Source organism: Chiloscyllium punctatum, chromosome 18 (genome assembly GCF_047496795.1).
Source record: "Chiloscyllium punctatum isolate Juve2018m chromosome 18, sChiPun1.3, whole genome shotgun sequence".
Taxonomy (NCBI): domain Eukaryota; kingdom Metazoa; phylum Chordata; class Chondrichthyes; order Orectolobiformes; family Hemiscylliidae; genus Chiloscyllium; species Chiloscyllium punctatum.
In genome coordinates, this window is record NC_092756.1 from 99045414 (window position 1) to 99329565 (window position 284152).

Here is a 284152-nt window from a genome sequence, read left to right on the forward strand (position 1 = left end):
TTTATTTTTCTACTTGTTACTGAGGAGGACTGTAATGTTTAACTTCCAACTTTATTTCTTTATTTTTCTACTTTGCACGTAAGATTTCATAGCTCAGTAGCTTTGTACCTTAGATGACACCAGAAATGGTAACATGGAACATGGAACAGTTCAGCACAGCAACAGGCCCTTCAGCCCACCATGTTGTGCCAAATACGATGCCAAAATAAACTCACCCCTTCTGTCTGCCCTTGGTCTATATCCTTCCATTTCTTGCATATTCATGTGCTTATCTAAAAGTCCCTGAAATACCCCGATCGAAACCTGCCTCCACCACCCATCCCTGGCAGTCTGTGCCAGACTTCTACCTCTCTCTGTGTAAAAAAACTTGTCCTTCACATCTCCTTTGAACTTTCTCCCTCTCACCTTAAATGCATGTCCCCTACTTTTAGACATTTCAACTTCTGGCCACCAGCTCGATCTATGCATCTCATTATTTTATAAACAAGTCTGTCCTTAGCTTCCACCACTCCAGAGAGAACAACCCGAGTTTTTCTAGCTTCTCCTTATAGCTCATACCCTCTAATCCAGGCAGCATCCTGGGAAACCTGATTCTGGATTAGTGGTGCTGGAAGAGCACAGCAGTTCAGGCAGCATCCAAGTAGCTTTGAAATTGACGTTTCGGGCAAAAGCCCTTCATCAGGAATAAAGGCAGTGAGCCTGAAGGGTGGAGAGATAAGCGAGAGGAGGATGGGGGTGGGGAGAAAGTAGCATAGAGTACAATGGGTGAGTGGGGGAGGGGATGAAGGTGATAGGTCAGGGAGGAGAGGGTGGAGTGGATAGGTGGAAAAGGAGATAGGCAGGTAGGACAAGTCCGGACAAGTCATGGGGACAGTGCTGAGCTGGACGTTTGGAACTAGGGTGAGGTGGGGGAAGGGGAAATGAGGAAACTGTTCTTCTGCACCCTCTCCAAAACCTCCACATCCTTCCTATAATGTGGCGACCAGAATTGAACGCAATACTCTAAAGTGCAGCCTAACCAAACTCTTATAATTTCACTGTACTCATATACTTCTGTACTTGAGTACATACGATAATAAAATCTAATTCTAATTCCAATTGAGTATTGTTTAAACCCATCTGGTTCACTAAGGCCCTTTAGGGAAGGAAATCTGTCATCCTTACCTGGTCTGACCTACATGTGTCTCCAGACCCACAGCGATGTGTTAGCTTTTTAACTGTCGTCTGAAATGTCTAGTTACTGCTCAAGGAGATTAATCAAAACCTCTATCATACAGGGGCACGTTGTGAATGAAGCTGTAAGGAATCTACAAGGGGATATAGATCAGCTGAGAGAGTGAGTGGCAGGTGGGGTTTAAGGTCGGAAAGTGTGAGGTTATGTAATTTGATGAGAAGAATCAAAAGGCAGACCGTTAAATGGAGAGAGACTTCAAATAAACAGTGCGACACAGAAGGTCTGGGGGACGGATGGAGGGGTTCCACATGAAACACAAAACATTGTCATGCAGGTGTGGCAAATACTTTAAAATGCAGATAGAGTTTTGGCCTTCATTGCCAGGAGGTTGAAGATTATACACAGAGAAGTCTGGTTACAACTGCACAGGGTATTGGAAGGCTATGCCTACATTAGTGCAGACAGTTTTGATCTCAGTATTTCGGGACATATTGACATTGGAGACAGTTCAAAAGAGATCCACCGGGCTGGGATGGAGGAGTTCACTTATCAAGAATGGTTAAACAAGTTCAGCCTTTATTCATTGGGGTTTAGAAGGGGGAGGGGTGATCTTATTGAAACAAGATTCTGAGGGGGCTTGGTAGGGTTGATGTTGAGAAGGGGGGGGGGGGAATCTCAAAGTCAGGGACAGAGTTGCAGAATAAGGGCACACTCATTTTAAACCGTGAAAGAGTGGAATTCCTTCTTTCAGACGGGGGTGAGTGTGTGGAATTGTCGACCCTGCAAGATTCTGGAAGCTAGATCACCATAAGTATTTAAAGAGGGAGATAGATGTTTGAAGGGAATTGAGGACTATAATGAGCAGGTATGAGAGGAGTTGAGGCCTGGAGCAGGACAGTCTGACCTTGTTAGATAGTAGCACAGGCCTGCAGGGCTGAATGGCCTACTCCTGCTCCTATTTCTAACGTTCTTCTTATTCACAATTTCCTTAAGGATAGTTCTGGGTGGGCAATAAATGCTGGCTGAGTCTCTCTGGGAGTTAAGCAGTGGTGAGTGTACCAGCTGTGAATTACAGTTGCCCAGACTGTGTAAGGGAGTCTTTGTTTTTGACTGAAACTAGTGTCAGTGTCAAAAACACCAGTGACCCACACAAAGTGGCCATGGTGATGTCCAACAACAGTTAAACAGAAACCCAGAGAGTACTCACCTGGTTCAATAGTGCTCCGTTCAGGCTGTTTGGTAGGAACGGAGATGTTCAGTGACTCCGTAGGTGTCATGGGTTCTCCCGATGGTCCTGCGCCTATCCACCCTCAGAATCGGGTGCTGCTGTTTGTGGGATCACACTCTGTACAAATCGGTTACGTTGCGATCCCCCACCCCAACATAATTCGAAAAACCTTTGACAACATTCTTTATTTCTGAAAAAGACACACCATTACAGTCCTAACTATCAAAGCAACATCCTTGGCTGTCTTGAATCAGACTGTTTTAACTTTCAAATACTATCCTTTAACCTGAGGCTCCCTCCTGATACACAGGCAACTATTTGACAACAGGGTCTGTACAGAACCACTGCTCCTCCTGAAGGGTCATTACAGACGTAACGTCCTCACTCACCCACAAAACACTTGCTGAGATGCCAGCGGACAGCCCTCTGGCCCAGTCCGGGTCCCATTACCTCATTGACACCCCCAGGGTTGCACTGACAGCAGGTGGGACATCAAACCAATGCCTGGTTTGTCAGGAGGGCGTGAAGGAAGCAGTGGGACAAGGGAAACTATTGGGGGTGCCCTGGCAAATATTTCTCATTTCTGCTTGTGGGAGCTTGCTATGTATTCCTTAAAATTGACTACACTTTTCAAAAGGTATTTAACTGTTAGGAATAGGAGAGGTGAGGTCACCCTGTTAGGAGTCTTTTACAGGCCTCCTAATAGTCCTAGAATCGTTGAAGAAAGGATTGCGAAGATGATTCAGGAGAAGAGTGACAGTAATAGGGTGGTTGTTATGGGGGACTTTAACTTTCCTGATATTGATTGGGAAAGCTATAGCTCAAGTTCGTTAGATGGGTCAGTGTTTGTCCAATGTGTGCAGGAGAGTTTCCTGACACAATATGTAGATAAGCCAACAAGAGGTGAGGCCATACTGGATTTGGTTCTGGGTAACGAACCAGGCCAGGTATTAGAACTAGAGGTAGGTGAGCACTTTGGGGACAGTGACCACAATTCGGTGATTTTTACTCTAGTGATGGAGAGGGATAAGTGTGTACTACAGGGCAAGAGTTATAGCTGGGGGCAGGGAAATTATGATGCAGTGAGGCATGACTTAGGATGTGTGGATTGGAAAAGTAGATTCCAAGGCAAGAGCGTAATTGATATGTGGAACTTGTTCAAGGAGCAACTATTGAGTGTCCTTGATAAGTACGTACCTATCAGGCAGGGAGGAAAGGGTCGTGTGAGGGAGCCGTGGTTTAATAAGGAATTGGAATCCCTTGTTAAATGGAAGAGGGCGGCCTTTGTAAAGATGAGGCGTGAAGGTTCAATAGGGGCGATTGAGAGTTATAAGGTAGCCAGGAAGGACCTGAAGAGAGAGCTAAGAGCAGCAAGGAGGGGACATGAAAAGTCCTTAGTTGGTAGGATTAGGGAAAACCCTAAGGTTTTCTATAGGTATGTTAGGAATAAAAGAATGACTAGGATAGGAGTAGGTCCAATCAAGGATAGTAATGGGAAGTTGCGTGTGGAGGCTGAAGAGATTGGGGAGGCACTGAATGAATACTTTTTGTCAGTATTCACTCAGGAACAGGACATTGTTGTCGATATGAATACTGAGGCACGAATAAGTAGAATGGATGGCTTTGAGATATGTAGAGAAGAGGTGTTGGAAATTCTGGCAAGGGTGAAAATAGATAAGTCCCCTGGGCCTGATGGCATTTATCCTAGGATTCTCTGGGAAGCAAGGGAGGAGATTGCAGAGCCATTGGCCTTGATTTTTGTGTCCTCTTTGTCTACAGGAGTAGTACCAGAAGACTGGAGGCTAGCAAACGTGGTTCCCTTGTTCAAGAAGGGGAGTAGGGATAATCCTAGTAACTATAGGCCGGTGAGTCTCACTTCTGTTGTGGGCAAAGTCTTAGAGAGAATTGTAAGGGATAGGATTTATGCACATCTGGATAAGAATAATGTGATCAAGGATAGTCAGCATGGTTTTGTGAAGGGCAGGTCGTGCCTCACAAACCTTATTGAATTCTTTGAGAAGGTGACTAAGGAGGTAGATGAGGGGAAAGCGGTAGATGTGGTGTATATGGATTTTAGTAAGGCGTTTGATAAGGTCCCCCATGGTAGGCTACTGCAGAAAATACAGAGATATGGCATTGAGGGTGAGTTGGAGGTTTGGATTAGGAATTGGCTGGCTGGAAGACAGAGGGTAGTAGTTGATGGCAAAGGTTCATCTTGGAGTGCCGTCACTAGCGGTGTTCCGCAAGGATCTGTTTTGGGACCATTGCTGTTTGTCATTTTTATAAATGACCTGGAGGAAGGGTTAGACGGTTGGGTGAGCAAGTTTGCGGATGATACGAAAGTCGGAGGAGTTGTAAACTGTGAGGAAGGATGTGGCAGGTTACAGCGGGATATAGAGAAGCTGCAGAGCTGGGCAGAAAAGTGGCAAATGGAGTTCAATGTGGGTAAGTGTGAGGTGATTCACTTTGGTAAGAGTAACAAAAAGATGGATTACTGGGCTAATGGTAGACTACTTGGTAGTGTGGAAGAGCAGAGGGATCTTGGTGTCCATGTTTCCTCCGGGTGCTCCAGTTCCCTCCCACAATCCAAAGATGTGCAAGTCAGGGTGGATTGGCCATGGGAAATTACTCATAGTGCTCAGGGGATGTGTAACAGAGGTGCATTAGTCAGGGGTAAATGAGGTGATTTGGGTGGGATACCCTTCAGAGGATTTGTTGGGCCAATGGCCAGTTCCCACACTGTAGGGATTTTATGATTTCAGAAATGTTATGTAGGTACACTACCCCTGCACAAGAGCTGAATTGTTCAACATGGAAAGAGTTTTATCATAGGATGAGAACCAGAATCTAATTTCATCAGAAACATGTTAGACAAAATGAACTTGCTGCTCATTGTAACATTAACTTTTTTTTTGCAGTCATCCACCTGTACCAAATTAAAAGAACAAATTGCTCCTATTGATCTAAATGGTGGCCAGGAACAATCTGGCAATTTCATGTTAGCTCCTTACTCCAAGCCAAAGAACAATTGCTCTTTAGGGGAGATTGCTAGGCCAGTATTTATTGCCCATCCCTAGTTGCCCCTTGAGACGATGATCGTGAGTTGCCTTCTTGAACCACTGCAGTCCACCTGCTGTAGGTAGACCCACAATGCCCTTAGGGAGGGAATTCCAGGATTCTGACCCAGTGACACTGAAGGAACGGTGATATATTTCCAAGTCAGGATGTTGACTGGCTTGGACGGGAACTTGGGGGGGTGGGGTGGTGGTGCTCCCATGTATCTGCTGCCCTTGTGGGTTTGGAAGGTGCTTTTTTTTAAAAATAAAAAATCCCTTTATGGGCTGAGGGTGTCACTAGCTAGGCCAGCATTTATTACCCATCCCTAATTGCTTAGAGAGCAGTTAAGAATCAACCACATTGCTGTGGGTCTGGAGTCACATGTAGACCAGACCAAGTGAGGATGGACACTAGTGAAGCAGATGGGGTCTTTTCCCCTGACAACCAGCAATGGATTCATGGTCATGAGATTCTTAATTCATTTTTCTAAATTCCACCAGCTGCCGCGGCAGGATTCAATCCAGAGTCCCCAGAACATTAGCTGGAAATCATACCCCTGGTCCATCACCTTACGGCTGTCTAATCATTTGGTGAATAGCTGCAGTTCACCTTGTAGATGGTACACAGTGCTCCCACTGAGCGTTGCTGAGGCAGGGAGTAGATGCTGAAGGTGGTGGGATGGGGTGTCAAGTCTCTGGAGTGTTTTTGGGACTGCACCCGGCCAGGTAAGTGGGGAGTATTCCATCACACTCCTGCCTTATACCTTGTAGATTCTTGCTCTGACTCTCAGGAGTCCCAGATATTATTGACGTCATTGAGCTGACCACAGGCCAGGGAGCATTAGCCAGCTATTCAGTTGTAGAAAGTATTGGATCAGATCCCACCCCCCTTCCATATCTGCTTTGTTGAGTAGAAAGAGGCTCAGAGATACAAACAAAGGGAGTGTCCTTTATATTAGACTGCCCACTGGAATTAAATGGTTGGAAAACAAAATCCTCAAAACACAATATTTTGTCATTTTTATTGTACACAGACTCAATCCCTCCCTCAACAGCTTTAAAACCTGTCAGAATGAACTCCTTCCAGAACACATTCCAAAAGAGGCTGCCATCAGATTTACAAAGTTTCCGCACACTGTAATCGGAGCAAGTGGGAGATCAGAAATCCATGAGATTGAACACTGTTACCTCATCTCATTCCCTTTTGGGAGTTGGGTTGGTGCAGGGGTTACTTGGACAAGAATGAGGATAAATTAACAGAGGAATGTCTAACAGCAGGAGAGTAAGAGAATTTAAAAATCTCCTCATAGAGTTGAGTTGCGAGCCCACACCCATCTCTAACTTCCAACATATCCGTCGATGCATCTACAACTCCCTATCCAACAGATCTGATTATTCGTCCCTAGATTTGTTTCCAACTTACTTTATAGGATTTTAAACTTCCCTACTCCAGTTCAGAACATTCTGTATTTTCCTATTTATTGGTTTATGAAAATTCATCTGGAGTCGAGGGTCAAATTTAAAGCCCATGATACACAAGCTCAGTCACAGAGGCATCAGTGTATCCCACTGGTTCCCCAGCACAGGCCTGAAGAAGCAGCTGTGGGAGATTCAATCATAGAGAAAACACTACTTCAAGGGGCACAGGATTCCAAGGCCTGGGAGTAGGCATCCTCAGTAAGTGTCCCAATAACTGACTGGACTGGATTAATTGGAGTTAGATGCGCACAGCAACAAGGAGGATTGGGGTTGGAGGGGGAAGCAAAAGACAGAGTGAAGGAAGGAGTGTGAGTGAATGAGAGACAGAGGGCCGGGGTCAGGAGAGAGAAGAGAGCGAGCGCGAGAGAGCGAGAGCGAGAGAGAGAGAGAGCGAGAGGGAGAGGGAGCATGTACAAAGAGAGTGCGTACCCGTTCTCAGACTGATCCACAAGGCTCAGATAGAGACCACTGGGATGATGTATCAGAGAAGCACTACCCCCTACACCAACAGGAGTTAGGATTTTGGTTAAAAACACCAAAGGAAGTGTTTGTTTTGAGTGGGTGTACAATGAACCACTTGTATTCATCCTTTGCATTGCTGCATGATGGGTAAAATTGGAATCTAGTGTTGGCAGGGCATGGTCTACACAACGTGGTGACTATCAAAACTTTGCATCACTGTGTCCCATCTTCCTCTTCATCATCCTCATCCTCTTCCTCATCATCCTCTTCGGAGCTGAAGGTCCCATCGGGGAGGCTATAGACACGAATCACTTGCTGCAGAGAAGGACAGAGACAGAAAGGCAGGTTCAGCAACAAACAGGCACCAGGTGAAGCAAAGGAAATGTCACCCAGTGATAACAGCAGCACCCAGTGGGGCGGGGGACCAATGTGAACAGCCCCTCTCCCCTGCACATGTCACCAACACACAGGAAGAGCTGCCCCAATTATTTTACAGCCTATTGGCAATAATAATTCATCCCTTTTCCTGCCCTCTGCCACCCCGTCAGAATCTCTGCACGTTGGCTGTTATCCTTCAAAAGGATTAATCACCTACCTATGCGCCCTTCCCAAACAAACAATGGTTAGGAACATGGGTCTGGGATATCATAGCAATCACAGAAACATGGCTCAGGGATGGACAGGACTGGCAGCTTAATGTTCCAGGATACAAATGCTACAGGAAGGATAGAAAGGGAGGCAAGAGAGGAGGGGGAGTGGCATTTTTGATAAGGGATAGCATTACAGCTGTGCTGAGGGAGGATATTCCTGGAAATACATCCAGGGAAGTTATTTGGGTGGAACTGAGAAATAAGAAAGGGATGATCACCTTATTGGGATTGTATTATAGACCCCGGAATAGTCAGAGGGAAATTGAGAAACAAATTTGTATGGAGATCTCAGCTACCTGTAAGAATAATAAGGTGGTTATGGTAGGGGATTTTAACTTACCAAACATCGACTGGGACTGCCATAGTGTTAAGGGTTTAGATGGAGAGGAATTTCTTAAGTGTGTACAAGACAATTTTCTGATTCAGTATGTGGATGTACCTACTAGAGAAGGTGCAAAACTTGACCTACGTTTGGGAAATAAGGCAGGGCAAGTGACTGAGAGGTCAGTGGGGGATCACTTTGGGGCCAGCGACCATAATTCTATTCGTTTTAAAATAGTGATGGAAAAGGATAGACCCGATCTAAAAGTTGAAGTTCTAAATTGGAGAAAGGCCAACTTTGACTGTATTAGGTAAGAACTTTCGAAAGCTGATTGGAGGCAGATGTTTGCAGGTAAAGGAACGGCTGGAAAATGGGAAGCCTTCAGAAATGAGATAACAAGAATCCAGAGAAAGTATATTCCTGTCAGGGTGAAAGGGAAGGCTGGTAGGTATAGGGAATGCTGGATGACTAAAGAAATTGAGGGCTTGGTTAAGAAAAAGAAGGAAGCATATGTCAGGTATGGACAGGATAGATCGAGTGAATCCTTAGAAGAGTATAAAGGAAGTAGGAGTGTATTTAAGAGGGAAATCAGGAGGACAAGACGGGGACATGAGATACTTTGGCAAATAGAATTAAGGAGAGTCCATTACATTAAGGACAAAAGGGTAACTAGGGAGAGAATAAGGCCCCTCAAAGATCAGCAAGGCGGCCTTTGTGTGGAGCCACAGAAAATGGGGGAGAAACTAAATTAGTATTTTGCATCAGTATTTACTGTGGAAAAGGAAATGGAAGATATAGACTGCAGAGAAATAGATGGTGACATCTTGAAAAATGTCCAGATTACAGAGGAGGAAGTGCTGGATGTCTTGAAATGGTTAAAAGTGGATAAATCCCCAGGACCTGATCAGGTGTACCCGAGAACTCTGTGAGAAGCTAGAGAAGTGATTGCTGGGCCTCTTGCTGAGATATTTGTATTATCAATAGCCACAGGTGAGGTGTCGGAAGACTGGAGGTTGGCAAACGTGGTGCCACTGTTTAAGAAGGGCGGTAAAGACAAGTAAGGGAACTATAGACCGGTGAGCCTGACCTCGGTGGTGGGCAAGTTGCTGGAGGGAATCCTGAGGGACAGGATGTACATGTATTTGGAAAGGCAAGGACTGATTAGGGATAGTCAACATGGCTTTGTGCTTGGGAAATCATGTCTCACAAACTTGATTGAGTTTTTTGATGAAGTAACAAAGAGGATTGATAAGGGCAGAGCAGTAGATGTGATCTATATGGACTTCAGTAAGGCATTCGACAAGGTTCCCGATGGGAGACTGATTAGCAAGGTTAGATCTCATGGAATACAGGGAGAACTAGCCATGTGGATATAGAACTTAGGGTGGTGGTGGAGGGCTGTTTTTCAGATTGGAGGCCTGTGACCAGTGGAGTGCCACAAGATCTCGGTGCTGGGTCCTCTACTTTTTGTCATTTACATAAATTTGGATGCGATCATAAGAGGCACAGTTAGTAAGTTTGCAGATGACACCAAAATTGGAGGTGTAGTGGACAGCGAAGAGGGTTACCTCAGATTACAACAGGATCTTGATCAGATGGGCCCATGGGCTGAGAAGTGGCAGATGAAGTTTAATTCAGATAAATGCGAGGTGTTGCATTTTGGGAAAACAAATCTTAGCAGGACGTATACACTTAATGGTAAGGTCCTAGGGAGTATTGCTGAACAAAGAGACCTTGGAGTGCAGGTTCATAGTTCCTTGAAAGTGGAGTCACAGGTAGATAGGATAGTGAAGAAGGCGTTTGGTATGCTTTCCTTTATTGGTCAGAGTATTGAGTACAGGAGTTGGGAGGTCATGTTGTGGCTGTACAGTACATTGGTTAGGCCACTGTTGTATTACTGCGTGCAATTCTGGTCTCCTTCCTATCGGAAAGATGTTGTGAAACTTGAAAAGATTTACAAAGATGTTGCCAGAGTTGGAGGATCTGAGCTACAAGGAGAAGCTGAACAGGCGGGGGCTATTTTCCCTTTAGCATCGAAGGCTGAGGGGTGACCTTATAGAGGTTTACAAAATTATGAGGGGCATGGATAGGATAAATAGACAAAAAAACCTTTTCCCTGGGGTCGGGGAGTCTAGAACTAGAGGGCATAGGTTTAGGGTGAGAGGGGAAAGACTTAAAAGAGACCTAAGGGGCAACTTTGTCACGCAGAGGGTGGTACGTGTATGGAATGAGTTGCCAGAGGACGTGGTGGAGGCTGCTACAATTACAACATTTAAGAGGCATTTGGATGGGTATATGAATAGGAAGGGTTTAGAGGGATATGGGCCAGGTGCTGGCAGGTGCGACTAGATTGGGTTCGGCTATCTGGTCAGCATGGACGGGTTGGGCCGAAGGGTCTGTTTCAATGCTGTACATCTCTGTGACCCTGGACTGCTGCTGAATTCCCAGCTCAGTCTGCACAGTGACGTCAGGTTGTCGGAGGAGCTGCATTGAATGATAACCAACAGCACACCACTCCACCCACACCCCCCCAACCCCCAATCCAATCACCTCCTGTACTGAGTTTCCGACTGAAATGTAGAAGCGCTTTCTCTGCCCCATGTTAATGAGAACATTCCAAAGCTGCAGACCCTCCCACTGGAAAATGTGTTTTCCCAAAATGCATGAGAATATTGTTCAGCCAAACGAATGCATGCACAGGGCAGCTCTCAGCCTTCCCTCACCTCCCCTCGTCATCGCCTTCATTCTCTTCACCCACTGGTTCTCCTCAAACAAGCCTCTGCATCATGCGGACCGTGGCTCTGAGGGGGAGTCACTCTCCTACCCAACCCCTAACACCAGCAGCAGCTCTTCCCCCACCTCAGACACACACTGGCACTGTACCCAGAGCTCACCTTGTTAGGATCTTTCAGGATGAGGTATTTCCCTTCATCCAGTTTCATGCAGATGTCAATGACACAGCGGAGGATACCCCAAGCGTTCTCCATGCTCAGGTTAATCTGACTGGCAAACTCGTTGGGTTTGAACTGCTGGGTGCCCAGGATCACGTGGCGAGACGAGTCCTTGATGTGGAATCGGGACACATACCTGTAGACAGAGAGAGAGAGAGAGAGAGAGAGAGAGAGAGAGAGACAGAGATTGGTCTCAATGGCTAACGATCCTCCCTTCCACCGTCAGACATCTTTCTATGTTCAGTTCCAAAGCCCTGACCCCTTACCCGAGTTTGAGATATTCCGACCCAGCCAACAACGCACAGCAGGTCCAGCGAGCCAGCTTGTAGCTGTTATTCTTTAACTCTGTGGCGAGAACAGCTCCCCTCTGAGAGTCCAGCTTCTGACGCCAGTCCACACCATTACAGTACTGCAGAGGAAGAGGAATTCAGTCTCTTACAGAAAGCCAAGAGCACGACCTCATTGTTAACAGGAACATCAACAGATCCTTAAAGAACAGGGTCAGACAACAGAATCACTCAGACACTGAACAAAGGAGCCAAAGGCTGCGGGCAGCTCAGTCACCTGTGAAACCCCACCCTCCACCCTCTCCCAGACCCCCCAAGTCAACACCACCACACCCCTCCACCCTCTCCCAGACCAAGTCAACACCACCACACCCCTCCACCCTCTCCCAGACCCCCAAGTCAACACCACCACACCCCCCACAACAAACTGTCAATACCAGAAAGCTCCTGGGTTCCCAAACTATCAAAGGGACAATGACAGGGACCCTCCACCAACGCTGACACACTCCTCCTCCTCCTCCTCCTCCTCCTCCTCCTCCTCCTCCTCCCCCCCCCCCCCCCGTATAAACGCTGACAGTCCAGGGCCAGCTGCTGTTATGATCGATACTGTGCAGCAGATAAGGAGCCCCCCCCGATAGCTGGCTCTAACGAGTGACGTAGTCGCTCAGCCCATACCCGTGAGTCCCACTCATTCAGCGTCTTGATGTTGATGAAAGAGACCTCGCCGTTAGCACCCGTCATGACACCATCGTGTTCACATCGCACAATCAGATCAATGTCTTCGCCCAGCCTCCACCTCCGATACCTGCAGGAGACAAATCAGAGGGAAATGTCTGAGGGAGGGAGGTAGTGACACTACCACATCAGCATTAGAGTATTAAAGCAGCTCAGGGTACAGTGATGTCACTGGAGAAATGATCCAGGAAGCAAGTGGTCAAATCTCACCAATGTAACTTAAGTTTATGATTTAAACTGTGCTTTTAAAAGGTGGGAACACAGTGCTGGGATCAGTGGAAGTACCTCTGAGCTGTCAGAGTGTCTTTTGTGAAGCTCTTGGTAAAGAAACCAGCCCTCCTTACATGGTCCAAGCTCATTTTGATGGGGGTTACACACCAACCCAGTTGACTCCTAACTGCCCTCAGAAACAGCCAGAGATATGTCACTAAACTCTTGTTCGCGCAGCAGGAGAGCGGACAGTAAATGCCAGTGGTGTCTGCATCCCAAAACACCATGTGAAAATGTCGTGAATTTACAGGGGAGTACAAGCAGAGGGTGGTGGAAACCAGCCAGTGAACAGCTTGGCAGCTACTCATTCCAAGTCTCGACCAGGCCATGGTGCTGTTTACACCCAGGACATCACTGCTCTGGGCCGTGCACCAGTTTCTCATCAACTACTGGGACACAGGTTCTGTCATCTCACATTGTGTTAAGTCACTTGCCTGAGCCATCCTGCATATGACTACTCACCGCAAGATTTAGATCCAGTGGATCACACCTCACAAGACTGCGAGTGAACTCTCGCCCTCACCTGTATCCCACTGAAGCCACCTCGTTTTTGTCTACGTCGTCTTCCACAAAAGGGTTTGGATTCGGGAACTTGTACTTCTCTACGCCCTAAGGCAGAGAGGGAGAGACCAAGACTGTGAACAGCAGCTGACATTACTGGAGAAAAACACTCATATCCAAGGGACAGTACGCTGACCAGCTACAGCAAGCAGTCCTCTTATCATTGGACATTACCAAAAGGATCCCTATTCCACGTAGTAACCTGTTCCCCACCTTCCCAAAGTCAGATAAGGTCAAGAATTAAACAGGAGATTCTATGTAATCCCCACAGAACTGTTGAGAAACAATGGAATAAACACCAGTGTTCATTACATTGTCAGACTTGTGTCTGTCAGAACACCCCAAAGCACTTTCCGTCTAACTGTTGTGATCTTCACATGTTATAGCGCAGGCAAAACAGACAATCTTCAAACTGATACCCAATCAGCAATACTGAGCTTCTAGAGAATTAAATGGGATTGGAGTGCACAATCACTTATTCCTGCCACATACAAAAAAATATTGATTGGTAACATCTTTCAAAGAAACAAAAGTAAATATTCAGCTTCTCTGCCCCACACTGTCTAACCGTTTCTGTCCCTCAGTGACAGTGTAACACATTGTGGTCAATCAGTCTGCTCTCCCCATTCACTGGCATCTTGGCTGACCTCTGCCCTCATCGAAATACCCACTTTTGACCCATATCCCTCCTAAATGTTTCAGTAAAAATACGATCAAGCTTAGATTTAAAATTAACAACTGACCCAGCGTCGATTGTCAGATGTGGAAGAGAATACTGATCTCTCACCACCTTTTGAGTAAAGAAAGACTTCCTCATTCCACTCAGAGTCAGGCTAGTTTTTATACTGCATTTCTATTTGTTCACAGTAAGTGGGGGTCGCTGGCTGGGTCAGCATTTATTGCCCCAAGGGCACTTAACAAATCTCTGGGTCTGGAGTCACATGTGGGCCAGACCAGGTAAGGGCAGCAGATTTCCTTCCCTAGTGAACCAGATGGGTTTTTATGTCAATCCACAGCTGGACATGGTCAGGATTAGACCAAGTCTTTACTCCAGACTTTATTCAAACTTCTCCATCTGCCAAGGAGTGATGTGAAACCTTGTTCCCAGAACACTGGCCTGGTGTTCTGTACTATCAGTCCAGGAACATTACCCCGACAGCATCTCTCCGCAAGACCTAAACTCAGCAACCAGCAGAGACAGAGACAGTTTCTCTGCATCTCTCATTTCCGTTCCTCTTCATATCTTGGATTCAATACACCCCCCGTTCCCTCAAATGTGTGATTCACTCACCATTCTCCACGCTGCCAGATCTCAGTACATTTCTTAGGCTCAAAAGCAAAAACAGTCTGCTGTCAGTAGCTACAAAGCTGCTATTGAAGTGAATACAGTATTCTGACCGAGGCCTAGCCAGTGAATCGGAATCTCCAGCACCTGTTAAGCTGCAGCTTACGATATCAAACTGAGCAGTCACTTACATCATTTGATGTCCCCTTCCTCACCATCTTCAGGCATTGCTGAGAGAAGTTGTGGTTGATGTAAGTGGCTTCCATGGCCAGATTACGGGGAGAATTGAAAGAATTCCCTTCATCTTGAGGCGGCTCGTTGGCAGTTTCGCTGACTGTCAGGAGGTCTGTATGTTATAAAAGACAGCAAAAAGTAACCAGTAGCGACCAGGACTGGCAATCAGAGCTGACCAGCAGTCGGACACTCAAAATAAAGATGTGAATGAGACAGGATGGAGAGGAGGTGAAGCAATGGTAACGTCACTAGGTTAGTAATCCAGAGCCCAAGGCCAATGTTCTGAGGCCAGGGGTTCAAATCCCACCGTGGTATACTGAAATTCAAATTCAAAAAATCTGGATTAAAGAAGTGATCTAACAGTGACCGTGTGATCACAGTCAATTGTTGTGAAAACACAGCTGGTCCTTTAGGGAAGGAAATCTGCCATCCTTACCTGACCTGGCCTACACGCGACTCCAGGTCCACAGCAATGTGGTTGTCCCAATTGCCCTCTGGGTAAATACAGGCAGGCAATAAATGGCCATGATGCCATGTCAGGAACAAATAAAACAAGAAGGATTTGTAAATGTTGGGAGGGGAGTGGGGGAACACTGTCCACTGTGATGCTGTGCCTGGCTGCTCCCTCCTTACCGAAGTCGGAGTGGTCACGTTTATCGAAGAAGAGTTTGGATCCAACCCGCTGCACGATGATGTCCCATGAGTAGACTGACCTGGTACAGCACATCAAAGTGGCCAAGATGGCATCGGTTGCAAATACATTGCCCTGAGACTTGGCCAGCTGTAAACAAGCAAAAAACCAAATCAGTGGCTCATTGCAAATACCCAACAGACCAGTGAAATACTCGGTGTTCAACAAAACTGGAATAAATAACCACCTTACACTCCGCTTCAAGACACTGGGTTATGTTGGGATGGAACAGCATTAAAGGATTGGACTGGCAAATCAGTAACAGCTGTGTGACAAGAACACTCAAACATAAGGACCTGAAGGAGGTGCTGAGTGAGAGGCTGAATAGGCTGCAGCTGTTGTCCCTGGAGGCATCTGGATAGGTTTATGAATAGGTTTAGAGGGGTATGGGCCAAGCCGGCAAATGGCAAGAGATTAGGCTGGGATATCTGGGGCATGGACATGTTGGACCAAACTGCCCGTTTCCGTGCTGTCCATCTCGATGATCGAAGTTCCTTCAGTGTTACACCCTACCTCACCTGGTCAGCTAACACTGTCACTTGGCCAGGATCCAGGACTGTGGGAATGAGTATCACCATCACGGAGAGGTGTAAACAGATGCTCTGTTGTCACCTACTGGGAGCACACTGTGATGTGTAATAAATGCCAATATTAAATCAGAGTCTCACATCCGTGGACAAAAAATAAAAGGCTGATCAGCACAGTGAGTCAGTGAACTGGACAGGAAGGTGCACCCATGGCAAATGCCAGGCAAGGTGACATTCAGAAGCACACAGAACAATGGAGTGTCATACCAGAACTGAAATATTAACTCTGTTTCCCACTGTCTGCAGATGCTGCCATATCTGCTAAGTTTCTGTAGCATTCTCTGGAGAGAAAGAAATGGAGTTAATGTTTCCATACCATATGACACTTCAGTGCCCTGTGTTTCAGATTTCCTAGACTCTCCCAAAAAGAAAACAACCTCTGCATCGAATCTGCCAACTGACACTCAAACATATATTGGCCACTCGATTCGGAGTGAGAAGGGTGATGGGTCGTTCTGCTGTTCAATGAGAAGTCAGCTGATCAGAGTCTCCCCTCCACCCATACACGCAAGCTTCAAAATGTGTTATGCCCATGTTGAGCAAACGTTCATTGATGAGGGGGTCAAAATTATAAATTGATTTTGCACATTCAACAGATAGACTTCCAACTCTTCAAAGATCTCTGACAATGTGATACCAATGTCAGCTACAAGTCAAACAAATTCAGGACAGGAAACGGAGAGGGCACAGCCACTAAAATGGATGCAGTGTCACAAAATCCTGCTTCCTCCCATCTCAAACTTTGAGAAAGCTGCAGCAACAGTGAACCATGAAAGGAAGCAGGCTAAGGGGTTCCTGGTTCTCTCCCCGACCCGAGACAGGTCTGCAGTTGGTGAACCAACTCAGTGCCTGCTGCAGGAGAGGAATTTCAGGTGAAGCTCCTGCCCCAGCCACTCTGGCGTGGAGCATCTACAAACCAAGCACATTCACCATCTCAGCTGACAAACCCAGGCACTGAGGAGAGATAGAGGGGTTACACTAGGAGAGAGGGAAAATAGGTTCCTTCAGTCAGTCACTTTCTAGCAATTTTTAAATTGAGGACGAACACCGAGTGAAAAGTTTTAGTTGTTGAGAAGGTGGAAGGACAGGATTTGCAGTTTTAATTCATTAATAAATGACAGCAGGGAGTCACCTGGCTCCAGTATAAAATGCTGTCAATAAAACGTGGCTTACCAGCACCTTCCAATCCCATGTCCTTTACCATCCAGAAGGATGAGGGCAGCAGATACATGGGAACACCACCCCATGTAAGTTCCCCATCAAGCCCCTCACCATCCTGACTTGGAGATATATCAGTGTTCCTTCCATGTCACTGGGTCAGAATCCTGGAATTCCCTCCCTAAGGGCATTGCGGGTCTACCCACAGCACATGGACTGCAGTCCGTGCATTAAAAAGGAAGCTCACCACCACCGTCTCAAGGGATATCAAGGATGGGCAATAAATACTGGCCTAGTCAGTAATGTCCACACCCCACAAAGGTGAAAAAATATAAATGCTGTGCTTAGACTCAAAAGGTGACTGATGGGAAACTGGCCATCATCTCCAATCCAGCTGGGATACAAACTCACTCACTACAGCTTGTCTTGAGCCCTGGCTAACAGCTCCACAAATCTTTTTGCCCCTCCTCCACTCTCTCAGCCCTCTCTGACCACATCCAAACGGGAGCTCACCTTCCGGATGACGGGATCGTCGGTGGTGGTGACAGTGTGGAAAATCCTCTTGATGCTTCGCAGTGGTTTCTCGTTGCGGGTGGTGATTCGGTCGAAGGCCTTGTCATAGTACTCCAGTGTACCGCAGCACTCTCTGCAGGGAGCAGGAGCACAGCACTGAGACAGCAACCAGATAATCTGCTTCCGCGGCGCAGACTGACCGGTAAACATCCATCAAACATTGGGGAGAACCACATTACTCTTCGAAATGGGGCAGGGGGCGGGGGTCTTGCTTTAATATCTTGGCTGAAAAGACAAAGCTGCACTCTTGCAGTACTGTGCAGAAGAGTAAGAGATTGACAACGCAACCTGCGGCAGGGACAAAATGGGGAGTCTTGGGAACTGAGTGGCTGAGCCAGAGAAGTGTGTTCCAGAGAAAATACAGTCGGTTCTGCTATAACGCATGTTTCTTCAACACAAATTGGCTTTAACGAGATTGAAGACCGCTATTTGTAGAACATAAACTCTCCTCACCTGTATTGGTTATAATGTGATTCCGACTTCATTAGTTTCAATGGCACTGCTATTGCGCGATTTTATAACGCAAGATCACACAGGAACTGAACTATCGCGTTATATCAGAACTGACTGGACTGCACGAGGAGTCAGGGCATGAGCTGCAATGGTAAAGTAACCAGCCTGTCTCCATTAGCCAGGGAAGGATGGGAGAGGATGGAGTGACACTGAGAAGGGCAGGGAAAGACAAGCTATCAGTTTAGACATACTCACATGTCACTGGGTTCCGCCACTTCCATGTACCTCATCTTCATCAGCCGAGGGAAATCCATCTCTTCCTTCACCTCCCAGTCACTGCGCACTTCAACAGAGGAATCTCTTGGCTTCAGCTGGAAACAGTGAGTAGGGAATGTGTCAGCAATCGCAGACAGTTACCAATGTGTTACTCACCCATGGCTACCAACTTTAAAACAGGGCTGACTGGAAAATCTCACATTTCACTTCCACCAACAAAAGAAAACATCTTAAAAAATAGTTCATCAGGAATTTATCCCCTGTACTGACAAAATGTCCCAGAATGAATAGTAATTATATTGCCCCGTTAAGATAGCCTAAGATGCTTCACAGGAAGGTTATCAGACAATTAAATATTCAAATCAACACAATGTCAAACCATGAGAGCTGCCTGAGTGTGGAGGACAGACGGAATGTCTCCCAAAAAGCAAAACACTGAAGCCTGCAGGAACCTATTTCAGACCTTTGGAAAAACTATCCAATTATTCCCACTGCCCTATTCTTCCACACAGTCCTGTCATACTCTCTGCTCTCTATTAACACTATCTCCCCCTAATCCCAATCCCCAGACCTCTGTCTCCAATATCTCTCCCTTTCAAAACTATTCTTGACCCCAGTCCATTACCCTGAGCCAATTATAGACTTTTACAGCACAGGTGGTCATCGGGTAATACTAATGCATCTGTGCCAGAATGGACCTGGCATCAGTTTCCACTTGCCCCAGTTTGTCAGTGTGACCGAGCACTGGGCAGAGGACATGTGAACATGTGTGTGCACCCCCACCCCACCCCCCCAACATCCCCCACCCCACCCAACAACGAAGCGAGTTACAGACCTTGTGCTAACCACCCTCTGACAATCGCTGTACTATGCTGACACACACCGGGACAGTGTAAGTGAAGTTTAAACATTCTGACCTGGTTTTTCTGGTCCCATTTCTGTCGTACGCCAAACTGCTTCTGAAATTTCTTCTGTAGCCGCAGGCGGTCCCTGGAACAAAACCAGGAAATGCAACTTGTCAAGATGATTGGGAGGACACCCCACGTCACGTGGTCTTGGCCAGTGGAGCTGGCCCAACCGGACCTGACCCGAGCCGACCGGTGGATTTTGGGCTCGGGTGGAGGCAGCACTGACAGGTTTACAGATTTTTGTCAAATTCCCCAAGGGGATGTGGGGGGTTACGGCTAAAGCTGGCACCCAACACCTATTTTTGATTGCTCTTGAACGGAGAGGTTTATTCAGTCATCTCAGGGCAGTTCATCACCATTGGTCTGGGGTCACCTATCTAGAGATAAAAGAACTGCAGATGCTGGAATCCAAAATAGACACACGGGAGGCTGGAAGAAGACAGCAAGCCAGGCAGCATCAGGACAAGTAGTCGTCAAGGTTTCGGGTGGAGACCCTTCCCCCCTCCTCCTGATGCTGTCTGAGCTTGCCGTGTTCTTCCAGCCTCTTCTTTATCTACTTTGGAGTCATACATCGGCCAGACTATGCAAGGATAGGAGGTTTCTTTCGTTATAAGGACATTAGTGAACTGGGTGGGTTATGACCACAGTCAGTGATACTTGTTAATAATCTCTCAGATTTTAGTTGCTGCATTTGAATACCACCAGGTTTACTTTCAACCAATGCTTCCTGGTTTCACCCACAGGCCAGTAGATTATTAGTTCGATGATGAAACTGAAAAACCACCAACTTCACATGCACAAACCAACAGCCAAGTTTATAACAAAGCAAAAGCATCCAGAAGCGTCCGGGGGGGGGGCGGCGGGGAGCGAGAGGGGCGGGGAGCGAGACAGACAGACAGACAGACAGAGACAGAGACAGACAGAGAGAGACAGAATCCTGTGAAAGGGAGAGCAGGACAGAGAGTTTTGGGCAGCACGATGGCACAGTGGTTAGCACTGTTGCCTCACAGCGCCAGAGACCTGGGTTCAATTCCCGCCTCAGGCGACTGACTGTGTGGAGTTTGCACATTCTCCCCGTGTCTGTGTGGGTTTCCTCCGGGTGCTCCGGTTTCCTCCCACAGTCCAAAGATGTGCAGGTCAGGTGAATTGGCCATCCTAAATTGCCCATAGTGTTAGGTAAGGGGTAAATGTAGGGGTATGGGTGGGTTGCGCTTCGGCGGGGCGGTGTGGACTTGTTGGGCCGAAGGGCCTGTTTCCACACTGTACTGTAATCTAATCTACATGAGAGTTGAAGAAACAGTGAGTGGAATGGTTCCCTCACCTCTCCTTTTGCTTGGCGCTTTTCGGAAGTGTCTGCATGTTAAACTGCAGCAGCTGGCGCCGATCCTTCTCACGTCGCATGTTTCTCTGCTGCAAAATGGAAAGAAATGTTAAACTTCACTGAGTGAACAGCAGCATCTGCATTCTTTCAAAACAAAAACAAAAAGAGCCACTTTTACTTCATAAAAACCTGTTCGGAGAAAGGGCCACTCAACCCAAAACATTAACTCTGGTTTCTCTCCACAGATATTGCCAGAGCTGCTGAGGCTTTCCAGCAAGCTTTGTTTTAGCCATTTTACTGACACCCTTTCGAACACTCCTGCAAACTGCAGACAATCTGTGGAACTTCCCTGGAGCCCTCATAAAACAGGTAGGCAAGAGTTTAAAAAAGCAATTCTGCTGCTGAATGGGTCTCCCTGCTCAGTGATCCCACAGAAAGTGTCCCCACCCCCATGACTTTGTTATAAACCTGGAGGATACACAGTAATCTGGACAGTCTGACCAAAGACTGTATGAACACTAACCACAACCAGGTATGTCAGCGATAACACAAAACATCACCGGCATGGCCAACTCCATCTCAAACACCTCCAGCTCGAGTGAAAGATCAAGGTGCTGAAATGTTTACTGTCTATGGTCACTGCTAGACTTTCTCAACACTTTCTGTATTTTTGTCTGCAATGCTTGGATCTGCTCAGAAAAGACACTGGACCATGTAGCTGGTCTCCCCATGGCTTCATCCTAGTCTGTACATAAAACATCAAGAACAATCCCCTCACCCTGCTAACTACACGCAGACCCCTGGCAGATACCTGAGCAAAGCGCATACGGTTCCTCTGGTATGCAGTCTTCTGTGTGCGGGCCGTGTCGACCAACTGGAAGCTGCTCTCATCCTCCTCGTGGAAGTAGGCGTACTGACTGCCCCCACCAAACTGGGAGGAGTACTTATCTGTGGGAGGGAAGCACAGACACATCACATCACCAGATCCAGAGAAGCTGCAAGATGGTCATGGACATGAGAATGAATATGAATTCTTGTAGCACCTTTCACAACCCCAGGTGGTCTCCAAGCACTTCACTCTCATCTAAATACAGTTCACAGTGTAGTGTTATGGACTAGGCCAGACCACTCAAAACATTCTTAAGCAGGCAGCCCAGACTGTAACTTTCGCTATTTGTTTCAGCAAGTGTACAGTGAAAATTACCTGAAGTTTTAAAACTGACAAAAATTTATTCATAAAATTGTGGAATGAAACACAAATAATTCAATACAGAATACCCACAGAACTCAGTCTATCCAAACTGGACTTAATTATGCTGTTCCAAAAATACACAACAGCACCAATAAACAAACCCCTCAAACACAGTAAAACTGAAACAGAGGCTTACAGGTCGAAGATAGAAGGGCAGAAGGAGAGAGCGAAGTTCCAGTCTCAACTGACTGACTTCAGCAGCCTTTCCTCACACACCCTGCTGCTGAACTGAACAGTTAGTGACTATCCAGGTTACTTCAAAAACAAAAAAGCTTTGGCCTGAAGACTCATTTGCTTACATATAAACAAAAAGCCTTTCAGTAAACCCTTTCGTCTCTGTACCACTTAAGCCGATTCGGAGCCTGGGCTGTTTTACAACCACTCTGCAAAAAAAAAATCAAGGACTTGGTAACTTTGAAAGAAGGAACAACTATTAGAGAAGAAAAGGACCAGTTTTGGGACAGTTGTGACTGTCACAATGTAGGAAACACAGCGGCCAATTTGAGCACAGCAAGCTCCCACAAAACAGCAATCTGAAGATAGGATAGTGAAGATGGTATTTGGTATGCTTTCCTTTATTGGTCAGAGTATTGAGTATAGGAGTTGGGAGGTCATGTTGTGGCTGTACAGGACATTGGTTAGGTCATTGTTGGAATATTGCGTGCAATTCTGGTCTCCTTCCTATCGGAAAGATGTTGTCAAACTTGAAAGCGTTCAGAAAAGATTTACAAGGATGTTGCCAGGGTTGGAGGATCTGAGCTACAGGGAGAGCCTGAACAGGCTGGGGCTGTTTTCCCTGGAGCATCGGAGGCTGAGGGGTGACCTTATAGAGGTTTACAAAATTATAAGGGGCATAGATAGGATAAACAGACAAAGTCTTTTCCCTGGGGTCGGGGAATCCAGAACTAGAGGGCATAGGTTTAGAGTGAGGGGGGAAAGATATAAAAGAGACCTAAGGGGCAACTTTTTCACACAGAGGGTGGTATGTGTATGGAATGAGCTGCCAGAGGATGTGGTGGAGGCTGGTACAATTGCAATATTTAAGAGACATTTGGATGGGTATATGAATAGGAAGGGTTTGGAGGGATATGGGCCGGGCGCTGGCAGGTGGGACTAGATTGGGTTGGGATATCTGGTTGGCATGGATGGGTTGGACCGAAGGGTCTGCTTCCATGCTGTACATCTCTATGACTCTATGATGATAACTGACCATTAATTTTAGTGACGCTGATCAAGGGATCAAGATTGATCAGGAATCACAGTGTGTGATGGCTCACGTACACAGACAAAGTCTGGCACCTGAATACAGTATGCACACATTGCAACATTTATCCATTCCTTTCTGGTGAAAAATATGACAGGAAAACTGGCTCAACCACAGATAACAATGAAACAAAAAACAGTATTCAAACAAACAGGAAGGCCTATAAAGTTTATGAAAAAACTTACAAGCCCGAGCCCAGGTAGCAGTTTCGAATTCAACAAAAAAGGCCCAAGAGATTGGTTAAAAGAGGAAAGAATAAGTATGAACACAATCATTAAGACTCTCTATGATAATGTAAAACAACAAATAGCTAGTGAAAAGATTCCTTACAGTCTGAAATGGGAATTAATAATGGAAAACACAGAAGTGGGAGAGCAATTAAACAACAACTGCAGCTTTGTATTCAGAAAAGGAGAAACTAATAACTCCCCAGAAATGAAACAAAGGACCCTGTGGTGGCTGGAAATCTGCAACAGGAACAAACTGCTGGAAAAACTCAGCAAGTCTGACAATGTCTGTGGAGAGAGAAAAACAGATGCTAGGGAAGCCGGGTTCTATTGGGAAGAAGGAATTGAAAGAAATTGTTGGTACTTAATTTTGAAAAGGTAAGAGAGTTATAATGAATGGGAACTGAGAGCTGATCCATCCCTGAGGCCTGAGAATCTAATGAACTGAAGTAGCCTTGGAGATAGTAGATACGACAAATGGATACGTGTGAAGTTAGACTCTCAGAGTCATACAGCAAGGAAACAGACCCTTCAGTCCAACTAGCTCAAGCTGACCATAACCCCAAACAAAACCAGTCCCACAGGTTATCCATCTCAGTGAGAAAAACAAAACGGCAGAGTTATTTAAACAGAGAGACTGGGAAATGTTAAGGTACAAAGGGACTGGAGTGTCATATCACAACAATCACTGAAAGCAAGCATGCAGGTGCAGCAAGACATCAACATTAATAATATTTGGCCTTCAGTGCAGAAGGTTTGAGTATAGGAGCATGGATGCTCCTATAACTGTAATAGGTATTTATTAGACCACACCTGACATATTATATGCAGTTTTAGTCTCTTACCCAAGGAAAGATATACTGGCCCATAGGGAAAATTCAGCAAAGGTTCACCAAACTGATTCCTGGGATGGCAGGTTGGTCGTACAGGTAGAGATTGGGTTGACTGCGCCCATAGTCACTGAGGTTTAAAAGAATGAGAGGGGATCTCATTGAAATGTATAAAGTTTTGACAGGGCTGGGCAGACTGAATGCTGTGACGATGTGGCACCTGGCTTTGGATGCGGTGGTCTCGAGCAAGTTGTTCAGGCTCTCAGGATACAGAGCAGATCAGTTACACAGTGATGAGGAGATGGGGTGAACCTGTGAAATGTGATCCCACAGACAACTCTAGAGACCAAGTCTCCAAATATATTCAAAACACAATCGACAGATTTCTGACATTAAACATGTCACAGTGTACTGGGAGAGAGTAGCAGCAGGGTTTGGAGATAGGCGATCTGGCTTAATGGGCCAAATGGCCTATTTTCTATTTTTCTCTCCAGACAGCCTCTCCCTCGGGCTGACCAAAACACACAAGCAGGGAACTCCCCAGTGCAAGCACACCCACCGACAGAAACTGACAGAACAAACGCACACTGGGCAGTGACACTACAGTGAGCAGGTCAATCAGGCAAATGGGGGTGGGAGGACTGAAAACACAGCCAGGATTCCTGCTCCAGGAACAAACTCCTACACAAAAAGGATGCAGGGTAAAGTCAGAAAGTCAGAACACCAGTCAGGTTCTGCCGTGATGCTCTCCATAGCCTCAAATAGCATTGCCCATCAAGCACATTGCTACTTACTGGTATACCGCTTATCCTGGTATGTTGCTCCCGTCCAATCAGCAACCTGAAAATATAAATTGTTGCACATGCTTAGAGGAAGTAGAGTAAGTTCCAAGTGTAAACGACAACCAGACACACACGTTTTACACATTCACGGAGAAGTGAGACTGGCTGAAGCGTATTTAAACATTTGAACACCTTGATCAGGGAAACACACAAAGCCCTGGTGTTAATCCACGAGTGGGTCATCCAGCTGCTGTACACTCTTTACAAAACACACCCCATCACAGTCCACCTCACACTCAGCAGCTATGTCCACGCCCCCCATGGCAATTCCACCATCCCTTCCATGCCCCAGGCTGCCCATAGGCAAGGACACACAGAACGTGCTAGTTGGTGCTGCCTTTGTCAACACTGGCAGCGTTTGTCTGTTTAAGGCTGTGAAGCTGAGAGCTGGGCAGGGAGTAAGTCACTGATCTCCACCTTCGCTCTCTGTTCACTCGGCTCGGACCTCAGGGAGGAGTCTCACCTTTCCCAGCCGGTCACCCTTACTGAATGGCTGATATGGCATGTCCTTGAACTGTTCTGGGACTGCGCACGGTCCCCATCCGAAGGGATTATCCTGGATCACAGGGGTCAGGAATCGAGCCATCTTCTACCAAAAGCTGCAAAGAGAACCCCAAACAATAAATAAAAACATTTGAGGAGGTAGAGAGCTGTGGGGGCTGCAGCAGCTCACCACCACATTATAGTTACACAGCATTTGGCCTGTGAGCTTGTATGTTGTGGCATTTCAAGTTCTTATCTAAACAAGATTTAACCGTTGCGATGGTTCCCATCTCTGGCACTCTTTCAGGCAGTGAGCTCCAGATACCCATCATCCTCTTGGTGAAAACATTTTTCCTAAAACCGCCTCTCAACATCCTGCTCCTTCCTTGATAACTATGCCCCTCATTATTGACCCCATCAATGCCCTTCATAGTTTTGTACATCTCAGTCAGAATCCCCCTCAGCCTTCTGTGCTTTAAGGAAGTCAGCCCCAGTCCCTTTAGTCTCTCTCCATCACTGAGCCACTCCAGCCCAGGCAGAATCCTGGTGAATCTCCTCTACACACCTGCTCACACAGCCATATCCTTCCTCTCCTGGTGACCAGAATTGCACACAGTGCTCCAGCTGTGGCCTAGCTCATATCTTACACAGATTCATCATAACCTCCAATGGCTTGACTAACAAAAGCAAATATCCCAATATGCCCTGTTAACCACTTTATTCACATGTTGCTTTCAAGGATCTGTGGATACATACACCGAGGTACCTCTGATCCTCTGCACTTCTTAGGGTCTCACATTTTTCATTTACTCTGTTGGCTTGTTAGTCTTCCCAAATGACATTACCTCACACTTCTCAGGATTAAATCTCATTTGTCATTGTTCAGCCTGTATGACCAGCCCATCTTCACCTATCTGTCTCTACAAAGATCACTACTTTGGTCCCTAAAGGGCCCCACTGTTTTCCTGGTTATCTGAATATTAACACATTTGGACAGTCCTTTATTTAATCATCTGGCGTCTTTTTCACACTCCCTCTTCGCTTCCCTAATTTCTTTTTAAATAATCCTCTGCACTTTCTATTCTGCTCTAGGGCTTCTGATGTTTTGAGCCCTTTGTATCTATCATTATTCCTTTTTGCCCTAATCTACTCCTGCATACTCCTTGATATCCAGGATTCTCTGGTTTTCACATTTTCAGGAATGTGTTGGTTCTGCACTCCTTTTGGAAAGATTTCCATTGTTCCAGTGTAGATTTTCCTACAAGTTGATGCTCCCATTCCACTTTGGCCAGATACTGTCTTTTCATGTTAAAATCAGCCTCCCTCCAAATCAGTACCTTTATCCTTTTCACCTTGTTTTTGTTTTACTGAGTTGAGCTCACTATCACTGAAATTGTCTCCCAGTGACACTTGCCTGGCTTCATTCCCTACTCCATCCCTGCACTGTCACCTCTCATTAGACAATGCACATACTGACTTCAAAAAATGCTTTCCTGGATAGATATATTAAATATTGCATCCTCTTCAAGACATTCATACTTCATCTATCTGAGTTAAAACTGAGAAAGTTGACCATCCCTATTGCAATTACTTGATTATTTTTATGTTTCTCTGAAATCTCCGTACGTATTAGCTTTTCTCTGTCCCCCTGACGTTGCAGGTTGAGGACCTTCTACAGGGTAGCTAGGAATGGGCAATGAACTCAGAGTGACTCAGTGACACCCATGTCCTGTGAGTGATTAAAAGGTGGCGGTCACTCTCTCAAACGCAGTGTGCCTGTTCTGACCAGTGTCACTCCAACGTACGGCATCGAGTTGGGGCTCACTGGGCAAGACTCTCACCTGAAGGACGTGGGGTTCAGGCCCTGGTCCAGACCCAGTGGGCGTTTGGGGTTGGGGGAAGGGGGGGTGAGGGTGGCTGGGCTGTGGGGGATGCTGACCCCGCTCACCGCCCCGGGGTCTCTCAGGTGGAGGGTCAGTGAGCCCCACGGTCACTCCCTGCGAGCAGAGACGGGGAGTCGAGCTGTGCCCGGATCAGCAGCCCCTGGGTAAAGGGGGTGAGGGGATAAGGTGGGGAGGGGTGAGGGGATAAGGTGGGGGGGGTGAGGGAGTAAGGTGGGGGGGGTGAGGGAGTAAGGTGGGGGGGTGAGGTGGGGGGTGAGGAGGTGAGGCGGGGGGGGTGAGGTGGGGGGGGTGAGGGGGTGAGGCGGGGGGGGTGAGGGGGTGAGGCGGGGGGGTGAGGTGGGGGGGGTGAGGTGGGGGGGGTGAGGGGGGGGGGTGAGGTGGTGGGGGGTGAGGGGGTGAGGCGGGGGGGGTGAGGTGGGGGGGGGTGAGGTGGGGGGGTGAGGGGGTGAGGCGGGGGGGTGAGGTGGGGGGGGTGAGGTGGGGGGGGGTGAGGGGGGGGGTGAGGGGGTGAGGTGGGGGGGGTGAGGTGGGGGGGGGGGTGAGGTGGGGGGGTGAGGGGGTGAGGTGGGGGGGTGAGGGGGTGAGGTGGGGGGGTGAGGTGGGGGGGGTGAGGTGGGGGGGGGTGAGGGGGGGGGTGAGGGGGTGAGGTGGGGGGGGTGAGGTGGGGGGGGGTGAGGTGGGGGGGTGAGGGGGTGAGGTGGGGGGGTGAGGGGGTGAGGTGGGGGGGTGAGGTGTCTTCATGACCCTCACACTTGACACCAGGACAATCTGTAAACCGCGATCTGAGCTGTTCCAGCACTGAGACCGCTCAGGGCGCTAGACAAACGCAGGGTGAGGTCCAGGCCCGAGGCCTCAGGCCCAGGCCGGTATTTTCCTGCCCGCCCCCCCCCCGGTCCATTCCCGGTTTGTCCGACTCTCGGGTCCCCTCCCCGGGGCTGAGCCGCCGCCATTACCCGAATCTCCGGCTCCGCCGCCGCCGATGGAACCGGATTCGAGAAACTTCGAGAAACCCCACCAAGAGCGGCCGCCACACTGCCGCAAAACGTCGTAAACCGGGACAGCCCACTGCCGTAAACCGGCCGTCGCAAACTGGGCCGTCACACCGCCGTAAGCTGTAACGACGGTATCGTCGTAAACCGCCGTAAAACGGAGCCATCACGCAGCCGTAAAGTCAGTGGAAGTGGGTGCCACGTAAATGTCACCTTTCTCACTCAGACTCAGAAATATAACATTTCAACAGCTGCTGGGGGTCCCAATAATCAGTGAAAAGGGAGAAATAAACTCAGTGGGGACCCGCTGGCACACCACCGTAAAGGAGTTTCGGGGTCATGCCACGACAATGTCGTGAATGTTGCCGTCAGATTAAATCATTCTTTGAAACAAACCTGCAGATGGGCCGAGGGCCTAGGGCCTAGGGCCTAGGGCCGTGTTCCCCTCCGCGGGCTTTTGGTTCGGGTTAAGCCAAACGGGACACCGGTTTGATGTAAATCGGGAATTGGGCGCCGCGGGTTGAATCCGCTTTACGGCAGCGACCGCCGGAGCCGACGGGTGGCAGCAAGATGGTCCGCACTGCCACCGAGCGTCGGCCTCCCGGGATGGAGCCACCACGAGGAGATGATGGGAACAGCAGCGCAGTCCCCACCCCAGGGTCAGAGCTGGGGCCAGTGGTGAGAATGTGGGCCACTGTCAGAGGGGAGAGGGACAGAGGCACAGAGAGGGGTGACCTTGTAGAGGTTTATAAAATCATGAGGGGGCATGGATAGGGTAAATATACAAGACATCCCCCTCCCCCGGGTAAGGGGAGTCCTGAACTAGTGGCATATTTTTAGGAGAGAGGATAAAGATATAAAAAGGACATGAGGGAGGGGCAACTTTTCTCACCAGAGACTGGTTCTCGTGTGGAGTGCACTGCCAGGGGTAGTGGTAGATGTGGGTACAGTTACAACATTTAAAAGACATTTAGGTAAATGCACAAATGGGAAATGTTTGGAGAGGTATGGGCCAAACGCAGGAAGGTGGGACAAGTTTAGTTTGTGAACACGGTCAGCATTGACTGGTTGGACATTATAGAAATGACAAAAAGCAGTGCACCCAGCACTGATCCTTGTTGTCCTCTCGTGCCAGTGTCCAGCACAGAAACAGGCCATTCAGCCCTAACGCTCTCTGCTGGGGTTCATGATCTACAAAAGATTAGATTAGATACCCTACAGTATGGAAACAGGCCCTTCGGCCCAACAAGGCCACACCGACCCTCTGAAGAGCAACCCATTCACACCCATTCCCCTACCCTATATTTATTCCTGACTAATGCACCTAACACTGTGGGCAATTTAGCATGGCCAATTCACTTGGCTTGCACATCTTTGAACTGTGGGAGGAGCACCCGGAGGAAACCCACACAGACACTGGGAAAATGTGCAAACTCCACACAGACAGTCGCCCGCAGCTGGAATCGAACCCGGGTCCCTGGCCACTCTCTCAACCCTCTTGCTCCTATCTCAAGCAGGCATCTGGTGGGGAAAGCCCAGAGTGGTGTAGGTCAAGCCCAGCATGGCCAGGAGCTGATGGACTGTGGTGTTGAACTGTTAACTGGAAATCTTTGTTCTTTCACTATTTAGTAAGGACTGTAATGTTCAACATTTTAACTTTTACTTCTTTATTTTTCTGCTTTGTACCAAAATTGTGGACCTTGGTACCTTAGTACCTAAGATGGAATCTGCAGTTAATTGTAACTAAGTCAGTCAAGTGGACCTCATAGAACTCCTTGATGTCACAAGGAATTAAGGGCTACGGGGAGAATGCGGGTAAGAGGAGTTGAAATGCCCATCAGCCATGATTGAATGGCAGAGTGGACTTGATGGGCCGAATGGCCTTACTTCCGCTCCTATGTCTTATGGAGTTCCCTGATTGGACCAGATTAACAGCCCCAATCAGGGAGCCCTGGCTGACAGATCTAAACCAGAGAGTGTAACTGTTTGTTGTAAACTGTTTTTGTAATTTGTCTAATAAAATTTTTTGAAAACCGGAGAGTGGCGGGAAGGAGAGAAAAGAAAAAAATAAAAACAGGAGTGTCAGAGGTTTGGGTCACTCTGAGAGCTGGCTCTTGAGGGAGCTGGATCAGTGTGTGTGCGCGTGCAAGGACTCTCCTCCTTGAAGGTGTCTGAGAGGAAGGGGACTGTCTTTGAACCAGCTGCCCTACATCGAGAGCGCTCTAGGAAGGGAGGAAGAAGAAGGAAGAGGAGGAGGCAGAATCAGAAGGTGAGAGCTTTAGTCCTGGGCCTACTTTTGGAGCTGCAGCCTGGGCCTCACCCAGGTCAAGGGAGTGTTGCTGCTGACCTGGGGCCCACTCCCACTGCTGGTCTCTGGGACCCCGCCCGGACCTGCCTCAGCTGTTGCTACTTGGGGCCTGCCTCACTGCTGCTGCCTAGGACTTGCCTTGGGGCCCCTCCCAGGACGTCCACCACTGCTGCAACCAAGGAACTGCCCAGGACATGTCTGAGGCTTGCCTCCACCACCGCTGCATGGGACTCGCCTTGGGCCCCTCCCCACAACCTCCACCACTACTGCTGCTGCTGCCTGGGACTTGCCTTGGGGACCTTCCCCAACACGTCAGCCCCCACCGCTGCGGCCTAGGACTTGCCAGAGGCCTGCCTCCACTGCTACTGTTGCCTGAGGCCTGCATCCACCACTGCTGCCTGGGACTCGCCTTGTCCCCCTCCCCAGGACCTCCACCACTACCACTGCTGGAAGCCCACCTCCTCTACAGCTGCCGGGAACTTGCCTTGGGGACCCTCCCCAACAGGTCTGCCCCCACCGCTGCGACCGAGGGCCTACCTGGGACTCGCCCGAGGCCTGTTTCAATCGCTGCTGTTGCCTGAGGCCAGTCTCCACCATCACTGCCTGGCACTCGCCTTGGGTGACTGGCCTTGGGGGCACATCCCCAGGACTTCCACCACTGCTGCTGACAGAGGCCCACCTCCACCGTTGCTGCCTGAGGCCTAACATCTAGCAGCAGAATATGGCGAGCCCGATGGTTGCGGGGCCCAGCCGCACCTACACTGGGGTAGCCGCTGCCTTAGGCTCGGCTGTCCCAACCCCGGCCGCAACGTCAACACCCTTCAGGCACCTGACTAAATGCCTGGGGGTAAAGGCCTATCCCCACCCTAACATGACCATCGAGGCCTGCAGCAAGGCCATGGCTAGTGTGGTCGGCCCACTGGCCATCGTCGCTGCAGCTCGAATGTACGGGAAGGCCGTATTTTTCCTTAGGACCGAGCAGGCGGTCCACCTGGCCGTGGAGAGGGGGCTCACTGTGGGCGGGACACATTTGCCCATCGACCCTCTGGAGGTTACGGCCCAGAGGGTCGTGATCTTCAACGTCCCGCCCTTCATTGCCAACGAGCTCCTTCTCCCCCACCTCACCACCTTGGGGGAGATCCGGTCAGGGATCCAACCGCTCCTGCTCGGTCTCAAGGACCCCACCCTCCGACACATATACTCCTTCCGATGCCAGGTGTTTATTTGCCTGACCCGGGAGGAGGTCACCAAGGGCTCATTCACCCTCCTCCACGAGGGTGCGGCCTACCGCGCCTTCTGGACGGCGTGCGGTGCCACCTGTGCCGCGAGGTGGGGCACATTAGGAAAAACTGCCCCACCCAGAAGGCTGCCCAGCCCTTGCCAACGGCTGACGGTGGTGCCGCCGCACTCACTCCCCCTCCCCCAAAGTCAACACCACAATCCCCGGCACTGGAGGCATCCAATGCTCCAGCCTCTGGCAGGGAGGGGGGTGAGTGTCCAGCCGGCCAGAAGGCACTGAAGAAGACGCGACACATCAGGCCCACCCACGGGGAGACCACCCTATCCCCTTCCCCGACACCCAGCCCACGTCCTGCCCCGCCCCAGTACAACAATACCCCTGCGGACGTGCCAGCGTCGCCCCGCCGCGGGAACCCTGACCCCCAAACCCATAACTGACCCTGGCCCCACTGACCCCACAGAACCCACATCTACCCCTGACCCCGATAGAGAAACCCCTGGGGCTTTGACGCCCGCCCCTGGCGATGCAATACCTGGCCCAAGGGCCCCCGAGCCCTGCCCCACCCAGCCACACCCTGGCACTAACCTGGGGGTTAACCACCGCTGCCCAACCTCCTGCAGCGACCGTGTCTCTGGGCCCCTGCCCTGCCCGCCATCACCTGATAAACCAGGGGCGGGGCAGGAAGTGACACTGCTGACCCTCCCCACCCTGGCCACGCCCCCTGCCTTCCCCCAGCCAATCGTATTCCGGGAAAGGCTGGGGGAGGGGCCTCAGGCCCCATGACCACCAAGGCGGGCGTGGAGGGAAAGACCCATAAATCCCCCCCTGTCTCTCTGGGGAAGAGGTGCCAGCCCTTGGAGAGGAGAGACAGTCCTGCAGCGCGCCGGTGGCGCTGCCCCTCTCCAGGGGATGAGCCAACGGTGCCCCCCAACGATCCTGCACCGCACCGCGGCCCGACCTGCCAGAACCCCCAGGGCTACAGCAGGGCGTCCTGCTGCCTCGACTCCACTGGCCCCTGGGGGGGACTTTAACAACCACGAGGGCCGCGGTGCGGGTGACGACAAAGGACCCTTTACTGGGTCGCCGAGCGGCGGAGGGGAGGTAGGTGTTATCGCCGCTCCTCCCTCCCAGACTGTTTTTCTGGGGGCCTTGGCGCTGGGGGACGATCTTTTCCCCGAGGAGCCAGGCGTCCCGGTGTCGGGAGAGGAGCGGGGCCCCGAGCCTCCGCCGCCCGACGACCCGAACTCGGGGTGTTCCGGGACGGGGTGCGCCGAGGAAGGTACCGCCGGTGACCCTGGGGGTTCGAGGCCGGTTGGCGGCGCCGGGCCAGCCCCCATCCTCTCGGCGACCGAGGGCGACCTCCCGGAGGAGGGTTCGGGATCGGTGGCGGATACCGGGGACGACGCGGACTCTGTCTGCGGCGACGTTTTTGAGTCCCAGGTGCCCCCCCGCCGATCTCCCCCTCATCCCCCTCGAGGAAACTCCGGGAATTTGTCGAGGAAACTCGAGGTCACCGGGATAGAGCCCAACTGCCGCTCGACCACTGGAGCTCTTTTGAAAAAGTTTATTGGTCGGTCCACGCTGCTCGCCAGGCGCCTGGGCTCAATTCCAATGAGCGAAAGCGAGTCAGGAACTTCCTGGGGGCACTCCTGGTGAGGGTGAGGGACTCCTGTGCCCCTCCCAGTAATTGTATTTGTTTTTAAACTGTACTGGTGGTGGTAGCACAACGCTTCCGACATGGAGACAACGATAGCCAGCCTCCACATCAACGGCAGCAGGGAGTCACAGCGCAGATTCCAGACCCTCTCGGTCCTCCGGGACGGGAGGTAGGTGGTGTGCTTCCTGCAAGAAACCCACACTACCCCGGGAGACGAAGCCACCTGGCTCCTGGAGTGGCGAGGGGGGGTCTACATGAGTCACCTCACCCGCAGATCTGGCGGGGTGGCTATCCTGTTGGCCCCGCATTTTCAGCCGGAGATCTTGGGGGTCAGGGAGCCGGTGCCAGGCCGTTTGCTTCACCTGATGGTTCGGCTGGGGGGCGCGGTGCTTCACTTGGTGAACGTATACGCTCTCCTGGCCGGGCCGAGGCAAGCGAGCTTCTTCCAAGAACTGTCCGCTCATCTCGCTTCCATCGACGAGAACCAGTGCGTCGTCCTCGGGGGAGATTTTAACTGCGTCCTCGAGGGCAGGGACCACGGCGGTGCCTGCACTGGCTGTGCGTCGGGGAAGAGGTTGGGGGACTTGGTCAAGTCCTTCGACCTGGTGGACGTCTGGCGGAATCTCCATCCTGACTCCATCGCCTTCACCTTCGTGAGGCCTGGGGTCGGAGCGTCCAGAATCGACCGCCTGTACGTTTCGCGGGCGTACGCCTCCTGTTTTCCGAAGGCCTCCACGCGGCAGGTGTCGTGCACGGACCATCACCTGGTGTGGGCGGAACTCCTTCCGTTCGGCGCCAGGCTCGGCTCCGCGTACTGGCACTTTAACAACCTGCTGCTGGAGGACGAGCGGTTCCGGGACTCGTTTCGTCGTTTCTGGGCTGGCTGGAGAAGGAAGCAAGGAAGCTTCCCCTCCCTGAGGCTATGGTGGGACGTGGGCAAGGCTCACGTCCGCGTCTTCTGTCAGGAGTACGCGAGGGGGTCGACCAAGAGGCGGAAATCCAGGATCCGGGAGTTGGAGAGGGAGATGCTCGACCTGGAGTCACGCCTCGGTCAGCCCGACGCAGACCCGGCCCTGCGCGGGGTGTACGAAGAGAAGAAGGCTGCGCTCCGGGACCTGCAGCTCGTCGGGGCTCGGGGTGCGTACGTGAGGTCGCGGATCCTGCTCCTCCAGGACCTGGACCGCGGCTCCCCCTTCTTCTACTCGCTGGAAAAAAGGCGTGGCACCCGTCAGCAGCTCCTTGTGCTGCTGGCCGACGACGGGTCCCTCGTCTCGGATCCGGAGGGGATCAGGGCCCACGTTTGAAACTATTACACGGCTCTGTTCTCTCCGGATCCATCCAGCGAGGACGCTCGCAGAGTTCTGTGGGAGGACCTGCCGCAGCTCAGCCCGGAGGATGCCGGAAGGCTCGACGCTCCCGTCACTTTAGAGGAGCTGACCGGCGCCCTCGACCGGCTCTCGAGGGGCAAAACCCCGGGGCTGGACGGGCTGACTGTGGAGTTCTTCAGGGCGTTCTGGGACGTCCTGGGGAACGACTACGCACAGGTCCTGGGGGAGTGTCTAAATGCCGGACAGCTGCCCCTTTCTTGGCGCAGGGCGGTCATCGTCCTGCTGCCAAAGAAGGGGGACCTTCGTTCTTTGAAGAACTGGCGTCCGGTCTCCCTCCTCAGCACGGACTACAAAATCTTCACCAGGGTGTTGTCTTCTCGCCTGGCTTCCGTGCTGGCCCACATGATTCACCCGGACCAGTCCTACACGGTCCCGGGCCGGAGGATACACGACAACGTCCACCTGGTCCGGGATCTGATCCATTTCTGTCGACGGGCTGGTCTGCCGAGCGCCTTCCTGTCTCTCGACCAGGAGAAGGCGTTTGACAGGGTCGATCACGAGTACCTGCTCGGGACTCTGCGGGCATTCGGGTTCGGGACACAGTTCGTCACCCGGATCTGACTTTTGTACGCCGCTGCAGAGTGTCTGGTTAAAGTTAACGGGTCCCTGACGGCGCCCCTTCGCTTCGGGAGAGGAGTGCGTCAAGGCTGCCCCCTGTCCGGCCAGCTGTATTCCCTGTGCGTGGAGCCTTTCCTGCGCCTCTTGCGGAGGAGGTTGTCGGGGCTGGTTCTCCGCGGCGCGGGCACGGGGGTGGTCCTCTCGGCCTACGCCGACGACGTGCTCCTCACTTTCACCGACCCGGCTGACCTGGGGAGGATGCGCGAGTGCCAGGCCGTGTACTCGGCGGCGTCTTCCGCCAGGATCAACTGGGCCAAATGTTCCGGACTACTGGTCGGTCCGTGGCGGGTGGACTCTCTGCCGGAGGAGTTACGGGGGTTCAGCTGGAGTACCACCCATCTCCTCTACCTGGGGGTCTACCTCAGCCCGGCTGAGGAATCCTGGCCGGCCAACTGGCAGGAGCTGGAGGCCAAAGTCTCGGCTCGCCTAGGCCGCTGGACAGGACTGCTCCGAGTGCTATCTTACAGGAGTCGAGTGCTGGTCATAAACCAGCTGGTGGCCGCCATGCTGTGGTACCGGCTGGTCACTTTGGTCCCTCCTCCTGGCTTTGTCGCTGACATCCAGAGAACGTTGGTCGACTTCTTCTGGGACAAAAAGATGCACTGGGTCGCCGCGCAGGTTCTGAGTCTCCCTATCGAGGAGGGCGGTCAGTCGCTGGTGTGTGTCCGCACCCAGGTCGCGACGTTCCGCCTTCAGACCTTGCGGCGATACCTTTACGTCGAGCCTCCTCCTAGGTGGTGTGCCCTGGTGACGTATTTTTTCCGCCAGGTGCGTAACCTCAACTACGACACGCAGCTCCTGTTCGTCGACCGTGATGGTTTGGAGGTCGCCCTCAAGGTGCTGCCTGTCTTTTACCAGGACCTGATCACTGTCTGGAACATGGTCGAATCGCGTCGCGCCTACCCTCCGGCTGGAGTAGCGGCTGTCGTCAGGGAGCCGTTGCTCAGGAATCCGCACCTCCGTACTCGCGGGTTCGAGTGGCTGTCGGAGGGGAGGGCCGTGGCGGCGAGGGCGACCAGGGTCGGGGACGTGCTGGGTGCCGGGGGCCTGGGCTGGACGCTGCCGCAGGACATAGCGAGCAGGGCAGCGGTAGACGTCCGGTACGTGGCCACCGCCATCCGACGCCTTAAAACGGCGGTGCTCGGACCCGACGTAGTGCACCGGTTGGAGGACGCTCAGGTGTGCGGTGGGATCCCGTCCGCGCTCACCCCGGCCCGGACGGAATTTCACATTGGCCCCAAGGTCCCGTACTTCCCGCGGGAGCCTGTGCCCCACAACCTGAGCCGCCTCCAGAATTTTAATTTTGTCCCCTTAAGGGATATACAAAGGAAGGCCCTGTATCGACTGCTGCTGCACACCGTCCACCACTTCTCCCTCATCCACCGTCCGGACACGCCTTGGCGTGCCCATTTGCCACCGGGCGGTGGAGATCCCCAGTGGAGGGCTCTCTACGTGGGAGTCCTCCCCCTTTCTCTCGGGGATCTGAGGTGGAGGGTGCTGCACGCAGCGGTCCCCTGTAACCGCAGATTGCGGTGGTTCACGGACTCCCAGCCCAACTGCTTGTTCTGTGGCGCTGTGGAGTCCGTGGACCATGTCTATATTGGGTGGGGGCGTTTGCACTCCCTTTTTGATTTTCTCAAAAACCTTCTCCTCTGTTTCTGGCTGCACTTCAGTCCCACGCTCCTGATCTTCGGGCACCCGGTACGGAGGAGGGAGGGCAGGTCTGAAGACCTCCTCGTGGGTCTGCTCCTGGGCCTGGCCAAACTGGCCATCAACAGGTCCAGGCAGCGGGCCGTGGAGGGGGTCGTTAGGGCCGACTGCCTGCCCCTCTTCCGGGGTTACGTTAGAGCCCGGGTGTCCTTGGAGAAGGAGCACGCGGTGTCCACCAACACCCTGGAGTCGTTCAGGGAGAGGTGGGCGCCGCAGGGAGTGGAGTGTATTATTTCCCCGTCCAACTCTATTTTGATTTAATCCCTACCCTCCCCTTCACTGTTTTGATCACACAGCATTGCCCTTTGATGTGAAGGGCAGTGCTTGTCACTGGCCACTCGGGTGTTTCCTATCTTCCTGGTGGTGGAAATGGAATAAAGATTCGTGCACTTTGTGTCTCTCACTGTGTCTCACACCTACACACACACACACCATGGGTGCTGGGGAAAAAATAAGCACTACCGCAGTTAGGCGGTAGTGTGGGGGTAAGAAAAGAAAAACAAACAGGAGTATCAGAGGCTCAGGTCACTCTGAGAGCTGGGTCTGTGTTAAGGACTCTCCACACTTAAGTAAAGGGTGACTTGGTGATGGGATCGCAGCCTCTGTGGAGTGATTTCAGCAACATTAAGTGATGATTTGTAAACTTTTCACATGTGAGTCTGTGATAATAAACCTGATTCAAATTATCCTTCGATTCCTTTCCCCTTATGTATTTATCCAGCTTCCTATTAAATATATCAACACGACGCTGCCCGCTGCTCCCAGTTGGAGCAAGTTCCACTTTCTCGCAGTTCTCGGGATAAGGAGGTTTTCTGCTGAATTCTCTGATAGATTTGTTCGCAACTTTCTTATATTAATGGCCCTTCTCCCTCACCCTATCAAGTACATATAATGTATTTCAGTACAGCACAGGAATAGGTACTTCGACCCACAATGTGTTGAACATGACGCCAAATTAAACTCCTCCCTTCTTCCTACCCTTGATCCATATCCCTCCATTCTTGTATATCCATGTGCTTATCTTAAACACTGCTATCATACCTGCCTCCACCACCCATCCCTCACAGTGTCTTTCAGATTCCTACCACATTCTGTATTTAAAAAGTGCCCCTTATATCTTTGAATTTACCCCCATCTAACCTCGAACGTATGGCCCTTAGTATTAGATATCTCTATGTTTGTCCCATTTTCATAACCATAAAGACCTTGACTGGGTCATTCCTTGTCTTTTTCTGAGTGAAAGGGTCATCCCCACTTTTCTTCAGTTTCCTGCAGCTGACAAGAATTCCTCAACACCACCTTCATCCTTCTGCATCTTTTTCTGTTTCTCTTCTCGGGTCAAAAACCCGAAGCTGAGAGATTGCTGTACTTATTTCTGATTAATTCCGTGGCTGGGTTCAATGAGTGTCACAGGTAACTGGGAAAAACTTTAGGTCAAATCTTTCTAAAAAGTGATGCTGTAAAATGGAGATCTGAAAATGTACAAAATATTTTTATTTAAATAATTTCTCTTTCAATAATTTTTGTGTAAAATAAAGAAGCATAATCTTCACAGTTTATTGTAAAACATAATAAAATATGACTTAGTAACAGTACAGGTTCAGGTCAGCACATCCATCCCTGTCATCTGTAAGTTAATTTGAGTCACTCACGTTTCTCTGTGACTGGCTCCAACTGCTGAAGATAACAGATTATGATCAAAATGTAGGAAGGATTCAGCTTTATTAAACAATGATTCCCTGAACTGGGATCATTTCTGATTTTTAAAAGCTGGAATTGAGCTCCGTTTTAAAATAATGACTGGGACCCCGGTCAGTGGGTGCTCGCTCTGAGACCCCGGTCAGTGGGTGCTCTGTCTGAGACCCTGGTCAGTGGGTGCTCGTTCTGTCTGAGACCCCGGTCAGTGGGTGCTCTGTCTGAGACCCTGGTCAGTGGGTGCTCGTTCTGTCTGAGACCCCGGTCAGTGGGTGCTCGCTCTGAGACCCCGGTCAGTGGGCGCTCGCTCTGTCTGAGACCCCAGTCAGTGGGTGATCGCTCTGTCTGAGACCCCGGTCAGTGGGTGCTCGCTCTGTCTGAGACCCCGGTCAGTGGGTTCTCGCTCTGTCTGAGACCCCGGTCAGTGGGTGCTCGCTCTGTCTGAGACCCCGGTCAGTGGGTGCTCGCTCTGTCTGAGACCCCGGTCAGTGGGTGCTAGCTCTGTCTGAGACCCCGGTCAGTGGGTGCTCGCTCTGTCTGAGACCCCGGTCAGTGGGTGCTCGCTCTGTCTGAGACCCCGGTCAGTGGGTGCTAGCTCTGTCTGAGACCCCGGTCAGTGGGTGTTCGCTCTGTCTGAGACCCCGGTCAGTGGGTGTTCGCTCTGTCTGAGACCCCGGTCAGTGGGTGCTCGCTCTGTCTGAGACCCCGGTCAGTGGGTGCTCGCTCTGTCTGAGACCCCGGTCAGTGGGTGCTAGCTCTGTCTGAGACCCCGGTCAGTGGGTGTTCGCTCTGTCTGAGACCCCGGTCAGTGGGTGCTCGCTCTGTCTGAGACCCCGGTCAGTGGGTGCTCGCTCTGTCTGAGACCCCGGTCAGTGGGTGCTGAAGTTTCTGTAAACATTCCATGTGTTTGGAGTTTGTGTGTGACTCCAGACAGTGAGCACTAGAGTTAGGTAACAACAATGACTGCAGATGCTAGAAACCAGATTCTAGATTAGAGTGGTGCTGGAAAAGCACAGCAGTTCAGGCAGCATCCGAGGAGCAGGAAAATCAACGTTTTGGGCAAAAGCCCTTCATCAGTATTTCTGATGATGGGCTTTTGCCCAAAACGTTGATTTTCCTGCCCCTCAGATGCTGCCTGAACTGCTGTGCTTTTCCAGCACCACTCTAATCCAGCACTAGAGTTAGCAATGATACTGGCCACGCTGGGTCATTTCCCCTGAACGATTTAATACTCGGGTTTATGCTTCCAGAGGGCTGGCTTCTCAATATCGCCTCCACCTGGAGTCTCTGGGTAGTGATTTAGGAGGCAACTTAGACCCCTCCGCCATCATTCCCTGCCCCCGAAACCAGGAGCCAGTCCTGGGATCTCTCCAAACTGTGGGGCTCAGGGGTCCTCAGTAAGAAGCACCTGGGGCAGTGATGAGGGAGGGAGGGAGGGTTGGGGGGGCCCAGCAGGCGAGGGCAAGATTCCGAACCCCCAGCCTTCCCCACAAGCCCCCAGCCCCTCACCACGCTGCGCGCGCTCTCCTGATCCTCACAGCCACCAGAGACAAAGCACAACTCGAAGGTCGCTCCCCAGCTGTCCCCAAAAACCCCTTGTGCCTCCCCCGCCCCTTCCCATGCTCCCAGCCCCCTCGGGCCCACTCCTCATGACAGCAGACACTGCTCCTTGCTCTTTGGGGTGTCCTTGTTGCGACCTCTCTCTGACATAGAGGGACTGGCCTTTCCTGCGAAAACACAAAGGCAGAGGGTGAGTAAGGGCTGCCGGGAGAGAGGGGTCGACCTGGTCATGAAGGGCTAGAAAGAGTGGGGGGAGGGGGGAGTTGGTGTGGGTCCTGCAGTCTCCGGGACATTGCCCACTCTCTTCCACCTTTTGCTCATCAGGAATGTCACTTCCCCATCTGGAGATGAGGCTAATGGTGGAGTCAGGGCTCTGGGGAAAACTTCTGCTGTTGCAACAGGTCTCAAAAGGATGGAAGTTTGAATCCCACCTGGAGAGAAAATTCCAGAACTTTGAGCCCCAGGTCACCAGCAGTGGAACAATGGGATTGGGGAAAAGCCAGGGATCTGGGATGGGGTTGGTGGAGGTGATCGGGTTTTGCTCTCAGGCTCACCTTTCTATCCTGGATCTCCTCACTTTCCCCTTTGGCACTTTCTAACCTTCAGGACTCTTAGTTTGGGATTATAGGCAGACAGCATGGCCTGGGTGGGCTGAAGGGTTTGCTTCTGTGCTGTATGACTCAAGATTGAGTTCAACATCTATAGGATCTGAACAACCCCTTCCCATCTCATGTCTCATTTGCATGGGTTTGTTCCCAGGAGAAATGATTTATTTTCTGCCATTGACAAATAGCATTAACATCTATTCTGCATCTCGATTGCTCCTCTAATCCCATTAGCACTCCCTTTGTCTTTTGCTCTGAGTCTCCTCACCAATTGTTCCACTCGCTCCTCCTCCTCCTCCACCAATAGCGTTATTTTCAAGACCCCTTCCATTCTAATGAAGAGTTATACTCGATACAAAGCATTAACCTTTTTGTCTTCCCTCAGACGCTGCCCCCTGCTGACTGCCTTCAGTGCTGTCCCTGTCCCAATCTCCAACACCCACGGGGTCTGGGTTTGACTCATGGCCTATAGAAGAGGATGAGCCACAAGGAGGGAGTTCAAAATCAAGGCGTTAAACTTCAAATGAAAATGGTCCAATCAGGAGAGGGGAAACCTGATTGCCGACTCCCATTGGTTAGGAGAGGGTAAAAGGGGGTTAAGAGAATTGTGGGGAGGTGGTGGTCAAATAGTAAGGTCGCTGCTGTCAGAATCTAGAACCCAGGCTCATGTTCTGAGGATGTGAGTTTGAATCCTACTGGAGCTTAATACAGTAAGATTGTTGTAAGTACTCATCTGGTTCACTCATGTTCCTGAGGGAAGGAAATGGCTGTCCTAACCTGGACTGGATTACAAGTGACTCCAAACCCACAAGGCGTTCGGACAGGTACATAGATAGGAAAGGTTTAGAGGGATATGGGCCAAACGTAGGTGAATGGGACTAGTTCAGTTGAGGAATCCTGGTCAGCATAGAGGAGTTGGCTAAAGGCTCAGTTTCCGTGCTGTTTGACTCTGAGGTCGACTCTTAACTGCCCTCTGGTCAACTAGGGACGGGAAGTGAATGGATGAATGAAGGATTGATTTTAAAAAGCCCACAGAGTGGGTGATAGGTACCTGCGCCCAGGTCGGTTGGGTTTTCAGTCTCCGTGAGCACTTTTCCACTTTTGCCTGAGTCTTTCTTAAACTTCAGTCTGAGATTTCTCTTGGAGGCTCTGGGCTCGGAGACTGGTTGGGAGTCACTCTCCGCTCCCTTTAACCTCCTGGAGCTATTTCGGACCCAGTTTGAGAAGCCAAAGCGGGTAGAGGCTTGGTGGCTGGCGTTGGGCATCTTGCTGGGTGGCACCAGGTCTTCGAGAGGCTCTGGTTCCTCCAGTCCCCGGACATCATTCTTCAGCAGCCAATCCTCGACTGCCTGAACTGATTTGCTGTGATCCTCTCTCTTACTGTCCCTCATGGTTCCTCTCCTCTCTCGGAATCTCACGCTCCTCTCCCTCACCGTCACCTCATCCGCGGGAGGCTGTTGGTTTTCCGAGGGGACCCAGTGCACTCCCTCCGTCACCAGGAGGTATTTGGGGTTATGGAACTTCCTCTTGAGGTCGTCGGAGCGCAGAGGGACTGGGCTGGCGCTGAAGCTGGGAGTCACACTTGTGAAAGCAGCCTTGATATCCAGCAACTCGTGGAGATCCACCAAATCCGAGTTGGCATAGAGCTGCCGGAATTCCATGTCGAAGCTTTCCAGGATCTGGCCGGTGTAGATGGCGACAGTGCTGCGGTTTAACCGGGAACTGCTCCATGTGAAGCTGGTGACAAATCACAAACCCAGCCTTATATCCTCACACCAGGAGGGTTTGAAGACAGTGTGTTTACCCAGCGTCTGGAGGGCGGAGGGGGGTAGAGGAGCTGTGACTCTACCCAGAGGGTTCCCCCCAACTCCCGGCTCTCGATCTATGTTCACACACCATCAACCTTGTTCCTCAGTCAGGGCTGGTCACAAGCCAATTCGGGCATTGCTGTCCCAGTGCACCCTCACAGACACACACTGACAGACAGACGAGCAGGCAGAGAAACAGACAGACTGACAGAGAGATAGACAGGCAGACACATGCACACACACTGACCGACTGACAGAGAGAAACAGACAGGGAGACAGAGAAAGAAACAGACACACAGACAGGCACTCACAGAGACAGACAGACTGACACATACACAGAGACACACAGACAGACCCTCATAGACGCAAACACAGAGGCAGGCAGAGAGACAGACAGGTAAACACAGACTCACACTGATATACTGACAGGCAAACAGACAGACAAAAACACATGTTCAGAGAGACAAGCATGCACATATAAACAAGAAGACAGACTTACACACAGATACATACAAACACCAGGAGAGATAGGTAGACATACACACACATACGGACATACACACACAAGTAAAATGTACATACTTTCACTTAGAAAAACACACAGACTCTGTCTGTTTGTCTGTCTGTCTCTGTCTCCAACATACTCACTAAGCACTAAGGGGAGTAGAGTGGAACTGATGGGACTGTGGGACTGGCCAGACTCGTTCAGTTGGACACAGGGGTCTGGACAATTGCCTCTTGTTCATAAAAGCGCAGGTGATACAGACTGGTCACTTTCACCGCAGTGATGGGGAGATCTCAGAAAGATGATTCTGAGAAAAATCATAATCATAAAAGCAGGTTCATTAAGGAAGGCCGGCAGACAGGTGCTGAGGGAAAGTAATGTTTAACTTGGTGGTATTTTTATAAAATGGTAACAGAGAGTGTTGATGAGGTGATGTGGTGCACATGGATTTGCAAAGCACTTGAAAAACTCGGCAGACGTGACAAATTTCTAGCTCTGAGAATAAAAATGGGACATTAGTCATTAGTCAGGAACGGGGCTGCATGACAGGAGACAATGGGGAAAGGGTGTTTCTGGGGCTGGAGGACGTTTCGGAATGTTGTCAGCCTTATACTGAAAACAAAACCTGCTGGAGATCACAGTGGGTCAGGCAGCATCCATGGAGAGAGAGCCAGCTCACGTTTCAAGTCTCAATGATTCTTCATCAAACCTTGCTCTCTCTGTGTGGAATGTTGTCAGACTCACAGAGATCTCCAGCACTCTGTGTTCAATACAGATTCCAGCACCTGCAGTAACTTGCAGTCACTTGTCCTGATATATGGTTAATGGCCTCGATTTGGGGTGCGGTGGGGGGAACAGTTTCAAAGTTTTGTCGATGATATTACACTTGGGAGAATTGTAAGTTGTGAGGAGGTGTGGGACAGTGTGGAACTCCGAAAGGACATTGACATGTTGTGGAATGTCCAGAGAAGATTCAACACAGAGAGGTGTGAGGTGATATTACTGAGACAAAGAACATAGAGAGACAGGATGAAATAAAAAGAGACTTCCTGTTTTTGATTCTGATTTCCAGTATCCACTATTCTTTCGATGTTTATGAAATAATAAGGGACTGCTTTGAGAAGCAAAGGTGGATCAGTCATCAAGGCAGCAGAACAGGCTGGGAGAGCAGTTAATAAAGGAGCCAGTATCCTCGGCTTTATAACCAGGGACAATGAATACAAGAGCAAGGAGGTGATGTTGAACTTGTACAAGACCCTGGTTAGACCTCAGCTGGAGGATTGTGGGTGCCACATTCTCAGGAAGGCGGAGAGAGAGGGAAGGAGTGCAGAAAAGGGGCACTCTAGCGAGGAGATGGTTCATTTCTGAAGAAAGGTGGGAAGAGGCTTGGACCGTTCTCCCTGGAAAGCAGGAGGATGAAGGAGATTGGAGAGAGGTTTTCCACATCACGAGCGGTCTGCTTTGGTTCATAAAAGGACAGAGAACCAGAGCAACAGATTTTCAAAGAAGCGAATGGGATGTGAGAAACAGGAATATCAGACAGTGAGTAGAGACGGGTGCGGAGTGTACAGTTTGAGAGTGGAGGGGGTGGTGCGAGGCAACTCCACCCGAGGCTTTGGGAAGTGATCTGAGAGGGAATAGTGTGTGGGCTATGAGGGTGTGAGGGCAGGAGATAACATTGAGCCAAATTCTGAGTGGGAGGAGCTCTCACAGACTGCTATAACCGTACAGAGGGAGTTCCAGGGGTTTACAGGGGGAGGAACAGGGGGGGTTACAGGGGGAGTAACAGAGGCAATTACAGGGGGGTTACGGGGGGAGTTACAGGGGGAGTAACAGAGGGGATTACAGGGGGAGTTACAAAGGGAATTACAGGGCGGGGTTACGGGGGGGGCGTACAGACGGGGTTACAGGGGAGTTACGGGGGGAGTTACAGGGGGGGTAGGCATTGGGAACAGAAAGCCACCTCCCATTAATAGAACCTGCTAACAGCAGTACCTTGCTCCACTAAAGCCGCAGTGTTAGGGAGAGCTGGCTGCAGTTACCTGTATGATCCTGAGAGCACTTTGTCTCCATCCACAATCATAAACCTCTGGCTTAAGGAACCCGGGACATGTCCCGATGCGAGATAGAGGCCTGTACCAGCAATGGAGCGGACCCGCAGGTACTGCAGAGACACAAGAGGCTTAGAGACAGAAATATAGACCTCCCTCTCACTGTCTCCCTCTCTCTCTGTTTCTCTCACTCTCTCTCTTTATCATTGTCTTTCTCTCTCCCTGTCTCTCCCTCACTCTCTCTCTCTCTCTCTCTATCTCACTCTGTCACTATCTCCCTCTCTCTCTATCTCTCTCTATCACTGTCTTGCTATCACATTCTCTCCCTCAGATGAAAACGTTCCTGTGAATTGCACAGTATCCCCCAATTCCCCCGGACTCTGGGCTACCTTTATACCCAGTGACCCACCATTCCGAATCTTCACAAGTTTAGCCTCCCCCCCTCACCGCCCGCCTCTCGCCACAGTCTGATCCCCCTTAACCCTGCACCCCGATCTCCACCCCCCCACACCCCGACACCCCGACCCCCACACACCCGACCCCCACACCCCGATCCCCTCACCCCCGAACCCCACACCCCCAACCCCACAGCCTGACCCCCACACCCCCGAACCCCACACCCCGACCCCCACACCCCGACCCCCACACCTCGACCCCACACCCTGACCCCCACACCCCTGACCCCCACACCCCCGATCCCCTCACCCCGACCCCCTCACCCCGACATCCTCACCCCGACCCCCTCACCCCGATCCCCTCACCCTGACCCACACACTCTGATCCTGACCCCCACACCCTGACCCCCACACTCTGACCCTGACCCCCACACCCCAACCCTCACACCCTGATCCCATCCTCTTTAAGAGCACCTCCTGCTCCAGATCAGGACTGAGCCCATCAATTTACCCTGAATGCTTCTTGTGGTGCAGTGGCAGTGACCCTGTCTCTGAGTCAGGAGGCTATTTCAAATCCCCCCTGAGAGGTGTGTAAGAACATCCTGAACAAGGTGATGGGAAACTATCTCAATTTATCCCAAGATCCTTGACCATCAGCATCATCATCTGGTACCTGCCTGGTGTGGTCAGGGGAGGAAGAGGGAGGGGAGGGGGAGAGGGATGGAGGGGAGGGGGAGAGGGAGGGAGGGGTGGTGGGGTGGGAAGGACGGAGAGGGATGGGGGGAGGGGGAGAGAGGGGTGGAGGGGGAAGGAAGGAGAGGGAGAGGGATGGGGTAGCAGAGAGAGAGGATAGAGGGAGGGGGGAGGAGAGGCAAGGGGGAAGAGGGAGAGGGATAGGAAAATGAGGGAAGGGAGAGTGGGAGGGAGGGGGGAAGTGGGGGAGTAGGTGGAGTTGGGGTGTGGGGTGAGGGCAGGGGGTGACAGCTGCCTCAGCAGGAGGGGTAGGGGATAGTCCAAACCCTCACATAGAGTCAGTCCCCTCACCCCTCAGTGGGGCACTCACACGAATCATCAAGTTGTTCAATTCTATTTTCTTGCACATTTCCAGGAAATACTTCACATTGTCCTGGTCCAGGATGATGTAAACAGGGACTCGCCGGCGGCTGGAAGCTTCTATCAGATCCTTAAATATATTCCGGTCCGTGAACTCATCCATGGCTACAGCAATCACCTGAATAAATCCAACTTCAATGAGATGCTTCCAAAACATTCACCATCCTTTTCCCAGCTTTGTTTTTAATTCAGTCACGGGATGAGGGTGTCACTGCCGAGACCAGCATTTATTACCCATCCCTAATGGCCCAGAGGGCAGCTAGGAATCAACATGGGGTCACGTGTAGGCCCAGACCAGGTAAGAGCCCAAAATGTTGGCTTCTCTACCTCCTGCTGCTGCCTGGCTTGCTGAGTTCTCCCAGCGTGCTGCCTCCTGCTAGTCTACCAGGTAAGAATGGCAGATTTCTGTTCCTAAAGGATTTTAGTGATGCAAATGTTTCCTTTCCCAGACAATTAAGCTTTTAATTCTAGATTTTTTAAATTGGATTAAAATTCCACCATCTGCAGTGGCAGGATTCAAACCCAAGTCCCTGGAACATCTACAATAGTAGCTCAGCGATAAAGCCACCAGGCCACTACCTCCTCTGCTGTGTATTCTTACAACCAAGTGACTGATGACTGGAAATTGGTTTCTGAGGGACAGAGACACTCAGAGACTGTAGGGCTGGGTGGGAGAATGAGGCTGACTCAGTTTATCTAGGAGCTGGACTTGATGGGCTGAATGCCCTCCTTCTGTCCAGTACTGAACCTGTATCTCTTCAGTTCGAATGGGAATTAAGTCCTCAACCCGATGTAACCAGTCCATTTGTTTTCGCTGCATTAAAGGTTTTAACTGACACAATATTCCTGCGAGAGAGGAATGAAGGTGCAGGCAGAGGGAGAGGTGGAAGGAGAGAGATCAATGGAGAGAGATGGAGGGAGACAGAGCTGAGGTGAGGGAGAGGCTGAGGCAATGGAAAGGAGAGGATGAGGGGGAGAGAGGGCAGAGATGTGGAAGGAGGGAGTGATGGAGATGGAGAGATGGAGGGAGAGACTGAGACAGAAGGAAGGGTGAGGTGGAGGGAGGGAGTGAGCCTCTTGCCTGGAATTAAAATGTCTTTAGGAATGAAAAGGATTGAAGGGAAGAAGCCCAATCAGAAACAGTGATAGTCATGATCCCAATTTAATTCCGGGACTGAAATCCCTCAGGGATATCCTGGTCCATTAACAGGAAGTTAAAAATCACACAACACCAGGTTATAGTCCGACAGGTTTATTTGGAAGCACTAGCTTTCGGAGCGACGCTCCTTCATCAGGTGGTTGGAGCAGGATCATAAAACACAGAATTTATAGCATGAGATCAGAGTGAGCAGAGTACAGGTTTTGTCATTCCCAATGAGCAGCTGTTGGAAGTATTTTCCAATTGAGGTGTCGATTGACACTATTCTGGGATTTTGTGCCCTTTGTATTTCCTGTGGCATGAGGTAGGAACGGGCTGATCCAGTTTAAGTAATCACTTGTAATCCTTTCATTTGAATTACAGGGAAATAATCGCTTTGCAAATTTCAGCCTCCACACCACACCAGCCCCAGGAGGGTTATTTGTACAAACTCTATCACCTTTCTCAAGATCACAGCTGAAAGATAATAGTCACCTCAGGCTCTCGCTCCCCCACCTCACTCCTCTAGCTAACCCTCTCCTTCCATTTCACCCCCCCTCCACTTCAGTCTTAACCTACCTCTGCCTCAACACTCTATTCCTCCATCTCACCCCCCTCCATCCCACTCCCCCATCCCACTCCCTCCATCTCACCCCGCCTCCATCCCACTCCCTCCATCCCCCTCTCACTCCCTCCATCTCACCCCCCCTCCATCCCACTCCCACCACCTCACCCTCTGCAGTGCCACAACAGGAGGATAAATACACTCTTAATCCAGGAAAAGGTCTGGAGCCCTGCTCTGGTAAATAGTGGAATCTGAATTAGGTTAGATTCCCTACAGTGTGGAAACAGGCCCTTCAGCCCAACAAGTCCACACCAACCCTCCGAAGAGTAACCCACCCAGACCCATTTCCCTCTGACTAATGCACCTTATGCTACAGGCAATTTTAGCATGGCCAGTTCACCTGACCTGCACATCTTTGGACTGTGGGAGGAAACCGGAGCACCCAGAGGAAATCCACCCAGACACGGGGAGAATGTGTAAACTCCACACAGACAGTCGCCTGAGGTGGGAATTGAACCTGGGACCCTGATGCTGTGAGGCTGCATTGCTAACCACTGAGCCAGGAAATCTGCCATCCTTACCTGGTCTGGCCTACATGTGACTCCAGACCCACAGCAATGGGGTTGACTCTTAACTGTTCTCTGGGCAATTAGGGATGGGTGATAAATGCTGGCCGAGCCTATGACACCCACATCCCATGAGTGAGTAAACAAGGAGTCTACAGGAGCTTTATAAAACACTGTAGTGTCTTTCCCCTCAGGTGGGGCACTTTAAGTCTAGGAGGCATGACTTTAGGTGAGAGGAGAGAGATTTTAAAAAGACATGAGGGGCAAATTCTTTTACACAGAGAATGGTTTGTGTGTGGAATGAACTTCCTGAGGAAGTGGTGGATGTGGGTACAGTTACAACATTTAAAAGACACAAGTTCACGAATAGGAAAGGTTTGAAGGGTTATGGGCTGGGGCAGGTAGGTGGGACTAGATAAGTTTGGAATTATGTTTGGCATGGACTGGTTGGGCTGAAGGGTCTGTCTCTACACTGTGTAACTCTCTGACTGTTGTGACAGTGAGCTCCATAAGGAGACACGAGAGCAATGTTGATGACATGAAGATAAAGCTGTTTGGAAGTATTAAAGGATTGAATTCCTGAGATTAGATACAGCTTGGGCAATGAAATACTGGATCAAATGGATTTGTGAAGTTGTGGGGGGATGGAGAAGGTGGTGGTAACAGAGAAAGTTATCAAGCAGCGGGGAACAAGGTGGTTTTCAGGAAGGTGGCTGAGCTCCTGCAGCTTACAGAGGGTTAATGTGTGGCTGTGTGTCGATCAGATCAGAGGGCTGCAAGTTGTTGGAGATTGAAATGATAACAACATCCTTCCTCTTCCCTTACCTGGGCTGGAGGCCAGGCTGCTGCTACTTGTTGAACATGATTCTGATCCAGAACGAGATAAACAAAAACCAAAGTTAGCATCACTCTGGTTTGACTCCCTTCCTGTGCCTGTACAGAGAGCTGTCTCTCACGACCGAACCCTCACCATCGGCACCAACCCAGCCTTTACTCAGAAAGAAATATTCTTCTTTTTAACAGCAGTGGGCTTGGGCAGCTTTCTGTCTTTAGCGATACTGTGCAGGAACAGCAGCAGGCCGTTCAGCCCCTCGGGCCTGTGCTGCCATTCAATCACATCATGCTAACTTTCGGTTTTCACTTCACCTCACTGTGACCCTTCTCTCTCTGAAAGGACAAAAATATGAACATTGCAGCCTGCAGTCACCCCACAGCCCTCTGGGATAGAGAATTTGAACAATTCACACCCTTTACCTGAGCAAATTGATATCTCCTCATCTCAATCCTGAGCTCCTATCTCAGGGAGTGTGTCCCATGATCAAGATTGTCCAGCTCCAGGGCTAACGTTCTGATTGAGTGACAGTATTCCCCTTCACTATCTGCTCGCGCACTTAGTGGGGCCTCTGGTGGGTTCAACCACTCAACTAAGAGAAGATGGTACTAGTCAGTGATGCTTACTGTGGTTGAATAGCCGCCTGAGCTGATGCACCAAAGGGCAGCTCATGGCAGTGGAACTGAAGCTCAGCAGCACTAGAGTTGGGTGTTGGGAGAGCAGGGAGGGCTTCAAAAATATTCTCACTGTGAATATCCAGCTCAACATCCCGGGGGTTACCATTGACCAGAAACTGAACCAGACTCACCACATCAACTACAACAGCGGGTCAGAGGCTGGGAATCCTGCAGCGAGTAACTCCCCTCCTGACTCCCCAAAGCCTGTCCACCATCTACAAGGTACAAGTCAGGAGTGTGAGGGAATATTCCCCACTTTCCCTGGATAGACTCATACAGCACGGAAACAGACCCTTCAGCCCAACCCATCCATGACAATCAGCTTTCCTAAATGGAACCAGTCCCACTTACCTGCCTTTGGCCCATATCCCTCCAAACCCTTCCTATCCATGTACCGGTCCAAACATTTTAAATGTTACAATTGTATTCATTTCCACCACTTCCTCTGGCAGCTCATTCCACACACACACCACCCTCTGTGTGAAAAAGTTACCCCTTAGGTCCCTTTTAAAACTTTTCCCTCTCACCCTAAACCTATGCCCTCTAGGTTTGGACCCACCTGTCCTGGGGAAATAAACCTTGCCTATTCACCCTATTTATGTCCCTCATGATTTTATAAGGTCACACCTCATCCTCCTAAGTTCCTGGCAAAGAAATGTTCCAGCTTATCCAACCTCTCCTTCTAACTCAAACTCTCCAGTCTCGGTAACATCCTTGTCAATCTTTTTTGCACCTTTTCCAGTTTAATACCATCCTTCCTATAGTACGGTGACCAGAATTGCACCCAGTACTCCAGATGCGGCCTTACCAATGTCCTGTCCAGCCATAACACGATGGCCCCAACTGCTCAGTGTTCAGTTTGCCAATTGCCTTCTTTTCCATCCTGTCTACCTGTGACACCACTTTCAAGGGACTAAGTACCCGCACCCTTAGACCTCTCCGTTCAACAACACTCCCCAGGGCCTAACTGTGTAAGGAGAAAGTGAGGACTGCAGATGCTGGAGATCAGAGATAAAACGTGTGGCACTGGAAAAGCACAGTATCTCAGGCAGCATCCGAGCAGCAGGAGAATCGATGTTTCGAGGATAAGCCCTTCATCAGGAATGTGATAATTAAATGTGTAAGTCCTGCCCCGGTTTGTCTTATCAAAATGCAGCACCTCTCATTTATCTGAATTAGTCTCCATCTGTGACTCCTCAGCCCACTGGCCCTGTTGATCAAGATTCTACTGTACTCTTAGATAGCCTTCTTCTCTGTCCACTGTGCCACCAGTTTTGGTGTCAAACTTACTAACGATGTCTCCTATATTCGGATCCAAATCGTTTATATAAATGAGGAACAACAGTGGACCTAGCACCGATCTATGTAGCTCACCACTGGTCACAAGCCTCCATTCTGAACAACAACCCTCTACCTCTGGGCGGCACGGTAGCTCAGTGGTTAGCACTGCTGCCTCACAGCACCAGGTTCCCAGGTTCAATTCCCCCGTTGGGTAACTGTCTGTATGGAGTTTGCACACTCTCACCGTGTCTGTGTGGGTTTCCTCTGGGTGCTCCGGTTTCCTCCCACAGTCCAAAGATGTGCAGGTCAGGTGAATTGGCCATGCTAAATTGTCCATAGTGTTAGGTGCATTAGTCAGAGGGAAATGTAGGGGAAGGGGTCTGGGTGGGTTACTCTTCGGAGGGTCAGTGTGGACTTGTTGGACCAAAGGGCCTGTTTCCCTTCTGTAGGGAATCTAATCTAACCACTACCCTCTGTCTCCTACTGTCAAGTCAATTCTGTATCCAATTGGCTGGCTCCCCCTGGATCCCATGTGATCTAATCTTACTAACCAGTCTGCCATGCAGAACCTCGTCAAAGGTTTAGCGAAACTTCATGTAGACAATGTCCACTGACCTGTCCTCATCAATCCTCTTGGTCACCTCTTCAAAAACCTCCATCAAGTTAGTGAGACATGATTTCCCACACACAAAGCCATGTTGACTCACCCTAATCAGTCCTTGCCTTTCCAAATACATGGAGATCCTGTCTCTCAGAATTCCCTCCAACAACTTACTCACCACAGCCGTCAGGCTCACCGGTCTGTAGTCCCCTGGCTTCTCCTTACTGCCTTCCTTAAATAATGGCACAACATTAACCACCCTTCGGTCCTCTGGCACCTCACCTGTTGCTGTCGATGGTAGAAATATCTCTGCTAGGAGCCCTGCAATTTCTTCCCCAACTTCCCACAATATCCTGGGATACAGCTGATCAGGTCCTGGGGATTTTTCTACCTTTATGCATTTTAAGACCACCAATACCTTCTCTTCTGTAATGTGAGCCCTTTTCAAGACATCACTATTTATTTCCCCAAGTTCCCTAGCTTCCATCTCTTTCTCTGCTGTAAACATTGATGTGAAATATTTGTTCAGGATCACTCCCATCTCTTGTGGGTGCACACACAGATGACCTCATTGATCCTTAAGGGGTCCTATTCTCTCCCCAGTTACTCTTTTGCCTGTAATTTACTTGGAGAATCTCTTTAGATTCTCCTCTGCCTTATCTGCCAAAGTTATTGCATGTCCCCTATTTGCCCTCCTGATTTCCCTCCTCAGTGTACTCCTACAGCTCATATATTCCTCAAGGGATTCACTTGATCCCAGCTGTCTCTTCCTGACATATGCCTCTTTTTTCTTCACCAGAGCCTCAGTATCTATTGTCAGCCAGTGTACCCTACTCCTGCCAACCTTACCCTTCACAGTAACAGGAACCCTGACCCACTCCAATTTGCCTATTGGACCAACAGATCCATGTCAGATGCCATATCACTTGCCCTTCACTCCTCCCTAGAACATCCTGACACCAAGTACAGCTATGTAAGAATCCTACTCATTGACTACAGTTCAGCCTTCAACACTATTATCCCCTTGAGACTGATGACTAAACTTAGTGATCTCAGACTAAGCCCCACTCTCTGCAACTGGATCCTTAGTTTCCTGATCCACAGGCCACAATCAATGAAGATGGGGACAATATTTCATCCTCAACACTGGAGCCCCCCAGGAGTGCGTACTCAGCCCCCCTACTGTACTCACTGTATACCCATGACTGTGTCGCCAAATACCAGACCACTGCCATTTACAAGCTCGCTGATGACATCACTATATTTGGTCGAATCTCACATGGCAACGAAACAGACTACAGACAGGAGGTGGAAGACCTAGAAAAATGGTGCACTGAGAACAACCTAGCTCCCAATGCCAGCAAAAACAAGGAACTCATTATTGACTTTCAGCAGAATGTTACTCATGCCCCCCCTACACATTAACAGCACAGAGATGGAACGAGTGGAGACTGTCAAGCTCCTGGGAGTGGTCATCCACAACAAGCTTTCTTGGACTGTTCATGTGGACGCACTGGTTACAAAGGCCCAACAACGTCTCCTCTTCCTCAGGCAGCTGAGGAAATTTGGCATGACAGCAAATAACCTTGCCAAGTTTTATAGGTGCGCCACTGAGAGCATTCTGTCTGGATGTATCACTACCTGGTATGGTAACTGTACCATTCAAGATTGGACATGGTTACAGAAAATGGTGTTAGGGCTGAGTTCAATCACAAAGACCAACCTCCCATCTACAGAATCCATCTACCAGGCCCGCTGTCAAGGACAGGGCACCAGCATTCTCAAAGATCCATCCCACCCTAGCAATGCTTTTCTACAACCTCTACCATCGAGAAGGTACAGAAGCCTGAACACACGCACCAGCCGGTTTCGAAACAGTTACTACCCTACTGTTGTTAGAATACTGAATGGACTCACAAACCCTTAGCATTTGCCTGTATCTGTGTTTTTGTTTTTGCCACTTGTTTACCTATTATTTACTTATCTATGCTACCTAACTCTGATCTGCCTGTATAACTCGCAAGACAAAGCTTTTCACCGTGCCTCGGTACACGGGACAATAAATTCAATTCGCTGTTCCTTCGAGAGGTGGGTAATAAGTGGTGACCCAACCAATGATACACACATCTCTGAACAACCTACAGCACACAGACTGCAATGATTCAAGAAGGCAACTCCCCCAACCTCCATCCCCACCCCCCTCCCACATCTCAAGGGGTTACTAGTGACGGGCAATAGATACTGGGCCCAGCCAGTGATGCTCATGTCCTGTGAGTGAATTCTTTTAGAAATACAAGCTGGGAAGGAATGGGAATAGTTTGCTGAGTGGCTTGAAATCAGAACAAACAGGATTTAGAGAAAAGACTGTAATTGTTTGTTTACCAGGTACTATGTAGTGAGGGCCAGTTTCTGCCATCTCACAGTTAACGCCATGACTAATGAAGGTGGCTCTGATGACTGGTGTATGACACCAGATGGGAATCAAAGTTAAGTGATGGCAGGAAGTAGGGAGTAATGTTGGGAAAGAGCAAATATGAAAGGCCCACCAGACCTAGCCAGAGTCCTTCTCTTCCTCCAGAACCTCCTGGCCAACCCCCCCCATCCCCCGACTCACCAGAAATAAACTGTGGGGGAGGAGGGGGTGAGAAATCGCATCTAAATTTAGATGGAACTGTAAGAAAAAAATTCCCTCCTTAAGATTTCCAGGGAAACTCCGGGAGATTCTGGTTCCCTCTGACACCTCACAGAATCATTCCACCCACACGCCCACCAACGCAATTATCTCCCCCACCGGACATACCCAATGGCCGGGTTACTACGGCAACTTTTAGTGAACAGTTTCACATCCTTCTGTAAACGCTTTGTCTAAAGTGTGAACAATCCACATTTTTACCACTTCAGAAAACTGCCCAGACCTCTTCATATCAGGAAATGCTTTTCGAGAGAAAAACATGGTTTCTTTTTACCCCAATCACACTGAGTCAGAGTGGGGTCTCAATAGCCCCCATCCCTAATTGCCCCTTGTGGTGGCCCAGCTGGAATACACTGAGTCCCTTACCTTGGGAAAGACAGATGTTGGAGACAGTCCAGAGAAGGTTTGCGCTCTTAACCCTCTTACACCACTGCATAACCCTCTGAAACCACTGTGTAACCCTCTGAAACCACTGTGTAACCCTCTGAAACCACTGTGTAACCTGTTAAACCACTGCGTAACCCTCTTAAACCACTGTGTAACCCTGTTAAACCACTGTGTAACCCTCTTAAACCACTGTGTAACCCTCTGAAACCACTGTGTAACCCTCTTAAACCACTGCGTAACCCTCTTAAACCACTGTGTAACCCTGTTAAACCACTGCGTAACCCTCTTAAACCACTGTGTAACCCTCTTAAACCACTGTGTAACCGTCTCAAACCACTGCGTAACCCTCTTAAACCACTGTGTAACCCTCTGAAACCACTGCGTAACCCTCTTAAACCACTGTGTAACCCTGTTAAACCACTGTGTAACCCTCTTAAACCACTGTGTAACCCTCTGAAACCACTGTGTAACCCTCTTAAACCACTGCGTAACCCTCTTAAACCACTGTGTAACCCTCTTAAACCACTGTGTAACCCTCTTAAACCACTGTGTAACCGTCTCAAACCACTGCGTAACCCTCTTAAACCACTGTGTAACCCTCTGAAACCACTGCGTAACCCTCTGAAACCACTGCGTAACCCTCTTAAACCACTGCGTAACCCTCTGAAACCATTGTGTAACCCTCTTAAACCACTGTGTAACCGTCTTAAACCACTGCGTAACCCTCTTAAACCACTGTGTAACCCTCTGAAACCACTGCGTAACCCTCTTAAACCACTGTGTAACCCTCTTAAACCACTGCGTAACCCTCTGAAACCACTGTGTAACCCTCTTAAATCACTGTGTAACCCTCTGAAACCACTGCGTAACCCTCTTAAACCACTGCGTAACCCTCTTAAACCACTGTGTAACCCTCTTAAACCACTGTATAACCCTGTTAAACCACTGTGTAACCCTCTTAAACCACTGCGTAACCCTCTGAAACCACTGCGTAACCCACTTAAACTACTGCGTAACCCTCTTAAATCACTGTGTAACCCTCTTAAGCCACTGTGTAACCCTCTGAAACCACTGTGTAATCCTCTTAAACCACTGTGTAACCCTGTTAAACCACTGTGTAACCCTCTGAAACCACTGCTAACCCTGTTAAACCACTGTGTAACCCTCTGAAACCACTGCATAACCCTCTGAAACCACTGTGTAACTCACAGTGTAAATCTTGTCAGGTCTCATCAGAGTGCAGTTGGGAGTTAGTCACATTGCCCAGAATGATAGTTACTAATGAACCTTAACAGGATCCGATAAACCTCAATCAGGAGCTCCAGCACAAACAGTACCTTCAGTCCCCAGTATCACTGGCTTCTTCCTCTGAAGAGGAGGCCATGGTCTTGTGGTATTATCACTGGGCTGATAATCCAGACACCTGAGCAATGTTCAGGGGATTAGGGTTTGAATCCAGCCACAACAGATGGAATTTGAATTCAATAAAAATCTGGAACTATGAATCTAATGATGATCAGGAATCCATTGTTGATTGTTGGAAAACCCCATCTGAGTCACTAATGTCCTTAAGGGAAGCAAACTGCCATCCACATCTGGTCTTGTCTACATATGACTCCAGACCCATAGCAATGGAGTTGACTCTTAACTTCCTTCTGGGCAATTAGGGATGGGCAATAAATACTCGCCTGGCCAGCGATGCCCTTATTCCATGAATGAATTTAAAATTAGTGACATGTAGACCAAAACTGGCCAATTTTCCTTCTGAGGACACGCCAATGGTGTTGTGGTCACACCAACTGATCACAGGTTTTAAAACCTGATCCACATTTCACCTTGTGTCTCCATAAGATTTGATCTCATAACCTCGGCTCTTGGATTGATGTCAGTCCAACACCACAGTCAGTGGAAGGGCAGGGTGAGTAGACTGGATTAAGCACCCGACTGAAAGGATGGGATTTAATGGGTTTCTTTCAAGGTAGAGAGGGGGCGTAGCAAAGTGACGTTTAGAGAAAGGGAGATCTGGAGATGGGTGAAGGGGGCTGTGCAGAGTCTGTTACAAAACTGAAAGAAACCAGGACTCAAGGTGCCACAGACAACCTGACACCTGGGTAGATCATACAAAACACCGCGAATCGAGAAACCAAACTGAAATAAAGGGGCTGCAACTTCAAACCGAAACAAAACATTAGGCAGGGGGAGGGGTTGGTGTGGGGTAGAACACAGGCTCACCTCAGATTCGAGGAGCAAGAATTCAGAATTACACTCTCTCCCTGCAGATTACAGTACACTTACACTATTGGAGGGTCAGTGCTGTGAGAGTGCCGCACTGTCAAAGGGTCAGTGCTGAGTGAGTGTCGTACTGTCGGAGGGTCAGTGCTGGGGGAGTGCCACACTGTCGGAGGGTCAGTACTGGGGGAGTGCCGCACTGTCGGAGGGTCAGTGCTGGGGGAGTGCCGCACTGTCGGAGGGTCAGTGCTGGGGGAGTGCCGCACTGTCGAAGGGTCAGTGCTGAGTGAGTGTCGCACTGTCGGAGGGCCAGTGCTGGGGGAGTGCCGCACTGTCGAAGGGTCAGTGCTGAGGGAGTGCCGCACTGTCGGAGAACCCTCACTAGTGTCCTGTCTGAGAAACATCCCTGCACAACATTATCAAGGCAGATTCTCCAGTCAGTATCACAATATTACTTGTGGGATCTTGCTGTGTCCAGTTGCCATGTGTCCTCTGTTCCAACAGTGACTAAACTTGGAAACACTGTGATGGTGGGGAGTTCTATAGAAAGAGTTTGTGACCATCACTCACCTTCCTGGCCTCTTGGATCATCTTACGCACAATCTCCTTGATGTTGGGATCATGGTTTCTCGGGGGGTGCATGTGGATATTGACCCTGGTGACACCTCGGTAAGTGACAGGTTCTGACCAGCCCAGGTCCAGGTCAGGTATCGGTGTGTCACTTTGCTCGGGCCAATATGTCGACTTGCTGTCACTCACTGCTTTCCTGTCTTTGGTGCTGTCCTTCCCCTCAGCCTCATACCTGTGGTGGCTCCTGAGAATGTGCTCAGTCTCCTTTGAGGAAATAAACTCTTTGACTCCTTCTTTCTCCTGGAGCTTGTGAAAATTAACTTCACCAGATTTCAGCAGCACGTCCAGGGCCAGTCGCTGGTTTTCACAGTAATAAAACTCTGGATTTTTGTCAGTAATTCGAACATTAACGTGACTATCTTCCAGACACTCCAGCTGTGAGCTGCCCATGTTCAGTGACTGATCCTTTCTCTCTCTCTCTCTCTCTCTCTCTCTCCCTCTCTCTCTCCCTCTCCCTCCTCTCTCTCTCTTTCTGATTTACCGGACAGATATCAAGCAAAGTCCAACAGGTAAGGCAACTTTCTCTCTCAGGTGTATCCTCCCCTAAAGACAATAATTGACAAGCAACCTGAACTAAGCAAAGTAGAGTTGCTCAGTGCAGCCTATTCTGCTTTGCGGGAGGCGGGGTTTGTTTATAAAGGAGGGTTGTCTTTCGATCAGGTGAGTACAAGAGTGAGTCACATTCCCAGAAGCTATGGGCTGTTTTGAAGGGCTGGATAAACTTGTTTCATGTTGTGAAGGCCGACAGATTTAACACAGAGATGAGGAGGAATTAGGAGCAAATTACTGTAGGTGTTGGAATTGGAATTGTAAATAGTAAAAGCTGGAGATCACAGCGGGTCAGACAGCATCCCATGGAGAGAAAGTGAGTCTAGATAACGTTCACATCAGCTCTGATGAAGAGCCACCGAGACTTGAAACATTCGCTTGTTCTCTCTCCCCCATGGATGCTCTATGAGCTGCTGTGATCTCCAGCCTTTGTTGTTCTCAATGAGGAGGAATCACTTCATGAATCTCTGTAGAATTGGATGCGAGCATAAGAGGTACAGTTAGTAAGTTTGCAGATGACACCAAAATTGGAGGTGTAGTGGACAAGCAAAGAGGGTTACCTCAGGTTACAACAGGATCTGACCAGATGGGCCAATGGGCTGAGAAGTGGGAGATGGAGTTTAATTCAGATAAATTAGAGGTGCTGCATTTTGGGAAAGCAAATCTTAGCAGGACTTATACACTTCATGGTAAGGTCCTAGAGAGTGTTGTTGAACAAAGAGACCTTGGAGTGCAGGTTTATAGCTCTTTGAAAGTGGAGTCGCAGGTAGATAGGATAGTGAAGAAGGCGTTTGGTATGCTTTCCTTTATTGGTCAGAGTATTGAGTACAGGAGTTGGGAGGTCATGTTGCGGCTGTACAGGACATTGGTTAGGCCATTGTTGGAATATTGCGTGGAATTCTGGTCTCCTTCCTATCGGAAAGATGTTGTGAAACTTGAAAGGGTTCAGAAAAGATTTACAAGGATGTTGCCAGGATTGGAGAATATGAGCTACAGGGAGAGGTTGAACAGGCTGGGGCTGTTTTCCCTGGAGCATCGGAGGCTGAGGGGTGACCTTATAGAGGTTTACAAAATTATGAGGGGCATGGATAGGATAAATAGACAAAGTCTTTTCCCTAGGGTCAGGGAGTCCAGAACTGGAGGGCATAGGTTTAGGGTGAGAGGGGAAAGATATAAAAGAGACCTAAGGGGCAACTTTGTCACGCAGAGGGTAGTACGTGTATGGAATGAGCTGCCAGAGGAAGTGGTGGAGGCTGGTACAATTGCAACATTTAAGAGGCATTTGGATGGGTATATGAATAGGAAGGGTTTGGAGGAATATGGGCCGGGTGCTGGCAGGTTGGACTAGATTGGGTTGGGATATCTCGTCGGCATGCATGGGTTGGACCGAAGGGTCTGTTTCCATGCTGTACATCTCTATGACTCTATGACTCTATAATTCACTCCCCCCCAGAGTGCGGTGGTTGCTGGGACTTTGAGTAAAACCAGGAAAGAGGAGGTGGAGAGAGTTTTGATTAGTAAAGGGTTGAAGAGTGATGGGAGAGTGGGCAGTAAAGGGTTGAAGGGTGATGGGAGAGCGGGTAGCAATGGGTGGAAGAGTGATGGGAGAGTGGGCAGGAATGGGTTGAAGGGTGATAGGAGAGTGGGCAGGAATGGGTTAACGGGTGATGGGAGAGTGGGTAGTAAAGGGTTGAAGGGTGATGGGAGAGTGGGTAGTAAAGGGTTGAAGGGTGATGGGAGAGTGGGCAGGAATGGGTTGAAGGGTGATAGGAGAGTGGGCAGGAATGGGTTAACGGGTGATGGGAGAGTGGGCAGTAAAGGGTTGAAGGGTGATAGGAGAGTGGGTAGTAAAGGGTTGAAGGGTGATGGGAGAGTGGGCAGGAATGGGTTGAAAAGTGATGGGAGAGTGGGTAGTAAAGGGTTAAAGGGTGATGGGAGAGCGGGTAGCAATGGGTTGAAGGGTGATGGGAGAGTGGGCAGGAATGGGTTGAAGGGTGATAGGAGAGTGGGCAGTAAAGGGTTAAAGGGTGATGGGAGAGTGGGTAGCAATGGGTTGAAGGGTGATAGGAGAGTGGGCAGTAAAGGGTTGAAGGGTGATAGGAGAGTGGGTAGTAAAGGGTTAAAGGGTGATGGGAGAGTGGGCAGGAATGGGTTGAAGGGTGATGGGAGAGCGGGCAGTAAAGGGTTAAAGGGTGATGGGAGAGCGGGCAGGACAGTGGAGCAGAGGTTGAGCTGGGATTGGCCATGATCGTACTGAATGGAAGGTCAGAATGGCCTCCTCTTGTTCCTAGTTCTTATATTCTGATCAGCTTCTGCCACTTACTGTACTTTCACAGAAGGTGCTAAAACATTTCTTGAATTGAGCGCAGAGATTTGACAAAATGGCGATGATTATAAATTCCAGACAGATTTGTAGCTGGAGATTTGCAATAGGTAAGGCAGGCTGAGATTACAAGAGGTGTTTGATAAATGTAAGTTCTTGCTCCAGTCCAGGGGACCAGTTGTGAGCATCAGTTCTGGGAGAGGTTTCATTTTTGTCTTCTCTCAGTGACGATGCTGAGAATGAACCACCAACAGTTTTACCAGGGGGCTGGGAAATTGTCTATTGTTTGCCCAATTTACCAAACGATGGGGCAAAGGAAGATCCTATTGTTTCTCCATCAAAACCTGGAGCTACTGAGCTACAGATTCAGTTCGGTCGCAGGGAACTTCGGGAAAAAGCCTTTACAGAGAAATCAGTGACTATTTCACACTCGTTTATGGTGTTTCTGTGTTTCAACAAAAACAACTTGCGATTGTGTAGCGTTTAAAGGAGAATGAGAACAGCCCAAGCTGCAAATTCTTGTGAGTGTGATCAAACAGAAGGTATATCTCACCAGTGTTCAGAGTCAGAGAGTCATTGAGTCATACAGCATGGAAACAGACCCTTCGGTCCAACTCACCCGTGCTGACCAGATACCCTGAAGTAATCTAGTCCCATTTGCAAGAGGACTGGAGCAGGATTCGAACTGACTGTCTCTGAGCAAACACATGTCCACCTAGCTACTGGCTTAACCCAGGGGAAAGGCCCAACTCAATCACAGAGATACATACAAGGCTCCTCAATCGCACAGCCAGATTGTTCTCTCAATATGACTCCGAAACTCTTACACTGTTTCCTGATTCACAGATAACCAATTGTGAGCTTGGTCAGATTTCAAACCAAACACCTCTCTCCCTTAGGACGGAAGGGATTTCAGCAAGATCACACAAAACTGGTTGGCTTATGGTCAGCAGGAAGAATGGGCCAAGAGCACTCTAAAGGGTGACCCTCCGACAGTGCGGCACTCCCTCAGCACTGACCCTCCAACAGTGCGGCACTCCCTCTGCACTGACCCTCTGACAGTGCGGCACTCCCTCAGCACTGACCCTCCAACAGTGAGGCACTCCCTCTGCACTGACCCTCTGACAGTGCGGCACTCCCTCAGCACTGACCCTCCAACAGTGAGGCATTCCCTCAGCACTGACCCTCCGACAGTGCGGTGCTCCCTCAGCACTGACCCTCCGACAGTGCGGCACTCCCTCTGCACTGACCCTCTGACAGTGTGGCACTCCCTCAGCACTGACCTTCCGACAACGTGGCACTCCCTCAGTACTAACCCTCCGACAGTGGGGCACTCCCTCAGCACTGACCTTCAGGCAGTGCGGCACTCCCTGAGTACTGACCCTCTGACAGTGTGGCACCCCCTCAGGACTGACCTTGTGACAGTGCGGCACTCCCTGAGTACTGATCCTCTGACAGTGTGGCACTCCCTCTGTACTGACCCTCCGACAGTGCAGCACTCCCTCAGCACTGACCTTCAGACAGTGCGGCACTCCCTCAGCACTGACCCTCCGACAGTGTGGCACTCCCTCAGTACTGACTTCTGACAGTGCGGCATTCCCTCAGCACTGACCTTCAGACAGTGCTGCACTCCCTCAGCACTGACCCTCCGACAGTGCGGCACTCCCTCAGCACTGACCCTCCGACAGTGCGGCACTCCCTCAGTACTGACCCTTTGACCATGTGGCACTCCCTCAGCACTGCACTGTTGAGTGCCAGACAAGATTATCAGCTTAAGACTTTGCGGAGGAATCTAAACCCATGATTTTTTGACTGAGAGGCAAGTGTTTATCCTACTGAACCCTAACTGATAGCTGACAATGGATTTTTAGGGAGATTTTGTTTTCTGGAGACAGGAGTGAGGACTCTGACTGACATTGCTCACTGTGGGATACTCTCGTTGCAATCCTTGCTGACTTCTCCTTCGAGACTGCTATTTGTTATCATCTGACCTGGAGACTCCAACACGAAGGCACTTTGCATGTGTTTTGAATGCTGGGCACAGTAAACCCAGGAAGTTTGGGTGGATCGGCTCTTGTTCGGAATTTCCTGCCCACGCCGGCAGTGAAGTGGAGGGAAATGCCATTGAGGTCGGCCATTTTCAACTGTCGAGAAGGTTCAATGGGCCAAATGGCTTATTTCTGTACCTGAATCAAAACGTGGTTGGATACTGAGACTGGGGGACTGTGTACAAATGACAATGTCAGTGTTAAATCAAGAACATATTTTATTGACCACGACGGTGAGGAGCGGGAAAGACAAACAACAACTTTCCAGAGGCTGAGTGGAGGAGGGATGTCACCGGTTAATTGGCGCCACGTAGTTACTTGGGAATAAACCAATCCTTCCCCATAGACAGCCCTTCCACCATGAGGGGTCTGTGTTGTCCAAGACCTCGATAATGTCTCCAGTCTTAAACTCCAGCTCATCGTCCGCCTCTGCTGTGAAATCAAACATTGCCTGGACCCTCCTGAGTTTCTGCAAACAAACAGGAAACTTCAAATGAGACACTGTTTCGGTGACAGGATGATGGTTCATCGCGCGGTATATCCTTCACTGCCCACTGCCAATGGCTCCCTTCTCCAGCCACTCTGCAATTTTGAAGATTTCCTCCCACGCTTTACTCCTCTTGCTTTTAAACCCCTCTGAGGACCCACCCCTCCCCAACCTTCCTCCTCTCCCACACATTCCCTGTGACCATCAAATTAGTCATAAAGTCATAGAGATATACAGCACAGAAATAGATCCTTCAGTCCAATTCATCCATGTTGACCAATATCCTCAACTAGCTCCTTAAAAGTGGAGTCGTAGGTAGATAGGATAGTGAAGATGGCATTTGGTATGCTTTCCTTTATTGGTCAGAGTATTGAGTACAGGAGTTGGGAGGTCATGTTGCAGCTGTACAGGACATTGGTTAGGCCACTGTTGGAATATTGCGTGCAATTCTGGTCTTCTTCCTATTGGAAAGATGTTGTGAAACTTGAAAGGATTCAGAAACGATTTACAAGGACGTTGCCAGGGTTGGAGGATTTGAGCTATAGGGAGAGGCTGAACAGGCTGGGGCTGTTTTCCCTGGAGCATCGGAGGCTGTGGGGTGACCTTATAGAGGTTTACAAAATTATGAGGGGCATGGATAGGATAAATAGACAAAGTCTTTTCCCTGGGGTGGGGGAGTCCAGAACTAGAGGGCATAGGTTTAGGGTGAGAGGGGAAAGATATAAAAGGGACCCAAGGGGCAACATTTTCACACAGAGGGTGGTGCATGTATGGAATGAGCTGCCAGAGGAAATAGTGGAGGCTGGTACAATCTAAATAGGTATATGAATAGGAAGGGTTCAGAGGGATATGGGCCAAGTGCTGGCAAATGGGACTAGATTAGGTTGGGATATCAGTTCGTCATGGACAAGATAGACCGAAGGGTCTGTTTCCGTGCTGTACATCTCTATGATTCTATAATCTAGTCCCATTTGCCAACTTGGTCCATATCCCTCTATACCCTTCCTGTTCATATACCCACCCAAATGCCTTTTAAATGTTGCAATTGTACCAGCCTCCACCACATCCTCTGGCAGCTCATTCCATACACGTACCACCCTCTGAGTGAAAAAGTTGCCCCTTAGGTCTCTTTTATATCTTTCCCCTCTCACCCTAAACCTGTGCCCTCTAGCTTTGGGCTCCTTCACCCCGGGGAAAAGACCTTTGTCTATTTACCCTACCCCTGCCCCTCATGATTTCTGGCACATTGCCAGTTTTGATCATTCCAGCACTGGGGAGAAAGCCTTCATCTGCTCCGAACCGAAGCTCAGGAACTCCCTCGTGAAACCTCCTTCTCTGTCCTCCTCTTGGTTTCCTCCTTCATCTCAGTACCTGCCTCTTTGACTCAGCTTTTGGTCATTTCTCTGAATACCTCCCATTGGGAGTCACTATTACATGTCCTTTGAACTGCATAACACTCCTGTGACTGGTTGACTGTGTATTTCTTACCACCCAAGTGTCAGAACTTGCAGTGAGCCTGTGTGGACCCATTGCATGGATTGACAAGTCTCTGCTGTATCTATTAGACTGACACAACAGCCAGAGGGTAATGAGAAAACATTCTTTAATACAGGTGGGATTCGGATACACTGCCTGAAAAGAGTCATCCAGCACAGAAACAAGCCCTTCGGCCCAACCAGTCCGTGCCGATCATAATCCCAAACTAAACTAGTCCCACCTGCCTGCTCCTGGCCCAGATCCCTCCAAACCCTTTCCTATTCATGTACTTTTACAAATGTCTTTTAAACATTGTGATTGTACCCACAATCCACCACTTCCAGGAAGTTCATTCCACACACAAACCAACCTCTGTGTAATAAAGGGAAATCCAACTGGAACTTTCACAAAGAGGAATGGGATAGAGAGCTGAAAAGGGAAAGTTTGAGGGCTGTAGGGAAAGGACAGGGGGAATGTGGCAAGTGAGATCAATCCAGTAAAGAGCCAATGGGCTAAATGGCCTCTTCTGGTGCTATTTGTTCCCCTGAACATAGATGTCAGTTTGTGTCGTTACAACTGAACCCAGGGTCTTTATTGACAGTTTAATTTGCCATTCCTCAAGTCGAGGTGAAATACATTGGAAAGTTTCACTCTGTTAAAGGGTGTCATATGAATGTTAGTTGTTGTTGTAAGTGAAGGCAGGTGGTCCATGAGATATGGTGGAACAGGCCAGAGGGGTTGAAAGGCTTGCTCCTGTTTCTCTGTCCCTCAGAACACACAGAGCTATGAACTGAACTGGCCGAGGGACTCTCTGGGCCTGTGACAATACCGGCATTCTCTGAAAACCCTCGGATTCACAGAGTCTGAGAGAAATAAACACAGGACGAGGCCATTCAGCCCATTGGTGGTGGTACCGGCTCTTTAATAGAATGATCTCACTTGCCACATTCCCCCTGCTCTTTCCCCACAGCCCTCAAACTTTCCCTTTTCAGCTCTTTATCCCATTCCCCTTGTGAAAGCTCCTGTTGGATCTGCCTTTTCAAACAGCGCGTTCCAGAACCCTGTGTTAAAGAATGTTTTCTTGTTACCCTCTGGCTGTTATGTCAGTTGAATAGACACAGTAGAGACTTGTTAATGTGTACAATGGGTCTATGCAGACTTACTACAGTATTGGCAGGTTCTGACAGGGAACACAGTAAATGTTGGAATTACACAACTGGCCAGTCACTGTTCGAAAGGAGGAAAACTCAGGTCTCTGTCTGGACCATCGCCTTGAACTGGCAACAGGACTCACAGGGATAGGGAGAACACATAGGTACCTGAGGGAGGGAGGGAGGGTAGGAAAACAGAGAGAGAGAGAGAGAAATGAAACACAAAATGTAGTGAGTGACAGGATCACAAAAAATATTGAGACAGAACAAAGGAAGGTACGGTGGAAACGAAGGAGTGACTCCAAGAAAGAGAGAAATAGGATGAGACAGAAAGACATGCAAATGAGAAATTGAGAGAATGTGCAAGATATTAAAGGATTGGACACTCTGGAGGCAGGAAACATGTTTCCGCTGATGGGTCAGTGCCAATCCAGAGGACACAGCTTAAAAATATGGGGTAGACCATTTAGGACAGAGATGAGGAGAAACTTCTTCACCCAGAGAGTGGTGGCTGTGTGGAATGCTCTGCCCCAGAGGGCAGTGGAGGCCCAGTCTCTGGATACATTTAAGAAAGAGTTGGATAGAGCTTTCAAGGGTAGTGGAATCAAGGGTTATGGAGATAAGGCAGGAACAGGATACTGATTAAGGATGATCAGCCATGATCATATTGATAGGTGGTGCAGGCTCGAAGGGCAGAATGGCCTACTCCTGCACCTATTGTCTATTAACAGGAAAAGATGAGGTCGGTAGAGATAAACTCTTTCCACTGGTTGGGGAATTCTAGAACTAGGGGCAGAGCCTAAGCATTAGGGCCAGACAGTTCAGGAGAGATGTTAGGAAGCACTTTTACACACAAAAGTGTGGAGAGATTTTCAACTATCTTCTATAAACAGCAGTTTGTGTTAGATCAGACATTAATTTTAAATCTGAGACAGACCCAGTTTTGTTAAGCAAAGGTTGTGAAGGTATGAAGGCAGGAGCAACAGGGTTGTGGTGATCGGAGATTTTAATTTTCCCAACATTGACTGGGATTCACTTAGTGTTAGAGGTCTAGATGGAAGAGAATTTGTAAGGTTCATCCAGGAGGGTTTTCTAGAGCAATATGTAAATAGTCCAACTCAGGAATGAGCCATACCGGACCTGGTGTTGGGGAATGAGCCCGGCCAGGTGGATGAAGTTTCAGTAGGGGATTACTTTGACAATAGTGATCTCAATTCCACAAGTTTTAGAATACTCATGGATAAAAATCCTAAAGGGTGAGTGCTAAGTTAGGGGAAGGCCATCTATACCAAATTTTGGCAGGAGCTGGGGAATGTGGATTGGGAGCAGCTATTTGAAGATAAATCCACATTTGATATGTGGGAGGCTTTTAAAGGAAGGTTGATTAAAGTTCAGGAGAGACATGTCCCTGTGAAACTGAGGGATCGAAATGGCACGCCATGGATGACAGGTGAAATTGTAAGACTAGCTAACAGGAAGGTTTAGGCGACTGAAGACAGACAAAGCTTTGGAATCAGGAATATAGCACCAATCTGAAATGAGGAATTAAGAGGGCTAAAAGGGGGTCATGAGATACCTTTTAGCAAACAGGGTTAAGGAAAATCCCAAAGCCTTTTTTTCATATATAAGGAGCAAGAAGGTAACTAGGGAAAGGGTTGGCCCACTCAAGGACAAAGGGAGAAAGTTATGCATGGAGTCAGAGAAAATGGGTGAGATTTTTAACAAGTATTTTGCATTGGTATTCACTGAGGAGAGGGACATGGCGGATGTTGAGGTTAGGGATAGATGTTTGAGTACTCTAGGTCAAGTTGGCATAAGGAGGGAGGAAGTGTTGTGCATTCTAAAAGGCATTAAGGTGGACAAGTCCCCAGGTCCGGATGGGATCTATCCCAGGTTACTGAGGGAAGTGAGAGAGGAAATAGATGGGGCCTTAACAGATATCTCTGCAGCATCTTTGAATACGGGTGAGTTCCCAGAGGGCTGATGAATTGCTAATGTTGTCCCCTTGCTTAAGAAGGGTAGCAGGGATACTCTAGGTAATTATAGACCGGTGAGCCTGATGTCACTGGTAGGGAAGCTGCTCGAGAAGATACTGAGGGATCTGTTCCTATTTGGAAAAGAATGGGTGTATCAGTAATGGTTTTGTGCAGGGAAGGTCATATCTTACCAACTTAATAAAATTCTTTGAGGAACTGACAAAGTTAATTGATGGGGGAAGGGCTGTAGATGTCATATACATGGACTTTAGTAAGGCATTTGATAAGATCCTCCATGGTAGGGTGATGGAGAAGTTGCATGAGGTCCATGGTGTACAAGCTAGATGGATAAAGAACTGGCTGGGCAGCAGGAGACAGAGGGTAGTAGTGGAAGGGAGTTTCTCAAAATGGAGAATTGTAATGAGTGTGTTCCACAGGGATCCATGCAGGGACCACTGTTGCTTGTGATAAACATATATGATCTGGAGGAAGGTATCAGTTGCCTGATTAGGAAGTTTGCAGAAGACACTAAGATTGGTGGAGTAGCAGATAGTGAAGGAGACTGTCAGAGAATACAGCAGAATATAGACAGATTGGAGAGATGAACAGAGAAATGGCAGATCGAGTTCAATCTGGGCAAATGTGAGGAAGTGCCATTTTGGAAGATCCAATTCAAGAGCGAACTATACAGTTAATGGAAAATCCCTTGGGAAAATTGACATAAAGAGAGATCTGGGTGTTCAAGTCCATTGTTCCCTGAAGGTGGCAACGCAGGTCAGTAAAGTGGTGAACAAGGATTACAGCATGCTTTCCTTCATCAGACGGGGTATTGAGTACAAGAGTTGGCAGGCCTTCTTACAGTTGTATAAGACTTTGGTTCGGCCACATTTGGAATACTGTGTACAGTTCTGGTCGCCACATTACCAAAAGGATGTGGATGCTTTGGAGAGGGTTCAGAAGAGGTTCAGAAGATGTTGCCTGGTATGGAGGGCACTAACTATGAAGAGAGGTTGAGTAGATTAGGATTATTTTCATTAGCAGGATGGCGGTTGAGGGGGGGGACCTGATTGAGGTCTACAAAATCATGAGAGGTATAGACAGGGTGGATAGCAAGAAGCTTTTTCCCAGAGTGGGGGGACTCAATTACTCGGAATTGCTAGTTCAAAGTGAGAGGGGAAAGGTTTAGGGAGATATGCGTGGACAGTTCTTTAGTGCAGAGGGTGGTGGGGACCTGGAACATGTTGCCAGTGGAGGTGATAGGGGTGGGCATGATAGCGTCATTTAAGATGCATCTAGTCAGATACATGAATGGGCAGGGGGCAGAGGGATACAGATCCTTACAAAATAGGCGACAGGTTTAGATAGAGAATCTAGATTGGTGCAGACTTGGAGGGCTGAAGGGCCTGTTCCTGAGCTATAATTTTCTTTGTACTAAGGTTAGGCACATTGAGTACAGGAGTTGGGATGTCATGCTACAGCTGGACAGGACATTGGTAAGGCCGCATCTGGAGTACTAGGTACAATTCTGGTCACTGTACTATAGGAAGGATGGTATTAAACTGGAAAGGGTGCAAAAAAAATTTACAAAGGTGTTACTGAGACTGGAGAGTTTGAATTATAAGGAAAGGCTGGATAGGCTGGGACATCTTTCCCTGGAATGTAGGAGGCTGAGGGGGTGATCTTTTGAGGTTTATAAAATCATGAGGAGATAGTTAGGGTTAATAGCCAGAGTCATTTCCCCAAGGTGGGGGAGTCCAAAACTAGAGGGCATAGTTTAAGATGAAAGGAAAAAGATTTAAAAGAGACCTGAAGCATAATTTTTTTCACACAGAGGGTGGTGCGCGCATGGAATGAGTTGCCAGAGAATGTGTTCAAGGTGGGTGGAATTACAACATTTAAAAGATATTTGGACTGGCACCTAGTTAGGAAAGGATTAGAGGGATATGGGACAAATACAGGCAAATGGGACCAGTTCAGTTCAGGAAACCTGGTCAGCATGGTCAGCTGACAGGAAGGGCCTGTTTCCATGCTGTATGACTCTATATATGGACCAAAAGCAGGTATATGGAGTTAGGCCACAGAGTAGCCATGATCTCACTGAAGGATGGAATGGGCTCAAGGGGCTGAATGGCCTCCACCTGTTCCTATATTCCTGAACAGAGAGAGAAAGAACAAGGAGTGATCATGTAACAGAGCAAGAGAGAGATCCATGGAGAAAGTGTGGGATCTCAGAGTGGGATTGGGAGTGGAAGGCTTTGATTGAGAATCTTCAAGAAGACCAGGATCTGTCCTGAGGTTTTGCAAAATTATTTTCCCAGGACGTGTACGTTGCTAGCCTGGCCAGTATTTATTGCCCATCCCCAATTGCCCCTGAACCGGGCAGTTTGCGAGAATAGTTTCAGAGGGGAGTCAAGTGTCAACCCCATTGCTGTGGGTCTGGAGTCACGTGTAGGCCATACCTGGTCAGGATGGCAGTTTCCTTCCCTAAAGGGCATTCATGAACCAGATGGGGTTTAATGACGATGAATGTTAGATTCATGATCATCATCACAGAGATGAACCTTCAATTCCATAATTAATAAATAATTTCTTAAGTTGCTGTAGTAGCATGGAACCTGTGTACCCACAGTATTAGCCCAGGGTCCAGCCCAGTGACATTACCACACACCACTGTCTCCCAGAAAGTCTCTGTTTCAGTTTAACATTAGCCTGACCTTTGCAGAGACACAACAGCTCACATCCTATTGCTGTTCACAGGGTATTTACCATCTCCATCTCTGTACATGCGCTTCTAAAGCTACAGACCCTCATCACGCCAGGGACTCGATCCCAATGCCTCTGACAAACCTATGCTCAGACTTACCGGTGCCGGTGGGTTCTCATTGACTTTCCTGGTGGCAGGTAGTTCCTGGAAAGGGGGCTGTGGGCTGGGAGACTGCCTGAACCTGGGTGACACATCATTGAATGATGGCTGGGAGTTGAGACCCTTTCGGAACACTGACGAGGGCTCAGAGAAATGTGCGCTGGGCCCTGGCGGGATAGCCGGCCGTGGATCTGGTACTCGGGAATCCGGCATTCGGAAATCCGGAATTCGGGAATCTGGCATTCTGGAATCTTGAATTCGGGGATTAGACATTCGGAAATCTGGCATTCGGGGATCTGGGAATCTGGGATTAGACGCGCGGGGATCTGGGAATCTGGGATTTGATGATTGGGAATCTGGGAATCTGGGATTAGATGATCTGGGATCTGGGAATCTGGGATTAGGTGATCGGGGATCTGGGAGTCTGGGATTAGATGCTCGAGAGCTCATCATTCGTGGATCTGCCATTCGCGAGTCAGGATGGCTAAAACCTCCCTGCAAAAGAAATAATCGTTTAAGTCCTTTACATGTTAGATTATTTACATATACAAATATTATGTAAATTATTGAAACGCTTGTACATCTGCACATTTTGGTCAATTTCTGGAAACACTTGTTAGAAGTACTTGCCTGAATTTTTGAGGAGTTACCTCAAAACTGGAGCGAGAGTAACAGGATAGTTGTTATGGGGGACTTTTACTGTCCAAACATTGACTGGGGATACTACAGTTCGTGTCCTTTAGATGGGACAGTTTTTGTCCGGTGTGTGCAGAAGGGTTTCCTGACACAGTATGTAGACAGGCCAATAAGGAAGCCACATTGGATTTGGTACTGGGGAATAAACCTGGCTGTTAGATTTGGAGGTAGGTGAGCATTTTGATGATAGTGACCACAATTCGGTTATGTTTACTTTAGTGATGGAAAGGGATAGGTATACACAACAGGGCAAGAGTTATAGCTGGGGAAAGGCAATTACAATGCGATTAGGCAAGATTTAGGATGCATAGGATGGGGAAGGAAATGCAGGGGATAGGCACAATTGAAATATGGAGCTTATTCAAGGAACAGCTACTGCGTGTCCTTGATAAATATGGACTGGTCAGGCAGGGATGAAGTGTTCGATTGCGGGAGCAGTGGTTTACAAAAGAAGTTCAATCTCTTGTCAAGAGGAAGGAGGAGGTTTATGTTATGATGTTAAAAATCACACAACACCAGGTTATAGTCCAACAGGTTTAATTGGAAGCACTAGCTTTCGGAGCGACGCTCCTTCATTAGGTGATTGTCAGGTGTTGGACTATAACCTGGTGTTGTATGATTTTTAACTTTGTACACCCAAGTCCAACACCAGCATCTCCGAATTATGTTAGGATGAGATGTGAAGGCTCAGTTAGGGCACTTGAGAGTTACAGGTTAGCCAGGAAAGACCTAAAGAGAGGGTGAAGAAGAGCCAGGAAGAGATATGAGAAATCGTTGGTGGATAGGATCAAGGAAAACCCTAAAGCTTTCTATAAGTATGTCAGGAATAAAAGAATGACGAGAGAAAAAATAGTGTCAATCAAGGACGGTTGTGGGAAGTTGTGCGCAGAGTCCGAGGAGATAGGAGAAACACCGCAAGGGTTGGTGTTGGGTCCACTGCTGTTCGTCATTTTTATAAACGACCTGGATGAGGACGTAGAAGGGTGGGTTAGTAAATTTGCAGACAATACTAAGGTTGGTGGAGTTGTAGATAGGGACGAAGGATGTTGTAGGTTACAGAGAGACCTTGATAAGCTGCAGAGCTGGGCTGTGAGGTGGCAAATGGAGTTTAATGCGGACAAGCCACAGAAAATGGGGGAGATACTAAATGAATATTTTGCATCAGTATTTACTGTGGAAAAGGATATGGAAGATATAGACTGTAGGGAAATAGATGGTGACATCTTGCAAAATGTCCAGAGTACAGAGGAGGAAGTGCTGGATGTCTTGAAATGGTTAAAGGTGGATAAATCCCCAGGACCTGATCAGGTGTACCCGCGAACTCTGTGAGAAGCTAGAGAAGTGATTGCTGGGCCTCTTACTGAGATATTTGTATCATCGATAGTCACAGGTGAGGTGCCGCAAGACTGGAGGTTGGCAAACATGGTGCCACTGTTTAAGAAGGGCGGTAAAGACAAGCCAGGGAACTATAGACCGGTGAGCCTGACCTCGGTGGTGGGCAAGTTGTTGGGGGGAGTCCTGAGGGACAGGATGTACATGTATTTGGAAAGGCAAGGATTGATTAGGGATAGTCAACATGGGTTTGTGCGTGGGAAATCATGTCTCACAAACTTGATTGAGTTTTTTGAAGAAGTAACAAAGAAGATTGATGAGGGCAGAGCAGTAGATGTGATCTATATGGACTTCAGTAAGGCGTTCAACAAGGTTTCCCATGGGAGACTGATTAGCAAGGTTAGATCTCACAGAATACAGGGAGAACTAGCCATTTGGATACAGAACTGGCTCAAAGGTAGAAGACAGAAGATGGTGGTGGAGGATTGTTTTTCAGACTGGAGGCCTGTGACCAGTGGAGTGCCACAAGGATCGATGCTGGGCCCTCTACGTTATGTCATTTACATAAATGATTTTGATGCGAGCATAAGAGGTACAGTTAGTAAGTTTACAGATGACACCAAAATTGGAGGTGTAGTGGACAGCAAAGAGGGTTACCTCAGATTACAACAGGATCTGGACCAGATGGGTCAATGGGCTGAGAAGTGGCAGATGGAGTTTAATTCAGATAAATGCGAGGTGCTGCATTTTGGGAAAGCAAATCTTAGCAGGACTTATACACTTAATGGCAAGATCCTAGGAAGTGTTGCTGAGCAAAGAGACCTTGGAGTGCAGGTTCATAGCTCCTTGAAAGTGGAGTCGCAGGTAGATAGGATAGTGAAGAAGGCGTTTGGTATGCTTTCCTTTATTGGTCAGAGTATTGAGTACAGGAGTTGGGAGGTCATGTTGCGGCTGTACAGGACATTGGTTAGGCCACTGTTGGAATACTGTGTGCAATTCTGGTCTCCTTCCTATCGGAAAGATGTTGTGAAACTTGAAAGGGTTCAGAAAAGATTTACAAGGATGTTGCCAGGGTTGGAGGATTTGAGCTACAGGGAGCAGCTGAACAGGCTGGGGCTGTTTTCCCTGGAGCATCGGAAGCTGAGGGGTGACCTTATAGAGCTTTACAAAATTATGAGGGGCATGGATAGGATAAATAGGCAAAGTATTTTCCCTGGGGTCGGGGAGTCCAGAACTAGAGGGCATAGATTTAGGGTGAGAGGGAAAAGATATAAAAGAGACCTAAGGGGCAACTTGTTCACACAGAGGGTGGTAGGTGTATGGAATGAGCTGCCAGAGGATGTGGTGGAGGCTGGTACAATTGCAATATTTAAGAGGCACTTGGATGGGTATTTGAATAGGAAGAGTTTGGAGGGATATGGGTCGGGTGTTGGCAGGTGGGACTAGATTGGGTTGGGTTATCAGGTTGGCATGGACAGGTTGGACCGAAGGGTCTGTTTCCATGCAGTTGATCTCTATGACTCTAAGTGTGAGGTGATTCACTTTGCTCAGAGTAACCGGAATGCAAAGTATTGGGCTAATGGTCAGATTCTTGCTAGTGTAGATGAGCAGAGAGATCTCGGTGTCCAGGTACACAGATCTTTGAAAGTTGACACCCAGGTTGACAGGGTTGTTAAGAAGGCATACAGTGTTTTAGCTTTTATTAATAGAGGGATCGAGTTCCAGAACCATGAAGTTATGCTACAGCTGTACAAAACTCTCGTGCGACCGCACTTGGAGTATTGTGTACAGTTCTGGTCACCGCATTGTAGGAAGGATGTGGAAGCATTGAAAAGGGTGCAGAGGAGATTTACTAGGATGTTGCCTGGTATGGAGGGAAGGTCTTTACAAGGAAAGGCTGAGGGACTTGAGGCTATTTTCGTTAGAGAGAAGAAGGTTGAGAGGTGACTTAATAGAGACATATAAGATAATCAGAGGGTTAGATAGGGTGGACAGGGACAGCCTTTTTCCAAGAATGGTGAATGCGAGCACAGGGGGACATAGCTTTAAATTGAGGGGTGATAGATATAGGACAGATGTCAGAGGTAGTTTCTTTACTCAGTGAATAGTAAGGGTATGGAATGCTTTGCCTGCAACGGTAGGAGATTCACCAACTTTAAGTACACTTAAGTCGTCATTGGACAAGCATATGGACGTACATGTAATAGTGTAGGTGGGATGGGCTTCAGATTGGTATGACAGGTCAGCGCAACATCGAGGGCCGAAGGGCCTGTACTGCACTGTAATGTTCTGTGTTCTATATGAATATTTTTTGTCAGTATTCACACAGGAAAAAGATAATGTTATTGAGAAGAATGCTGAGATACAGGCAACTCGACAGAGTCGAGAGGGTGTGGTGCTGGAAAAGCACATCAGGTCAGGCAGCATTTGAGTAGCAGGAGAATCAACGTTTCAGGCAGGAGCACTTCATCAAGAATGAGGCTGGGAGCCTTGGGGGTGGAGAGATAAATGGGAGGGTGGTGAGGCTGCAGAGAAGGTAGCTGAGAGCGCAATAGGTGGATGGAAGTGGGGTTAAAGGAGATAGGTCGGAGAGGAGGGTGGAGGGGATAGTTGGGAAGGAAGATTGACAGGTAGGACAGGTCATGGGGACGGTGCTGAGTTGGGAGTCTGCTTGAGGACATGGCAAAGAGGAGGTGTTCGCAATTCTGGAAATAGATAAGTTCCAGGGCCCGATGGGATTTATCCTAGGATTCTCTGGGAAGCCAGGGAGGAGATTGCACAGCCTTTGGCTTTGATCTTTATGTCATCATTGTCTACAGGAATAGTGTCAAAAGACTGGAGGATAGCAAATGTTGTACCCTTGTTCAAGAAGGGGTGTAGAGACAATCCTGGTAATTATAGACCAGTGAGAGCCTTACTTCAGTTGTGGGTAAAGTGTTGGAAAGGATGATAAGAGATAGGATTTATAATCATCTAGAGAGGAATAAATTGTGAAGGGTAGGTCGTGCCTCACAAACCTTATTGAATTCTTTGAGAAGGTGACCAAACAGGTGGATGAGGGTAAAGCGATTGATGTGGTGTCTATGGATTTCAGTAAGGCGTTTGATAAGATTCCCCACGGGAGGCTATTGCACAAAATATGGAGGCACAGGACTGAGGGTGATTTAGCAGTTTGGATCAGAAAGTGGCTTGCTGAAAGAAGACGGAGGGGGGTGGTTGCTGGGAAATGTTCATCCTGGAGTTCAGTTACTAGTGGGGTATCGCAAGGATCTGTTTTGGGGCCACTGCTGTTTGTCGTTTTTATAAATGACCTGGATGAGGACATAGAAGGATGAGTTAGTAAATTTGTGCTTGACACTAAGGTCGGTAGAGTTGAGGATAGTGTGAAACGATGTTGCAGGTTACAGAGGGACATTGATAAGCTGCAGAGCTGGGCTGAGAGGTGGCAAATGGAATTTAATGTGGAAAAGTGTGAGGTGATTCACTTTGGAAGGAGCAACAGGAATGCAGAGTACAGGGTTAATGGTAAGATTCTTGGTAATGTAGATGAGCAGAGAGATCTCGGTGTCCATGTACATAGATCCCTGAAAGTTGCCACCCGGGTTGATAGGGTTGTTAAAAAGGCGTATGACATAGTAGCTTTTATTGGTAGAGGGATTGAGTTTTGGAGCGATGAGGTCATTTTGCAGCTGTACAAAACTCTGGTGCAGCCACGCTTGGAGTACTGTGTACAGTTCTGGTCCTTGCATTATAGGAAGGATGTGGAAGTTTTGGAAAAGGTTCAGAGGAGATTTACCAGGATGTTGCCTGATATGGAAGGAAGGTCTTCTGAGGAAAGGCTGAGGGAACTGAGGCTGTTTTCATGAGAGAGAAGAAGGTTGAGAGGTGACTTAATAAAGACATATAAGATAATCAGAGGGTTAGATAGGGTGGGCAGAGAGAGCCTTTTTCCTCAGATGGTGATGGCTAACATGAGGAGCATAGCTTTAAATTGAGGGGTGATAGATATAGGGCAGATGTCAGAGGTGGTTTCTTTACTCAGTGGAACGCACTGCCTGCAACAGTAGTAGATTTGCCAACTTTAAGGGCATTTAAATAGACATTGGATAAACATATGGATGAGAATGGAATAGTGTAGGTTAGATGGGCTTCAGATTGGTTCCACAGGTCGGTGCAACATCGAGGGCCGAACAGCCTGTAATGTTCTATGTTCTAACATTTGAAGTGGGAATTTTGCATGTAAACAGTCATTGGTTACAGTAGTGTGACGATGCTGCTCCTTTAACAATGTCATTTTGTTTTGGGTTTAATTTACAAGAAGTCATAAAGGCAGAGGTGCCGAAATGTCTGGGCAAGAGCCTAGTTCAACAATGGCAGGGGAGTGGCCAGTTCTCTCAGGTCAGGTTAATTCTAGTTTGGTTTAGTTGTAGCAGTTAGAAGCTGCTGTGGTGCAGAGAAAGATTCCAAGCTTCAGCAGATGATTCCTGATTGGCTGTCTCTCTGAAATCTCTCCTGCCTGTAAGAACCTGTGTTTGAATTAACCTCTTGCCAAGGGGTATGTTTATGGGATGTTGAGGGAATTGGAACTGCTCCTTAGTTAAGTCGCTACATCAAGTCGGTTGGGTTTTCAAATAGTTGTTATTCTAAATTCTGTTTTCCTTGCTCATGTTTCAACAATAGTGTTTAAATACATTGTTTTGTTTAAAGCCGAGTGGTTTTACCAGCTGCATCACACCTGGAATATCCACTTCACATCTGCCTTTAAAATAAGACAACGTTAAGTTTTGGGCTACCTGCTGAAAATATTTTGAGGGGGTGTGGCCTGGTCCATAACACTGTAGTTGCAGGCTCTGACCAGGCATTGAGGAATACGTTTCTGAAATTTCTTTCCCAATTCATGTAATGAACTTCGATAGAAAAACTGTCGTCATCCAGAAACACTCCTGGTATCTCCACCCGTACCCACAGCCCCTAGAGATCCCTCTAGAGATTCTGATCTTTTGCAAATTGACAACCTTTATCATTTCACCAGTGATGCTGGGTTTAGCTACCCAAACCTTAAAGCTTGGAATTCATTCTCCAAACCATCATCTCTTCACTCCTTGAAGATGCTTCTTTGGTCCCCTGTGAGTTTGCGTCAATTTAATTATGCTCCAGGGAAATGCCTTTGAGCTTTTGAACTATGTTTGAATTGTAAAATCAGTACCAATGTTTTTGTCTCCCTCAGTGGGGGATTCAAGAGACTATTGGATGAGTATTTGGATAAAAAGAATGTGCAAGAGTGGGAGTATGGGGAAGAAGGCAGGAGATTAGTACGGGGTAAAGTTGCCCCTTTGACCAGTACGTGGAGATAGAATGGGCCTGAATAGCTTCATTGACACTGTTACAATTCTGTAATTTGTGATGACAGGGATTGCTCCTTACAAACATTCAAGAGAAAACTGATACTTAATCCAATGGTTTCCTTCACCATAATTGTTTTTATTTATCCACAGGATTAGGGAGTCACTGGCTTGGCCAATATTTATTGCCATTCACCAATCGCTGAGGGCAGTTAAACATCAAACCCATCGCTGTGGGTCTGGAGTCACATGTAAGCCAGACCAGATAAGGATGGCAGTTTCCTTCCCTAAAGGGCATTAGTGACCCAAATGGGTTTTCCCAATAATCAACAATGGTTTTACGGTCATCACTGGATTCTTAATTCCAGATCTTTATTGCCTTAAAACTTCACCACCTGCTGTAGTGGGAGTCAAACCCAGGTTCTCAGAACATTACCAAGGTCTCTGGATTAACAGCCCAGCGACACTAACCCCAGGCCATCATCTCCCCTCGAGGGACAGCTAAGGGGTGAGAAGTGTTGGTAGTAAGTCAGTGACTATAATAGAAATATCTATTTGGAATGAGGTGCAGTGGGTTTTACCCACTCTCCCTTTATTTCACAAACAATTCCCACTCCCTCAGCACTGACCCTAAGACAGTGCGGCACTCCCTCAGCAACGACCCTCCAACAGTGCGACACTCCCTCAGCACTGACACTCTGACAGTACGGCACTCCCTCAGCACCGACCCACCGACAGTGCGGCATTCCCTCAGTACTGACCCTCCGTCAGTGTGGTGCCCCCTCAGCACTGACCCTCCGACAGTGTGGCACTCCCTCAGCACTGACCATCTGACAGTGCAGCACTCCCTCAGCACTGAAACTCTGACACTGCGGCACTCCCTCAGCACTGACACTCCTCAGCACCGACCCTCCAAAGTACAGCGTTCCCTCAGTACTATGCTGGGATGTGCGTACAGTATAGAATCTGAGCTGAAATCTGTGTGATGGGAATGTGGTGAATGGACTGCTCCCTGCAACTTGACCCACTGCTTTACTCACCTTTGCTTCTTTTTTGGACTCGCGCAGGTAGATCTGTGTAGTTTTGGAGATTGAGCTGACTTTGTAATATTCCACCAGTTTGTTCAGCGAGTCAAATTTCTCTGACCACAAGAAATAGTGTCCCTTACCATCGCGCAATACCTTAAAATGCTGTACGTCCTCCTCATGCCTGAGAGAAAAAAAAATCCATTTTCCAATTCAGAATCCATTCAGAAAGTGAATTCTATTTTCTTACTCAGTCGCAGATGTGGGCATTGCTGACAAAGCTCGGCCCTAACTGCTCTTGCATGGCTCAGTTATTACAAATTGTTTGTTGATTTTTGATTTGATTAATTATTGTCACATATGCATAAGTACAGTGAAAAGTTTTGTGTGCAGAACAGACAGATCATATTTTACAAAGATCATAGTGTAATAGAACAGAGTGAGGAATACAATGTGACAGCTGCAGAGAAAGAGCAAGATCAACATTAAATTTAAAATTTGAAAGATCCGTTCAGACGTCTGATAACAGTCTGGAGGTCACTGAGTTGACTGCGTTGCTTTGGATTTAACGTCACGTATGAACACATGAGCAGAATCTATTCAGATTTTTCATTAGTAACAGTTGAAGGGTTATGGGAGCGGGCAGGAGAGTGATGTTGTGGTCAAGATAAGATCAGCCAAATTGCATAGTATGGGAGAGAAGGCCGAATGGCCTCCTCCTGCTCCTATTTCTCACGTTCTTGTCAACACAATGTTGGCCAGACCTGGTAAGGACAGTAGATTTCCTTCCCTAAAGGACATTTATGAACCTGAGGGTTGTTTTTTTAAACAACAATCGACAACAGATTCCTGACCATCGGTGAGATGACTTTTGTATCCCTGACTTACCATAGAGTCATAGAGATGTACAGCATGAAAACAGACCCTTCAGTCCAACCCGTCCATGCCGACCAGATATCTCAACCCAATCTGGTCCCACCTGCCAGCACCTGGCCCATATATCCCTCCAAACCCTTCCTATTCATATACCCATCTAAACGCCTCTTAAATGTTGCAATTGTACCAGACTCCACCACATCCTCTGGCAGCTCATTCCATACACGTACCACCCTCTGCATGAAAAAGTTGCCCCTTAGGTCACTTTTATATCTTTCCCCTCTCACCCTAAACCTATGCCCTCCAGTTCTGGACTCCCCAACCCCAAGGAAAAGACTTTGTCTATTTATCCTATCCACCCCCCTCATAACTTTGTAAACCTCTATAAGGTCACCCCTCAGCCTCTGACGCTCCAGGGAAAACAGCCCCAACCTGTTCAGCCTCTTCCTATAGCTCAAATCCTCCAATCCTGGTAACATCCTTGTTAATCTTTTCTGAACCCTTTCAAGTTTCACAACATCTTTCCGATAGGAAGGAGACCAGAATTGTACGCAATATTCCAACAGTGGCCTAACCAATGTCCTGTACAGCCACAGCATGACCTCCCAACTCCTGTACTCAATACTGTGACCAATAAAGGAAAGCATATCAAACGCCTTCTTCACTATCCTATCTACCTGCGACTCCACTTTCAAGGAGCTATGAACCTGCACTCCAAGGTCTCTTTGTGCAGCAACACTCCCTAGGACCTTACCATGAAGTGTATAAGTCCTGCTAAGATTTGCTTTCCCAAAATGCAGCACCTCGCATTTATCTGAATTAAACTCCATCTGCCACTTCTCAGCCCATTGGCCCATCTGGTCCAGATCCTGTTGTAATCTGAGGTAACCCTCTTTGCAGTCCATTACACCTCCAATTTTGGTGTCATCTGCAAACTTACTAACTGTACCTCTTATGCTCGCATCCAAATCAATTATGTAATTGACAAAAAGTAGAGGGCCCAGCACTGATCCTTGTGGCACTCCACTGGTCACAGGCCTCCAGTCTGAAAAACAATCCTCCACCACCATCTTCTATCTTCTACCTTTGAGCCAGTTCTGTATGCAAATGGCTAGTTCTCCCTGTATTCCATGAGATCTAACCTTGCTAATCAGTCTCCCATGGGAAACCTTGTCGAACGCCTTACTGAAGTCCGTATAGATCACATCTACTGCTCTGCCCTCATCAATGTTCTTTGTTACTTCTTCAAGAAACTCAATCAAGTTTGCGAGACATGATTTCCCACGCACAAACCCATGTTGACTATCCCGAATCAATCCTTGCCTTTCCAAATACATGTACATCCTGTCCCTCAGGATTCCCTCCAACAACTTGCCCACCACCGAGGTCAGGCTCATCGGTCTATAGTTCCCTGGCTTGTCTTTACCGCCCTTCTTAAACAGTGGCACCACGTTTGCCAACCTCCAATCTTCCGGCACCTCATCTGTGCCTATTGATGATACAAATACAAGAATACTAATTGACTTTAAGTTCCACCAGTTGTCACTGTGGGACTTAAACCATGTTCCTGCAGCATTGCTCTGCGCCTCGAGATGACCATTCCAGTGACAGTATCACTCCCATCGCCAGGAGCCTACATTCTGACTGATTGGAGCCATGAAGGTCAAGGGTCTGGTGTCCAGTAGGCAGAGTTAAGGAACAGAAGCCGTTAGCACTTGCACCATGACCCTTGGCTGAACAACCTTGTGTCATATTGCTGGTACCTTCTTCCTGTTTATGTAGGATTCCAGAGGGTGGTATAGTACAGAAGTAGGCCATTCAGCCCATCCAGTCAATGCTGGTGTTTATGCCCAACTCAAGGTTCCTCCCAACTCTTCTCATCTCAACTGATCATCCTAAGCCTCTATTCCCTTCTCCCTCATGGTACTGGTCTCGCTTCACCTCAAGTGCACCAGCATCAGCCACTCCACCCTATCCATAGATTCACTATCTTTTAGTAGTGTCTCCTCATTTTAGTCTGAAATGGTCTACCCCCTACCCTGAGACTGTGTTGACTGGTTTTGAACCCCACCCCCCATCCCCACCCACCCACAGAAACATCCTCCTTGTATCTGGCAGGTCAGCCCTGTTAGAATTTTATATATTTCAATCAGAACCCCGCTTCGTTATTCTAACTCTAGTGAATACAGGCCCAGTTGAACTAAAGGAACCGTGGATGCTGGAGATCCGAAACAAAAGCAGGAATTGCTGGAGGAACTCAGCAGGTCTGGCTGCATTACCTGAACTCAAAAAGTTAACTCTGTTTCTCTCTCCACAGGTTTTGCCAGACATGCAGAGTTTCTCTAGCAATTTCTGTTCTTGTCCCAGTGAAACAAATCTCTCCTCATTAGACAGTTCTACCATCCCAGGTATCAGGAGACAGTGAGGACTGCAGATGCTGGAGAGTCAGATTCGAGAGTGTGGTGCTGGAAAAGCCACAGCAGGTCAGGTAGCATCTGAGAAGCAGGAGAGTCAACGTTTTGGGCATAAGCCCTTCATCAGGAATTTGATACCTTCCCAGCTATCAGCCAAGTGAACTGCTGTGACACCCTAAGGCAAATACATCTTAAAGACAAGAAAGAGTTGAATTCTAAAGTAATTTTTCTTAAACATTTGAGACAAGGCCATAGTCTGGTTATAATTATCTGTGAAACAGTGTTCATTCCTGCAATGTAATTTAGAATTGATTCTTAAAATAAACACTCATTCGCATAGCAGAGTTATATTGTTGTAAGTAATGCTCACTTACCTGACTGAGATGGAAAACTCATTCTTGGAACTCTGGCTGGCCCTGATGAGGAAGAATCCCACATCCTGCGCTAACAGGATGGACTCTGCCTCATTGCGAGCGATCCCACCATGGAACCAGCTGTTTGAGACAACAGTGTGACAGTTCACAATCCGTTAGCAATCCAGAACAACAAACCCTAGACACCAATGAAACCCAGTCTATCAGATTTCTCCCACGCTGCTGCTCCCTGTGGTGTCTATTTCCTGTGGTGTACACAGGGGCAGATACTCCCTGTGGTGTACAAAGGGGTGGATACTCCCTATGGTGTACACAGGGGCTGATACTCCCTATGGTGTACACAGGGGCAGATACTCCCTGTGGTGTACACAGGGGCAGATACTCCCTGTGGTGTACACAGGGGCAGATACTACCTGTGGTGTACACAGGGGCAGATACTCCCTGTGGTGTACGAAGGGGTGGATACTCCCTATGGTGTACACAGGGGCTGATACTCCCTATGGTGTACACAGGGGCAGATACTCCCTATGGTGTACACAGGGGCAGATACTCCCTGTGGTGTACACAGAGGCAGATACTCCCTGTGGTGTACATAGAGGCAGATACTCCCTGTGGTGTACAAAGGGGTGGATACTCCCTGTGGTGTACACAGGGGCAGATACTCCTTATGGTGTACACAGAGGCAGATACTCCCTGTGGTGTACACAGAAGCAGATACTCCCTATGGTGTATACAGGGGCAGATACTCCCTGTGGTGTACACAGAGGCTGATACTCCCTATGGTGTACACAGGGGCAGATATTCCCTGTGGTGTACACAGAGGCAGATACTCCCTGTGGTGTACACAGGGGCAGATACTCCCTGTGGTGTACACAGAGGCAGATACTCCCTGCGGTATACAAAGAGGCACGTACTCCCTGTGGTGTACACATGGGCAGATACTCCCTATGGTGTATACAGGGGCAGATACTCCCTGTGGTGTACACAGGGGCTGATACTCCCTGTGGTGTACACAGGGGCAGATACTCCCTGTGGTGTACAAAGGGGTGGATACTCCCTATGGTGTACACAGGGGCTGATACTCCCTATGGTGTACACAGGGGCAGATACTCCCTGTGGTGTACACAGGGGCAGATACTACCTGTGGTGTACACAGGGGCAGATACTCCCTGTGGTGTACGAAGGGGTGGATACTCCCTATGGTGTACACAGGGGCTGATACTCCCTATGGTGTACACAGGGGCAGATACTCCCTATGGTGTACACAGGGGCAGATACTCCCTGTGGTGTACACAGAGGCAGATACTCCCTGTGGTGTATACAGGGGCAGATACTCCCTGTGGTGTACACAGGGGCTGATACTCCCTGTGGTGTACACAGGGGCAGATACTCCCTGTGGTGTACAAAGGGGTGGATACTCCCTATGGTGTACACAGGGGCTGATACTCCCTATGGTGTACACAGGGGCAGATACTCCCTGTGGTGTACACAGGGGCAGATACTCCCTGTGGTGTACACAGGGGCAGATACTACCTGTGGTGTACACAGGGGCAGATACTCCCTGTGGTGTACGAAGGGGTGGATACTCCCTATGGTGTACACAGGGGCTGATACTCCCTATGGTGTACACAGGGGCAGATACTCCCTATGGTGTACACAGGGGCAGATACTCCCTGTGGTGTACACAGAGGCAGATACTCCCTGTGGTGTACATAGAGGCAGATACTCCCTGTGGTGTACAAAGGGGTGGATACTCCCTGTGGTGTACACAGGGGCAGATACTCCTTATGGTGTACACAGAGGCAGATACTCCCTGTGGTGTACACAGAAGCAGATACTCCCTATGGTGTATACAGGGGCAGATACTCCCTGTGGTGTACACAGAGGCTGATACTCCCTATGGTGTACACAGGGGCAGATATTCCCTGTGGTGTACACAGAGGCAGATACTCCCTGTGGTGTACACAGGGGCAGATACTCCCTGTGGTGTACACAGAGGCAGATACTCCCTGCGGTATACAAAGAGGCACGTACTCCCTGTGGTGTACACATGGGCAGATACTCCCTATGGTGTATACAGGGGCAGATACTCCCTGTGGTGTACACAGGGGCTGATACTCCCTGTGGTGTACACAGAGGCAGATACTCCCTGCGGTATACAAAGAGGCATGTACTCCCTGTGGTGTACACAGGGGCAGATACTCCCTATGGTGTATACAGGGGCAGATACTCCCTGTGGTGTACACAGGGGCAGATACTCCCTGTGGTGTACACAGAGGCAGATACTCCCTGCGGTATACAAAGAGGCATGTACTCCCTGTGGTGTACACAGGGGCAGATACTCCCTATGGTGTACACAAGGGCAGATACTCCCTGTGGTGTACACAGGGGCAGATACTCCCTATGGTGTATACAGGGGCAGATACTCCCTGTGGTGTACACAGGGGCAGATACTCCCTGTGGTGTACACAGAGGCAGATATTCCCTGTGGTATACAAAGGGGCAGATACTCCCTGTGGCGTTCACAGGGGCAGATACTACCTGTGGTGTACACAGGGGCAGATACTCCCTGTGTTATACAAAAGGGCAGATACTACCTGTGGTGTACACAGAGGCAGATATTCCCAGTGGTATACAAAGGGGCAGATACTCCCTGTGGTGTACACAGGGGCAGATACTACCAATGGTGTACACAGGGCAGATACTCCCTGTGCTATTCTCTATAATACATACAGGGTCTGCTACTCTCCATAACATACACAGTGGCTGCTATTCTCTATAATATACACAGGGACTGCTATTCTCTATAATATATACAGGGGCTGCTATTCTCTTTAATATACACAGGGGCTGCTATTCTCAATAATATACACAGGGACTGCTATTCTCTACAATATACATAGGGGCTGCTATTCTCTATAATATACACAGGGTCTGCTACTCTCCATAACATACACAGCGGCTGCTATTCTCCATAACATACACAGTGGCTGCTATTCTCCATAACATACACAGTGGCTGCTATTCTCTATAATATGCACAGGGATTGCTATTCTCTATAATATACACAGGGACTGCTATTCTCTATAATATATACAGGGACTGCTATTCTCTATCATATGCACAGGCTGCTATTCTCTATAACATACACAGGGACTGCTATTCTCTATAATATATACAGGGACTGCTATTCTCTATCATATGCACAGGCTGCTATTCTCTATAACATACACAGGGACTGCTATTCTCTATAATATATACAGGGGCTGCTATTCTCTATAATATGCACAGGGACTGCTATTCTTGATAATATCCACAGAGGCTGTTATTTTCTATAATATCCATAGGGACTGCTATTCTCTATCATATGCACAGGCTGCTATTCTCTATAACATACACAGGGACTGCTATTCCCTATAATATATACAGGGACTGATATTCTCTATAATATGCACAGGCTGCTATTCTCTATAATATACACAGGGACTGCTATTCTTGATAATGTCCACAGAGGCTGCTATTCTCTATAATATCCACAGAGGCTGCTGTTCTCTATAATATCCACAGGGACTGCTATTCTCTATAATATCCACAGGGACTGCTATTCCCTATAATGCACAGGGACTGCTGTTCTCTATAAGATATACAGGCTGCTATTCTCTATAATATCCACAGGGACTGCTATTCTCTATAATATATACAGGGGCTGTTATTCTCTATAATATGCACAGGGACTGCTATTCTTGATAATATCCACAGAGGCTGTTATTTTCTATAATATCCACAGGGACTGCTATTCTCTATCATATGCACAGGCTGCTATTCTCTATAACATACACAGGGACTGCTATTCCCTATAATATATACAGGGACTGATATTCTCTATAATATATGCAGGGGCTGCTATTCTCTATAATATGCATAGGGACGGCTATTCTCAATAATATCCACAGAGCCTGCTGTTCTCTATAATATACACAGGGACTGCTGTTCTCTATACTATACACATGGGCTGCTATTCCCTATAATATATACAGGAGCTGCTATTCTCTATAATATGCACAGGGACTGATATTCTTGATAATATCCACAGAGGCTGTTATTCTCTATAATACACAGGGACTGCTATTCTCTATAATACACAGGGACTGCTATTCTCTATAATATCCACAGGGACTGCTGTTCTCTATAATATACACAGGGGCTGCTATTCTCTATAATATATACAGGGACTGCTATTCTCTATAATATACACAGGGACTGCTATTCTCTAATATACACAAGGGCTGCTATTTTCTATAATATACACAGGGACTGCTATTCTTGATAATATCCACAGAGGCTGCTATTCTCTAATATACACAAGGGCTGCTATTTTCTATAATATACACAGGGACTGCTATTCTTGATAATATCCACAGAGGCTGCTATTCTTTATAATGCACAGGAGCTGCTATTCTGTATAATATGCACAGGGACTGTTATTCTCGATAATATTCACAGGGACTGCTGTTCTCTATAGTGTACACAGGGACTGATATTCGCTATAATATCTACAGGGACCGTTATTCTCTATAATATCCACAGAGGCTGCTATTCTCTATAATACACAGGGACTGCTATTCTCTATAATATCCACAGGGACTGCTATTCTCGATAATATCCACAGAAGCTGCTATTCTCTATGATACACAAGGGCTGCTATTCTCTATAATATGCACAGGGACTGCTATTCTCTATAATATCCACAGGGACTGCTGTTCTCTATAATATACACAAGGGCTGCTATTCTTTATAATATGCTAAGGGACTGATATTCTCTATAATATCCACAGAGGCTGCTATTCTCTATAATACAGAGGCTGATATTCTTTATAATACACAGGGGCTGCTATTCTCTATAATATCCACAGGGACTGCTGTTCTCTGTAATATACACATGGGCTGCTATTCTCTCCTTTGTGACCTGAAGCTGGTATTCTCTATAACTTATCCAGAAACTGCTATTAATTGGGACTTGCACAGTCTGCTTTCATTCTATTTGAAACTGAGATTATTGAGTTGGTTTTGGAATGTGCGGTTCACTGCACACCATGGTAGTGTCAGTCTGCCGTATATTGCTGGCACCTACCTGGGTACATTGATGTCAATGTAGTTCTTTGGCACAAAGCCTTCATGCCCATGTAGTTCGGCTTTGTACCAGTCATCTTCAGTGCTCAGTACCTGGGAAGAGTGAAATATGCAGGGTTCAGAACAAGTGAAGGATGAGAGTGAAACGTGACTTACTTTTCGGGTTCTGAAGGGACTGGATAATGCTACCGGTGACAAGCCGATTCTCTCTCCCTGCCAAAACCTGAAATGGGTCAAATCAAACTCCATCTGTGCTGGAGAAATAACTTTTCTGGAGGTGAGTGACTAACCTAAGGAAATAATATTATTAAAAGTATATAAAGCCTAATATCCTGAGAGGAAGAATTTCAAGCAAACGTGGGTTTAATAATTGATGCTCTCGAAGGTTGAGAGCTGAGGTCTTGTTACGCCTGAGCGGCGCAATTTATTTATTAATTTATCTATTAATGTGTATTAAGTGTAGTTGTGAGTTCTTTTGTAGAGTAGTATAGTAGCTGGTTTATTGTTTATTGTTGTTATAATGTTATACGTTCATATTTTTGTAATTTTATAATTCTGTAAAGAAATTTTTTTCAATAAAAATATTTTTAAAAATGTATATAAAGAATATCCAGGCAAATGCTGCAGTAACAAACATCAATTCATTCAAACATGAGTAAGAGGCATCTCCTTCAGAGTCAAAGAACACTTTTCCGATCCAATATCGGAATGACTTAAGACGTGAGGTTTTGGTGAATGGAGGTCAGGAGGAAGAGGTTGATGGACCTTGAGGTTGGGAGTGGGTGAGGGGGGAGAGATCCCCTCATGTCTGAATCTGTCATAGATTGATTTGTAGAAATTGATCACCAGGGTTTTGTTAATAACTTCCTTATCATTGGATCATGGGGCCAGCAGAATGGGAGAGGGTGAAGCAAATGAACCTTTATTTTTAACTTGAGTTTTTAAAAATTCAGTCACAGGACGTGGGCATCATTGGCTGGGCCAGCATTTATTATCCCTGGAGGTAGGTTTGCCCGCTGAGCTGGAAATGAACCTTCCAGGTCAGTGAGTAAACCTACATCCAGAACCTCAATCTGAGTTACAAATCTTCTCAAAACTCGCTAATTTATTATCAATCCCTAATAGCCCCTTGCGAAGATGTTGGTGAGCTGCAGTACAGCCAGGCGGTCCATTTAGTTTCATTTCTTTGGGGTAAGCCTGTAGCAGCCAGCGCTAAGACACAGTCAGTGATGGCTGGGGCACTTAGTATTTCAGGTCCAAAGCTGTTCTGGTATGAATTTCTGTTCCTCCAGTAATTGCCGGTAAAGACCTGGTAAATGTGAGCAGACTCCATTATTGGGGGGTGCCAAATGATATTTCCTTCTGGGGATTGTTGACTTCTTGTGTAGAGTGTCTGTAGTGACCGGAATGAGGGCCAAGTGGATTTTGTTGAGTATGAGTTCCCTGATTGGGGCTGTTAACCTGGGGCCAATCAGGGAGCCCTGGCTGACAGATATAAACAGGAGTGTAGATAGTCTCCTCACTTGAAGGAATAACTCTAAGCTATCTGGTCAGAGTCCATGTACCATGTGCATATAAATAAAGGGTGACTTGGTGATAGGATACCGGCCTCTGTGGAGTTATTTCATTGTCCCTGGTCAGTTCCCTCAACATGAGGTTGAGTGTAAACTAGGAATCTGGACTAAAAGCAGAAATTGCTGGAGAAACTATTGTCACTGACATTTACACAACAAGTGATCAGGTAACGGGTGTGGTTTTTGGCCGGGGTCGGGGAGGGAGTCCAACACCAATGAGGAGAACCCCAACTGCATCATGGGACTGCACCCCAGAAACTTCTGATTGGCTCCATCCTAAAAGAGTTGCTAACACAAGAACACACAATTTTAAGGTCATTGGCAAGAGAACTAGATCTGACATAGAATAGCATTGTGGAGTGGTTACACCACCATAAATAGAGGCCATTGAGCCCATCGAGTCAGTGCTGCATTCCAGTCAGTCCCATTCCTTCCCTCGCTCCATCTCTGTCATGTTGAAAGTTTATTTCCCTCAAGTGGCCATCAAAGTTCTTTTTAAAATTATTTATCACAATCACTAGCAATGTTCCGTCTCAAGTATAAGTGTATACAGACAATTGAGGGTCTCTCTCTCTCTCTCTATCTCACACACACAATGCACAATTAAAACTAAATGAGAGGGAACATTGGTTATTGCCACTTCCACCTCCCTCACAGACAGAAGGTTCCAGATCATTCCGACTCATTGAAATGCAGAATGATTACAGCACAGGAGGAGGCCATTCAGCCCGAGTCACAGCAACCCTCCAAAGAGCATCCCATCCAGACCCACTCCCCTACCCTAGAACTCTGCATTAACCGGCACATCTTTGGACTGTGGGAAGAAACCAGAGCACCCGGAGGAAGCCCACACAGACATGGGGAAAATGTGCAAACTCCACACAGACAGTCGCCTAAGGTTGGAATCGAACCTGGTGCTGTGAGACAGCAATGCTAACCACTGAGCCACCATGCTTGCCCAGTTCATACAAGCTCTCTGCCAGAACAATCAATCTCCCTGCACTCCCCCACCATTTCTTCATGGACCTGGATTCTTTTTCCCTCTTTATCCAAGTTCCTTTTGAAAGTCTCAGTGGAACTTGCCCTCACAACAGGACATCTCAGACCCAAAACTACTCACTGGAGAGAAATGTTTGAGGGGAAAAAAAGCGAGGTCTTAGTGAGTTACTGTGACCTGGAACACATTGCCTGAAAGGAGAATGGAAGAATATTCAGTTGGAACTTTAAAGAAAAGAGTTTTCGGGCGAAGGGGAGGATGCAGGGCTTTGAGTATGGGGTTGCAAAGAGTCAGTAGAGGCACCACAGGCTGAATGGCCTCACTTGCAATATGATTCTTCAAAGGCTTGAATGTGCAGCTTCTTGCAGAGTTTTATCTCTGAACAGGCAGCTCTAGCCCGAGAATTTTCTCAGAATCGTCTGGTGCAGGATTATCGACAGTGCACCTGTGTAGCCCCAGACCACAGCCAGTGCTAAGCTTCCTTCACCCAAAGCCCTGCACTTGTCTCCCTCACAGGCTCTGCTTCCTGACACCATCTGATAGGGCACACACACGCTGGTAGCACACTCTCGCTTATCATCAGCTCGATCTTTGACAAGCAGAGCTGCTGCTATTGCATCCAGACAGTGTGTATATGTCCGTGTGAGTGTGTGTCTGTCTGTATGAGTGTGTGTGTGTGTCTGTATGAGTGCGTGTATGCACGTGTCTGTGTGAGTGTGTGCGCATGTGTGTCTGTCTGTGTATGTGCGTGAGTATGTGGTGTGCTATATTACCTCTCAATCGTCACAATCTTCCTTTTCTCTCCCTCACGGGAGAACCTGGGGCAGAAGGTATATCCCACCCCACTCCACCCCTGAGGTGGTAACAGGCCGCAATGAAGAACTGAACCAACTCTCAGTTAAACTCAACAGGGGTCAAAGATTCTCTGAAGGATGTGAAAGACTATTTGTCAATTCAAGAAGAATGTTCCTGATGACCTGCGAGTCCAGAACCAGGGGTCACAGTCTGAGGATACGGGGGGAGGCCATTGGGACTGAGATGAGGAGAAATGTCTTCCCCCAGAGAGTGGGGAGCCTGGGGAATTCTCTGCCACAGAAAGCAGTTGAGGGCAAAACATTGCATGTTTTCAAGATAGAGTTAGATATAGGTCTTAGGTCTAAAGGGGTCAAAGAGTACGGAGAGAAAGCAGGAACAGGGGACAGAGTTGGATGATCAGCCATGATCATACTGAATTGTGGAGCAGGCTTGAAGGGCTGAATGGCCTACTCCTGCTTGTATTTTCTGTTTTTATGTTTCAATCATCAACTTCCAGGCTTACTTTAGTCACTGTCAACCTACAGATTAGCTGCATTCTTGGATTCAGTTTCATAATGTTCCTGGTGGAATCCACCACTAAAGAGAGTCAATGGGCCGAAGGGCCTTTGTCTATGCTGTTGACATCGATAACAAGTAGGTGGAATTGACAGACAGTGGATGGCAATGGGAGTGGGAACCCTGGCTGAATTCTCCCTCCATAGCCGTGTGATAGTGAAATACCCAGAGCCACACTATTAGAGACCAGAAACATATAGTAATCTACAGAGGGGATAGTGACTTCACTCAATGAACACTTTTTAGTAGAATTTATTCATGGGATGGTGAGGCCAGCATTTATCACATTGCTGTGGGTTTGGAGTCACATGTAGGTCAGATCAGGTAAGGAAGGCAGATTTCCTTCCCTTGTGAACTGCATGGGATATGAACATCCTGGCCCAATCTGGCCTACATGTGACTCCAAACTCACAGCAATGGAGTTAACTCTTACCTGCCCTCTGAAATGGCCCAAGCAAGACACTTGGTTCAAGGTGAACTCAGAAATAGGCAACAAATACTGGCCTGGCCCACGGGATCAACACAAATAAGGAAAAACCCACTGCATGTCAGGGACAGCATGGGCTTAGATACTGAGTAAAGCTCTCTCTTCACTGTCCCTGTCAAACTCATCCAGGAGAGGGACAGCACGGGGTAGATAGTAATGCACTGATGGGATAGATTGGGCGCTTTGTTTAATACATTGCAATTTGAAAGTTGATCGCCTAACACTGCTTCACTCCCTCAGTCAATACTCTGAGGAAGTCCCGCACTGTTGGACGGTCAGTGCTGAGGGAGTGCCGCACTGTCGCAGGGTCAGCACTGCCATAGGTCAGTGCTGAGGGAGTGCCGCACTGTCAGAGGGTCAGTGCTGAGGGAGTGCCACACTGTTGGAGGGTCAGTGCTGAGGGAGTGCCGCATTGTCGGACTTGCTGTCTTTTAACTGAGGCTCTGTTTTCTCAGATGGGTGTAGAAGTGACACAATGTTACTGGAGAGCAGGGGTATTAGTTCTCACTGGTTCTGGATGTGTTTTCATCGTTTGACGAATGTAGCTAAAGAGACATACTCTCTTCATCACCTCGTGGTGTATTTTCTTATTGGGTAAAATGAAGCTGGGATACCCAAGTCTGACTGGAACTGCAGAACAAGAAATTAGATTAGATTATATTAGATCACTTACAGTGTGGAAACAGGCCCTTCGGCCCAACAAGTCCACACCGTCCCGCCGAAGCGTAACCCACCCATACCCCTACATCTACATTTACCCCTTACCTAATACTATGGGCAATTTAGCATGGCCAATTCACCTGGCCTGCACATCTTTGGACTGTGGGAGGAAACCGGAGCACCCGGAGGAAACCCACGCAGACACGGGGAGAACGTGCAAACCCCACACAGTCAGTCGCCTGAGGCAGGAATTGAACCCGGGTCTCAGGCGCTGTGAGGCAGCAGTGCTAACCACTGTGCCACCGTGCCGCCCACTGGGCGCTTTGTTTAATACATTGCAATTTGAAAGTTGATCGCCTAACACTGCTTCACTGGATGGTGCTGGATGTAGTTTTGCTCGCTGAGCTGGAAGGTTTGTTTTCAGACGTTTTGACACCAGACTAGGTAACATCATCAGTGAGCCTCCAGTGAAGCACTGGTGGTATGGCCACTTTTCATTTATGTGTTTAGGTTTCCTTGGGTTGGTGAAGTCATTTCCTGTAATGATGTCATTTCAGTGGTGACACCATTTCCTGTTCTTTTTCTCAGGCAGTGATAAATGGGATTCAAGTCAATGTGTTTGTTGGTAGAGTTCCGATTGGAATGCCATGCTTCTAGGAATTCTCGTCTGGGACTGGGACTGGGATTGGGACAACACATCTATTCTAGGACAAGCCAAACAGAGACACGCACAAGAATGCCTAGGAGCATGGCACTCCAAGAGGAACTCTATCAACAAACACATTGACTTGGATCCCATTTACCACCCCCTGAGAAAAAGAACAAGAAATTACATCCAGAACTTCAACCTGAGTTACAAATCTTCTCAAAACCTGTTAGGAAATGGTGCATTCAGAATTAAGCAACAACTTCATTGGTTTTATATTTACATGAATAGATATAATATACTCATAATGGATGTAGGTTTGCTCGCTGAGCTGAAAGGTTCATTTCCAGATGTTTCGTTACCTTACTAGGTAACATCTTCAGTGGACCTCATGTGAAGCAATGCTGAAAATTCCTACTTTCTATTCATACTTCGCCTGAGGCCCACTAAAGATGTTACCTATTAGGGTAATGAAACGTTTGGAAATGAACCTTCCAGATCAGTGAGCAAACCTACATCCAAAATCACAAACTGAGCTACAAATCTTCTCAAAACTCATTAATACTCATATTATACAATTAATCAGTAGAATTGGGGTTTGTGTTGTATGCACTGGAATAAAAGTGACTAGAAATGTTTAATACCTGGACTCTTCCCAACCAATAGTTAACCCGTGGGATTTTGCTGTGTGCCTTTAGATTAGATTCGATTACTTACAGTGTGGAAACAGGCCCTTCGGCCCAACAAGTCCACACCGCCCCGCCGAAGCGCAACCCACCCATACCCCTACATTTACCCCTTACCTAACACTACGGTCAATTTAGCATGGCCAATTCACCTGACCTGCACATCTTTGGAGTGTGGGAGGAAACCGGAGCACCCGGAGGAAACCCACGCAGACACGGGGAGAATGTGCAAACTCCACACAGAGAGTCGCCTGAGGCGGGAATTGAACCCGGGTCTCTTGCGCTGTGAGGCAGCAGTGCTAACCACTGTGCCACCGTGCTGCCTTTTGAGTATCCTAAATGTCAATGGTGTCCACACTTTTGAAAAAAAAATCTGTATCGGGTATAATGGTGCTTTGGGGTTGCCTGATAGTGCTGGAGGCTGTCTTGATAGGATTGCCAGTCCAGGGACAGATAATCGTTGTTTGGATTGGATTAGGACACAGGTCAGCCCCGATCGCATTGTCAGGGCAGGACAGGATGAGGGTCCTGCCTGCTTTTCCTGCATTATTCTTTCTTGCTTGCACTACTTAAACTTTTCAAAGCCTGATTAGATTGTCCCGGCTTCAGCTCTTCAGACACAGAATACTGTAATCTGACATCGACATTTTGAGGCAGCTAACACTCTGTACTACAGGCACGCCCCTCTCTCTCTCTGAACAGTCTGTGGCCCTCTTGTATGAGAAACTTGGATTCTCTCAGACTAAAATGCAAAACTGAGAGTGCGTTGCAGCTTCTGTTAAATGCACCAATCTCCACAGTGCAAACCAATATCACTCCATCGCCTCTGAAAGTAATCATTTTACTCCTCAGCATGTAACCACAAGAGCAGCAAAATGCCTAGTAAATGCTGACACACCCTGATCATGCTGCTGGCCGATGGGCAGAAGATTGCAGTAAACTTTGAGCACAGCAAGCTCCCACAAGCAACAAAGGACCGAAAGAATAAAAGTGAAATCCTGCAGATGCAGAAAATCTGAAATTTAAAAAAAACAGACAGCACTGGAGAAACTCAGCAGGCCTGGCAGAATTGGAGAAACAAGATCCACAGCTTGAGTCTGTTATGACTCTTCTTTTGAATCGGTTTAGTTCTGACGGAGGGTCAGTGTTGAGTGCGCACCGTACTGTCAGAGGGTCAGTGCTGAGTGCGTGCCGCACTGTCAGAGGGTCAGTGCTGAGTGCGTGCCGCACTGTCAGAGGGTCAGTGCTGAGTGCGTGCCGCACTGTCAGAGGGTCAGTGCTGAGTGCGTGCCTCACTGTCAGAGGGTCAGTGCTGAGGGAGTGCCGCACTGTCGGAGGGTCACGCACTGCTGCCTGTGTGAAAAAGTTCCCCCTCAGGTCCCTTTCAAATCTTTCCCCTCTCACCTTAAACCTATGCCCTCTAGTTTTGGACTCCCCCACCCGAGGAAAAAGAACTTGTCTATTTAACCTATCCATGCCCCTCATGATTTTATAAACCTCTATCAGACTCTGATGCTCCAGGGAAAACAGACTCAGCCTGTTCAGCCTCTCCCTGTAGCTCAAACCCTCCAACCCTGGCAACATCCTTGTAAATCTTTTTTGAACCCTTTCAAGTTTAGCAACATCCTTCCTATAGAAGGGTGACCAGAACTGTACACAGTATTCTAAAAGTGGCTTCACCAAAGTCCTGTGCAGACACATCATGACTTCTCAACTCCTATACATGTTGGCCAGGTCAGATAAGGATGGTAGAGTTCCTTCTTTAAAGAAAGGGAACCAGATCCTTTTTCAACAACAACAACAACTGAACAGCTTTCTAAATTCCAAAATTTGCTATTTTCAAATTGAACCATCTGCCTTGGTCAGAGATGAACTCACAGACCCCAAAATATTATGGTAAAACAGCTTTAACATTGTGACATATTCCAAGCCTCTTAATTGGAGCATTATCAAAATTGGCGCTGGAAATTAGGACTACTCCCACATCATGAACAAATATTTTAAAAAGTTCAGCCAGCCCTTGTATCCGGAGTTAATAAGCAATGCATGGCATAATGAAACAGGCTGTCACCTTGCTGAGAAATATCAGTATGTCTCATTCTGAGTGTGAACAGACTGTCACAATGTGGCTGCTGTATTCCTGAGCAAATTTACAATGAATGTTCAGTGCTTTCACTGTGTTTTTGGCATGAATCTTGCATCTATCTTTGGTCACCATACAATATTTTATCCAAAAGTGACTTCCAACTGCACAAAAACTGACAGCGAATTGGCTGATTTGCACCATTGAGGGGCCTTCCATCTAGTTTATGAATATCAAGGAACAGGAATAGGCCACTCGGCCCTTCAATCCTGCTGCCCCATTCAATAAGATCATGCCTGGCCTAGTTTTAACCTCATTCTACATTCCTGCGTATCTCCGATAATCTTTCATCCCCTCGGTCATCAAGGAGCTATCTCCCTCAGCCTTCAAAATACTTAAAGAAGTTTGTATCCCCTGCCGTATGAGGAAGGAAATTCCAAAGACTCACAACTCTCTGAGAGAAACAAATGTTTCCTCCTGTCTGTGTTAAATGGGCGCTCCCTTATTTTTAAACATTGAGCCCTAGTCCTAGATTCTCCCACAAGAGGAAACATCCTTTCCACATTCACACAGTCAATTCCTCTCAGGATCTGAGATATTTCAATTAAATCACCTCTAACTCTTCTAAAAACCAGAGGATACAGGGCCCAGCCTGTCTCATCTTTCCTCATCAGGCAATCCATTTACTCCAGAGATTAATCTAATAAAGCTTCTCTGAATTGCTTCCAACACATTAACTTTCAGCTTCACAGCGCAGTACTGGAAACAGGGATTCTTATTTTGGGGTAACTTGTGGAAACTTGAGAACAGTTTCAATTGAATCGATTGATAATGTACTTTCCCTCCTGGTTTGGGTTCAGGCTGGGGAGCTCAGGAAAGAGAAGTTCATGGATGTGAAATGTCCACTCTCAGAGGGAGCAGACAGCTAAAGAGTAATTACTTTACACAGAGAGTTATTGGAGTCTATCAAAGTGCAACGAGTGGTTGAGCCAGAAGTAACATCCTTGAAGGGAAAATGGGATATGCATTTAAAGCAGGAAAAGATACAGAAAGAAGAGAGCAAGGATTAGATTGGGATTGACACAGGCTTCTGAGAGAACATGGGGCAGTAGGATTAGTTTGGGATTAATACAGGGCTAAAGATAAACAGCAGGGCAGTGGGATTAGTTTGGAAATTGAAATGGGCTGTAGGGAGAGCAGGGCAGTTGGATTAGTTTATGATTGATACAGGACTAAGGGGAGAGATTGGAGCAGTGCGATTAGATTGGGGTTGATACAGGGCTATGGGAGAGATTGGAGGAGTGGGATTAGATTGGGATTAATATGGGGCTATGGGAGAGTCTGCAGCAGTGGGATTAGATTGGGATTGATAAAGGGCTATGAAGAAAGAGTGGAGTTTGCAGTTGATCTCAAGGGGTAAGCAGTAATACAATAGACTGAGTGGCCTCTGCTGTATTGATGGGTCGGTTACAAACAGGGGAATGAGACGGCTAATCAATGGCGAGTATTTTAATCCATAATTTGGCAATAAATTTGTTCATGATTAGGTCCTAGTCACTGAATCTGGACATTCAGGACTTCTCCCAACTAATACAGACCTTTCAGCAACTGACTGATAACGATCTGTGTCCAGAGCAAGTCCTAAAAGCTGTATTCTGCAATGTGACTCAGGAAACCGAATCTATGAAAGACCAGTCGTAATAAATGCTAAATTAAAGAAATCCTAGTAACAACTTGTTGATGTAAGACAGTTTTCATGAGGTCAATCTCATGCTGCTAATACTGGACACAATATTTAACTTGACATCTAAACTTTCACATCACAAACCAACTCAGTTTTAGGACTCTCTCGGACTCCTGACTGCACAATAGATTTACCATTTGTTCTGGCTGTCCTTTCTCTTTCCCCCTCTATCACACACACCCTGCATATTACAACAACAATTCACATTTCTATAGTACCTGCAATGAGGTGCAAGATCCCAAGGGCCAAATCAAAAAGAATTAACACCAACCCACAAGAGGTGAGCAATAGCTTGGGCACTTATATAGAGTCATAGAGATGTACAGCATGGAAACAGACCCTTCAGTCCAACAATCCATGCCAACCAGATATCCCAACCCAATCTAGTCCCACCTGCCAGCACCCGGCCCATATCCCTCCAAACCCTTCCTATTCATATACCCATCCAAATGCTTCTTAAATGTTGCAATTGTACCAGCCTCCACCACATCCTCTGGCAGCTCATTCCATACTCGTACCACCCTCTGCGTGAAAAAGTTGCCCCTGAGGTCTCTTTTATATCTTTCCCCTCTCACCCTAATACTATGCCCTCTAGTTCTGGACTCCCCGACCCCAGGGAAAACACCTTGTCTATTTACCCTATCCATGCTCCTCATAATTTTATAAACCTCTATAAGGTCACCCCTCAGCCTCCAACGCTCCAGGGAAAACAGCCCCAGCCTGTTCAGCCTCTCCCTATACTGCAAACCCTCCAACCCTGGCAACATCCTTGTAAATCTTTTCAAAAGCCTTTCAAGTTTCACAACATCTTTCCGATAGGAAGGAGACCAGAATTGCACGCAATATTCCAACAGTGGCTTGTACTGCGGTGGTAGTGTCCCTACCCCTGGACCAGGAGGCTCATATTCAAGCCCCACCTGCCCCAGAGGTGTGCAATAACATCTCTGAACAGGCTGATTAGGAAAAAATAAAGTAGCCTGGGCAAAGAAGTAGGTTTTAGGGAGGATAGGGAAGGAGGGAGGTGTTGGGAGAGAAGTCCAGAACTTAGGAGCTCAAGAAGCTGCAGGCACAACTGGAATCATGGGATCAGTACAGTGTGGAAGCAGGAAATCATGTCCACAACAACACTCCAAGGAGCATCCCACCCAGATCCACCCCATCCCTGCATTACCCATGGCCAATCCATCCCACCTCCAATCTTTGGACTGTGGGAGGAAACTGCAGCACCCAGAGGAAACCCACACAGACACAGGGAGAATGTGCAAACTCCACACAGACAGTCGCCTGGAGCTGGAATCGAACCTGTGTCCCTGGTGCTGTTACGCACCAGTGCTAACCACTGAGCCACTGTGCCGCCTTGTGAGCAACTGTGCACAGCCCCACAATGACACAGTGATTAACACCAAGGCTATTCCGGCCAGAATTAGGGAAATGCACAGCTCATGAAGGATCATGGTACCAGAGAGGCAAAAGGTAGGGAGTGGCAAGGCCATGGGGAGATTGGAAGACAAGAATCGGCCCTTTAATAATGAGACACTGGAAATAGACAAGTGCAGAGATCACGGGCAAGTGGGAAATGGTGTGGATTATGAACAAACAGCTGAACTTTAGATACACTGACGTCTGACAAGGATGGAAGATGGAAGACCTGTCAGGTGGGCATTGGAGTAGACGAGATGGGAAACAGGGCCGGTATACGAGTTGTGGCAAGGACAGAGTGGGGAAATGTTACAGAGGTGGATGTAGGCGATCTTAAGGCTTGTTCATTGACCTGAATACACTCTAAATCTGGTTTATCATCGAAAACCCTGAGAAATGACATTTAAGAGCAATCTAAAAGTGAAAGCTCATGGGTTTTGGTTTTCTGAGCATGGACGGCCCCTTTGGTCTAATGCAGAACAGTGGGAGATAGTGAGAGGATTCTCAGGTGGAGGAGCAGTGTGTTCATCAGCACTGTTGGGTGCGGGGACATTAGTGGGGGGAGTCAGGGAATGGAGGGATAGGCCCCAACTTGAGCCTGATACAGCAGGATCCCATAATGGCAGCGAGGAGGTGCTCTCCAGTCATTGGAGGTGAGGATCCCATGATATACCAGCCCAGAATTTTGAGATGGAGCCCCAGTTTCCGTCAACTAGGACCAGGTGGGGTTCAAACCTGCAACATATATCAAAGGCATTAGAGCAGGAACAGGTCCTTCGGCCCATCGATTCTGCTCGGCCATTCTACAAGATCTGGTTGGGGCTTTAACTCCATGTTCCCGCCTGTCCCCCTGATAACCATCAACTCTCTCCTCAATCCAAATTCTGTCTGACTCAGCCACGGATATATTCAATGATCCAGCCTCTGCTGGTCTCTGTAAAAGAGAATCCCAAAGCCTAACGACATTCTCAAGAGAAGAAATTCCTCCTCATCTCCATCCTAAAGGTGATATTCCTTTTTAAATGATGTTTCTGATTTCAGATCTTCCCCACAACGGGGGAACATCCTCTCAGACTCCATCCTGTCAAGTCCCTTCTGAACGTTATTGGTTTGATAAGATCACTTCTCCTTCATCTAAATTCCAATAGATGCAGTGGAATAAAAGCAAAATCCTGTGGATGCTGGAAATCTGAAACAAAGACAGAGAATGCTGGAGAAACTCAACAGGTCTGGCAGGAGAGAGGGACAGAGTTAATGTGTCAAGAATTCTGGGCTTGGAACGTTAACTCTGCCTCTCTCTCTCTCCACAGATGCTACTAGACCTGCTGAGTTTCTCCAACATTCTCTGTCATTGTTTCAGATTTCCAGCATCTGCAATTCCTTGACTTGTCTGAGCTCAGCTGTGATGCCCACTATGGTCAAATAGTTACTGGCTCTTGCTCTCCAGACACCCATGAAGGTCAACTCCCACTTGTACACCCAGCAACGTTCACTGCCTTGAGAAAGTACAGGGAGATATCAGTTGAATATCATGCTAAGAAGAAACAATTAATAAAATCTCACAGATACAATAGTCTCAAGTGATAGTGGCGATTGTAAAACAGGGTGTGATTTGTACACGGATGTGAAACATAGTCCACAATTGTGAACTGTTTGGTAAGGCTAAGTGGAGGAAGTTGGATAAAAGTTAACTATTAGATTCGTGCACATGCTTCTTTCTTTTTAGCAAGAAGTTTGAAAGTTCTGGTCTGTCACGCAAGCAGTCACTAAAATAATAGGTCATAGGCACTGATTCAACGTTGCTGCTGCCAATTCTGAAATTCTAAAATTAAATAGGGATCAACTTCCTTCTTTCTGTAAAATTACCAGATCTTCCTCTTACAGTATGATTGTGTGTACAGCACAGAAAGCGATTGTTCAGTCCATCGGCTCTATGCTGGGGTATAGTACCTTCCTCCAAATCACTCTCTTTCACCCTATTGACATATTTCTCTCTCTTTCTCTCTGCATTTATCCAGTATCCCCTGAAATGTGTCTCTGCTATTCATGAGTGGACCTAGAGGTTCAGGGACAAAACTGTGTAGACAGGGTGGTTAAGAAGGCATTTAGCACGCTTGCTTAATTGCTCAGGCCTTTGAGTAGAGGAGTTGGGATGTTATGTTGTGGTTGCACAGAATTTTGGTGAGGTTTCTTGTGGAGTACAGTGTGCATTTCTGGTCACTCTGTTTTTGGAAGGTTATTACTAAATTGGAGAGGGTTCAGAAAAGAGTTACCAAGACGTTACCAGGACTGGAAGGTTTATGTTGTAAGAGGAGGCTGGGACTCTTTTCATTGGAACGTAGGAGATTGAGGGATGACCTTATAAAGATTTACAAAATCATGAGGGACGTTGATAAGCTGAATAGTAATGATCTTTCTCTGGGGTTGGGGAATTCAAAACTAGAAGGCATAGTTTTAAGGTGAGAGGAGAAAGATTTAAATTAGACCTGAGAGGCAACCTTTTCACACAGAGGATGGGTCATATATGCAACGGTCTTCCAGAGGAAGTGGTAGATGCAGGTATAGTTACAACATTTAAAAGACATTTGGACAGGTACGTGAACGGGAAAGGTTTAGAGAGACATGGTCAGAAATCAGACAACACCAGGTTTTAGTCCAACAGGTTTACTTGAAATCACAAACCTTTGGAGCGCTGCTTCTTCATCACACTTCACCTGATAAAGGAGCAGTGCTATGAAAGCTTGTGATTTTGAGTAAACTTGTTGGACTATAACTTGGTGTTGTCTGACTTCTGACCTTGTCCACCCCAATCCAACACCAGCAGCTCCACATCATGGGCCAAATGCAGGCAAGTGGGACTAGTTTAGTTTGGGAAACTTGGTTGACATAGTCAAGTGGATCAAAGGGTCTGTCTGCAAGGCTGTATGGCACTCCCTGGGTAAAGAGTTGATTCTGAATTCAGTACTGGATTTATTGATGACTATTTTACATTTAACAAACCCTAGATTTAGATTCTGCCTCAGGGGTATGTGAAATGGATATCTCAGGTTACAGTACAATAATTGAGCCACAAATCTTTAATATCATTTACAGCACTTGCATGGCTGCAATTTAACAATAATTTTGATGCCCGTTAGAGCGTGCAATTTGAAAGTGTGCAAGTGGAGGTGCCAGTGAGAAAGGGCTAAACTTGGTGTAATGGAGCCTCTAAGGCGATGCTAGTCTTATTCAAACAGAATTTTACATTGCGTGTGATGGTGATTGGGGTAAGTCCAAGGCTACAATCTTACATCTGAAAACAAAGCAGGCCATGTAGAGATAGAGTTGGCTCATGTTTTCACAGTTTCCCGATATACCTATCAAAGTAGATAAAGAATGGCAGACACTAAAAGAACTGGGAAGTTGATTTGCAGACGTTTCATCCCTTGTCTAGGTGACATCTTAAGGGCTTTGGAGCCTCCTGTGAGGTGCTGCTGTACTGTGTCTTCTGGGATTGATGTGGTTTCATTCTTGCAGCTTCAGGTTGCCGGTTCCAGTTGTTTGTTGTAGTGGCCGGTATATTGGGTCTAGGTCAGTGTGTTTGTTGGTGGCGTCCGTGGACGAGTGCCATGCTTCTAGGAATTCTCTGGCTGTCCTCTGTTTAGCCTGTCCTGTGATTGTAGTGTTGTCCCAGTCGAATTCCAGAAGACTAGGTACAGCAACACTTCACAGGACGCTCCAAAGCCCCAGACAGGGGACAAACCTCTGCAAATCAACTTCCCAGCTCAGTGAACATACCCATAACCACGGCAACCAGCACCTGAGCTACAAATCTTTACACAAACCTTGAGAACTAAATGAATTAATTCATAATTTGCAACAAATATAGATTCCCTTAAAGGATAAAAACCTCATGGGAAAGTGATCAACTATGATTAACAACAGAAGATAAAGGTATTAGGAAAAACATAGACAGCAAGAGCAGGAATAGTCCATTCAGCCCATCGAGCCTGCTGCACCATTCAACAGGATCATGGCTGATCCTCTATCTCAATGCCGTGCTCCCGCACTCACCCTCTATCCTGTTATTTTACAGAAATCTAGCTATTTCTTTCTCAAACATATTCAGTGACCTGATGTTCACAGCCTGCTGTGGGAGAGAATTCTACAGGCTCACCACCCTCAGAGTGGAGACATTTCTCCACATTTCAGTTTGAAACAGCCTATCCTGCATCCTGAGAGTGCACCACCCCCCCAACCCAGTTACACAGGGGGAACATCATCGCTGCCTCTAGTCTGTCCAGCCCTGACAGAATTTGATCCGTTTCGATCAGATTCCCTCATTCCTCAAAACTCCAGTGAATACAGGCCCAGTTGACCCAATACAACAAACCTGCCATCTCAGGAATCAGCCTGGTGAGGTTTCACTACACTCTCTCTATGGCAAGTATATTCTTTCTCAGGAAAGGAGACCAAAACTGCACACAATACTGCAGGCATGGTCTCTCCATGGGCCCTGTACAGCTGCAGTAAAACATCTCTGCTCCCGTACTCAAACCCTCCTGTAATGTCTGTTCCTGTCTGCCTGCTGCCCCTGCATGCTCACTGTCAGTTACTGGTGCACACGGACACCAGGTCCCTTCGTACATCAACATTTTCTAATCCATCATCATTTAAATAATGCATTCTTTCTGTTTTTACATACTGAAGTGGATGACGTTACACATTTGTACGTTACAGAACTTCCATAGAATCCCTATAGCGGAAACAGGCCATTCGGCTTGTCAGGTCCATACGAATCCTCCTAACAGCATTCCACCCAGACAAACCCACAATCCTACTACCCTGCATTTCCCATGGCTAACCTATCCTGCACATTTCTGGACACTATGGGCATTTATATGATATCTAACCCATGTATTTGCCCACTCACTCAACTTGAAGCCACTTCACATTCTCCTCACTTCTCACAATTTCACCGAGGTTTTGTATTGTCAACAAATTTGGAAATATTACATTTGATTCCCTCATCCAGATTGTTGATCTATAGCTGGGGCACAAGTGCTGCTTCATCCAGTATCTCACTTGTCACTGTCTTCAACTCTAAAAATGACCTCTTATTCCTACTCTCCGTATCCTGTTTACTAAACGATTCACAAGGCTACCATCCCCAATCCCACGTGCTTTAACTTTGCACCAAAACCTCTTCTGTGAGCCTCTATCAAAAAGCTTTATGAAAATCTAAATACACCCTATCCATTGCTTCTCCCTCATCTATTCTACTGGAGACATTTTCAAAAAAACTCCAGTGGGTTTGTAATCATGATTTCATAAATCCACGCTGACCTTGTGCAATCCTGTGGTATTTTCTAAGTATCCTGTTACCACATCCTTTACACTCACTCCTCGGTATACACAAACTTGCTACCCACATGCCCCTGTACTTGCGAGGCCAGCCCAAGACTGAATTCTTTTCTTATTTTCTAGGTAAGTCCCAAAGGTTCAAATGGCACAGATGGAACTTCTATTATAGAAGTCTGTGTTTTTGCATTATCCACTAGAGGTCTGTACCCTCCCCCCCCACCCCAATGCCCACAGATATCAAGGACTTGGTGTATTATAGATGTTAGGCTGACCAGTCTGTATTTCCTGATATTCCGCCTCTCTTTTTTCAAAAAAGCGGGCATGTCACCCTTCAATCTCCTTGGTTTGTTCGAGAATAGGCAGAATTTTAGAAGATGCCAATAGTGTAAACACTATGTCCATGTTCTAGGTAACTTACAGTGTGGAAACAGGCCCTTCGGCCCAGCAAGTCCACACCGACCCACCAAAGTGCACCCAAACTGACCCATTCCCCTACATTTACCCCTCTACCTAACACTGCGGGCAATTTAGCATGGCCAATTCACCTAATGTGCACACTTTTTTGGACTGTGCAAGGAAACCCACGTAGACACGGGGAGAATGTGCAAACTCCACACAGTCAGTCGCCTGAGGCAGGAATTGAACCCGGGTCTCTGGCGCTGTGAGGCAGCAGTGCTAACCACTGTGCCACCGTGCCACCCATATCCATGTTCACAACCTTAAGTATCCTGGGATATAGATTATCAGCTCCTGGAGATTTATTAATTTCTCCAGCACTATGTTTTTGGTAATACTAATCTCCTTCATTTCCTCCTTCTCAATAGACCCTTGTTTCTCTTGCATCTCTGGGAAATGCTTTCAATCTCCAACCGTGAAGGTGGAACTAAACTAATTGTTTAATTGCTCCATTATTGATTCTCTAACTTCAGACTTTAAGGGACCTACATTTGGCTTCACTAATTATTTTTGACTTACTTACTGAAGCTCTCCCAGTCCCAGTTCGAATAAAGGGGGAAGCCTCAAGGCCTACCAAGAAAAGTAGTCAAGCCTGAGGATGGGGAAGGTATTTACAATCCAGCAAGGGTAGTTGATGAAGAAAGGACACATAGAACTGGTAAGAACCTAGTAAGAAACAAATTACAAAAGTTTCTACAGCCACGCATTAAATAACAGCAAATGTAAATGTGGGTCTGTTACAGGTAGAGACAGGGAAAATGATAGTACAGGATTAAAAAAAAACACCTCAGGCATTCAATTAAATACTTTGCATCTTAAATTATTTTTTATTTATTCGTGGGATGAGGGTGTCGCTGGCTAGGCCAGCATTTATTGCCCATGGCTAATTGCCCAGAGGACAGTTAAGAGTCAACCACATTGCTATGGGTCTGGAGTCACATGTAGGCCAGACCAGGTAACGACAGCAGTTTCCTTCCCTAAAGGAAAACCAGGTGGGATTTTCTGACAATTGACAATGGATTCAGGATCATCATTAGATTCTTAAATACAGATTTTTATTAAATTCAAATTCCACCAACTGCTATGGCAGGATTCAAACCCAGGTCCCCAGGATATTACCTGGGTTTCTGGATTAACAGGCTGTTTAAAAAAAGCAGTAAGTAGTGTAGAACCAAAGGTCTCATGGAAATGTACAACTTAGATATAATTATTTGTGAGAAATATTATTAATGAAATTAAAGGAACTGAAAACTGTAGATTTGCATCACAGAATTTTAAAAGACGTGGCTCCAGAGAAAGTGGATGCGTTAGTTTTGATCTTTCTGAACTCCCTAGATTCTAGAACATTCCAGGGTTTAGGCTCGCTAAATTAAGTCTAGAAATGAGCAGTTCATTTTATGATAAGAGACTGAGCAGTTTAAGTCTTTACTCTCTGGAATTCAGAAGCGTGAGAGGAGATCTAATTGAAGCGCGCAAGATGCTAAAGGAGATTGACAAAGGAGAGTCAGAGAGAATGTTTCTAAAAAAAAGGTCATAGTTTTAGGATAAGGGATGGTAGATTTAAAACAGAACTGATGAGAACTTACTTCTCTCAAAGGTTAAAAATCACACAACACCAGGTTATAGTCCAACAGGCTTAATTGCAAGCACTAGCTTTCGAAGTGACGCTCCTTCATCAGGTGTTTGTGGAGTATAAGATTGTAAGACACAGGATTTATATCAAATGTTTACAGTGCGGTGTAACTGAAATTATATATTGGAAAAAACCTGGATTGTTTGTTAAGTCTCTCATCTTTTAGAATGACCATATTGGTTTCAGTTCTTTCATATGTAAATTGAAAAGCTTTTTTTAAAATGTTCTCAAGTAAACTTTAACAATTGGTGACATGTGGGCCCAGATAATGTATTGAAGGTCTCCAAATCATTCTCTCAAAGGGTTATGAATCTGTGAAATTCACTCTCCCACAGTGCGCTGCATGTCAGGACATAGAGTTTTAAACAGTAATGGGTTGAAGGGTTACAGGGAGCAGCAGGAAAGTGAAGTTGAAGCTGAAATAAGATTAGCCACGATCGTATTAAATGGAGCAGCCTCGAGGGACTTAATGGCCTACACTTGGTTCTTACGTTCTGTAGAAGAAACAAATCTAACGTCATCATTTAAAAGAGGAGGCAGCGGAAACCAGGAAACTGTTGGCCAATTCTCTAGCATCAATAATGGGGGAAAAAGTAGAATCAATTTGTCTAGGACAAGGTAGCAGGTCACTTAGAAAATCATAATGTTATTCAGAGGATTTATGTAAGACAAGTTGAGTTTTATTAATCTGTTTGAACTATTGATGTTATAACTAGCAGCATAATTAAACAGTAATCAGTTGTTGTAGAGTATTTTCATTTTCAAAAAGTATTTGATCGGGTGTTGCACAAGTGGCGATTACACTGAATCGTGGCTTATATTAGATTATAGATCACATTAGAATCCCTACAGTGTGGAAACAGGCCCTTCAGCCCAACAAGTCCAGAGCACTCGAAGGAAACCCACACAGGGAGAATGTACAAACTCCACACAGACAGTCACCCAAGGCTGGAATCAAACCTGGGACCCTGGTGCTGTGAGGCAGCAGTGCTAACCACTGAGCCACTGTGCCACCTTGGTTAATATACAGAAAACAAAGAGTAGCAATAACTAGGCTGCTTTCCAGATTGGCCAGTTAGCTGCAGTGTGAGAGTCAGGAGAATGGCAACAGTGCAGCCTCCTAGTCTGACTGAGCTAGGTATTTCCCTAGCCTTCCTCGTTCAGGGATGTCACATAAACCTCTGAAGCAGGTGGTGGGACTTCAACCCAGGCCACCTGGTCCAGAGGGAGGATCACTACCACTGCACCACAAGAGCCATTTCTGCCTGAGGTAAACTCGGGGACTACTCCAGAGAGTGAAACGCAATAGCAAAATGGCCAAGGAATATGGATCAGGAAGAAACATCAGCAGCAAATGAGCCAAGGTTCCCTTGGGCAGTGTGCACAAAGAATGGAGCCTGAGTAACGAGATGATTCGAGTCTGTGTCTCAGGTATTTACAATTGATAATCTATATCACTGACCCCCCCCATGAGGGGGTGGGAGCAATGTATCCAAATCTGATGACATGAAAAGGTTAGCTGGGAAAGTAGATTGGTCAATGGGTACAAACAGCTGAAGTGATCTTGGAGGGGAACTGCAAAGTTATTCACTCAGGACATAAAAGCAAAATATTTTCAAAAGGAAAGCAATGTTGGTATTCAGAGGGTTCTGTGTGTTCTTGTACGTAAATATGCAGATTTGGCAAGATATTAAAAAACAAGCATTTTTTGCAAAGAGACAGAAATATAGGAGTGAAAAATTAATGCCACAATTGTACAGGGCCTTGGTGAGACCATACCTGGAGACCATGTATAGTTTGAGCAACTAAACTGAGGCCTATTTACCTGCTGGGATGGAAAGATTTCAAAGAGCAGCCTGAAATTTCTCCCTGGTCTTTAAAACAACATTTGACCCTCAAATCACCAAGAAACAGATTATCTGATCATTGTCATTTTGCTGTTTGTGGGAATATAAACTGGTTGCTACGGTTCCTACATTACAACAGTGACTATACTTCAACAAGAATTTAGTTTGTTACCAAGCATTTGGAACCGTTGTTGCCCATAAGGGAAGGAGAGGCAGAAACCCTCAGGAGTATTTAGATGCGCACTTACACTGCCAAGACTTACAAAACCATGATGTGGAGGTGTTGGTGTTGGATTCGGGGTGGACAAGGTCAGAAGTCACATGACACCAGGTTATAGTTCAAAGGGTTTATTTAAAATCACAAGCTTTCATAGCACCGTGTGAAGTGAAGTCACACTACATCAGGTTATTTTTCTGATGTGCTTCTCACTGATATTCTCTACTGCAACCCCTTGCTCTCCTATTGCAGACAGTTCACCAACTAAAGGAGCAGCGCTCTGAAACCTTGTGATTTCAAACAAACCTGTTGGACTATAACCTGGAGTCATGTGACTTCTGACCTTACAAGACTATGGCCAAACTGGAAAATGGGATTACAATAGTTCACTGATTATTCTTACCAGGGCAGACTTGGTGGGCTGAAGGGCCTTTGTCTGTCTTGTAGAACTCTATAACTCTATGACTGAGCACTCTGGAGACTTCTGATGCTACTGAAAAGTGCTACACAAATGCAAATTTTCCTTATTTCCTGACATAGGGCACACTAACCTTCTCGGGAGAGTAACAGAGATTCACTGGACTGACTCTGAGGACAAAGGAAGTTCCATGAGGAGAAATTAAGTAGAATGGAGCAGTTATGTTCCAAAGAAGGTTTACCAGACTAAAATGTGGAATGGGAAATTGTCCTAAGAGGAAAGATTGGACAGGCTTGTATTTGCTGGGGTTTAGAAAGTTAAGAGGATACTTGATTGAAAGAGAGAGAGCCTAAAGGGCCTTGGCCGGATGGATTTAGATGTTTCATCTTATGGGAGAATCTACAAGTTGGGGTCACCGTTTGAAATTCAGATGTTGCCCATTCATAACAGCATGCTGGGGTGGCACGGTGGCTCAGTGGTTAACACTGCTACCTCACAGTGCCAGGGACCCGCATTCAATCTCACCCTTGGGTGATTGTCTGTGTGGAGTGTGCGTGTGTTTGCATGGGTTTGCTCTGGTTTCCTCCTGCACTCCAAAGAAGTGCAGTTAGGTGGACTGGCCATGGGAAATGCAGGTTGAGCCTTCCCAACCCCAGTGGGTACAGGCCTGTCCAATCTTTCCTCATAAGACAATTCCCCGTACTGTTTTCAAAACCAGGGAGAAATTTCAGGCTCTTCTTTGAAAAGAGTATCATGGGATCTTTCCATCCCAGCAGGGAAATACAGTGAGCTTGGGTGGAATGCTCTCCAGAGGGTCGGTGTGGTTTTGATGGGCTTAGTGGCCTGCTTCCACACTGTAGGGATTCTATGAAGCCCTGAGAAAATTTTTCTTTCAGAGAGTTGAGTGTGTTTGGAACTCTCTTTTTCAAAAGGTGGAGTTTTAAAATCTTCTTTAAGGCAGAAGGGGCTTGATTTGTGGTAAACCCCATGGGTTGTAAGGTGGTAGGAATTGTGGGAGAATGGATTCGAGGATCTGATCAGATCAGTCAAGATCTGACTGAATAATGTAACAGGCTTGAGGGGTTATTCCTCATGCTTCTGTTTGTACATTGGCTGAAATATAGTGACCATTGACATACACAAAACTATTGTGGCAAATGCCAGGATGGATGCTGGGATGGTATCTCCCTTGGATTAGATGTCTAAATCTAGGAGACAGAGCCTTAGAATAATAGGCTGGTTACTTAGGATTCAGATGAGGTGAAATGGTTGAGGATCTTTCCGAGTGATCTAACACACAGCCCCGTGGGTGCTCAGTCTCTGAAGATGTTTGATATGGAGATCGATGGATTGTTGGATGGTAAGTGATTCGAGAGATATGTGGATACAGTGGGTAAGTGAAACTGAGGTCAAAAGTCAGTCACACTTTTGTCGAACGGTCAGGCAGGCTTGAAGGGCGCTAACAGCCTTCTCATCCTTCAATGAGAGTCACTGTAGAATGTCATAGAGCTTTTACAGAACAGAAGGAGGCTCTTTGGCCCATCTCATATGTGCCAGTCATCAAACCTCCATCTATTCTAACCCCAGTTCCCAGTGTCCGACCCACAGGTGAAACAGAGATAAAGACACTTCAAGCGCAAATGCCAAGGCAAATGGTAATGTTACAGACTTTTTTTCACGGCAACTCCTCTCTGTTTGATGTTGTGTAACTTGAATATGGTTGGACAAAGAATGCACAAAGGAATTTCCAAAGGATAGGATTGGCAGCCCAATGGGACTCTTCTGTACTGTATGACACTATGAAAATTCACTTAATTGGGTCATTCCAAACATTTAATGCAAAAGTGTAAAGGAACAGAGTAATCAGAAATATATATTGAGCTGACGTAGAAAATGGATAAACACCTCAAAACAAGAAAGCTGAATGAACTCTTTCCAAAAGAGACAACTCAAAAGAGCAATGAACAGAAGGTGATCTGTAAGATCAGGTACTTACACTGAAAATGCAGTGTGACGCTGTCCTGTCATAACTTAATGCATATCTGAATCTCTCACACAGAAAGAAACTAAATGAATGTGCGAGAAGGCACGTTTTACTGTCACCACGATAGAGGATTCTGAAAAAGGTTCAAATATTGAGATGACAGAAATCGATCCATAAAGTGCTGGTTGGGAGATGAGTATTTGCCTCAACATGAGAAGAAATCTCGGCTTTTTTAAAGAATGCAATTTATAACTGTTTAGTTTGCTTATTTTCAGTTGATATCCTCAGACATTGCTGCGGATTAGACAGCACTCTCCGAATTGAGTCAAAAATCCAACAAGACACTCCCAGTGCAGTACTGAGGGAGGGCCGCACTGTCAGAGGGTCAGTACTGAGGGAAGGCCGCACTCTCAGAGGGTCAGTACTGAGGGAGCGCCGCACTGTCGGAGGGTCAGTACTGAGGGAGGGCCGCACTGTTGGAGGGTCAGTACTGAGGGAGGGCCGCACTGTCGGAGGGTCAGTACTGAGGGAAGGCCGCACTCTCAGAGGGTCAGTACTGAGGGAATGCTGCACTGTCAGAGTCAGTACTGAGGGAGTGCTGCACTGTCGGAGGGTCAGTGCTGAGGGAGTGCCCCACTGTCGGAGGGTCAATGCTGGGAGAGTGCCGCACTGTCGGAGGGTCAGTGCTGGGGGAGTGCCGCACTGTCAGAGGGTCAGTGCTGAGGGAGTGCCGCACTGTCAGAGTCAGTACTGAGGGAGAGCCGCACTGTCGGAGGGTCAGTGTTGATGGAGCACATATCAGAAAATGCCATAACACTGTTCAACGAGGAACTGGGAATTCTCCCCCTTTGTCTCTCGTGGGGCCAATTTTCTAGCCTAATCAACATCACTGAAGCAGTTTCACTTGTTTTCCATCACTTGTTTCGTGACAGAGTGTCACGAAAATCATACAACAATCATTTAAAACCTGTTACTGGAGAAATTTGAAACATGCTTCTTTCATTGGTCATGGATATCACTGACAAGGCCAGCATTCATCATGTTCCCTGACTTTTCCTGATCTGGTTCACTCTTGACTGTAACCGAAGCCGCTACAACACTGTGAGCCTGGAGTCTCAGGTATACAAGATTGACTTGCCTTACGGGCATCAATGAACAAGATGGGTTTTTAATCACAACTCCAGCCACCATTAGACTGGCTTTTAATTCCAGATTTTTACTGAGTTCAAATTGCTGCTGTGGTTGGATTTGAAATCATGTCTCCAGAATATTAGTCAGGCTTACTCAACCAGTGATATTGCCACTACATCACCATCGCTCAAAGGACGTTTATTTTGGAAAGTCCTAATGAAACAATAAAAAAGTTGATTTGTTCAGTCTCAAGTTTCTGCCAGGCTGGTTTGACTTAACCACAACATTTCCCATTCTCCGCTCTCAGACACTGAGAATCTTTCAGAGCTTGTAAGTCACAGTGACTTTTTCAGCAAAATGTGCTGCAGATTGCAAGCTCGGGAGAAAATTCTCACAGCAACAAGAGGGCAAGCTGGTAAGAGTTATATCTAGCACAAAATAGGATCGTTGTTGGAGGTCAGTCATCATAGCTCCAGGACACCTCTGCAAGAGTTCCATCAGGGTACTGTCTGAGGCCCAACCATCTTCAGCCACTTCATCAACGACCTTCCCTCCATCATAAGGTCAGATGTGGGGATGTCTGCCGATGATTGCACAATGTTCAACACCACTCGTGAGTCCTCAGATACCGAAGCAGTCCATGTTCAAATGCAACAAGATCTGTACAGTGACAATGAGGGCAAGTTTGTGACAATACCCCTTGCTCTGGCATTGATTGCCATTCACTTTTGAAATGTCTTTATCTCTGTTTCAGCTGGCAAGATGTGGACTGTTTCACTACCTGAGGTATCGCACATGATCTGAAACAGAGTCACTGAACCTGAAACATTAACTCTGTTTTCTCTCCACAGATGTCGCCAGATATGCTGAATTTCTCCGCAAATGTCTGTCTTTCTGCTAGACCTGGACAATATCCAGGCTTAGGCTGACAAGTAGCAACCAACATTCATGCCACGCAAATGGCAGGCAATGACCATCTACAATAAGGGACAATCTAACCACCGCCCCTTGACATTCAATTCATTACTGAATCTCCCACTATCAATAGCCTGGGGGTTACTATTGACCAGAAATGAAACTGGACTAGCCATATAAATACAGTGACTACAACAGCAGGTTAGAGGCTGGGAATCCTGCAACGAGTAACTCACCTCCTGACTTCCCAAAGTCTATCCACCAGCTACAAGATATTAGTGAGGATGGAATACTCCCCACTTGCCTGGATGGGTGCAGCTCCAAAAACACTCAAGATGTTTTACACCATCCAGGACAAAGCAGCCCGCTTGATTTGCACCACATCCAAAAACATCCACTCCCTCTACCACTGACACTCAGTAGCAGCAGTGTGTACAAGGTGCACTGCAGAAATTCACCAAGCCTCCTTAGACAGCACCTTCCAAACCCATGACCACTTCCATCAATTTAAAATAAAAATTGTTTTAATCACCAGTGTGACATGGGCATTGTTGGCTAGGCTAACAGTTACTGCCTGTTTCTAGTTGCCCTTGAGAAGGTGGGAATGAGCTGCCTTCTTCAACAGCTGCAGTCCACGTGCTGTGGGTAGACTTACAATGCTGTTCCAGAGAAAGTTCAAGGAATTTGACACAGGGACACTGAAGAAATGGCGATATACTTCCAAGTCTAGATGGTGTGTGGCTTGGAGGGGAACTTTCAGGGGGTGGTGTTCCTGCATCTGCTGCTCTTGTCCTTCTAAAGGGAAGCAGTCATGGGTTTGGAAGGTGCTGTCTATGGATCTTTAGTGATCTTCTGCAATGCATCTTATAGATAGTACTCACTGCTGTCACTGAGGGTCGGTGGTGGAGCGAGTGGATGTTTGTGGATGTATGCCAATCAAGCGGGCTGCTTGTCTTGGATGGTGTTAAGATTCTTAAGTGTTAATGTAGCTGCTCCCCATCCAGGGCAAGTGGGGAGTATTCCATCATATTCCTGACCTGTGCCATGTAGATGGTGAACAGGCTTTGGGGAATCAGGAGGTGAGTTACGCATTGTAGGGCAGCAGATACATGGGAACACCACCGCCTTGCGAGTTCCTCTCCAAGCCACTCACTGTCCTGACCTGGAAATATATCGCTGTCCCTTCACTGTCGCTGGGTCAAAATCCTGGTATTCCCTCCCTAACGGCATTGAGGCTCAATCCACAGCACATGGACTGCAGCGGTTCAAGAAGGTAGCTCACCCCCACCTTCTCAAGGACAGTAAATGCTGATCCAGCCAGTGATGCCCATGCCCCTCAAGTGAATAAAAAAAAAGCAGGGTCACATCTGACAGACAGTACCTACGACAGTACAGCTTGCTCTCAGTCCTGTACAAGTGTGTCGGACTAGATTTTTATGCAAAAGTCACTGAAGTGGGAATCCATAACCTACTGATTCAGAGAACAATGCTCTATCTACTGCACTACTGCTGATGGAAGAAGGACAGTTATTGAGGGGTAGCCCCGCACTCTCAGTACATACTAGCTCAGCATCTAGCCAAGACCCTTCACCACATGGCTGATCACTGTGTGTATCACTGGCATTTACTGGTTACATTTACTCTTAAGTGACAAAGCAGAGCTTCACTAACTGAAAGGAGAAAGATGTTAATGAGTGAGAGACACTTCCATTGGGCCTATCGTGAGGCTATTGGCATTCTGTTCAACATCTTAAACCAGGTGCCAGATGCTGGTTTTAAATCCTCGGTCAACTTATTCCTTTCTTATCTGTGTCGGAAATTCAAGGACTTAGTTAAAACATTCTGCATTTCTTCAGACTTCACTGATTAAGATCCGTCCCGTGTCCTGAATAAGCTTTAAACCTTAAGTGAATAATGCAGTTTTCATTAAATAAAATGTACCATTTATAACATACTATTTTGGAGGTGTATGAAGTGTTCTTGATTACTTGTCTTTTTTTAAAATGACACTAATTGGAACTCTTCGCTGTTCCAATAAACTTTTCGAGGAACACTGGGGTGCCCTGCTCTCATGTAGGGAAGAGAAACGGACTGACTCTGTACTCTGTGGCTCTGAACTTTAGCCAACAGCTGCCAAATGTCTCTTGTTGATATCTCCTCACCCGGCTTCCCAGCTGGTTTTGAGGCTAGCAACGGGTCTCTTGTTTAAGCTCTTGCTAACCTCGTCGTCATTTCCAAACTTGCCCATTCCAATTGCCCTCTAGCTGACCTCTCATCTCCCACACTCTATAACCTTCAGTTCATTCAAAACTTGCCTTCCCGTGTCCGAACTCAGGCTGGATCACCCATCACCCTTGCGCTCACTGATCTACATCAGTTCCCAATCTGTCAATGCCTTGACTTTAAAATCCACATCCTTCTTTTCAAGTCCCTCGATGGTCTCACCTGTCGAACCTCTATAATCTCCAATCCCTCGACCTTCTGAGAACCTTGCATTCCAGATTCCCGTCCTTGACTTTAATTCCCCCAGCATTGGCATCTGTACAATCAGCAAACTAGGGCTCTAAGGACTGGAATCCTTTCCCTAAACTGCAGTGTCTCTCAATCTGATCGAATAATCACGTATCCTACTGTCTCCTTATGTGGCTTGTTGTCAAATTCTCACCTGATGATACTCTGGTGGAATGCCTTGGCATGTTCTTCGAAATTAAGGGTGCTACTTAAAGGCACGTTGTTAAATCACACTTCCTCAGCAGAATGCTTTGGCTCCTCTAATTTGGAATGAGGAGAAATAACACATGTTGTAAACTGCAATCTTGCTGCTTTCCAAACTTTGACACAAGTCCCAGCACCAATTGTGCTCAATACGTGGGACGTGTTAAGGGAGTTGAATGACCAAAGCATGACTTCAAGAGGGATGCATGAAATTGTTCATCACTGAAATTACCCTTGTCAAACGGTCTTGATCCCAAATGCAGGAATGCCGAAGAAGGGATTTGGAGGGCTCTAAAGTACCTGCAAGGGGGGACACAATCCTTTAGGAAACTATCCATTGTCTACAAAAACACTCACAGGTTTCTTTCTCCATTAGAGAGACAGCATTCTCTGTCAGAGAGAGACGATCGTTCATAGTTTGAAGGGGCCCCCTCTGCAAATGTAGGGCAAGGAAAAGTGTCAGGCCTCCATTAACATGTCAGTTCAGGGCTGGTGGTGTTGTTCTGAACCACAGCGAAGCTGTCGAAACAACAGAGCTCAGCAAACCCCAGTAAACGCTGCAAGGCACGCAGCAACACTGTCCAAGGCCGCCAGAGTCTGTGGGAGGTGATGATCTAGTTGAATTATATGGAGCAACGGTGGTCCCAGCTCCAATCCCTCTTTGGGGGATTCTTCTGCTTGATTCCTCTTCCTGCCCCTAATCACCACCAGACAATGATGCTGGAAGCCCTGTCACTACCCATACAGGACTGAGCCTGGCCTCCCGAGTCAGGCAGGCTCTCCCTGCGCTGGGGTTGCAATATGGAGCAGCAAAGGATAAGACAGTCAAAATCAGGAACTGCTGGAGAGAAACTCAGCAGATGCTGCCTGACTTGCTGGGTTTCTCCAGCACTCTCTGCTTTTTATTTGCTTCAGATCTCCAGTGTCTGCAGTTCTTGTTTTCATTTATAGCACTGGGTAAGATCGCACAGAAATGTTACAGTGCAGCAGCAGCAGGCCATTCAGCCCAACATGTCTGCATCGTCTCTCTCTGAGTATTTTAACTCAGAGTCAATCTCCTGCCTTTGCCCTGTAACCCAGCACACTGTTTCAGTTCAAATAATCATCCCGTGTCTTCTTGAATACCTCAACTGAACCTGCCACACTCGGAGGCAACACATTTCGCTGCATGAGAAAGATCCTTCTCACCTTGTGCCTGCTTCCTTTGCAAATCAGTTTAAAATGCTGCTGTCTGGCCTCGAGCCATCCACAAATGGGAACAGATTCTTCCCATCCACCCAGTCCAGACTCACCCACTCTGGAACCATTCTCATTAACCCCCTCTGTACTCTCTCCTATGTATTTACATCCTTCCTATAGTATGGCACCCTGAACTGAACATAACACTGCAGATCTAACCCTTTATAAGTTCAGCGCAGCCTCCCTGCTCAACGTCCCTATTAATGAAGCTTACTTGTGTGCCTCATTAACAGCTCTGTCTATTTGTCCTCATCCGGGAAAAGAACCAGCGAGGACTTGGGTTGACAGTGAGAACCTTTTTCCACGTATGGAGTCAGCTATTACAAGGGGGCATAGCTTTAAATTAAGGGGGGGTAGATATAGGACTGATGTTAGGGGTAGGTTCTTCACTCAGCGAGTCGTAAGTTCATGGAATGCCCTGCCAGTAGCAGTGGTGGACTCTCCCTCTTTATGGGTATTTAAGCGGGCATTGGATAGGTATATGGAGGATAGTGGGTTAGTGTAGGTTAGGTGGGCTTTGATCGGTGCAACATCGAGGGCCGAAGGGCCTGTACTGCGCTGTATTCTTCTATGTTCTATGTTCTATGACTTCAGGAAGGGCGGGGTGTACGAAACTGGAAAAGGGAGATGAGAAAAAACATAGAGGGAGAAAGAATAAAACAGGGGAACAGTCCTCTTGAACTGAGAATTGTTATTCTCAAGAACATCGCCTTTAGTGAAACTGAGGCAAGGTTAGACATTCACTCAGCAAAGTTTCATTTGTAATTAATATGATTAAATGAACGGAAAGGTAACATGCCATTTATGAGTTAAGAACTTGTGTGTGTATGAGAGAAAGTTGATTTTGAATTTTTTTGGGGGGATTGAGTATGCCTGTGAGGGGAGCAGCAAAAACTGGGAGCCGTGCTCACAGAGAGAGAGAGAGAGAGAGAGAGAAAGACCGAGACATTCCCTGTGCTTCCGTGACGGGATATCAATAGTCACCCTGTGGCTGGTTTTAGCATGTGCCTGTGGCATCAGGCAGTAGGATCATTATTTTGCTAAGATTCCTTTGAGTTATCTACAACTTATAGATTTTCATTTCTGCCTCTTTGGAATAGGATGATCATTTTAACTGGCAATTAACACAAAGAGGCAGCTGAACAAGTCAACAAAACGACTATTTTGGAAATACTTGTGCTTCTTGAATCATAGAATCCCTACAGAATGGAAAGAGGCTGTTTGGCCCATCAAGTTTGCACCAACTCTCCAAACAGCAGCCCACCCAAGCCTAGCCCCCCACCCTATCCCCATAGCCCTGCAACTACCATGGCTAATACACCCAATCTGTACATCTTTGGAGCCTCAGAACTCTGCACCATGTGCCCGAGGAGCCTTTCCAAACTACCCATTTGTTCTCAGGGAGTGTCACCAGAGATTTTGAATCAAGCTGTGCATCAGTCAACCTTCCCACCCAGCAACCCCCTCTCTCTCTCTGGTCTCGAGATCCACACTGTTGGGTTGTCAGTGCACAGCAGTGAAAAAGGAGATGAGTTTTCACCACCAAATCCCCACAACACCCCAGCTCCATGGGTTAAAATGGTGCCTTCTCCATCCCTGGGATGGGGGCTTTCACAGATCCTCAAATCGTACCCCTGTCAATGGAAACAGCGGGGGAGATGGGGAGGTGGGGGGAATACATTGCCACAAATGAGCAATGTTGGTGGCATTGTTTCTGTCAGATCAAAGATCCCCAACTCAGAGACTCGCTCGCTTTTTCATTTTTATGCCTTTCCCCCAGCTGATAAATAAGTGGCTGTTGAGGACAATTGGAATGATTGAGTTGACAGAAAACCCCAATTCTAGGTTCTCCTCAGGATTTGCCCCGCGGCCAGGCGGCCGGTTTGAGAAGCTTGATTTTGTCGCCAGCTCTGTGACCACGGGCAGGATGTCAGAGAAGTTACTTCCACCAACAAAGACAAAAGTTACCTTCAGGATGTCGTCTTTCTTGAAACTCAGCTCATCCTCTCCAGCTCCGTTGAACTCGTACTTGGCCACAGCCTCCATTCCCTGAATGGGAGTCTCACTGGTCAGAGATTGACCGGAAAACCTTCAAATGAGAAAACGGGAAGGAATCTCCTGTAACTGAGCAGCTCCGGGAGTGGCATCTGAATGCGTGCAGCAGGAGACGATGGGTTGCTGGGGGGAGGGGGGGGGGGGGGGGGGGTGGGGGGGAGGCGTTGGTAGGGAAGTGGTCGAGCTGGGGGAGGAGAGAGGGTGGGAGGGAGCTGGGGTAGAGGCGCAGAGGACGTGCAGAGACAAGACACAAATTACCTTTTCTCAACAACGTTCAATCTTTGGTTGATGGAAGGTCTCAAACAGGTTTTCCTTTTGCATTTGTAAATGCTCACTCAATAAGTTAGCAGGCAGACGGAGAAGTGTCTAGCACAGCCCAACACCCCTCGACTGCAATTCGTCAGATGATAGTTAAAGTTGAAGCCAATTTCTTCTTGCACTCCAGGAAAACCACAACCTAAGATGCTTAAAGCAGAGGGTTAGCCAAAGGGATTCTCACACAGCTCCACTCCCTGCATACACTCACACAGTAATGCAATTTTCAAAGCAGGACTCACACAGGACTGGCCTGCACTGGGTCAAAATGGGGACTCTCCCCTTGTCAACGTGTGGAATTCCAGTCCGACTGTCAGAATCCGTTGCTCGGAAATCTGCTTATTTTTTGATGGCAGGTTTCTTTTTGCATTCAAAGTTCTGAGTGCAGCTAAGCTGCTTCCTGTGGTGCTCAACACTGATGTGAGGTTTCACTTGTAAAGGAGGCTGTGGGCCAAAACTGCACGACAAAGAATTTATTTCAATTGCAAACTAATCGCTTCACTCAAATAAAAATCACACTTTGAAGGAGAGTTCAGGAAAGCTGGGGCTGAAAGGGTTCAATTAAACACTTAGTACATTTCTGGTTCACTAATGCCCTTTAGGGAAGGAAATCTGCCATCTTTACCTGGTCTGATCCACATGTGACTCCAGGCCCACTGTGATATGGTTGAATCTTAACTGTCCTCTAAATTGGCCCTAGCATGCCAAGCAAGGGGCAGTTAGGGATAGGGAACAAATGCCTATTTTGTCAGCTACACCCATTTCTCAAGGAAGACTAAGACAAAAAAATTACAAGGGCATGTGAACCAAGCTTAGGTTCAATTCCACTGAGTTTAGAAGAGTGAATGGCAATCTAATTGAAGTATCTAAAATTATAAAAAGACTAGGTAGAGGCAAAAAGTTATTTCCTGTGTTTGGTGACAAGTCCAGAAATAGGTAATCATTTCAGTATTGAAGCTAATTAGAGCCAGGATGTAACTGGAAATAGTGTGTGGAATTCAGGCTCCACTGTTCCAGAAATTGTCACCAAAGTCCCAATGTGGCCATCAAAGTCTGACTGACTGTTACCCACGACAAAATCAATTCACACCAGGTTTCTTCAATAACAGCATTACTAATCCACTGGATAGCGCGCTGTACATCGAATCCCGCCATTTCCAGAGTCATACCAGATGGTAACTTTTTTTTAGAAGTACGCACAATTCTCCAATTTACACACTCAGGTTTCTGTTATTATTATTAATCAAATAACCAGATGATAGTTCTAGGTAAACAGATATAAACCATTGGCATATAACACTACAAACTGTAACTCCAGTTCCCTTATAAATAAACACACACACACATTATTGCTGTAGAAAAACTAGAAATAAGTTAAGTGTCTTTGCTTCCTCATTCTGATGTTGAGATGATTCTTTTCTTGGCTGATCAGACTCCTTGGTATTTATATGTTCATTCCCTGGAAGTTTCCATTGGTTTGTATGAGACACAGAGCAACTGACTCACTTAGAAAATGTCTCGAATTTATCAATTTAAAAGTCACAGCAATTGCTGAAGGAAAAGTAACTGGTTTTCTTCAAGTTTATACCAAGTTTTTTACATTTGAGCACAGGTAGCTCTGGGGAGAAGATCTGCACACTTACTTCTCTCTCTCTCTCTCTGTAATTTGCATCCAGGTCCTAGCTACTCATTCACCTGAACCAATCACACAGTTGTTACCAAGTGAAAGGTCTCTGTCATTATTAACTGTCACTAGTCTAGAAGTTATAAACAAGGACTACAGGTGCTGGAAACCAGAGTCTTGATTAGAGTGGTGCTGGAAAAGCACAGCAGATCAGGCAGCATCCGAGGAGCACAACGTTTCGGCAAAAGCCCTTCATCAGGAATAGAGGCAGGGTGCCTGCAGAGTGGAGAGATAAATGAGAGGGGGTGGGGTGGGGAGAAAGTGGGGAGATAGAGTACAATAGGTGAGTGGGGGTGGGGATGGAGGTGATAGGTCAGAGAGGAGAGTGGAGTGGATAGGTGGAAAGGAAGATAGCCAGGTAGGACAGGTCATGGGGATGGTGCTGAGCTGGAAGGTTAGAGCTGGGGTGAGGTGGGGGAGGGGGAAATTAGGAAACTGGTGAAACCCACACTGATGCCATGGGGTTGAAATGTTCTGAGGCGGAAGATGAGGCGTTCTTCCTCCAGGCGTGGGGTGTTGAGGGAAAGGCGGTAGAGGAGGCCCAGGACCTGCATGTCCTCGGCAGAGTGGGAAGGGGAGTTGAAATGTTGGGCCACAGGGCGGTGGGGTTGATTGGTGTGGAGATGTTCCCCAAAGCGCTCTGCTAGGAGGTGTCCAGTCACCCCAATGTAGAGTAGACCACATCGGGAGCGACGGATACAATAAATGGTATTGGTGAATGTGCAGGTAAAACTTTGATGGATGTGGAAGGCTCCTTTGGGGCTTTGGATGGAGGTGAGGGGGGAGGTGTGGGCAACAACCCACCCTCCCATCCTGGCACCCTCCCCTGCCACCGCAGCAATTGCAAAACCTGCGCCCATACCTCTTCTATACTCTGCTGAGAGAGTATATCTCTATACTCTGCAGACACCCTGCCTCTATTCCTGATGAAAGGCTTTTGCCCGAAACGTTGATTTTCCTGCTCCTCGGATGCTGCCTGACCTGCTGTGCTTTTCCAGCACCACTGTAATCTAGACTCTGTCACTAGTCTACAGACCAATCAACATCTTGTTGCTAACAAGAGCTGCATCAGTACATACCCTTGGTTCCAGATAGTCTGCAGTCTGAACTTTAATTATTGGGGGTTCAAACAGATGTTTACAATGCCTACCATGGGGATCAGGTTTAAACTGACTTTTAAAACAGTTTATTTTATAATTTCAATAGTCCATTGCCAAGGTTCACACAATTGCAACAACTCGTCTGAGGGGTCTCATGATTATCCAGCTGAGGTGTGTGAGAGTTTCATAGAAAAGACCACGTAAGAGAGAGAGAGAGAAAAAGGGTAGCAACTCAGCAACCACTCAATGAAGAATAACTCCTTTCCCCATCATTTCAAGCAGTGAAAGATGTGTGACCTGGAGATCTAAAGAAAGAACTGTAATCCAGAGGAAGTAAGGATTAGAAAATGGTTTAAAGAGCTGTGTTTGTTCTCTGCAAGACAGAAAGATAATTATAGATTTTTAGCAATAAACTTGATTATAGGGTCTGTCAGCATCAAAGGACTGTATAATTTGCCTTGGTACTATTTACCTATCATTACTGCAATATCTCACTGATTGAGCTGAGTGCGCAGAAAGTCAGCTTCCTCTCTGAAGATTGAAAACAAGAACGAGAAAAGTGCAGACAGAAATGTGTTCTACCTGATTAGAAACTAGTAAGTTGATCTCTAGATTGGGAAACAGGAAAATGTGCATTTCCATAGCTCCTGTCCCAACCTCATTACATCACAAAGTACTTTAAGGTCATCAAGTGTTTTTTGAAGGTACTCAGCAAGATCACACAAATAGCAGACTGTTTTAGTTGAAGGATAAATATTATCCTCAGGGCACTGGGGAAGATCCTAGAATTAGACTTAATGTCATGTGTACTCAAATACAGAAGTACAGGAGCACAGTGAAAAGTTTACAATGTCTGCCCCATATGGTGCCACCTTAGGCACACAGTACCTCGGGACAGAGCTTAGATATAAAATATAGAAATAAAGGGAAAAAGAAAAAAAAGTTACATTACTTATAGTTGTTCATTGTATAAGTTAGAAATAATGAGAATAAAGTTAAAAAGATAAGCATTACAGTCATTCTATAAAAGTCTGCAATAGATCAGCACAGAGGGCTTCTGCACGTGGTCTGACCAGGCTCACAAGCTGCTGACCACGATTACCGGTCCCCAGTCCAACAACCGTCTCCACACACTCCGGTCTTCCAGCCCGTTGGCCATTCCCGCTCTGCTCCGGGCCTCCAGCCCACTCTGATCCGTTTCTCAGGAGCTCCAATAATGTCACCACCATTCCAACGTAAGTCTTTTTTAAAAGAACACTACACAGAAAATTTAATAAAAGAGAGAAGAACAATGAGAAAAGAAAGAAAAAAAATGAATGGAATGGACAAGCACCAAGCGGAGGAATCCGGACACTGCCTACTCCATTGCTGTCATCTTGGTGACCTCATTATTCAATAATGCCATGGGATGTTTGATATCCACCTGGGAAAGCAGGCAGGATCCTGGATCCGACATCTCTGATGGGGGTGAAATCTAGATTTGGGCACTACATCCTCTATCTTTTGGGGAACAAGGTAAACCTGCAATGACAAAAGAATGCGCTCAACAAACTCAGCAGATCTGGCAGCATCTGTGGAGAGAGAAGCAAAGTTAACATTTCAAGTCTGATATGAGTCATCTTCAGAACTGGCAAACATGCTAACTCCTGAGTCACAGCTGAAGACTGAGGACTCCAAAAGTGTTTCACAGCAAAACATACAATATTAAAAAGTTGTCATAGAGTCATAGAGCTGTACAGCACAGAAACAGTTCCTTTGGTCCAACTTGTCCATGCCGACCAGATATCCTAAATAAATCTAGTCCCACTAGCCAGCATTTGGTCCATATTCCCCTAAACCCTTCCTATTCACATACCCATCCAGATGCCATTTAAATGTTGTAATTTTATGTAAGCATTTTAAACAAATGTTAAACATCCTACAAACCTTCATGGCCCAATATCTACTTCAGCAGGTTCAAAAGGGCGAAAGGCCTACTCCTGCTCCTGGTTCAAGTGTTCTCTCGATGATGGGGTCTTTGATTGGAGTGAAATGAGGATGGATTTGTAAAAATTGTTCAAAGTCAGCATTACCTCTGAGTGCAGAGTTTCCCAAGCATTGTCCCACAGTCACCCCTTTGCAAGTCTTGAAAATTGTCATGACCTCTCAATGAGAAACGAGAGATTTTCAGAGCAGCAAAAAGGCTAATGTAACTTGGTCTGAACTCCACAGCATCTATTCCTTCCTTGGATCTCATAACATTAAAAATCATACTCTGTGACCCCATTTGGGGTCATTTTAGAATTGCCTGTTTTGGGGTAAAGAGAGAAGAGTAAATGACAATAGGTAGTTTGCAATATATGATCTCAGAGATGGGAGCAATGGAAGAGGTTATGATTAGATATTGTGTGAAGGTGCCAGTGTTGGAAGAGGTGGACAAGGTCAGAAGTCACATGACACCAGATTGCAGTCCAACGGGTTTATTTGAAATCACAAGCTTTCGGAGTGATGCTCCTATTTGCAGGATGTGCGTTAAGTTAGGGGAGAAGTTGTTCAATGTGGGAATGAGCTCAGCTCCAGCAGAGGAGATTCTGGATTAGTGGTGCTGGAAGAGCACAGCAGTTCAGGCAGCATCCAAGTAGCTTCAAAATCGACGTTTCGGGCAAAAGCCCTTCATCAGGAAGGGCTTCACCATCCTGATGAAGGGCTTTTGCCCGAAACGTCGATTTCGAAGCTCCTTGGATGCTGCCTGAACTGCTGTGCTCTTCCAGCACCACTAACCAGAATCTGGTTTCCAGCATCTGCAGTCATTGTTTTTATCCAGCAGAGGAGAGCAGGTTGATGGGAGTCGTGTCTTTGTTCAAGGGAGAAGCAGAGAATCGTCTGACCATCCTGCTGGGGGATGGCGGCATGGAGAGATTGGACCTTCACGGCAAAGAGAGTAAGGACCAGGAAAAAGTGACAGAGCCGTAGGCAAAGCTGGGACGAGAAAAAAGAGAGGGAAAGACAATGGTTCAGAACAGGAAGAAATAAGATCAATGGGAGCCAGAGAATAAGCTGAAACCATGAGTCAACCAGGGCTGTCCTGAGTCTTGAAGAAAGTTGACACCTCAAACGTTGACTTCTCCACCTCCTGATGCTGTGCTCTTCCAACCTCCTGCCTGGAATTTTGGATTCCAGCATCTGCAGACAAACATACAGGTATCTTTGGGAGTAGAGTTAATGAGAGACAGGCTTGAATCATGGTAGAACCAATACGCAGTGTTGCCAGTGCCTTAAAGACTTGAAAACCCATAACAAAAATGATTATTTGTAGCTGTAACACCGATCATCATTAAACCATCATTGCAGTAAGTTCAACAAGGCAGACTTTTCAACTCTGTTTAGGGAGGAAGGCTCTAGAAGCCAATGGGTTTGTCGATGTTGCATTGGAGGTCAACGCCAGGGGAGATGTTAAGTGGATCTCCACATGAATTTGCGGCTGAAGGAAACATACACGAGTCCGACTGACCGAACCACTGCTTGACCAGAATCTCGACGTTGATTGGGCGAGACGCCTGTCAGTCAGCGGGCATGGGGGAATTTCTATGTTTATTGAATGACGGTCGGCCCGCATTGTCTGGATTGGGCAATTATTATTGGATAATACCGACGTCAATCGCACGGAGCCGCCTATTATTGGTCAAGAGCGCCGTCCTTCAAATCGACTCTCGGATTTTCATTGGTGAATACAGCTGTCGATCCTATGTGACCCCTGCTATTGGTCTCTATTGACAATTCCCCGCCTCTCCAGCCGATGTGATGGGTGGACCTCGAGCTGGGCACTTTGATTGACAGGTCGGGCCGGATCGAGCGGGAAGGCGGTGAGTGACTGACTAACGGTCCCCGGGGCCATTTAAACCGAAACCCCATTCCCCCCCCCCCTCTCTAACCGGAGCCCTTATTTCCGCTCGGGGGCTGGATTCGGCTTCTCGAACGAGGCCTCATCGCCTGGGCCTCCTGCCGTAGCCTCGGAGTTTCCCCGCGGTCGCTGAGGTGAGGGAGTGGGGGAGGTAAAGCCGGTCTGAGTGTGAAATTCAGGCCGCTCCCTGGGATCGCTGTCTGGGGCGGGGGGGGGGGGTGCTCCGGTATTTTTGTACCTGGCCGCGAAAAAAAACCCTTAAAACGAGTTGCAAATCCGTGATCAAAATAAATACAATATGTGAACATGGGTGTGAGGGAGGTGGGGGGCGGGGTGGTATTAAAGCCCCTTCAATCTGTTCAGTAATCCTATAGTTGGGATACCCTGCGGTCAAGTCTGTCAGAATAAAACCCACTCCTAAATCATGGCCTTCGCTTTCCTAGAATTACCCAGCACTTAAGAGGAGGCCATTCGGGCCATCACAGCTGTGCTATCCCCTGTAACTCCCCAATTAACTATAACTCGCCCTCCCCTTTCAGGTAGAGTAGGATCAGACTGGGCATGGGTTCCTGCTCTGAGCCCCTTACTGCTCCCTTAATGTGTATGAGAGGCGGCCACTCTGCCCATTGTGGTTGTTTTAGGTCATTGAAGGCACCACTTAATTAGTCCCACTTCCCTGCTTTCATGCCATGCTCCCATGTCTCTTACTAGCCATTGTGTTTTTATCCAATTCCTTCTGGAAGTCTGCACCTTTCCGACACCGCATTCCTGATCACAACACCCTGTCACACTCCTGAATCTTAAGGCTAGCATAAATGTTCTCCCATTGACATTTTTGTTTCTTGTCAATTATTTATAAATTGTGTCATATGGTCACTGACACCTGCCACTGGAAGCAGTTTCTTCTTTATGAATTATTTGTTTAAGAGTTATTAAAAATTGCTTGTAATAGATGAATTGTACAAACCAGTGGGTAAGGAGATGGTGAACAGTCTAATCTTCGGAGGGAGTTCTGTATCTATGCTGGCTATAATTTCACATTGAGCTGGTTTCTCATTTGCCTTCTCTTTGCCATTCCTTTTTTTTTGCCAATTTTGACATTCCATAGAGTGCTGTGTGTATGTTTGAGTGCACGTGTTAAGTGCTGCATCAGATTGATGGTTTTGTCAGAGCTGTTTAATGTCTCTTGGGGTCAGGCTGCTTTACTCTAAGTTTGAATATCCCAGTGGAGCTCACAAATTGCCTCTGCACAGCAGGTGATGCTGGATTGAGCAGAACTGGTAACTCGGGTGATGAAGCAATGGATGATATTTCTTGTTCCAAGTCTGACCATTAGGCATTGAACGGTAGGAAAAATGTAGTCTGATACAGGAATTGTGGGTATACTATCTGTGACTCAGGCAGGGAAAATCAAGCAAAATATTATACAATTCTTTGTGAATGTGGAGAGCATGGATTAATTCTTAAAAGCAAGAAACATTTAATTTAATACTGTCTCCTAATTTGGCTGAAACATGTTTTTTTTAATTCACTCATGGCATATGGGTGTTGCTGGCTGGGCCAGGATTAACTACTTGTCCCTAGTTGCCCTTGAATAAGTGGTAGTGAATTGCAGCCATAATATGATGCTGCCCACGTGCTGAAGGTAGACCATAATGTTATTAGGGAGAGAGTTGCAGAATTTGATTCAGTGTCACAGAAGTAATGGCAATACATTTCCAAGTCCAGACAGTGGAGGGGAACTAGGTAAAAACAATGACTGCAGATGCTGGAAACCAGATTCTGGATTAGTGGTGCTGGAAGAGCACAGCAGTTCAGGCAGCATCCAAGGAGCTTCAAAATCGACGTTTCGGGCAAAAGCCCTGAAGGGCTTTTGCCTGAAACGTTGATTTCGAAGCTTGTTGGGCCGAAGGGTCTGTTCCCACACTGTAGGGAATCTAATCTACCCTTCTTCAGGACCCAACCAGCTTGATCATTAATGCTGCGGCGGAGACAGTGACGTCCTCCACTCAGAGTATATTTTGCACTGTTGCCATTCTCTGCTTCCTCTAAGTGTTCAATATGGAGGAGAATGCATTTATCAGCTGTGGGAGAATGATATGTAATAATTGACAGGAGGTTTCCTTACTCATGCTTGACCTGATGCCATGCCACTTCATGATGTTTGGAGCCAATATTGGGATTCAAAGGGAAATTCTCTCCCAACTTTATACCATGTATGCCACCACTTTTGTGCCTGTCCTGTTGGTGGGACAGGACATACATGTGGATGGTGAAGGTGGTGTCTAGTAGTAGGCATGATTCCATGAGTATGACTATGTCTTGATTCAGATTTAAGGTTGGAGTGCAGTAGTTGATGTCTAAGTTGCTCAGACAAGTCATTCTAGATTAGCAACTTTTGTAAACTGTGATGAGGTAAGTGATATAATAATATGTCCTTTGGTGCTTAGCTGAACAAACTTGTGGGTTCTGCATCATGACTGTGGCATCTTCACTGTGGTTGGTAGACGCAAGTTTTCTTTTCATTTTTCGAAGAAGTGTAGCTGACCCTGGTCAAGCTAACATTTATTGCTCACTTGAAATAACCTTCTGTAGATAGTCATCAGCTATTTTCTTAAAAACAACTGATCATCTTTGCTATAATAGATGCAAAAAAGATCCAGATGCTGGCAATCTGGAATACAAACAGAGAATGCTGGAGAAACTCAGCAGGTCTGGCAACATCAGTGAAGGGAGAAACAACAATGATGTTGAATCCAGTGTGATTTTTCTTTGGCACTGCTGAGTTTCTAAGGCACTTCCTTTGTTATTTGAGTGGCTTTTTCAGAGGACATACAATAGCTTGGATTATCATGGAAGTATATTTATTTTGGGGGAGATTTATTGTTTGAAGTGGGGTGCATGTATCCTGGGAATGAAACCCATGGAATCCTGAGTTGACCGTTTTCAGGAAACTCGATTTGATGTGAGAATGAGGTGCAGCTGAACAGGAATGGTCCTCCTGTCAGACTAAAACCTGATCATGGCAAGAAGCCGGGCCCTGAGCTCTGTCGGCCAATGAGAGGCTACCAGCCCTCCACTTCTGGCAAGGTCACCAGGAGAAGTTATCCCAGCAAGAATTGCACTCGGGCCTAAGATCATTAATAGAACCTTGGAGACAGGCATGTTTGGTGGAATGAGGGTACCAGGGAGGTGGGGGTTTTGAAAGGGTGACAGCAGGGACGAATAGGAGTGCAGTTTCCTGTATCCCCCACCAATATCAGATTCCTCAATTGAGGTACATGGAGCCCCATTGGCTGCAGGCCAACCTAACAAGACTTTCAGTCCACTTGGCCCACATGGTGAGTTCCCTGTCTGCTCAACATGGCTATTAAGAACCTCAGTAAATCTTAGGGTACCAAGGCACCTCCAAAAGCTAGTGTGCTTCCAATTAAACCTGTTGGACTATAACCTGGTGTTGTGTGATTTTTATCCTTGTCTGTGCAGTTCAATTACATAGTGCCATTACCAACTGAGCATTGGGTAATCTATTAAAGCTCTGTATACGTTGCAGTCTTTAAATCATTTTCTGGTCTCTTTTAAGTGTTTCCTGCGATTATAAGTATACAGTTAAAACTGTGTATTTTGCCTCCGTTTGAACCATGTTATTCTCACTCAAGGCTTAGGATAACTGTATTTCATGACTCTTGCTTGTTCTGTTTTTGTTTTGTTCCCTGTTATGATTCTCTCTTTCTTTTAGTGCTTGTTTAGGTGTGATTCGAGGATCATATTCTTGTGAATTTACCAGCTCCCTTTTGCAGCAGAATGATAGCCTCTGATTATCGTGCACATAGGCTTTTACAACTTTGGGGTTGGGGATTTGGGAATTACGTAAATTCTGGGATCTGACCTACAGAGCTTAAGAGTCCAAATATGATGAATGTTGGTGGAAAGAGTGGAATCGTTGTTTGCTGATTCACTCAATTTTTCCAAAAAAGAGAAGTATGAATACAAGGTTTGCAAAATGAGTTTCAATTTTTGGAGCTAGTTCCTCCTCAAGGACTGGAAATTGGCAATAAAACTTGCCATATGTACACCATCTTGATTATAGTGATCCCATCTGCTCTTGATTTTTTTAGCTCGGTGTATGAGTCACCAAGACGATGCAGTCATAGGTAGGACACGCTTGCTCTAAACCTGATCCAGGCTCTGTGCCTTATTGCTTTCCAGCTATAGTCACCGATCAATACTGAAATCGCATCAAAAGGCATTTATAAATTGCTTGAGATGTTTTGGGCTCTAAATCAACCTCTGGGTTTATTTTTGTTATTGGTTTCCATTGAATCTTACAGTGAAGAACATCTATTGTGTGCAAGCTAGCTGGCTTTTTGAAAGAGGCAATAAATTACAATTGTTTGGCTCTTTCCCTGTAGCCTGGCAAATATTTCCTTTACAAGTAGAGTGATAGATCTGCTACACTTTGAATCTGTCAATAATATTCTGTGGTGTTGCTCATCGTGAATTAGATATTATGCTGGAATATTGTACTATGGAATATAGAATTTTAGTTTGTGGTGCATTTTGAGTCTGAAATGTAGAAATATACTCCTGATAATTGGTTCAACAGTTAAGCTGTAGAACAGAATCTTTTTACTTTTTGACTGAGTGATCAATTATAAATTTATAAAGATTCTGCAACTGTCATGATGCTGGAGAGGAAGATGAAACACATCTTTTGAAGATTCTCCTGTAGGTGCAAAAAAGATGCAAGTACTTCTGCTTCTAACCACTAGAATTTTGTTTAGATTTTAATTTTTTAGTTCTAGGTTGCTGCTTCATGCTGCAACTATTTAGAAGGTAGGAATGAGACCTGGATTAGCAGGGTTTGCAAAATAGATGGGGATACAGCTGATATTAGCATACAGAGTAGCAAATTAATACATGAAGTCAATGTAATGGAGAAAGAAATAGGTCCAAAATGCAATTAACATGCACGTACAGCAAACTTTTTATTAACTGGCACCTAAGGGACCAGTTGATCAAATATTCCAGTTGATCAAGAGGTCCACATAATCAATGTGAAAATATATGCAAAGTAATCGAAACTTAATGCAGAGTGTGTACAACTTTCTATTTGAGATTTATGCTGTAAATAAGGAACTTTGCCTGAAATAAAATTACCAGCATAGAGCTTTCTCACTTGCACCCTTAACTGACCACTGAGGTTGCGATAATACTGTAAAATTCTGCTATTGCACGTATATAATTTTTGTCAGTTAGTTGAGAGTACTGGTTCATAAGGTGCCGGTTAAAACAAAATTTGCTGTATGTAAATGCAAGGAATTTTATAAATAAGGTTGGGGGCTCAGATTGTCACCTGGAAATGTGATGCTGAGGCAATAATAGACACCTGGCTCAAGTTAGGACAGGATTGAGTATTGTATATTCATGGCTATAAGTTGCTTAGGAAAGGAGGAAGAGTAGCAGTATTGGTTAAGGAGGGCATCTCCGTGTTGGAGAAAGCAACTAAGGATAGAGCAAAGAATAAAAAGGTGCTTGGTGAAATCTACAGACTACTACGAGTGGAAGGAATGTAGAGGAGAAATTCTCCAGAGAAATGTCAATATTATAGTGCATTCGTAATGAGGGACTTAAATTACCCAAATATTGACTGGGATACTGGTAGTATGAAAGGTAGGTGCTCCTAGATTATGTTCGAGTGTTTCCTACAGCAGAGTGTGTTCAGCCCAGTGAGGGAGGATGCAGTTTTGCATCTGGTCCTTGGAAATGAGCTGGATCGAGTGTCAGTGGGGGAACAATTAGGAGACAGCAATCATTGTATCATAAGATTCAGGATGTTTTTAATAAATGACATGCAACCGTGTAGAGTGAGAAAACGGAGAACCGACCTCATTGGGGCAAGAGCAAAGCTGGGCAGGTTTGACTCGAACAAAAAGTTGGTAGGAAACTGAACAGTGGGCCACCTTCAAAGAGCAAATGGTTTGAGTACAGTCAAGGTATATTCCTTCAAATGGGAAAGGCAGGACAAACAAATCTAGAATGCCCTGGATAACACAGGAAGTAGAAATTAACATTAGAAAGAAAAGGCGTGCTTATGGCAGGTGTAACGTAGAAAATACAGTTGAGAATAGAGAGGAATACTGAAAATTTGCACGGGAGATGAAAAAGCAAATAATTCCTTGTGATTTATTTTATCAGGCTAGCAGTGGGATGGGGCATTTTAGCTACAAAGGAACTTGATAAGTGTGAGTTGTTTTTGAAGCAGAGAAGGTTGTGGGAGGACAAGCTGAGGTGTATTAGATTGAGGGGCACAAGTAGCATGAAAGCAGCTGAATTGTCAATAATGAAGGGATACACTTTTTAAGACAAAAGGCAAGTGGTTTAGAGGAGACTTAAAGAAAATATTTTTCATCCAGGAGGTGTCTGGGATCTGGGATCTGGAATGCACTGCTGGCCTGGGATGGTAGCTGAGATGAGTAACCTCGCAACCGTTAGGAAGTCCTTGGATGAGGATTTGAGGCTGTGGACGTAGTGCTGAAAAGTATGGCTGGTATGTCTTTAGTGGTACAGACTCAATTGACCAAAGGGCCTCTTCTATACTGTTTAGTTCTAAAACTAGCAACTAACATAAAGGGGAATCCCAAAGGCTTCTATAGGCATGTAAAAAGTGTTTAAAGGAGGAACAGGGCTAATTAGAGACCAAAAAGGGGATTTACGCATGGAAGCAGGGAGCATGGCAAAAGTGTTGAATGAATGAATGAATGAATGAATATTTTACATTTGCCTTTAGAAATGCTGGATGTTGTCCAGGCCATGGTGATGGAGGAGTAAACACTGTCACAAAATTAATAAGGAAGACATCTTTGATAGAGTGTTGGTACTTAAAGTTGACAAAGCACCAGGACTGGACAAGATGCATCCAAAAATTTTAAAGGAAGTGGGGGCAGAAATTCCTGGATTCAGAAAGTGTTAGGCTGGAACATCATAACTTTATGGCCTATATTCAAGAAAGGTTGTAATAATAATCCCAGCCATTATAGAATCAATTTAACTTTGGTGGGAAAGTTCTAGAAACAATTATTTGGGATAGAGTTTATAGTCGTGTGGATTAGGAAGAGTCAGCATGGATTTTTAAAGAGGAAGTTGCATTTAACTAATTTGCTGGTGATTTTTAGATTAAGATATGTGGATTTCCAGAAGGTGATTGATACAGTGCTACATGACAGATTTATGAGGAAAGTCTTTTAGGTCATGGCTTTAAGTAAAAAGGACTGTAGCAACATGTAAACAGAGTTCATGATAGGAAACCGAGAGTAATGGTCAGTGGTTTATTTTTGGGCTAGAGAAAGATGTGTAGTGGAGTTCCTCAGGGATTGATATTGGGACCCTTCCGTTTCCTGACATATATTTACAATCTAGACCTTTGGTGTGCAGGGGACAATTTCAAAGTTTGAAGATGAAGTAAAATATGGAAAATGCAGAGTGGAACTCCAAAAGGAGGTTGACAAGTTGCGTGGATCGGTAGCAGTTAGGATTTGTTGCAAAGGACTGTGAGGTAATGCACTTTGATTTTTTAAAAAAATTGAAAGATAATATAAAATAAGGGGTGTAGGAGCAGAGGGTGTACAATGTACACAGATTGTTGAAGGTGGCCAGACAAGTGGAGAGCGCAATTAATAACTCATATAAAGTGGTTAATAAAGTGTCCTCAGCTTTATTAATCGAGGCATAAGAGTACAAAAAGCAAGGAGGTGATGTTGAACTTGTGCAAGACACTTGATGGACCTCAGCTGGAGGATTGTGTGTGGTTTCGGGTACCATATTATAGGAAAGATGTGAAGGCATTGGGGAGTGTGCAGAAGTGATTTACAAGAATGGCCTCTGATATGAGAAACTGCAGTTATGGGAGTAGATTGAAGAAGCTGAACAGTTCTCCCTGGAGAGAAGGCTGAAAGAAAATTTGATTGAGGTTTTCAAAACCATGAGCATGTAAGATGGATTTAGATAGGATGAAACTGTTCCTACTTCTGAGAGGAACAAGGGGTATAGAGTTAAAGTACTGTGCAAAAGAAGCGATGGTGATGTGAGGAAAAATTGTTTTTACCTAGTCAGCAATTTGGATATGAAATGCACTGCCTTGAAATGTGGTGGAGATTAGTTCATACGAGACATTGATGATTATTTAGGTAGAAGTAGCGTGCAACAGTATGGAGAAAAAGCAGGAGGTTTGGTTCTAGATAATGATGATCGTTTAAAGAACAGGTGCAAGATGAATGGGCCGAATGGCTGCCTCATGTACTAACGTTTATGATCCTGTGGAGTCAACTATGGATAGAATAAATTTGCTTAGTGCAGGCAAAATCATGGTCTTCAAATTAAAGCCATGTACCAACAGGTAATTCACAGCACACCTCCAGGCACCTACGAATGGCCTATAAAGGCTAGCCCATTCAGTAACACCCACATCCTACGAATGAATCAAATACATCATGGATAAAGGTAATAGCATAAAATGTTTTTTATTTGTTCATTTTTAATTCATCTTTGTTTTGAATATTAATGATTTTCAATAACTTGAGGATAAATAATGATAAATTCAGAAAACATTGAGCAATTGAGAAGCTGCTGAACTAATTGTATAATCGCAGGTTTATATTTTGCTAACAAGCAGTGACTGTTGTACGTGGGATTGTATACTTCAGCCAGTACTACGAAACCCTATAATTTTTATCTTTTTAAGTATTAACACTAATTTTAGAATTTACTGAAATGTTTGCTCTTATATTTAAGTGAAATTTTGGTGAAGGGTCAAGGCTGATCGTGTGGGATGTAAGTAAGGTAGAATGAGATGGGCAAAGGGTCAAGGCTGATTGTGTTGGAAATAACTGAGGAAGGATGAGTGGGAAATTAATCGGTGTTTTGAGTAGTGCTGAAGGTTTAAAATGTATGTAGAGTTTGGGAGGAGTGGAATGTTGGAGATGGGAATTACGTAGTTGTAATGTCCTGGGAGGCTCAAAGTAACTGTAAATATCATCGTTTAGTAAGATGCAACAGGCGTACCCGAGACCAAATGGGGACTGGGGAACAGGTAATTTCTTTTTAATATCAAGAGGCAATTAAATGAGAAATGAGTGTATGTATTGTTGGGAACAACTACTGGGTGAAGGTTTGAAGCTGTGTGTCTGAAAATAAAACCCTAACCAGGAAAGTATATGCCTGGAATCTGTCAAACCTTTTTAACCTATGGTGTTTAACATTGACATTTTTAACAAAACAGTGAGCATAGAGGGAGGTCAAATGGAGCTTTTGGGAAAATTGAATGGAGTGTTCACAGGAATATGAAACATTGATCAAGTTTCTGTTTTCCTTTTCCAGGTTGTGAATATGTGACAATGGTGGAACAGTTGGCAGAGTGAAGTGTCCAAATAAACATCACAAGGACAACATGTAGTTCAGTCCAAGCTAAGGAATAAGAACACCTTTCTGCATGGAAATTGGTAATGGTGTTAATGCTTTACTGCTGAAAGGTACCTGTGGGTTGTGACGGGGGAAGAAGAGTAGATAAGGAAAGTATAAAACAGTCACCATGACATCCTCATCTCTTAGAAGACAGATGAAAAACATTGTAAACAATTACTCAGAAGCAGAGATAAAAGTCCGAGAGGCCACATCGAATGATCCTTGGGGTCCCTCGAGTTCACTGATGGCAGAAATCTCTGACCTGACATACAATGTGGTGGCTTTCTCCGAGATTATGAGCATGATTTGGAAACGCCTCAATGATCACGGAAAGAACTGGCGGCACGTGTACAAGGCACTGATGTTGATGGACTATTTGATCAAGACGGGCTCTGAACGAGTGGCACAACAGTGCAAAGAAAATGTCTTTGCCATTCAGACACTGAAGGACTTCCAGTACATTGATCGAGATGGAAGGGACCAGGGTAATCAAATAGCTGCTACTTATAATTTTATTTTTACTGTCAATTATGCAATGTCCTGTAAGGGTGGGATCATGCGACCAGTAATGCAATGCTCAGTTCCTGCTGTTGGCTGCCACCCTTTCGGGGCTAGAGCGAAAGTAAATCTAGGTTTGTGCAAGTCTGACAATTAGCTACTGTTGGTGAATGTGCATGGCTGGATTAGCAAGGCAACCTCTTGGTTGTGACAATGTTCATGGTATTCTGGGTGACCAGATGCCAGATGATGACTTTTGCTGGTATGGTACTCAGTTTTGGGGGAGATGAAAAATATTGAGCTGGAGAAAGAATAAAATAAGTTTTTATTTTTCCCTGCTACATGTGTCTGACTACACTTAAAGCTGCGTTCTTAAATTAAGTTCTATGTGTGGATAAACTTTTCAGTCTTAATGTTTGCTGCTCTATCATAAATAGTTTTTGAAAGTTGATGCAGTTCAGAAGCTGTAACCCATCAAAAAGAAATCGATGGCCTAGGGGTGTTATCACCTAGGCTGTTAATCTGGAGACCTGGTTCTGAATTCTACCACAGCAGATGGTGGAATTTGAATTCAATAAAAATCTGGTTGATTGTCAGAAAAACCCCATCTGGTTCATTAATGTCATCTAGGGAAGGAAACTGTTACCCTTACCTGATCTAGCCTACATGTGATTTCAGACCCAAGGCAATGTGGTTGACTCTCAACTGCCCTCTGGACAACTGGGGAAGGACAATAAATGTTCGCCTCGTCAGTGATGCCCATAGCCTGTGAATTAATCTTTTTTTATTAATGGGGAACCCTCTGGACTTGAAAATGTTTCCTCTGTTAAAAGTTCCTTTTCAGGCTTGTGTTTAAAAATACTTTAACAGGGACTTGTCTAAGAAGACTAGTGCTTGGGAGTATTTTATTTCTTTTAGTAACAAAGATTGCAGGCTTATGATCTTTAAATAACACAAGCATTGTCAAAACGTTTTGGTGGCTTGAGGGAGGCCTGATTAATCTCACCAGAGTTGTGGTGGATGATGTCAGTGATGGGGGTCAAACCAGTGACCACAGCTGTGTGAAGGAATGTATAAATACTAAGGTGTTGCTGTTGAGATAATTTATGAAATTTCTTTAAAAAAGAAAATCTAACCCTAACTTTCTTTAGTAGTTTAACACATGAAGCATAACTTTTAGCTGGGGCAGCAACAGGAGTTTTAATTGACAGCTATATACAAGTTTCAGAATCACTCTAGATTGAACAGAAGAGTTGGTAGGTTTAAGAAAAAAGGACCAGTATCAATTTTGTTTACCTTTTACCAAGCTGTAGTCACAAGATGCAACGACGATAACTTTATCCAACAATTGGAGTGGTCAGTCTCTTATCATTGAATCAAGAACAGAGCCAGATGTGAGGCAAGATAAAACACCCAACGGTGAAGAGTTTTGGGAACCATTTGAAGCTTACTGCTGCACTCCACTCCCTACACATCTCCCAAACTGCTTGTTTTTGAAAGAAGTTGTTTGGTTTGCATCTGACTGATGTCCACTACTTCCACTTCCTTGGGAATCATCCTTCTTACCTGACCCCAACAGGATTCTGTACTTTATTTCAAGTTGTTGAGGCTGCTTAATCTATCCACTTAGTTTGTGATCTGTTAACTTTGCACAGGTGCAGATTAACTCAGGAACATTCTAATTTGACTTGCTCCATATTGCATTAAACAGTGCCTTTGCCCATTGCCAATTTATTCCAAACTGCAACTTGGAGATGGTAGATTGATGGCTTGATCTTGATCTCTGCTATTCCTGGCAATAAGGGGAATGCTTTAGCGATGGGTTCTACTTAATTATGACTCTAAAGGCCCTTGTTGTGACTGTGCCAGGAACATTGACCTGATCATCAAGCCCCACTACAGTATCATTCACAACATTGAATCAACACATTTGTACTAATCACCAAAATGACCATTTGATTCCCTTTTTGTGCAAATAACCAAAATAAAAAATGCTTTCACCAGGCTTTGTTAATGAACTCAAAGCAATCTGTTTATTATAATACCAATCTTATTAAAACAAATGGCAAATACTGGTCTATAAGTAAATTATAGTCCAGAGTTAGAGCAAACTTCCCCCAAGCACACATTCATGCAATCCAAAAGGACAACTGTTTCTGAAGATGGGATTCTTTTAATAAAAAAAATCTGTTTGTCAAGGGTCTAATATTCACAATTTCTGTCAGCAAAATTGTATTGCTCATACTGTAGGTAAAGACTAATGGACGATTCAAATTACAATCAAGGTATTTTGGAGTCCCAGTTTTTTTTTATTAGATTCCCTATAGTGTGGAAACAGGCCCTTTGGCCCAACAAGTCCACACCGACCCTCTGAAGAGCAGCCCACCCAAATCCATTCTCCTACATTTACCCCTGATTAATACACCTAACACTGTGGGCAATTTAGCATGACCAATTGACCTAACCTGTACATCTTTGGATTGTGGGAGGAAACCGGAGCACCTGGGGGAAACCCACGCAGATATGGGGAGAATGTGCAAACTCCACACAGGCAGTTATCTGAGTTGGGAATTGAACCTGGGTTCCTGGCGCTGTGAGGCAGCAGTGCTAACCGCTGAGCCACTGTGTCGCCCCCCCCTTACAGGGTTTATAAATTGGTCCAAAATATTGATTTTTAGAATCTTTATCAGATGACCAATATTTTTATAGTGTGACAGATTTACAGCTCCTGCAGTTTATTCCTTACTGATCACTTACATTTCTGTTTTACAGACCCAAGTTTCAAAACCAGATTTTTCCAGCAATTAAGGTCCATAAACCCCATCTTGTATCTTCCTCAAATCTTTGCTCTTCTTTTTGTCAAAGTCATTTTGATTTTTCTGAAAGTGACAGGTAACCACAGTGCACATTCAGCTGTTGGCTTCATTTCTAAGAAACCACATGGTAAACTCTTCTCAATCCAAAAAAATGTCCAGTTCCATATCTTCTGGTTTTTCACACAGTACATAAATATAAACGTGTATTTCCCACACCATTCAAGCTTGTCTCTCTAGTATTTTAGCTAATCTAACGTAGCATCTAACATTTTAAACTTCTGTAGTACCTTTGATTCCAAATATGAATGCAGCCTTTAGACCTCATGAGCATTAAGATGGGTGGCAACGTACCATTGCTCTTGGTGGTGCTGACCTGGACACTTCATGAATACTGTGATCTTCCAGTTATGCTGTGGCATCTTTTACATGCACCCAAGCAGGGCGATAAGATTCATGGACTAATGTTTGATCTAAAGGACATCTGCTCTGATATAGCAAAACCTTTGGCCTAGATTATTGGCAGAAGTGAGGTGAGGGTTGAATGTATAACCTTTAAATTTAGAGCTAAGCGCACCCAACTGACATTAACACCGTGTGGTTAGATGGAACTGCTGGTCGTTGTTTAGCTGTCTGGTCTATATGTGCTTCCTGTACTATGTCCCAACTGACAAGGAACTTCTTTAAGTGTCTTGAGTAAACTGTCCTGAAGCAAATGGTTTGTTGCTTTACATGTTGTAGGAACTAATGATTGGGTTCAGTTACAATGGTATGATTGTGTTTGTTTGTTGTGGGAAGCTGAATTTCTTTTTTATAAATGCTATTGTGACCGATGCAGTCGATTTCTCTCCAAACCAGGTATCAATGTGCGGGAGAAATCAAAACAGCTGATCGCGTTACTCAAAGATGATGAGAGGCTTCGGGTTGAGCGGAGCCACGCGCTGAAGACCAAGGAGCGGATGTCAAGCGTGACAACTGCAGTGGGCAGCAATAACCAAATCATGTTTGGGCGAGGCTCCAGCCATCCAAACCTGTCCACCAGCCAATCAGATGAGTGTGGCAAAATAGGAGGATCGCCTGCTTCCTACCATGGCTGTAAGTGTTCATATTGTATGTGTTTGTAATTTCCATGGGTTAACCCTATAGCATTTGGTTTCATTTAGCAAAGTATTGCCAGTAAGAGCTGTTAATCACTTCTGCAACTACATTGGTAGCGTTTCAACCATGTACATCTCCTACAATTCTTAATGTATTGTTATTTAACAAACACCTCCCGTCATTCAGTAACAAAGAAAACAAAAGACTCATGACAATCAAAAATATTCTGATTTTATTCTTTTATCAATAAACACGTAAAGTGGTTGTATAGCCTGTGGAGTTCAAGTGTGAACATTGCTATGTTGGCCGCAGGGTCAGGAAGATACCAGTGTACAGATTGGTTTACCTAAGTGTGGAAATATTTAATAATTGATCCGATCAGACTATTAAACATGATAAAATAATTATGCGAAAAGTTGCAACTGTGTTCTATTAAATTGGAAAGTAATATGGAGTAATATGATGAGAAACTTGGTAATATGTCCGATAGTGTGACATAACATAATTTGAGCAACTAGTCTGTCCTTGAAGTGATGTCCTTATTTGTTATGTTTCTCTGTCCACAGCAACTTCACCAAAGATCTCCTCCGAGTTGGAACAAACACGACCCCAAACCAGTGGTGAGGAGGAACTGCAGCTTCAGTTGGCACTGGCCATGAGTCGGGAAGAGGCTGAACAGGTACCCAGGTGTTGCTTGGGTTGGGAAAATAGACAGGAATCCAGGTCAATCTAGGTTTCAAGGTGGTGTCATGGTAATGTCTCTAGACTAGAACTCCAGGCCAATATTCTGGGGATGTAGGTTTGAATCCCATCATGGAAGGTGGTGAAATTTGAATTCAATAAAAATCTCTTCTAATTGCAATCATATTATCTCTGACGATTTTCATAAAAACCATCTAGTTCATTAATGTTCCTTGAATTTTATTCAGAGAGGAAATGTGTCAGCCTTCTCTCGTCTGGCCTGCATGTCACCTGATAGGGGTGGTCAATAAATGTCAACTTAGTTGAAGGTGCCTACATCCTATGAACAAATTTTAAAAAGGTTTATTCTCAATTTATTGATACTGTTGTAAGGTAAATGAAATGAGGGGTAGGAAACTAATGTGGGTTTGTGAAGTTTCCTTTAAAGGATTTCTTACTTTAAAAAAGCTTTTTCTGTTTTAGGTACCCTGATTAAATACTTGCTGTATACGGAGTAGTGTCAGCATAATTAAATTTGTATTTTCATAAGCTGCATTCAGGGACAAAAATAGTAAAAGTTGAGATACGCAAATGTTTGCTTGGATATGGAAGAGAAAAGGCACAGGCACCTCCAGCTGCACAAATGATTCCACAAATATCTTTAGCTCTGTTCCCTCACCCAAGTGTTCCTTTGTATTGGTGAGAGAAACTGTAGTGAGTGCTAGTGTACCAATGCTACTGAACAGTGGGCACCCAGATGGCACAGAGTGATATCAGTCCTGTCCTGGACCTCCATTCATTTGTTTCCAACAAGGGCCATGGGAGATTCAACCTGAAATCACTGAGGCAGGTTTTTGGTCCCAGGAAACTTAGCTGACTAGACCAGCAGCAACATGTGGGACTAGCTTGGTTTTGTGTGGCTCGGTTGTAATTTTTATTTCAAGCTTCCAGTTTTCTTTTCCATTTTCTTTCTGTTACTAAGGGGTTATAATTTGTCTTTAAACTTGCTTCCATCAACGTTTGACTCATTTTTGTCCCTCCTGAGCTTTGAAGTTTGATCTCCGAGATGGAAGAGCCTGAAGAAACTTGTTTAGTTTGGCTGGGCAGGGAAAAGTGGGTGGCCCTAGGGACCAGGAAGCATGCTGAGGTTAGAGTAACATCTTGGCACTTCCCTTGTAGAAATTAATCTTCCAGTCCCTCCCAGGGAGAGAAATTTAAAAAAAGATCCAACCAGTCCATAAGCATCTGAAGGATAGGAGGCAAGTTAGCTCTTAGGGTAATTGAACAATTTTATTCTATATTAGACTCTGACAAGCTGCTTAATTCTAATTCTTCTGTTTTCATTTGATGTTATATCTACTTTGCATATTGATCCTTCCACACTAGGTAGAATTCCGATGTTTCACCACCTCATTAATTTGAAGATTAAAAATAAAATTGTTTGTTAAGGTCTTAACTGCATATGATGAATGAAGTGCTGAAGCCATTCATTTTGGTGTTTCATGTTGTAATGCACTCTATTAACTTCTTATGTGGTTGGTTTGATATTGGTCACGTGAAGCTCTTTGGGTAGAGGGGATGGGGAAATACGTATTTTTGAAATGAGGAATTTGTTTAATTCGGATAAATGTGAGGTGCTGCATTTTTGGGAATGCAAATCTTAGCAGGACTTATACAAATAATGGTAAGCTCCTAGAGAGTGTTGCTGAGCAAAGAGACCTTGGAGTACAAGTTCGTAGCTCCTTGAAAGTGGAGCCGCAGGTAGATAGGATAGTGAAGAAGGCATTTGGTATGATTTCCTTGGTCAGAGTACTGAGTACAGGAGTTGGGAGGTCATGTTGCTGCTGTACTGGACATTGGTTAGGCCACTGTTGGAATATTGTGTGCAATTCTGGTCCCCTTCCTATCGGAAAGATGTTGTGAAACTTGAATGGGTTCAGAAAAGGTTTACAAGGATTTTGCCAGGGTTGGAGGATTTGAGGTATGGGGAGAGACTGAACAGGCTGGGACTGTTTTCCCTGGAGTGTCGGAGGTTGAGGGGTGATGTTTTGAGGTTTACAAAATCATGAGGGACATGGATAGGGTAAATAGGCAAAGTCTTTTCCCTGGTGTGGGGGAGTCCAGAACTAGAGGGCATAGGTTTAGGGTGAGAGGGGAAAGATATAAAAGGGATTTTAGGGGCAACTTTTTCATGCAGAGGGTGGTACGTGTATGAAATGAGCTGCCAGAGGAAGTGGTGGAGGCTGGTACAATTGCAACATTTAAAAGGCATCTGGATGGGTATACAAATAGGAAGGGTTTGGAGGATATGGGCCGGGTGCTGGCAGGTGAGACTAGATTGGGTTGGGATATCTGGTTGGCATGGACGGATTGGACTGAAGGGTCCGTTCCAGTGCTGTACATCTCTATGACTCTATGTTTGATACTGTCTCCTGTGAGACTGGTTCTTAATGTCCCATTACGTAATGTTACCCACATTAAGCAATAGGCTGTCCCCTGAGATCGCAATGATCCAATAGAGGACTTTGTGCAGGTTTGTAAAGTTGTCTGTCACATTCTTCATGTTTTCTTTTGTCTTTTATAGATCTTCAAAAGTGCCACCACAGCTGGTAGCCAACCAAGGAACACTGTGCTGACCCTGAGTGCACAGGTAGGACTATTCAGTACTGATACATAAAGCAAAAGCAGAGCAGAATGTTTAAGTTTAAAGAGTACATTAATCTGTCATTCATGCAGGCGTTGCACTTTGCTGTAGGTGCAGACTGATCTTAAATGCCTCAGATGTAACTAACGCTCACCGGCATAGTTCAATCTGCGGATTTCCTGTACCAAATAACCATTAACCACAGCTTGCAGTCACTCCAGTTTAGGTATAGTACTTCATGGCCTTTAAGGAGAGAAGTGCTCTTACATGCATTTGTACCTCAGGCAGATGGTAACGTGTTCCAAGATCTTGTATACTGTACAAATGGGCAATGTCATGGGTGATCCACTGTCATTTCGTGTTACTGTGATGTAAAGGCAGTCTCCCGTTTCTGATCCATAGTCTGCTTATGCTGTACTTAAAATGAGGCATTCTGTGATATTTGCTCAACCAAGGATAAGTTTTATATCATGAACCTTTTCATTTTGTGTTTGATTTTACTGATTCGAATTGAGAGCTGAAGTTGGGCAGTGGAGTTTTCCCCTTTAGCAAAACATACTCACTTGTCCACTGCAGAGCAGAGCTCCCTGTGCTCAACAGCTTGTCTTGGCCTCAACCAAAAAGCATCTGCTTCTTTCCTTACCCATCCTTCTATTAAAAGGCAATTTTTTTTCTTTTGTTGAGCACATGAAAATTCTGGTTATGATTTTGATTTGAATACTTGCTGCCAGCATACGGGGATCCCACCCTAGGTGGGATATAATTTTCATGAGATAATTATTATTCCATGTAACAGAATTTGCTTGCAGGTTAAATTGAAACAGATGCCGTTGAAAACAAAATGTTAAATTAAAATGAAACTGGTGTCTCTTTCTGTTTAATTCAACCCTCTTTCTTCCTGTTTCCCCCCCCCCCCCCCCCCATCATATCAAACCCATTAACCGCGCCGCCACAATGTACGTGACCTAAATTGAACAGTCACACATCTGTGTGTTGATTTGGAGAAGACTTTGAGAAGATATTACCTTTTCAGTGTCACCACGTTGTTAACTGCAATTTGAGCTTTATCCTCTGTCTTTTCATTTTTGTTCAGGCATTTCTGTATGTTGTACCTCCTTATGAAACAAAATCTGCACTATACTATACTTCTATACTATGCGATGATCAAGTGTAGTATTCCACTCTGCTGAGTGATAAGCTGTTAATTAAGGAATACATGGGATCCTTATCGTTATTTCTCTCCACAGATGAACAGATAAAAACAAACAGGTTAAAATTACCAATATAAAACAAAACTGCAGATACTGGAGATCTGAAACAAAAAACAGAAATTACTGGAGAAACTCAGCAGGTCTGGTAACAACTGTGAGAAGAAAGCAGAGTTAGTGTTTCGAGTCTGCTTTCTTCCCACAGATCGTACTAGACTTGCTGAGTTTCTCCAGCAATTTGTTTTTGTTTAGCTAAAATTTACTAGGCCAGATTTAAACATAGAATTTTATTGTCCAGAGAAGGCCATTTGGCCAGTTATGTCTGTACCAGCTCCTGAAAGAGCTATTCCCAGTCTCCAGCCCCATCATTGGAGCACTCTATATTCAACACTTTCAAATATATATCCAGCTCTCCTTTGAAACCTTACATGGAATCTGTCTCCACCACTCTCCCAGGCAGTGCATTCCAAAACTTAACAACTCTTTATACACAGATGGAATATTGTACAGAAACAAATAATCCACAACAGACTAATTTATTGTAATAAGTAACTCTGTGTGTGCGAGTGAGTGAGATGTCCTACATGAATCAGTTGCAGCAAAGAACTGAAAACTCACTGCCCCTCTTTCCCTACCTCTTGCTTCTCCCGACCAACTTAGAAAACCAGCATGAATGGATTGTTTCCATATAAATTTAGAGGATGGGTATACTTTTGTGGAAATAGATTTTCTCAACATTTTGGTTAAGGTTTAGTACAAGGAGTTTGGCCGCTGTTTGGCTTTTTATTTCTGCTTGCTTCGGGAATTGAACCAGTTGGTCAATGGCTGCACTAATCATTGCCACTAGGTGTCACGAGCACAGTTTCGTGAGAAGTTGTAGCAGTAGCTTTGTGGTAGACAGTTGATCTGGGTTTGTATAAAGAAGCATTTTTTTTGTTTTGGTTACCTGCTGCTTAACACTGTTAAGATACATTTAAGATACAATACCTTGCCTTTATGTCACATGAAAGTGCAATTCAGAAACTGTGTGGGGGCTGGGGCACATCAAAATTTGTTTTGCACTTTTGTGTTACCTCCAGTTTCCACCCTGAAGTATTTGCGTCTTATCCTTAAGATCTGTATTCCCAGATGACCATGTGTAACTTCAAATTAAAGGGCATGATTTAGGTTTAGAAAGACTGCAATATGCTTTCAAATATAATCTCAAGTGACTAAAGCACTGTACCAGGCTGCAGTTCTGAACTGTTCTGATACACAGACATTGACCATTTGTCATCTTTTCTTTCATTCATTCATTCATGGGATGAGGGTGTCCCTGGCTAGGTAGTATTTATTGCCCATCCCTAATTGCCCAGACGGCAGTTATGAGTCATCCACATTATTATGGGTCTGGAGTCATATGTAGGGCAGACCAGGCAAGGATTGCAGTTTCCTTCCCTAAAGGACATTATTGAACCAGATGGGTTTTTCTGGCAATCAACAGTGGATTCATGGTCATCATTAGACTCTTAATTCCAGATTTTCTTTTTTTTTTTGTTATTGAATTCAAATTCCACTAGCTGCTGTGGTGGGATTCAAACCCGGGTCTCCAGAACATTATCTGGTTCTTTGTATAATACCATTAGGCCGTTGCCCCCTCTGAAGATCAGCCATTGAAACATGGACCATTTGGCCCTTCAAGTCTGCTTCACCATTCAGTAGGATCATGGCTGATCTGGTGGTGGTCTCACCTTCACTGCCTTGGTGGCTCACAGAGTGATGATGGTAGTAGAGTCTGACCCCTTTACTGACCAAATGCTCTGCATTTTCTTATTTTCCAGTGAGTGTATTCGGGTTTCCATTCAGAGTCTGATCCCTGAGTAATTTCTTTATCTTTTCCCATCCCTAGCCCATAGTAGCTTGTAATTTGAGGCAAACAGCTTGGTCAGACACCCAGGGAACAAACTTGGGTCTTTTTCTGGTGGTCTGTATGTTGTGATACCATGGTGGAGTTTTGGTTGGGTAAATGTAACTCTTAGATTTGGATTGGATTGTGCAGGATGAACAGCATCGCCGTGGTGATGACCTGCGTTTACAGCTGGCGTTAGAAGAGAGCCGACAGAAACTGCAAATGCCAGGCATGGCTCCCCACAAAACCGAGGTATGGCCAGTGTCCCTCTAGGGTGTGAATATTCCTTTAATAATTAGTTCTATCTATCCATCACTACCTTATGGCTAGTCCAGGTGGCTGGGATCACATTGGATTAATATCATTGCTATGGTCTACAGTTAGTCATGTATCAAAATACCTTTTGTTTGATAGTCCTAGCAATTCTAGTTTGTGACCTTCCAAAAGCTGTGATGTGGTAACGTGGCCAATTAAATGTAGTTTTGACATTTAATGTGGATATGAAAAGAAGTTCCTTTTAACTATACTGTGAGATTATTAACACATCCAGAATAAGTAAACAGCTCCACACTGCCAGGTGTCCTCCCTCAGCACTGCCCCTGACTGTCACAGGGGGTTGTATCAGGAAGTCCTGGAATGAGTCTTAGATCCTTATTGGGTCCAAGGCAAACATCACCAACTAGAAGATGCACCATCACTGGTTTCTGTTAGACTTCTGTGTGGCTACACAGACATGATCATGAGGAGAGGCAGGGAAAAACCTACAAAACATTAAGTATCACCCAGATAACTTGGTGAACGTCATCGCTGTGGTAATGACCTACATTTATAGTTTCCATTGAAATTTTATGGTGTTTTCTTTTAACAGACTGCTTTACTGGACCTGACAGACTCCACACCATCTCCCCTGACCCAAAAATCTGATCCCTGGGGAGCACCACTGCCATCAACATCCACTACCAAGCCTGACCCATGGGCAGCTGTGTCCCGGCCAGTGTCCAATGACCCCTGGAAGCAGATGGGTAAGATTCTCAGGCTGTTTTGGCTGTCGCCTATTTGCTTTTGTGTGTTGATAGCTGTACCACGTTACCAACTAACCAATAACTGGACAACCTTGATGGCTTAGTTAGGAATTGAAATAACTCATGACCCTTCATAAGCATTTGATGCTGAGCCAACTGATCTCCGGTGAAGGGCCAGCTAAGAGACTGTTACAGTAGATTTGAGTGGCAATTAGATGTGTGAGGAGAGAATCAGCCCAGCTTCAGTTTGGTTGTATTTGGCACTGTTAACTATCTGTCCTTACTAGAATGTGAATTGGGGGATTTCAGACAAGGCATCGGAGAGAGACTGGGAATGTAATATGGCATGACAATGTTTTCAAAAGAGCAGGTCATTAGGTTCAACTTAATTTTAGAACACTTCAGAAATGGCAACATTGATATTCAGTGTCCTTCCTCATTAGCCTGTCTATCTGAAACCTTAGGCTCTCGGATGTTCTACTCCTAACTGCTTAATAACTTCATTTGTGGATTGGAGGCTCTGGTAGTGGTGTACAGAAGACTGTCTTCAAGTGACTTGACATATTTTGACATTGTTTGTCTTGACTGTGTTTAAATGCTGCAGTTATGATCAGTGCAGTTTAGGGAATGATGCTTACTGAACAGCCATTGCTTTGAATCAGAGGAAATGTCCTGCTGAACTAGATGAAGCAGATTAAAGTTTTAACACTTTGCTGAAACCAGTCACCACCTACTCAGGTATTTGAGAGCTGAGAGTCTTGGCCATGCGGCAAACTGCTGGTAAACAAATACCAATAGCATGATCCCTCTGGATTCCCATGAGACTCCAGATTGTATCAGGAGCACTGTCAGTCTTTTGACAATAGACTGACTGACTGAATATGCATCTCGTTATTTACAAGCTGTAAAAGCCTTTTTTTTTGAGTGTGTGTGTATACTCCTATATTCTGCTGTTTTAGAATCCAAAGAGTGTAATGAATTCATCTTACTGAAACTATAAGCCCTGTATTATGGATTGTATTGTGGAATCTTTTAATCTACTCTAATTTCTACAGTGGGCTGATAGGACTCTAAAGTCTCACTCAGCAATGCAGTATTCCCTCGGTGCTGAGCTGTTCTGTCAGCCCATGCCCCCTGTTTGACACCAGTTGCTATACTTAGGGAGTGGTGCCTTATTGCTTGTAGCAATCTGCCTGTTGTGATGGTGAAGGTGGATGTTTTAAGACCCAGTGGCAGTATTTTTACAGTTCAAATTCTCCCAGTGTCCTAATCAAACAATCAATACAAAGGAAAAGTGAGCTGACTGAATCATTTTTTTGTTTGTAGAAGTGATGGGAAAACTGACTTCTGCCTTGCAGTCTCTTGCTGTATGTGAATTGCATGCACGGTTGAGATGGGAGACCTTGAGAGGGTATATTGATGTTTTTGATCATCTCTGGGACCCATGGTATATGCAGAATTTGTCTGTTTCACTCTGGTTTATTTACAGTGACAGCAGCTGCCTGGCTAATGACTGAAAATGTCTCACTGATCATTTACTCTGTGTCTTCATGGCTCTGCGCAATCATCTTCTTCCATTCTGATGTAACTTGCCCCAACAATGTCCTAACAGTGGTCCTTGATGGTTGTTACTTGAATTGAGCCTTTTTTTTTTGTTTTCGGGGCCAGTACACTGAAGAGCTCATCCCTCTTCCAGCAGGTTCCCGACTAGCTGCCGCGACTTCTGATCCATGGGGATCCTCTGGCCGTCGTTTATCAGGAGAGCAGCAGTCAAGAAGTGCAGATCCCTGGGGTTCAGCTGCAGCAGCACCTGACCGAGATCCCTGGGCACCTACTTCTCCTCAAGGTAAGATGTGATCAAGACATGTGGAGGACATTAGTGAGAAGGATCCTTCATCTGATTACTTTTCATTTTAAAATAAAGAACTAATGAGAACCCCACTTTGGTTTGATAATGTTGTTCTTTGAATGGAGATTTGGAATCTACAACCACAGCTTTATAGTTTTATGGTACTACACTGAATATGTGGGGATGGTTCTGCAGGCTGTCACCACCACCTGCCTGTGCTACAAAATGAGAGCCAGTGAAAACACAACGCTGGAAAAATTACCAGAACTCTGTAGAGAGAGAAACCGAGTCAGCATTTCAAGTCTGTTTCGTCTGAGCTGGTCCTCTGAATAGAAACCTCCTGAAGGACAGTTGTTGGGCTCAATATTTAACAGTTTCTCTATCCAAAGATGCTGCCAGACCTGCTGAGTTTCTCCAGCATTTTGTTGTTCTTTCAGTATCCATAGTATTTTGTATTTTTGACTTTTTTTTTTGTTGCTGTCTCATGATGATGTATCAATCATTAAATGTCTCTGTCTCTTCCCCCCCCCACCCCCCCCCCCCGCCCCCCAACAGTGGCTCCCCCCTTCCACTCTTTCAGTGCGGCTGATGCAGCTGTGACCGATGAGTTCTCTGTGTTCAGCCATCTCCGGGGGTCACCCAGAAAAGTGGAAGGGCAGGGCACGGGTAAGCTTTCTTCCACCAGGCTGTGTTTTTCTGACTAGACTCATGTCGGGGAATGTAGGTTTGTTTCGTATTACTGTGGCTGTAGCGGAGAGGCTTCAGCAATGCTGCAGGTCCCTTACACACAAGAGTGCTTCTGCTCAGAAACAAACCCTGAGACAGAGAGAGGGAGCGAGGAAAAAGGAAGCTTCAGCAAACTGAGTCCCAGGGGAGAAAAATTGAATCGATTAACCAAATAATCAATTATCTGAACGAAATAGCGTCTGCCCATCTCGTTTGGATAATCAAGGTTCCTCTGTGCTTGGCTGTGAAAGCTGCCAGAAGGAGTTTGCGTGTCAATATTGGGTGAAAACTGGTTCAGGGCTGTTCACTTCCCTCTGTCTCTTCCCACATTTCCACGAACATTGAACTGCAGCTTCCAGGTTGGCCGAAGAGGAACACGTTGAGGTGAATGATGAAGTTGTATCCCAGGAAAACACTATTCCTCCTCCTCCTCCTCCTCCAGCAGAGTAAGGGGAATAACCTCTCAAACTGCCCCTTGTTGACAGTACAATAAATCATGATTTGTTTTGCAAAAATGTTGCTTAAAACAGGGCAATGTAGTAATTGATGTTACAATTTTTTTTCTGTAACTTTGACCCCAAGAGTGTCTGTTCCATGGCAGATCCCAAATGTGCATGGAATCTTTTTCCTCCTGTGGGTTGTGGGGTCGGTGCCTCAATGCCAGGAAATTCTTCAGCTTCTCCAGGACCAGATTCTGACCTTGGATGGTGCACTGTTGTTCCAACATCAAACAGTTATTGAGGGTCATCTTGTGTACAACTGTAAATCTTTCTTATACGTTTATATGTTACTTTAAAAGTTATTTCATTTACCAATGTAAGAATTTAGGAAGATACAGCATTTCAACTTGTTTTTTCAAACCATTAACCACAGTGTAAACCCAACCCTGTCAGACAGAAGGCTGGTATTCTTGCTTGTACTTTTCCTCTAACGAGCTATATCTCAAGGGAATTTTAACTACAGCTTTTATGTTGGTTGTGCTGGGAAAAGTATGATTTCACTTCAGATTGTTTCATTTAAAGTCACTCTTTTAGGCTTTTTGTAGCACAGTGGTAGTCTCCGTACCTCTGAGCCAAGTTCCACCTGCTCCAGAATTATATAATAACATCCATGAACACCTTGAAGTCACACTTTTCAGGAGCCCATTGATAATGATAAGTGAGGAATTACTGCTTTGATTTTTAGTATTTTAGAAATGTGTGTGAGGGGGACAGAGGGGCTGATCCAGTGGTTTATTTATTTGACGTGTGCTGCATTAGATGGATATGAGTTCTAGAAAATCTTTCACTTCTGAGAGAGATAACAAACCAGTCCAGGATGGAGCAGCCCCTTCAACTCAGTCAATCCTGAGCCTGCACCACACCAGGCTGCCGTGTTCCCACCTGATGAAGGAGCAGTGCTCCAAAACCTTGTGATTTCAAATAAACCTGTTGGACTAGAACCTGGTGGCGTGTGACTTATGACTTTGTTGACCCCAGTCCAACATGGGCACCTCCACATTATGATCCCATTCCAAGTACAGTATCTTCAGATCGTGCTGATGTCTCGGTTTGACCTATTCCCAAGGTAGTGATTGACCAAGTCAACGTTATTTCACTCCAATGTTAGTGATCAAAAGGGGAACCATTTTGTCTTTGACATTGTGACATCACTGTCAGCTCGAGGTCCTGTACCTCCCAGACACATAGGTGGTATATTCTGCCCTGTAACCAGGGCTGCTTGAATCTATCTATTTCAGGGCTGGCATGGAGTTGGAAAACATGTCGGCCCCTGGAGGTGAGAATGCAGCAAACCGTTGGGAGCTGAAATCGTGACATTTTCCCACCAATACTGCGGGGGAATTTGTCAATAATACAGCGAACCTCTGTGCCTGCTTTCCCTTCCACATCCGATTTTGAAATTTGGTTTATGATGTTTACTGTTTGTTATCATGCAAGTACCATTCTTAAAAATTAATCTACTCGTTGGCTGTTCTGTCCTACTCCTCAGGTGGCCGGTTCGAGGTTCTGGGTGATGGTCTGACCACTCCAGCCACGTCTGTTGTCACAGGCTGCTCCGACGTCTTTGACATGCCCTCCATGTCGAGCACTGTTCCATCCAAGCTGCCCACCCCAAAGCACCAGCCAACCACACAAAAGAACCCTGAATCCTTTCTGGGCCCCAATGCTTCACTTGTAAATCTGGATACCCTCATCACCCACACAACGCACCCAAATGTGAGCACCAACCCCTTCCTGGCACAGGGTGAGTACCACGTTTTGCTGTGGGCACCGACCATCCATCAGATGAGGTTCCTGATTGGTATGATTACCCATGTAAATTCAGTTCAAATTGACATCTGTGCTTTCAAAAGGACATCGGAGCAAACGGGGGTTTGGCTGTGGTGGGGTTTAAACGAATTGTCATTATTCGTGCTGAGTTGTGACCTTCCTTCTCTCTTTCCTCACCTCCCCTTCCACAGCTGTGCCTGTTGCCTCTGCCAACCCCTTCCACAGCACTCCCACACAAATGTCCAGCTCCATGATGGCCGTGACCCAGACTCCATTTGGACCTGTCGACGTGACCGCCACCTCCTTTTCCGCGATGCCCAGGGTTGGGGCTGCTCCCATGGTAACCATGCCTGCGATGCAGATGCCACAGAGCACAGGCATGCAAGGAATGATGGGGTCAAACTACGTTGCAATGGCAGCCCCTCCACCCACTGGTCAATCTGCAAGCTCCACCAATCCATTTTTATTATGATCCTTGTCTCAGCTTTGTGTTTAATTAATCTGTTTTGTATTTGATTCCTCTCTCTTCCTCTGCACAATTCCAGCGTGAAAGTATCCTGCTATTTTCCTTTGTTTTGGACAATTGAGAGAATGTCATTAATGCTGCAGATATTCCAGGCTTCTGTTTGTATTAAATAACTTGCAGCCACTGTGGACTGATCTGTATCTGAGTGAGCTGTTCAGTAAGTTGTGAGAGGCTCTCTGGTATTGGTTGGAAAGCTGCTTGCATTTCTACCTTTGCTTCATCAGACTGACCAAATCCAGTTACAGTTGAGCCAAATTCTCCTTCCCCACAGTCGTGGGGGTCATAATGCTGGCAGTTGGTTGATTTTTAGTGAAGCTACATTGTCATGATGGTGGTTGCTGGGCCGGAGGCTTCAGCACAATCCCCTTCTTGTTCTGTGATTTCAACAAAGAGTGGGTGAGCAGGAAATAAAAATGGCAACCCATGTCAAGGTGCCCATTTCTCAGGGCTGCCTGTCTGATCACCATGCACTCAGCTGCTCCATTCCTGTGAATCGAGGTGGGAAATGTGGTTACTTTATAGGGAGGCCAAGGTACAAGACTGCATATCAGTTCCTTCCAGAGCCTTTGAAGTCCTGTCCAGGTTTGGGCACTTTCTCAGCAGACTGCTCCTCATTGCATTCACTAAATGCAGCCACTGTATTTGGATACTGCTATCTCTGTGCCCCTCCTCTTGGGTTTTACTGGGCACTGACTGTTGTCTCTGCCACTCATTCTACAGCACAATGGACCTGCAGTATTTCCATACTTTGTGAACCTTGGTTTTGCACACACTACTCCACACCAGTCGCACTGTTCCAAGGAGCTCTGGCCTCGCCAGTTAATGATGCTGTTGTAGTTGAGTAGCTGCATTGTTTTCCAGCTGAGGTGCCGGCAGTGCTTTCAGACTGTCAGTTTGAGGGTGTTTCTTTGTCACTCTCCATTTCTGGGGGAACCTGATTACAGGAGTGTGTCCCTCCATTAACTCCCTCCGTCAGGCTCCTCTTGCAAACTGTGGAATGTTTACAGGCTGTGAAGCCCCAGCAGTTGGGACCTGAGATTTTACAGCTCAGTGCTGGAGAATGTCCAGCGTGAAGTTTCTCGTAATTTTCTTTTTGATTTAAAATGTGTTTTTTTTTGTTTGCTGCAGTGTGGTTACTAACTGCCCTGTTCCAGTGAGGAGGGCCCAGGCATTGGTGGTACTGTTGGGATGAACAACATCTGCGGAGTTGTGCTCCCACAACCAACCCCACCCCACCCCAAATACTACTCATTACTCAGTGGAAGGATCTATTTCCCTGTTTACGAAGGGGGAGTCATTGTGTCAAGGCTGCTAATTGGGGCAGGGGGCTTTGACAAATTAAAGGGAGTTGCAGAATGCAGCTCTCAGAACACTAGCTTGATTTTCAGTAACACTAAATGAAGAACCTTAATTTTTTATTTTGAGTGGTTCAGTGGGGAAATGCAAAAATGCTCCAATTCTCATCTGCCAGTCGTTTGTGCCTGTCAGCTTATTGGAAGTGGCCAATCCTGGTACCACTGGTGTTGACAGACTTTCAGCTATAGTAACACACAGACACCTGTTTTACATTGAATCACATTTTGGAAAGGTGCTGAATTTGTACTGAATCTGTTCCAGAGTTACTGATCCACTGGCTTGCTGATGGCAGTGTCTCTCCTAACCTGCCAAGAGGCCTCCGTGGTACTGCCTCAAGTTTACCTCTCCTCCCATATTCTGTCACTGCCACGTCAGACGTTAATCAATAAGAAGTTTCACCTTCTTAAATTTTCAGATAGCTGTCTGAATTTAGTGCTTTTCATAAGCTCTTGATGTCCAGATTCGTACAAGAGCAGATGTGAGAGAGGATTGAGAGTTTTATTTCAGCATTAGATTGGGGGTTGGGGGAGCGACAGTAGTTTTTGCATTTCTGGGAGCAGTATGAGGTATAAAATACATCTCTTCTTCTGAAGACCATCTCGCTGTCATCACTGAGCAGGGAAATGCATCCTTAGCATTAACCCTTTGGTCAGGATTTATAGTTCTTTGTGTGTGCACAGTAACCAGTCTTCTAAGAGTGAGTGACTGACAGCTGTTCAACACTGAACACACCCAGAGCTCCCTTCAGACAGTGACTTCCTGCTGAGGTGTTTTTATTAATGTCACGTTCTCCTACTAATGTGTTTGGGCCAAATGTATTCTTTTGAAGTTTGTTTGGAATTTGACCATTTGTGGAGCCTCTCCTTGGAGATTTCCTCCAAACCCCTGATTCTCCACGCAGCCGTTCGGTACCACACCTCCAGTGCCCACTCCCAACACCATCCAAAGTCCTGTGTTGGAACTTCAAGGTGAACAGTCATGCTGAGGTCTAGTCTAGTGTTGTGCAGGAACTTTTTTGAAGTTTACAAACACTAATTGTGTGTAGGAAAAGGACTGAGAGAGAAGAATTTTGTGGATCTTTTAAAACCCTGAATTGCTTCACTGCACTTAATCTTGTGGAGTCAAGATGGGAGTTTATAGTTTTCAGTGATGCTTCTCTGCAGTTACAAGAAAGGCAAATTACAGCAAACTTTCATGCAAAATTAACTAACGTTTTAATTAGTCAGGATATTTTAATTCTGGGCTTAAATAAGTTTTAGAAAAAAAACTAATGAAGTGAAAATTACTTTAATAATTCCAGTCAAGATCAAATACATAGAACTGTCAACCCAGAAGAAGTTAATTTCTGCCTCAGAATTAAATGTCCTCTGCAGTATTACTGGTCTCTGTATATAGTAACCCTTTGCAGTATTAGTTGTTCTTGTACAAAAACCCTTTTTGTGTTTTAATGATCTGAGTACAGAATATTTCTTGATACCTTCCAACAAACTACAGAATGTAATGCACAGCATTGGAAAAGTCAATGTTTTGTTTTTTTTCCTCTCCTATTACTGGAACCAGTTCTCTGGGGACAAGTGTCCAATCTATCTAGAGAACCATGCTATCCTGGGCAAAACTGAAAGACACTAATGACTTGGTGCAGTAATTTTAAATATTGGTATTGAAGCAATGTTGTATTTATGTTCTGACACTATATTTGTTTACAGGAATTTCCATAAAGATGTTTACCACTCAATTTCTTTACATCTCTCCTATCCTTACTAGAAGCCTCTTTATTCTGAAGCACAGAATCCTTCCTGGTCTTACCCTGTCCACTGATCTCTGTCATAAGCTATAGCATCTGAATGTCCTCTCAAGCTCACAGGAGGACTTTGGACCTCTTTGTCAAATTTGAATTTAAAAACTGTCAACCCTCCAGTGCTTAGTTTCTGAGGTAAATTGAACCTCGGACTTTCTAAAAGCAGTTCCATGTCCAACGCTTGATCTTTATTTTCTGAATCATTTTAGATACCTTGGATAATAACTGTGAAAGGAGGTGTAGCCCTTAACTCCTTAAGTGTGTTGTCTGGGGCTACTGGAAAGTTCACTCACCCTGACCTTCCACCTTTTTGAATTGGTGCTAATTCATTCACAGGTATCTACTGTGGGAAATGTTTCACTGGAGCTTTGGGCAGAGGCATGAGGCAGAAGCCTCAGTGTCTTTATTGTGCCGAGACTGGGCTGTACTTATCCTGACTGTGTAGAGAGGGCTTTACTCTGAATCTAACCCAGCGCTGTCTGTGTCTCAGGAATGTTTTATGGGGTTATTGTAGAGGGAGCATTACTCTGAATCTAATCCTGTTCTGTATCTTGCCCAAGGAGAACTGGGAAATGCTATTATTTTAGGTGGTTATGATCAGAATTCATTGAAGCATAATGTCTCTCAAATTAACAAATACAAACTTCTGGTTTAAATGTAACATTGAAGTTTGAAGTACATTCTGTGGTAATGAAAGAGGAGGACATGATTGTGCAGAAGTTGCTGCAAGTGTTGGCAGATGTGATGTTGTATTGACCCCAATCTTTAGGGTAGTTGGTAGTTCTAATGAAGGGGACTAAAAGCATGTCCATATTTGGGATTAAATATGTGTGTGTGCACATGTAGAGATAAGGATGGGTTCTGTGGTTTTCTCTCTGAACATGTCTGGTCCACTGGCAGCTGTTGCTCCAGTGTTGCAGTACTTGAATATAAAAGTGTGACTGGAATCTGGAAACAGTCCAGTGTGGTCTCCAATGCAGTTGACAGGGGAGAGTTTAAAACCTAGAGCAAGTAAAATCAGAGCCTGTGGGAAATGTAACAGACAGCAGCTGAGAGACCTGTCATAACAGCCAATTTTAAAGAGTTATATGTTTTGGAGAGCTGAATGTTGCAGGAAATGGGGCCTGAAACAGTTGCTGTGTTGTGTATCTTGCAGCTCAAATTGGTGTCAAAGCAAAGTCATGGTTTTTTTAGGAGTAGTGAAGGTAACATAACTGATCTTTGAACCAGGCTGTCAAATCGAATCTGCTAAAGGGCAACTTGGCCAATTTTGAGTGGTGACTCCTCATATGCCATGTGGTGTAACAGACTTTGTAAACAGACCTATATGCTGGCTTCTATAAAAATGAACTATTCCCATTCCGTCCTGATCACCTTACCCGCAAAGCACCCCTCTCGATCTATCCTGTTTGATGATCTTTCTCCTCTTGTGTAGGTTTCTGATTCACGAATGCCTTTACTGCAATAGAGAGGCATTCAGATTCTCTTGGAAAATCTGCTCTGTACCTCCTTTTACTTCATGCACTGCACTGCAGTGGTTCATAAGATATGTTCTGTGTTTTATTTTTGTAAAACTTTACAACATTTGAAGGGACCTGGACATCATCTGCCATGTCTTGTGTCTGTGCTGCGGTATTGTGCAGAAATGGAGGTTACTAAGAGCCATCAATTTAATTTCCTGCCCCTGTGTTGAAAGCAGCCACTGGTCTAAATTCCTTTGGCCAAGTGAGGAAAGGCCTAAACTGTTCAGACCAGTAGGACCCTTAGCTTCCCAGACTGTGCTGGTTTAGCTCATCCGTCAACCGTGGGCAGCAGGTAGGGATGGAATAGCAGCCCAGATGGGCACATCTCATCCTGGCTTTCCATGTTGCCATCAGCCAGTGTCAAGACTCTTCAACTCTCGATATCTGTTCAATGGCTGTCTCCTTCCCACACGTATTATTTGCTTTCTTGAGTTCACGCAGTGCAAAGTCTTCCACAGGGTCAGAGGTGCGAATTGCAATCGCTTGGAGATGAACAGGTCCCTTCAATTTAGACATTGGTAAAATTTAGACATCCAAAGAATTTATTTTGTAGTGTATCATATGCATTAATTTATTATTCATGAGTATTTATGTATAAATATATTTTACCCTATTGTAACCTGGAGTACAAGAATCAACACTCATTTTTACTTGGTGCAGTCATAGTGTATTCTAACATAATTGGACTTTGTGTCCGTATACAAACTATGCATGTGGAATTATTTAAGAACTGGTTTATTCCTGAACCCCATTATTGTTTTCTTAGATGATGCCATCAGTATTTTGGAAGGATTGTTTATACTCACTGCTAGTGATGCTGTACAGTGTAGTTAATGTTTCTAGTATTGTTGATGCATTGGCTCTGATATTTCTGGACTGTAGCAAGTGTTATTTGGTGCCCAGTTGCTGTTGGTTTGAACTATGGTTGAGGGATAGACTGTTACTATAATATGTTGGGGAATTGTCTGTTATGAAATAATTCAGTAATTATGAAAATGGAATGTTACCCTTCACTTTGCTGCACTGTTAATATTCATTAATCCTTATCTGCTGCCCTGTTATCCTGCAACAGTAGTTAACCAGTGTCAGATCGCACCCAGACCCCATACAAGTTGAGAGAACTGCATGTGGGTTGTGGAGCAATAGCTTTAAGTAGTAATTCAGAATTTGATTTTAAATCCCACTGTCTCCTGCTCTACACAGTGCCATATTTCTCTTGGGCACCAGAATCATTGCTACAGTCCTCATCTTTTACTGTAGATATCCAGTTGTTTTTTAAAGAAAGTATTAAACCACTTTGGCCAGATTAACTGTACCTGCGAAAATAAAATTGTGAACCTGTCCTATATCGGTGCTTCTTTTAACTTAAAACCAAATTTGGCAGAATTTCGGTGGTGTGTTTTAATGCAGGATGCACCGGTGACTGCTTTATTAGTGGGGTGTGTTCATTTTTAAAAAAAAGTCAAGTGGTACTGTACAGTGTTTTTGTGGCAGATCAGTTTACCTAGCAGAATCACTAGTCACCTGAGAGATCAGTGCAATATCACCTAAATGATATTCCCATTCTTTACAGTTATGATATTGATTAGAGTTTGTTTATTTTTAAATCTTATTAAAACAGCCTATAATTTGTACTGGTCCTGTTTTTTTTTCCCCCCCAGTAGTTGTACATCCTAGTCAAAAGTGACATGCCTGGAGTAGATGCAGTACTCCCACTTGAGGCCCAACCAATTTTTTAAGCTTAACATTGATGTCCTTGTGCACAGTAGCTAGCACTGATGCCTTACAGCGCCAGAGACTATTCCATCCTCAGGTGACTGTCTGTCTGCCTTGAGGCTGCATTCTCCCCCTGTCGCTATGTGGGTTTCCTCCCACAGGTCAGAGGTGTGCAGTTAGATGGATTTGCTATGCTCAATTGCCCAGAGTCCAGCAATTAAGCAGGCTGGGTGGATTAGCTATAAGAAATGCAGGGATAGGGTGCGAGGCTAGGGCTAGATGGGATGCTGTTTGGAGGGTCAGTGTGGACTCAATGGGCCAAATGGTGTTCACACTCTTAAGGATTCTATTGTATATGCTATTCTACTGTGTGTCCCTGTTCATAAGCATCTTAGGCTTTATTAACCATGCCCTCATTCTGCCAACTTTTAAGGAATGATTACACATGGATGAAAAAGCAAAGTGTTAAGGAGTAACCGTTATAAAATGAAGAAAGTGATTGTAGAAGAAATTCCAGAACTTGGGGCCTTGGCAATTGAAGGTACAGCTGACAAGCTTGGACCAATTTTATTTGGGAATGCATGAGAGAACAGAAAAAAAGGAAGTGAAAAGAGAGGGTTCTGGTGCTAGAGAAGATGAGAATTTTAAACCAAGACTTTCTTTGAAGAGAGTCAACATCTGTCATTGAACACTATGTTCAATAGCTTTAACTTGTGTTGCTCTGAAGTCAGGCAATGGCTCTGGGAGGGTAGACTACAGGAGGCCCACAATTCATTTGTTCCTGCACAACTGCCACAAATCCATTTATGCACAATGCTGTCCAACTGGAGTTACTGATAACACCAGCTACACTTGCAGTTTCAGTAGAAACCACCAAATATTCACACACAGTGCTCATGTGCAATATTTCCCCATGCAGCCATTGATTTAAAAACATTGATTAAACCATAAACAAATTTCCCCACATTCTGCAGCTAGTACTGACTGTGACCCCCAAATATTCAAAGCTGTTTAGTCAATACAACAGGCTACCATTTGGTCAGAGATGTCATAACATTCAAATATGTATTTTCTCATAATAGGCCTCCTGGCTCCGAGTTAGGGATACTACCACTGCACAACAGCCCTTCCAAGGATGTAGACACTTTTTTTTTTATTAACAACATCCCTGAAACAGGGATATTTTAACATAACTTTAGTGCAGTTGAGACTCCAATGCGGGCCTCTAGGACGAGAGATGCCTGTGCCACAAAAGTCAAAAGTGTGGAGCTGGAAAAGCACAGCAGGTAAGGCAGCATCTGAGCAACAGGAGAATCAACGTTTCAGCCAGAGGACCTTCATCTGAAATGAAGGTCCTCATCTGAAAACTGCACCTCACGTGGCAAATGGATCAACCTCAATGAAGCAGAATTATTTTAATGATGAACATAGCACAATACCCCACAGTAAGAACAAAGGGAAAGACTGACACCTTCAGGTTGTGTCAGTTCTCTATGTCTAGATTAGAGTGGTGCCAGAAAAGAACAGGTTAGGCAACATGGAGGAGCAGGAAAATTGATGTTTTTGGTAAAAGCCCTTCAGCAGGAATCCCCTGTTGCCTTAGGTCCCTGTTATTGTGCTGCTTGTTAAAATTCAGTATTGCACATTGCTGTATTTTTAAAAAATTCCTGATGAAGGGCTTTTGCCCAAAACACAATTTTCCTGCTCCTTGGATGCTGCCTGACCTCCTGTGCTTTTCCAGCACCACCCCAATCCAGACTCTGATTTCTAGCATCTGCAGTCCTCCCTTTTGCCCAGTTCTCCGTGTACCTACAGAACTACAAACTACTTCAGGAAGGATGTTGCCAGAGGGTTTGAGCTATAGGGATAGGCTGAGGGCTGACCTTATAAAATCATGACAGGCATGGATATGGTAAATAGCCATGGTCTTTTACCTGGGTGGGGGCAGGAACAAAAAGTCTGAAACTAGAAAATAGGTTTAAGATGAGAGAGGAAAGATTTAAATCTGGAGGGGTACATGAATAGGAAGGATAGGGCCAAATGGTGTAATCAGGCCCCACAGGAGTTAGATACCAACTCTGGTTGTTTCCCCTACTGTGAACTTCACACTATTTTAAAGTTGTTTCAAAACTCACTGCACAATAAGATGCAAAATATTGACAGATTCTTGTCAAATTAACACATCAGCTCTGTTGCTCAGGTAAGTAAAAGGTTGATCATTGATCTGAATGTTACTTTATTTCCTTTGTCTACTCTTTTATTCTTTCACAGGCTATGGCTAACATTAAGATGGGCAACAGTTGTTGCCCTGTACAAAGTAGAGGTATGAAAACTTCAATGATAGGCTTGAGCAGAACCTGAAAACCAGAACATTTCTAGCATTATGAGAGAAGTTCCTCTCCATTGATAATGCATAACATAAACTTCACCAGTAATGCTCCACCCGTGGCTGATTCCACCATCACCTACATCTTTAATTAAAAACATTCTCTTTCCATTCCACTCCTACTCTTTCTTCCTCTTCCAAATAAAGAAAGCATACACACCAGTATTATAGGGTGGGCTGAATGGCCTGTTGTATATTTTACATAATCCTGTGGAAAGTTTTACCTTTGTGTAAGTTGTTACATGTTTACAACATACATGCTTGACATCTAGTGACAGAATGGAATACACTGAACAAGATGAGTTTGAACAGGAAAATTACAGGTCTACAGTTTGAGAATGAATTCTTCCAACTAGGGTCTTGTGGACCAAGAGTTAAAACAGCCAATTATTTAAATGTTTGGTTTTTCTCTCATAATATAAACATTTGTCTTGGCACAGAAGATCACTAAAGGTGGCAAGTATTTCAGGTAAAGCATCTTTAATTAACTGGATGCTTGTTACACATCCCCTGAAAGAAGAATACACACCCTTCCATTACTCTAAAAATTGACCAACCTAATTTGGCACCAGACAAAAGGATTACAGACCTACTACTGATATGGGAGCAGTAGAATTTCTTCATGCTTTTCTTCCCCGGAATTTTCTCAATAGCTGCTTTGGTAGAGACAGCCAAGGTGCTTATAAAGTTGAAATGGGAGGTTTCTATACAAGCTACAATTCGATGTAGCTAATGCTACATGCTTAATGGACTAGTCCTTTAGGGAGAGAATGGCTGGATCAAGTTTGATGTGGGGGATAGGTGAGAACTAATGAACACTAGGACCAGGTCCTGTGACATCCAATGTGAGGAGACCAAGACCTGGTTCAGTGGGCATTAAGTTTATTCTCCTGAACAAGATTGGTCGTTCAACTCATCCAACCAACACAAAGGTCAATTATGTTTGAGAGTGGGGGGAAAAAATTCACATTTCAAGCAATGTTAACCCAGTCCCAGATATAGATATGATCAGTTACGAGTTGAGATTTGCATGCCAGCTTCACCTGTTCATGCTCACAACTAAACAAGCTCTAAATAACATCAGGACAGACATTAAAAATGTTTGAACAGGGAACGCATTCAAAGAGATTTAGGGCACAGCAGTCTCAAAAGCTTTTATGGATATCCCCCAGATTTACTCACTCTTTACTACAGAACAGGTTTGAGGCAAGATTGCACCATCTTTAAAAACAGACATGAGGATGACAAAGCTGTGTCTACACTTCCTACAACCAATGACATGGCTACAAGATCCCAAACACCAATTGGGAGTTGATTATTTTTTCATAACATAACAATAGATTTGTCATCCTCTCTCAGCAACAGATTTAGTTTATTGACCCTTAATGCAGCACCTATTATTACAGGGATCTCTCAATAATACCTGGAGCTTGTTGACCTAATTGGCAATTCAAACCAAAAAAAAATCAATAAAACCAATAATTTATAATTTATTTAGATCGCAGCCAAGCAATCGGCAAGAGACCAAATGAACCAATAGCCAGGCCCAATCTAATTAAAAGACAAGGGAAAGGAATAACTTGTAAAATTGAATACTGAGAGAGAGAGTACACACAACAGCCTGGTTGCATTTATCTTGCACGTTTTCAGCTCAACCAAAGCAAACTTTTGAATATTTTTAACTTTATATTAAAAAATGGTATATGCATAAAATTCAAAAGACACATTAACAAGCTTGAAATGCATCAGTCACTGTTTTCAAATGGTTTAAAATGTAAAACCCATTCAAAAAATGCTTTTAAGTAAAACAGAACAGTGTCCATGTCACTTCCTGATTGGCTCCAGACACTTCCATAATGCTTTAGGATAATCAGAGGAGGGAGGGAGATAGAGAGGAGGGGAAAAAAAAGCAAGGGAGAGAGAGAGTTTCTCCTTGCTGTAGTCCTGTCGTGTGTCTAGTAGCCGCTAGCTGGAGTCACTGCTGCTCCCTGTGATTTCACTTTGTGTCGCTGGCCTCCCCGTCTTCTGCCTCCGCCACCTTTGGGCTGGTTGGAAATCAGAGATTCGTTAAAACACCAAGAATTCTTTTAATGAAGCTCATTTGTCCAGCAGACAGTGGACACCAGTAAATTAAAGACCCATTCCTCACCTGAGCACTTTTGCCAAACATACTTAGTAACAGCTGTGCACCCCTGTCCCTACATAAATATGAGCACTTACTTTGGACACTCACGCAGGACTCTGTCACACAGCATCACCAGTACTGTATCTCATGTTCCTGACTCAGGTCTATGCTTGAAATCTTAAAACCTAATAAGCCTGTCCCCAAATAAGTTACAACTTAGTTTTATTCATGTCAGATGAATAATTAACTTTGACTCTATCTTTTATAATTTACTGGTTTTATTACAAATTTTTAGCAAATGCAGTATTCTGCTGTTTTTTAAAACAAAGTGCTTCACATTCTTTCCCCTCCTTTCCAAAAGACACTTCTGCTTTGATAGAGTACAGAACAGCCACAATGGGCTGAATGGCCTCCTGAATCTCTCCTTATGATATGCTGGAGGGGAACATCAGAATCCTGCCTGATTTTGCTGCAGTTTTTCCCAACTCCACAGCCAGCTGCAGGATATTACTGACATCAGCACAGACCGGGAATGCATCTCCTCCCCCCCCCCCCCCCTTCACTGACTTTGAGGAGGAAGCTGACTGCAGGCTTTTCGATCAATGGAGTCTGACCAAACCATTGTGCTAACCCCACACAAATCCATGCAGCTACCTTGTTTTCCTTATTAATATCTGGATTCTGTTTATCCTCTTCTGAAGGCATCTGAAAGCCGTGCAGCAAGAGAAAGCAAAGAGACAGACAACATGAGCAGACAAGACAGCCAGAGACCAAAACCTGCAACAATCACCAACAAAAATTTGGATGCATCAGCACCAGTGACACTTTTACTGTGTTATGGCACAGGCTTGGAGCTTTGCATCACTGCTGGGTGTAAAATATAGCAATGCAACCTGAAAGAGTTCCAGGGCACCCTGACCTACCTGCGTTTGGCTCAGTGTGTACAGAGCTGGCACCTGTCCCGAAGACAGACCCTCCTCGGCAGTTGCACCACTTGCTGCCGACACTTCTTCCTTCTTCAATAAGGCCCCTTTCTTTGTTGACTGCATCTTCAGCTGGAGTGGTTTGGTGTTCGATGGTGATGTGTTCGTGGTCTGGATTAACTAGTTTTCAAAATAAACCCGGGTGAACAGTTATAATCTATTCCATTTGGTCAATTAGGACATTTCTCAGTAGTTTATCCAATGCTGCTTCCAGTTCCCCAAGATCTAGATTCCTCTCTCAAATCCATAACATGCTTAAAACAACAAACACCAGTCACCTCATCCAGGGGATAACAAACCTACAGGAACCAGATACAATATTTCCACCCCATTTTAGTCCAGTCAGGTATTTCAACTCAAATGAAGGTTATTGCAGTAACAGAAAATGTTGAATTAAATAAATTCTGTCACAATGATGTGTCAATCAGCTGATTCAGCTCCGGGAGCTAGATGAGAGACTGTAGGTAACCTTTGTTCCTGGTGTAGTATGGGATGAGACAGTGATAGCACCCTTTTACAGATTAGTGAAAATTGTGCCCAGTCACAGTCAGGATGGTCTTCAGAGGGTTAAACTGAGGACAAGTTGTACAAACTCACCCTCTATTCCTTCAAGGTTAGAGTTTGACTGGCAATCTCTGGCAGGAGTTTAAATGTTACTAATGGTTTGAAAAGGGGAAATCACAAACGAGAATACAGAACAGAACATTCCAGCGCAGTACAGGCCCTTTGGTCCTCGATGTTGCACTAACCTGTGAAACTAATCTGAAGCCCATCTAACCTACACTAATTTGAACCACAAAGCTCTTCACTAACAAGGCAAGCAGGAACACTTCCTGTCAAAAAGCCAGCACTTGGACACATAGAATAAATACAAATAGGAGGGTAAAGATCAGTCCTCTAATCAAACGGCAGTTTAAGCTTTGAGGGGCTGAATGGCCTTTTATTCCTAGTGATGCTGTTTGGGTTTAGGGCAGGAAAAGGGAACCAAAGAGCTTCCTTCAAACAATCAAATAGAGAGTCATACAGCACGGAAACAGACCCTTTGGTCAAACTAGTCCATGCTGACCATAATCCCAAACTAAACTAGTCTCAACCATCTGCATTTGACCCATATCACTCCAACCTTTCCTATTCATGAACTTATCCAAATGTCCTTTAAACATTACTAAACATCCTTTGGAAGTTTATTCCATGCATTAACCACCCTCTGTGTAAAAGAAAATTGCCCCTAGTGTCCTATTTAAATCTCTCTCCTCTCACCTTAAAAACATGCCTCTAGTCTTGAAATCCCCCATCCAAGGGAAAAGAAAAACCACCTGCCATTCACCTTTTCTAAGTCCCCCATGACTTTATATACCTCGAGAAGATCACCCCTCAACTTTTTATGCTCAAATGAAAAAAGTCTCAGCCTTATAACTCCAACCCTCCACACCCAGCAATATCTTGGTAAATCTCCTTGGGAGCAGGACTACAAACCAGAGGCTGATAAAGGCCTCTTCAGAGCCTAGAAAACGTCACATTTGGGGCTGCTGCAATGAACAAATGGGAGATTTATTCCTGTACCACAAAAGACCACCAGACTGATTTACAACCAAAATGTCCAAATGGAGTATTCAGAAAAACCAGCCCCTCCCACTGCCAACATTTACCTTGGTTATAGTTCCCACTGCTTTGGTCCGGCCCTCTCTGAAGACAAGGCGCTGATCAGCGTGCAGGTATTCAGGGGTTTTAATGAAGCGGAAATGGACAGTGGCCTTGTCTCCTGTCCTCAGGCAATCTTTGCTCATTGACAGAATGGTGGCTGTCTGACGAATGCTGCCACAGTGCACTATCAGACAAAGAATGAAATGAGCAATTGGACTGAATGCACATAACAAAACTGACAACAGTTGAGAGGAGGCCATACATTCTTTTAAAAAGGCTGCCATTTCTAACGTGCCTCTTCAGAGTATCTCAAAGCACTTTACAGCCAAGAAGATCCTATTTAAAGTGTAGACATTAGCTGTTTTGTGGAAACACCGCAGTCAATTTATACAAAACAAGATCCACAAAGTGTCAGTGCTTATCATTTTTCCAAAACTGATACTGGATATTAAATATTAGGCAGAATACTGGGGAAAATCTTCTTAAAAAATAGTGCCATAGAATCTTTCACATGCACACAAGACAACAAACCGGGGCCACACTTCAGTGTTTCACTGAATGAACTGAATGAACACAAGAATGAACTTCAGTACTGTGCCAAGGCACGGCTGCCTGCATGATGATGTCATATTTCTGGAGTGTGACCCCACCCCCTCATTGTGGATCATTAACTCCTCCCCTGTTTCCGAGTCACCAAAGGAAGTTGATGAGAAATGTTAATTTCTGAGAAGCAGTACACTCAGCACACAGCAGGTTCCACCTCCAGTTGGCTTACCCATAGCCTGGTAGCGAGGGCTGATGGTTGTTGGATGGTGCAATACAAGAATTTCTCCCTCGAACTCCCAGGACGCCTGAGGATTAAGTTTTGGAGAAACCATCACCATTCCCTTTCTGATGGATGAGCGCTTAATCTGGGGGTTGGGGAAAGAGGAATTAGGCTCCATATCTTTGGACAGTGGTGGGAATTTTGTTAAAGCACAAAGCACATTTGTTTCAATATTCTCAGAATACAGACAAGAATTATCTGCACAGAATGGCATATTTTAGGTTATGATTTTTTAAAAATAGAACTCCTTCAGGTATGGGGTGTTGCTTGCTGGGTCAGTATTTATTGTCCATCCCTAGTTGCCTTGGGGAAGGTTCTGGTGAACCACATTGAACTACTGCAGTTCACCCTGATCCACACCATGAACCACTTGCAACATGGGGGAAGACGAAACCTCCCATCCCCTTTTCAAATTCACTTCCAAATGCCTTTTGATTTGTGTCCTGCCTCATTAGGCAACTAAGTTAAACGTCTTGTGATCTAATTAACTGCAAATATTTGTAACTTCCCTATGTGTTGATCCTCACTTTGTAACACAATATACTTCAGTTTTAGAGCTTTCAAGCTGGCACAGTGGTAATTCCTGATCAAGGGCTTATGCCCAACATGTCGACTCTCCTGCTCCTCGGATGCTGCCTGACCTGCTGTGCTTTTCCAGCACCACACTTTTCAACTCTGACTCTCTAGCACCTGCAGTCCTCACTTTCTCCCAGTGGTAATGTCACTGGACTAGCAATTCAGGACAATCATACCAGCACAGAAAGACCCTGCTGTCTAACTAGTCCACGCCAAGCATAATCCCAAAACTAAATAGTGCCAAAGTGTAGGCAGTTGGGACATGTCCTTCCAAACCTTTCCTATTCATGTATTTGTCCAAAAATGTCTTTTAAATATTGTAACTGTATTCACATCCACCACTTCCTTTGGCAGTTCACTCCACACACAAGCGACGTAAAATAATTGCCCCTCGTGCCTTTTTAAAAATCTTTCTCCGCTCATCTTAAAATTATGCCACCTAGTCTTGAAATTCCCCACTCTGGGGAAAAGACACTTACCATTCCCCTTCTCCATGCCCCTCATGATCTTATAAACCTTTATAAGGTCACCCTTCAACCTCCTGCACACCCGTAAAACAAATGCCAGCCTATCTAGTAACTCAAAACCCTCCATGCCCAGCAACATCTCTTCTGAACTCTCCATCTTAATAACATCCTTACTATAACTGGGTGACCAGAACTGGACAGAGTACTCCAGAGGAGGTCTCACTAACATCCTTTACAGCCTCAACATGACATCCCAATTCCTATACTCAGAGGTCTGAGCTATGAAGACAAGTGTGTGAACACCTTAACATTAGTTTGGAGAATTGATGGACACAATTGAATTCAACAAAATCTAGAATAAAAACTGGCTCAGTGCGGACCATGGAACTACTGTCAATAATTATAAAACCTATCTGGATCACTAACATTCTTTTGCTAAGAAAATCTCCTGTTTGTACCTGGTCTGGCCCTACATAAGACATCAAGAGTAATGTGGGTGATTCAAACTGTCCTTTGTGGATGATGTATCTTCCTCATTTACGTTTTCCCTTTGGCAAAGTCTCTCCTTTGGATGTTTTATTAAACCAAACCAGAAATGGTTGCCCTGGCCAACCTATCCTTTGAGTCCAGGGCTAGCAACAAGGGTTGACCCTCAGGACCATATTGGTCAATATCATGATCCAACTATTCATAAACAAATACCACAACTGGAGAGGTTATGGCTGTCGGGAAATGATCCATTTGATCCATCTCCTCTTATAGAGAAGACAGCCACAGGCCAAGTGGTGACTTAAGAGTAATCTTTAAAATTCTGAAAGAGGTTTGATGGGGTAAAGAATCCAAAATGACAGCTAACTTCTAAAAAGATAGTCACTGATGAATTCAATCAGGAATTCAGGGAAAAAAAAAGTCTTTCCCCAGAGGAATCGGTGAGAAATATGCAAATAGCCACCATAGGGAACAGGCAAGGAGACTAACCAAGCAGGTAAATGTCAGCTCAATCATCAGGAGGGAGGGCGAGAGAAGAGGCTCACATAGAACACTGACATGACCATGCATCAGTTCAGCTGGATGACCTGTTTGTGTTGTAAAATCTCTAGACTTTTGTAATTTTGATTTTAAAAAAAAGTTGTATGGATTAGTAACTGTATACTATTGAGAAAATGGGCATTGATCTGATTTTACATGAATAATTTCTGGAGGGACAAGACAGAACATTAAAACCAAGCAGTAACCGGGAGAGGGGGGGGGGGGGAAAGAGAGAGAGAGAGAGAGAGAGAGGGAGAGTGTGTTTTGTACCTTCTTCAGAGCGAAGGATGCAGTTTGGCCACCTCGTACTTCCCGGACTGGCATTCGTTTCCTGTGGATTGATTTCACTGCAATGGGCATGAAGTTCCCCAGTGGGTCAGGTCCTAAAAGTAATGTGTCATTCAAACGGATCAAACCTCTTAGCGTTGTTCCAGATACCACTGTCCCAACGCCCTGGAAAATATGAAACAGGAAGAGATCGTGATTTATTCATCTGGAATCAAATAAACTTCAACAATCAAAATCCATATTCTTGCTTTTTACTCATGAAAACAAGTGAGAATTCTGCCAATTTTAATTAGAACTGGTTTATATTTGATCTACCCATGGATGCAAGGAAATCTTGTATGTGTACAAAACAGTTTGGTTGCATTCATAAAGCACTTACCCTCAGAATGTTCCAAACACAATGTATCCCTATTGAAGCCTAAACTGTTGTCAAATAGGCAAACAGTAATTTATGCATAAAGATCCCACAATAATGATTAATTAATATTCCCAGTTGATGTTTACTGTTCCTGCTGATTTGAAACACCAGTCTTCCCTTTTGAATGAGGTTATGATCTCTTATTTACTCAAACTGAGCTGTGGTTTAACATTATTATCTGAACGACATGGATTGCTGCATTACTTTGTTCACCAGCATCCAGAATGAGATGACTTCCCACCCGTCCACCACGTCACACACTTGTTTGTCCAGTAAGTTGAGGCATGCAAACAGGGCAGTATTTGGGATGTAGTGATAAAGTCTCTGGACTGATAGTAGACATTGAGTTTAATGGATTTAAATCCCACCAATGCAGCTGTGCAAAAGGACTAGAATTAAAACAAAGCCACCATCACAGAGACTATTATCGTTTTGATTTGTTGTAAAGACCCATCTGGTTCATCAATGTCCTATAGGGAAGGAAACATTTTAAAAAATAGGCTGCAGGACAAAGGCACTAGCGGAGTTGTTCTTGCAGACAGCCAACACACACGCACGCACACACAAAATGGCTCCCTTCTACACTGTAACTATTCTATGATTCAGACAGGTCAGAGAATCCCAGATTAGTCCTTGAACTTTGTCAGTTAGGCTTGAATGGACAAGTTAGTGGTAGTGTTTCCATCTGCATGCAAGTCCAAAATTACAGCTCATAAACAGTCACTAATAAATCTAATCAAGAATTCAGGAGAAACGGGCAGTAATCGGTATGTTGCAATTCACTCACGTTTGATTCTCACAGATGACGATTTAAACTGACTCTCTTATTGGCCAGGCCTTCAGCTATCTAGACCCTAAGCTCCAATTCTAATCTTCCCAGACTTCCTTCAAAAGGCTCCTTAAAGTATACTTCCTTCTAGGTGGCCTTAATCAGAGTCATGTTACTACTTTATAGGAATTGAACAAATGACAGATGTAATGGAGGACCAAAATGTGGAACTCCTCTGCAAGCTTAATAGTTGGAATTAATACAAAGGCCGTTTAGTCGCACCCAGTCCCCATTATACAAGATCTCACCGGGACAGAGTACGTGTCGTCAATCTGAAACTCTGCCGGCTCATCCTCCTTGAAACTTGTCCTTGGTGACAGCAGGTTCAAAAACATCTTCAGCAGTTCGAGGTTCTCCCCAGTGACGTTAGAGATCTGGAAAATTGGGCACATCCTGAGACAAAGGAAAACATAAGGACTCAGTTATAAGGAGACACACACTCACATTTGACAGTCTTGCCTCATCAAGGACAAACACCAGGGACACTGGGCAGGCAGCTTTTGGGGATTTAATTGGTCAGGGTGCAGAATACCTCCTGAGTGGTTCAGTGTTCATGAATCCTCATTAAGCACACCACCACTCTCAAGGGGAAGTAGGGGATGGTCAACAGATGCTGGCTCCAGACAGAGATGTTCACATCCACAAATGAATGAATGAAAAAAAACCTAATCTTCCTCCAATTCAGTTACAAACACCTGCGTGAAACCCTCCACTGTTTATCCTGCTATAATTAAACTCCCCAACTTTCTAGTCTCACATCAAAAAGCTACCCAAGGGAAGCATGTCCCATTTCACTTTGGTATCAAATGCTTCGTGGGAGCCTTGGCATAGTCACTGAGTTTAGGGCAGCAGCGAGGACACTGACTCGCTATAGGATGAGCAAAGGATTACAAAAAACACAATACCTTAGCTCCTGTGATTGATTGAAGCATACATGCTGGTCTAGTGGACAAAAAAAAGTGTCTTGGACTAGGTAGGTGCCTACAAAGGGAAGCAGTTCCTCTTGCACACAGCCAGCACAGAAATTACATATTGAATGGAGTTTTCCATACTGTAACAATTCTACAAAAGAATTTGAGTTGACAATCATGCAACTAGACGATGCTAACTGTGGGAACGTCAGAAACTATATGGCGGCCAGACGCACTTTCACAGAAAGGTGGAAAAATATCAAAAAAATGCTTTTATGGGGAGTGTGAAGCCCGTTACCTTTCAGAGCTGAAGTTTGATGCTGTAACAATCACATCATCCTTGTTCTGGACCAGGACTGGGATCTTCCTGCAGCCTGGAGACTTCAGCAGCCTCTGCAGCAATTTCAGCGTTTCTGATCAATAAAAAGACAGATAAACAAACCCATCAGCCATTGGACAGTTTATCATAAGTAATGAACTGGAGCACTATACAGCCACCAGAGAGTTCTACTGTCCAGACTGTGTCATTACTTCCTGCCCTCAGAAACCTGCACTAAAGGTTCCCACTTTAAGGTTTTGCTTCTGCCTTTTCACACCAGCTGACTGGTCTTCACATTCACCAAGATCTTCCTCATGTTAGAGCAAGGTGCTAAGGATTTAATCACTTTTCATTGTAATGAACTTTCCTGTTAACAATTGAGTGATTTCACTCCAGCACATTTGGCACTAATCATATATACCATTGACAAAAGGATACAGACAGACTGGAGAAAATGTAAAAGAAAATTTACAAGGACACTACCAGAGCGGAGAACTCGAGCATCTAGGAGGGACTGAACAGGTTTGGGCAAGAAAAATAAACTTAACAGGTGGCCTGCTAAAGAGGCTATTAAACTAATAAATGGAGTTGGTCAGGGATGATATTAAGGAAGATAGTTCCAGTATGGGAAAGCAGACAGTCACTAATAAATCCAACAGACATCAGGAGGAATTATTTTTATTCACAAGTCGATTAGAATGTGGAGCTCACTACCAGAGTTAGATTGTTCCTCTTAAACGTGCATTGGAAGGGTACCTGAGGGAAAGGCCACAAAGGAGCAAGTTGGGGATAAGAGGTGGTTCTTATGGAATGCCAACACCACAAACAGAGTAGCTGGGCCAAATGGATGATTTTTGCCTATTGGTAATCCAGATCAATACAGGAAAACGGAGTAACAGATAGTCACTTCTCCTGAAATTGCAACACTGACATTGTATAGTTTGTACATGTTGTGCATTCTTTAACTGGAGAAAGAACAAAACGAAGGAGTGCGTTTTACCCCAAGTGGTTACTGAATGGCAGTGAATTGTGACTTACTTTTGGTGTTAAAAATCTATAACCGTGGATTAAGTTTACCTGTGTTGTGGGCAAGAAAATTCCTACCCAAATTAATGCCAATGGCCAAAATGGCATCATTGTGGCCTCACCTAGACAGCTCAGTTCATACACAAAATAGCTACTTCACCTGTCAGCACCTGATACAGGTGGCTAGAAAGAGAACCCACAAGTGTTTTCAAATCACTGACAATTTGGTACTTCACCTCTTACCTTGTAAGATATTAGCTGGACACATGTCTATCTTTGTCACCACAACAAACACAGGAACGTTGAGAGCCAGTGCAAGTCCCAGGTGCTCTTTGGTCATGCCCACAATTCCAGCATTACTACCAACCTTAGAAAGGCAAAGTTCATCCAGTCAGAATGAAAAAAAAGAGATAGCTGACAATCAGAACTGAAGACTAAAATTCCTATTCTCTTTTATAGAAATCCTCAGCACATGCTGATTTACAACCCAGCAGCAATTGGCTCGAGTGAGCTTTAGGATAGCTACAGCTTATGAAAGGCTCAATAGAAATCCAGGTTTATTATTCTTTTCCCATTGCCTATCAAAGCACACCAAAGCCAGCGGCATTTTCTGGAAGTAACCAGAATAAGTAACAGCATCAACCAGTCACTGGTAGCAACAGGTTTTAAACATTGAGCTTCTCAGTGTGTGGCCTGTGCAAGTGCACTTTTGCACTTGTTTCTGAATTGCGGCCTCAGACTAACTGTTCAAACACTCAGCCCACACTTGCTACCTACGTGAGCTTATTCGGAGGTACACATTGCCTATCAACTCCATAAATGGATAGGAGGCAGGGTACTTGCCTCACCGCTGGAAACAAAAGGTCACTCAATCAGGTGTTATTGGGAGACTCCCTTCCCATACATCACCCCTTGTTTCTTCATTAAAGCACTTTCTGGCTATACAGTAGCTAAAAATCACAACACCAGGTTATAATCCAGCAGGTTTATTTCAAAGTACAAGCTTTCAGAGTGCTGCTCCTTTGTCAGGTAGCTAGTGGAGTAGTATCATAGGACACAATTTATTGCAAAAGATCACAGTATCATATACAGTTACTGGCTTTCACACCCTGGTCGACAGTCTGCAGAGGGAATTCGGCAGATGATGGCAGATTGAGGCAGCCAGACACAAACCCTGCTGGTGGAGTGCACCTGTTAACAAGAGACAAGGACAGGACCAAGTCCTGTTCAAATACTGCTTCCCCCATGCCTGAGCATCATGTCTCACAGGGGGGCATGGCAGTGGGGTAGCAGGCACACTCGGTCTGAATGTCAGTGAGCCAGTGCCACAAGGCAAGCAAAAAGGCCGGGGGGTGGGAAAGGTCAGGGTTTAAATCCCATTCTAGAAATTCAAGAGCACATCCAATACTAGCACTGCAATAATCAGATGGTGCTGTGCTATCACAGCAGTCCTCCCTTGGACGCAGCATTAAACAGAGAGTGCCTCCTGTGTGTAAAAGTTTCCATAGCTCTAAGAGTGAAGTTCTCCTCAGTGTCCTGGGCCAATATGACTTAGCTGAAGAGGAAACAGCTACTTCAAAGGAAAAAGCAAAAATCAGTGGGAAGCATTCAAGCAGGAGAGACAGTGAAAGAAAGAGAAGGGGTTCAGGATAAGTATATTCCAAGAAAGATGCATGAGTTGCAAAATCCCCTTCAGATGCCCCGAGGTAGCACAAAGTGCTGTATAAAAATATCTTCCTTCTTACCATCAACATACAGAAGTCTGGTAGATGTCCTGTCATTCCAAACACTGTAGTCTTCAAGTATTTTTCGTGTCCTGCCAGGTCAATAAAGGTGATGACTTTTGAGGATTTCTCACAGATTTTGGTCCAGTCTAATCCACCACCATGGCTGTCTGGTTTGTTCACAACATCCCCAGTGCTGTCAAAGCCCAGGATATCATTGCCAACACTGCTTGTCCGCCCAGATTCAACCTCGTGCTTATGACGGAAAAGTTTCTGCCGTGCAAATCCTCGTCCGTTGTCAAGTTCGCCATGTGTTAGTACACCTAGCAATGTGCTCTTACCAGCATCCACATTCCCAACCACTGCCACCCTGCAGGAATAAAGAGGGTGATTTAACTGCAGTCATTACACATGACAAGCTTGACTGAATAGTGTTTGGCAGGGACCATTGACTAAACGCTGCTGCAATCATCTGCAACCAGAAGCCTCCCAGCTCTGCTATCAAAGAGAATTTGGCAAAAAACAATTAGACTCAGTTTACGAAATATTCAAGGCAACTCAATAAATACCAACGCAGATTCCATTTAACTCTATCTTGAATGCACCAGGGTAACACTTGGTGTTAATGCTTACCTCCGAAAGGACTAGGTAACAAGAGGAAGTGATTAAAAACAAAGATTGTTAACATGAGCTTGTTCATTATATTCCCAATAGCCAGTGAAGGAAGAAACCAGAGCCAGTCTTTACTTGAAATAGACCTATTCACAGAGTCTAGCATTACTGGTATACGACGCCACAAAACTTCTAGGTTAGAAAAAGTGCCTGTGTGCGCACTCAAGTGACCATCTAATCCTTCACTTCAGATGATGCAATTAGGAATTATACCTGTTGTAGAACATATAGTAGGACATTAAGTTTGGACACAAAGACTGATCAATGGGTCAAGATACAAGGAGGTAACTGACCGGCAAGAAACTCAAAGCCTTCATGAAAGCCTCAAAGCACTCACTTTCCTCACAGTCTCAACAAATAAAAGGCATTGATGATTCCCACTCCTCTACAGGTTAAACACTATGAACATTTTCAGGTTTCTTTTATTTAAGAAATGTGACACTTCTAATACCTCACCTGACCTCCAAAAAGTCATTCTCCCCAACTCGCTTCCGCACCAGGTAATCGGCTACTTTTCCTCCTGCCTCCTGACGTTCTCGGAGGAGGATCAGATCAGAATAGATCTGCTCAGCTAGACTTTTGACAGTCGCTACAGATGCTTCAATATCCTCATCATTTAGACCATACTTCTTGCCATCTGGAATAAAGAGATCATAAGGATTAAAATGCATACGTCTCATTACCCAGTTATTTTTATTCTGGACTATAAACTGCACAGGGTGAACTGACCACATTCACTGTGCTAAGGCTACAAATGCCAGGTGGGGACAACTTACAAAGTAGAAGAGCAGGAAGGGAAATGTTTGCACCTAAAGGACATAAAATGGAACAAGTTACTAGTAAAGGATATTAAAATTGATGACAAATACTGCATTTACCCTGAAACAGACTTTACCTGATCCTTGTCCGATTACATAGATGGTCTCCCCACAACCCTCATCCATTCGCTCGCGCAACTGTTTCAGCAGGCAGTCATATTGCTCCAAACTTGGACTCACCAACACAAACTGAAGCAGAAAAAGGAGAAATGAGTTCAGTGGAAATTTTATGAAGGCCTGAAGACACTTGTTAAAGTCAGGCTTAAACCAGCCAGAACAATGCTTTCCTGCCAATTGTCAGACTTGGAAATTAATTTAATGCCAGATTTTACAAAGCCTTAACTAAACCAAGGAGCTGATCACGAGGTGGGAGTTGAGCACTTTTCTGTTAAAAAGCCACTTGGAATCGTAATTGTATTAACAATCCAGCTGATGACAATTGTATGCTCTCACATTGACAAAAGAACAAATCAGCAAACCTTGACAACCAGAAAAACAAAGCTTTGGTATGCACAAAGATGTCGTTATTTGGAGTGTAACCATCAGTACTTCTGATGAAGGGTTAAACCTAAATTGTAAACATGGTATTTTCTTTTGAAACTGGTGACTACATGCACATCTTCAATCAATACAAAAAGAGAACAGCTTTGTTTACAACATCCTAATCATTGCACAAACAATTCATTATGTATTACACAACAGGATGACATGAAAGTCACAATACACAAATATAAAATCTCTCTCTACATGCGTAAACACAAGTTATCAATTTCACCTTGCAATTTATCACAGCCCCGTATTCCTCTCACTTATTCATACAAACACAAAATCTACAAAAGGCTTACACTCTGGAATTAGTGACTTTAAAGGTGTGATACAAACAAATTGTGGGCAAGTTTGGATACATTCAAATCAATCTTGATAATGATGCACAAATCCCACAAAAGATCACATCTAAAAAAACATAATGCACATTGTTTCAGGATTTTAAGTCAGTGATTCTGAAGGAAGAGTAACATAGTTCCATGTTCTAATTCCGTGTGGGTTGGAGAGAGTGCAGGTGAGGTGTTCTCATGCATCTGCTGTCCTTACCCTTCTAAGTGGTGCATGTTGTGGGTTTGGAAGGTGCAATTGAAGGAGCTTGGCAAGTTGCTGCAGTGCATTGTGTAAATATTACTACATTTAAGTTGCAAATGGAACTGAACAGTACATGAATTAATGAATATCTCCACACCTCACATTATGATGTCGTAGCTGTGAGTATGTTCGCTGAACTGGGAAGGCAAACATACCTACAACGACAACAACTGGCATCCAAACTACAAGTGTTTATGCAAACCTTAATAACCTGAGGATGGAGGGAAAAGAACACTGGCTAAGCAGCTAGGCCTAGAACACTGCCTGGAGAAATTTGCACAGTGATGCTCAAGCACTGAGCAATTTGTCTACAATAAGCACAACTCTCTTCTTGCTATGAATGACTCCAATCAAAGTGAATTACCTCAGTTCCTATGGACTCCAGTTTTACTAGAAAATATACACACTAAAATTACATTTTGAAAATGATCTAGTTTTGCTTTGAGTGAGTGTATAGTCCACATCAAATCTATATCTACACTGCAAACTACAAACCTGTCAATGCCACTTAGTTTGCAAAAAGGGACAGCACAGGCAGTATGCAGCAAACCAATGACCAGAACAGGAGAAGACGATCCAGCCCCTCAAACCTGTTTTGCCATTCACTCGATCACCTGTATGTCAGGTATTTACCCACCAACTCTCCACAATTTCCCAACACTTTATCCAGCATAAGCAGATACTGTGGATGCTGGATATCTGAAAGTTTTTCAAACTCTGTTTCACTGTTCATCGTTGCTGCCTAATCTATTTGAGGCTTTTCTGAATTTTTTGCTTTCATTTTTAAAAAAAGCCCTAAACCTCATGTCTAAACACTGCAATTTGCACTTCCCGACGTGAAAAAGTATTCTGATTTTATCTGTGAATTGACAATTTCATGAAATCACTTATCCAAACAATTTAGATGTATTCATTGTTAAAAATCACACACCAAGTTATAGTCCAACAGTGCTTCCGAATAAACCTGTTGGACTATAACTTGGTGTTGTGAGATTTTTAACTTTGTACACCCCAGTCCAACACTGGCCCTTCCAAATGGTGATGTATTCATTAGCTGCAAAATGCATTGGGTCATTCCACATTCATGGAAGATGCCACAAAAATGCATCTATTGTGTCAGGAACTTCCCGAGTAACAACTGGAGACAGAGAATTAGACAGAATGGGAAATTAGACTGATGCAGTGAGGGTTACACATGGAGCATGGCCAGTGTTCCGTAACTCTACTTAATTTTCAGATTTTAACTCCACCAATTCCCCCCCAATCCCCGAGTGAACCCACTAACATCTCACCTGCAGTTTGTTCCAGGTCTCTTGGCCACCCAGCTCCCATCATGGCCCCTACCACCCTCACCTCACCCGCCGGTCCCCTGTCACTGTCACCCCCGGCCCGCCCGCCCGCCTGCCTCAGCGGCCCCACGTCTCCCCTTTACCTTGGAGGCCAGGTCGGGCTCCAGCTCTCCGTTGACATTCTCGCCGACCTCCCCGTCCAGCTCCGGGGCGAAGATGCTGGCCAGCTCGCCGGCTCCGGGCGGCATCGGGCTTCCCGAGCCCGACGGCGGCGGGGACTCGCAGTTGGGGGAGGCCGCGGGCCGCCTGGCGGCGCCTTTCACCATCGCGGCGACCGGCCCGGGCCCGGGCCCGGCCCCAGGCCCAGGCGCCACCATCGGCGCCGACATGATCGGGGCCTATCAGCAGGAGGAGCCCGGCCCCTTTAAACAGACGTTAAAGGGAATAAAGATCCGCCGGAACAAAAACAATCCCCGCTTCAGCAGTTTCAACCCCCCCCAGCAGCCGTTAGGTAAACAGTTTCAAAGAGCCCCGCCACGGGAATACCCTCGATCGGACAGTTTCAAGGACCCCTCCGCCACGAGAACCCCTCAATTTGACAGTTTCAACGACACCCCCATTACAACCCCCACAATCTGACAGTTTCGAGGCCCCCCCTCCACCAGTACCCGTTGGGTGGGCAGTTTCAAGAATCTCGCCCCTGAGCTGTCAGTTTCAGGACCTCCCCTCCAGTGGTTCCAGTTGGGTCAGCCGTTTTAAGTCTCCCCGGTCAGCCGTCTGTTTCATGAATCCCTTCTCCCCCCCCCACCCCCGGGTCTGGCTTTAGCAGCAGTTTCAAGTTTCCCGCAGCCGGTAGTTTCAAGGTCTTTTCCGCCTCCAGCCGCCGTTTGGAATCACTGGCTCGAAGGCCGCAACGTCAGGGAGTCTGACTGTTCGTTTTTTTTTAAAATCAAATGTCTCCAAATCTATATTGTTCCTTTCTGTCCTGCCCCCTCCGCATTATCGCTTTGAATTAAATCGCTCGCGGACCGTCCGGACAAACTTGCCGCGCTGGGGGCGGGCCCTGGAAGGGCTGGCTCTACAACATCGATTCAATGGCAGCCCCGGGGGACGCATGATGGACGTGTACCCGGGCCAATCGTAGCGGACCGCGCTGGAGGTGGGGGGGGCCTCGTGGGACCACGTGGTCTCACGGCTGGACCCGCTCTCAACCAATAGGAGATCAGGCCACACGTCATTCAGAGCTCCCAGCCAATGGGCGACCGTGCTCTTGTTGATCGGTTCATTCCTGATGCAACTGTACTGCAACAAGGAGCAAAGCCAACATAAACATCAGATACACCTTTGTCTATTCTTCTACATAAACACATGCAATACAATTGGGGAAGTTCCCCTTTCTGATGAAACACGTTTGAAATCTATTGCAACAATAACAACAACATACATTTATATATCTTTCACCTGCTCACAGGACATTGCCATTACTGCCTTATGTTGCTCACCCCAAATTCATAGGAGATAGTGAGCACTGCGGATGGCGGAGAGTCAGAGTCCATAAAGTGTGAAGATGGAAAAAGCAATCCAGGCAGTATGCGAGGGGCAGGACACTTCATCAGGACTGGGCCCTAACCCTATCACCTCAAGTTCATAGAATCCCTACAGTATGGAAGCAGGCCTATCGACTCTGTACTGACCCTCCGAAGAACATATATCCCACCCAGACCCACCCCATCCCTGTATTGCTCATGGTTGACCCACCTCACCTACAAATCCACAAAATTATCCTCGAGAAGATGGCGGTGTGCTGCTTTCTTGAAGCAGTGCAGCCCATGTGGCATAGGGACATCTATAATGTTGTTGGGGGGGACGGACTAGGATTTCAGTGTCAAGATTAGAGTAGTGCTGGAAAAGCACAGCAGGTGAGGCAGCATCAGGAAAATCGACGTTTTCGGGCAAACGCCCTTCATCAGGAACGAGGGCAAGGAGTTTGACCTAGCAACATGAAATGAACAGTAGTAAACTTTCATGTCAGATGGGGGTTGTTTTTGGGGTGATGTAGAATCATAGAATCCTAAGGTTTGGAAGCACGCCATGTGGCCCAGCAAGTCCTTAATGACCCTCCAAACAGCATCCCACCCAGAACTGCTCCCCTATCTTGCCCGCGTAACCCTGCTTATCCCATAGCCAATCCACTTAACTTGAACATCTTTGGACTGTGGGAGGAAACTGGAGCACCTGAAGGAAACTCTCCAGGTGCTCCAGTTTCCTCCCCCAGTCCAAAGATTGTGGGAGAATGTGCAAACTCCACACAGTCGGCCTGAGGATGGAATTGAACCCAGGTCCCTGTGAGGCAGTAGTGCTAGGCACTGAACCACCAGTGGTCATTCCCATGTATCTGCTGCCCTTGTCCTTCCAGATGGGAGAAATTCTGGACTTAAAAGATGATGTTGAAGTCACCTTAATACAATAAATCATTGCAACAGCAGTAGGCCATTTGGCTCAATTTTGCTTTGACATTCAATGAGATCAAGTCTGATTTAACAGGCCTTCAAGTCCACTTTTCTGCCTTTTAATGCTTGATTCCATGACTGATTAAAAATATCTCTATCTCAGTCTTGAATATACTTAATGGATGTCTAAGGTGAATTACTGCAGGCTGATTGTCTTTAATGGTGTCAAAGCTTAAAAATGTGTTGCTGGAAAAGCGCAGCAAGTCAGGCAGCATCAAAGGAACAGGAGAATCGACGTTTCGGGCATAAGACCTTCTTCAGGAATGGTGTCAAGCCTCTTTCATATTATTGAAACCTCCTATGTTCACATTTCTGACTTATACTTTGTAGATAGCAAATCTTGGGGAATCAAGAGATAATTCTTAGCCCTAACGCACTGTTACAGCGACAAAATGTTGATGATGGTGGATTCAGCAATGGTAATGTCAAGCATTTCAAGGGGAAATAGTTAAATTGTCTTTTAGTAGAGACAGTGATTGCCTGACCCTTGTAAAGTGAGAATTTTACTTGCAACCAATGTTCCTTATAGGCCAAATAAAAACCAAAAGAACCCTGCAGATGCTCTAAATCAAAAACAAAAACCAAAGTTGCTGGAAAAGCTCAGCAGGTCTGGCAGCATCTGTGCAGAGAAATCAAAGTTAACATTTCTGAAGAAGGGTCACCAGATCTGAAATGTTAACACTGATTTCTCTTCACAATGCTGCCAGACCTGCTGAGCTTTTCCAGCAACTTCTGATTTTGTTCCTTCTAGACCATGCAGCCACTGGGAACCTCTGTGCACATTGACCTACGTGCTGATGGATAGCTTCTGCTTTCAGAAGCCATTGCCACACACGAACCTTGCAGCTCACACAGTGGAAAAACAAACACAGAGAGTGTTGCTTGACAGTTATCAGCCCAAGCCTGAGTATTGTCCAGGTCTTACTGCATGTATGAATAATATTGAAAACTGCGCAAGTGTCAGTGAATTTTTAATTTTAATCAGATTTTAATTAATTAAAATCTGATTTTAAATTGGAAGGAAGGTCATTGATGAAGTAGCTGAACATCTGAGGGCTCAGGACACTATCCTGAAGAACTCCAGCAATGTCATGAACCTGAAGAGATTGACCTTAAATAATTAATTCCATCTCCTTTTGATCTAGTTTGACTCTAAGCATTGGAGAGATTGCCTCCACGAATTCCATTAACTTCAAATGTGTCAGGGTTCTTTAATATTACACTTTGTCTAATTCTGTCTTAAAAGGTCAGGGCTTATCTTGCCTCTAGATTCAAGGCCCTCTGCTGGTTGTAAGCACAAAAAAAGGCTGAAATTCACAGTGAAACTCACTGAAGGCCCATTGCTCTTATAAAGATATTGCTTTCAGATGAGATGTTAAACCATCTATTCTCTGAGATGTCACTTTCTCAACGAAGAGCAATTTCTGTTTTGTTTTTTTTTATTTCAAAAATATACTTTATTCATAAAATAATTTGATGGTCTGTACAGTTGGTAAACACTTACATACGTAAACACTTACATACAGAGATCAGAATTTATCATTTTTATATACAGGTCTGTACGTTTATCAATCATATGTCCATATATTTAGCTGAGGCGTCAGCAGAGCCCAAATGACTGCGTGGGCCCCCTGATCTTCTTTGGCGGCAGCTGCCCCAAACTTCAGCACGTCCCTCAACAAGTAGTCCTGGACCTTGGAATGTGCCAGTCTGCAACACTCAGTTGGGGTCAACTCCTTCAGCTGGAAGATCAGCAGGTTTCGGACCGCCCAGAGAGCGTCCTTCACCGAGTTGATGATCCTCCAGGCACAGTTGATGTTCGTCTCAGTGTGCGTCCCGGGGGAACAGACTGTAGAGCACAGAGTCCCGCATCACGGCGCTGCTCGGGACGAACCTCGACAAACACCACTGCAATCCTCTTCAGACTTATTCAGCGTAGGCACATTCCAGAAGGAGGTATGTGACAGTCTCCTCCCCCCCGCAGCCACTTCGAGGGCAGCGTGCGATGCGGCTGAGAGTCCGGGCATGCATAAAGGATCTCACAGGCAGTGCCCTTCTCACCACCAGCCAAGCCACGTCTTGGTGCTTGTTGGAAAGTTCTGGCGATGAGGCATTCTGCCAAATGGCTTTGATAGTCTGCTCAGGGAACCGCTCGATAGGATCTGCCCTCTCCTTTTCCCGAAGGGTCTCAAGGACACTACGTGCTGACCACTTCCTGATGGACTTGTGGTCAAAGGTGTTTTTCTTCATAAACCTCTCCACGAAGGACAGGTGATACGGAACGGTCCAACTACTCGGAGTGTTCCGCGGCAGCAAGGCCAGGCCCATCCTTTGCAACACCAGGGACAGGTAGAACCTCAGTACGTAGTGACACTTGGTGCTTGCGTACCGGGGATCCACGCACAGCTTGATGCAGCCACACACAAAGGTGGCCATCAGGGTGAGGGTGGCATTGGGTGTATTTTTTCCCCCGTTGCCCAGATCTTTGTACAGCGAGTCCCTTCGGACCCGGTCCATCTTTGACCTCCATATAAACGGGAAGATGGCCCGGGTGACTGCAGCAGCCCAGGTTCTAGGAATAGGCCAGACCTGTGCCACGTACAACAGCAATGACAGTGCCTCACACCTGATGATCAGGGTTTTTCCTGCGATGGAGTGCAACCATAGCTTCCATCTGCCTAGTTTCTGCCTCACTTTGCTGATACGCTCCTCTCAAGACTTGGCGCACGCCCCAGCCCCCCTGAACCAAATACCCAGCACCTTCAGGTGGTTGGTCCTGACGGTGAAGGGGATCGAGGATTGGTCGGCCCAGTTCCCGAAGAGCATGGCCTCGCTCTTACCTCTGTTTACCTTGGCCCCCGGCTATCCATAATCTCCTTGTTTACCTCCACTTTTCATATCTCTCTACCTAGGCACCATCTCCTAGTACTTGTTCACCCCTGCTTCACCTCATCATAAAGACTACCTTCCCCAACTACTATCAAGTTCTGGTGAAGGGTTACTGGACTATGAAACATTAGCGCTGATTTTTTCTCTCTCTCTACAGATGCTGCCCGAGCTGCTGAGTTTCTCCAGCAAGTTAAATTTGATTTTTCATATTCAGATCCTGGAGACACCCAGCCAATCCGGGTAGAGGGCTGCGTGATGACGCACGACGAGCGCCCGGCTTCTGTCGTTCCGAACCTCTGACGCCACGACGCCCGCGTATTAGGATGACGTAGTGCGCATGTGGGTGGCCGTGACGTAAAGCGCAGGTGGCGGCTGGAGCTGAGCGGGGCCCGGGAGTGAGCGGTGGCTGGAGTTCGGTCAGTGTCGGATGTGGAGCTGGAGGAAGCGACCGTGCGGGGTCCACAGCAGCCTGGAGCCTGGTTACTGTCGTTAACGGGAGGGAGAGGTAGCAAGTGGGGGACACAAGGAGAATCCGGATGGTGTGTGTGTGAAAGGGAGGCACAGGAAGAGCCCATAGGCGGGGGTTAGGGTGTGAGAGGGGCACAGGAAGAGCCCATAAGGGAGCGGAGGGTGTGAAAGGTACAGGAAGAGACCATAAGGTGGGTGGGAGGCAGAGGAAGAGACCAAAAGAGAGGGGGGGAGGCTGTTGAAGGCACAGGAAGAGACCATAAGGGGGGAAGGGGGGAAGGGGGGTAGGGGCATAGGAAGAGACCATAAGAGAGGGGGGAGTGAAAGGCACAGGAAGAGCCCAAAGGGGGGTGGTGTGGGTTTTTGGAGAGTGAGGTATAGGAAGATCCAAAGGGAGCTGAGGCATGGGAAGAACTCAGGCAAGGTGGTGGTGAGGTAACTTTAGGGCTGCCACGGTATATGGGTACACATACAGGCTCAGGAGCTGAGGGAAAAACCCAAGTGTACAAAAGGAGGTGAAGCACAGGGGGAGAGACACGGACGAAGCAAAGCCAAGGATCTCATGGACTGATGGAGGATCCAACCTGGAAACCTGACATCAACTAATGGGATGGTCTGAAGATTTGAGAAGGCTGCAACAACTGACACAAAGCACCTGCAACACACAATATTGTTGTAACAGCAAATTGGATCTCACTGAGGGATTATAAATATTTTGCCAGAATGACTGAACTTCAGGGAAAGAAATACTGGTTTCAGTCTTAAATGTTAGAACTGCAAGAGGAACGTGTCCTTAAAGGATATTACGTACTGCTGTTCTCAACTGGAGTTATACATTGTATGTTTTAGTTCCTGAAAGTGGTCATGATGAAATTTTGCAATCTACAGCTATCATTTATACTTGATTAAATTGTACTGAACCATGAAGACACTTGATGCTACAGCTCACACATCTTAATATGACTATAAGGTGCCTGGGATGTGAACTAAGGTTGAGATATACTTCTTCCTGAGATTTGACCACGTTTCAGGCCATACGTCTTGTCAAATTGAAAATGAGCTGTGTCCCCTGGAAAGGAGATAAGTTAAAACTGGACTCTGATGCTCAGGCATCTGCTCTGATTTACCATGAAAAGCAGAGGAGAGAGCTGTGTGCACTTCACGCCCTCAACAATGTCTTCCAGGATGGAAGAGCATTCACTAGAGACACCCTCCAGGAGATTTTTCAGAGGTACCTGAAACATGGTGTCACTGTTGTAGTGTCAATTTACATTAACCCAATTTCTGGACAGCATAGTCTTTACTGATTCCATGGTCACCCTTGGTTCAGTTGGTAGAATGAGCTCGCCTCAGAATCACAAGGCTATGTATTTGAGATCAACAGTAGAGCATGGTGCTGAGGGAGCACAGCTTCTGTCTAAGGTCTTTCTGTTTGCCCCCTTGGGTGGGTGTTAAAGATCGTGTGGCCACTGTTTGAAAAAAGACAGGCGAGTACTTTGGTTAACTGTGCTACATTTCAGTGATATTCCATAGACAGTGCAGAGCTGAGAGATTTCGGTTTAATGAAAGGCACTATAAAAATTTAAATCTTCCCCTTGTGCTTGTTCATGTCGCTGTTTCTGATGATGTGAACTGAGTTCTAGGACTGAAGGACGCCCATTTTGACATTTGTGCCTGCGTTGCTGGCTTTTCAACAGGGGCTATTTAGTTAAACCTAATTTTCTCAAATGTGTTTATACTTAATCCTAACTACTTACTTTTTAAATGATTTTATAGATTTTATAGATTTTGTTTCAATAGCTAGAAGAAATAAATTGCTGTTCTAATAATGAGAACACGTAATTGTGCTTCCTTGTTACCACTTCACCAGCCCAAGTGTTCGGTTCTGTCTTTAACATCAGATAAAATCCCAAAGTCCCTGAGAGGAACAAAATGGAAGCTATGTCACAGGAGGAGATGCTCTTTCCTTCTCCCCTCCCTGCCGCTCACTTCCCACCCTCCCTCTCTTGCTGCTCTTCCACCCACTGTCCTTTCTTCTCTCATCTCTTATTTTTTGGTTTTCTGCTTCATTTATTTATTTCTTCGGTCTCTGCAATTGGGAAGATAAAATCAACAATTGTGTTTGGGTTGTTTTGAGCATTTTAAGGCGTGTTGACTAAAAATATCACACTGACTTCAGCCTTAATGTGGCCTTGGAACAGATAAGCCATGGTGCAGTTAAATGTTGCATCAGACCCGAGGGGCCAAATGGCCTCCTGTGTTGACAGCATGTAATATTTTGCTGAGCATCTGCTGCAGCATTAGCATTGGAAGTATTTTGAATAATGCAAGTGTTTTTATCCCAAACTTGTGAACTGAATGCCTGTGGTTTGTTTTTGTCCCAATCCTCTGGTGTGCCATCTCAGCAAATGCAGTTTTTTTTCCTGAAGCCAACATTTATATCAGTTAAACACTTTTTAACCTTTACCACATTATCCAGTTCATCATTTATGACATATCTTTCATGTCCTCAGAATCTATCAAAACATTCCTTTGCAAATAACATAGTCACAGAACAAAAATGATGAATTTCTCTGCATCAAAATCTTCGCATTCCACCCTGGGAGCGTTTCACCCCATGTAAGCTACTGTGTACGTTATTGGGTAGCTTTGTGAAACGAACCTCTTCTGTATCCAAATTTTCACCAAACACTGGTCCCCCAGGACACGAGGTCTTTGATTTGGTCATTTGGGGCAGATAGTAAATATGAAATTGTTGCTAAAACTCATCTCTCTGACTGAGACCTTTAAGGAAGGAAATCTGCTGTCTTTATCTCGTCTGGCCTATGTGTGACTCCAGACGCAGCAATTCTTAACTGTCCTCTGAAATGGCCGAGAAAACCAGTTATTCAAAACCAGCTACAAATCCTGCCCTTGCCAGTGATGCCCACGTCCCATACAAGAGTAAAGAAAAAAAATCACTGGAGCTGGTGTGGTGTGTTTTAGATTTTCAGAAGGCTTTTGGTAGTGTCCCAAAATGGAAGGTTTGAAAGTAAAGTTAGCATGCATGGGATTCGGTGAAATATGAATATGAATTGAGAATTGGTTAATGGGCAATAAACGGGGAGTAGGAATAAATGGATCATTCTCCAAGTTTTAGGCTGTGACCAATGGGGTACTGCACGGTTTGGAAATAATTTGGATGTGGAGTACAATTGCATTGTTTCCAACTTTGCTCATGTACCCAGTCTGGGTGTTCAGAGGAACAGGGCAAATAAATGGCCTAGAACATGGCCGTGGAAAATAACGTGAGTAAGAGAAATGTTTTTTCACTTTGGTAGAGAAATTTAGGTCGTTTCTGAAATGGTGGGAGGGTGAAAAGTGCTGGTGGACAAAGGGATCTCAGTATCTTGTCATAAATCACTGGAAGTCAGAATGCACATGCAATAAGGAAGACAATTTGCTTTTGGCCTTCATTGTAAGGGGATCTGGGTCAGAAGTAAAGGTAACTTGCTGCATTTCTATAGAGCTTTGGTGAGAGCTCACCTGGAGTATTGTGTACAGTTTTGTCCACTTACCTATGGAAGAATTTGCTTTCCATCGAGAAAAGCTTCAACTCTGGAACAGTGGGATTGTGTTGTGAAGAAAGATTGAGGAGACTGGGTCTGTGTGCCCTTGACCCTGGAAGAATGAGGGATGACCTAATTGAAACTTAATTCTTTCAGGACATAACAGGATGAATGTGGAAAAGATATCCCTGTTAGCTGGTGAGTCTAGATGAAGGGAACCTAATCTCAGGATGAAAGGCAGGCATTTAGAATTGCAAAGAGGAATTTTTTCAGTCAGAATACAGTGAATCATTGGAATTTGTTACCCCAGAAGGCTGTAAAAGCTCAGTCATTGAGCAGGTTCAGTCAGAAAGTGATAGAGTTCTGGAAACTAATTACACCAATGGACATTGAGAAGGTGCAGGAAATGACACGGAGATAAATGATCAGCCCTGAGCTAATTGATTGGCATAATATGGAGAAGTCAGTGTTGGACTGGGGTGGACAAAGTTATAAATCACACAACACCACGTCATAGCCATAGAGTCATAAGGATGTACAGCACGGAAACAGACCCTTCGGTCCAATCTGTCCATGCCGACTAGATAGCCCAACCCAACCTGCCAGCACCTGCCCATATCCCGCCAAACTCTTCCTATTCATATACCTATCCAAATGCCTTTTAAATGTTGCAATTGTACCAGCCTCCACCATTTCCTTTGTCAGCTCATTCCATACATGTACCACCCTCTGTGTGATAAAGTTGCCCCTTAGGTCTCTTTTATATCTTTCCCCTCTCACCCTAAACCTATGTCCTCTAGGTTTGGACTCCCCCAACCCCAGGGAAAAGACTTTGTCTATTTATCCTATCCATGCCCCTCATAATTTTGTAAACCTCTATAAGGTAACCCCTCAGCCTCCAGCGCTCCAGGGAAAACAGCTTCAGCCTCTTCCTATAGCTCAAATTTTCCAACCCTGGCAACATCCTTGTAAATTGTTTCTGAATCCTCTCAAGTTTCACTATCTTTCTAATAAGAAGGAGACCAGAATTGCACGCAATATTCCAACAGTGGCCTAACCAATGTCCTGTACAACCGCAACATGACCTCCCAACTCCTATACTCAATACTCTGACCCATAAAGGAAAGCATACCAAATGCTTTCTTCAGTATCCTATATATCTTCTAAGTGTATAAGTCCTGCTCTGATTTGCTTTCCCAAAATGCAGCACCTCTTATTTATCTGAATTAATCTCCATCTGCCACTCTTCGACCCATTGGCCCATCTGGTCAAGATCCTTTTGTAATCTGAGGTAACCCTCTTCGCTGTCCACTACACCTCCAATTTTGGTGTCATCTGCAAACTTACTAACTATACAAGTTTATTTGGAAGCTAGTGCTGGTTGCGTGACAAATCAATTAAATTCACATCATAGAAACAGGCCATTCATCCCAATTGGTCTATTCTGCTTATGTATCACAGTCACCACTGACGTCCTCCTTCTTAACATTGTTCTGTCAACGTCTGAGCTGAGGTCAGCTCGACTACTCCTGGAGCCATCATCCACAGTGCTGCGCTGGCTGATGTGTCGTCCTCGAACTTCCACAAGCAAATCGGTCAATGACTATATGACCTGTACTAGGTCTTGGCGTTAGAGTACATGCCCAAACTCCTTTCATTTAGAGTTCTCATCCTCGATGAAGTCTCTCTGTGGCCTCAGCCCCACCCCATCTTCTAGTACCATCTCCAGTCTCTCAAGCTTTAGAGCTCTGAGCTCTTCCATCTGTGGGCTCTTGTGCATCTCCTGTCCCTTTTCATCCCTTCTTTCCTGGCCTTGTCTTGGCCATCTCTGGCCTGAGCTCTGGAGTGCTCTCAGTAGTCTTCTCCTGCCCAGTGAAATTCCTGAAGCCTCAGCTCTTTCACCCATCTGTTTGTCTTTATTGTATTCTCATTGTCTATTTTGATTTGACTCTGTTCCTGTGAAATATCCCGGGGAAACCTTTTCTGCATCAAAGGCTGTGTTGCAACTTGCCATCGACCCACCCTGTCTCTATATCTGTGTGTTCCATTTCTCCTCAGCCATTTACCTCTATAAAGTGTGCTGTAATATTGATAACCGTTCTGATTCAGTCATGACCTCTTGTAGATAATTCCACGGCTTTGCAGTTTTCTGTTGGAGAAATATTTCTTTCTGCTCTCACTCCTATATCTTTAAATTTGTATCGATGTCCCAGCTTTACTCATTCAAAGTATTTTAAACCATGACGTGCCACCTTACTTACTGACATTCTATCTGCCCCTTTAATGCACATTCCACTGTTATATCACTGCCTTGAAGTTTAATTTGATCTTCACAATGGTTTACTGTGTCTCCAGATTCAGTGATTGCAGGTTAGGACACTATTCACTCTAGTTCTAGAAACAAAGCATTGTTGTTTTTGTGAACAGAAGCCCCAACCAATCACTTTCAGAAACTGCTGTTAACTCATACTCTGTTTTGTCTCTTCTAACCAGCTTATAATCCAAACTGCAAACTCCCCTAATTCTGTCGTCATCTGCTCTGGCGGTCCCTTGTGTGGCAACTTGTCAAAGACTTTCTGTAAGTCCATGCACCCTGCATCCAGTGCATTTCTGTAATTACCACAATCATTACCACCTCAAAGCACTCCTATTCATAGAATCCCTACAGTACGGAAGCAGGCCATTTGGCCCATTCCAGTCCATACTGACTGTCTAAAGAGCATCCTACTCAGACCCACCCTCCTGCCCTATCCCTGTACCTCTGCATTTCCCTTGGCCCATCTGCCCTAACCTGCACATCTTTGGACTGTGGGCGGGTACCCTCCCAGACACTAGGAGAATGTGCAAACTCCAAACAGACAGCTGCCCAAGGGTTAAATCGAACCCAGACCGCTGGCGCCATGAGGCAGCAGTGCTAATCACTGAGCCCGGTGCCAGCCCTTGTGTAACAGAATTGTCTTTTCCAGAATAAAAACAGCAATTACTCAAAAAACTCAACCGGTCTGACAGCATCTGTGGGGCAGAAATCAGAGTTAACATTTTGGATCAAATGACCCTTCCTTGGAAGTCTTTCTGAAATTCTTGTTGGTGGTTTCTGGTTGTAGTCTCCATCTAGATGTGTCGTGACATTTGCTTAAAAGACACCATGATTTTCCCAGTCACGTTAAGCCAATTGACTTCAATCACTCTTCTTAGCTCTCTCTCCCTTTTTGGAAATGGGTGTTACATTGACCATTTTGTGGTCCTCTGGCAGAGGTCTGCAGAATTTCCAGGACCCCTTGAGTGTAACCCGACTGTCTTGTGATGTTTAACATGGCCTTTACTCTGCAGCTCGCTATTGCTGATTGTCCTGGGGTTGTTTGAAGCACAGTGTTCCATCTCTACCAACCCTGACTGCGATTAGCATGGACATGAAACGCTTCAGTCAAACTAAAACAAACAATTACACTGCTGAACGCAATCAGGGTGTTACCATGGTAACAGCAACGTAATCTGAAGTAGGGAGAAGCTAAGGTGCTTATCAATGTTTGTACGATTCTGTACGAGGATATGAAATATGCCTCAGTAGTTGGCCATGCTTAGCAAGGAGGCTGTGGAGATTAGAGTATTTTGAAACTTAAACATTTGCATCTAGTTTTGGCATATTATGGTCATTACATTTGGAATATATTCTGCAGAGTGCAGTGTGACCTGCTGGCTTGACTTGTTACTGTTTACAGGGAGTGGTCTCAGCTTTGTGCAGTTGCTGGTTAAGTTGGCAACTTGAGGTTTTAACCACGGCCACCTCCATTGTTTTCTCAAATATCTGATAAAGCCATCATTTGGAGGTATACAGTCCCTGTATCGGGTCTCTGAATTCTGGGCCTCTACATCCAAGTGTCCCCAAACATTGTAATAAAAATACAACAATCACATATCAGGATGGTTATCTTAATTACAGAGAGGAGGAAAACTAAGGGAAAGATAGAAAGTTCTGGCGAAACTCAGTAGGTTTGGTAGCATCTGTGGAGAGAGAAACAGAGATAATGCTTTGAGTCCGATAAGGCTACTGTAGTCCCAAAGGGGAATTATCAGATGAGTTGAAATGTTAATTCTGTTTTTCTCTCGATAAATGCTGCTAGACCTGTTCAGTTTCTCCAGCATTCTTTGTTTTTATTTAAGTTTGCCAACATCTGTATTTTTCTTTTCTCTTTTAGAGGAGCATTAAGGACTGTGTGCTTGTAACTTAAGAGGAGGAGCCCTGTGAGGGATACTGAGCACTGTATCAGTGAGAAATTAGAAATTGAGTGATTTTGAGTGGATTGTGAGAACTCCCTAATACATGTTTAAACACATCTAGAACACAGGAAAGACACTGGTATGTGTTAACTCTCAAAATATAAGGGTTATGTGACAAAAAAAAACTCATTGCTTCTCCTTCCTTTATAAGATCCAAATTTTTTATCCAAGCCACGAGTAATGGTAACCTCTGAGGAGCAGGAAAATTGATGTTTTGGGCATAATGAAGACTGAGGCCTCATTCCTGATGAAGGGCTTTTGCCCAAAATGTCGATTCTCCTGCTCCTCGGATGCTGCTCGACCTGCTGTGATTTTCAAGTACCACACTCTCTACTCTGGTCTGCAGTCCTCACTTTCTACTTGGTGGTAATCTCACTGGATGAGTAATCCTGAATCTTTAGGTTAATGTTCTGGGGTGTGTTCAAATCCAACCCAAGGGGATAGTGAAATCAACAAAAACAAACGTAACATAGAATCCCTACAGTGTGGATGCAGGCCATTCGGCCCATCAAGTTCACACTGACCCTCCAAATGGGATCCCACCCAGACCCACCCCTCTACCTGTAAGCCTGTATTTCCCACTGTAGGGGAGAAACCAGAGCCCCCGGAGGAAACCCATGTAGACACAGGGAGAATGTACGCAGTCGCCAGGGGCTGAAATCAAACCATGGTCCCTGGTGCTGTGAGGCAGCAGTGCCATCCCTGTAGATTTATATATTGTAAATGTAGATTTTTTTTGTATAATGTTAGTCTAATGCTGACCATGTAACCACTGTTTAATTGTTGTAAAAACCCACCTGGTTCACTATTGTCCTTTTGGGAACAAAATCTGTCATCCTAATTTACATGTGACTCCAGACCTACAGTAAAGTGGTTGGCATTTTCTGCCCTCTGGGCAAAGACGGATAGGCAATAAATGTCCGCCTAGTCAATGAAACCCATATCCCATTACAAAAATCATCTAGGTTAGAAGTCATGACACCAGGTTCTAGTCCAACAGGTCTACTTGAGGTCACCAGCTTTCAGAGCACTGCTCCTTCATTGGGCTCCTCATTGCCTGACAAAGGAGCAGCACTCTGAAAGCTTGTGATTTCAAGTAGACCTGTTGGACCATAAGCTGGAGTCATGTGACTTCAGACTTGTCCAGCCCAGTCCAAAACCAACCCCTCCACATTACAAAAATCACCTGGGCATGGAGAGACAAAAAATGTCCTAATTGATTTGTCCTGTTGAGGTTAGCAAGTGACTCAGGGATGAGGTGACTTGGTATGAGATGCATCGGTTTAAAATTGTTTTTGCAAAATAAACTTTTCAAAAGTTCATGTTAGACCACTTGGGTGTAAGCAAGTTATTTTAAAACTTATCTGTAGTAGAACCAATATAAGCTGAAATTGTCAAACTCTTACTAAGTGTAATGACTCCCAAGTTCCCTCTGGGTCTCTAATGTGTCCTGTGGCTAACCACCACCTTACAATTTTGGAACAGTTTTTCCTTATCAAATCCCTTGTATGTTGCTGATTTATTTGGAACTTCTTTTAGCCTAATATTCAGCAGGCAAAGAAATAGCTAGAAATTTCTTCAACTGAAATGATCTTAAGGGGAGCCTTATAAAAAAGTGAGTATGTGTGTTTTGTTGCCTTAGGATATCTCAAAATAAGTTTCCACCTGAATAAGGGGCAGCAAATGTTAAACATTCGTTCCTGCTTGAGTTATGAAGTGAGGAAATTGGTGTATTGACAGTAATTCACTGCTGTTCCCAGAATCTCAGCAATCAATCCACTAAGTGACTGACCAGCATATCATTTAGATAACTGTTCCTCTGTGCAGGATCTTCAATATCCCATCACCGGTATGGTTGCAATTATAATATGGAACATAGGACATGTTTTTACACATGTTCTGAAGGTTAAAAAAAAAGAAAGTGTGATAGAATTTAAAGGCCCTATTTTTAAGAAGTTCACTATCAGTTGTTAGGTGCTGCTTTTTTACTTATCCAAGTCATTTTTAAGTCCAATACACAGCTAAATGAGCTTAGAAATAGTAAGGACTGCAGATGCTGGACGTAAGAATCAATGATTGTGGAGTTGGAAAAACACAGATGGTCGGCCTGAAATGTGGACTTTTCTCCTCCTTGCGTCCTGTTTGACCTGGTGTGGTTTTCAGCTTCGCGTTCATCAACTGAGGTTACTCTAGCTCAGTGATGATAATCTTATCTACGATTTGGAAACTGGTCATTTCAGACCCAGTTCAGGAGACTTCAGTGCACAATCCACATAGAGGAACTGCTACACTGCTGGAGAAAATGCAACATTTAATCAGGGCCCCACTGCTCCCTCAGTTGGAGGTAGAAGGTCTGTTACCAGAGAGCAGATAGGGTTCTTTCCAGTGTCCTGGTCAATACTTTTATCAAACATCACTAACTCAAAAAGTAATCTGGTCGGATCATGTTAATAGCTCCTGGTCTGGCCCTGGTGGTGAATTAACGTCTTAAAATTATGTATTATGTTAACTGACTCTAAACCAGCTGATGACATATAAACAAAAGCTGTTTCTTAGTTTCTGCAGAGAGTTTATTGACTTGTAGCTCTCATCCAACATCCCTGTTGCCCAGATGTTTCCCATTTATATGTCCTCAAAGATATTAATATGGCCTTAACGCCTTATCAGTCACATTGTTAAAGTTAAGGTGTTTTGTTCTTCTTGATCATTTAAATTGTCCAAAATCAGAGATGTTTAACAACAACTTGTAATGATATAGCGCCAGTAGGTTTCCCTGGAGCATCAGAGGCTGAGGGATGAACTTATAGAGGTTTATAAAATCATGTGGGCCTTGGATAGGATAAATAGACAAGTTTTTTCCCCCTGGGGTGGAGGAGTCTAAAACTGGAGCGCATAGGTATAGGGTGAGAGGGGAAAGATATAAGAGAGACCTAAGGGGCAACTTTTTCACTGAGGGTGGTGCATATGTGGAATAAGCTGCCAGAGGAAGTGGTGGAGGCTGGTACAATTATAACATTTAAAAGGCATCAGGATGGGTATATGAATAGGAAGGGTTTGGAGCGATGTAGGCCAAGTGCTGCCAAATGGAACCGGATTAGTTTGGGATATCTGGTCAGCATGGATGAGTTGGACTGAAGGGTCTGTTTCCGTGCTGAACATTTCTATGACTCTACTTCACGTGAGCATTATAAAGCAAAATTAGTCATTGTACTACACAAGGTGATATTTGGGCAAGTGACATTGATGTGTCAGGGAGTATTTTGAAGGAGAGATGAAAAGGTTTTGGGAGGGAATTTTGGAGTTTGGAGCCCAAGTAACTGAAGACATGGCCATCAATGGTGAGCAGTTTAAAATTGGGATGGATGAGAAAGACCAAAATAGAAGGAGTGTCGAGATCTCAAAACACCGGAGCTGAAGGAGATTGTGCAGATAATGAGGGCAAAGCCACAGACGGATTTGAAAAGAAGCATGAGAATTTTAAACAAAATATTCTTTAGATAAGTTGTTAATGATTTGAATTTTGTTGCAATCTTATCAACTAGGATTTTAATAATATGTAACAGTGAGCAGCTTATATTTCAATAGTCACTTGAAGTGATACTAACAAAATGATAGAAATAAAAGCAAAATGCATTTGTGCAATAGTGATTGTCATATGATTGACACTAATTGTACCTGAGATGGTGTAGCAAACCATTCAAGGGCAGCCTGGTGACTCATTGGTTAGTATTGTTACCTCACAGCGAGTTCGATTCCACCCTCAGGTGACTGATGTGTGGCATCTACACGTTCTCCCCATATCTATGTGAGTTTCCTCCCACTGCTCCAGTTTACTCTCTCAGCCCAAAAATGTGCAGGTTAGGGTGGATTGGCCATGCTAAATTACCCATAATGTTCAGGGATGTGTAGGTGCGGTGGGTTAGCCCTGAGAAATGCAGGAATATGAGGACAGGGTAGGGATTTGGGTGGGTTGCTTTTCGTAGGGTCAGTGTGGTCTCGATAGGCTGAATGGCCTACTTCCACACTGTAGGGATTCTATGATTCTATGCATTCAACAACAGTTAGGGATGGGTAACAAATGCTGGTCTTACCAGCAAAACCCACATCCCATAAAAGAATAAACAAATGGTAGATTGGAGTTGGGTTGAGGTTCTAAATGAGTTGTTTTCCCTGGATCCTGGTTACGGTCACCTTTATGGGGTATCTCTCCCAAAACAAGGTTGTCTCTGCAGGGAGTGTTTTGAGCTGTACAGTGTTTCGATCAAAGTGCTGGTGGATTAATTCTCTCACTGATTGGAGCAGTGGGAATTATTTCACGTGATAAAATTGCAGATCGAAGTTTGATAAGTGTGCCTGCTCCTTTGGTATTTTGTTAAATAAACCAAAGAATCATGTAATAACCTCTGGAGCTGAAGGCATTCATAAGAGTATCAGCAGTAGATGCAGGTTTGGATCACATGTCCCCTCACTACTGCCCTGATATTTAATACGTTAATTAAACTTCACATTCCTGTCAGTTCTCTGTAACACTTTAATTTCCTTAACATTCAAGAATCTGTTGATCTGGGTTTTAAATATATTCCGTAACCAAGCATCAGCAGCTCTCTACACTGGGCAATTTTAAATACTGTAAAGGAAAATTTCTTCAGCTCAATCTGATCAGTCTTGGTCTGAGCTCAGGCCCTATCCTGAGACTAGACTTTGCAATCAGGGGAGAGAGCCTCTCTATATCCACACCGTCAAGGCCTAAACAACTTTGTACATTTCAACGTACTCCGATTTAGAAGACTGTGAGGGGATTGTGTACCCCCATTCTACACCTTGCTATCATGTTTTGTAGACATTTTGGTACCTTTCTCATATGGGCCATTTGACAGAAATGGGCTGGATAGGAGATGATGCTGTTTAATGTTTAATCACTATTTGTTTCTGTCTATCTGGCAGGTTATCCCCCAATACCATGGTAACGCCGCACAAGAAGAGCATGTTGGGAACAGGAAACTATGATGTTAATGTAATAATGGCTGCTCTACAAACTAAAGGTTACGAAGCTGTTTGGTGGGACAAACGAAGGTAGGGGGCTGTGTTTTGAGTCTGGAGACTTCGGGTGTATAATTTAAGCAGATATTTCAGTGCAGTCCTCAGTTGGAAGGGCTGTCTTTTTACTTCCAGAAAAGTACATGATGATGATGTAGGTTGAGAAACGTCTTCACTCAAAGTTGAGTCTTAAGAATTTTCTGCCCCTCCTGGATCCTCAGCTGTAGCTTCTCCATAAGACTGAGATCGATAGATCTTTGGTCTGCCAGGGAATCGAGAGCTATGGGGATCAGATGGGAATGGGAAGTTAAAGTACATTAATGGAATAGCAGTGTAGACTGAAGGAGTCCGCCCTACTCCAGTTCTTATGTTTAAATAACCTGTCAAACTGCTTGAAGGAGAGATGTTCACCTTGCCCGTTTGGTTCCCTATCGAACAAAAAAGTCACTGAAACACCTTACCTAACCATTTCACTCCTTGCTGCTTGTGAGAACTTCCTGTGTACCAATTGAGGCTGGTATATTTCCCTAATTTCAGCAATGACCACTTTTCCAAAGCGTTATTTCAGATATTAAGTGTGAGAGAGATCCTGAACGTGCAAAAGGCATAACATTTTAAGCTTTCCATTCCTTCTCTAAACTTCAACCCTATTCCCAGGGCCAGTATAAGCTCTCACAATTATTGAAGTGCCCCTTATGTTATTTCAGGATAAAGATGTCATTTTTGTTTTCCTAAATCTATTTTAATTAAAGGGAGTGAGTGTTGCCAATGCTGTCAGCTGGAAGTAGCACAGTTTTTGGTGTAGGATTGATGGCACCAGTGTCAATTTAAACAGTTTTCGCAAGCAATGTTAATTAGGTTTTATCTACAAAATCAGAATTTAAAAAGGCCTCCAAACTTGCCCATCTGAATGTAATTCACAGCTGCAGCCCTGCTTTGGTCGTTTGAGTGTTGGGTTGTATTACTGACTCTGTTCAGTTGTCCAGGATTGTTTTGCTTGCAGTTTGTGATGCAGCTCCTGTTGAATTGCTTCAGCGTTGTGTCCAATGTGTGATCGTGAAGGTGGGGAGGGCGGGGAAGCGCTTTGTCCTACTGGATTGCGAGCTGCTGTTTGGCTTTGAAATGATGTTCTGCTTGATAAAATGTAAATGTTTATATGTCCCGGCCCTGACGTGTGCTGTTGACTGATGTAATTTGTATTATTTATAGTTCCTTGTGCCCTCATGAAGGCAAAGGGCACCAGCAGCCCCTCTGAATGCAGCTCATCTTAATGCTTAATGATGCACGTGTATGTCATGTGCTCAACATCCCAGTGAATCTGAATTCTGGACCTCAGTGTGCAGGTTTTGCCAGGTGCTGTTTCCTGTGTCTCTAATGGACACACTCGTCTTCATGGAGCCAGTTAGTAGGTGGAGCAGCATATGAGGGTGACCCCCTCACCTGGTGCTGCAGTCTGGTACCTGGTGTGTAGTGACACTGTTGTGTTTCACTGGAGCAGCTATTATTCACGTGTCAGCCCAGGCACTACGTTCTGGACATTGTTCCTCCCATGACATTATCTTGCTGTCCCTTTATGGCTAACTCTATTAGATAGGGAGCCTTAACACAGAATCCTCCAGATTTTCACAATCTGAAATAAACCCAGAAAATGCTGAGCAGGTATGGAGAGGGCAACAGGTCGTGAAGAGTCATCTGACTGAAACTTGATTCTTCTCTCTCTGCCATAGAAGCTCTGGATGATATAACAACATTCTCTCCCACCCCTGTGTTCTCCCTCACCACTACCTCAAACTCTCATTCTAGTTGGAGATGGTTAACTTTACAAGCACTTGGCTTGTAAATCTTTTTTTTTTGTCCTGTCGATCTATAGCCCAACAGAGTACCCTTAGTGTGCCTGTATTTCCATGTACTGCTCTACTTAGATAAGTGGGAAGGCGATGGGGTGTGGTAATGTGACTGAGCTAGCAATCTAAGCCTCAGGTTAATGTTCTGGGGTCATGGTTTCAAATCCAACCACGGCCAATGATCAATAAAAATCTGGACTTAATAGATGACATTTTAATGATGTCGTGTAATGATGACGACGTAACTGTTATTAATTATTGTAAAAGCCAACAGGTTCACTTATGTGGTTTAAGGAAAGAAAGTCTACTGTCCTTCTCCAGTCTGGCTTATGTGTAACCCCCTGTAGCCAATCGGGGATGGACCATAAACACTGGCCTAGACAGCAACATCCACATGTCCTGAATGAATTAATTTTATTAAAGACTTTCTGTTCCCTGAAGATGGATTTAAAATTCCAAGCTAGTTTGTTTTCAGCACTGCTTGAGTGTGATTTCCTGTTAAATAAAAAGATTGTACTTTCAAGAGTTTAGTTTACTGTCTCAAAGCAAATGATACGTTGCCAGCTGTTTATCGACTCCTCAACTTCTGTCAGCAATCTGAGCAAAGGCAGCAACTGATATTTATATATGTGTCTTTTTAAGGGAGTATATGTTCTCAAAGCATTTGTATTTATAGATCAGCTCTCAAATACGTCTGTCCACCTCCTATCATTCTTTGTGCCTTTCTTTCAGAGATGTTAATACTATTGCTCTTTCGAATGTGATGGGCTTTATTATGAACATCCCCTCCAGCTTGTGTTGGGGTCCCGTGAAGCTTCCTCTTAAAAGGCAACACTGGATTGGCGTCCGAGAGGTTGCTGGGATCTACTACAATCTGGACTCGAAGCTGAAGCTGCCAGATCCGATCGGCAATGAGAATGAACTCAGGTGAATAGATCACCAAGGTGGATTTCTGTGATCAGAGCTCACCAGTGTCCTGTGTGGTGTTTGACATATAAGTATGAAGAGGGAAGGTTGGTGCTAGAATGTCAGTCAGACACTGAGTGATTCCCTTCTCAAAGTGTCTTTGTATGGAGATTGGATGACTACAGGATTGTACTGACATGTGATGCCTCCCATAGCCAGATAGCCTACTGGCATTTAAATATTCTCCCTCGCTATCCTTGCTGATAACAGGTTCCCCTTTGCTGAGGCTAAGTTCCACATTTAGCAGCAGCCATCGCGGAGACATGTTAAAGGCAAGAGTCTAAAGTGTGGTGCAGGAATGATGAAGGGCTTTTGCCTGAAACATTGATTTTCCTGCCCCTCGGATGCTGCCTGATGTGCTGTGCTTTTCCAGCATCACACTCTTGACTCTAATCTGCAGTCCTCATTTTCGCCATGTTAAAGACAAGAGTCCATCCATTGAACTAACACCATCAGGGACTGGGAGAGGGTAACAATGGTGAAACCAATCTGTCGTTGTCTCACTCCCATTCCCACAGGAGTCACAGGCCTCCGTCACTAAATCCCACATTGCATTCTCGTTAGTGTCTAAGGCTTTCATTCATTTGCTGTCCCGAATATTTCAGGCAGGCTGCCTTCTGAAACGTTGCAGTGAATGTGAATTGGTCAGGGAACGTTCTAACGCTCATGTAGGTGAGAGAAAAAAGGTGAGAACAGGATCAAATGTGATAAAAGCAAAATCCAGTACAGGTTTAGGTGTTGTAACTTGCTGATCTTGTGTATGTAGCCACAGCCTACGAGGAGCTACATGATAGCCTCTTTGGTGAAGTTTTTAAATGAAGCTAATTTAGTTCCTCTGTGCCTTACAAGGGATAGGTTTGATTGCTGATACCTTGGTTGTGAACTGAGGAAGTGGGTTAGAGGCTGTTGTTAGCCACAGTGAGCTTTAATGAGGAGTGGGAGGAATAAAGATTTAGCTGTTACTGCTGCTTTAGCATACCTGGAGTTATCTTGCACCTTTATTGATGTGAGACTTTGAAGTGACCAGTTGTGCAGGCTAATCTAATGTGTATCTTTATATGTATGGAGTGCCCTTAGCTGTGATCTCCTGCCCATTCAGAGAACCTGCTGGTGTCTGATCCACACACATGCATGGCCATCACTCTGTTTAAGTTCTGGAGGGAGTTTGCAGCCATTGAAATTCTTACCCATTGAAGGAGTCAGAAATTTGAGATCAAACAGAAAGAGATCAGTCAGTCATAGAGCGTCCTAGAGCTGTACAGCACAGAAACAGACCCTTTGATCCAACTCGTCCACGCTGACTAGATATCCTAAACAAGTTTGGTCCCATTTGCCAGCACTTAGCCCATGTCCCTCTAAAACTTTCCAATTCATATACCCACCCAGATGTCTTTTAAATATTGCAATTGTACCAGCCTCCATCTCTTCCTCTGGCAGTTCATTCCATACACGTACCACCCTCTGCATGAAAAAGTTGCCTCTTGAGTCCCTTTTAAATTTATCCCCCTCGGAAAGATGTTGTGAAACTTGAAAGGGTTCAGAAAAGATTTACAAGGATGTTGCCAGGGTTAGAAGATTTGAGCTATAGGAAGAGGCTGAACAGGCTGGGGCTGTTTTCCCTGGAGCGTCGGAGGCTGAGGGGTGACCTTATAGAGGTTTACAAAATTGAGGGGCATGGATAGAGTAAATAGGCAAAGTCTTTTGCCTGGGGTTGGGGAATCCAGAACTAGAGGGCATAGGTTTAGGGTGAGAGGGGAAAGATATAAAAGAAACCTAAGGAGCAATTTTTCACGCAGAGTGTGGTACGTGTATGGAATGAGCTGCCAGAGGATGTGGTGGAGGCTGGTACAATTGCAACATTTAAGAGGCATCTGGATGAGTATATGAATAGGAAGGGTTTGGAGGGATATGGGCCGGGTGCTGGCAGGTGGGACTAGATTGGGTTGGGATATCTGGTCGGCATGGGTGGGTTGGACCGAAGGGTGTGTTTCCCTGCTGTACATCTCTATGACTCTGCCCTCTAGTTCTGGAATCCCCCACCCCAGGGAAAAGACCTTTGTCTGTTTATCCTAACCATGCCCCGCATGATTTTATAAACCTCTGTAAGGTCACCCCTCAGCCTCTGACGCTCCAGGGAAAACAGTCCCAGCCTATTCGGCCTGTCCCTATGGCTCAAACCCTCCCAGAGTTTGGTGAAAGTGATTTATACAATCATGCCTCTTGGTGTTCTGCGTGAACATTGTTTCAACAATTTTCTCTTTTATAAATTTCTACACAGAAAATTTCTGAAACACCAGCTGAGGGGGAAGAACTGTGAGCTCCTATTGGTTGTGAGTGAAGAGGTCGAAGTTCATCATAGCTGGAGGACAGATGGCTGACTTGGGGAAAATCCCAGTGTAAACCATGCCTTGGTCACTACAGCAGTCACTACAGCTCCCTGCTCAAGGGATGAAGCAAAACGCATAAACACCACAACTCTTGGTCTTTCTTGATGGAAGAGGAATTTCCTTTTAGCTCTGCATATCTTTAAAAGACTTGGTGACTTAAGTATTTGAAATGAAAGTTGGTGCTTTTTTTAAACAAAAATGAATTACTCAAAGCAGAAAATCTGAGGGACGAATAGTTTTTATTTTGTTGCTTAGTGAATTTAAAAATAAAATGTAAATTGTATAAATATTAAAATTGGGGGAAGATTATTGGAATAATTGGCCAGGTAAGGCTTAGGTCAAGACTAAATTAAACAAGAATTTCAGGCAGCAAACACATCTCAGCACCAAGGCCCAAGTAAATCTCTTGATCTAAAAGTTACAGTAAAATGCTGGAAATATTCAGGTCCTCGGGCAACAAGAGAACTGGAGCTATCTTTTTAAGTCAGTGACTTTTCATTCTGGAAAGCTGTTGCTTGGTTTCGAACTACTAAACGTCAGCTTGCCCCCAACACTCCTTTCCTAGTCAGCACTAGTTTTGCCAGTGATTTGTTTTCTTAAATTAAGAGATTCTCACTTTTTCTCGCTAACATATTGGAAATGAAGAAGACATTTGTTTGGGGCTTGTGTTGCTAATGATGAAGACATTGGGGAGAAGTCTGTGCTGCACAATGCAATTTTTTTTTTAAATTTGGAAATTGATCCCTTTGCTGTCTACACACAGGAGCCCATGTGATTCAAAAGTGATAAATCAAGTTTTAAAATTAAATATTTTGGCTACCGGCTTCTTAAAATGGATACCAAGAGTTTAAAAGTGGTAAGCACATTGACAATCTGGTTAAAGGTAGAGAGTATTGTTAAACTCATTCAAATCCTGTAGGTATTAGTTTTCCAGTATATGTTGTAACTTGACAAGTTTGTACTACCTGTTAGTGCCAATGAAAGTGTCTGTGTAATTCAGAATCCCTTTAGTACCCTTCATCAGTGATGTCAAGGCAGTAACATAACTCACTAGGGAAGGGTGGCTGGTGGTTTGCCAGTTGTACACCCTTGCCCAGTATTAGTTTGTAAAGACTTCACTGGGAGCGAAAGCAACTGGGTGGGGTGTGAAACCTGCAACAGTCTGATCGGTTTCTCCCAGAATGGGTGGGGAGCTGATTTTGTAATTCCACTCCCTCACCCCAAAACTTTGTCAGAAAAGATTTGGCTGATTGATCAGTCAGAAACTGAAACTGTACCAAGTCAATAAATAACTAATGAACAATGTGGACCAGTGAAGGTAACAGACAGCACAAAGTGCTGGACAAGCTGGCAGTCATTAGGCACCTTAATAATTGTCTGGACAATCTATCGGGGAAAGAGAAAAGAGCAGGGAGATTCCAAATTCCCCAAATTATGGAATTTGTTGCTATATTTCACAAAAGTTAAGTTATCGAAATGAAGTAGTTTTTTTTGTTCAAATAACCTGCCACTGTTCCAGGAACCAGAGGTGCACTCGTAGTTGAATAGATCTTGTTTGTTCTCAGAGTTTGGGGATAGATCTGATACCCCAAACACAGTTGTTTGCCTTGACCTACATCTCTGAGAGAGATGCTCAATACCAACACATTTGTAGTTTAACTGACCTTGCTGTAAGGTTGGATGTTGGGGGGGGGGGGGGAAGGGAGGTGCAGCATCATCCCAATAGAATCATCCTTTTCATAATCACTGTTCCTGATTTTGACTGCTCCGAGAGAGATTCCACTCCTGGTCAGTAGTGGATCCCTGTGGATTTAGATCTGCTGCCCTGGCTTGACTTTATATTAAAGGCACTGTTTAAATGAATGACTTCTTGACATTGCTTGAATGGGATTTCACCGGGGCCCTTGAGACAATAGCAATGTGACTCGGACAGGCTGGAATCTTAAATCCAGCAACACGAGCAAAATGATAAAGTGCCGGTTCCTTTGATTAAAGAAATGAGAAGATGGTGAGAAGTGTCCATTTCATTCACTGGGTTGTGGTCAGATTGATCTCAGGAATTGTAGTTCTATGAGAAGCATCCAAGAGTTGGTCATTTCCTTATTGCTGACCAGTCGCTGAGACTCCAACTCAAACCTGAGAAATGTCAATAGTCTACATCTTAAAATGTGTGCCCAAACAGAGGGTAGGGATGTGGATCTTAATAAAGGAAAGAATAGCATTCATTTCCAAAGCACCTTTCACAACCTCTGGATACTCCAAAGTGCTTTTGAAGTGTTAACACCTGTCATTGGAAGAATGGGCTTTATAAACGCAATGGCCTCACATGTCCCATACTGACTGCTGCCTGGAATAAGTAAGTATTTCGAATTTGGCCAAGAGTTTGAGTTGGCTGGAAACTGAAATGATTTGAATTTTCTAATTGCACTTCCAAGAAAAAAAGATGAGAAAATGCATCTCATTTCAGCCAAGTTCGTCTCCTTGGTACAACCATTCAAATGGTGGAATTACTAGTGATGAGCTTGGTTTGACCTTGAGTTCAGTTGTAGTTACCTGGGGAGTTACAGGTGGGTGATCTCAAAGCGCAGGCTTGTAAGTTGGTAAAGCAGTCTGTTGGATGTGTTTTTCTGGTCCAGGTAATGCTTTGAGATTCCCATGAAGCTGCTGCAAGGATTTTTGTTTTCACAGGTTTGTAGTGAGTTGGAGGATTGCAGAGTAACTGGCGTCTTGCCAACGGGCCTGGCCCTCCTCATGGTTTTAAATCTTGAAAATGTAATCATTCAGCACTCAAGTCTGGCAACCACTTCAAAGATGGGATGTGGGAGGGGGGGGGAAGAAACAAGAAGGCCATGGTGGGAAAGCAACACCATGTATACTGGGACCAAAGGGGAAACATTGAGGGACTATCCTGTCCCATCAGATGTAGTGCCCAGTTTAATTGTGTGATAACAATCAAATGCCGAGTTGACATTTGCGAAAGCAATGATGGAAACAAATTGCGAGTCTGTTGACTGGCTCTCTGCACCTGCAGGATAAAGGAGGGGTAAGACACAGGCCCAGTCCAGTTGCATCCACAGAAATTCCAGGCGGGGGGTTGACATTGCATCAGCATTTTCCAACAACCATCAGGTTCAAACTTCTAAAAAACTGGATCTGGAAATCTGAAGAGTGTCTCTTTTGAGAATCTGAATGTGACCGGGGAGCCTGGTCTTGTTACCAAAGATGAATGACTAAGGGAAATGTGCAGCTGGAGGCTTTTCTCATTCCAAAGTTTTGTGATTGTAGATGGAAAGTTTTCTTACACTTGACCAGAGTATTCTAACATCCTTTAGCCGCTGGGATAGCGATGAATGATCAGATTTGCACGGGAGGTAGGAATTTCCACAAGTTTACCCTTTGCTTTTACATGGAAACCAAGCTTTGAAGACAGTATTTGTAGGTTGTGGGAGTTTTGGACATGCTATTGGAGTCTCAAGACAGAGGTGGGATTTGTAGGTTTTGGGTTCTGGAGGTTGTGTTTGTAGGTTGTGGGTTCTGGAGGTTGTGTTTGTAGGTTGTGGGTTCTGGAGGTTGTGTTTGTAGGTTGTGGGTTCTGGAGGTGGTATTTGTAGGTTGTGGGACCTGGAGGTGGTATTTGTAGGTTGTGGAAACTATTAAGTAAAGATAATGCAAAGTAGGTTGCACTTGTCCTGATGAAGAGAAATGCCCATAAGCCCCTTACGCCTAAAGTTGCAGGCATACTGCAGCATTTCTGTAACTTTCATCTGTTTCTCTGATACAGGTCAGCAGCATGAACTGGAAGGAAAGCCTTTCTGCCAACATAGTGTCCAATTAAGGGATTGAATTAGTTCTGGCCGTCCTTTTTTAAGATGAAGTTATTGAGTTGATATGTTCAGAGAATTGGCCAAAGTTTGTTGTATTTGCAATCTCCCCCAATCCAATGTTGCTACTTTTTTCCAGTAATCAGATTTGAAGCAAGGAACACTGACCCTGTTTGTAGACGACCAACAGGGGCTCTGCAAACGTGTGTATCTCTACTGCCTCTGTTGCACTTTAAAGATTATAACTTTGTTGCTTAGTTATCACAGAAACCTGGCATGATTGCAGGCAAAAAGGAAATCAGTTGTATTTTTACATTATTGACATCTGGTCGCTATTAGTTATCCCTTCGGTTTGGGAGAGGGATGAACAGTGCAATGCTGTATAATAAACACTATATGTTCGGGTTATTGTGTCAGGGTCATTTTTGTTACAATTCCTCAGGTCCCAGAAATGGAGTTTCTGCCTGCCAGCCTCGTGACCCTTTCTTCAGCCTATTTTGTGTTGTGTCTGTGAATGGAAAACAAAACCCATACTGTTTGAATAAAATCTTCCATTAATTTGTTTAAATATGAAACTAATAGTTTTTTGTGTGGCCTTAATGTGTAATATTAAGGAGTTTATGGCTGTATTTAAGAAAAGTCACTATTAAACTTTTCTTGGCAGCACGCTTAAGTTTCCAAATCTTTCTTTGAACTGGAGCTATAGCTGGGACAGTCTAACATTGATTTATAAAATGGTTACAATTAAAGGTTTTGGGTGGAAGTTAGCAATTACCATGGCCATGAAAAATTGCCTGGTTTCCACAACTTGGTGGTATTTTAATAACAATGACCCATAAACAGTATTGCACCTTCAACAGAGATCCCATTACGTACTAAATGAGGTGGTGGTGTCATGGTGGCACATGCTAGTAATCCAGAGAACAAGGGCATGTGTTCTGGCAGATAGTGAAATTTTAATTAATGCCAGTCTTAAGAGTTGAAAGCTTGCCTGATGGGACCATACAACCACTGTCAATTGTTATTCACTAATGTCCTTTAGTGGGTTGGGGGGGGGAATCTGCCATCCTCACTTGGTCTGACCTGCATGTGACTTCAGACCCAGAGCAATCTGTTGACTCTTATAACTGCCCATCTCTAAAACCCCCAGAGGGCAATAAAAGCTGGCGTAGATAGCAATGCCCACATCTCTCGGAATTAAAAACTCACCAGTGCGGTTATTGAGATATCTTGATAATATGGCTGTGCACACTTGCACAGACTAAAAAAAGTTAAACAGGAGTGTTAGGGGTTCTATTCACTCGGAGAGCTGGATTAGTGTCTGGGACTCTACACATTTTAATAAAAGGGGACTTGGTGATGGGATACAGTCCACTAGTTATTTTAGTGGTGATGAGGTTGGGACACATTCCTGAAGAGTTGGGGTAAGCATTTATGGCATCATGACGTTAAAAAAAATTACAGCTGCATGTTGGATGTTACGTGATCGTGCAATGTTGCAGTGAGAGGGAAAGCCCCTCACATTGCTTGACTGTGAGCCATGAGTCCCACGAATCTGTAGTTGGGAATGGCAGTGCTTGGAGAGTCCAAACCTTTGTATGTGCACCATGCCTGGGCCCCACACTCTTCGATTCCCTACTTCGATCCATCTGCTTCCCTTTCCACCCAAAACAGTCCTCAAAAGAACCTCAAACTGAGTGTTTGGTTATTCTGCCCTAATTCTATTGCAAACTTGGTTTGATAATGTTCCAGGTCGTTGTACTATGTTAAAAAGGGTGAGGTAAATCGACATGATATTCAAAAAGCATCAGTACTCCATTCTGAAATTTTAATTGCTCTAAATCTGTGCATCTGCTCTGCTCAGAACGTGAGCAGTTTCAATCAGTTCTTCTGTATAAATAAGATACCTTGTTTACTTTTTGCTGATGTATTCACTAGAGGGAGGGTTCACGTGGGTACGACCGTTTTGTGATGGTACCACTTTGGGGTGTCACTGTATAATGCTGTCTTTAGCTAGAGCTGAGTCACATATTGCAAATTGTACAGTGACTAAGTTTGCAGCCAATGTAATAGCATTCCATATGTAAATTATATGTCCTTGAGCAAACCAGAACTGTAGTGTAGGCTGCACCGAGCAACTTGACACAATGGAGCTTTGTTATGAAGCAGGCGAATCAAGTGGTTTGTGTGACATTGTTGTAATTCACAAGCCCCACACGCAGGTTGTTTATGAACCTCATCTGAAACCTGAGATTTCAAATCAGTGAGTTAGTAACAGGCGTGTGTGTATATTAAACCATAAGTACATTGCGTCAGTGCTGACTCTTTGCAAGAGATATCCGATTTGTTCCAGTTCCCCCTTCTGTCTTTTTCTCCATAACTCTACAAAAATATTCAAGTTTTTATTCAGTTTCCTTTTGAAAATTATTATTGAACCTGCTTTCACCACCCCTTAAGGAAGTGCATTCCAAATCATAACTCACCACAAACATTCCTCTCAAATCCCTTCTAGTTCCACCGCCAAACTTAAATTTCTGCCTTCTGGTTAGCAACCCTCCGGTCAGTGGAAACTCCATGATGGGCACATCCATTAAATCCCACTTTTAACCTTGCTCATTTGATTCTAACATTCTCTCCGGTCTAGTACTAACATTGCCATTAAACCTCTTACAGAAGGAGCACTGTTATTGTTTGATAGCCTAAGCTCTAAGTTATGGAGGTGAAATAGCAGATCTGCTGCCTGCTAACATGTTTTATGAACAGTCACCATTCATAACACCACTTGTTACATTATGGTGAACCTTTATAAAACACTGTAATCATTCCTGAAGAAGGACTTTTGCCCAAAACGTTGATTTTCCTTCGCAGATGCTGCCTGATCTGCTGTGCTTTTCCAGCACCACTCCGACCTTGACCCTAATCTTCAGCATCTGCAGTACCCACTTCCACCTTTATAAAACACCATTCGGTCTCAACTGGAGTATTGTGTTTACGTAGATGTCACTGACATCTCTAAATACTCAGTAACTGACCACGTCAATTGGCTATTCAGAGAGAAGTTAAGAATCAACCATAGTCCTACCGAAAGAGAGGAGCAAGAGGAAGTTTGATAATGGGGGAACCAGACAGTGTGGAAAGAGAGAAATTCTTCCAGTGAAAAGATCAAGAGCCAGATAGTATCGATCTGAGGGGATTGGCAAAGGAATCCTGTGCAACTCCAGGAAGGACAGCTTTCTGCAGTGAGTGGTGAGATTCTGGCAGTTGACATTGTTACAGTGTTTTTACAGAATGAAAAGAAGCCCTCAGTCCATCTTGTCTGTGCTGGTCATCAAACACCAATCCATTCCAATCCCATGCCTCAGCACATGACCTGTAGTCTAGTATGCAATAGATTTTCAAATGCTCATCTAAATTCTTCTTAAATGTCCTGAGGGTTTCTGCCTCTGGGTTTTATATTTTAGTTTGTCGGACTAAGCTGCACTGTTCCTACTTTCTCCTCATTGCCTTTTCAAGCAGTGAGTTCCAGATACCCTCTGGGTGGGAAAAAAAACCTCAAATCCCATCTAAACTTTCTGTTCCTTAACATGCCACCTGTTTCTTGATCCATCAGCTAAGGGGCAAGGTTTCTCCCATTCTACCCCACTCCATGCCCCTGAGAACTCTGTACACCTCAAGCAATTCCTCTCACTTCTCTGAGGTAAAAACCCACAGACCATGGTATCACTCTGTGCCGAGGGTGCAGGTTCAACTGTAGCTTTAAGAAGGAGAATTGGAGAATTCCTTGAAGATTTTCAAGATTACAAGGGTGGGGGAGAGAAACAAAGCTTGTCATAGCAGTGAGCTAGTGTGGACATAATGGATTAACAGGCCTAGACAGGATGAACACAGGAGGGATGTTCCTGATGACTGGGGAGTCCAGAACCAGGGGGTCACAGTCTGAGGAAATGGGATAGGCCATTAGGATTGAAACAAGGTCAGTATGATGGCTCAGTGGTTAGCACTGCTGCCTCACAGCACCAGGGACCTAGGTTCGATTCCAATCTCAGGCGACTGTCTGTGTGGAGTTTGCATGTCCTCCCTGTAACTGTGTGTGATTCCACCCACTGTCCAAAGATGTGCAGTTTAGGGTGGATTGGCCTTGCTCCATTGCCCCATAGGGATGTGCAGGCTTGGTGGGTTAGCCCTGGGAAATGCAAGGTTACAGGGATAGGGTAGGGGTGGGTCTGAATGAGATGCTCTCCAGAGGATTGGTGTGGACGTGATGGGCTGAATGGCCTATTTTCACATGGTATGGATTCTGTGAATGTCTTCACCTAGAGAGTGGGGAGCTTATGGAATTCTCTGCCATGAAAAGTGGTGGAGGCCAAAACATGGAATGTTTTCCTGAATGAGTTCTTGGGGCTACATGGATCAGAGGGTATGAGGATATGCAGGAACAGTGGTGGCGAGTTGAACAAAATCCACAAAAGAACTTCGGATCTGAAACACCCCAAATCAGAAACTGCTGGAGGTCGGATAGCATCTGCGGAGAGAGAAACAGTTAATGTTTCTGGTTCAACGATGCCTCCTCAGAATTGCCAAGATGTGGAGGTGCCCATGTAATCCTGTGACAATACAAAACACCTCTAGCCTTAACAACTTCCAAAAGCACTGAAGGCAATTAATAAGCCTCCCCAACCCCCTTCCCCAATAATAAAATAAATGACTGGGCAAAGTCAGAAGTCACACTACACCAGGTTATTTTTCTGATGTGCTTCTCGCTGATATTCTCTACTGCAACCCCTTGCTCTCCTATTGCAGACAGTTCACCAACCAAAGGAGCAGCGTTCTGAAACCTTGTGATTTCAAACAAACCTGTCGGACTATAGCCTAATATTGAGGGACTTCTTACCTTGTCCTGAGAACTGTATGTGATGGTCAGCCATGATCCTAATAACTGGGGGGGGGGGGGGAGGCTGAATAACTCCCCCTGCTCCTAGTCCATCTGGATGAATGGCCTCCTGCTATAAGAGTGTTGCTGCAATTTCACTTTAATCTTAAAGTGCACCAAGTGCTGCATAAGGCGGGGGTGAACCCGTTAAAGGCTGAGCTCCCCCCCTCCTTGTTTTTATTCACTTCTTAAGTTCTGTGTGAACGACTGAGAATTACTTTATATGTGGTACCGGGGCGCGTTCCTTTGCAATGGGGGCGCTCGTGCACGGGGTGGGGAGCGCGTCTGGGTGTGCGCGTGCACGGGTGAACTAACAGAGAGAGAGAGAGAGAGAGTGTGTGTGTCGGGGACGCGCTGGTGAAAATGTTGCGCAGGAAGAAAGCTGTGAGTCTGCCTTTATGGAGCTGTCTGCAATCGGAGAGCAAGTGTTTGCCGTGGAGAATATCAGCAAGAAGCGCATCAGAAAGGTAATCCTGCGACAATACAAAACACCTCTAGCCTTAACAACTTCCAAAAGCACTGAAGGCAATTAATAAACCTCCCCAACCCCCTTCCCCAATAATAAAATAAATGACTGCTTTCAAAACTGGCCACACGCCGTCAGATGGTGCAGAAGCTCCGGAAGAGATGTAGAGCAGGAGGGAGAGTGCTGCTGTGTTAAACTCAATAATTAAACGATGAATTACATAAATAATGCAAGACAAAAAATCATGCATTGCCCAGCTACAGAGGGAAGGGAGAGGGGTAGGAGGGTTATTTGAACTGGAATAATTACGAAGTGTTAAAATTCTTTACTGAGGATGGACTGAGAGGATGAGGTTGCAAGCGTTGAGGGAGTTTAAAATTGCTCAGTCAGTGAGGCAGCTTTTGGAAGTTGCAAATCTTTTGTACTTATCTGTAAAAGGGCAGAGTCCGGCAGGGATTTGAGTTGTTCAGTCTGTTTATTCGAAACATAATCCAATTGTTTCTTGTAAGAAGTAACTTGCAATTTTACAATGAGATGTCAGTAACAAGAAAAGAGGCTTGTGACCCAAATCTAATTAGTAAACGAGAAATTACTGGACAGTTAATAACAATCATAGTACATGGGGTACAGACGGAAAGAAGCTCAATGTACAAACGGAGACAGGATGAGATCATTGTTACACATAAGCTTTGGTCATGTTTATTCCAAGAATCTTCAGGATTGTTTGTACCAGTCTTCATCACACGAAGCGTTCTTTAGTTCTGAAGAAGTCTTATCCGACTCAAAACGTTCCCTCTCTGCAGATGCTGGCAGACCTGCTGAGTTTCTCCAGCATTTCGTGGCGTTATTTCAGTTTGTGCTTGAAGCTGCTTCCTGGCAGCTCTGAAATCACACAGCCCTGAATTATATCGGCACGTATCTGATATAAAGGAAACTGTCAGAGATACAGCGTTATAGCAGCACGGAGTGATTCCCCTTCTGGATTACAGAGAGTGACTCGTGCTGGGATTGTGTGTGTGTGGACACTTTAGAGAGGATTGTCTTCCTCCTATAGACCGTCCCCCCCCCCTGTATCCAGTTTGAGGATTTGTACAGGGAGGCAGTACTGATTAGGGATCACGTTCCATGACCTTCTGGGAGATGGAGAGCTGAATGTTAGTAAAACTGGAATGGTCCTAGACCTGTCAGCAGCTGTGCCTGTGCAGTAGGAGCTGAAGATATTAACCCTGCTCTCACCCAACAATCTGAGCCCCCAATGCTCCCAGTTCCCCCTGAAATTCTCAGCCTCCCTCCCTGCCCCCCTCCCACTGCACCAGGATCCAGAAGGCAGAGTGAGATGGTGTAAGTGTGGGGAGCTCACAGACTGCTTTAGCATGTGGTGTTGGGGCGAGAGGCTACTTTTCCTGAGTGGATTTCTGACCTGAGTGAATTCTGGTGACTCACAACCTCAGGGAGTGCTTATTTTCCCTGACAAGGTCCCAGTGGTTAAATTCTCACCTGACAAGTATCCAGAGGCTGACAGCAAAACAACTGGCAGTAGTTGTACCTAATGACACTGTCAGACAGTACACAATTCAAAACCAGATCTCTGTATATAACCCCCTGCTGTCTCTGTCCTGGGAGTGTTTGATGGGGGACAGTGTAGAGGGAGCTTTACATGAAAGTGTTCCTGTCATGCTGCCCCCCCACCCCACACCCCCGTCGGAGGGTCAAGTGCTGAGGGATTGCTGCACTGTCGGAGGGTCAGCGCTGAGGGAGTGCTGCACTGTCGGAGGGTCAGTGCTGAGGGAGTGCCGCACTGTCGGACGGTCAGTGCTGAGGGAGTGCCGCACTGTCGGAGGGTCAGTGCTGAGGGAGTGCCGCACTGTCGGAGGGTCAACGCTGAGGGAGCGCCGCACTGTCGGAGGGTCAGTGCTGCGGGAGCACCGCACTGTCGGAGGGTCAGTGCTGAGGGAGCGCCGCACTGTCGGAGGGTCAGTGCTGAGGGAGCGCCGCACTGTCGGAGGGTCAGTGCTGAGGGAGCGCCGCACTGTCGGAGGGTCAGTGCTGAGGGAGCGCCGCACTGTCGGAGGGTCAGTGCTGAGGGAGCGCCGCACTGTCGGAGGGTCAGTGCTGAGGGAGCGCCGCACTGTCGGAGGGTCAGTGCTGAGGGAGCGCCGCACTGTCGGAGGGTCAGTGCTGAGGGAGCGCCGCACTGTCGGAGGGTCAGTGCTGAGGGAGCGCCGCACTGTCGGAGGGTCAGTGCTGAGGGAGCGCCGCACTGTCGGAGGGTCAGTGCTGAGGGAGCGCCGCACTGTCGGAGGGTCAGTGCTGAGGGAGCGCCGCACTGTCGGAGGGTCAGTGCTGAGGGAGCGCCGCACTGTCGGAGGGTCAGTGCTGAGGGAGCGCCGCACTGTCGGAGGGTCAGTGCTGAGGGAGCGCCGCACTGTCGGAGGGTCAGTGCTGAGGGAGCGCCGCACTGTCGGAGGGTCAGTGCTGAGGGAGCGCCGCACTGTCGAAGGGTCAGTGCTGAGGGAGCGCCGCACTGTCGGAGGGTCAGTGCTGAGGGAGCGCCGCACTGTCGGAGGGTCAGTGCTGAGGGAGCGCCGCACTGTCGGAGGGTCAGTGCTGAGGGAGCGCCGCACTGTCGGAGGGTCAGTGCTGAGGGAGAGCCGCACTGTCGGAGGGTCAGTGCTGAGGGAGCGCCGCACTGTCGGAGGGTCAGTGCTGAGGGAGCGCCGCACTGTCGGAGGGTCAGTGCTGAGGGAGCGCCGCACTGTCGGAGGGTCAGTACTGAGGGAGCGCCGCACTGTCGGAGGGTCAGTACTGAGGGAACACCATGCTGTCTTTGAGTTGGTGTTGAAGTGCTCATGTTACTGCACTGGAAATCCTGAGGATTGTGGGCTAATTCTCTGAGGACGTGGGTTCACATTTAGGTGGTGAAATGTGAATGTCGATCCAGTTATAAAGTCTGGAATACAACGCCAAATCTCAATGATGGTGAACACAAATCTATCATTGATTGCTGTCAAAGAAATCCTGTTCACTAATATGCTTCAGGATTGGAAATCTGCCATCGATCCTGGTCTGCTCTACATATGACTCCATACCCATAGCACTGTTGTTAATTCCTCGCTCCCCTTTCAAATGGCCTCAAGAGGCACAGTTCAAGGGCAACTAGAAATGGGCAGAAAATCCTGTCTTTGCCTGTGACACCCACATCTCTGACAGAATTAAAACCATCTTAATTTCCAAACTACCTGATTTCCTTCAGACATGTGAACAGCATAAACAGTCTAAATTGATAATATTATTAGAAACACAGCCAAGATTGGGTTGACAGGGTTAGATACAGAATAAAGCTCCCTCTACACTGTTTCACATCAAACACTCCCAGGTCAGAGACAGCATGGAGTTAGTTAGAGTGTGCATGTGCCACGTTTCTTTCCAGGATTGTACCAGTTTAATATTCCTCCATTTAGCAATCTGGCCTGTGATCAGTATGAAGTCTCCTGACTCTCAGTTCACACAACATCACATCTTTGAGGGAGGTAACTGTGTGAACTGTGGCCAGCTGGCTGGAGGCTGTCTTTCTGTGAAACGCACAGTGAATGTGGGTGAAGGGCGTCAACTACAGGCTGTAGTGATAGTGTGTGTGCTGGCTAGGTCTCTGGGGGTGTGCACGTGCTCCGTGTGTGTGTGTGCACGCTCCATGTGTGTGTGCACTCTGTGTGTATACATTCTGTGTGTATGAGCTGTGCTGTGTACTGTACCAACCTGATGACACTTTGTTTTCTGTTTGATTGACAGGGTAGAGTGGAATATTTTGTGAAGTGGAAAGGATGGCCCCCAAAGTAAGTAACCGATTGCCAGTGTTCTGTCCTGATCTTCTCTCTGCACCTTGTCCCAGCTCCTCTACTCATCCATGAATCCCCATCCCAGTTGGTTCTGTTAAACAGACGTAGAACATTACTGCGCAGTACAAGCCCTTCAGCCCTCAATGTTGTGTCGACCTGTGGAACCAGCCTGAAGCCCATCTAACCTACACTATTCCATTCTCATCCATTTAAATGCCACCAAACCTGGTGAGTCTACTACTGTTACAGGCAGTGCATTCCACACCCGTACTATTCTCTGAGTAAAGAACCTACCTCTGACATCTGGCCTATATCTATCACCCCTCAATTTAAAGCTATGCCCCCTTGGGCTAGTCATCACCATTCGAGGAAAAAGGCTCTCTCTGCCCACCCTATCCAACCCTCTGATTATCTTGTATGTCTCAATTAAGCCACCTCTCGGCCGCCTTCTCTCTCATGAAAACAGTCTCAAGTCCCTCAGCCTTTCCTCATAAGACCTTCCTTTCATACCAGGCAACATCCTCGTAACTCTCATCTGAACCCTTTCTGAAGCTTCCACATCCTTCCTATAATGCGGTGACCAGAACTGTACACAATACTCCAAGTGCAGCCACACCAGAGTTTTGTACAGCTGCAGCATGACCTCATGGCTCCGAAACTCAATCCCTGTACTAATAAAAGCTAACACACTGTATGCCTTCTTAACAACCCTATCAACCCGGGTGGCAACTTTCAGGTATCTGTGCACATGGACATGAAGATCTCTGTGCTCATCAACACTACCAAGAATCTTACCAGTAGCCCAGTACTCTGCATTCCTGTTGCTCCTTCCAAAGTCAATCACCTCACACTTTTCCACATTAAGCTCCATTTGCCACCTCTCAGCCCAGCTCTGCAGCTTATCTATGTCTTTCTGTAACCTACAACATCCTTCTGCACTATCTACAACTCCACTGACCTCAGTGTCATCTGCAAATTTACTAACCCATCCTTCTACACCCTCATCCAGCACATTTATAAAAATGATAAACAGCAGTGTGCCAAAACAGATCCTTGTGGTACTCCACGAGCAACAGAACTCCAGGATAAACATTTCCCGTCAACCACCACCCTTTGTCTTCTTTCAGCTAGCCAATTTCTGACCCAAACTGCTAAATCACCTTCAATCCCATGCCTCTGTTGGGGATGTTTATACATGTTGATGGTGCTGAGCCCCTAAGCCCTTGCTCCTCAGAGATTGATGACCCTTTATTATAGCAAAATGGGGATTCTGCAGTTTGTTGTTGTTGTACTACGATGAGGACTGCTGCTTTACAACAGTTTATATTTACATAGCACCCCAGCATGGTGATCTACTGGTGCAGCAATCTGTTGGGGCAGTAACTGCCAATGCAGTGATCTGTCAGCACAGTGATCTACTACTGTAGTGATCCACCAGTGATTTATTGGTGTGGCAATCTACTGGCATGGTGATCTACCAGTATAGTGATCTCCTGGCCTGGTGACCTACTGGTGTGCAGATCCACTGGTAACAGCACCTTCCAAATGCACGGTCATGTCCAGATACATGGGAACACCCCTCCAAGTTCTCCTCCAAACCACTCACCATCCTGACTTGGAAATATATCGCCGTTCCTTCAGTGTTGCTGGGTCAGAATCCTGGAATTCCATCCCTAAGGGCATTGTGGGTCAATCAGGTGGACTGCAATGGTTCAAGAAGGCAGCTCACTCCCACCTTCTCCAGGGCAACTAGGGATGAGCAAGACATCTACAACTTCTTTAGGAAATAATTTCAGGGATGGATGTTTCTGGGAGCTGTGTATAATAGTGAGGAGTATTAGGTTCGGACACCTGGAGCTGAGAATATGGTCAGCATGGACGGGTTGGACCGAAGGGTCTGTTTCCATGCTGTACATCTCTATGACTCTGTGGTGCCCAAAGGTGATCCCATTACAGTGTCATAGCAGCTGCTACAGAGCAGACATATCATTGGGTCGAGTGGTGAGTGATAATGAAGGCGATGGGTGGTTTGAGGAAATTCTGAGAGTAAAAGGAAGATCTTGTCTTTTGGTAGCACCTTTCACATCCTCAGGATGGCACAGGCCAGTGATGTATTTGTGAACAACTGTCATTGTTGTCAATTTGGGACACTTGACAGCTAAGCACAACAATTTCAAATTTTCCTTTCTGTCTCTGTTGTGTACAAGAGAGAGATTGGGTCTCCTTGTGTCTGTTTCGCTGTGTGTGGGATTGTGTGAGTGCACGCTTATGTCTCTGGCTGTATGTATTTACATGTGTACAGTATGTTTCTCTGTACATTTCTTTGACTCTGTGACAGAGAATCAGTGCTGAGGGAGTGCCGCACTGTCGGAGGGTCAGTGCTGAGGAGGTGCCGCACTGTCGGAGGGTCAGTGCTGAGGGAGCGCACACTGTCGGAGGGTCAGTGCTGAGGGAGTGCACACTGTCGGAGGGTCAATGCTGAGGAGGTGCCGCACTGTCGGAGGGTCAGTGCTGAGGGAGCGCCGCACTGTCGGAGGGTCAGTGCTGAGGGAGTGCCGCACTGTCGGAGGGTCAGTGCTGAGGAGGTGCCGCACTGTGGGAGGGTCAGTGCTGAGGGAGCGCCGCACTGTCGGAGGGTCAGTGCTGAGGGAGTGCCGCACTGTCGGAGGGTCAGTGCTGAGGAGGTGCCGCACTGTGGGAGGGTCAGTGCTGAGGGAGCGCCGCACTGTGGGAGGGTCAGTGCTGAAGGAGTGCCGCACTGTCGGAGGGTCAGTGCTGAGGGAGCGCCGCACTGTCGGAGGGTCAATGCTGAGGAGGTGCCGCACTGTTGGAGGGTCAGTGCTGAGGGAGCGCTGCACTGTCGGAGGGTCAGTGCTGAGGGAGCGCACACTGTCGGAGGGTCAGTGCTGAGGGAGTGCACACTGTCGGAGGGTCAATGCTGAGGAGGTGCCGCACTGTCGGAGGGTCAGTGCTGAGGGAGCGCTGCACTGTCAGAGGGTCAGTGCTGAGGGAGCGCTGCACTGTCAGAGGGTCAGTGCTGAGGGAGCGCACACTGTCGGAGGGTCAGTGCTGAGGGAGTGCACACTGTCGGAGGGTCAGTGCTGAGGGAGCGCCGCACTGTCGAAGGGTCAGTGCTGAGGGAGCGTTGCACTGTCGGAGGGTCAGTGCTGAGGAGGTGCCGCACTGTTGGAGGGTCAGTGCTGAGACTGGAATGGGAAGGCTTTGGGCACCACTTCAATCCTTAGCTTCAGTGTTGCAAAGGACTAGTTCTAATCCCCCTTGTTATTACATGCAGCTCCCAGTGACGTTGAGCTCCAAAATTATTGCCCATACATTTCTCTGCATATTTTATGACTCTTGTGTATGTGACTCTGTATCTGTTTTCTGCAATTGCATGTGAATTTACATGTCTGTCCGTCTGTCTGTGTGAGTAGGTGTACATGTCTGTGTTTTGTGGCTGTGTATGTGTCTTTCCATCTGTGTATTTGTGTATGCATGTGCGTGTCTGTGTGTATGTGTGCATTTGCATGTGTCTGTCAATGTCTATGTACGAGTCTGTGTATCCACGTGTGTATATGCCTGTGTGTGTTTCTGTCTTTGTGTGTACATGCCTGTGTGACCGTGTACGTGTCTGTGTGTATATGTCTACATGTCTGTCTGTGTGTGTGTACGTGTATTTCTGTATGTGTACGTGTGTGTAAGTGTCTGTGTCTGAGAGTGAAGGTACTGCTTGCTCTGGTGCTTGAGTTAATCACGTGATGTATTCTGTTGGTTTCTCTCGTTCTGCAGTATTTCTGCAGCCAAATGGGGGAAGGGAAGTGCTGGCTCTGTTATTGAGCATGTCCAAGTGAGTGCGTGTGAGTCAGTGACTGACCAATCATTGCCATGGTCTGCTGGCTCCATTAACACTTTAATGTCTGTGACACTGAGTCTCTCCTGATTGGGTACTGACCCATTTCATTCTTTTTCATTACAAAATGGTATGGACCGCATGAAACTGCGAGAAAAACATTAAACCTACACAAGTCATATTCATGATTTGGATCAGTCACATGTGACTGCACCCAGTTAAATTAAACCTCCTTTTCAACAGAATCAGCTGTTAATCTCTCCACTAATTTTAGATTCTGAACATAAGTGTGTGCACTGAGTGGTCATGGGTTACTATCATGGAGTGCGGACTGTTGTCTTCATGTTGAGTTTCCAAACCATATCACCCAGAGACACAGACTCTGCTTGAATAGAGAGCGCCTGACTGATCCTCCTTGGTGCATGTGGATAGTCAACTACAGGTCGTTCTGTTATAATGAACTTTTCATCAGCGTGAATTGGTTATAACGCAATTGACGGATTGTGGTCGTTGTTTAGATAACGCAAATTTTCTATGAATGGTTTTAACAGTTTTCTGTAGTGATCCCCAATAGTGTGGTTTTCTATAGCGATCCCCAATAGTGTGGTTTTCTATAGCGATCCCCAATAGTGTGGTTTTCTGTAGCGATCCCCAATAGTGTGGTTTTCTATAGCGATCCCCAATAGTGTGGTTTTCTGTAGCGATCCCCAATAGTGTGGTTTTCTATAGAGATCCCCAATGGTGTGGTTTTCTATAGAGATCCCCAATAGTGTGGTTTTCTATAGAGATCCCCAATGGTGTGATTTTCTGTAGCGATCCCCAATAGTGTGGTTTTCTGTAGCAATCCCCAATAGTGTGGTTTTCTGTAGCGATCCCCAATAGTGTGGTTTTCTATAGCGATCCTCAATAGTGTGGTTTTCTATAGAGATCCCCAATAGTGTGGTTTTCTATAGAGATCCCCAATGGTGTGGTTTTCTATAGAGATCCCCAATGGTGTGGTTTTCTGTAGCGATCCCCAATAGTGTGGTTTTCTATAGCGATCCCCAATAGTGTGGTTTTCTGTAGAGATCCCCAATGGTGTGGTTTTCTGTAGTGATCCTCAATAGTGTGGTTTTCTATAGCGATCCTCAATAGTGTGGTTTTCTATAGAGATCCCCAATGGTGTGGTTTTCTATAGAGATCCCCAATGGTGTGGTTTTCTGTAGCAATCCCCAATAGTGTGGTTTTCTATAGCGATCCCCAATAGTGTGGTTTTCTATAGAGATCCCCAATGGTGTGGTTTTCTATAGCGATCCCCAATGGTGTGGTTTTCTATAGCGATCCCCAATAGTGTGGTTTTCTATAGCGATCCCCAATAGTGTGGTTTTCTATAGCGATCCCCAATAGTGTGGTTTTCTATAGCGATCCCCAATAGTGTGGTTTTCTGTAGCGATCCCCAATAGTGTGGTTTTCTGTAGCGATCCCCAATAGTGTGGTTTTCTGTAGCAATCCCCAATAGTGTGGTTTTCTATAGAGATCCCCAATAGTGTGGTTTTCTATAGCGATCCCCAATGGTGTGGTTTTCTATAGCGATCCCCAATGGTGTGGTTTTCTGTAGTGCAAGGTCGTAGAGGAACTCAAGTGTTTGTTATAGCAGAACGTCCTGTATTTTGAGGAACACCAGGAGTCAAGTTATCTCTTTCTCTTTTTTTCTCTCCTTCACCAATCCCTCCTAAACAATCTGGTGCTAATATTTGTTTGCAACCAACGTCACTGAAATGATTTCCCTAGTCACGATGAGTTGCTGCTTGTGGAGTCTTGCTGTGCATAGGCAGGCAGCTGTTACAGCAGTGACTGCCCACTTCAGAAAGTACTTCATTGGCTGTCAGGTAATTTGGGATGTTCTGAGGTGGTGAGAAGCCCTCCAGGGATGCAAGTCTTTTTGTAAAAAACAAGACAAACAAAGATTGTTGCACTTGCTGAGGACTTGCCAGTGGGAATCCGGTGACTGAGTGTGTCACTGTTGGGTTTGTCACGTAAACTCTGCCTTTGCCTCTGTTTCAGATACAGTACATGGGAACCGGAAGATCACATACTGGATCCCCGTCTCGTCATGGCTTATGAGGAAAAGTAAGAAGATATTATGCTGCCCTGTGCATATGCCCTGGAGCCCCCGCGTATAGGCCCTGGGAACCCCCCGCGTATAGGCCCTGGGACCCCCGCGTATAGGTCCTGGGACCCTCACGTATAGGCCCTGGGACCCCCACATATAGGTTCTGGGACCCTCACGTATAGGCCCTGGAACCCTGCGTATCCACCTAGCAACCTGTGCGTACACCCTGGAACCTGTGTATACACCCTGCAATCCTCTGTATATGCCCTGCAGCCCTTGGGATGTTGGATATGCGTAGCAGTGTATGTGTGTTTGCACGGGATGTTAGACATGTGTGCATGAAGCTGCCCTGTGAGTAGTGGTGTGCCCAACACAGGTCTGTCATGAGTTTTTTTTGTTACAGGGATAAACGTTTGTAAAGTCGGGTGCTGTGAAGTATTGGATCCCCCTTGACTCATCGTCCCTCAGTGTCAGCTTGTGAAATTGAATTTTAAAATCTGGTTGTCCATGGTTCAGACTAGATAAAGTACCAAGAAAAGCTGAATCAAAATCAACAGTGAACCTTGGTGAGGGGAAAGTGTCTCTCATCGCCTGAGTCTGCTCCTACTTCATGAAGGTTAATGGTCAATCTCAGGCACTAAGGCTGGGCAGTGATTACAGCTGTTCTACCAAGTGATGTTACTGAACTAATAGTCCAGAGAATGTGAGTTCATATCCCAGTCTGGGGAGTTTGGGAATAACATAACATAAGACATCTGAGCAGAAATTAGGCCATTCAGCCCATCGAGTCTGCTTTGCCATGCAATCAAGCTGACAAATTTCTCAACTCCATTCTCCCCATAACCCTTGATCCCCTTAACACTTAACAACCCATCTAGCTCAGTCTTACATATACTCAATGAGCTGGCCTCCCCAGCCTTCTGTGGTCATGAATTTCATTGATTCCCCACTCTCTAGCTGAAGAAGTTTCACCTTATGTCTGTTCCAATGGGATCTCCCTTTACTCTAAGACTGTGCCCTCAGGTCCTAGTTTCTCCTACCAATGGAAACATCTTCCCAACATCTACTCTGTCCAGGCCATTCAGTATTTTGTATATTTCGAGTAGATCCCCCTCATCCTTCTAAACTCTTGAGTATAGACCCAGAGTCCTCAAACGTTCCTCATATGTTAAGCTTTTCATTCCTGGCACCATTCTCGTGCATCACCTCTGAACATGCTCCTTCTGAAGATATGGGGCACAATACTCCAAATGTGGTCTGACAAGAGCCTTATAGAGCCTCAGAAGTACATCCCTGTTTTTATATTCAAGTCCTCTTAAAATAAATACCATCATTGTATTTGCCTTCCTAACTACTAACTCAACCTACAAGTTTACCTTACGGATTGGAAAATTGGGAAACAAAATGCTGGATCATCTTTGGGATTGTCATAACAATCCAATGGATTCATTTATGCCCCTTCGTAAGAGGAGGGAGGCTACAGTTAGCGGCTCTGGGCCTAGATGTAACCATGTGTGGTTAGAGACATTGAAGATAGGAGCAGGCCATTCAGCCCCTCAAGCCTGCTATACCATTCAATATGATCATCATTGATCATTGAACTCAGTTACCTAATCCCGGTCTCCCCCTTTAGTTCCTTGCTCCTTGATCCCTTCAGTCAATCCCTTTAGTTATTTTCCCTTTGAAATAGTCTAGGAAGTTCTTCCTTGTATAACAATTCTAAGTTAAAGGTAAAAGATCTGCAGTGCATGAAAGGAAATTGGATTTCAGGATTGTCAGATCAATCATGATCTCATTGGATGGTGTAGCAGACTCGATGGGCTGAATGGCCTAATTCTGCTCCAATGCCTTACAGTCTTATGGCACTGGTTGAAGGTGTGAGTTACCTGCTCAGTGTGAAGGGATGGCCATCAATTCCAGCCTCTTGCCAGTGAGGCTCACATCCCAGAAAATGATTTTCCAAAGAAAAGGTTAAAACTCAAACAATTTCCTGGCCTCTGGAATTTATCAGTTGACTATTTAGTTTGCTTACTCACAGGAGATTCACACTGAAACCACAGGCTGGAGGTAGCTGCTGTGCTAGTAGGCCCATTACTACGGTTACCTGTGGTTTTTTCTGGTTCCTTCTGTTAAATTTGACCCTGTTTTCCCGCTTGGCACTTACCCCTGCAGGGAGCAGAGAGACCGGGCGCAAGGATACAGGAAGCGAGGCCCAAAGCCGAAGAGGTACCTACTGCAGGTAAAGGCTGGTGTCCGGCTGGTGAATAATCTTGACCCGCAAATAAATATCCGTCCAGTTCATCCTCCCCTGTGGCTCAGTAAATGCGGGGCTGGCCTCTCCCCCACCACCTTGTAGGTACAGCCCCTCATACGCACTGATTCCCACAGATCAGAGAGGGACGAAGGGCCAAGCCTGAGTTAGCTGTTGGTCCCTCGTGGGCTGGGGACAGGGGACACTGTTGGTGTCCATGGGTGTTGGGTGAGGACAGGATGCCTAATGTGCCCCACTGTTTCTGGGGAAATTGTGACATAATGGTAATGCCATTGGATTGGTAATGTTGATGAACTGATGGTCTGGGGTCATGGGGTCAAATCCCACATCCACCATTGCAGCTGGTCGAATTGATTATTGGATCTAAATTATATACAAATGATTAGAATCACAGAGTCCCTGCAGTGTGGAAGCAGGCCATTTGGTCCATCGAGTCCACAGTAATCCTGTGAAGAGCATCCCACCCAGAGTCACCCACCTATCCTAACTCTGTAACCCCTGCACTTCCCATTGCTAACCCATCTGCACATCCATGGACACTTCAGATAGTTTAGCATGGCCAAGCCACCCTAACCTGCACACCTTTCGATTGTGGGAGGAAACCAGAGCACCCGGAGGAAACCCTCACAGACACGGGGAGAATGTGCAAACTCCACACAGATAGTTTACCCGAGGCTGGAGTCAAACCTGGCACCCTGATGCTGTAAGGCAGCAGAGGTAGCCACTGAGCCACCCCTAATTATAATTTGGTAATGGTGAAATTATCACTGTCAAAACCCAATCTCATTCATTCACCATCGTCCTTCAGGGAGGGTAATCTGCTGTCCCTAGACCTGGTCTGGCCTACATGTGACTCCAGACCTATCGCAAAACTGCCCTCTGAAATGGCCCAAATAAGCCATTCAGTTCAAGGGGGCAATTAGGGATGGGAGACAAGAACTGGCCCAGCCAGTGTCCCCAGCATCCCATGAAAGAACAAAGAAAGAACCACTGTCCCATGTGGTTGACCCCTAACTGCCCTCAGTTGCACAGTCTAGGGGCCTTACATTCTCTCCAAGCTACAGACTTAATGAGGATGCAGTCGTGATGATCAAAGGATATAACTTAAAACTGAGAGGTGACACCAGGAATTGTTTCCTCACGCAGAGCTGTGGCAATGCAGAACTGGGCAGATGGTGGCTCAGTGGTTAGCACTGCTACCTCACGATGCCAGGGACCCAGGTTCAATTCCACCCTTAGGTGACTGTCTGTGTGGATTTCCTCCGGGTGCTCCTGTTTCCTTCCTGCAGTTCAAAGATGTGTGGGTTAGCCATGGGAAATACAGAGACAGGGTAGGGAGGTGGGTCGGGGTGGGATGCTCTTCAGGTAGACTGAATGGCATCTTTCCACAATGTAGGCATTTTATAATTTCTTCTCTACAACCCCCACCCCTCCCAAAGAAAGACTGCTCATTGAGGCTGGTGGGAATGGGGAGGGTGAGTCTACTGAAAATGCTTAAACCAAGAATTAAAGATTTTAATTGGATCAGGATGTTTCACGGTTGCGGAACTACAAAGGGTTCGAGCACACCATGATCTAACTAAATACCAGAACAGGCTCAAGGGGCCGAACAGCCTTCTCTTCAGTTTTTAAAAAATTCATACACTGGATGAGGACGTTGCTGGCTGGACCAGCTTTTATTCCACGTCCCTTATTGCCCAGAGAACAGTTCAGAATCAAGCGCATTGCAGTGGGTCTGGAGTCACGTGTAGATCAGACCAGGTAAAGATGGCAGTTTCCTTCCCTAAAAGACATTAGTGACCCAGATGGGGTTTTTCTGACAATCAACTCATGGTCATGATTAGATTCTTAATTCCAGATTTTTATTGAACACAATTCCACCGTCTGCCATGGAGGGACTCAAACCCAGGTCCCCAGAACGTTTCCTGGGTCTCCCGATTAACGATAATACCACTAGACCATCGCCTCCCCTATTCTAAGAATGATCAGGTCACCTGGTCGGTGTCACATTGGGCATTTGTGGCAGCTTGCTGTGCGCTGATTTCCTGTTTCATTCCCTACATAAGATGAGGTTCTAAACTTTATTGGCCATGAAACACTCTGGGGCATCCTGAGGTACTGGAAGGTGCTACATAAATGAAAGTATTTGTTGTCTGGGTTTAACCACTGGCATCTCCCTTGGCCTCAGCAGTGAGTTACAGTCATAGCAACCTACAGCTCGGAGACTGACCCTTTGGCCTAACCTGGTCCATGCCGACCAAAATGTCCGTCCACACTAACTCCATTTACCTGCACTTGACCCATATCTTTCTAATCCTTATGTATTTGTCCAAATGCCTTTTAAATGTTGTTAATGTACCCGCTTCAGCCACTTCTGCTGGCAACTCATTCCAAATGCGTACCACCCTCTGTGTAAAAAAGTTGCCCCTCAGGTTCCCCTTTATTCTTTCCCGTCTAACCTTAAACTGATACCCTCTTGTCCTCCTAGCACTAAACATTGAAACTGCGAAGGGCAAAGATGCATCAAAGCGTTGGGTTTGATTTTTGTTGTTTGTTGCCAGCGGATTTATGGGATGGATTTGCGGAGTGCGGCCAAGCTGAAAGAAAAGGGGGAGCTGCGCCTCTCCCTGTCCAGACAATTTGACGGGACTTCGGTGTCAAGTCTGGGTCAGCGGGAACACGCGGAAAACGGCAAACGGATCCAGTTCTCCCTCAGCCGGAAGCACAGGTTTTTCAAACTGGCCAAGCCCGGCTCTACTGAAGAACCCAGTGAGATCACGGAGAGGCATGGGATGAGTGAGTGGTCTGAGGACGAGACCGGCAGGGAGCTGAGTGAAAAATATGTGGATTCGGAGTTTGAGGATGAATTGCAGAGTGAGAGCTGTCCCGAGGCAAACGAAGGTGAGTGACAGACTGTGAGGCACAAACCCCTCGCTGAGTTCGCCTCTGGTCGCTGGCTTCCTGTTATGAAAGGTGCCGTGTAAATGCAGCTTCTCACTCTGAAACGTCCGCCCTGCACTGAAAGTCGGTCACCCTCCCGCCCCTCCCCTCTATCTGAGCTTTCTGTTTCATGTTGATGCCAATCACTGAGGCCTTTGGTCCTGGTTAATCCTCAGGAAATTCTCCTCAGTGTCTTGAGGGGATTAGCCTCCCCCTATTATTCCCCATCTCACATTACCTCTCCCATTTTCCCACACACACACACAGTTCCCTTTAAACCCCTCTCTCTCCTGTCCCTCTCCTTGCCGCTTTCTCCCACCCTTGGTCACTCTCATGTCTTTCCCTCACATGGTGAGCTGGTGGCCGAGTGGTATAATCACTTGATTGTTAATCGAGAGACCTAGTTAATGTTCTAGGGACCCGGGTTCAAATCCTGCCACCGCAGATGGTGCAATTTGAATTCCATAAAAATCTGGAATGAAGAGCCTGATGATAACCTTGAATTGATTGTTGGTTTACTAATGACCTTTAGGGAAGGACACTTACCTAGTCTGGTCTACATGGGACTCCAGACTCACAGCAATGTGAGTGACTCTTAACCACCCTCCCCCAATTAGGATGGGCAACAAATGCTGGCCTAGCCTGTGACATCCTCACCTAATGGAAACAAAACTCTTTCTCTTTCTACCTCTTCCTGTTCCTTTTTCTCTCTTCCCCTTATCTCTTCATCCCACGCTGCAGTGCCCAATCCAAGGGAGAAGGGGTGGGGATTGGTGATGTGGGGTGGGGTTTGGTGAGGTTTGGGTTGGAGTGGTGGATTTGAAGGAGGGAGTTGAGGTGGGGGTTGGATGCAGTTGAGTTGGGGGTTGGATGCAGTTGAGTTGGGTTGGGGGTGGGTGTTGGTAGGGTGAGGTTTGGGTTAGGTGGGTTGGTTTGGCGGAGCTCCCTGGAGCTGGGAGAGTCTGACACTGATGGGCCGAATGAGTGAGATTTTATCCTCTGCCTCTCTTTTCCCTCCTGTCTGCAGGCTCCGCCTCTCCCATTCGGATGACTGGCTCAATTCCCATTGGCTGGCAGCCTTCCATTCCCCTTGGTAACGTCACAGTGACTGATGTCACGGCAAACTCCCTGACGGTGACCTTCCGGGAAGGCCAGGCAGCTGAGGGTTTCTTCAGGGACCGGAGTCTGAGCTGCTGAAAACAAACAGATTTACATCCGTCCTGTCAAATGTTTTGTTCATTTCTCCTAAAAGAGAAACAAGGTTCCATATTTATAAACTGTTGAGTATATGTATCACCATAGAAACGGTTAGGGTCTGCAGGGTAGCACGTAGGTTCATGGACCCCTTCAGAACAGGAGAGGGAGGGAGTGTGGAGGATGGAGGGAGGGCAGGGAGGAATGAGAGGCAAGGTAGGGAGAGCAGGAGAGGGACATTGGAAAGAGAGAGAGATTCAGGAGGGACTGAAGAAGGAAGGATGTGGGTATGAGGGGGTGGGGGAGTATGGGGGGGGTGTTACTGTGGAGACAGAGATTGGGAGATGGAGGTGGGGCTAGGGAGAGGGTATTGAGGGAGTGGGGAGTATGGGGGTTCCTAAGGAGACAGAGGGATTGGGAGATGGAGGTGGGGTTAGGGAGAGGGTATTGAGGGAGTGGGGAGTATGGGGGTTCCTAAGGAGACAGAGGGATTGGGAGATGGAGGTGGGGTTAGGGAGAGGGTATTGAGGGAGTGGGGAGTATGGGGGTTACTGAAGAGACAGAGGGATTAGGAGATGGAGGTGGGGCTGGGAGGGAGCCAGGGAGGTAGAGTTGGGAGAGCACAAGGGTGTACACTGGGAATTTGGCTAAAGGACTTTGCTGTGATGTAGCTGTAGTGAACCTGCCCATTTCAGTGTCTTGACCTGTTGTCACAGAGAGGGCTTTATTAGGGCAGATGTTTGACCTGGGACTGACCAGGGTCTAGCACAGTCTGAGTCTGGGACTGATTTGTGAGGTGATACAATGCTGTATCTAACCCTGAAATGAGCGGTCTCTAGTGGAACACTGTGTGGCACCTCTGGTCTAAATTGAAATGTTGTTCAGGGGAGGGTGAGCTTCCATGGATTGCCTGCCTCCAGGCTGTGCCCTGTAACGTTTACATCAGAGTGGTGCTGGAAAAGCACAGCAGGTCAGGCAGCATCCGAGGAGCAGGAAAGTCAACGTTTTGGGCAAAAGCTCTTCATCAGGATTCCTGATGAAGAGCTTTTGCCCAAAACGTTGATTTTCCTGCTCCTCAGATGCTACCTGACCTGCTGTGCTTTTCCAGCACCACTCTGATGTAAACTCTGGTTTCCAGCATCTGTAGTCCTCACTTTTGCCTGTGCCCTGTAAAGGTCACACTGTGCTGTACTCACAGTTTACTCGTTCACTGCACTTGTTTAGATCGGTGAGGCAGTGGGTTTGTACGTTGGGGATCCACGTAACAGTTAGCAGAGAGTCGCTGTGGGTTTGAGATGCAGTTTGAGCCAGACTGAAGCAGTGTAATCTAGTCTGAGGGTCCATGCTTCAGAACAGAGGTTATAAGCTGAGGCTCCATCACTCATTGAGGGTCTGAGAGACACCATGTCTTGGTACGTACACTGCTCTGTCTTTTTACCCATCCTCTCTTATTTTCCATTCACTTGTTCTCACTTGCCCCTTCCATTTATTCCAGATTTGTTTTATTCTCTTTATTACTGATCTCACATTCCAGTTTTTTTAATCTCTTCCCTCAATGTTGCCTTCTGTCTGTCTCCATTTCCCTGTCCCTTTTTCTCTGGGTGTGTCTTTCACTGTGTGTCTCTCTCTCTTTTTCCATCTCTTGCTGTTGCACTCTCTGTGTGTCCTCCTGTCTCTGAGTACCCCTCTCTCTGTCTGTCTCTCTCTCTCTCTCTCTCTCTCTCCTCTGTGCATTGTTTAGCTGCTCTCTGATGTCGACCTCCCTGAGGAATATTTGCACTTGAGTCTGTTTGAGTTTGTCGGATATTTTGCACAGAATGATATCAAAATGGTGAATGTGTGGGTGTGGTTCGTTTTGGTTTTTTGAGCTGCCAAGTATTTTTGATCAGGCTGGAGGCTGTGCTGTAAATATATTGTAAATAAGTTGAATTGTTGATTGTTGCACTGGAGTGTTGCTGGCCTAAGCAGGAGCTGCCACAATATTTAATGCGATCTGGAGAAGACTTTACACTGGAGAGGCTCAGTCAGTCTCTGACACTGCCTGACAGGCACTGGATGGATGAGTGCAAACCCCACGTGTGATAGCCTCACCCACCGTCCAAGGAAACTGTGATTGCCACCACTCTCCTGTCAAAACTGGATTGACCCCAAATTTTTCACCCATCCCACATGACCTGCTATATATCCTCCCCATCTGCAAACCCATTGGCCTTGTTTACAGATCCACAAGGGTCTGAGTTCAAAACCCATCCCAGATTGAGGGAGCGCCGCACTGTCGGAGGGTCAGTGCTGAGGGACTGCTGCACTGTCGGAGGGTCAGTGCTGAGGGAGTGCCGCACTGTCGGAGGGTCAGTGCTGAGGGAGTGCCGCACTGTCGGAGGGTCAGTGCTGAGGGAGTGCCGCACTGTCGGAGGGTCAGTGCTGAGGGAGTGCCGCACTGTCGGAGGGTCAGTGCTGAGGAAGTGCCGCACTGTCGGAGGGTCAGTGCTGAGGGAGTGCCGCACTGTCGGAGGGTCAGTGCTGAGGGAGTGCTGCACTGTCGGAGGGTCAGTGCTGAGGGAGTGCCATGCTATCAGAGGGTTAGTGCTAAGGAAGTGCCGCACTGTTGGAGGGTCAGTGCTGAGGGAGTGCCGCACTGTCGGAGGGTCAGTGCTGAGGGAGTGCCATGCTATCAGAGGGTTAGTGCTAAGGAAGTGCCGTGCTGTTGGAGGGTCAGTGCTGAGGGAGTGCCACGCTCTCGGAGGGTCAGTGCTGAGGGAGTGCCTCACTGTTGGAGGGTCAGCGTTGAGGGAGTGTGCAGTTATTAACTTTTTGAATCAATCTGCCCCTGACAGATGTCACACCAACTGGCCAGTGGTTTCCTGTTTTCCTTTTTTTTTAGAATCCCTACAGTGAAGAACCAAGTCATTTGGTCCATCAAGTCCACACTGACTGTCCGGAGAGCATCCCACCCAGATCCACACCCCTACCCTTTAACTCTGCATTTCCCCATAGCTAATCTAGTCTAGCCTACACATCCCTGGATGCTATGGGCAATTTCCAAAGGCCAATCCACCCTGACCTGCACATCTTTGGACTGTGTGAGGAAACAAGAGCACCCGGAAAAAAAACCCACACAGACACAAGGAGAATGTGCAAACTCTACACAGACAGTTGCCTGAGCCTGGAATCGAGCACGGGTCCCTGACGCTGTGAGACAGTAGTGCTAACCACTGAGCCATCCCTATTCTTGAGTAGGGTCTTATGTTTGCTACTTTCCAATCCGATGGAACCTTTCTTGAATCTATGGAACTTTGGATATTAACAGCAATATATCTGTTACCTCATTAGCCACCTCATTCAGAGCCCAGGATGAAGTCCATCAGACACACACACCTGTCACCTGAAGCTCTCAGTCAGTTTCCTTTGTAATTGTAGTTTTGCTAATTTGTCTCCCTCCCTCCTTCCTGATTAACAGTATCATGAGGAATGTTTTCTATATCCTTTATAATGAAGACAGAAGCAAAATATTTTGTTCATTTCATCCATCGTTTCCTCATTATTTATATTTAACTCCCCATTCTCACCCTTGAGAGGATCAACACCTGCTTACTGTGTTTTTTTTAAATACTTGTAGAAACTCTTGCTGTTTTTACATTTTTAGCTAGCTTTTTAAGAGAGACCTAGGAGTTCAGGTACATAATTTTTGAAATTGCGGCACATATAGACAGGAAGGTTCAGAAGGTGTTCACACACTTACCTTCATAGCTCAGACCTTTGAGTATAGGCATTGGGATGTCATGTTGAGGTTGTACAGGACACTGGTGAGTGCTGTGTCCAGTTCTGGTCGCCCTGTTACAGGAAGGATATTATTAAACTGGCGAGGGTTCAGTAAAGATTTACCAGGATGTTGCCCTGAGTGGAGGGTTTGAGCTATAAAATAGATTGGGAAGACTGGGACTTTTTTTTACTGGAGCGTAGGAAGTTGAGGGGTGACCATATAGAGATTTATAAAATCATGCGAGGCACAGACAAGGTGAAAGACAAGGGTCTTTTCAATGGGGTTGGGGAGTTCAAAACCAGGTGGCATATTTTTAAGGTGAGAGGAGAAAGATTTCAAAGGGACATGAGGGGGCAACCGTTTTCCTCAGCGTGGTTTGTGTGTGGAATGAACTGCCAGAGGAAGTGGTAGATGTGGGTACAGTTTCAGTGTTTAATAGACATTTAGATAAGTTCACAAATAGGAAAGGTTTAGAGGGATATGGACCAAGTGCAGGAAGATGGGATGAGTTTAGTTTGGAAATATGGTTGGCATGGACTGTTTGGGCAGAAGGGTCTGTTTTCCTGCTATATGACTCCACAGTCCTTGATATTTTTTCCCCTGCATAACATTTTAGTCATTCTCTGTCATTTGTCAGATTCTCGCTCATTATCTGACTGACCCCTCAAATTTCTACAGTTATATGCTTTTTTCTTAAATTTGATCCTTTCTCTCACTTCCTTTGCTAATGACAGATGGTGGACCCTCCCTTTAGAATTTTGTGTTGTTAGCAGGAAGATATTCTGAAATATCCCATTAAATGTCATTCTCAGTGTCTCTGTTAATCTATACCCCGGCCTCTATAAGCTGATAAGAGGTAGAAGCAGGAGTAGGCCATTCAGTCCATCGAGTCTCTCCCACCATTCATGGCTGATCTAACAATCCTCAACTCCACTTTTCTGCCTTTTTCCTATAACCAGTCCAAAAATGTGCAGGTCGGGTGAATTGGCCATACTGAATTACCTGTAGTGTTAGGTGAAGGGGTAAATGTAGGGGAATGGGTCTGGGTGGGTTGCTCTTCAGAGGGTCGGTGTGGACTTGTTGGACTGAAGGGCCTGTTTCCACACTGTAAGTAATCTAAAAACCCTTGACTCCCTTCCTGTCTTTGTCAGCCTTGAAGATAATTAATGACTCAGCCTCGCAAGTCCTCTGTGGTAAAGAATCCCACACATTTGCTATCCTCTCAGAGAGGAAATTTGTTCCTGTCTCTGTCGTAAATGTGTATCCCCCAACATTGACTCCATTTACTCACTATTCCCGGTCTCCCTTGATACGATTACTCAACAAAAAAAAGTCTATCCATCTCTATCCTGAAAGCTCCAACTGTATCTCCGATCCCCACCGCCACATTCCATAGAGTTTTGGGGAAGGTTGTTCCAAGTTTCCACTTGTTACCTCTTGTGTTGTTTTGCTGATCTGAAGGTTAACAAAGTTCAACAGGTCACCATGATTTATCGTTGAGTTGATTTGACTCTCCCTAACGTGTGTGCTCTGTTGCTGCTACGTTGCCTGTCTCAGAATTGCCCATCACTTTCAATAATCACGAGAGTGAAGGGGCTGGGTTCCAGGGCAGTGGCAGAGAAATGCACAAAGAGCCAAAATAACTAACACCAAATAAGCTGCTGGTGAAGAACTGGGCAGAATATTGTAGAAGGAGGCTAATCAGCCCTGTGTCTGTGCTGGTTCATCCCATTCCCCTGCCTTGCTCCATAGCCCGGCAACATTTCCTTCTGCCGTGCTATTGCAGTTCTCTCCCAGAATTACTGTTGATTTTGGATTCCTCTGCCCTTTAGGCAGCACAATCTGGTCCATAGTTCACTTTGACCATTTCCATTTGATCTTGCTGGAAGCTTTTCTCCTACAGTTCCCAGCTTCTCCAGTCTCTACCTCTGAAGCCCATTATCCCTACTTCCGTTTTGGGAAATCTCCTCTTCTCCTCCATGGGCTTGGAAAACCTTCCCAAATTGCTGGGACTCAGTGTCCCCACAGAGGCTTAACCAGAGATCTATAACCTCCTTCCTTTTGTACTCTGTTCCCCTCTGAATAAGGTCAAGGATCCCATTGCACTTTAACACTTTCCCAACTTGTCCTGCTGTCTTCACAGCTTCATGTAGGCTGATGGCTTTTTCCTGCTCATCTCATTTCATTGAATCAACTGAATGCTGAGATTAACTTAGACCAAATATTTAAGTTTAAAGCTTTACTTTGGGCAGGGTAGTGGGGTAGGGGTTAATGGTATGGGGCGTGGTAGAAGGGAGTGTGGGGCGTGGTAGAAGGGAGTGTGGGGCGTGGTAGAAGGGAGTGTGGGGCGTGGTAGAAGGGAGTGTGGGGCGTGGTAGAAGGGAGTGTGGGGCGTGGTAGAAGGGAGTGTGGGGCGTGGTAGAAGGGAGTGTGGGGCGTGGTAGAAGGGAGTGTGGGGCGTGGTAGAAGGGAGTGTGGGGCGTGGTAGAAGGGAGTGTGGGGCGACTGTGGACTGGTTTGAGAGAGTTTGACAATTTCATTCACCCACTCACCTCGATCACTGTGGTCCGTGAGGAGGTCTCTGCTTTGCCTGCGATTTGCAGAACGGGCGTGTGGGGTCTGCCTTTAGTCTTGAGGCACTGCCACACGTAGGAGTGTTTACACAGGTCTCCGGTGTGACCCACAGAGAGGGGAATGACTGACTGAGCTCTGCATCAGCTCTCCTGGTTAGGCCTAGCAACCTATGCTGTTGGGCTACTGAAACTGTCTCCCTCTGAGTCGGGAGTTTACCTGATGTTTTTGTATCGCTTAGGATCAGGGGCACCTCCCCTTTGTGTCCGACATCGAGATGCTGCTGAATTTGATGCCTTGCTGGTTATGAATGTCACATTATATGAGGCCAAATAAAATAAACCTTGTCTTTGTTGCATGAGTTGTCTTTTATTCCTGCCCAGTGAGAAGCTGGAAGATTCCTTCTTCTCCTTCTCCTGCACCTTTGACAAACCAACATGGTCATTAATTCCCTCTGCAAACAGATGGGAGTGAGGGAGTGCCACACTGTCGGCAGGTCAGTACCAAGAGTGAGCTGCAACATCGAAGGATTGGTACTGAAGGAAGACTGACTGCATGCATTGCTGTGTGAGGAAGACTAAATCTTTCATTTGGACAAACCTAGATGTAGGCTTGCTCGCTGAGCTGGAAGGTTCATTTCAAGACGTTTCGTCACCATACTAGGTGACATCTTCAGTGGGCCTCCAGGCAAAGCACTGTTGATAATTCCTGCTTTCTAGAAGCATAGCATTCCTATCGGAACTCTATCAACAAACACATCGAGTTAGACCCCATCTACCACCCCCTGAGAAAAAGAACAGGAAATGACATCACTAACCCAAAGAAACCCGAACATATAAATAGAAAGCAGAAATTATCCACAGTGCTTCGCCTGGAGGTCCACTGAAGATGTCACATAGTAGGGTGATGAAACATCTGGAAATGAACCTTCCAGTTTAGCAAGCAAACCTACATCCAGAACCTCAACCTGAGCTACAAATCTTCTCAAAACTCGCTTGTGCAAATCTAATTTAGTTTGTGGTTGGCACTAAACTGAAATCTTATTTTAAGTTCTGAAGTTGCTAGCCTTAAGCAAGGACTTGTCAAAAGTCATGGTGAAAGAGCAGAGTAGTTAAGAACCAGCTGAAACTGGAACCTCCTTAAATGATTAATATAGATGCTTTTGCTGGGAGCATATCTAAATAGCCAACTGAGTGTGACTTAGCACTTGAGAGTGCAACTTACAGTAAAGTGCTAGAGTTGAGTACCTCAGGGAGTTAGTAGAGGAAGGAAAGAAGTGTTTAGTTGTTTGTGCCTGAATGAAGTACCAAATCAGTGAGTATTTTTAGTCTATACACATTTACACCCTATTTTTACTTTATAGATCTCTAATCGTAATTTTTCTTAATTTCTTTTGAGAAAGCTTGTTAGTGTAAGATTAATACTGTTGTTTAAAAAAATACAACCCAGGATAAAGGGCAGGGATACTTGAATGATTAATTACTAAAATGCAACAGACGTGGCCGGTCAGGTGATGTGTTGCTGCTGCAGGATGTGAGAGCTGCTGGACACCAAAGTAATCCAAATTGAACACATCTGTAGCAAATGTTTGCAGCTTGAGGAATTTTGGATCGAAGTTGAGAAAGTGGAGTTTGAGACGCAGACTTTGTGCCACATTGGGGAGGGGGGGATATTAACTGGACACTTTGCTTTAGATCAGTCATACCCCTCAGATTAGTTCATTCAGAGTTGATCTGGAGAGTGTAGCTGTGGGTTTTGGCACCTAAGGGGTAATATTTGAAGAGTTTTGGAATTGTCCAGCAGTTAGAGGTTCTTGCAAGCTGTACGGGTGAGAGTGGGGTCTGCTGGGAGGATGAGTGAACTGACCCCAGTACTGTGGTACAGGGAGCCATTCAAGTTGGGGGTTGAAATAGGAACGTCTTGGTTGTGAAGGACAATATAATTAGAGGGATAGATACTGCTCACTGCAGCCAGGTGCAGGAGTCCTGAAGGCTGTGTGGCCTGCCCGGTGCCAGGGTTAAGGACATCTCCTTGGGATTGGAGAGGGAAGGAAGGGGAGGGATCCACATTGGGATCAACAACATTGATGGGACTAGAAGGAGATTTGAACAGTTTGGAACTAAGTTAAAAAGCAGACCCTCCAAGTTAACAATCTCTGGATTAATCCCTGAGCCACTGGCAAACTAACACTGGATAAATAACGTGAAGGAGTTTAGTGTGTGGCTCAGAGATTGGAGTGGGAGGAATGGGTTTTGGATTGTGGGGCACTGGCACCAGCACTGGGCTAGATGGGAGCTGTTCTGCTGGGGTGGCCTTCACCTGAACCATGTCTTGGTGAAATGAAGAACTCAGTCTGTAGAGAGGGATTGAATCGGATTAGAATGAGGTCAGATTCTCGAGCAGGGATGCATAGGTTTACAAAACAAGAAGATACGGCAGCACTGCAAATAGGAAGGCACCGAGTGTTCAAAAAAAAGGATCATTGTGGGGAGAAAATGGGAAAAAGGCAAAATTGATGGTTGTTAAATACACAGTATTCTGAACAAAATGTTGAATTTATGGCACTGGTAGCGTTCCTGATGAAGGGCTTATGCCCGAAATGTTGACTCACCTGCTCCTCGAATGCTGCCTGACCTGCTGTGCTTTTCCAGCAGCACACTGTTCAACTCTGACTCTCCAGCGTCTGCTGTCCTCACTCTCTCCTACTGGTGGAGGTTAATGAGTATGGTCTTACAGCTAGTTATGGAGGCATGGTTAAATGGTGATCTGAGCTGGAAACTAAATATTCAGGGGTATGTGATCTTTATAAAGGACAGGCAGCAAGGAAAGAGTCAAGAAGGAACATTGTTTGAATGGGATGGAATAAGTGAAATAGGAAGAAGTATTCTTAGACCTGAAGATGTACCAATCAGATGGGAGAGTCAGAAACGACAAGGGGAAGAAGACACTGTAGGAGTGGTCCATGGGCCCCCAACAGTAGCCATACTGTCAGGAGAATCAGGAGAAAATAAATGCACAGAAAAAAAGATGGCAGCACATTAATCATGGTTGACCTTAATCTTCATGTAGATGTGAAAATCAAAGTGACAGAGGAAGCAAAAAAATCAGAATGGTGTGTTGCTTCCCTGGTGCCAGGATCAAGAGTGTCTCAGAGAGGGTGCAGAATGTTCTCCATGGAGAGAGGGACCAGCAGGAGATCATTGTACACATTGGAACCAACAACATAGGAAGGGAAAAGGTTGAGATTCTGGAGGGAGATGACAGAGAGGTCCTCAAGAATAGTACTATCTGGATTATTCCCAGTGAGGGCAGGAATAGGAGGATACAGCAGATGAATGTATAGCTGAGGAGCTGGTATATGGGAGGAGGATTCACATTTTTGGATCATTGGAGTCCCTTTTGGAGTAGATGTGGCCTGTACAAGAAGGACGGATTGCACCTGAATTGGCAGGGGACTAATATACTGGCAAGGAGATTTGCTAGAGCTGTTCAGGAGGATGTAAACTAGTAAGGGGCTAGGGGGTGGGACCCAGGGAGATAGTTGAGAACAGAAGTGAGTCAAACCGTCAGGGCAGGCAGGGACAAATTAAACTGCATTTATTTCAATGCAAGGGGCCTAACAGGGAAGGCAGATGAACTCAGGGCATGGTTAGGAACATGGGACTGCAATATCAGAGCAGTTACAGAAACATGGCTCAGGAATGGGCAGGACTGGTAGCTTAATGTTCCAGGATACAAATGCAACAGGAAGGACAGAAAGAGAGGCGAGAGTGGAGAGAGAGTGGAGTTTTTGATAAGGGATAGCTGTACTGAGGGAGGATATTCCCCGAAATACATCCAGGGAAGTTATTTGGGTGGAACTGAGAAATAAGAAAGGGATGATCACCTTATTGGGATTGTATTATAGACTCCCCAATAGAGGGAAATTGAGAAACAAATTTGTAATATCTCAGCTATCTGTAAGAATAATAGGGTGGTTATGGTAGGGGAGTTTAACTTTCCAAATGTCGACTGGGACTGCCATAGTGTTAAGGATTTGGACGGAGAGGAATTCGTTAAGTGTGTACAAAACATTTTCTGATTCAGTATGTGGATGTACCTACTAGAGAAGGTGCAAAACTTGACCTACTCTTGGGAAATAAGACAGGGCAGGTGACTGAGAGGTCAGTGGGGGAGCACTTTGGGGCCAGCGACCATAATTCTATTAGATTTAAAATAGTGAAGGAAAAAGATAGACCAGATCTAAAAGTTGAAGTTCTAAATTGGAGAAAGGCCAATTTTGATGGTATTAGGCAAGAACTTTCAAAAGCTGATTGGGCGCAGATGTTCGCAGGTAAAGGGACGGCTGGAAAATGGGAAGCCTTCAGAAATGAGATAACAAGAATCCAGAGAAAGTATATTCCTGTCAGGGTGAAAGGGAAGGCTGGTAGGTATAGGGAATGCTGGATGACTAAAGAAATTGAGGGTTTGGTTAAGAAAAACAAGGAAGCATATGTCAGGTAGAGACAGAATTGATCAAGTGAATCCTTAGAAGAGTATAAAGGTAATAGGAGTGTATTTAAGAGGGAAATCAGGAGGCAAAAAGGGGACATGAGATAGCTTTGGCAAATAGGGATAAGGAGAATCCAAAGGGTTTTTACAAATACATTAAGGACAAAAGGGTAACTAGGGAGAGAATAGGGCCCCTCAAAGATCAGCAAGGCGATCTTTGTGTGGAGCCGCAGGAGATGAGGGAGATACTAAACGGTATTTTGCATCAGTATTTACTGTAGAAAAGGACATAGAAGATATAGACTGTAGGGAAATAGATGGTGACATCTTGAAAAAGTCCAAATTACAGAGGAGGAAGTGCTGGGTGTCTTGAAACGCATAAAAGTGAATAAATCCCAGGACCTGATCAGGTGTACCCCAGAACTCTGTGGGGAGCTAGGGAAGTGATTGCTGGGCCTCTTGCTGAGATATTTGTATCATCGATAGTCACAGGTGAGGTGCCGGAAGACTGGAGGTTGGCAAACGTGGTGCCACTGTTTAAGAAGGGTGGTAAGGACAAGCCAGGGAACTTTAGACCGGTGGTGGGCAAGTTGTTGGAGGGAATCCTGAGGGACAGGATGCACATGTATTTGGAAAGGCAAGGACTGATTCGGGATAGTCAACATGGCTCTGTGCGTGGAAAATCATGTCTCACAAACTTGATTGAGTTTTTTGAAGAAGTAGAGCAGTAGATGTGATCTATATGGACTTCAGTAAGGCATTCGACAAGGTTCCCCATGGGAGACTGATTAGCAAGGTTAGATCTCATGGAATACAGGGAGAACTAGCCATTTAGATACAGAACTGGCTCAAAGATAGAAGGTGGTGGTAGAGAGTTGTTTTTCAGACTGGAGGACTGTGACCAGTGGAATGCCACAAGGATCGGTGCTGGGTCGACTACTTTTCATAATTTATATAAATGATTTGGATGGGAGCATAAGAGCTATAGTTAATAAGTTTGCAGATGACACCAAAATTGGAGGTGTAGTGGACAGCAAAAAAAGTTACCTCAGATTACAACAGGATCTGGACCAGGTGGGCAAAAGTGAGGACTGCAGATGCTGGAAACCGGAGTTTAGATCAGAATGGTGCTGGAAAAGCACAGCAGGTCAGGTAGCATCTGAGGAGCAGGAAAATCGACGTTTCGGGCAAAAGCCCTTCATCAGGATCAGATGGGCCAATGTTCTGAGAAGTGGCAGATGGAGTTTAATTTAGATAAATGAGGTGTTCCATTTGGGGAAAGCCAATCTTAGCAGGACTTATACACTTAATGGGAAGGTCCTAGAGAGTGTTGCTGAACAAAGAGACCTTGGAGTGCAGGTTCATAGCTCCTTGAAAGTGGAGTCGCAGATAGATAGGATAGTGAAGAAGACGTTTGGTATGCTTTCCTTTATTGGTCAGAGTATTGAGTACAGGAGTTGGGAGGTCATGTTGCGGCTGGACAGAACATTGGTTACACCACTATTGAAATATTGCGTATAATTCTGGTCTCCTTACTATCGGAAAGATGTTGTGAAACTTGAAAGGGTTCAGAAAAGATTTACAAGGATGTTGCCAGGATTAGAGGATTTGAGCATAGAGAGAGGCTGAACAGGCTGGGGCTGTTTTCCCTGGAGCGTCGGAGGCTAAGGGGTGACCTTATAGAGGTTTACAAAATCACGAGGGGCATAGATAGGATAAATAGACAAAGTCTTTTTCCTGGGGCGCGGGAGTCCAGAACTGGAGGGCATAGGATTAGGGTGAGAGGGGAAAGATATAAAAGGGACCTAAGGGGAAACTTTTTCACGCAGAGGGTTGTACGGGTATGGAATGAGCTGCCAGAGGAAGTGGTGGAGGCTAGTACAATTGCAACAATTAAAAGACATCTGGATTGGTATATGAATAGGAAGGGTTTGGAGGGATATGGGCTGGATGCTGGCAGGTGTGACTAGATTGAGTTGGGATATCTGGTTGGCATGAATGGGTTGGTCCAAAGGGTCTGTTTCCATGCTGTACATCTCTATGACTAAGTCATAAGAAAGAATTTATAGTGTGTTGAGGACAGTTTCAGAGAACAATATGTTGTAGATTCAACCAGTGATCAGGCTATTTGTTTTACATCTGGTAATTTATAAGATGGCAGGTTTAATAAATCATCTCAGAGCAAAAGGTGTCCTGGGAAATAGTGATCATAACATGGTAGAATTCAGTTTGCAAATAAGAAACTTGGATCAGAAACAATTGTGCTCAACTAAAATAAGGTAATTGCAAAGTGATGAGGGCAGAACTGGCTGGAGTGGACTGGAAAAGGAGTTTGGTGGAAAGATGTTTGATGAACAATGGCAAATGTTTCATAAAATAGTTTGTGACTTACAATGGTATATCCAATGAGGAAGGAGATTAAACCAATCATGGTTAACCCAGGAAGCTGAGGATAGCATCAGTCAAAAAAAAAATGCAGTATGGCATAGATTAGTGGTAAACCAGAAGAATGAGAACGTTTTAAAAACCAACAAAAGATTACTAAAGGAGTAATACAGAGGGAGAAAATAAACTAAGACAGCAACCTAGCAAAAACAAACTGTAAGAGCTTATTTAAATATATAAAAGGCAGAGGCTGTGATAGAGTTAGTGGAGTTCTGGTCACCACACTACCAGAGGATATGGATGCTTTGGAGAGGGTACAGGAAAAGTTTACCAGGATGTTGCCAGGTCTGGGGGAGTTTAGCTATGAAGCAAGGTTGGATAGACTGGGTTTGTTTTCACTGGAATGCAGGAGGTTGAGAGCTACCTGATAGAGTGGAAAGGATAAGGCTTTTTCCCAGGGTGGAGGTGTCAATTATTAGGGGATACATTTTCAAGGTGTGCAGGTGGTGATTTTAAAAGAGATGTGCGAGGCAGGTTTTTCACACAAATGGTGGTGAGCGCCTGGAATGTGCTGCCAGAGGAGGGGGTGGAAGCAGACACAATCGCAGCATTCACGATGTACCTGGATGAATACTTGAATTGGAAGGGAATAGCAGGATACAGATGCTGTAAATGAAGACAGTTTTAGTATGGAAGGGCAAAATGTGTTGCTGCAGACTTGGAGGGCCGATGGGCCTGTTCCTGTGTTGTATTGTTCTTTGTTCTTTGGCCAAAGTGAACATAGGCCACTTAGGGAATGAGGTCAGGGAAATGATAATGAAAAACCATGAAATGACAGAGGAGTTGAATAAATACTTAGCGTCAGTCTTCATAGGAGACACTAATCGCATTCCAAAATTACTAAATAATCAAGGGACAAAAGATGGGGAGGAAATACTGATAGGAACTATCACTAGAGAAAATGTACTAGTGAAACTGATAGGGCTAAAGGCTAATTTGTACCCTGAACCTGATGGGATTTATCCTCGGATTTTAAAGGGAGTAACTGCAGAGATAAGGATGTACTGGAAGTAATCTGTATAGAATTCTTAGCTTCTGGAAAAGACCCAGGGGATTGGCAGTTTTCCAATGTCACACCCTTATTAAGAAGGGAAACAAAACACTATTGGCCAGTTGGCTTGACATCTATTGTGGAAAAATGTTGGAGTCCATTATAAAGGATGTAATAGCAGACGATTTAGAACTGCATAATATAATCAAGAATGGATTAATGAAGGGAAAATCATGCCTGGAAAACAGCTTACAGTTCTTTCAGGAGGTAACAAGTGGGATAGATAAAAGGAAACCAATAGCTGTAACGTATTTTTGGATTTCTAAGAGGCATTTTGATAAGGCACCACACATCAATCTACTTGGTAATTGAAAAATAGTTTGGTAAAATTATATGCTTTAACAGGACAAATAGAAAAGCTGAACATTATTTAAATGGATGAAGACTGCAGAAAACTGGAGCACAGTTTTATCCTTGGGGATTTTATCCTTGTGCATGAATCACAAAACTATCATTCAGGTTCAATGACTAAAGAGGGAGGAACTGGAATGTTGGCAAATATTTTACTGGGCTGAAAATGTGTTGCTGGAAAAGCGCAGCAGGTCAGGCAGCATCCAAGGAACAGGAGAATCGACATTTCGGGCATCAGCCCTTCCTGAAGAAGGGCTCATGCCCGAAACATCGATTCTCCTGTTCCTTGGATGCTGCCTGACCTGCTGCGCTTTTCCAGCAACACATTTTCAGCTCTGATCTCCAGCATCTGCAGTCCTCACTTTCTCCTCATTTATTTTACTGGGAATGGAGTATAAAAGTATGGAAGTCTTGCTAAAATCATACAAGATCACACCGAGAATAATGTCAACGGTTTCGGAGTCATGAGGTCATGTTGCAACTGTACAAAACTCTGGTATGGCTGCAATTGGAGTATTGCGTACAGTTCTGGTCACTGCATTATAGGAAGGATATGGAAGCATTGGAAAGAGTTCAGAGGAGATTTACTCAGATATTGCTTGGTATGGAGGGAATGTCTTCTGAGGAAAGTCTGAGGGACTTGAGGCTGTTTTCATTACAGAGAAGAAGGCTAAGAGGCAACGCAATAGAGACATAGAAGATGATCAGAGGATCACATAGGATGGACAGTGAGAGCCTTTTTCCTTAGATGGTGATGGCTAGCACGAGGGGACAAAGCTTTAAATTGAGGGGTGATAGATATAGGACAGATGTCAGAGGTAGGTTCTTTATTCAGAATAGTAGGGGCATGGAATGCCCTGCCTGCAACAGTAGTAGACTTGCCAACTGTAAGGGCATTTAAATGGTCATTGGGTAAACATATGGGTGATAATGGAATAGTGTAGGTTAGATGGGCTTCAGATTGATTCCACAGGTTGGCGCAATATCGAGGGCTGAAGGGCCTGTACTGCCCTGTAATGTTCTATGCTCTATCCTCATTGGAGTTTTGAAGAATATGAGGTAACCTCATTGAAACATACAGAATTCTTGGTGAGTTTGACAGTGTAGAAACTGAGACATTGTCTCCCCTTCTGGGAGACTCCAGAACCAGAGGGCATAATCACACAGTAAGTGGTTTCCTATTTAAAACAAAATTGAGGAAAAATTTATTTTCTCAGAGGGAAGTGAGTCTGTGGAGTTCTTTACTGCAGAGGGATGTCCAGGTTGTGTGCGTGTGCGTGTGTGTGTGCGTTTGCGTGTGTGCACGTGCGTGTGCGGGTGTGGGTAGGTTAAGAAGGTAGAGTTGAGCATTATCAGATTAGCCTTGATCACGCTGAATGATGGAGCAGGCCAGCATTTGCTGTCTATTTCCTCCTGCCCAAAGTTGTCCCTTGAGCTGTTTCATTATTACCATTTCAGAGGACATCTGTGAGTCAACCACATTGTCAGTCCAGAGTTACATCAGGCTGATTAAGGCAGCAGATGCCCTTTGCTGCAGGATGTTAATGAACCAGATGGGTGCCAAAGAGAGAACCCAGTTTGTATCCAGTTTCTCACACTCCAGTAATTCCAATATTGGTCACCATCATTTGTGCTTAGCTTTGCATGTTCACTTGTCTGTGTTAACTGAATGAATATCTTTGTATTTTTTAGTTTATTTATTCACAGGATGACAGCATCACTGCCTGGATTTACATTCATTGCCTGTTCCTATTTGCCCAGGGGGCAGTTAAGAATCAACCACATTGCTGTGAGTCTGGAGTTACATATAGGCCAGACCAAGTAAGGATGGTAGTTTCCTTCCCTGAAGGACATTAGTGAATCAGATGGTTTTTTCCACCAATCGGCAATGAATTTGTGGTCAACATTAGACTTTAAGTTCCAGATTTACATTGAATTCAAATTCCACCATCTGCAGTGGCAGGATTCAAATCCACTTCCACAAAACATTATCTCAATCTCTGGATCAACAGTTCAGCAAAAATACCACTAGGCTATCACCTCCCTATTGCCTTAGCTTAACTGGTGAGGTAGCAAAATTACTCGTAGGCCATTGCAACACAGACATGAGGTAGGAGATGACATTTGTGCAAATATCAACAAATGACCAAATTGCTGTAAAGAGTTTGGGTTGGAAGATGGGCCAATGTTTTATGTCGGCTGCAGGATGCTGACTTCTGAGGTAGCACCAGCACAGTGACACATTGCATATGTGCCTCAGCTTGTGCCAGACGTAGCTCAGTGAATAGGTTACTCACCTTGGAGTCAGGAACAAAGACCTGGGTTAAAGCCCCACTCAAAGAGCACAAGCAGGTTTGTGCAGGACCGAGGGAGTGCTGCACTGTCATGTGCCTATTTTTGAAGAGGAACAGAGGTGTTCTCCCCCAGTGTCCTGGCAAACATTTACAGAAAAGGGCTATCTGATCATTATACAGTCTGCTGGATGGTTGCTGAATTTCCTACAATGTTGTCCATACCCAAAAATACATCTTTCATTGTCTGTGTAAAACTCCCGGGCTGTGCTTATGTCATGAGAGGGTGCAAGGTGAATGCAATTTTTAAAATGAATCCCACTACATATAGCCAGATTTCAACCTAAACTAATGCAACTGTGCTCCCAATGCCCTGTCTAACACGTAAAACTACTCCCAGCTTCAACTATTTCATAGAGTCATAGAGATGTACAGCACAGAAACAGACCCTTCAGTCCAACTTGTCCATGCCGACCAGATATCCAAACTTAATCCAATCCCATTTGCCATCACTTGGCTCATATCCTTCCAGACCCTTCCTATTCATGTACCCATCCAGATGCCTTTTAAATATTGGAATTGTTCCAGCCTCCACCACTTCCTCTGGCAGCTCATTCCACACATGCTCCACCCTCTGTGTGAAAAAGTTGCCCCTTAGGTTCTTTTAATATCTTCCACCCACCCTAAACTTACAACCTCTAGTTCTGGACCCCACCACCCCAGGGAAAAGACTTTTGTCTTTGTACCAAATCCCTGTCCCTGCTTAACCATTTTCTGTAAAAGACTCAATGGGCTTTGACTCTTCCGGTCTTTTGAACAGACCACTGCAATAATTTGGGAGTCAGTTATGGTTAGGCTGAATAAATGAATGAATGGGCCGTTTCACCCTTCAGAAACAAAAAAAACTGCAGATGCTGGAATCCAAAATAGACAGGCGGGAGGCTGGAAGAGCACAGCAAGCTGGGTAGCATCAGGAGGTAGAAAAGTCAACGTTTCGGGTATAACCCTCCGTTCAGGACTCTGCAGACTGGGCTTTGAACCGAATGCAAACGGAGAGCCCTGCATGCAGAGGGATAATATTACCCAGAGTGCGGGAAAGCTGCTGCATTCCCCGCCTCGGCTCCTCCAGGTTCTGCAACTGGGGCATCACTCCCTCACACATCGCGGTGCAAACCCCGCAACACTGTCCCAGGTCAAGTCCCTGGCAACCGCCTCCGGGCGCGGGGGTCGGTCCCTGGCAACCGCCTCTGGGGGCGGAGCTGAGCCTCTGGCAACTGTGCGGTCACGTGCGGCGGGGTGTCGGCGGCTGCGCGCTGGGCTGAGTGCGGAGGGGCTGGAGCAAAGATGGAGCTTTCGGCGGTGGGAGAGCGGGTGTTCGCGGCCGAGTCAATCATCAAGCGGCGGGTTCGGAAGGTAGGATGCACCGTAACCAATGCACAGAATCCCCGCGGGTGCACGGGGTCGCCGGCCTGAATAACATTTCCCTTTTGCATTTCTGACAGGGCCGTATCGAGTATCTGGTGAAGTGGAAAGGATGGGCTATCAAGTAAGTGGCGGGCAAAGAAAAAAAATCGCAAAATAAAATGAAACACACAAACATTGCAAAGGTGCAATAATTAGCTCCTTTCTCTTTTTAGATACAGCACTTGGGAACCAGAGGAGAATATCTTGGATGCCCGTTTAATCGCGGCTTTTGAGCAAAGGTACACACAGGCGGAGGAATATTTTTTCTTCCTGCCCTAAATCGGGTCCATTTTGGATTTATTTATTCTTTTTATTAAATTTTCCGTTGCTGTGCATACTGTCAAATGTGCATTTCTGTTGTTTTTCTCTTTGCATTTCTTGCAGGGAGAGAGAGAGGGAGCTGTATGGGCCAAAGAAGCGAGGCCCCAAACCCAAAACCTTCCTGTTGAAAGTGAGTGTTTCATATTAAACAAAAACATAAATCAAAATAAATCTGTTTTTTGGGTGTGCTTCCTCACAACAAGGTGACGTAAGAAAGCGTTCCTTTTTAAAGGTGCAGTTTGCAGGTTTTGTTGAGTTCAGTTTACAGTTTGACGGATTCCCATAAATTAAATTGATTATTCCTGCTTCAGTTTTACTTTTTTTATTATTCAAACGAATTCTTGTCATTGTTGGATGGCCTACTCTATCTACAGCTAGACGTTTTGTTTATTCCAGTATTTTCTTCAGATTAAAAGGAAGATTTCTATTTATACAACAGTTTGCATGGCCACTGGACCAGTCAGATCACTTCTTAGTCAATGAGTTGTTTGATTGCAAATGTTGCTACACATGGAACATGGAAAAACTTAACGCTAACTGGTGCACAATAAGCTCCCCAAAACATCCATGTGATAATGATCAAATAACCCCATCACCACCTTAACCCATAACCTCTATCATCTAGAATCCCAAGGACAGCAGATGTGTAGGAATACCCTGCAAGTTCTCACCCAAGTCATATACCAGCCTGAGTTGGAAATATATTGCTGTTCCTTCAATGTCATTGGGTCAAAATCCTGGAATTCCCTCCCTAAGGGCATTGTAGGGTCTGCCTCATGGACTGCAGTGACTCACCACCTTCTCAAGGAAGTTAAGGATAGTTAAATATTTCGTTGGCTGTGAAGTGATCTGACAGGTCTGGTGGCCATGCAAGCTGCTGTATAAATGGAAATCTTCCTTTTAAATTGGAAGAAAATACAGGAATATACAAAATGCCTGGCTGTAGGTAGAGTAGACCATCCAGCAATGACAAGAATTTGCTTGAATACTAAGGTGAAACAGAAGCAGGAATAATCCATTTAATTTATGGCAGTCTGTCAAATCATATTGAAGGGCATTGAATGTTGACAACTCATGCAAAATTGAAATAAATGCCTGCTTCTGTCCTCTCAATTGAGGGGTCCATAATATCCAGTGTACTTGGGCGTACTCCTCAGCCCTTTGTGATAGTGGTTGTGTGATCTTTACATTCAACAGTGTAAACATGTTCCTGATTTTAATCACTGCATCGTTGGCAGTTATTACTTTGGCCCTGAACTCCAGAATCCACTTCCACTATCTCCCATCCTTTAGACCTCCTATAACCTGCAGTAACCCTGTTCAAACTCTTGCCCCTTTGCCTTCATGTCTCTCTGTGGCTTGGTGTCATATTGATGGGCTGCAAGGTGGCTCAGTGGTTAGTACTGCTGCCTCACAGCGCCAGGGACCTGGGATTGATTCCACCCTCTGGTGACTGACTGTGTGGAGTTTGCACATTCTCCCTGTGTCTGTGTGGGTTTCCTCCCACAGTCACAAAGATGTACAGGTTAGGGTGGGTTAGCCAAGTGGAATTGTGGGGGATAGGGTGGGATGCTTGGTGTGGGCTGAATGACCTGCTTCCACATTGTAGGGATTCGGTTAAAGTAAAACTTTAACAGTGCTACTCTGAAGAATCTTAAGGTGCTTTAACAAATTAAAGGTGCTATATAAAAGCAGGTGGTGGTTGTGGAAAAGTGCAGAAGGCCAGGGACCCCCACCCCAAATGTCCTGACCAGTATTTATTCTTTGCCAATGTCACTGAAAGTTTATCCAGTCATTATCATGCTGCTGTTTGAGAGATCTTGTGTTTGTGAGATCAGTTGGGAGCTTTATTGCCAACGTTGCAACAGTGCCAATGCCTTGAAAATAACTTGTTGGCTGCCGAGTGATTTGGGACGTCCCAAGCTCATAAAAGGTGCTAAAGAAATGGCAGTTTTATTTTTGCGAGAAAGACCATCAGCCTGTTTACTCACAGCAGCATCCTGATGGCATCTGCTTCTCAGTGTTGTTTCAGGGTTACATGTTGGTCAGGACACACTTACCAATACTGTCAGTCTTGGGACTCTCCTGCCCTGCAGGCATTAGGCACTTGAGTCTTGTAGTCGTAAGCTCCTGATTCTGATGGATGCATGCTACCCACTGAGGTGTAAAATTGTAGAAAATAGAAACAGGAATAGGCCATTCAGCCCCTGAACCATTCTCCACCTTGCACAAAATCATGTCTGGCCTTAACCAGGCCTGACCTCCTCTTTCATGACTGCTCCTCTCAGCCCTCTCCTGTTTTAAGTACTTCCATTGATCTAGCCTCCATGACTCTGGGGTAGAGAATTCTAGATATTTACTCCCCTCTGCAGAAAGGAATTCCTTCACATCACCATTTTAAATGAGTGTCCACCTACTCTAGCTATGTTCCTTAGTTTGAGATTGCCTCACACATGGACCATTTCCTCAATGTCGATCCTGTAAAGGGGGGAGCTAGGTGGATCGCACTGCTCTGTCACAGCACCAGGGACCCAAGTTCGATTCCACCCCTGGGGGACTGTCTGTGTGGAGTTGGCCCATTCTCCCTGTGTCTGGATGGGTTTCCTCCCACAGTCCAAAGATGTGCAAGTTAAATACATAGGAAATTGCTCGCAGTGTCCAGGGATGTGCAGGTTAGGTGGATTGACCATGAGAAATGCAGGGTCTCAGGGATGGAATAAGGGGTGGGTGGGATGTTCTTCCGAGAGTTGGTATGGACTGGATGGGCTGAATGGCCTGCTTCCATACTGCAAGGCTTCTCTGATTCTATGAAACCCCCTCAGAATCTTCTACATTTCAGTAAGATCACCCCTCATTCTTCTAAACTTCAAAGTTTAAAGGCCTCACCGTCGAGTCATAGAAATGTACAGCATGGAAACAGACCCTTCAGTCCATGCCGACCAGATGTCCCACCTGCCAGCACCCGGCCCACATCCCTCCAAACCTTTTCTATTCATGTCCCCGTCAGTTTAGCCTTTCTTGATAAGGCCCCACCCCCACCCCCACCCTCACCCTCACCCTCACCCTCACCCTCAGAATCAGCTGAGTGAATCTCTTTTGAATTGCCTCCAGTGTCAGGATATCCTTTCTCAAAAAAGCTGTCCAGTGTTTACGACTGAAACCTAAAATAAAGGGTCTCCCATTTTCATGAAGAAAACAGGTGGAAGTATAAAGTGCAATCTCAACGTTCTGACAGAAATGCCTGAATCCCCAAGCAAAGTGTGAAAGGTTTAACTGTGAAGAACCAGGGACCCGGTTTATAGGATGATGTTGCCTGATGTCATTGTTAACCAGTCAGGGTCGAGAATTGGCCTCACCTGATGATCGCAATGCTTTCGCTGCAAATCAGGTTTGGGTGGTCTGGTCGTGATTGCCTCACATTCAGGATGGTGTTGGCTTGGTGTTCTCAAGTATCTGATTGTTCTCTGAAAATGCCTTTGGAGTTCCCACCCACCCCGGTCCCTGCGAGCCCGTAACTGGAGGCAGCTTTCTGCTGGTTTGGTTCTGAATAAGTGTTGTATTGGACTCAAAAGTGTTTGCTCTGGTCTGTCCAGAGATGCTGCCAGACCTGCTCAGTTTCTCTACCATTCTCTTGAGATTGACTCCCTCGTTAGTCAAGGGCCAGTGGTTAGTGTAGCGAATGGAAATGTGGTAACTTGCATTAGCCAACATCTTGTGGAACGGTGGGGCGGGCTTGAGGGGCTGAATTGCCTGCTCCTCATTTATTCTGACCTAGCCCATGCAGTAGGGTTAAGGAGTTGCTCTCTGCTATGCTGTAACTGCTCTCTCTCTCCCTCCCAGGCCCGTGCCCAGGCTGAAGCTTTGCGGATTGGGGAGATGCATTTTTCCATGAAGCCAGGCCCGGGGTCAGCGGCCAAGCTTCCCAGCAGCATTGCCGCTTACAAGCTGAAGAAGAACATCCGCCGGTGCTACCGGACATCAAAACGGAACCTGAGCCGTGCCGAGCCGCAGCCGGGTCTGAGTGGACAGAACAGGTCCCCCCTGCCCCTTCCCGAGACTGTCCGGATCATCAACCGCAAAGTGGAGCCTCGGAAACGCAACCGGAACCGCAACCGGATCATCCTCAACCTGAAGGTGATCGACAAGAGCAGTAAGACGTTGGGCAAAGCCAAGATCCCATCTCGTAACCGCGTCATCGGCAAGAGCAAGAAGTTCAGCGACAGTATCCTCCGCAGTCAGATCCGACACATGAAATTCAATAACTTTTCCGTCTATGACAAATCCTTCCGGACGCCGGTCGGGGATGGGAGGAGGATGGAGAGCGACGCGGGTGCCTCTTGCTCGGAGCCACATTTCCGAGGTCCTGCCATCCGCCCTGAACCCCTTCCTGCCCCTCCGTGCGCCCCCTGTTACGCCAGCGACCCAGTGCCCCCGGGCAGCGAGTGCCAGCGGTCAGGAGAGGCACGTCATTGCGGGGCCAAGCTCCCAGGCGACACCCCGAGCCCCACGGTTCCCGATTGGCGAGAAGCAGAGGCCCTGGACCTCTCGCTGCCCCCTGAGTCGGCCGCAGGAAGGAGATCCCCTCCTGGGGGCCAGGAGACTGGGGCGGGCTCGGATGCCGAGCGAGACGTGTCAGACTGGCGGCCGGAGATGTCGCCCTGCTCCAACGTGGTGGTGACAGACGTGACGACCAACCTCCTGACTGTCACCATCAAAGAGTTCTGCAACGCCGACAACTTTGTGAAATCTGTCAATAAGTAGCCCCATGGCAGGTGGGGGAGGGGGTGGGGAATAGAACCTCTGTGTAAGGGAGGGGGAGAGGGCAGCTTTGGTCAGTCCAGTATTCCTGCCTCCAGTGGTCATTCCCTTTGTTGGACGGGGGCTCCGTGTTCCTGGTGATATTCGACAGTCAGTCACAGGTGCCATTCTCAATGCCAGCGTCAATTGTTTTTTCTTAAAGGTGGCGCCACTTCCTCACGTCATGCCTTGCTGTAGGTGTGCACCCCCTCCCCGCCCGCTTTCCCCGTCCCTCATTCTCCCATCTCTCTGCCCCTCTCTCACCACCCCCCCCCAACCCCCCATCGCTCACCTTGGCTCCCGCCCACCGTGGGGATCTGGAGGCAGGGCTGTCGGGTTTCTTATATTAGTTCCTGGTTTTCATGCTGCAATGAAGACTTTTCCACAACACTATTAATTATCATTTAAACACGTAAAGCTTTGAGATGCAGAGAGAGAGAAACTGCGAACGCTGAAAATCGGGCATAGACGGGGAAGGTGCCTGAAACCCAGCGAAGAGTTTGGGCCTTTCCTTTCTATACGCCTCTGCTTCTTCAGCTTCGTCTGTTTTGATATGTTTTTATTTGTAATATGAAGCAGTCAACAGCCACTTTATGGAGAGGAGACTAAACCTATGAGATATCTCCAAAGCTCAGCTCAACTGAGCTGGCTGAAACCAGCGACTTTTTTTTTTAAGGAAGGTCGTGATAAACTTTTAGTACAAATTAACTTTTATTATATGAGAAAAAGCTGAACGCACTTCTTAGTTAGAGCTCTGATTTAGCACAGAGACATAGCTGTTTGCAATTTGGGATTAGGGCTAGTCTGGGGCGGGAATTATAGAGTCGAAAGGATTGTTTTGGTGGAATTCCTGTAGGGTTGGGGTGGGGTGGGTCTGATTTGATGACTGGGTAAGGGCCTACAGTGGAAGGTGTCTCCCTAACCCTTACAAGAGAAAGACCCTTTAACTGCTGGAAGAGGTTGAGGGAGACTGGCATCCTGTGCTTGGGGTACAGGTTGGGGATGTTGGTATCCTGCACCCATCCCCCTAGTGCAGCTACTATGCTGCCTACAGCCACTGACTCTCCCCTGGTGGTCTGCAGTAGAGACTGAAGAGCTGAACCCATCCATAGCAGGTTACCCACTACAAGAGGGCAATGTGATTGAGCTCATCTTTACTGTTTGTTCCTGTTGCACAATGCAGACAATTTGAGAGCGAATAGGAAGTGGTAGATTGGGAGGGATATTGAGGAGGGCGAAGCTGGTTGAATCCGGTGGTAAGTCCAGGAGCTGGAACTGATAGTTCTTCATCGTTTTGAAGATTAAACGTTAGCTTTCAGTGTCACAAGGTGCTTCCGAGAGTTTGTCTGTGCCTGGGATGCGTGGGTTCAGGTTTCGATAAACACTATTATTTAGCAGTGGTCCACGGGAGAGGTGGGTGGGGGGGGAATCTCAGAACAGAAACATTTCCCCATGTGACTGGGTGGCTCCAGCTCCCTTTGTATCTTCTTCATGAAGATTGCAAAATGAGTGTGACTGAGAATGCAGCCATTTGGAAATGTGTCCTGTATGATGTTGATGTGTTATAAGAATCTGGCTCCTGTCATGTTGTGGCACAAAGTTGGAAGGAATGTGATTTGCTCTTCATTTCGGCAGGGACAGTTTCACCTGCTGTGGTGGATTCTGTGTGTCAGATTCATTTTGAAAGCAGGATTTAAAGAAACAGCTTTGTATCCCTCGAGCTAATGAAGGGATGGTACAGCATTAACTCATCTGATGGGACTGCACTGAGATGCTGACCTTGCCTGCAACTCACTGGCTCCTTGGAGCAGCACCTGTTGAGAGCTGGAATATTTGAGGATGGGCTGTTCATTTTGAGGCGAAAGAAACTGGCAGCAGTTTGATGGAGCTGTGGAGAGCAGCCTGGTGTTGGCTGCAGCCATTCATGCCATGCGTGATCTTTCTCCGGGGTTGATGCAGCCAAGGGACTTTTTCCCCCAAACTGTTAGCCCCTCACAGCATCCAGGAGCACTAGCTACTGGAGGATGGGTCATTTCATTTGGAAACAGCAAAAAGGCCAGTTACATCTGGGAGTCAGCAAGGGCAGTGCTTATTGGGAGATGTGGTTTGTGGAATGTCAAGGGTCAAATGAAGATCCGACTTTCTGGACAGAAGCACAATCGTCAGTTTAGGCTTGATAATGGAGCTGAATAGGGAATGGTATTGTAGAATGGGCCGAATGGCCTCCGGTGCTGTGCTGGCTTGTGATTGTCTTTTTCTGTTGGATTTAATTGGAGCGCCTGGATTTGCATTGGTGATCAGAGATGCCTGCAGCCTAGTCAGGGGGTGTGGGAACTGGAGAAGGGTGTGCTTGGACTCCACTATCAATAAATGGAGCAGATTGATCAGCCTGTGGTGAATGATGGGCAGCAGTGGAGCCACACCTGGCAATGACTGACTGAGACATTCCAACCCAGTTCCCCAACAGCCCTTTAATCATCATCTCCATCTGACTGTAATATTGAAAACCTCAGTTGGTCACCTCTGATCTCTATGATTCTTTATATTCTCTGTGATCCAGGTCAATGTACTTGGGTCAGAGAGACTGTCAATGTGTGTTTATCCAATTTCTGACAAGAGCAGGTCAGTTTCGAAAGCAAAGATTCTGAGCTGTCCCAGTTCCTGACAACCGTCCATACCAATGGCATCTTTAAACACCCTATGCCCAGAAATAAAGTGATCATTCCATCTCAAACTAACTCCCAGAGCAGCTGAAACCATCCGTGAATGGTAATGGGAGAGAGATTCCTCACATCATTGGAATGAGAGCTGTAATGGAAGGAGCCACGGGAGCTTTATTTAACACTGCTGTTCAGTCCTGACTCCCTCTCATCATGTTTCCCTTCCCAGGTATCCCCTGGCTAACTGATGAAAAATGTTGTTTAAGGTGAAGCCATGTTCTCTGAGCACAAGAGCTTCCTACTGTTCTCTGGTGGGCGTTCTTATCGAACTGTCCGTCTTCCTGTCCTGATTGAATGGGAAAGTTGTAACGCTTGCCTCCATCTCCACACCAAAAACTGTGTTGGTGTAAAATGTCAAAGTAGCAGTTTCCTGAAAGATTGAGTGGGTGGGAGAATTTTTGTTGTGAGCTGTAAAGGGACACATCTTCTTTCATGGCTCACTGGTGTCAATAGTTAACTTTTGCAACAAAGAATATAGATATATCTCACGGGATGTCCAGTGGGACCAACATGTATTAAGTGTGTTTCTGGTTTTTGTGTCTAAAAGGCCAATAGGGAATGGGACTGTGTTCTGTTTTATGACAGAAAAAGTGGGTTGTTCAGTTGCATTCCTTCAGCTTGTTGTGTCAGAGGCTGTCTCTCGCTTTGTTACTGTCTCTCTCACTTTGAGATACAGACTCATGCAGGCCTCTTGGTTGGGTTGGTTTTGGGGTGATGTGTGTAAGGAGTCGAACAGAAATGACTCCGTCTCTTCGTGTTCAGCTCAGGTAGGTGCTCTGCTGTTTGTATACAGCATACAGCATCAAATCAGGAAATCTCTGCAGAACATGAAATCCTTGTCTTCATAGCCTAGAGCACACCTCGAGCATCTCGAAGGTGAGAGTGTGGAGGGGTGTACAGGGGCTATTCATGCCCAGCTGTAACAAATGTTTATTGTACATGGGAGCTGGCTGTTAGCACCTCCCATTCACACTGTAAGTCTGCACTGTGTATTCCAGCTGCATTTTACCGAATTCACTGTGACACTGTCGGAGAGTCAGTGCTGAGGTAATGCTGCACTGTCGTGGGTTCAGTGCTGAGGGAGCGCCGCACTGTCGTGGGGTCAGTGCTGAGGGAGCGCCGCACTGTCGGAGGGTCCATTTTTGTGAGATGTTAAACCCAAGCCTTGCATGCTCCTCCGATAGAGTGGACAGATTCATTGCCACTTGTCTGAAGAGCAAAATAGTTCTTCCCCCATTTCCACCTTCAGTTAATGTCTCTTTTAAAAAAAACATTGGATGATCTGGTCATTAACTCATTGTTTCTGATGTGCTGCTACATTTCAACAACATCTACATTTCAAATAGTCCAATGCTCATACAGTGCTTCAGGGTATCTGGATGTCATCCAAGGTGCAGTATATTTTTAAATTCTGCATGGTGGTCACTTAGTCCTGATAATAATTGGTCATTTCTGTATCTGCATGTTTGTGGTTTTACATCTTGCAGTGATTCCTGGGGTCTGCTGGTTCTTGAGGCTTGTTCTCCAAGTGATTGGTGGGAGTGTTACACTTGGATATGAGGTTGCCATGTACAACAGTCGTCAACCTCTTCCATTGCTTGAGGCCTGTTGACCCTTGGATTAAACCATGACCAGTCATCTCTTTCTAATGAGAGAGCAGCCTGACCATCCCTGGGATCATGCTGACATTAAGCTAAGAAGGTGCCTGCCTCACGGAACAGAATTCCTGAGAGTGCACATGGTTCTGAAGAAACTGTCCAAAGTGGAATGTTCAGTAACTTGCACTGCACCTTCATTGGACAAAGGCCTGGCACTGGATTGCTGTAGAGTCAGGAGTGTGGTGCTGGAAAAGCACAGCCCGTCAGGCAGCTTCCGAGGACCAGGAGAGTCAATGTCTCAAGCATAAGCTCTTCAGCTGTAGAGAGTCAATATGGACTTAATTGGCTGAAGGGCCTCCTCCTGTGTTATTGTGACTCCATGAGCAAACGTTAATACTTTAAAACTGCTACTCCTTTTTGTAATTTTGGGAACTAGTCCAAGTTTAAACACTTGCTGAGGCTGTGCACCAGAGTGAGTTACAGAGGAGTCATTGAACCACTGATTAAAATGTACATTTTGTTGAATATTGAACTTGGGGTTGGGAGATTTCAAGCAGGTCTCTGTTGGCGGGAGGCTCCACATGCAGATTACTACCATCAGTGTTCACTCTCAGCAGCTTCCTTCCTCCACAAACAATTTTTAAAAATTAAACCACCATCAAACCTGCAAGTAATTTGTTAACATTTACAACTTAGGGACAGCTGCACCTTTTCAACTTCTGAGTAATAAACAGGAGGAACAGAAGTAGGATTTGGTCAGTCAGCCCCTCAGACCTATGTTTAACTACTCAGTAAGATCACAGTGGCAACTTTGCCACTCTGGCTCCCCTCAAACAGGTAAGGGTTTCAATAAGAAATAGGAGCCCCTCGTGTTTAATGCTGTTAGCACCAACTGACCAAGCCATGAGTTGAGAACCGAATCTGCTCCATCCAAGCGAAATGTAAATGTTGGAGCCTAGAATCAGATGGACTTGGTGTCCTCAGCTGAATTTTTGTCAGTGCCAGCGAAGGTCTGCTTCATTTGTATGGGATGGTGGTGAGTCAACATCTGTATGGAGGAATCTTAATTGTCTGAAGGACAGGGGCATTGAGTATTTCATTGTTAATCAAATTCTGGATAATCGGGACATTGCTGATATTTGGATAATCGAAGTTGCTCTGTATATGGTATTAGACTCCATACTTGGGGAAGATGTAAATGAATTGGAGTTCAGAGATTTACCAGACTAATAGCTGGAATAGGAGAAAGGACTGCAGATGCTGGAGATTGGAGTCAAAAAGTGTGGTGCTGGAAAACCACAGCCAGAAGGATGTTGCCTGACCTGCGTGTTTCCAGCACCACAGTAATAGCTGGAATAGACGGGTTGTCTTCTGAGGAGAGATTGGATTATATCAGCTGTAGTGTAGAACAGGTAACGTAGTGGAAACCTGTGAGAGGCTGAGCAGTCTTCATCTGGTGGATGTGGCAAAGATATTTCCTCTTAACGGGAGAATTTAGAACCAGAGACTATTACTTAAAAGTGAGGGGTTGCCCATTTAAGACACAGATGAACTAAAAAGAACTTCTGAGAGTGGTGAGTCTTTGGAACTCTTGTTAAAAATGCACTGGACACAATGTCTTTGAATGTGTTTAAGACTGAGGTCGATTCTGGATAAGTGAGGAGGTAAAAGTTAGAAGGCTTGGTGGGAATTGTTGAGTAATCAGATTAGCCATGATCTTGCTGATAAACCAGGTTTAAGGATCTAAGAGGTGATACAGATCCTAATTTGTGTGTTCCTATGCACTGTCCTCCGAATAGGCTTAGAACAGCCTTTTACTGGATCCATGTTGTCCCTGTCCATGGACTGAGATGGCAGTTTCATATTGGTCAACCCAGGCTTCCTTTTCCAAATGGAAAGGTTGACCATCATAAGGGCAGAACGCAAGCCTGACTTGCTGACCAGGGAGAGCTACCTGCTGTCAGAACACACTGAATGAAGTGGTTTTGTCTTCAGTAAAGATATCCCTGAACTTAGGAGAGTCATAACAGTCACCTGTCTGGTTTAGAAATTACTCCAGTTATTTTTAGGGTGTGGGTTTGGCCCAGTAACTGCACTCCGTTCCACAATGAGAAGGTCATGGGTTCAAAATTGCAGATCAGAAGAACAGTGCTGAGAGAGCGCCGCACTGTTGAAGGGTCACTATTGGGAAAATATTGCACTGTTGGAGGGTGATTAAGGGGTGAGTGTTGCACTGTCAGAGTGTCATTAGGGTATGTTGCACTTTAGGAGAGTCATCACTGAGGGAGTGCCGTGCTGTTGGAAGGTCAGTGCTGAGGGAGTGCCGCGCTGGCAGAGGGTCAGTGCTGAGGGAGTGCTGTGCTGTCGGAGGGTCAGTGCTGAGGGAGTGCCGCGCTGGCAGAGGGTCAGTGCTGAGGGAGTGCTGTGCTGTCGGAGGGTCAGTGCTGAAGGTTGTTATTTTAGGATGAGACTTTAAATGTGTCTGTCTGCATCACGTGGACATTAAAGATTTGCTTTATTATCTGGAAGAGGCACTAAGGATGTTCTCATATGCCTCATATCTTACCCTCAACAATTGTCTCAAAGGCAGGGTGACTGGTCAATGTCATCTTGCAGTTTGTGGGTCTTGCTGTGAGAAAATTGTGGCGCTTTTTCCTAAATTACATCAGTGACTGCACTTCCAAGAGACTTGGTCGGTTGTATTGGGTTTTGAGGTATTGTGAGGTGATGAAGGGTGCAATAGGAAATGGGTTTTTTTTACTGGAGACCATTGGGTCGCATATGGCGGAGATACTGAACGGGGATTTGGTGGGGAACTTGCTGACAGGTTGGGTTTGCATATAAAATTATGGAATCTTTGTATATGACGGAAACTGAGTGCTTATGCCTGTTGATTTGGGGAGGGATGTCTTGTTTGTGTTGCTGTGTTAGATTGTACCCCTTGTGTAGTTAGAGCATGCAGCCCTTTCGTGGATTCTCAAGTAAAGATGCTCATTTATCTGTGTGTCTCTTGATTAAAATGACAATCGAGTTGTGACACTTGTGTTTTGAGAAGTAGGAGCTGCTCTGCTTTACTGCTGTGGCTCTATTGGAACAGTGATGAGACCACATGGTTTTCCTAGGTTGGAAGGTGGAGCTCATTTCCTTTTCATCCTGGGGTTTTTGGCACTCTCTCAACATTTTGGGAATCCTTTGTGCAATCCTGTTTTGTTTTTGTAGAAGGTACAAGCCAATACCTTGTTATTGGGTTGTTCCCATAGGGTTGAGGAATGAAGGAGAAAGGGGAGGGCTATAGTGTTGCTGCTGCTCGCAGAGCTTTCTGGCATGGTCTGGGTGTTTTATCTTGGCACTTCTAGAACGAGAGAACTGACTGATCTTTGGATGTAACCTAGAAGTAGTGCCTTTTGATGAGTGCGGCAGTGAAACCTGCTGCTCAGTTTCTCACTCTTTGGGGTGCTTCTGTCACATTGTAGGCATTATTTATTCAACTGCCTCACGCTTATGCTTTGTGGTGAGTGTTTTGGAAGACCACACATTTTAGGAAAGGTGGTAATGTGGAAGGAGAGGAGAGAGGACTGATACTACCATGGTGAAATAATTGAGCTTCTACATACTCAGCTTTTACATATTTTTAAACCCATTAAAAACTTCTCTGTAATCAAAGTGGGCTGTAATGGCCCCAATTCCATGTCAGCTGTGAGGAGTGCTTCCCATTGTATGTATGTATGTGTCTGTCTGTCCCTCCCTCCTACTCTTCCCTGCTCCCCAACTCTCTGTTGGGTTGACTGTTGAGTTTGCCATCCTCAGTAATGGACACATGGTGGTGTAGATGGAGTGAGTAGTTTGGAATTTGACCCCTTGGGATGGTGTTGGATGTGGGTAATGGTGTGTCTGAAACATGGTGATGGTGCTCTTAGGGTGACCATTGGAAGGTGGTGATTGTAGATTGACTCAGTTATTTCCACAGTAACCTTCCTGCAGCTGATCCGGGCAGTACTGAAATTCTCTGGGATGGTACAGCCAACTGAATGGTTGATGATTTTAGTGAGTTTTTGTGGCGCTTCTGCGCTGTTGGCACAAACACAAAAGAACATCAACCAGCTTGCTTTTCAGTATATGATTATTTTGAAAAACATCTAGGAGGTGCAGGTAACAGGAGTATGGTTGAAAATTGTTAATGGAGAGGAACTTGAATATTATGGGCTATTGACAGTTGAAGAGGCCTTAAACTGAGGGCAACCTTCAGAACAACTTGGCTCGGTTTATATTTGATGTGACTATTGAAGAATGATCATCATTTATGGGAAGGCAATCACTTTCTGTTCTCCTAACCTCTCTATTTGTGTAAGGGTGACATTGTTAGTACTCTCCTTCAAACACTTTATTTAGGGGTTTGTGAGACAGGCAGTCTAGTGTTGGAGGAGCTGGTTAGGGAAGGTCTGTAATGAAGACATTGGGAAGAACCTGGGTTTGATTCCCATCGTTCTCTGAATGAGCTCACCTCGATCTGAAGTCTGCACAGGTTGACAAAGTATCGAATCATGAGTGTAGAGGGGGCTGGGGATCTGGGAATCATATGAAGTGCTGTCTTCATTGGTGTACACCCGCACAGTCAGGTAAGGGGGTTTGAGGGAGGTCACAACATGTTCCAAAGGTTCCTGATGTGACCGACTCCGACAGCATGAATAGCCTTGAGGTGGAGCAACTGTGGAAATATCAGTTGGATGAAAGGGGAAGTTTGGGAATTACTCGGTACGTGTCATGTTTTCTTAACAATAGAGTCCCTGCAGGAGAGAGAAATGAAGCAGCTGAATTTTGACCATATCTGAACATATTGATTGATATTTGAATGCAGAGGGTTTAATGAATTCTGAATGAAGCTTGTGATTCCCCTCTGCACACTCATTCCCTGATTACTTTGTAACTTTATTTGTAAAGATGATTAGTGTTTGGAAATTGTATGTTGATGAGATTTTGTTGCTGTTCTTGCGATGGTTTTATGAATTTGCATTATTGTATGCAGGCACCCAGCACTTCTATCACGCTTTGTGAATTTGAAATAATAAATGTTCATGTTCCTAAAACCAGCCTCTGATTGTGTTACTTGAGGAAGCTAAATGAGACAAGAATATTTTTCAAATGGAAATTGGAGACAGAAAGTATCCTGGTTGGTTTGTTCGCATTTGGGGGTGGGGGACACTGGATGGATTGTTGATTTAAAACTAGAAGGAGATGTAGAAAGATGTTGCTGATGTAGAAGATTGGTGAAGATTTTCTTGAATGTTGGAGCAGTCATAGAAATCTATAGCACAGGAACAGAGCTTCAGTCTAACTTGTCTATGCCCGCTAGATTTCCGAAATAAATCTAGTCCCATTTGCCTCTATTTGGGATATGGAGAGTCCATATCCTTCTGTACCCTTCCTATTCATGTACCCATCCAGATGCCTGTTGAATGTTATAATTGGAGGAAGGTTTAGGGGAGATGTCAGAGGTCAGTTCTTCATACAGAGTGGTGGGTGTGTGGAATGCACTGCCAACAGTGATAGTATAGTCAGATACATAGGGGCATTTAAGTGAATCTCAGATAGGCACATGGATGATTATAAAACAAAGGATATGTAGGTTAGTTTGACCTTAGTAGGATAAAAGGTTGGCACAACATCAAGGGCTGACTGGCCTGTACTGTTCTATGTTCTAACACACTCCCTCTAGCAGTTCATTCCATACTAGCACCACCCTCTGTGTGAAAACATTGCCCCTTTAGTCCTTTTAAATCTTCTCCCTCTCGCCTTAAACCTATGCCCTCTAGTTCTGGACTCCCCCACCCCAGGGAAAAGACATTGTTTTCCCTATGAATGCCCTCATTATATTATAAACCTCAGCCTCAAATGCTTCAGGGAAAATAGCCCCACCCTAACCAGTCTCTCCCTATAGTTCAAACCCTTGAACCCTGGTAACATTCTTGTAAATCCTTTCTGAACCCTTTCAAGTTTAATACCCTCTTCTCTCCTGTGTCCTTCAATCACGAAATAAGTTGTAGGTCATTTTGGACTGAGATGAAAGATTTCTTTACTATGCTGAATCTTAGATGTTCACTCTCCTCATAGGGTGGTGCAAGCTCAATTGTCGAGCAGATTCAAGTCAGAAATCAGACGATTTTGAGCTACTAAGACATCGGGGGCTATGTAGCTAATGGCAAAAATGTTGCAGAGTCAGATGATCAGCCGTGGTGTGTGTGAATGGTGCACTGGGCTCAATGGGTGAACAGATTCCAGCTATTTCCTGCAATTCTACAATTCTCTTTGGTCACGGGGAGATGGCAATGAGTTAAATAATGTGTATTCTTCTTAACAAGGGGTCCATTCATAAGCTGAAAGCATTTGTGTTGTGGATGTATCAGAGTATGTTTCTTGTCCACACAGAGTCTAATGAGATGCTGGAAATGGCTGAAGAAAAGAGAAAATGTGAACATCTGAGAGAGGTGTATGTAATGCTTCAGTTGCCTCCTTGGAGCAGATGGTAAAGGCAGTTTATTAAAGGGGAAGCTTGAGGGAAAAGGCAGGAGAGGGAAGTGGAGGAAAACTGGGATGATAGATACAATGGGCGGAACTTTTGGGTGGACAGACAGAGATGGAATCTTCTAATATCCTTCAGAGATGATGACACCAGAATTGCTCAATAGATTTGATGATCTCACAGGTTTTTACTGGAAACATTTAAAATAACACCAAGAGACTGAGGACGGATTGTTTCACCCTGGGCTGTTTGGTGCCTGGAACTTTACTGACTGGAAAGTTGGTGAAGGCAGAACCCCTCCACGTGTTATGAAGTTTTAGGGAGATGCTCTAATCTGCAGAGCCATGGACCGAGCGATGAGACTGGATGGCTTGGCCTCTTTCTGCTGTTAGCTTTCCCAGGGGCCACAAAAAATTGAGCCAGAGGGAAGTTACAGAACAGGAAAAGACCATTCTGCCCATCGTAGTTGTGCTGGCTGAAGAAAACAGTAGCGCCTCCTCCTCGCCCCACCAAAATTCTAACTCTAACTCACCCTCCCAATAGCTGGTCTGGAGCCTTGGAGCTTCCTGTACCTCTGGTCAGATGCAGGTTCATTTTCCAATGAAGTGAGGGTTACTGCCACAGATACCACAGTAGACCGTGAATTCCAGACTTGTCACCCTCTGAGTGACTACATTTTTCCTTAGGTCCCCTTTAACAAGGCAAAAGATAAGAAGCAGGAGTAGGCCATTCAACCCTTCAAGCCTGCTCTGCTATTTAATGCAAGCATGGCTGATCTCATCTCAGTCTCAATGCCAATTTTCCATCTGCTCTCCACAGTCTTTCAACCTGTTACTAACTTAAAAAAATCTGTCATCACTTCCTAAAATATGCTCAATGTCTCAGTATCTGACTCGGGGGCTGTGAATTCCACTGCCCCTTATCCTAAAACTATAACCTCTCACTTTCCAATCCTTTACCAATGGTAGTGAGTTTTGAGAAGATTTGTAGCTCAGGTTGAGGTTCTGGATGTAGGCTTGCTCACTGAGCTGGAAGGTTCATGTTCAGACGTTTTGTCACCCTACTCGGTAACATCTTCGGTGAGCCTCCAGACTAAGCATTGCTGACAATTCCTGCTTTCTATTTACATGTTCAGGTTTCTTTGAGTTGGTGATGTCCTTTCTTGTTTTTTTTCCTCAGGGGGTGGTAAACCATTGGACAAACAGGCAGAAAACTAGCCACCAGGATACATGAACACCAACTAGCCACAAAATGACATGGCCCTCTCTCACTAATATCCTTACAGACGAGGAAGGCCACCACTTCACGGGGACAGCACATCCATCCTAGGACAAGCCAAACAGGCTTGAGAATTCCTAGAAGTATGACATTCCAACCGGAACTCTATCAACAAACACATTCACCTGAACCTGATTTAGCACCTCTTGAGAAAAAAACAGGAAATGACATCACAGGAAATTGTATCACCAACCCAAAGAAATCCAAACACACAAATAGAAAGCAGGAATAATCAGCACTGCTTTGTCAGGAGGCTCATTGAAGATGTTACCTAGTATGGTGACGAAACGTCTGAACATGAACCTTCCAGCTCAGCGAGCAAACTTACATCCGGACACAGCCTCTACCAATGATCTTACATAGAATCCCTACAGTATGGAAATAGGCCATTTGACCCTAATGGTCCACACCGACCCTCTGAGAGTGTCCCATTTGATCACTCTACATTTACTCCTAGCTAGTGCACCTAACCTATAGGTCCCTGAACATTATGGCCAATTTTAGAACGGCCAATTCACCTAACCAGCATATCTTTGGATTGTGGGAGGAAGTTTGAGCACCTGGAGGAAACCCGCACAGATATGGATAGAATGTACAAACTCCACGCCGTTGCTTGAGACTGGAATTGAACCTGGGTTCCTGATGCTGTGAGGCAGCAGTGCTAACCACTGAGCCACCATGCCACCCTAAGTCGGTGCTCGCTGGTCACATCTCTCTGCCTCTGCTCAGGGAAATCTGGTGCTTTCTGTCTACAACATTAAAGTGAATTATTACTTTGTACGCCTCGTGATGCCACCCCTCAGCCTCCACTGTCCTAGGGAAAGCAACCTTAGCCTATCCAATCCCTCCTCACTGCTGCAACTTTCAACCCTAGCAATATTCTTGTAAATCTCCCCTGTACACTTTCTACATCAATGATATCTTTCCTTTATGTGGTAACCAGAATTGTGCACAGAAACCCAACTGTGGCCGTGGCAGCATTTTAATAAAATTCCAGCATTAAATCCCAGTTTTTGGATTTACACCTCATCTCATGAAGGCAAGCGCACAACTTGCTTTCTTCACCACCTTTATCTGCCTGTTCTGCCATTTTCAGAGACCTACGAACAAGCACTCCAAGGTCTCTGCTTCCTTTAACCTGCTCAACATTTTCCTGTTTATTGCATAATTTCTCATTTTGTTTGCCATCACCATTCTTCAGACCAAACTTAATTTCTGCTTTTCAGGGGTTTCAACGAGTCACTGGTATTATCCTGCAGTCGACAGTTACTTTTTCACTGTCCACTATCTCTTCACTACCAACCACCTCTCCAATACCTGCCAATTTTTGTGTGAAGAGCAAATTTCCCAATCTGAAACATAATCTCACAAACAGCAAAGGGCCTATGGATCACTGACTTGCTTCCTTTCTCTGAGCCAGTTATGGATCCAATTCACCATTGCCCTTGTATCCTATAGACTTTAATTTTCTGATCAATCTGCCATGTGGGACCTTGTCAAATGCCTGACTAAAATCCATGCAAACACCATTTACTGCATTACCCTCACCAAACCTGCTTGTTATTTCCTCAAAGCTGTCGATAAAGTTAGTAAGACACAATATTCCCTTAAGAAAACTGTGTTGACTATCCCTGATTAATATCCTTGATTAATCTTTGCTTTTCTCAGTGATGGCTCGTTCTGTATCTCACCTTTGAAAGCTGACTGGCCTATAATTATTTGGTCTATTCTTCTCAGATCTACACTGGAAAACAGTGAAAGAGGAAGACTGCAGAGGGAGAGATAAGAACATAAGGAACAGGAGCAGGAATAGGCCATTCGGCCCATCGAGCCTGCTCCACCATACAATTAAGATCATGGCTGATCTTTTCATGGACTCAGCTCCACTTATCCATCTGCTCACCATAATCCTTAATTTCTTTACTGTTCAAAACCCATCTTTGAATGTTTTTAAGGCAATGTGGTAGCATCAACTGCTTCATTGGGCGGGGAATTCCACAGATTCATAACCCTTTGGGTGAAGAAGTTCCTCCTGAACTCAGTCCTAAACCTGCTCCCCTTTATTTTGAGGCTATGCCCCCTAGATCTAGTTTCACCGACCAGTGGAAGCAATCTTATCTATTCCCTTCATAATTTTATATAGCACAGCAATCCCCTTAGGAATGTCAACTTTGTAATGGGCTTGGCTGCTTTGCAAGCATGACATCAAGCACAGAGTCAAACACTTGGTTTATTAAAAATTAATTGAACAAATATATTATGAGAGGGCATCCAGTACTGTGGGTATGATGCACACTGTGTGGATCTGAACAAGAGACCATTCAACCCGAAAGGTTTGTGTTGTTCAGCCTGAATAGGACTGATCTAAAGGTCAAATCCTTTCTCCCACTTCAGCCTCATAATCCCAAATAAAATGTGTTACTGTCAATCTTAAAAGATGAGCTTGATTCTCATCATTCACAAATGTTTGAGCGAGAGAATTCCAGATTTTTTAAACTCTTTGCCTCCACAAGCATCCACTCCCTCCACCACCGATGCTCAGTAGCAGCAATGTATACTGTCCACAAGATGCACTGCAGAAATTCATCAAAGGTCCTCAGACAGCCCCTTCCAAACCCACAATTACTTCCACCTGGAAGGACAAAGGCAGCAGATACATAGGAGCACCACCCCCTTCAAGTTCCCCTCCAAGCCACTCACCGTCCTCACTTGGAAATATACCACCGTACTTTCTTGTCACTGGGTCAAAATCCTGGAATCCCTTCTCTAAAGGCATTGTGGGTCAATCCACAGCACATGGACTGCAGCGGTTCAAGAAGGGAGCTCACCCCCATCTTCTCAAGGGGCAATGAGGGACAGGCAATAAATGCTGACCCAGCCAGTGACACTCACATCCCACAAATACCTGGTGTTTTTCCTCCTGATGGTCCCACTGTAATTATAAATTTATTTCACTTTGTTTTGCATCTCCACCCATATATTCACCTTGTTTAACTCTCAGCCACAACTCCCCAAATGTTAACACTGTAAAATATTTGCGTTAAGAAGAGCTCAAACACTCAGGCTACAATCTTGAAACAATCCTTATTTTAAAAAAATGAACTGTGTCAGTGGTGGGAAGCTTTTGTTAGTTACAACTGGCCTCTGATTATTCTCCCCTTTTGTTCCTCATAATTTAGAAATTACTGGCTGAGTTGTAGTTTAACTTGGAGCAACTTGTGCCTTTTGTTGTAGTTTTAGGTTTGGGCTGGGGATAAATGGATCAGAATCAAATGCATCAAACCCATCACGGATTGTGGAGTGGGTTATATTTGCAGCTGGAGGTGACAACCAGGTGATGGCAGTGTTGCATTGGCTTTGGGAGTTGAATCAATACTGACCCATTTGTACCATCCAAGATCCCATCTAACAGTGGGCAGGAACCCACAGAAGCAGCTTCTTCTTTTCTAGGATTGTGCATCGCTGGCAAGGATTGCATTTGTTACCCACCCTTCATTGCTCCTTAAAACTGAGTAACTTCCCAGGCCATTTCAGACAGCAGTTAGGATTAACCACATTGGCATGGACATAGAGTCACATGTAAGCTATACTAGCTAAAGACAGCAAATTTCCTTCTCTAAAAGATAGCAGTGGGCCAGAAGGGTTGTTATAACAGTAGATGATGGTCATCCTGGTTAACTGGGACTGAGACTAGCTTTCAATTTCAGATTTGTTAAAATTCTAACAGCTGCCATGATGGATTTTAAACCTATTTCCCCATTTGCCTCAGGACAGTTAGTCCAATGACATTACCACTACACCACCATCTTCCCTTCAACAGGCAGAGGCCATTCAGCCCCTTGTACTGTTCTGTTCATTCAATCAGATCATGGCAGATCTGCATCGTAACTCCAACAGTATGCTATGGTTTTTTATAACCTTCTCCCCTTACTCCAGTGGAAAATCTTATTGATCCCAGTTTTACAAGATTTCCTTAATAGTTTGTCTGTGTTGGGAGAGATCCAAATGAAGAAAATTTCTCTTTCAGAACAGAAGGAATTGACAGGACATAAGCCTACAAGACATACACAGGAAACACTGAGTCATACTGCATTGAACCCGACCCTTCAGCCCAACCCATCCATGCTGACCACTTAGCCCAATCTGATCGAGTCCCATTTGCCAGTACTTGGCCCATATCCCTCCAAACCCTTCCTATTCATATACCCATCCAGATTTCTTTTAAATGTTGTAATTGTACCAGCCTCCACCACTTCCTCTGGCAGCTCATTCCATACACGTACCATCCTCTGCGTGAAAAGGTTGCCTGTCAGGTCCATTTTAATCTTTCTCCTCTCATCTTAAACCTATACCCTCTCGTTTTGGACTCCCCCAGCCTAAGACCTTGGCTATTCATCCTATCCATGCCCCTCATGATTTTATAAACCTCTATAAGGTCACCCCTCAACATCCAACACTGCAGGGAAAACAGCTCCAGACTCTTCCTATCGCATCATAAATCTTGAACTTATATCTATATTCCTAACAATTAGTCAAGCTTAACATAATGCTGGTGTCTTTGAAACTGCCAGTTGATATGGGCTGTTACCCAAACTTCATGGGACTTCATCGTTCTCTTGGTTTTCTTCTGTAATGTTGAGAGATTAAACTGTACTCTCTCTCTGAACATTAATGTAATTTTAAAGGGTTAAAGTGTACTGTCTTTCTCCAGAAACTGAACCTTCTGGAAGTGGATGGGGATGACATTCATGCAGGAATGTGGATGACTCCCTGTTCATTTGGGCAACCATTCACTCCCACTCTCCTGCTGTTATCAAATCAGACTTGCATTCAGCCCCTTCCATTCAGTAATGCTTTCATAGCCACCCCTAGCCGATCAAATTCGTGATTATCCTCTGATACTGTTGCATATCACATCTACAGTGTCTTGGGAGCCAGGAAATCATCTGCATAAATATTCCCCAGGATTAGGGCTTTTACATTTATATTATCTACGAGGATAATGTCATCCTCCCATTGTACCTGCGGTAACATGTGGTTGTGGGGGGAAAGGGGGGAGTGGCCAGAGTACCTGTAAGCATTACCAACTGACCTCTATAAAGGGGAGATGTTTCCTTTATTCGGGGCTCATTGGGCTTGACTTCACAAGTCTGCAAAGAGGGTCGCCGAGCTTGTACAGGCTTTATTAAACTTTAACTGTTTGCAGAGGTTGGTGTGTGCGAATTGCATCTCGTGTGTGAAACCTCAAGAAAAAAACCTAACACTCCTAGATGATTGGCTGATATGAATGCAGGTATAGCTATCTGCAACATTCTGTATATGTGCACTGGCCTCGGACACTGGGGCTGTGTTATTGCTGGCAGTTAAATCACCAAGTCAACAAATGGTTCAAGGTACTGGATTAGTGGCGCTGGAAGAGCACAGCAGTTCAGGCAGCATCCAAGGAGCAGCGAAATCGACGTTTCAGGCAAAAGCCCTTCATCAGGCTTTTGCCCGAAACGTCGATTTCGCTGCTCCTTGGATGCTGCCTGAACTGCTGTGCTCTTCCAGCACCACTAATCCAGTATTTGCTTTCCAGCATCTGCAGTTATTGTTTTTACCTAAATGGTTCAAGGTGCCCTGTGAATACTGGTCTAGCCAGTGATGCCCCCTTGCCAAGAATGGACTTAAAAGAAGTGTGTCATAGCAGAAAAATACAAGAGCATCAATTTTAATGGTGAACAGCAACATGACATTGAAAACAAATATTAAAAACAAAATGGTCAATTAAAAATAATCATAAACAAGAAGGTAACAAGATTTGGGTATTTAATGTGATAGACACGCAAATAAAAAGACATGTTTGGATTGTCACATTAGTCACAAAGTAGAAACTTCCTGATATTGAGATATAGAGTCACCGAACTAGACAGCCTGGAAACAGACCCTTCAGCCCAACCCAACCATATTAAGAGCAATAAATCTGTAATAACTCAGTTCTTACAATTTCAGATAAACAGTTTGCAATTTGTATCTATAAGATATTTAAAAATCCGATCTCTGTACTTACTTTCTGTAAACCTTTTCCCTTCTAAATTCAGGTATGTAATACATTTATAATGGGAGCTGGGCCTGGAGACATATTACAGGGAACTAAAGCCCTTTGCAAGTGGAATCATTACATTCAAAATATCCTTTCATATTGGACCTTTACAATCAACAGAGGAGATTTTCATCCCAATAGTCTGAGCTAGAATGCAAACAAGAGTAATTGAAAATGAATGGAATGCTAGCGTTTATCCCAAGAGAGTTGGAGTCCAAAGTGAAAATAAAATGTATTTCAATTGTGCGGAGCCTTGGTTCCTGTGTTAGGAATTGGCAACTTCAATGGACATCATGATCCTGGAATAGCTAAGTGCAAATTAACCAGAATGATATTGCTGTTCAAAGAGTGAAATTATGAGTTTAATTTGATTTATAATCCTTTGAGTTTAGAAAGTTGCTGAGTGCTCTGATCTTGAAGTTTCCAATAGCAAAGAGAATTGATAGGTACCCGGAGAGAAACAAGTTCCTTTACCATGGAATCTAAAACAAAAGGACAGTATTTTCAAATCAGAACTAGAGCATTTGGCAGTGAAGGAAACAGGAAGTACCTTTCTTTCACAAACCTGAAGCTCCCTCTTCCAGATTATATTGCAAGGGAATTCCATTGAAATTAACATGACTCAGATTTTATAGTCTTTTCTTGGAAAGAATATGATGGATTTCGATTAAAAGCAGGTCAATGAATTTGAGGTACAGATTAGCCATGATCTAATCAAAGGGAGGAGAAGGATGGAGAGGTTGAATTACCTCTTCCTGTTCCATTAATCAGATCCTGAAGGTGAGAGGTCAACGATTAAACCTGTAGGCCAGTTCCACAACAACTGTAATGTTGGTATGATAATCCTGCCTGAAAATGATGGATTATTTCATGGAATTAGTTTATGGACTGGGTAAGTTGAGGAATCGATTCGTCAGAAGCTAGGCGCGCTTTCTTGAGAGCATCTCTTAACTTGATCCAAAAAAGCTTTTGCCCAGACTCATCAGCGGGCCAATTAATGTAGGTCTTCTTTCTCACCAGCTTACGTAGGTGATGGTAAGAAGAGAGCGCATAGCCAGGGATCTCATCAAGGAAAACCAAGATGAGGACATCACTGTGTTCATCAAAGAGTCGATACAAGGCGACTTGCATCTCCATGGAGCACCATTCGCTTTGAAGATAATTCTTGGAGATGATACAAATTGTCTTTCTGCTTTTGTAGATGGCATCAACAATGTTTTCCACAATAGGTTTACCCACTTCAAAGTCCCTGTGGTGGAAACAGAGCTTGTGAAATGGAGGCCCCTCATTCTCCAGATTGTGCATTAGTTGGTCAAAAACCCAAGCTTCATCCTTTGAGTTGTAGGATACAAAAGCATCGAACTTGTAGCCTTTGGTATGATTCCTCTGGAGTTTGTTTTCATGAATCCAAGCCTGGAGCAAGTAATATCCATAGTGGAAACTCCACTTGCCTTTCTGGTAGACCACAACTGTTACCATGAAAGCAAATATAACTGGGGCTGTTGCACAAAACACCACAAAGCCATCATTGCACACTGAGCTGTCAAACTCTGCAAAATGCTTGGTTTTCTTACCCCCACTGTCCACACATGGATACTGGTAGAAAAAAGCAACCTGGACACGGGAATTAGTTGCCCATTGCTGGAACCAAACATTGTCACAAACACAGGAGATGGGGTTAAATTGCAGGTTCAGATAGGTGAGATTATGCAACAGGGGGATATCCTTCTCCTTGATCACATGGATCATATTGCTTGACAACATCAAAGAGTTGAGGCTGGTTAGATTTTGAAAGAGGATTTTCCTGATGGATTCCAAGCCAACATTCTCCAGACTCAGATGTCGAAGATTTATCAGGTTGGCGAAAGTTAAGTGATGCATTGTCTGGAACCCATTGCAAATATCACTCATGTACAACTTCTCTAGACTAGTAAGTGCATAGAAGGGCAGTGTATTGAGATTTGCAAACTTATTGTTGGATATATCAAGTGTCTTTAGCCGCTGAAGCCCATCGAACAGATTATGAGGTAACATGCTAAGACCAGATGACTCTTGAGATTGTAATTTTAGCATTTGGAGATTGTGAAGATAAATGAATGGAGGAAAATTTAAGTGACTGACTCGAAAAGATAACTTATTGTTGGCAAGGTCCAATACCCTCAAGGATTCGAGATCTTCAAACATTTCTTGAGAAACTATTGACAACCAGTTTCTGTCCAGATAAAGTCTTTCTAAAACCTTGAGTCCTTTAAAACCTCCTTTTTTAATATTCTGAATGTGGTTTCCTCCCAAATCCAGTATAGTCAGATTAGAGAGGCTGGAATAAGTCTTACTATACACAATGGGAATCCTGTTATTCCTGAGCTTCAGGGATTGCAGGTTTACAATGTTAGTGAAGGTTTCACGAAAAATCTCTCCAATTGCATTGTTAGTAAGTGACAACATTCTTAGGTTGGTTAGACCCACAAACGCAGTAATGTTTATAAAATTAATCTCATTCAAAGCTAAGGAAAGAAAGCGCAGGTTTTTAAAATCTTGGAATGCGTGCGATCTAATGGCAGAAATGTGATTGGATCTGAAGGTCAGATGCAGGATGTTCTCTAAACATGGACTAGATCTGTTTTCATTCATATTTTGCCGTGAGCCACATAATGAGACATCTCGAATCGAATTATGGTCTAGATTTAATACTTGTAGGTTGTTCGGAATATCCAAACTGCCAAAAATGTTTGGCTTTTTGATTTGATTGTGAGACAAATCCAAAGACAAAACATCCTGACAGTTGCTGAAGGCACCACTCACCTTATGAAGTCCATTGCCTCTCAGCTCCAATGCCACAATCTTTTTTTTCTGGATGATTTTACACAGTTTCTCCAGTGTTGCTTTGTCATTCAGTGCCAGGTGTGACAGGGTGATGTTTGTCAATGGTGCATTCAAGTTTTGAACAGTGTAAATAATCCCATCCTTACCCAAGGGGTTACCTTGCACATTCAGGAAGCGAAGTCTGGTGAACTTGGGTGAAGTTAATTCCTTAGAGCTTGACAATTTGTTGTAGGATAAATCCAAGTGAATAATATTTGCAAAAAAAGTGTCAGGTGCCTGGAGTCGGGAGATGGTATTATTGGCTAGAAGGAGGTGGGTCAGGTTGGGAGGGAAACGTGAGGAGATTTCTAAAGCGCTAATATTATTGTTTTCAGCATTTAGAGTTCTCAGACCAGTAAAACTGCTAAGAACTGCAAAGAAAGATGAAACATTCCTTAAACTGTTGAAAGAAATATCCAGAACACTCAACCTCTTTAATGGCAAAATACCTTCTCCAGAGAGACCAGTCAACTTGTTGTGTTTGAGGATTAAGTTGGTCAGGTTGGGAAGGGATTTGAAGATTCCTTGTCTGAGGGTCTCCAGTTGGTTGCAGGATAAGTTTAGCATTTGGAGTTTGCTGAGTTTCCAGAAAGCCTTTAGGTGAATGGTTGTCAGATTATTATTGTCCAGTCTCAAAAGTTCTAGCTGGGTTAGATTTTCCAGACCTTGGCGATATAAAATCCTGATTGAATTGAAGGAGACATCAAGAACCTTGACATGTGTAGGAAGGTCTGAGACAGCCTCCTTTAGCTCTGAGATATTACGGTGTGTACAAGCAAAGATGTGCTTCACCAGTTTACCAACACAGTGTTTGAAAGCCAAGCAACTCACCCTCCTCAACTCCCCGAAAGCCAAGAGGAGCAGAAAGACTCCAACCAGCTGTCTCCCAGGACGAGGCATTATTCTAATCACTGCTTTCAGAGTCTTCAATCACTTCAGTTCCTCCTGGATTCTTTAGGTCAATCCTCGATTCAACGCAGTACGTTACAGGCTTGACATTTCGCAATATTGACTTGTTTAGAGTAACAGCAAGGGTTTGAACAATTATTAGATTTTGAGAGTTCTAACTTTGCTTTCCTGTTTGATTGAGTTTGCATGCTCTGCACTGCTGAATGTGTTTTAACTGAGGCTGGTCGCATGGTGTAATCAATATTCAGAGTTAAATGAGGAAGTTCTGCAAGCAAACACTTGTAGTTTCACTCTGATGTGTTTCATTTGGAGAAGTTTATTATAGTGAGACTGAATAGAACAAATAAAAGCTAATGTTTCCTAAATCTTTCATTGGAGTTGGTGCAGACTTGATGGGCTGAAGGCCTCGATATGATTCTGTCATGTGAGGCTGTCGGACTGGAGTCAGATGTAGGCCAGACCAGTTGAGGATGACAGACTTTCCCCCCTAAAGGGAATTAGGGAACCATGTTTTTTAACAACAATATTGACAGTTTTACAGTCATCACTACTGCGACTATCTTTCAATAAATGAAAATAAAAGGAATATACTGGTATGGGAAGGAGATTGTCTAGCTAACAGGAAGCAGAGAGTTGGCATAAATGGGTCTTTTCTGGTTGGCAAGATATAGTGAGTAATGTTCTTGCGGGATCAATGCTGGTCCTCATTTATTTTTACAAATAATCATAGAATCCCTATAGTGTGGAATCAGGTCATTTGACCCAATGAGTTCACACTAACTCCCTGAAGAGTATCCTAGCCAGACTCACCTCCACCACCCCCTCCCCCAACTACTCCATCCCTGTAATCCTGCATTTCCCATGGTCAAATCCACCTAACCTGCACATCTTTGGACCATGGGAGGAAACTGGAGCACCCAAAGGAAGCTCACGCAGACACAAGAGAGAATGTACCAACTCCACAAAGACAGTTGCCCGAGGGTGGAATCAAACCTGGGTTCCAGGTGCTATGAGGGGGCAATGCTATGCACTGAGCTACCATGCCACCCCATTTATCATGAGGAGAATTGAATCCAGAGGTGAGGACATTATGCTTCAGTTATACAGGGCACTGATGGGACCACAATCTGGTGTACATGTACAGTGTTGGTCTCCTTATTTAAGGGAGGATGTAAAAATGCTGGAAACAGATCTCGAGATTGTCTTATTAGGAAAGATTGTACAGGCCAGGCTATTACTGCTGGCGTTTAGGAGATTGATCAAAATGTTTAAAATCCTGAGGGTCTTAACTGGGTGGATATGGAAAAAATGCTTCTTCTTGTCAGAGAATCTAGAGCTAGGGGTCTCTGTTTAAAAAGAAGGATTAGTCAATAGAAGATGGAGGTGAGATTTCTTTCCCCACAGACAGTTGTTACCAAAGGGCAGTGGAAACACTCTTAGAATATTTTTAAGGAAACAGTCTTGGAATATTTTTAAGGCAGAGCTGGATAAGCAAGAAGGTGAAATGTGAACATTCCAAAGTACCACAAATTAATTTCAAAATCCAATTCATGCTCATCAAGATGGCATAGCATTTGCCTTGCTGGGATCCAGGGAAATGTTCTTCCAATAGTGGCCATGGGTCATCAATCTAACCTCTCCATGAAAAGCAGTGCCTTTGGCAGTGCAACACTCCCTCAGTGTTGCCCTGGGAGTTGAAGAACCCCATTGTCTTTACCTGAACTGACATCAGGACAACAGTATCCAAGTCCTGTAACACCTTCCTAACAGTGGAATCATTTCTCCACCTATTTCTGCAATGATGTGTGGAGTTTGCACATTCTCTCTGTCTGCATGGGTTTCCTCTGAGTGCTCCAGTTTCCTCCCACAATCCAAAGATGTGCAGGTTAGGATGGATTGGCCATGCTAAATTGCCCATAATGTCCAGGGATGTGCAGGCTAGCCATGGGGAATACAGGATTACAGAGATAGGGTAGGGGGATAGATATGGGTAGGATGCTCTTCTGAGTGAACTCAATGGGTCAAATGGCCTGCTTCCACTCTGTAGGGATCTATGATTCTATGATTCAAGAACAAGCTTCCCCGCTGTCTTCCCGGGAGGGATCCGTGATAGGCAATAAATGTTGCCCTTGCCATTGACACCCACATTTGAAGTTACAAACTGAGTTGTCAAAGTCTCAATCTGCGGACTTTGACTTTTCACTTTCAAAACATGCTACGCTTCTACTGTTTCATAATGCAACCAGTGAGACAGGAGGAGAGTTTCCCCTTTTCAAAAGCCAAGTCTCATGCCAATAAAGATGGAGCTTCCTCTTTCTATTCTATTTACAAACTAAATGTCCAGAACTGGTAATGACAGATGAAACATATTTACACTTAGAGTGCATTTATAACTATGTATTTTTAATCTCTTGCAAGCATAAGCAGAAACTTTCTAAACCTCCTTTCTTCCATTTTTAACTCTTCTTCTCAATATGTGAATTCCCATACCCAACAGTTGTCCCACATTAACATGTGTTGATCAGCAGCGTTCTCTCGAATTTTCTTTTTGGATGTGTGGGTCTCTGAGGTCCTTGCAATCCAGAAATCAATGCTGTGACCAGTGTACCGACACCAATCACCGTATACTCAATATCGAAGTGGCTGTGTGCATTAGAGGCAATTTTGTTGGTTAAGCCAGCGTTTATTGCCTTTCTCTGGTTACGCCTGAGAGGGTGATGGTGAGCTACCTTCTTGAACTACTGCAGTCCATGTGCTGTGGATTCATTGTACTGTTGGGGAGGAAGTTCAATTTTTTTGACCCGATGATAATGAAGCAACAGTAATATATTTCCAAGTTGGGATGGTGGATAGCTTAGAGTCTATTTGGAAGTTATAGTGTTGACATATGCTAGCTGCCCTTGTCCTTCTAGGTGTGAAGGTTATGTAATAAGATGCGACTGTTAAAGGAGTCTTTTTGAGTTGCTGTAGTGCATCTTGTAGATAGTACACACATTACCAAATTTCAATTTTGGAGGAGTGGATATTAAAGTTTAATTTGATGGACAAGATGTTTTTAAGGTTTATGAGTGAGGTGAAAGGTTCCTTTTCAGGTGAGTCAGCTTTCTTTATGTGGTTGGTATGTGTCCCCAGGATCTTTTAGGTCTTGTACTGGGAGATCTTATAGGGAGAGGGAAGTTGGAGCAGGACTCAGAGAACTGAATAGTTGCAGACTTCATGTTCAAAAAAGCATACTTAAACATTGAAAAAGATGCAGAAAAATCACAGGGATGTCAGACCTGATTGGTTATGACTGGAAATAACCACTGAAAGATTGGTGCACTTTTCTCCAGAGAAGAGAGGTTGAAGGTTTTTAAATTTATAAAAGGATTCAGTAAGCTGGATATAGAGAAAAAATTTCAACTTGTGGAGCAGATCAAAGCTTGAGACCATAAATATAAAATAGTCACTAATAATTCCAGTAGAGAATTCAGGTGAAACTTTCTTGGAGAACAGACCAAATGCAGAACTTGCAATCCCATGAAGTGTTTGAGGTTAATGGCATTGGTGCATTTAAAGGAAGCTGAATAATCACATAAAAGTGAAAGACAGAGTCATAGAGTCATACAGCAAGGATACAGACCCTTTGGTCCAACTAGTCCATCCAAACATAATCCCAAACTAAACTAGTCCCACGCCTACACCTGCTTAAGTGATGCTCGGGTGAGATGAAGTAAGCTATGTGAGAGGTAAAAGCTCTATCATATAATTCCATGTCAGATCTAATCGTGACACAGATTGGAAGGAGAGTTGGAATCACCAGCATATCCTACTTTTCTGCAGACTTTGCATAATTTCCAATGGCCTGTACCAGCTATAGCCACACAAAAGGCTGTAGAGTTTGCACTGACATTGATATCTGCCTCTGTACTGCGCTCCCTGACAGCTGCCATCTGTTTTTAAACACAAGAGGCATGCAGAGGTGTCTGACTCTGCTCTAGGTCAGGAAGCACCCATTTGTTGGCTGGAGTCTCAGGTTGCTGACCTGATGTCTCATTAATAAGACAGTCAGCTCTGGCAGCCTGCCAGAACAGCACACAGAGAAGGAGCCAGGCAGCAGAGCAGAAAGATTGATACAATTTGTACAGGCACTTCCCTGCAATAGTTTGCTGTCAACCATGCTTCAATAGGCAACACCCCAGCCTCTGAGTTGCAAGTTTATGCATTCAAACCTGCAGATATTTGAGTCCATAATCTAAGCTGCCATTTCAGTGCAATAGTGATAGAATGCTGCACAGTCAGAGGTGATGTCTGTCAGAGGAGATGTTTAACCAAGATCCTCTCTGCTCCGTCAGGTAGATGTAAACTATCCCAAACCATTTCAAAGAAGAGCATGGGACCTATCTGTGGTGACCTCGCCAATATTTGTGCCTCAAACACTAGCACCACAGAATAAAGATGATTTAGTTATCATTTCATTTCTTTTTGTGGAAGATTTCTTTGTGCAGAATTTGGCTTTAGTGTTTCTTACATCATAACTGTGATTGTGCAGCCAAAAAGGTGCTATAGAAATCCAAGTTTGTTTTAAATCTGAAATAGAGGCTTCAAGACGGTGGTCACTTCACCTTCTTTAGTGAGCTATCACTTGTCTATTGTAATCAATTCCCTGAAACTTCCTCAGTCATACACTGAAGTCTCAGGAAGTCCATATCATTGTCCTGCAAATTGCTCGGCTCCTTGATTTTATTTACCGTGTAAGCTCCTCTGTAATACTCCAATAGTTTATCTGCCAAGACTACATAAGCTTTTGTACATGTCTCCTCACATATTAATTCAGATTTTAATTTGCTTTGTGTCCTGTGTAGCACAAATACATTACTACCTCAGAAACACGCACTGCTGTACTTTGTGTCGCTGTCCTGCTACAGTGCCTTGGTGAGGTCACAGCTTGAATATCGTGTGCAGGTTTGGTCTCCTAGTCTGAGGAAGGACATTCTTGTTACTGAGGGAGTCTAAGGTTCACCAGACTGATTCCCAATATGGCAGGACTGACATATGAGGAAAGACCGAATCCACTGGGCTTGTACTGACTGGAAGTTAGAAGAATGAGGGCAGAATCTCATAGAAATATCTAAAATCCTGATGGGACTGAACAAGCTAGATGCGGGTAAGAATGTTTCTGATGTTGGGGAATTCCAGAACTAGGGGTTACAGTCCAAGAGTAAGGGGTAGGGTATTCAGGACTGAGGTGAGGAAGAATTTCTTCATTCAGAGAGTGAAGAATTCTCTCCCACAGAAAGCTGTTGGGGCCAGTTCATTAGGTATATTCAAGAGGAATCTGGGCGTGGCCCTTTTGGCTAAAGGGATCGGGGCTGTGGAGAGAAAGTGGGAATGGGATACTGAGATTGCATAATCAGCTCTGATCATATTGAATGGTGGGGCAGGCTCATAGGGCCAAATGGCCTACGCTTGTACCTATTCTATTAAACACATTGCCCCTTCTCTTCCTCCACATGCTTGCTATTCCTTTTCTCATGTTTATTTAACTCACATTTCTGCATATGTAGTTCATTGATAATTTTCACAATGATGTTTGATTCTTAAAGCTAATTAGTTAAACTGAAACACAAACAGGAATTGTTGGAGAAATTCAGCAGGCCTGGTATCATCTGTGGACAGAAAGCAGAGCCAACCGATGTTCCTTCTTAAACTCATGTTAGTGAGATTATTTACAAACTCAGAAATATTGTGGCTGAGATGTATCATTACTGTCATGTTTGATACATCATTAAGTGGACTAATGGAGTGGCTACAGAGAGTTTTGACTTTTCTTTCATAGGGTGTAGGCATCACTGGTAATGTCAGCATTTGCTGTTCCTCCATAATTGCTCTTAAACAAATTGGCTTGCTAGACCATTCATGAAGCCATAGAGATCCACAGCACAGAGAAAAGGCCCTTTGGCCCATTGAGTCTGCACCAGTCAAGAACAACCACCTGACTATTCTAATCCCATTTTCCAGCACTTGGCCTATAGCCTTGTATGCCTTGTCATCTCAAGTATGCATCTAAATACCTCTCAGATGTTATGAGGGATTTTCCTTGTACCAACCTTATGTGCAGTGAGTTCCAGATTCCCACCAACCTCTGGATGAAAAAAAATGCCCTCACATCCCCTTTAAACTTATGTCCCTTACCTTAAACCAATGCCCTCAGTCATTGAGCTCTCCACTCAGGGAAAAGTTAAAAATCACTCAACACCAGGTTATAGTCCAACAGGTTTAATTGAAGCACACTAGCTTTCGGAGCGACGCTCCTTCATCAGGTGATAGTGGAGGGCTCGATCGTAACACAGAATTTATAGCAAAAATTTGCAGTGTGATGTAACTGAAATTATACATTGAAAAATTGATTGTCTGTTAAGCCTTTCATCTGTTAGAATACAGTGATAGTTTCACTTCTTTCATGTGTAAATCACAAAACCTTTTTTTTAAAGTTGCATTCTCGGGTTAGCTGTTAACAATGGTGATAGCTAGACAATATGTTGAAGGTGTTGGAGGTGCTGCAACTGACAGGGTACCCTTTGTTGTTCAGTACTTTCCAGGGGCTGAAAAGTTACGCCATGTTCTTCGTGACCTGCAACACATTATCAATGAGGATGAGCACCTCACCAAGATCTTCCCCACACCTCCACTACTTGTCTTTAAACAACCGCCAAACCTCAAACAGATCATTGTTCGTAGCAAACTGCCCGGCTCTCAGGACAACTCTATACAACCCTGTCACAGACGCTGCAAGACGTGTCAGAGTGTGGACATAGATACCACTATTACGCGTGGGGACACCTCCCACCTTGTACATGGCAGGTACTCATGTGACTCAGCCAACATCGTCTATCTTATATGTTGCAGGCAAGGATGCCCGGAAGCATGGTACATTGGGGAAACCGAGCAAAGGCTACGACAACGGATGAATGGGCACCGCAGACAGGAGGGTTCCCTCCCAGTTGGGGAACACTTCAGTGGTCCAGGACATTCAGCCTCGGACCTTCGGGTGACCATCCTCCAAGGTGGACTTCAGGACAGGCAGCAGAGGAAAGTGGCCGAGCAGAGGCTGATAGCTAAGTTCGGTACCCATAGGGAGGACCTCAACCGGGACCTTGGGTTCATGTCACATTACAGGTGATCACCATTGCACTACACACACACACACTCTCACATACACACAGACACAGATACACACAGACTCGCACACAGACACCCACACACACCCTTATAGACACACACACTCCCACACTCACACATGCACCCCCTCACAGACTTAAGACACTCTGCACTCACTACACACACACACACACACACACACACTTTCTCACACTCACAATCCCCACCCCAGACAGACACATACACACAGACAGACAAAGACCCACATGCACACATATACTTTGTGGGTTGAATTTGTACTTGCAGAGTTACATTGCACTTTGCTCAAAAACCACATACATTCATGTAGAACTCTGAGCTCAAAAACTGCATACATTCATGTAGAACTCTGAGCTCAAAAACTGCATGAATTTATGTAAAACTCTGTTATCTCACTTTTTAGATTAGAATCAATCTAAACATCAGGTCATAGACAGAGAACACAAGGGGCTAACACCTTCAACATATTGTCTAGCTATCACCATTGTTAACAGCTAACCCGAGAATGCAACTTTTAAAAAAAGGGTTTTGTGATTTACACATGAAAGAAGTGAAACTATCACTGTATTCTAACAGATGAAAGGCTTAACAGACAATCAATTTTTCAATGTATAATTTCAGTTACATCACACTGCAAATTTTTGCTATAAATTCTGTGTTACTCCACTATCACCTTGATGAAGGAGCATCGCTCCGAAAGCTAGTGCTTCCAATTAAACCTGTTGGACTATAACCTGGTGTTGTGTGATTTTTAACTTTGTACACCCCAGTCCAACACCGGCATCTCCAAATCATGACTCAGGGAAAAGAAATCCTTCCTATATATGCCCCTCAATTTTCTACATCCCAACCAATCCCATTGTCAGTTTCCTCTGCTCAATAGAAACAACACTAGTCTACCCAATCTCTCTATATAACTGCAGCTCTCCAGCCCAGGCAACAATCTGGTAAATCTCTTCTGCACTCTTTCCAGTGTGATCACATCCTCCTATAATGTGAATTGCAGAAACGTACACAACACTCTGACTGTAGTCTAACCAAAGTTTTGTACAGTTCCAGCATAGACACCATGCTTTTAAGAGTTATGCCTTGATTAATAAAGGCGAGTACTAGGTCTGTTTGAAAGGTGCCTTGGTGGAGTCTTGATCTGTACTAATACCACAAAGGTGGTTAACTGGAGAACACACTGCAGGGATTCTGATAAATTCTGTGGTTAGAGATGGATATGACTTATGCAATTCAACAAAATGCATTAGCCTGTTTTGCTTGTTCTCCCAAGTGATCCACTCTCATTGCTTTGAGTATGTTTAAGATTGAGATTGATATGTTTCTGTACATTAAAACCATCAGGAATATGGAGATAGTGCATGAAAATCATACAGAAGGAGACTTATCAGCTATTATCGCATTGAATGATGGAGCAGGTTCAAAAGGTTGATTGACCTCCTCCTGCTCCTATTTCTTATGATCCCTTTTCCTATCTACTTTTAATCCACTGAAGCAAACTGTAATGACCCAACTCTTCATTTGATTGAGCGTACACATTCCAAATCGTTGTGACACAGATTTGGGATTTCTGATTTGAAGATTTATCCATCAGTGAGACCACAGTGTTAAGACCACATTTGAACAAAGGTTTCTCCCACCAGCTACATGCCTATGGATTCTCAAAAAAAGTCCCAAAACACTTCAGTACACCCCATCTCCATTATACTTCTATTATTAATTTTCATCTGTTTAGAAATGGTTGGCTGTGATTGAGGGAACTGGCATATTGTCCAACCTTGGAGTCCCAATTAGCCAGAAACTGGGTTGCATGGGGTCCAACAAAGATAGAGGCATGACTTCACTCCCACACCCCCTCTATTCTTAGCATCCTCATCCCGAGTCTATGCTATGCAAATAAATGAACTGAGTGAAACTGCACTTTGATAATTGACATTCCTGTATTATTTGTTGAGTGTTTTATTTCTAAGCCTGAATTTTATCTTCTAGTTTGAATTATCAATGAAGGACCGTAGCAAATTATAAATATTAAACCCACACCAAATGAAACAGAATCTTTGGGTATTTTCCTTAATTTTACAAAATTTTACAAAAGCACAATTTGTTGTGTGAGAACATGTGTTTGCATGAACGTGTGTTTTGCCTGTTTGAGTGTGTGACTCCGTGTATGAAGATATGTTTGTGTGTGTGTGTTTGTGTGTGTGTGTGTGTGTATGTGAAGGTGT

General features: G+C 45.5%; 9 protein-coding genes across 17 annotated transcripts; 4 read left to right on the top strand and 5 right to left on the bottom strand.

Moving 5' to 3' along the window:
* Positions 1-6463: 6463 nt before the first annotated feature.
* Positions 6464-28970, bottom strand: eif3d (eukaryotic translation initiation factor 3, subunit D). 2 transcript variants are annotated; one of them, XM_072588916.1, is made up of 15 exons: positions 28849-28970; positions 25540-25675; positions 25029-25074; positions 21473-21609; positions 20662-20750; positions 19350-19422; positions 18412-18527; positions 17644-17776; positions 15328-15475; positions 14652-14806; positions 13138-13223; positions 12285-12414; positions 11589-11731; positions 11266-11458; positions 6464-7714 (listed from the first exon to the last, which is right to left on the bottom strand). In XM_072588916.1, the coding sequence occupies exons 2-15, from the start codon at positions 25660-25662 to the stop codon at positions 7613-7615; spliced, it is 1674 nt and encodes a 557-aa protein (XP_072445017.1). In that variant the 5' UTR covers positions 25663-25675; positions 28849-28970; the 3' UTR covers positions 6464-7612. The 2 variants fall into 2 exon arrangements, with proteins under 2 accessions (XP_072445017.1, XP_072445016.1); XM_072588915.1 differs by lacking the exon at positions 28849-28970 and adding an exon at positions 28417-28544.
* Positions 28971-40690: 11720 nt separating this feature from the next.
* On the bottom strand, positions 40691-59267 carry LOC140489400 (protein FAM83F-like). Of its 2 annotated transcripts, XM_072588917.1 has the most exons (5): positions 58644-59266; positions 47056-47223; positions 45589-45710; positions 42285-42970; positions 40691-40795 (listed from the first exon to the last, which is right to left on the bottom strand). In XM_072588917.1, the coding sequence occupies exons 1-5, from the start codon at positions 59091-59093 to the stop codon at positions 40716-40718; spliced, it is 1506 nt and encodes a 501-aa protein (XP_072445018.1). In that variant the 5' UTR covers positions 59094-59266; the 3' UTR covers positions 40691-40715. The 2 variants fall into 2 exon arrangements, with proteins under 2 accessions (XP_072445018.1, XP_072445019.1); XM_072588918.1 differs by lacking the exon at positions 47056-47223 and having other exon boundaries at positions 58644-59267.
* A 4556-nt stretch (positions 59268-63823) lies between these two features.
* On the bottom strand, positions 63824-121090 carry LOC140489401 (growth factor receptor-bound protein 2-like). The gene is made up of 7 exons (XM_072588919.1): positions 120644-121090; positions 120299-120419; positions 88767-88858; positions 83636-83755; positions 79987-80155; positions 71577-72071; positions 63824-64092 (listed from the first exon to the last, which is right to left on the bottom strand). The coding sequence occupies exons 2-7, from the start codon at positions 120374-120376 to the stop codon at positions 63913-63915; spliced, it is 1134 nt and encodes a 377-aa protein (XP_072445020.1). The 5' UTR covers positions 120377-120419; positions 120644-121090; the 3' UTR covers positions 63824-63912.
* A 6176-nt stretch (positions 121091-127266) lies between these two features.
* LOC140489403 (epsin-2-like) lies at positions 127267-160071 on the top strand. Of its 5 annotated transcripts, none has more exons than XM_072588924.1 (11): positions 127267-127326; positions 136740-137308; positions 140993-141229; positions 141799-141911; positions 144498-144563; positions 147804-147905; positions 148522-148675; positions 150372-150521; positions 151080-151190; positions 153240-153494; positions 153712-160071. In XM_072588924.1, the coding sequence occupies exons 2-11, from the start codon at positions 136951-136953 to the stop codon at positions 153990-153992; spliced, it is 1827 nt and encodes a 608-aa protein (XP_072445025.1). In that variant the 5' UTR covers positions 127267-127326; positions 136740-136950; the 3' UTR covers positions 153993-160071. The 5 variants fall into 5 exon arrangements, with proteins under 5 accessions (XP_072445025.1, XP_072445027.1, XP_072445028.1 ...); XM_072588926.1 differs by having other exon boundaries at positions 150375-150521; XM_072588925.1 differs by lacking the exon at positions 127267-127326 and adding an exon at positions 127334-127498.
* Positions 160072-162657: 2586 nt separating this feature from the next.
* Positions 162658-180968, bottom strand: LOC140489402 (GTP-binding protein 1-like). 3 transcript variants are annotated; one of them, XM_072588921.1, is made up of 14 exons: positions 180575-180968; positions 180050-180328; positions 177558-177669; positions 177119-177299; positions 176012-176360; positions 174510-174633; positions 173220-173334; positions 172259-172403; positions 170746-170928; positions 168353-168488; positions 167583-167761; positions 165874-166053; positions 165605-165655; positions 162658-164870 (listed from the first exon to the last, which is right to left on the bottom strand). In XM_072588921.1, the coding sequence occupies exons 2-14, from the start codon at positions 180293-180295 to the stop codon at positions 164781-164783; spliced, it is 2091 nt and encodes a 696-aa protein (XP_072445022.1). In that variant the 5' UTR covers positions 180296-180328; positions 180575-180968; the 3' UTR covers positions 162658-164780. The 3 variants fall into 3 exon arrangements, with proteins under 3 accessions (XP_072445022.1, XP_072445021.1, XP_072445023.1); XM_072588920.1 differs by having other exon boundaries at positions 180050-180968; XM_072588922.1 differs by lacking the exon at positions 165605-165655 and having other exon boundaries at positions 180050-180967.
* A 5109-nt stretch (positions 180969-186077) lies between these two features.
* On the top strand, positions 186078-208059 carry josd1 (Josephin domain containing 1). The gene is made up of 4 exons (XM_072588930.1): positions 186078-187004; positions 198544-198672; positions 201213-201407; positions 203725-208059. Exons 1-4 carry the CDS (start codon positions 186829-186831, stop codon positions 203822-203824), a joined length of 600 nt encoding a protein of 199 aa, XP_072445031.1. The 5' UTR covers positions 186078-186828; the 3' UTR covers positions 203825-208059.
* Positions 208060-212934: 4875 nt separating this feature from the next.
* Positions 212935-229504, top strand: LOC140489405 (chromobox protein homolog 7-like). Its single transcript, XM_072588931.1, has 6 exons — positions 212935-213051; positions 216840-216883; positions 222780-222845; positions 225001-225067; positions 227662-228001; positions 229068-229504. Exons 1-6 carry the CDS (start codon positions 212983-212985, stop codon positions 229235-229237), a joined length of 756 nt encoding a protein of 251 aa, XP_072445032.1. The 5' UTR covers positions 212935-212982; the 3' UTR covers positions 229238-229504.
* A 17988-nt stretch (positions 229505-247492) lies between these two features.
* On the top strand, positions 247493-267128 carry LOC140489406 (chromobox protein homolog 6-like). Its single transcript, XM_072588932.1, has 6 exons — positions 247493-247607; positions 247697-247740; positions 247832-247897; positions 248043-248109; positions 251820-252751; positions 264791-267128. The coding sequence occupies exons 1-5, from the start codon at positions 247539-247541 to the stop codon at positions 252738-252740; spliced, it is 1167 nt and encodes a 388-aa protein (XP_072445033.1). The 5' UTR covers positions 247493-247538; the 3' UTR covers positions 252741-252751; positions 264791-267128.
* A 3470-nt stretch (positions 267129-270598) lies between these two features.
* On the bottom strand, positions 270599-274938 carry LOC140489407 (uncharacterized). The gene has a single exon (XM_072588934.1). The coding sequence runs from the start codon at positions 274731-274733 to the stop codon at positions 271848-271850; it is 2886 nt and encodes a 961-aa protein (XP_072445035.1). The 5' UTR covers positions 274734-274938; the 3' UTR covers positions 270599-271847.
* Between the last annotated feature and the right edge of the window lie 9214 nt (positions 274939-284152).

What these genes read in the sequence shown, in the direction of transcription:
- eif3d (XM_072588916.1), bottom strand. Translation starts at nt 25,662, where the DNA reads ATGGCTCGATTCCTGACCCCTGTGATCCAGGATAATCCCTTCGGATGG. An exon ending in AGGGTGACCGGCTGGGAAAG is followed by an intron (nt 25,075 to 25,539) that starts GTGAGACTCCTC and finishes TTATATTTTCAG; the next exon opens with GTTGCTGATTGGACGGGAGC. An exon ending in TCGGAATATCTCAAACTCGG is followed by an intron (nt 11,459 to 11,588) that starts GTAAGGGGTCAG and finishes CTCTGTCTACAG; the next exon opens with GTATGTGTCCCGATTCCACA.
- LOC140489400 (XM_072588917.1), bottom strand. Translation starts at nt 59,093, where the DNA reads ATGGGCAGCTCACAGCTGGAGTGTCTGGAAGATAGTCACGTTAATGTT. An exon ending in TGAACAACTTGATGATTCGT is followed by an intron (nt 45,711 to 47,055) that starts GTGAGTGCCCCA and finishes GTGTCTCTGCAG; the next exon opens with TACCTGCGGGTCCGCTCCAT. An exon ending in CCCAACCGACCTGGGCGCAG is followed by an intron (nt 40,796 to 42,284) that starts GTACCTATCACC and finishes GTGTTTTCGCAG; the next exon opens with GAAAGGCCAGTCCCTCTATG.
- LOC140489401 (XM_072588919.1), bottom strand. Translation starts at nt 120,376, where the DNA reads ATGGAGGCTGTGGCCAAGTACGAGTTCAACGGAGCTGGAGAGGATGAG. An exon ending in GAGTTTTCCATCTCAGTCAG is followed by an intron (nt 80,156 to 83,635) that starts GTAAGTGAGCAT and finishes TTTTTCTCTCAG; the next exon opens with GCATGAGGAGGACGTACAGC. An exon ending in AGTCCAAAAAAGAAGCAAAG is followed by an intron (nt 72,072 to 79,986) that starts GTGAGTAAAGCA and finishes TTTCTTTTGCAG; the next exon opens with GGAGGTTTTAGCCATCCTGA.
- LOC140489403 (XM_072588924.1), top strand. Translation starts at nt 136,951, where the DNA reads ATGACATCCTCATCTCTTAGAAGACAGATGAAAAACATTGTAAACAAT. An exon ending in GCCTGCTTCCTACCATGGCT is followed by an intron (nt 141,230 to 141,798) that starts GTAAGTGTTCAT and finishes CTCTGTCCACAG; the next exon opens with CAACTTCACCAAAGATCTCC. An exon ending in GGCACCTACTTCTCCTCAAG is followed by an intron (nt 150,522 to 151,079) that starts GTAAGATGTGAT and finishes GCCCCCCAACAG; the next exon opens with TGGCTCCCCCCTTCCACTCT.
- LOC140489402 (XM_072588921.1), bottom strand. Translation starts at nt 180,295, where the DNA reads ATGTCGGCGCCGATGGTGGCGCCTGGGCCTGGGGCCGGGCCCGGGCCC. An exon ending in AGCCCGACCTGGCCTCCAAG is followed by an intron (nt 177,670 to 180,049) that starts GTAAAGGGGAGA and finishes TTTCTGCTTCAG; the next exon opens with TTTGTGTTGGTGAGTCCAAG. An exon ending in CAGTGGGAACTATAACCAAG is followed by an intron (nt 166,054 to 167,582) that starts GTAAATGTTGGC and finishes TTTGAAAACTAG; the next exon opens with TTAATCCAGACCACGAACAC.
- josd1 (XM_072588930.1), top strand. Translation starts at nt 186,829, where the DNA reads ATGAGCTGTGTCCCCTGGAAAGGAGATAAGTTAAAACTGGACTCTGAT. An exon ending in CTCCAGGAGATTTTTCAGAG is followed by an intron (nt 187,005 to 198,543) that starts GTACCTGAAACA and finishes TCTATCTGGCAG; the next exon opens with GTTATCCCCCAATACCATGG. An exon ending in GGCAATGAGAATGAACTCAG is followed by an intron (nt 201,408 to 203,724) that starts GTGAATAGATCA and finishes ATTTCTACACAG; the next exon opens with AAAATTTCTGAAACACCAGC.
- LOC140489405 (XM_072588931.1), top strand. Translation starts at nt 212,983, where the DNA reads ATGGAGCTGTCTGCAATCGGAGAGCAAGTGTTTGCCGTGGAGAATATC. An exon ending in GCAAGAAGCGCATCAGAAAG is followed by an intron (nt 213,052 to 216,839) that starts GTAATCCTGCGA and finishes TTTGATTGACAG; the next exon opens with GGTAGAGTGGAATATTTTGT. An exon ending in GTCATGGCTTATGAGGAAAA is followed by an intron (nt 222,846 to 225,000) that starts GTAAGAAGATAT and finishes TTACCCCTGCAG; the next exon opens with GGAGCAGAGAGACCGGGCGC.
- LOC140489406 (XM_072588932.1), top strand. Translation starts at nt 247,539, where the DNA reads ATGGAGCTTTCGGCGGTGGGAGAGCGGGTGTTCGCGGCCGAGTCAATC. An exon ending in TCAAGCGGCGGGTTCGGAAG is followed by an intron (nt 247,608 to 247,696) that starts GTAGGATGCACC and finishes CATTTCTGACAG; the next exon opens with GGCCGTATCGAGTATCTGGT. An exon ending in ATCGCGGCTTTTGAGCAAAG is followed by an intron (nt 247,898 to 248,042) that starts GTACACACAGGC and finishes CATTTCTTGCAG; the next exon opens with GGAGAGAGAGAGGGAGCTGT.
- LOC140489407 (XM_072588934.1), bottom strand. Translation starts at nt 274,733, where the DNA reads ATGCCTCGTCCTGGGAGACAGCTGGTTGGAGTCTTTCTGCTCCTCTTG.